At 40.2% G+C, this 288,358-nt stretch overlaps 2 protein-coding genes across 6 annotated transcripts in view; one reads left to right on the top strand and one right to left on the bottom strand.

The window, feature by feature from the left end:
• Positions 1 to 108,674, top strand: part of STRN (striatin) — a 110,443-nt gene extending 1,769 nt beyond the window's left edge. For 2 of the 4 annotated variants that reach the window (XM_006056845.4, XM_044925823.2), the window contains exons 2-19: positions 38,519 to 38,622; positions 45,655 to 45,728; positions 53,812 to 53,890; positions 58,128 to 58,295; positions 60,292 to 60,427; positions 64,837 to 64,972; positions 68,325 to 68,435; positions 70,562 to 70,648; positions 71,119 to 71,262; positions 75,265 to 75,401; positions 80,817 to 80,992; positions 83,210 to 83,257; positions 84,057 to 84,178; positions 88,322 to 88,489; positions 90,146 to 90,286; positions 101,544 to 101,651; positions 102,733 to 102,819; positions 102,907 to 108,674. In XM_006056845.4, the coding sequence (XP_006056907.1) occupies positions 38,519 to 38,622; positions 45,655 to 45,728; positions 53,812 to 53,890; positions 58,128 to 58,295; positions 60,292 to 60,427; positions 64,837 to 64,972; positions 68,325 to 68,435; positions 70,562 to 70,648; positions 71,119 to 71,262; positions 75,265 to 75,401; positions 80,817 to 80,992; positions 83,210 to 83,257; positions 84,057 to 84,178; positions 88,322 to 88,489; positions 90,146 to 90,286; positions 101,544 to 101,651; positions 102,733 to 102,819; positions 102,907 to 103,076 (2,196 nt within the window). In that variant the 3' untranslated portion in view covers positions 103,077 to 108,674. The remainder of the gene's footprint in view (positions 1 to 38,518; positions 38,623 to 45,654; positions 45,729 to 53,811; positions 53,891 to 58,127; positions 58,296 to 60,291; positions 60,428 to 64,836; positions 64,973 to 68,324; positions 68,436 to 70,561; positions 70,649 to 71,118; positions 71,263 to 75,264; positions 75,402 to 80,816; positions 80,993 to 83,209; positions 83,258 to 84,056; positions 84,179 to 88,321; positions 88,490 to 90,145; positions 90,287 to 101,543; positions 101,652 to 102,732; positions 102,820 to 102,906) is intronic. The other 2 variants (XM_006056846.4, XM_025260869.3) reach the window with 2 other exon arrangements.
• Positions 108,675 to 137,986: 29,312 nt separating this feature from the next.
• Positions 137,987 to 265,724, bottom strand: VIT (vitrin). 2 transcript variants are annotated; one of them, XM_025260867.3, is made up of 14 exons: positions 265,425 to 265,724; positions 237,521 to 237,590; positions 227,212 to 227,277; positions 212,654 to 212,810; positions 202,380 to 202,513; positions 197,066 to 197,143; positions 190,944 to 191,135; positions 173,850 to 173,894; positions 172,293 to 172,355; positions 165,867 to 166,014; positions 153,207 to 153,310; positions 145,791 to 146,017; positions 142,869 to 143,382; positions 137,987 to 139,498 (listed from the first exon to the last, which is right to left on the bottom strand). In XM_025260867.3, exons 2-14 carry the CDS (start codon positions 237,570 to 237,572, stop codon positions 139,320 to 139,322), a joined length of 1,959 nt encoding a protein of 652 aa, XP_025116652.3. In that variant the 5' UTR covers positions 237,573 to 237,590; positions 265,425 to 265,724; the 3' UTR covers positions 137,987 to 139,319. The 2 variants fall into 2 exon arrangements, with proteins under 2 accessions (XP_025116652.3, XP_044781757.2); XM_044925822.2 differs by lacking the exons at positions 227,212 to 227,277; positions 237,521 to 237,590; positions 265,425 to 265,724 and adding an exon at positions 216,131 to 216,192.
• Positions 265,725 to 288,358: the final 22,634 nt, after the last annotated feature.

The following is a 288,358-nucleotide window of genomic DNA, read 5'->3' as shown; positions in this document are numbered from 1 at the left end:
CAAATGAAGCTATATATATATAGTATGCTGATCCATAGTGGTAACTGCTCTGGGAAAAATACACCAGGATACAAGAGTAAAATGTGATCGTGCTCAGTCGTGTCTGAGTCTTTGTGACCCCATGGACTGTAGCCCACCAGGTTCCTCTCTGTCCATGGGATTTTTCCAGGCAGGAATAATGAAGTGAATTGCCATTTCCTCCTCCAGGGGATCTTCCCCACCCAGGGATCAAACTCCAGTCTCCTGAGTCTGCGTTGGCAGGAAGATGCTTTACCACTTAGCCACCTGGGAAAAGCCCCTTAGAGTATGATGGGGCAGCTGTTTTAGATGGAGTGGTCAGGGAAGGCCTCTGAGAAGTTGAATGAAGTGAGTGTGTGATCTATAGTTTCTGAGATTCTGCTTATTTATACAGTTACATGTTTATATTCTTTGGCAACTTTTTCATTGGTACCGTTTTGTTACCTAGTCTGTTGATATTTGTAATTTTTCTCATGATGAACCAGCAATGTATTCCATAACTGAGTTTGTGGATTTCAGACTTCAAGGAAGTATTAAAGGCAGGCTTTAACTTTAACCATTGTACAATTGTGGATAATGATTTTTGTATGTAGCTGCTTAAATTTTTGGAGAAGGAAATGGCAACCCACTCCAGTGTTCTTGCCTGGAGAATCCCAGGGACGGGGGAGCCTGGTGGGCTGCTGTCTGTGGGGTCGCACAGAGTCGGACATGACTGAAGCGACTTAGCAGCAGCAGCAGCAGCTTAAATTTTAACTTCTTATCCAGTTTAGGGAATGTAAGATAAGTCACACTAATTTGTTCAAAAACAAACAAAACAGTTCTTACCTTTCTACCTGGGAAGTCTGAAAATTTCCAACCTATCTTCTTCCCTCCACTCCCATATTTAACTTTTAATTTCCCTGTAGCTGTAGTTACTCTTTAGTTGTGCCTTCTATCCTCCTGCCCCCCAGAATATATACACACATACACACACTACTTAATTGGGTTATTTATGGCAAATGTTAAACTTTGGGTAGATTTCCTATTGGTGCTCATCATATTAAGAATACTACATGTTCACGGACTCTCTTGGTTTGAGCTCCAGTTAAAATTACGCATCCATGGAGATACTTCGAAAATGTGCTATGACTTTTAAACAGAACAAGTATATTCTGTTGGAAGGAGAGAATTTGTAGGAATCTGTGTTTTTTGATTCTCTTATTAGCGTAATTGAAAATATATTTTAAAAATCCTCCCTTTACATCAGAATCATTAAATTTGATTATATTCCTTTATTTTTCTTGTGCCTTTGGAATTTTTCTAGAAATACAGTAGGAAATAAGAATTGAATGAATGATGATAATGAAATGTGGATTAGTTGGTATCCTCCTTTTATTTTTATATCTTTGCCTAAGTCAGACTAATACCAGACTCAACAGAAATACCTTTAAGATTAGGTCTAATTGTCCCTTGAGGAACCTGTCAGTCCTGCTCTTTCAAGTTGCCAGGGCCGAGCTGTAAAAGGAATCCAAGTTCTCATCTTCATGGCCTGCCTGCATGACTTCCTCCTTCAAATCTGGGGAGTAAGGAACTGGCTACCTTGTGCCAAAAATTTACTGGTCCTTTTTTGCCCCTTTGCCCATGTTGATTAATATAAAATTCTCTTTTTAGTTGTGGAAATCCCCCTCTTGCCTCACCACCACCACCATTCATATGAGAGTATGTAATTCATGGGAAAAGAATGGTCAAGATTACTACTGAGCTTTGTATTTGTGAAAGAAATTGGAGATAGAATATGAATCTAATATTTGAGAGAATTTTCTGTGTATGACACATTGTGTTAGATGATCTCAAAGACACATGCAGTCTAGTTGGAGTGATAGAACAAACAAAATGCAGTAGAATCAGAATTTATCATTTTGGGGGTTTAACTTTTCTTAGAATAGCATAAGAGAGGAGAGCTAGCAGTGAATGAGGAGAAGAGCAGGAAGAAAGAACTAATGAGGTAATGAGAATCTAAGACTCAGTATTTGAAAATTACTGATTTCTGGAAAAGAAGCATGTAAGTAAAAAATAGTAATTATTGTGTCTAGATTTTGACCACATAAGATAGGTTGTATCTTATTTTGGCCACATAAGATAGGTTGTATGTGGTAGGGGAGGTTCTGCTGTCTACCTGGAAATGCTGAATTGCATGAAAAAGGTGATACGATTGAGTATTAGGGCATGTGGTGTGGAGGCTCTGAGTGTGTCCTCAGTCGCTCAGTCATGTCTGACTCTTTGCGACCTCATGGACTGCAGCCTGCCAGGCCTCCCTGTCCATCACCAACTCCCGGAGCTTGCACAAACTCATGTCTGTTGAGTCAGTGATGCCATCCAGCCATCTCATCCTCTGTTGTCCCATTCTCCTCCTGCCTTCAATCTTTCCCAGCCATCAGGGTCTTTTCCAGTGAGTCAGTTCTTTCCATCAGGTGGCCAAATAAATAAATGAATACATTCATAAAATGTTTGATGGTAATAAGTGCCATGATAAAGTAGGATAAGGAGAATATGGAGTGCTTGACAGGGTAGAGTGAGGAAGAAAGGCTTTACTGATAAGGTGCTATTTAAGCAAAGACCCGAAAAGGTGAAATCTGAGGAAAGAATATTCTAATCAGGGGAACAGTAAGGGGAAGGGTAAATATGCTCGGAATGCTCGGAATGTTCAAGGAGTAATTAGGCAAGTGTGACTGGAGTGCAGGAGGAGAATGGACGAAATGATGTCAGAGGTATTGGGCCTTTCTCATTGTAAGGACTATAGTGCTATGTCAGCAAGATGGGCAGCTGTTGAAATGCTTGAACAGAAGAGTGACACCATCTTTCAGTGGAACCCTTTGCAAGGATCCAGGATAGACTGGGAGGGGAGAAAGATCAGAAAGTCTATGCTATGCTATGCCAAGTCACTTCAGTCATGTCCGACTCTGTGCGACCCCATGGACTGCAGCCTAACAGGCTCCTCCGTCCATGGGATTTTCCAGGCAAGAGTACTGGAGTGGGGTGCCATTGCCTTCTCTGTCAGAAAGTCTGGTTAGAGGCTATTTTCATCCTCTAAGCCGGAGATGAACTAGAGTAATAGTGACCAGATAACATACTCACATGTGATACATACTTAAAATATAATAGATTCAGAATACATTTTTGAAGGTAGGGCTAGCAAGATGTGTCAAAGGATAGGAAGTGAGATTTGAGGAAAAGGGGATTAAAGTTTGACTCAGCTTCATAGACTATTGTGAAGGTTTACTGAGCATTTAAATGGACAAAATAAACTCTTAAAACCTCACTTTATTTTTTGTTATTATAACCGTTATTTACAATTACAATGAAAGACAACATGGCACAGACCTGGATTTAAATCTTTGCTTTAAGCTTTCTATTTTCTTTCATGCTAAATGTGTTTACTATAATTCTGACCTCTCAGAAACTTAGTGTCCTCATGTGTTAAGGTGAGGCTGATAAACTACCTGATGAGAATTAAATGAGATATTTAAAAATATCTAGTAGAAGTCTGGTACATAACATAAAGTGCTGAGTAAATGAATGGTAGCAAGTGTGTGATGTTAAGTTTGTACTCTTATGTATTTCCTTGTCCCAGAAAAGCAGAATCTTCAGTTGTAACTTCTAAGGCTTCTAAGGTGCCATCCTGGGACCATGCAGTCTAGTGCTTTGGGTCGGATGGTGGCGCTTGGACATTTAAGGAAGAGTGAATTATTGCCTTCAGTGTCAGCCTCAAAGTACTGATTGTATGCTTGAAACGTACTTGCTTTTCTTAGTAATCCACTGTGTGTCTGTTGTTTTGGAACTTACCTAAATTTTTCTGAGTATGTTTGTCTTAACCTTACATGACTTCTTGGATAACAAATTGTATACATGTACCAACCACGCTATAAAACTAATCTTTGATATCTTTTGTCCCTTTAACCACTTCCTTTAAACTTGGACCCAGGTGAACCCTATTGTGGTATGGTATAAGTTTGTAAACAGGTTCATTTTTCATTCTATTTATATTATTGATAACTTTATAATCTTTATATTTTGGAAAGATTACAGAGGTTTTACTCCTTTAAAACATGGCTTCCTATTTGTCACTTTAGTTCAGTGTGTTTCAACTTTAGGTGAAATCTTAGAAACTTTAAAAAATACTCATTTCCTGACCTGTATCCCCCAGACCATTTAAATCAGAATCTTAAGAATCAGGGTCCATGGCTTTAGTACTCTTGAGTTTCCTAGTGGTTCTAATATGCAGCAAGGTTTGAGAGCCACTGCTTTAGTTGTCCTTTTCTGTTTTTATGTATGTTGTTTTGTTCAGTCACTAAGTTGTTCAGACTCCATGGACTGCAGCATGCCAGGCCTCCCTGTCCCTTACTATCCCCTGGAGTTTGCCCAAGTTCGTGTTTATGTATGTAGTTTGGTGATTTCAACACTTGTGTTGATGTTCCAGATACAAATGGCTTTTTATAGAATTTAGGATGTAATTTCTGTTATGTTTCTATTATTCTTTTGGATGACATGTAGCATTTTATTTTTAGGCAGTAGAATATTATAGTTTGAATCACCTCTCTCTGAATAACTGATATAGTAGCTGGCATGGGACTTCCTTCATAGCTCAGTTGGTAAAAAGAATCTGACTGCAATGCAAGAGACCTGGGTTCAATTCCTGGGTCGGGAAGATCCCCTTGAGAAGGGAATGGCAACCCACTCCAGTATTCTTGCCTGGAGAATCCCATGGACAGCGGAATCTGGCAGGCTACAGTGATATTGTAATCTTTGAGCTGGCATGAACTTTGGAAGCTATCACCTACAACCGTCTTTTACAGGTAAAGTGAGGCCCAGAGAGGGGTTACATGACAAGGAATGAAATACATTTCAAACAAGCTCTGTCACTTAAATCTCCAGGTACCTTTATGGTTATTTTTTTTTTTTAACTTTTCAAAAACGTCTTTGTTGCTCCTTACAACCTTCGAAGGTAGAGTCACACTAATGTGACTTACCATTTTCCTTTTTATTTTGAAGCAAGAGACATGGCAAATAGATGGGGAAAGAGTGGAAACAGTGGCAGACTTTACTTTTTAGGGCTCCAAAATCACTGCAGATGGTGACTGAAGCCATGAAATTAAAAGACGCTTACTTCTTGGAAGGAAAGTTATGACCATCCTAGACAGCATATTAAAAAGCAGACACATTACTTTGCCAACAAAGGTCCATCTAGTCAAGACTATGGTTTTTCCAGTAGTCATGTATGGATATGAGAGTTGGACTACAAAGAAAGCTGAGTGCTGAAGAATTGATGCTTTTGAACTGTGGTGTTGGAGAAGACTCTTGAGAGTCCCTTGTACTGCAAGGAGATACAACTAGTCCACCCTAAAGGAGATCAGTCCTGAGTGTTCATTGGAAGGACTGATGTTGAAGCTGAAACTCCAATAGATTTGGCCACCTGATGTGAAGAGCTGACTCATTTGAAATGACCCTATGCTGGGAAAGATTGAAGGCGGGAGGAGAAGGGGACGACAGAGGATGAGATGGTTGGATGGCATTACCAACTCAATGGACATGAATTTGAGTAAACTCCGGGAGTTGGTGATAGATAGGGAGGCCTGGCGCGCTGTGGTCCATGGGGCCGCAAAGTGTCAGACACGACTGAGTGACTGATCTGAACTGAGCTGAATAGACATGGAGATTTTACTATGTTCTATATATCTTCATGACCCAGATAATCACGATGGTGTGATCACTGACCTAGAGCCAGACATCCTGGAATGTGAAGTCAAGTGGGCCTTAGAAAGCATCACTACGAACAAAGCTAGTGGAGGTGATAGAATTCCAGTTGAGCTATTCCAAATCCTGAAAGATGATGCTGTGAAAGTGCTGCACTCAATATGCCAGAAAATTTGGAAAACTCAGCAGTGGCCACAGGACTGGAAAAGGTCCGTTTTCATTCCAATCCCAAAGAAAGGCAATGCCAACGAATGCTCAAACTACCGCACAATTGCACTCATCTCACACGCTAGTAAAGTAATGCTCAAAATTCTCCAAGCCAGGCTTCAGCAATATGTGAACCGTGAACTTCCTGACATTCAAGCTGGTTTTAGAAAAGGCAGAGGAACCAGAGATCAAATTGCCAACATCCACTGGATCATGGAAAAAGCAAGAGAGTTCCAGAAAAACATCTATTTCTGCTTTATTGACTATGCCCAAAGCCTTTGACTGTGTGGATCACAATAACCTCTGGAAAATTCTGAAAGAGATGGGAATACCAGACCACCTGATCTGCCTCTTGAGAAATTTGTTGCAGGTCTGGAAGCAACAGTTAGAACTGGACATGGAACAACAGACTGGTTCCAAATAGGAAAAGGAGTTTGTCAAGGCTGTATGTTGTCACCCTGTTTATTTAACTTCTATGCAGAGTACATCATGAGAAACGCTGGACTGGAAGAAGCACAAGCTGGAATCAAGATTGCTGGGAGAAATATCAATAACCTCAGATATGCAGATGACACCACCTTTATGGCAGAAAGTGAAGAGGAACTAAAATAAAAAGCCTCTTGCTGAAAGTGAAAGTGGAGAGTGAAAAAGTTGGCTTAAAGCTCAACATTCAGAAAACGAAGATCATGGCATTGGGTCCCATCACTTCATGGGAAATAGATGGGGAAACAGTGGAAACAATGTCAGACTTTATTTTGGGGGGCTCCAAAATCACTGCAGATGGTGACTGCAGCCATGAAATTAGAAGACGCTTACTCCTTGGAAGGAAAGTTATGACCAACCTAGATAGCATATTCAAAAGCAGAGACATTACTTTGCCAACAAAGGTTCGTCTAGTCAAGGCTATGGTTTTTCCTGTGGTCATGTATGGATGTGAGAGTTGGACTGTGAAGAAGGCTGAGCACCGAAGAATTGATGCTTTTGAACTGTGGTGTTGGAGAAGACTCTTGAGAGTCCTTTGGACTCCAAGGAGCTCCAACCTGTCCATTCTGAAGGAGATCAGCCCTGGGATTTCTTTGGAGGGAATGATGCTGAAGCTGAAACTCCAGTACTTTGGCCACCTCATGCGAAAAGTTGACTCATTGGAAAAGACTGTGATGCTGAGAGGGATTGGGGGCAAGAGGAGAAGGGGACGACAGAGGATGAGATGGCTGGATGGCATCACTGACTCAATGGACGTGAGTCTGAGTGAACTCCGGGAGTTGGTGATGGACAGGGAGGCCTGGCGTGCCGCGATTCATGGGGTCGCAAAGAGTTGGACACAACTGAGCGACTGATCTGATCTGATCTGATCTGATATATTGTTTTCAAGCTTATTTTATTAGCTACATTTAAGATTTCCTGTTGACTTTGGTGTTCTGAAGTTTCATAATGTTGGATCAGAATATAGATTTTATTTTATTTGGGACTTTGTTAAGCTTAAGTCTCTAATTTGACATCTTATTAGTTCTGCAAAATTCTTAGTCATTATTTTTTTAGATTTCTCCTCTATCTTATCATCTTTTCCATTTGGGTCTCTGATTACATGTCTCTCAGCCTTCTTTATTTGCTTTAGATTTTTCATATTTTTATCACTACATGCATTGTTCTGGATAGTTTATTCTGATTTATTATCCAGCCCATTGTGCATACGTGCTAAGTCACTTCAATCATGTCTGACTCTTTGCGACCCTATGTACTGTAGACCAGGCTCCCTCTAAAGTTGAAGCTACTCTTTTAAGGTTATCCAATGGGTTTGTAATTTTGGTTATTGTTGAAGTTTAGTTTTGGTTCCATTTATAAGTCTTCTGCAAGAATCTGCCTGCATTTCAGGAGACCCAGGTTCAATCCCTGGGTCAAGAAGATCCCCTGGAGAATGGAATGGCTACCCACTCCAGTATTCTTGCTGGAGAATTCCATGGACAGAGGAGCCTCTGGTGGGCTATAGTCCATGAAGCTGCAAAGAGTCGGACCCTACTGAGTAACTAACACACAAATCTGCTGCATCTCTTAGTAGTTTCCTGTTCCTTGCAGATATTTTTGAGGTTGCCCTTTATTCTTTAAACCGAATAAGTACGGTTATTTCAAAGTTGATGTCGCTCTGCTTCGTATACGTGAGATCTGGTAGCGCCCTTTCTGTGCTTTTGCCAGTTCCTGCTCATGATGACTTGTTTCTTTGTATGCTTAGATAATCTGTGTGCTGCTCACTGTCCTTGAGAAAGTATAAGACTAATCCGGTCTCAGATAAAGGTATCTCCTACAGAAAGTTTTTGCCTTTGTTTCTGCGGGCATTATATAGACTGAACCACTTTGAAATAAATTCCTTGCTTGGAGTTTTAGACCATCCAAGTAGTTGACACATATTTTGGTTGTGAAGTTTTGAGTGCCAATATACTTCTGCCTCAGGCTTCTCTCGTGGCTCAGATGGTAAAGAATCAGCCTGCAGTGCAGGAGATCCAGGTTTGATCCTTGAGTTGGTAAGATCCCCTGGAGAAGGGAATGAATGGTAACCCACTCCAGTATTCTTGCCTGGAGAATTCCATGGACAGAGGAGTCTGGCAGGCTATGGTTCATGGGGTTGCAAAGAGTCAGACACAACTGAGCAACTATCACATCACATCTATCACTTCTGTGTCACCTTTGCCTTGAGAGTATAAACCCTTCAGGGTCTTAGGTAAATATATGTGCCTATTATGAAGCTGTTTACCTCAGACTGGGACTTGAATTCACGTGGCTGGGACTTGAACCCAGCTAAAACCATGGTACCTGGTTTTAGGACCTAATGAAGCTCAGGTTTTTGATGTCTCATTGCAGAAAGAATTCAGTGAGAGACAAAGTGATAGGGAAGAAGTGGATTTATTCAGATTCAGAGAGAAGCACACCCCACAGACAGAGTGTGGGCCCTCGCAGAGGGTGAGTGGGGCTGTGAGGTGTGGCATGGTTAGTTTTTATAGACTGGGTAATTTCATATGCTAATGAGTAGGGGGATTATTCCAGCTACTTTTGGGAGGGGGTGGAGATCTCCAGGAATTGGACCACCACCCACTCCTTGGTCTTTTGACAGTCCTTTGAACTGTCATGGCGCCTTTGGATGTGTCATTTAGCTTGCTGATTGAGGATCAAGGTCTAATCAGAGTTGACTTGTTTGCCTGTCTTGGACCCATCTGATTCTAATCGGTTTATGTTGTGTCCCTGGGCTATGTCATTCTTTAAAAAGTTGTGCCCTGCCCCTTTCCCTTTTGTTACAGTTAAGACTTTGTACACTAGATGGTTCTGGTCTTTACATTTTGTCTTTTGGATTCTGCAGAGCTGTCCAAACTATAGCTCAAATTTGTTCTGATTGGTCAGCACCCAGAGGGAAAAATGGCTTTTGTTCCCTTACCTCACTGGGTTCCCATTTTCCCTTCAGTTTTGGTCAAATAATTCCTTACTTTCTTACCAGCTTTGCTTATGGTGATTCTGGAAATATTTTATCTAGGAGAGCTGTTCCATGACATCATTACTAGCACTAAATTCTCATATATTACTTTCTAAAACTGACAGATAAAAAATGGCCTTAATAATTATTTGTAGAGAAATATCACTGATAGTACTTCTTTATCAGGAGATATGCCCATTTAGCCCTAATTATTACTTATTAACTAAATCTACTTTTCTTTGTATTGGGGGGGAGGATACTTACTTCCACAAACTTTGGTAATTTAAGCAGAATTTAAAGCAAACCCCTTTGCTAATCAGCCTTTGAAAGATGTTTGAAAACCCACGAAATTGGGACTGGTTTCCCTTTGTCAGCCTACTGTGTGCTTGATGTCAGCTACACTTTTTTTTTTATATACTTTTGATGGAGTTTCTTGGTTTGGTCAACATTTTGATAAAGAAGTCTATTGACCATCATAATTTGGCAGTGGGAAATATGTGCCTTTTGGTCAGACAGCTCCATAACTTCTGATTTAAATTTTTCCAGACCTTGTTTTTATTCTTTTACTTTTATTTTTAAAATTTTTATTTATTTATTTTTTGGCCACATGGTTTTTGGGATCTTAATTACCCAACCAGGGATTGAACCCTGGTCCTTGGCAATGAAAGTGCAGAGTCTTAACCACTGGACCACCAGAGAATTCTTTGGACCTCATTTTTATTAGTAAATTATAGATAATATACCCACCAAGCAGAGTAGTTGTGTGGTTTTAAAAAGATAAAATATGCAAAATATATGACCAATAGGTGTCCAATAAGTGGTTTCCTCTTCTTGGTTGAAATTTCTGTGGATAGAATGCATTTGATTGTATTGTTTAAATCATATTTTAGAAGCCAAGAACTAGTTTAAGTGATCCATTTGGCATAGTAACTGCTTACATTCTCTTTGCCCTGTTAGTAAGTGATTTAGGGACAATAAATTGATGGTAGATGAAGTACGATGCGGCCAGAGATGGTAGTAGTAGGTGGTAATAACTTATAGGCATTGCAGACTAGAGATACAACAGAGAAAATTGAAGTTTGGGAGAGAAACCTGAGGCAGGAAAGAGAAGTTGGGAAGCTGGTAGAAAAGGATAGATAAAGGCTTAGAGAGGTTGAGGTGGGTATAGGCAGATAGGAGTCGCAGACTTGAGCACACACATTCACCTGTTTTTAATTCCTAATGGATGTATTTTCTGTAGTCTTCATTTTAGCACTTAACTATTGTAGAACTTTAAGGCTGACCAGGATAGACAACTAATAATATTTTAACTTCCAAGGGACCTTAGAACGTATATAGTTTCATACTTTATTCCATCTTTTAGAGCCTGTGAAACGGAAAGTCACTCAGTTGTGTCCGACTCTTTGCGACCCTATAGATTGTACAGTCTGTGGAATTCTCCAGGCCAGAATACTGCAGTGGGTAGCCTTTCCCTTCTCCAGGGGATCCTCCCAACCCAGGGATCGAACCCAGGTGTCTCACATTGCAGGCGGATTCTTTACTAGCTGAGCCAGAAGGGAAGCCCTATGGAGCCAGAGGCAGGAAGTAAATAGATCAGTCTGTGAGTTCGTGTATATTTAGTTTAGAACTCAGGAGTCCCAGTACTCAAGCTGAGCCATTGTTCTCCATACCTCATTGTCTCCTTTTATTGATCCCTCTCCCTGAATAACTGCTTCTGATCTGAAGTAGACAAATGAATTATAACATTTACCTGATTAAGTATGCTTTGAATAGCTGTCATAATTTAAAGAAAATTATCATTTATTTCAATCTTTTCTTCAGGTAGTATAATGTAATGAAACAATTATATTGTAAGGGGTTCAGGAAAAGTCTTTAACAGTTTGTGTTCCTCGACTGTGTTTAATAATGTACCACTGTATTTTCTTTTAATATTTTTATTTATTTTTGTGTAGCAAATGTTGAAATACAGTGTTTATTTCTCTTTAAAAAATGCAAATTTGGATATTTTGCAACTTGCTCTGAGAATAGCCTAATTAAGTTCTATGTATATATATTATTAATATAGTTTGTGTTTATTGATCATATATCATTTTTTGTGTAGTACTTATTAGGTTATTCTTAGCTCATCTACTTTACATATGCTATATTTGAACAGAATAATATGTCAATCATGTATTTGCTCTTATGCAGTAAAGTATTTGAGGAAATAAAAATCACTTTCTTTGGCAAACTTTAATGCTGATTAACATCTATTATAAAAACACCCTATGTGAACAAGATGATGGATACTAGAAAATACTGATAGGTACGAGGCAAAATTTGTCATAGTGTTGGTTAGCAGCAGTATGGCAAAAGGAGAAATGAGTAGGTATTTTGTTTTGGAGATAAGCTAGGGAGAAAAATAAGGGAGTAGAAGCCCTAGAATTCAGGTGAGCTTTGGGAAATATTGAATAAGGTTGGGTGGAATCGGTATTTTGGGTGTGGTGAATAGATTCTCGTGTAACTCCATTAGGGATCCAAAGAAAGCGCCGGGGGGGGGGGGGGGGGGGGTGTTTCATTACCTCACACACAGGTTTTATTAGCACTCATTTACATGTGACGGAAGTTGGATCCAATACCAGCATATCTAGTTAGGAGAAATAAACATGATGTCAAATTCCTAAAGGATGATACCAGTTTCACCTGATGGAAAATTACAGCCCAGTCTGGGACTTGTTCTCAATTTTTTTGTTTATACTTTCTAAATGAGAAAGTTAAGCAGTGAGCAAAGGAGCCTGAATTACAGGCACAACTAAAACCTGCTTCTGAGGAATGTGGATTCATACGCTAAAAGGAGGGAGCAGAAGGAGCCTGGGGACCTGGGTCAGCTCCCTTACTGAACTGGAAAGAGTAGTCAGTCAGGGAGGAAAGTGCCCTGGTCCCAGTAATAGAACCCAGCACTGTATCTGCCCTTTCCTCTCTTTCTTTTCTTTACTCTCCAAAAATAATAATAGTTTTATTTATTGAGCACTTGCCCTATGCCAGGTACAGCGCTAAACACTTTACATGTATAATTTTTATTAACCTTTGCAAAACTACCTGTGTAGATATTCATAATCATTTCGTAATTCATAGATGGTGAATTAATAACCCTGGTGGCTCAGTGGTACAGAATCTGCCTGCCAGTGCAGGAGACCCAGGAAACACGGTTTGGATCCCTGGGTTGGGAAGATGCCTTGGAGAAGGAAAGAGCAACCCACTCCAGTATTCTTGCCTGGGAAATCCAATGGACAGAGGGAGCCTGGCTGGCTACATTCCTTAGGATTGCGAGAGAGTCAGACATGACCTAGTGACTAAACAACAACAGTTCACAGATGAGAAGAGAGGTTAAATAAGGAATAACTTTGCCATAAGGAAAGTTTGAGTGATGAGCCTGGGCATGGTAAGTAGAAAGAAATACAAACATACGGTCATTTGTCAGTGTAACCAAGCGCACTGACCCTTCGCTATTGTGTTTTAAAATGCTGATTGGAGTGCTGTGTTGTCAATCTTGAATAAGCTACAATTATAATGTATTAATGATTTCTGATTTTAGGGGGTTTTTGGCCATTTGGCATGTGGGATCTTGGTTCCCTGACCAGGGATTGAACCTGTACCCCCGGCAGGGAAAGTGCAGAGTCTTAATCACTGGAGTGCCAGGGAAATCCCTGGTTTTCTTTGAGTAAAGCACACTGAGTGCAAAACCATAGATTTTAAATGATTTTTTTCCCAGTCTTTGACAGTTCATCCAAATCTAATTTGACAAAACCTAGTGTTTTTTAGTAGGTTTCCTTTGTCTTGTCTTTCTGAAGCAATCAGTGTAGTCTTTCTCTTCATGCCTATATTTTGTTGGTTTATATGATACTTACTTAATTGAATTACCTGATCAAAGTACCAAGTGGAACCGACATCAGCAGGTTTGGGAGGAAGTCCAGTTGACTCTTGGTTGACCAACATGTATGAGTAAACTACAGACAATACCATACTTTAGCTTTGAACGTTTAGTATACCTTAGGCTTTGGGCAGTGTTTCACAAAGTTACTGGAGAATACTGCTTAATCCATAGGGTTGGTTGAGAGAGGATTAGTGGTGAAAACTGCTCTGTCTTGATTATACCACGTATCTCATACTTTGCATATTTGTTTCCTCACTAGATTGTGAGTCACTCTAAGGGTGTTCTTATTTCCCTAAGTTCAGCAGAATGACTTGCACATAGCAGTTGCTTAATATATGGTTCTTAAATGAACGACTCATGTATTAGGTTACATTGTTATTTGAATATGTATTAAATAAATGTATCTATATATCTTGTCTCCCAACTAAATTGTGTCCTTAAGGGCAAGTCTTGTGTGCTACACTTCTTTGATATGCACAGTGTTTGTCATTGTAGTGTACTAAGGTTATCCTTTACTGTCTGTAAAGCACTGGCTCCAGGACCATTCCCCCTGCCTCCTCCCCTCTCCATGGGTACCAAAGTCCGAAGATGCTCATATAAATATGGCATAGTATAGTCAGCCCTCTGTATCCACTGGTTCTGCATCTTTAGGTTGGTATATAGAGGAACAGCGTATCTGTCTCTTGCTTCTTGCTATGACTTCCACTGGAAAGAGCCTTTTAGAGCAAGTTAGGTCTGTATTGGAGAAGGAAATGGCAACCCACTCCAGTGTTCTTGCCTGGAGAATCCCAGGGACGGGGGAGCCTGGTGGGCTGCCGTCTATGGGGTCGCACAGAGTTGGACACGACTGAAGTGACTTAGCAGCAGTAGCAGCAGCAGGTCTGTGTTCAGAGCATTGCCTGAGCCCTGCCATGTAATTCTGACAGAGCTTATTTCAGGGATGTTACTGGCCTCATAATAGCAGCCTGCTGTTAGCTGCAGCAAATGGTGCTAGAGTTTTGGTTGTTTTGCTTATAGGTTTGTTTTCTTTTCTGTTTGTATGTTAAACTCTGACTGGCATATACCAAGTGTCTTTGGCATCATGTCCTAAGAAGTCTTTACAATCATCAGGGTAATGTAACAGTTTTTTTTTTTTTTTAAAGCCCATACCTTAACATTTTATGTACACTTCTTATTCCTTCTAAGTAGATAGCAAATCAAGTATTTCTCCTGTGAAGGTAAATCTTATTTTAAGTAAAATATCTAGTCATCTTTACTTTGCATTCTACTTTTTATTTATAGTTGCATTACCAGTATGTTATGATTGCAGACGTTTTTGAACTCTGCTTATTTAATAAAATAGAAATGCTTCAGTTATCTAGAATGTAGCACAAAAGGTTTTGATTTCCTTATCACTAAACATGTTTCTTTCCTTCAAAAAATAAACTTCTTAGATTCTTAAAGCTAACCAGCTAAGTGAGAATGAGCACAAAAAGACTGAAGTATGAAATTACCAAGGTTGCCAATATCTCATAGAAAATTTGTTGTGAATTTAAAAAAAAAGTGTGCTTTTGCTTTCAAGACTTTGGGTTGAAACCTTAGGTACTTACTGAATACCTGGCATTTCTCCTAGGCACTGTGGAGAACAGGCATATATGGGTTCAGCTCAGTCGCTCAGTCGTGTCTGACTCTTTGTGACCCCATGGACTGCAGAACGCCAGGCCTCCCTGTCCATCACCAACTCTCCGAGTTCACTCAAACTCATGTCCATTGAGTCGGTGATGCCATCCAGCCATCTCATCCTCTGTCGTCTCTTTCTCCTCCTGCCCTCCATCTTTCCCAGCATCAGAGTCTTTTCAAATGAGTCAGTTCTTTGCATCAGGTGGCCAAAGTATTGGAGTTTCAACTTCAGCATCAGTCCTTCCAATGAATATTCAGGACTGATTGCAGCTCACATGGAGCTTATAAGCAATGATTCTTAATTTTGGGTAGACCTAAGTCCATTATGCGTATGGTAATATTCACCTTGCTAGTGCCATTTCAGTTTTTCCTATTAAAAACCAACCAACCACTAGTAACTAGTAACCAACCACCAACCCTTTCTCAGCTCTTATCCATTAATATGGTCATCCTATCCCTTATTCACTTTGATGTTTCTGTACAGGCCACATTTACTCTCTTCAGTTTTATACTAATCTCAGCTCTCTCTCTCAGCTTCTTTGTTCTCTTTCTCTTTTTGGATTATTCCTTTCTCAGTCTCTTGTGATCTTGCTTCTGTTCTCTGGTCAGATCGTTGTTGCCCAGATTATACTTTTTTTTTTCCCCAGTAGTTACACATTAAGCCCTCTCACTCCAGTTGATTCCTTTTATTTAATTATATCTCTAGTTAGGCCTGGTACTTTTCACAGTGAAAATTCTTCATGTTTAATTTCTTGCTTATCTCTTTACCTGGGTGACCTATCTCTTGAAACTCAGTCATCCTTCTCCTCCCAGACTGAGTCAACCTTCTTCTCTGTATCCAAACTCTCCTTTACATTGTCTCAAAATCTAGATTCACCTTTCATTGAATGTTTCACTCTTGTCTTCACTTTCCTAGCACACATCTGATTTCATAAGTCCTGTGTAATGTTTTAAATCTATGTAAAATCATTTAATTCCTGATACTGTACTGTTGTTACCCTGGCTCAGACCTCCATCACCTCACCACCTCATGTCTGGGTGACTGCAGTAAGGGACCTTCCTAATAAATATTATACCTCTGGTCTCTCCTTTGACTAAGGCATTCTACATAGTATTGCTTCTGGCTTCTAAAAATATTGATTTGTTCAAGACATTCTCTTTTATTTTTCATTTTTGTATGTAGTTGATTTCAGATCTCTCCATTATCTCTCCATTAGGCTATTTATATTTCCTGTCTATTTGATCTTTTTCAACCAAAATAGTGTACTCTTGCTTTGCACATAAGCCATATCTCTTTTTTTCTTTGTCTCTCTCTTTTAAAAATCATTACTCAAAAATGTTTGCATTCTGGAATGTCTTTCCACCACCTCGTGGTTTGTGTTACTCTTTCAGATTTATGTGTTCTTTATTCAGATTTAGCTTAAGCCCCATTTCCAATATGAAGAGTGTTTAGAGAATATTTTTAGTACAGCTAATCCTTGAACAACACGAGTTTGAATTGTGCAGGTCTACTTAAATGCAGATTTTTTTCTGTAGTCAATACTACAGTACTTTACCATGCAAGGTTCGCTGAATCTGCTGCTGTGGAACCATGGATATGCAGGAACTACCAGGGTGGAGGGCCAGCTATACAAGGATTTTTGACTGCCCAAAGGGTAGATGCCCCTAACCTCCTGTTGTTTCAGGGTCAGCTGTAGTTGCTTTGTCATTTGGCACTTAGGCTGTGTTGCCTTGAACTCTACTTTTTATGAACTCGTTCATTTAATTGAATAGGTATTTATTGGATATCTGCTATGTGCAGTGACCATTCTGGACCTTGGGGATATAGAAACTAATATTGGAGCCAGTCCTTTCCATCTTGGAGCTTCAGCAACTGCCTCTGTATCCTATTAAAAAAAATTTTTTTTTCCCTAGCACCTTTTCACAGTACATGTTAATAATGATGATGTTAAAATTGAGTTCAAATTTGCAAGGAGCCCCTGGCCTAATAATGCAGCTCCCTCTTTCCTTCCTGCTGCCTCTGCCTTACTGCTGACCAGGATCCACTGGTAACTTCAGAGGAGAGGATGATTGATCTGTAGGATGAGGATGTCTGTTGGGAGGTGGCTATTGTCATGGATTCAGTAATTTAAAAAATTAGCCAAAGTAATACTGCCTAGGAAGATATTAACTCAACTGTATACTGTCAGTCTCCCATGAAAAATAAGACAGTAAGTAGAATGCAAGCAAAAAGAAAATCTTTTTTAAAAATATTAGTCTTGGAATCAGTACTTACTCAGTTGTGTTTTTCATACACATCATCTTTGGTTCTGTAGAATCACAGGATGTTAAACTCTTTCATTTTATGGTTGAGGGTACTGAGGCTCAGAGAAGTTCAGTAACTTTAATAAGATCACATAGGTTAGTGAGAGAACCAGGAGTAGGAATTTCCCAAATGACAGACATCAAAGAACACTGAATTTTTGTATAATACAGCTCAGTAATTGATGTGTATAGTTATGGCCCTGAGTTATCAGGAAAAATTAAGTGATGTTCACTGACTTTTTTGAAAAGTGAAAGCAGGAATTCATGGATCTTTTTGATTCAATATACTTCAAGGCTTAAATGATTCTATTTATATCAATTATTTTTTATACATGTTTTATGAATCTTTATTGTTTTTCCTACTTTGTCTTCCCTTTGTTTTCCTTTTAGATTGAGTAAAAATTGTTATTTTTGATATTTTGACCTAATTTTTTATATTAGTTTTTTTTTTAAAATCAGGAAGTGAATGTGTTATGATGATTGAAAGTCAGGTAGTTACTGATAAAAGCTTTTTAAAATAAAACTCGACTTTCCTAATTAAGGAATCTATTAACATTGATTTTTTTGACAATGTTTTTGTAAATTTGCCATAACATGAATTAGAGATTTAGAGCATAAAATTACTAGAAACCACTAATTTTTCTACAAAAAGAAACAACTTTAGTCCTTGTGTAGAATTCGCAGTTAAATTTAGAGTTTCTAAAAAGAAACTAAATTTTATATTTATCAATTTTAAAGAAAACCAGAGCTGGACGGTGGTTAAGATGGTAAAAGCAGATTTTAATCAGGAACCATTACAGTAGAAGGAAAGAGAGCTTTTAATATGAAACTGGGCTCAATCCCAAATACAACAAGGTGAGGTTGGAATAGAACGCCAATGAGGAGGGTATGTGGGTGTGTGGTGGGTGGAGGGGGTTGATGGAGACAAAGCATCAAGGATAAGGGGGTGATTGTTGTTCAGTTGCTAATTTGTGTCCAACTCCACCATCTCATGGAGTGCAGCACTCCAGGCTTCCCTGTCCTTCACTATCTCCCAGAGTTTGCTCAAACTCATGTCCATTGAGTCGATGATGCCATTCACCCATCTCATCCTGTGTCGCCCCCTTCTCCGCCTGGCTTCAATCCTTCTCAGCATCAGGGTCTTTTCCGATGTGTCGGCTCTTCACATCAGGTTGCCACAGTATTGAATTTTCAGCATCCGTCCTCCAATGAATATTCAAGGTTGATTTCCTTTAGGTTTGACTAGTTGGATTTCCTTGCAGTCCAGGGGATTCTCAAGAGTCTTCTCCAGCACCACGATTCAAAAGCATCAATTCTTTGGTGCTCAACCTTCTTTATGGTCCAACTCTCACATCCATACATGACTACTGGAAAAACCATAGCTTTAACTAGATGGACTTTTGTCAGAAAAGTAATGTCTCTGCTTTTCAATATACTGTCTAGGTTTGTCATAGCTTTTCTTCCAAGGAGCAAGTGTCTTTTAATTTCATTGCTACAGTCATTGTCCTCAGTGATTTTGAAGCCCAGAAAAATAAAATCTGTCACTGCTTCCATTTTTTCCCCTTCCATTTTCCATGAAGTAATGGGACCAGATGACATGATCTTTGTTTTTTGAATGCTGAGTTTTAAGCCAGTTTTTTCACTCTCCTCTTTAGTTCCTCTTCATTTTCTGCCATTAGGGTGATATCATCTGCATATTTGAGGTTATTGATATTTCTCCTGGCAATGTTAATTCCAGCTTGATTCATCCAGCCCAGCATTTCGCATGATGTACTCTACATATGTTAAATAAACAGGGTGACAGTGTACAGCCTTGTTGTACTCCTTTCCCAATTTTGAACCAGTCAGTTGTTCGTGTAAGGTTCTAACTGTTGCATCTTGACCCAAACATCAAGGATAAAGGGGTTCTTACTAAACTGACCTGACAGGATTCTTGCTGAGGGCAGGCTAGGGTGATCAGATATCACCCGAGGGATAGTGGGGATGAGGAATTTGATCGATATTGAGGATGATCAGATATTGAAGGTGGCTGGAGAAGGAAATGGCAACGTGCTCCAACATTCTTGCCTGGAAAGTGCCATGGACAGAGGAGCTCGGCGGGCCACAGTCCATGAGGTCTTGAAGAGTTGGAGATGACTGAGTGACTAAGCACGCACACACACACAAATTTTCAGATATTGAAGGTAGAAGATTCTTGCTAAACTGCCTTAGTAAAATTCTTGCTAAAATTGAATGATATAAAGATGGTCATGGAAATCCAAAGATTGGGTCTTAAAGAAGAGAGAACTCAGAGAAGGCTGACTAAAGTTTTGTCAAGAAGAGAATCTTTGTCAGAAGAAATGATTTATATAGAATAAGAATAATTGAATATACAAACCAGAAGATATATACAAAAAATAGATTTGTATTTTTTGTATAACTCGCTCTCCCCAGTTCTTGGCCATAATCTGTTTAGACATAAATTCTGGTATCAATTTAGTGTATATCCTCCCTGAATTTTAGTGTATACACATATAAACATACACGGGTTTTTTTTTTTTTTTATTGAACTTGTATTTGCCTTGACAATAATTACATCTTTACATTTTAAGTTTTTCCAGTTAAGACTTCTCTCTTTCGTTAAGTAGAGACATCTTATACTTAAATACTTAGGAATAAATTTAAGAATTTATAGGTTTTCTTACTTTTGTGAGTGGGATTTTTCCACATTACTTTCCAACTGGTTATTTCCAATATTTGGGAAAGCTGTGCTTTTGTGTGCAAAGTCATCTAGTTACCTTGCAGAAATACTTATTCTTTCTAATGTTTAGTTACTTTAGGAAGAGAAGCCAAGTGTAAATATTTCGTGTTTATTCCTTCTTTGTTTAGAATTGGCTATCAATCCCAGAACTTCGTATTATGATAGTCATACTTACTGGAGGGTATCCTTTTGTTCTTTAAAAAAAAAAACAAACAAAAAAAACATTATATGGAAATTGTATAACTGTTAAGTGTGATATTTGTTAATGGTTTCTAAAAACTACTATCTAGCATGTTAAGGAAGTTTCTTCTTAGTTTTCCAGGAGTTATTAACAGAAATAGATAATGAATTTTGTTAATTTTTTTTGATCTCCTAAAATAATATGTTATTTTTTTCCCTCATTTATCTTGCTAATGGCATAAATGTGGTTGTGGAGCGATTTTCTTTTGATACACTGATGTATTTGATTTGATTATATTTTATTTAGGATTTAGGATTTTTGCTTCAGTATTCTTAAATTCATCGTTTTTGTTGATCTTGTTTTGAAGTCAGGTGAGAGGATTGAAATCTCCTGTTTTTCAGTCTGTGGCACATTATCATCTTGGTCTGCACACAGCCCTTCTCTTCTTTAATTTACTTATGCAGTTTTGTCTTGTTTCCTCTCATATTGTCCTTCCAGATTTTTATGTATCTTTGTAAAATATTTTTGTTTTTCCTGTGCATGTATTTTTTTATTTACAAAAACCAAATTGTATAATTTTCTCTTTTTAACAAGGCTCATCTGTGATATTTTCTGAATATTAAGACCATTACTTTTAGCTATTTGTGAATTTCTTTCACATATTAATGGGTAGAGAAATTGCTGGTTTGTAGGGTATATGTAAACTTAAGTAATTTGCTGATTGGTTTCTAGAGTGATTACTCTTGTCTTCGTTTCCACTAGCAGTGCATGATTGCACAGTGCTGTTTACACTTGGCATCTTCTAGAGTTCTAATTTTTGCTAGTCTAATAAATGTGAAGCTGTATCTCCTATTTAAATTAATTTGAATTTTTCTGGTTATCACTGAGATGAAGCATCTCTTCCTAAATTTGTTAGCCTTTTGGGTTTCCTCTACTCTGATGTGCTTGTTTATATCCTTTGTAAGAGCATGGAGTGTTGGTCTCTGCATTTATTGAGATCATCTTCTATCTGTATTCACAAGTAGGATTATTTTTCTTTTTCCTATAATTTATTTTTGGCAATTTTTCAGGTTAGTGTTTCAGTTTTAATAGGAAACAAAGATAGTTTTATTTATTAAAGCTAAAAAAAATCTAATACTTGTAAAGTAGGTTAAGATGAAGTCATTGGATTTGTATTTATATTAGTAACATCAATTAAAATAATGGATATCATTTTATGTAATGGATTTAATTTTAAAAAGCCATATTTTCTGAATCTTATTTTTAAAAATTAATAAAAGGAAAAAATATATATAGAAATACACGTGCATACACACACACATTTGTAGCTACTTTAATTGTTTTAGAAATATTAGAGGTTTGTGTGTATATGAAAACCAAGATTGCCAAATGTATTTCTAGTCTGAAAACTCTAGCCTTGTGTTACCTGCCGTGTAGATGGAATGCCCACATTTATAATAAAACCAGTTACATATAAACTTATTATTTCAGTCTTATCCTCCCTCCTTACAAGCTCTTTTCATTATATCCTTATTGCCTTTATATATTATTTACACGTAAGGCAGCTTATCTTAATAAAAGTCTGACGGTAGCGTCTTAGTTTTCTTCAGATCTCTGTTAGTGTAAACATCTATGATTTAAATATGATGTTAGTACATAGTTATTTTAACTATTTTATTTTTCTTTTTGTTTGTGTGACAGTGATATGAGTTAATAAAACACTTATTCAGAACAGTGAAACATAGGAAGTGCTCAATAAAAGTTAACTTTATTAATTTTGTATATTTTCGTTGTGCATGTGTGCTCAGTCATGTCTGACTCTTTGTGGCCCCATGGACTGCAGCCCGCCAGGCTCCTCTGTCCATGTAATTTTCCAGGCAAGAATACTGTTGCCATTTCCTACTCCGGGGGATCTTCCAGACCCAGGGATCAAACTTGCATTTTATATGTCTCTGGCATTGGCAGGCAGATTCTTTACCACTGTGCCACCTGGAAAGCCAGGACTTATACATATAAGTCCTTGTACTTATTTTTAGTAATTATGTAACCAAAGCAGATGTTAGTTTTGCTTTTTTTCCTGTCTGTTTCTGCATATAGGAAAGTTCAGAAGGGACTTCTGCAAATTGTTCACATTGATAACCTCTCAGTAATGGAATGTGGGTAAAGGAGTGGATCTGTTGGTTCTTCCTTTACATCTTTATATAAAGTTTGGATTTTTTCCCATTTTTCAGCATTTCTAGTGAGGAAGAAGAATATTTTTAAAAAGCAGCCAAGATGTAGCTTATTGAACTGATCTCTTTATGAGCATTTGGATGGCTTTGTTATAAGACAATGGTCAACATATGGCAAAATAGTTCATATTAGTAATTATCATCAAAGAAATGCACATTAACACAATGAGGTGTCCTTTTCTGTCTATGAATTTTTTAAATCAATGAGAACACTTAATGCTAGGGAAGATGATTAAACATTACTCTCATACATTGCTGTTTGTATTGTCAATTGGTCAGTACCTATGAGGAAACTGTTATACTTTGACCTAGTAATTCTACTTGTCATAGTCTATCCCAGAGAAATAGACAAAATTGCTAAAAATGTATATGCATGAAGATCATCATTGGCAGTTTATTTTGTACTAGTGAAAAATTACAGTATAAATGTTAAACTATAGTGAAACTAGTGTCATTTAGGAATGCTTTTGGCTGCAGGTAAACTCTATTAACAGAGACATAACATATAAAGTTCATATTTCTCTTAAGTCTGGTGGTGGGTAGTCTTTTTATCTCACATAGCTGGTATAGTTGCTCAGTGAGGACATAAAGAAACTTTCTATTCTCCTCTAGCATCTTTCACCCCCAGTGTGCTGGCGTATTTTCTTTCTTCTTGTTACCTTATGATTCCAAGATTACTATGGTTAGAGACATCAGGACCACACTAAAAAGCAACGAAAAGTTTGTTTGAGGTTTTCTGTTTGTTTTGAAGTGAATCTCCTTTACCAATGAGTGATAAACTTTCTCCAGAATTATCTTCTCTCCATCTTCAGCACACGTCTCATTGGTTACTTGGTTACGTGTAACTGTAAGAGAATCTAACCAGGAAAGCATTTGGCTTTCCAGATTCTATAGTGGGAAGTTTCAGGGTTGGTAAAAGCGGGTTGGGAATGTACCATTTGTAAATAGAGACTAGTGCAATTTCGATGCATGAAGGAGGGCACCCAAAGCCAGTGCTCTGGGATAACGCAGAGGGAGGGAGTTGGGGGGGGGGGTTTCAGGATGAGGGGGCACACATGTATACCTGTGACTGGTTCATGTTGATGTATGGCAAAAACCATCACAATATTGTAAAGTAATTATCCTCCAATTAAATAAAAAAGAAAGTACCATGTTGAAAATACATTTAATACATCTAACCTACTGAACGTGATACCTTTAGCCTGGCCTACCTTAAATGTGTTCAGAACACTTATATTACCTGCAAGTTGGGCAGAATCATCCAATACAAAGCCTATTTTATCATAAAGCGTTGACTACTTCATGTAATTTATTGAGCACTGAAAGGAAAAAACAGTGGTTGTCTTGAGTTTCGAATGGTTGTAAGTGTATTCGTTGTTTCTCCTTGTGATCGCATGACTTACTGAGAGCTTTGACTGCTGTTGCTGTCCAGTATCATGAGAGTATTGCTAGCCTGGGGAAAGATCAGAATTCAAAATGTGAAGTACGGTTTCTATTAAATACATATTGCTTTCCCACTATTGTAATGCTGAACCCTCATAAGTCAGGGACTGTCTGTAGTACTAATGGGAAAACTAGTTTCCCTGATAAGGCATTCTCTCCCTCCAAATATAACTCTGCAGAATCAACCATTTTAAAAAACTCTTTAACTTTCCTTTTTGTTATTTATTCCTGTTTTAAAACAACATTCTTAAACTACTCCCTCTTTATCTGTTTTAAATAATATCTATAGACTTCATGTATGGTAAATTAAAACTTAGCTGTATCATCCCCTTTCACTTATCCACTCTACTTTCACTCTACTTTCTTCAGTATGTCTCAGTATTTATAGTTAATGTTTTTATTATTATGTGAATGTACACATAATATCCACTTCTGAACCAGCCAGATTGTGTACTGTGATTTTTTTCTTTTCCTATGAAGGTTTTTGGCTTTCTTGGAGTTAATGATTAACTCGTTTTCCCCCATGGTTTAATTTTTTTGAGTGTTGCTCTATTCACAAACTCAGTAGCTTTTAGATACAAATTTACGTGTGATCACACTTACCAGATAATTTCTCTGGCCCACTTCCCCCATTTGTAATATTTTTTTATGTGGTTGTGCTGAGTCTTCGTTGCTGCACAGGCTTTTCTCGAGTTACGGGGAGCAGGAGCTACTCTCTAGTTGCGGTGCGCAGGCTTCTCATTGTCACACCTTCTCTTGTTGCAGAGCGCAGGCTCTAGTGTTCAGGCTTCAGTAGATGCCATTTGCGGGCTCAGTAGTTGTGGCTCTCAGGCTCTAGAGCACAGGCTCAGTAGTTGTGTTGTGCACACGGGCTTAGTTGTCCTGCAGCATGTGGGATTTTCCCAGACCAAGGATCGAACCTGGTCTTCTGCATTGACAGTTGGATTCTTTATCATTGAGCCACCAGGGGAGCCTCCTGTCCCCCTTTTTTTTTAAAAAAACTCTTGACCTTATTCCTGGAGTTTCCTGTCTTGCTCTAATGTGGGCTACTTGCTCTTTAGGCCTGCGAATCAACTTTTATCCTGGAACTCATTGCTTCCCTCCATTGTTAGAACTCCTCTGTTTTCTGAAGTCTTTGTCTTCTTTTTAGTTTATCCTTTCATTTTAATGGTATCATTAGTCTCTTGAGGAAGGATGTATGGAAAGAACTGTTTAGAAAATTTATATGTCTGAAAATGATTGACTGACTGATGGTTGAAAAGAATGTGAATATATTGTTTCATTTCATTGTAGCCTCAATATTATTCTGATTCTCGTCTGTTTGTATTTGTCCTATTTTTTTGTCTTGGAAGATTATCCCTGGTTGTCTTAAGTTTTATGATAGGTTTTGGTGTAAGCGGTGAATTTGCATTCATTGTGTTGGTGGTAGGTTTGTTTCTGTCCTTCAGTTCTAGAAAAAAAATTTTTTTTGAATGATTTGCTTGATATCCTTTTCTGAATTTTCTCTAGTCTCTCTTATCAGATCAGATCAGATCAGTCGCTCAGTCGTGTCCAGTCTCTCTTATAGGAACTATTTATTAGAGTGTTAGGCCTTTTGATTGATCTTTTTACTTTCTTATCTTTGTCTGTTTTCCATTTCTTTGCCTTTTTTGTTTTGTGAGAGAATCCTTCACTGTATCTCTTGATATTTTATTTTCCTATTTTGACTTTCATCTTTTCCATTTCAAAGAGTTTTGTTTTCCAAAAGGTACTTCCAGTCATAAGATAAATGAGCACTAGGGATGCAGTGTACAACAGGTTAAATATAATTTACATGGCTATATGTTACATAAAAGAGAGCAAATCTTAAGAGTTCTCATTATAAGGAAAATATTTCCTTCTTTAATTTTATATCTATATGAGATGATAGATATTCACTAGACTTATTGTGAAATCATTTTGTGATGTATATAAGTCAAATCATTATGCCACATACCTTAAACTTATACAGTGCTCAATGTCAATTTTATCTGAATAAAACTGGAAGAAGAAAAAAACCAAACTGTTCAAGTAATCTATTAGATAAGATTGGGGCCCATATGATGAGACAGCATTACTGAAGATTACTAATTTTAGTCCATCTAACCCCAAAATATTTATCAAAAAATCTAATATAATTTACTACACAAATAAAGTAAAATAGTCTTAATTGCAAAAAAAAAAAAAAAGTTCTGATCTCTAAACATTTTGATAGCATCCTGTTATTTTGTGGAGGCAATATCATCTCTTGTTTCAGCAAAGCATTGTTTATTTGTTAAGAAGTTTAGCTCTGGAACTAGGTCTGAATCCTGTTCATGCTAATTAACCCTGGACAAACGAATCTCTATGTGTCATATTGTTCTCTATCAGTTAAACAGGGATGATAATAACACTTCATGGGAGTCTATGAAAATTAAGTGCAATAATTACCTATAATCTGAAGTACCCAGTCAGTGTTAGCTGTTATTTCCCTGAGACCATTGGAGATCTTTTGAAAACTTGTTTTGTGTCTATATTGTCTTGTTTCCTTTGTGTTCCTTTTAATCCTTATGTTTTTGTCTATATTTTATTGGATAGAGACTTTTCTCAAATGTCAGGATGGACCATTTTTAAGAATGTAGCCCTCATAAACTGCTGGGAAGTCCTCTGTTTCTAGACAAGGTGTCTAACATGGAGCCTTCAGTACAGTATGATCAGGCCTTCACTGAAGGATAATCTGATTCAGGTGAAATGGCTTTTTTGTTGTTGAAAGACCCCTGAATGCCATACTTAAATGACAATAATTCTTTTTGTCTTCTGAGTTGTATTCTGTTTTTTAGCAAATGGTAGTCTTATCACCTGCCTTGGATAGAGAGCCTTACTGCAGAGATAGATGGAACCTGGATAGGAAGTAGATTACAGGTTTTACCTTTAAAGCTTTCACTTAGTCATCTTGGTGGTTGTTTTTTTTTCGGTCACTGCCCCTTTCTTGCCCTCTCCTGTACCTGGTGTTCTGAGTCAGGACCTCTGTGTTTCCATTTCTTCAGAGACTAAATGTCTAGTATCTTGGGGTGGTGGGCTAGAAATAGTTGCTTTCTTGCATGGAGTAGGGATGGACTCCATTAGGTTTGACTGCATTTCATATAGTTTTAACTTCCACCTTTTTTAAGCCTGTAATACACCTGTTCATCTGTGTATCTCATACCTCTTAATTTCTGAACTGTTGAAGGTATTTTGGGGGAAATCGACCAGCTTCTCATTGAATTCCCTCTGTAGGTACTTAGGTTTCTGAGCTGCTAAGTAAGTACACTTTCTTCATCTGTTTTCTCTCACCCCTTGATGCCTGTGGCCTCTCTATATTCTCTTTGATCTTGTGGGTTTATATCTTTAAACAATTATTTAATTCTCCTTGGAAAGGAGCTATTCTTTCTGTCTTATGTTTTAAAATTTAGTGTGTGTTTGCCTCATGACTATGCTGAAATATATGGAGGTTTTTTCCTTCTAATTTCCTTTATTATTCCTATTTTCACATTCCTGAGAATTTTGCCATATGTCTATCAAGTTCTGTGAATTATCCCAAGGGGGTTTTTAATACTTTGTTTTTGAATCTATACATTTACTTAGATATTAGTGCTATCTTAGTTAAATTATTTTTCTAGTCAGGAACATGAGTAGTGCTTTTATTTATTAATCTTTCTGGAACCTCATTGTATCACAGAGAGAGAAATGTCCATCTCTTCAGAAAGTTCAGGTGGGCAGCTCTGTTCTTGAGTGCTTTACAGTTTTCTGTATTTATTTTTTTCTTTATATATTTATCCTTTAAATGAATACGTTGCATTATTATTCATTTGTTATTGTTACTGTTACTGTCTTTTCAGTGTGTACTGTTAATACATAGTGTTAACATGAAAGAGAGATGCCCTAGAGCAGCATGGACAGGGTGCGCATGGGAGAAGGGCAGCCGTTATCTTAACGTTTAGTCTTCTGCTCTATAAGGTTCAAACCCTTTATTATTGCATCGTAAGTACTTCCGATTCTTGGGAAATTGAGACCTAGTAACTAAGTACACAAGAGATGAAATTCTATTTTAAATTTCAGTGGTTATTGCCCTTCTGGTGACCAGAAGACTTATAACCTCTATCCAGGCACTGCTGTAGAGAACCTGGGGAATCAAATTAGTATTCAAAAAATTGTTTCTGGTGAGCTTGAATTGGAGCAAAGGAAGCAAAGGCTTGAGGCCATCTAGAAAACTTCATATGGAAAAGCCTGGTGAACTATCTTTCGATTTTAGTTACTTTTGGAGGGTAACTATTTGTTGCCCTTTATTTGTAAAAGGAAATAATGGAGTGCTGCTGGTTTTATGGATTTATTTTATATACTGCCACTTAGCTAAATTCATCTGTAATCTTTTAATTTTTAGTTTCCTTGGGTGTTCTAGGTACAGATCATTCCCTTTGGGAAAAAAAACAGTACTTTTTCCTTTCCTTTAATTATTTCTTTTTTTCTTCTTGAATAGTTCAAATACACATTTGTCCAAGCAATTTTTTTTTTATTACTATATTAATGGCATTGGTGGTGGGGCCATTTTGAATCAGCTTTGCTTCTTTTTTACGGGTAGTTCTCTATTTTTTGACTTGGTTTTTGGTAGGAAATAAATAGGCCCTTTGAAAGGTACCCAAGTGTGCTAGACCCTTTCGTAAACATTACATAGTTTAAACTTTACAGTAACATTCTGAGTTTGAGGATATTATCAGCATTTTTACTAATGAGGAAATGAAAACTTAGGTCAAACGATTTGCCATTATTAAGTGACAAATGAACTTTAGAAACACTAGATACTGAATGCTTTTTTTGGAATCTTTGATTCCTGGATCATATTAAACCTGTGAAGAACTATAATAAGATACATAATAGTAAGATAGGTATGTGAAAGTGCTTTGTAAGCCATAGTGGAAAAGCTGAATATTATCATTGCCTCTCCTTAGCTTATCAGGGATAAGGTATGGGGTGTCATGTGTTATGTATTTGATCTACAAAAGCACCAGGAGGTCCCTAAGTGGCTACAGAAAAGGAATGTGTTCCTGTGTGATACTTATATTATTTAAAAAAAGACAGCAACAGCTCTGGTATACTTAGAAAATAAAAAATTTTGCTGTTTTCTTTTTATTTTAGAAAAATGAAGTATTTTTTTAGTTTAAATTTTCTTGCAAGAACAAAATAGATTAAATTTAATAGATATTCAGCATTATCTTCTGGAATTAAATTTGAATCAGCAGACATGGAGGTTAATAAACTTGATAAGCAATAGATAAAGGAAGATTATATGAAAAAGAGTTAAGGTAGCAATGAGTCCATAAAAACTGGTAATAGAGGACACCAAACTTTCTCAAATATATTTTTATAGTTATCTGTTTTTTACTGGTTTCATCAGCATATTGGAAAATTGCTTATTAATCACTCACAAATGCATAGTTTTCTAAGTCCTATTCAATATGTATTGGAGAAGGCAATGGCACCCCACTCCAGTACTCTTGCCTGGAAAATCCCATGGACAGAGGAGCCTGGTGGGCTGCAGTCCATGGGGTCGCTAGGAGTCAGACATGACTGAGCGACTTTACTTTGACTTTTCACTTTCATGCATTGGAGCAGGAAATGGCAACCCACTCCAGTGTTCTTGCCTGGAGAATCCCATGGACAGAGGAGCCTGGTGGGCTGCTGTCTATGGGGTCACACAGAGTCGGACACGACTGAAGCGACTTAGCAGTAGCAGCAGCATTCAATATGTATAAGCATTTTATCTGTGTGTGTAATATTAATTATTTATAGGATGGTTCTATTAATAGTTAGGCCAAATTGCTAGTTCAATCACTTAGTGACTATTAATGTTTCACCAAATATGTGTTTCATGATCGTGAATTTCTTCTTTATTCTCACATAATTTTCTTGAAATTATGTGCTATTTGTCATTATAAAAAAAATTATATATAATTCATTGTTGTGGTGGGGGGAAAAACAATCCAATCCATAAACTTGGGTTCTATTATTACTAGAACAATAACATATTTTTACTATCAGAAGACAGCAAAAGATAAAAAATTGTCTTGGACAACTGGTTGCTTATATTCTTTTCAGAGGTAAAATAGTAATGTAAGTAAACAGGAAGATTTTGCCTACATGTGAAACATAAGAGAAAGGCTTAAACACATTCAATCAAGGGATTAGGCATCCTAAGTTTTTTTAAGAAATTGATTCTATTATATTTTCTGTCTGCCTTGGTCATTTTGCTTTTGCCTGAATATTAAATATTTATAATTTTCATATATTAATATCAAAACCTTTTGTTTTAATGATAGAAGTTGCAGTTCACATTTCATAGTGACGGTGTGGTAGATGAAAGAACTAAAAATTGAAAAATTTTTCAAAGCTATGTGGAAAACAAATTTGTGGCTTATACTAATTTTTTATACTTCTAGTTTATTATTATCTTTGTCATTTACTATGACTAAAATTTTATCTTTTTAATCAAATAACATTGAATAACTAAGGTCCTTTGGGACAGAACAGTTTTTTTCTATTTGTTTAGTAGGTACTGTATTCAGTAGAGTTATAATTTAGTAGAATGCAGGAATTCTGCCTTTATATCCTAATACAAGTCAAGTGGGAGGCACATACATAGAAGGCATTAAGTGAATAATTGTTGAATGCATGAATGAGGCTTCTGTCTTCAAGGGGATTATTATCTCTGGTTGGAAATGAGATAAATCATAAACACTTAAAAAATTTAATGATAAAAGAAAATATTTTAATTGTGTGATAGTCCCGGTTAAATGAGATTAGCTACATACTGTGTTTAGCAGAGTGGTGAAAAACAAAAAATCCACCCCATTTTTCTTGAAATGTTAGGTAAATAAAAATAATGGCACAGAAACTTTGTTTATGAGGAAAATTTCAAGGAACTCACAGTTTGTTAAAAGATAAAGCTAGCTGTAGAGTTAATACCAGATTAAAATACAGTTTTTGAGTTATATATCAGTTTTGTACTTAACTCCAGAATTAATAGGCATCTCACTGTATTTTATTTGTGTTTATTTTTTATATTTACTGCTTTTACTTGTAAGAGTTTCTGATTCTAGTTGCAGACAGCACATGCTATTCAGCATACATGTTTCAGCCACTGAACTGTGAGCTCTGTTTTACTTGTTTTGTCACTACCGTAGCTCTAGTGCCAGTAACTGTCCTGGTACAAATAAAAATGGTTAGATAGCATCACTGACTCAACGAACATTAGTTTGAGCGAACTCCGGGAGATGGTGAGGGACAGGGAAGCCTGGTGTGCTGAAGTTTATGGGGTCACAAAGAGTCAACAACAACAACAATAAAGTAAATGCTCAGTTAATATTGTCAAATGAATAAATGTGAATATTTGAGTCAAATCCCCAATTGTTAGTAGCCTCCAATGTTTCATCTGAAGAATATATATGGATATATGTGTGTGTATATTATATATATATTTGTTTGTTTATATATGTGTATACTGGTATTGTACCCAAACTGAATTGAAAGTGCACTATGAGTAGCAACTTGGTTTATTTGTCTTTACTATATTCTCCTTTATGACAATTTGAACTGTGATAGGTAGTAGGTATTCCCCAAAACTGTTATTAAACTGAATTAAAATGGTTGATTTTATTTTCTGATAAGGAGACTGCTAGAAATACAGTCATACACAAGGAACTTGGAAGAGAATCAAAAAGCTAGTGTGTACCTGTTTGTCAGCTTGAGGACGTTTATAAGACTTCATCATTCTCTGTAAAGAGCTGGGGTTCTGGGACAGCTCAGTTATTTGCTCTTTAGCAGCCTATTTGCTTTATTTTTGGCTTTCTAACTATGTCACAGATGGTGTAGGTCAGTGGTTCTCCAAGTATTGTCCCAGAATAGCAGCATCAGCATCACCTGGTAATGTGTGATACTTAATAACAATGCATGTTCTAGGCCCCACTCCAGACCTGTTGAATCAGAAATGAGGAAGGGGCCAGCCCAAGCAATGTGTGTTTCAACACGTCCTCTAGGTGATTCTGAGGCTAAAGTTAGATGCTGCCAAGTGACGGCACTGTCTTTAGGAGAGAGGGCCAGCTAGAGATGACGATCGTATGCCTAGAGAAAAACAACTAGCAGCCTAGATGCACGAGAATAATGTAGTCCAAAGCGTCTCAGAGGAAATAGGTATAATTTATAGAAGACATTAAGATGTCAGTATAGAGCAGATTGTTGAAACTTCACTGTGTGCTCTTCTTTAGCTTAAGTAAACTATTTTATTGACTTTTACTTTTCATGTATTTCTCTTGTTATTTGTGAGTTTGTGCTCTGTTGACAGAAACTTATATTAGTTGTCTTTTGGCACTTTATTTTAGGTTTTTGTAAAAGTGAATGTTCTTTCTTTCCCATAGCATATGACAGAAAAACAATTGAAAAATAGCCAACCCAAACTAATATTTTGTGTACATTTCTTTTTGAATATACTTTTCATTGATTTCAGTTTTAAATTTTAACCCTGTAGCATTTTAGAGTACAAGATAGTTTAAATGGTCTCAAAAACTATTTAAAATAATTTAGTTATTAGATACTCCCATGTGTGCAGGTAAACCTACTTAGATATAGCAGATTTATATTCCTTATATGTATCCTTTTGACAAATTAGAATTGAAAATAATAACAAGTTTCCTGTTTATCATATAGACTTAAGTTGTAAAATATCTACTGTTTGTTTTTTTTTGTTTCTAACGGTTAGGAAATTAGAGGCCTCTTTTTAGGTATACAGTATAAAAAACTTATGGAATTTTTAAATATTTATTGTCCTTGAAGATAATTCCAAAATTTTCTCTTGAAAATAGTGCCATTACTATTAATTTTACTTGTACTACAAATATTTTATTTGTAACACTTAAAAGCTATATTCATACCTTATCTACTAGTTCAGATTGTCCACAGTAGTGGTGAACCTGATTTAACACTATCACAGTCAACATACAGTTGCATTTTTCCCAACATATTATCTAATTATTGAACTTTATTAAGCTGATGAAAAGGAGAAATATGATTATAATTTTAATTGGCATTTCTCTTGTGAGAGTGAACATCTTTTTAATATGTTTGAGCTTTTGTATTTCCTTTCTATCAACATGTTCTTTGTGTTTTTTCCTGTTGAGTTCTTGATCCTTTTCTTATTAATTTGTAGGTGCTCTTTATATATAAAGAAAAACACACTCTTGTGATTGGTGGCATTACTACTTCTCTGATTTTGTTTTGACATTTTGTCAAAAAGAAATGGTCTTATTTGTTATAGTTTTTCAGCAACTTTTAAATTACCATATATAAATTTTGTTTTTGAGGTGAAATTTATTAGTTTCTTATGACTTTGGGTTTTGTCTTATTTTCAAAAAGACATTCCATGAGATTATTAGAATAAAACAATCTCTACCTTTTCTTTTAATACTTTTGGGTTCCTTTAAGTTTTTGATCCTTTTGGCAATTTGTTTTGATATGAGAAATAATTTCCAGATGGCTACCATCAACATTTATTGAATAATTTACATTTTCCCTAATGATGTACAGTGTCACCTTTAATTTATACTAAATTCCTGTATGTATTTGGGTTTGTTTTTGGATTGTCTGTACCATACATGTGTCTTTTTGTGCATCATTACCACTTTTTAAGTGACTGTAAATGATGATATGTTTTAAAATATTTCAGAGCTTTGGAATTTTTTTTATTCTTGCTTTATTTTTCCATGTGTACTTTAAGCTCATCATGTGTGATGTTTTTAAAAACATTGTATTTGTATTTTAATTGGGCTTGCATAATTTTATAAGATTAATTTAGGGAAAAATAAAATTAATAAAATTAATAAATTTAAATTTAAATAAATTTAAAATTAATAAAATTAATTTAGGGAAAAATAAAATTGTTCTTCTTGTTTAAGAACATGATTTTGCTTCTCATTTGTTCACGTCATTTTTTATGCTCTTCAGTAGCATTTAAAGTAATCTTTGTATACCTCTTATTTTCTTCTTGTAAGGTTTATTCTAATCTTATTACTTTGTTATTATAAATGGAATTGTTTTCATTCATTATATCATCTAACTGGTTGTTTTTATAGAAGCCCTTGGGTTTCAATTTATTATTTTTATATGTAGTTACTGAAATTCCCATATTTTTATAATAGTTTATAGTCTATTTTTTTCTTGGATTTTCCAGGTATCCAGTCAAATCATTTGCAAATAATATGATTTTATTTCCTTTTTTAATTTATAAACTTATTTTTTATTAATTGAAGTATAGTTGATTTACAGTATTATATTTTTTTAGATGCAAAACATAGTGGTTCAGTATTTTATAGATTTTTCTCCATTGATGTTATTACAAGATAATGACTGTAATTCCTGTACTATACAATATAGTCTTGTTTATCTCTGTTAATCCCATTCTCCTGATTTGTCCCTCCCCACTTACCTCTCTCCCCCCTTTGGTAACCACAAGTTTGTTTTCTATATCTGTGAGTCTGTTTCTGTTTTGCATATTCATTCATTTGTACTATTTTTTAAATTTCACATACAAGTGATACCATACAGTACTTGTGGTTCTCTGACTTAGTTTCCTAAGCATAATATTTTCCAGGTTCATCTCTATTACTGCAAATGGCAGAATGTCATTCTTATGGCAAGGTAGTATTCCAGTGTATCATACGTATATATAGGGAATAGTGCTCTGTCTATAGATATATGTATATATATACCACATCTTCTTTATCCATTTATTTGTTGATGGGCACTGAGTTCTTTCCATGTCTTGACTGTTGTGAGCAGTGTTGTTATGAACATTGGGTTGCATGCATCTTTTTAAATTAATTTTCATTTTTTCCAAACTTACTTCTTTCTGGACTAATGACAGTGGCCACCACCAGAGCAGTGTTAAATATTTGTGGTAAGAAATGGACATCCTTGTTTTGTTCCTGATGGTCGTTACTTCTTAGGTTTCTCTATTACACATGGTACTGGCTTTTGAATTTAATTGTTTGTGTCTTATCATATTAAGGAAGTTGGCATAGTGTTTGTTTCAAAAACAGAAATCTCCTGTTGACAGAAAAGTTGGAAGGGCAGTACAAATAAGTTTTTTTTCTGAACCATTTGAGGGCAAGGTGCCAGGCAACCTGATGACCTATTGCCATCCACCAAATACTTCAGTGTTTGTTTTCTGTAGACAAGTACTATGCTGTGTAACCACACATAGCCATCAAGATGTAGAAATTAACACTGATGTATTACTACCGTTTGATTATCCCATTCATATTTTGCCAGTTTTCCCAATAATGTACTTTTATAGCCAAATCTAGAACAGAATCATGGATTACATTTGGTTTTCAGGTCTTTTTAATCTCCTTCAATCTGAAACAGTTTTTCTTTGACTTTTATGACCTGACGCTTTTGAAGATTATAAGAATGTTAACATAAAATGCCCCTCAACTTCAGTTTGCTTGATGTTTCCGTATGATTGATTTCAGGTTTTGCATCTGTGGCAGAAATATCACAGAGATATTCTTTGATCACTAGGAACTATCACAAATATTCCTATTATTCTTGTTTGTTTTGCCTTTTCCAGGCACCTCCATCTTCTTTGTAATCTTTCTTTTCAACAATTCTGGGTCTTTTAGTATTAAATATTTAAGTAGTCCAGTATGTGAATTGATAGGAGGATGGGGAAACAAGTGTCCTGGAAATATAAGAAGTAGTTGGTGGGTTGGGGAATGAGTCACAGTAAAGATTTTTGAGCATTAGAGGCTGCAGTGTCAGAATCACCCAGGACAGAAATACAGAATGGTGGCAGAAATGCAGAACTAGTCAAATGGGATAGAAAGGAAGAAATTGGTAATTTTTAAAAATTATTTTGATTATTTGATTATACTGGTTAAATTTTTATTAAAGCCACTTTGAAGACTGTCTTCTAGGCCAAAGCACTGTTTGACCAAATAAGTTGGACTGTCATATCCTTTTGAAGGACATTCATTTTTGTCACTCTTTAATGCATGTATTATTACTCTGCTTATATAAAATAATCTCATTGTAGAACAAATAATTTCAAAAAGTTTTATAATTGTTTAGTGTAGATATTACAGATATTTGATACATTTTCCTCTTTGTGTACAATTGAATCATCTTTAGCCTATTTTTACGTATTTCAATAAGATAAAAATAATCCTTCTAGTAACTGCAATATAAATTTTAAGAGTTTGTTGAAATGACAACAAAAACATGACAGAACCTACATTCTCAAAGTTATAAGAAGCTCAGTGAGTTGGATTTTATGTTTATTATGGTACTGTAAAGAGAGAAATGGGTGTCGTTTAAACTAAGAAGTTTGATGTTCATTCACTAAACCTTTAGTTGGATCATCCACAATTTCTTAGGGATATTGTAAGGTCCATCATTAAATGTAATTTCTTGCTTACTTAAATGGAAAGCACTGTGGATATATAAATAACATTATCTGAGTTAATATAATAGAAATGAGAGGGGAAAGAATGTGAGAATAGTGAACCTGATAGCTGTCTTTGAGGGCCTTTAAGTAGATAGATCTCCTGCCACTCTCCTAGTGGTGTTATGAGTTACCTTAACAGATTAGTACTTGCAAGATAGTTTTTAATTCCTTAAGTAGAAGGTATTATTTCAGTTCTAAATGTATTTTTTAGTTATTCTGAACGACTGTTCTTTCCTATCCCCTTTTGTCTGACTGAAGATGAGAGTATTACAATTTATTCATGTTAAAATGTAGGGTTTTTTTTTTTTCTTTCTTTCTTTAGTAATACTTGGGTGGGGCCAGGAAATTATGGAGGGCCACTGGCTCTGATTTTCCTTTTCCCACCTTTCACTTTCTTTACCCCTGCATATCGAATCTAAATGGGGGTGGGGTTAAAGGTGGGGATTGAGAAAAGGCAGTTATTCCTTATTTGTAGATGTCCAGGATAGTCTCTGGAGACAAGGAATCCATCATAAAATTTAAGTAGATGGTGAAGCTCTGAGAACTCTTACTTTACAAGGCTTATTATAAGAACTCATGATTTTGCTTTACCCACTTTCCTCATCTTCACTCTGAAAATAAATTGTGTAAGTTTCAAGTGTACAGCATTGTAGTTCAATATTTGTAAATGCTGCAAAATGATCACTGCCACAAGTCCAATTACCATCAATTACCACCGTACAGTTCATCCGTTATACTCATGTTGCCTGTCCCCCAACCCTTTTTGCCTCTTGTAACCACAGATCTCTTCTTTGTATTTATGTATTTGTTCTTGTTTTGTTTGTTCATCTTTATTTTTTGTAAGATTCCACATATGAGTGAAATTACACAGTTTCTGTCTTTCTCTACCTGACTTACTTTGCTTAGCATAATATCCTTGCGGTTCATCTATATTATTGCAAATGACAGGATTTTATTTTTTATGGCTGAGTAATATTCAGTTGGAGATCAGCCCTGGGATTTCTTTGGAAGGAGTGATGCTAAAGCTGAAACTCCAGTACTTTGGCCACCTCATGCGAAGAGTTGACTCATTGGAAAAGACTCTGATGCTGGGAGGGATTGGGGCAGGAGGAGAAGGGGATGACAGAGGATGAGATGGCTGGATGGCATCACCAACTCGATGGACTTGAGTCTGAGTGAACTCCGGGAGTTGGTGATGGACAGGGAGGCCTGGCGGCTGCGATTCATGGGGTCACAAAGAGTCGGACACGACTGAGCAACTGAACTGAACTGAATATTCAGTTGTGTGTGTTATACATACACATGCATATATATACATACGTATGCATATCTTCAGTAGCCATCTGTCAGTGGACACTTAGTTTCCATATCTTGGCTATTTATTATAAATAATGCTGCAGTGAACATGGGGATGCTTATTAGTGTTTTGAATTAGTGTTTTTATTTTCTTCAGATAGATACCTAAAAGTGGAATAGTATGACTTGTGGTAGTTCTCCGTCTTCGTTTTTTATAAAGGAGAACACCCCTCAGTGCCTTAAAAGACAAACTCTTGAGCAAACTGTACTGTATTTTGCATATGTCTGCACTTATGTTCGGAGAAGGCAGTGGCACCCCACTCCAGTACTCTTGCCTGGAAAATCCCATGGATGGAGGAGTCTGGTAGGCTGCAGTCCATGGGGTTGCTGAGGGTTGGACGTGACTGAGCGACTTCACTTTCACTTTTCACTCTCGTGCATTGGAGAGGGAAATGGCAACCCACTCCAGTGTTCTTGCCTGGAGAATCCCAGGGATGGAGGAGCCTGGTGGGCTGCCGTCTATGGGGTTGCACAGAGTCGGACACGACTGAAGCGACTTAGCAGCAGCAGCACTTATGTTGGTTGTCTTAACATCTGTAGTCTAAAGTAAAATGCATATAGATGTCCTTTAAAAAAAAAAAGTTAAGCATTCCACCCCTTGCAATCAGAGCCTTTCTGTTTACTTTGTGACAGATATGTAAAAAGAAATGTTTTTATATTTAATTGTTTTATCTTCCAAAGATTCTTCAGCTAAGTTTTTAAAAGTTTATTTCATCTAAACTGCATTTTGTCTTTCTTTTCCTTACTCAGGCTCAGATTGCCTTTCTTCAGGGGGAAAGGAAAGGTCAAGAAAACTTGAAGAAGGATCTTGTGAGAAGAATCAAAATGCTGGAATATGCTCTTAAACAGGAAAGGTAATTCAGTAAAATGGAAGGTAGTATTCTCTTACTGGAATAATTTTTCTGTTACTCCTAAAACAGGTTCAAATTTTAATGTGTTCTGTTTGAATTCAGGAACTAGTATTTGTAATAAACATTTAGAAATGGTTGCTATATGTTAATTTGGTGATGAATGTTTAGTAATAATATGACCAAAAACTGATGTATATGGTTTTAAAAATTTTAACAACTTTTTTCCCTACTCTGTCCTTTCTGAAGAAATATGTATACTTCCTGAACTGTCAATATCCATTTCTTTATAGAATTAAAGTAGTTTTTGAATTGTAAAGGAAGTTTCTATAATACTTACTCCCTTTTCCTATCATCTGGTATTGTTCAGTTTGATGTATTTTCCATGGAAAAAACCTGCTCTGGCAGACTGTGTTGAGAATCTTTCTTTTTGATATTTTTAGCCTTTGCTATCACCTATTCATATCTCTCCAGAAGTGAATCTTACCTTTCTGTTCTGCTAAGTGTCTAAAATACTCAAGAATTAATCTTGGCTTGCAAGTAAAGGACAATAGGTCATGGATGCGAATTTTGGAAGTTTTCATATGAATTAAGTATTTGCTTTAGCAGATGGTCTTTAGAATTTTTGTCAGCAGCATGAGACAGTTCTTTGTTTTAGATTACTGAGTACTTGAAAGGTGATATTGAAATTCTGTATTTTGCTTTGTTTTTGATCACATGGCCTTTTCATTTTTTTTTGAAATTGATGAATGGCTTGTTTGAAAAACTACCATAAAATAACATTTAGCAGATGATATTTATGAATATTAAGAGATATAAAGCTTTATTAGTTGTGTTTACCTTCATGTGGGATTTTAAATGGCACAAGAGACTGAAAACAGATTGACCTCTTAGTGAAAAATTGGTGGTTCTTTTCATTCCTTGAGAGGTTGATTGAAAGCTGTTTTGGGGAGGTGGGGGGAGAACACTTTTAAAAGTGTGTAATTTGGGAATATCTGAGATTTTAAGCAATCTAAATGATAGGCATAATCAGAGAGCATAATAACATTAATAATAACTACTTATTAACTACTATGTATTAGACCTTGAGGCTTAAAAACTAAATAACTTAGAGTTACAGAGTTACAGTAGAGCTATGATTCAGATCCCTCTGGTTTGTCTGCTTCTGAAGCTTGTACTCTACCAGTACATTATACTATCTTATAAGTCAGAAAAGTTGAAATATACAAATACTAAACTAACCAAGGACACGGATATGGTATGTATGTGTGTGCATGTGTATGTGTTTCCCTTCTTAATAACATATTCATTAATCTATCCATCCGATTTAAGTACTGTGCTGGAATTGGGAACAAGCAAGTCACAGTTCTTGTCCTTCACAGCTAAGAGTAGCAGGAAGCAGAGTCATAAATCACAAAAGTGCAGTGCAGTAAGTGAGATGCTATGGGAGAAGTCAGCACAGGGTACAGTGGTACCCAGGGTACAAAGAAGGGAGTGGTTATTTGGATCTGCAGTCTGTGGAAGTAGAAAGGAGGGTGTAATTAGAGGAGGTGAAACATGAACACCATCATAAAAAATAAGCTGTTTGCCAAGGTTCAGGACGTGGAGATGGTATGTTTGACATGAGACAAAGCAGTATGGTATGTTTAGAAATTTGCGATTACTGTGTGTGGAAGGTAGGGGTGTCAGTTGTAATTTATAAGCTGTAATGGTAGAGGTGGACAAAAGCCCGATCATGAAGAGCCTAACTAAGGAGTTCAAACTCCTGTCTTACATTGGAAGTTTTTAAAAAACATTTTATTCTAAAATAATCTCAAACTAATTGAAGTTGAACAAACTGTATACTGTACCCAGATTTCACCAGTTGAGAACATTTTGCTGTATTTACTTGGATCATGTTCTCTCTGTATACTCATGGTCTTCCCCCTCCCCCGCCCCTCCCCCAGAGTCTTTTGCTACTTGTTTGCAGACTTATGCCCCTTTGCCCCTAAATACTTAAGAGAGTATCTTCTAAGAACAAGGACTTTCCCTTAAATAAATATAGTTCATTATTAAGGAAATTTAATGTTAACATAGTTCTGTTATGTAATATAGCCCATATTCATATATTTCAGTGATGACCTTACTTGATCTTAGAGGCCCAGAAGCAATCCAGTGATGATCTTTATAGCATTTTTTTCCTACCAAATGTGCCAGTAATAATCTTTGTAGTATTTTTTTTTTTCCTGGTCCAAGGTCTAGTCTAGGAATATATATTGCATTTATTTGTTGTACTGTTGAAAGGTTTAAGCATAGAATAGTGTTAAAAAGATTTTAGAAAATCACTCTGACCTTAGTTTGGGGGATGAACTGAAAAGATCTGTTAATACAGGCTGGAAAATTGTAATAGTTTAGGATGAGAAATGATATATTAACTGCTGGAATAGAGGAGTCATCAACTATGAAACATTTTATTTTTTACTTTTAATATTATATTTTTTGGCTTCAGTATGTGGTTTGCAGAATCTTAGTTCCCTGATCAGGGGTCGAACCTGGGCCCCTGGCAGTAAAAGCCCAATCCTAACCACTAATCACCAAGGAATTCCCTATGAAACATTCTAACTAGACTCCATAAAATTTGGAGGTGACTTGGTATTGGGGATGACGAAGAAAGATAATTCAAGAATGATTTCCAGGTTTCTGGCTTGAGAGAGAAGTTTGAAAATTATAAAGTGAGTTAGAAATAAAAAGGGTAGTAAAGCAGATATAGAAGAGGATTCATGAATAGAGATGTGTACTTGGGAATCATCAATACTGTGGGTAAAATTATAAGAACTTTGAAACGAACAGAACTAGCGTGGAACAAGAAGAGGCAGGAGCCAGTTGCAGGAGTGGTTTGAGGAAAAGACAGAGAAAGAAGCACTAACCAAAGAGTAGTGGGGAAGGAAGGAGAAAGCCGTGACTGGGAAGCAAGCTAGAGAAGGTGGGAGTTTGACAGTTGCAGATGCCAAACAAATCACAAGTTGTATACTGAAAATAGTTCTGGACTTGCCAATTAGGTGCTTGTTGGTATCCTTGCCAGAACAGCTTTAGTGAGGTAGCAGGAACATAAACCAGATCACAGGGGATTGAGAGGTGAGAAGGATGGATAGAGTGGAGACAGATAGAGTTGTTTATTCTTTCAAGTAGTTTGACTTTGGAGAACATAAAAGATAAACAGCTAGTGGCTGAGTCTAGGGAAGATTGTTCTTTGTTTTTTAATTTAAAGGGATTCTCCTGGAAAAGTATCCCTGATTTCATATCTTTTGAAGTTCATGGAACTTCGTGCCATTACATTGGGAATAATCTAATGTATGGCACCACTGAAGTGTGTAATAAATTAAGTAATTAAAAAAATGCTTTGTGAATTAGAGCTCTTATAAACATTTAAGTTCTCTTCACTGTGAAATTATTTTTATAATGCCTAGTAATTTTTTAAAAAAATTAGAGCCATAAAGCATTTCAGTTCTTTTCATTTTAAAATTATTTTTTCTAATGCCTTAAGCCAGTTTTTGTTTTTTTTTTTAACTGCGGAAAATTTGAAACACAGCTATACAGAGACTAATATCTTTTATATACACCTCCAAGCCTCAACAGTTAACATTTTTGTCGGTCTTGCCTAATCTCAAATCTATTTTAGAGCAAATTCTAGGCATCTTGTCATTTAACCTGTAAAAACCCAAGTAAGGATCATGGTTTTGAGTTGCTGGTTATAGATTTTCTAACTAGTCCCACTTAAAAAGGTCCACAGTTAAGTAAAACTGAATCTTTAACATTACAGAAAGATTACTCACCTAGTATGGGTTTAACAGAGCATTCCTGAAAGGGTGATAAAATTTACAAAATGAAAAAATTACATATAATTTTCCAAGAACACACGGGGTATAACCTCAGGTTTTTTCAGGAAGTTCTATACTGAAGAATCTCAAGCACTATATAAAATATAATTCTGAAACATTTCTTCCATTTGCTCCGCATCTCTTGTGTCTGCTCCAATGTAAAAACCCAGCTATCATCCTTGCCTCTAATACATTTTCTCATTCTAATCTTTATTTTCCACATCCACAGGATTCATTTTCTAAATCACAAATGTTATACCTTGCATAAAAATGTCTAGCTAATTTCAGAGTTCTTAGTAAAGCCGTTTACATCCAGGCCTCTTTCTAGTCCTGTACATATACACACAAACACACACACACACTGTGCTTTTCCACACCCCTCCCCCACTCTTAAGATGTCCCTTCTGACCAAAATACCTTATTCAGCAATCCATTTGTCTGATTGTAAAACTGATTGCAGGTTTTGAGCTTTCTTTTTGATAGCTGTCCTTGACTACTGTCAGGACCTTTGACAGAATTAGATAATCCCTTATCTGAATTTGTGTAACATTTGGTATAACTCATAGTTCTTATCCACAGTGTTATTTATTTACGTTTCTGTCTCTTCTTTATCTCCTTACCTCTACCCTTAAGCAACTATAAGCTGCATATTATTCCCAGCAGCCAGTAAGTGCAGTATTTGTCATAATAATTTAATAGTTTGTTGGATTTAATCAAATTATTTTTGTCAACATTTAAAGTGTGGTTGGAATGCTGTGTTATATTCCAAGCATATCATATGTAATAATTGACTTTGAAACAAAACCGTAATGGGATGTCATTAATATCTTTAATATATTGTAATTATATGATTTTCATGCAGTTTTATCCAGTAAAGGGCAGTTGGGAGGCGTAGCTATGTATCAAATGTAGAGTTCTTAGGCATGAGATTTACTGTTTAACGTGGAGTCAGATATAGATAGAAAAAGATTAGGGAACAAGAAAATTGTTGACAGTAAGATGAAGGGTTAAAACAATGGGAAATAATATAAGTGGAAAGGTATTTTAGCATATTGACTTCAAAAGAAATGTTACTAAGTTGAGTTCTGTGAGTAAATTGTTTTTCAGTGAATTGAACAATTCAGTAAGGAGACCCTGATTTATGGGAACACGGCTTGTAGCAAACACAGCAGTTCTTTATTTTGTCTTTATCTAATTTTTTATGAAATGTTATTCATAGTGTTTTGTTATATACATTGTATAGAATATTTTCTATTCCCTTTTCTGTAAACTCTGCTGTAGTTTTTCCCAAGACCACTAGGATGCACTATAGTGCAGCATTTTGGGTTTGAAATTTTTTTTCATATGTGTTTATATATGTATCTGTGTGCATATAAATATATATATATAAAACAAAAATATGTAAGTTAACTCCATAAAACTTCATTACTGCTTTTATTCTGTCTTCAGGCCAATTACTTTTAATTGCTATTTTGACTTATAGGAGGTATTGTTACTTCATCTTATGGTAGATGAAGTACATGTCTGAAAAATCTGAAGATTGACCATTACATTTAAAAACCATAACACACACATATAAAACACACAGAAATGTACGCACACACATACACACATACAGTATTTTGTGCCTTATTTTTTTTTTTTTTTTACTTAAGTCTAAAGCTCAATCCCATATTTGCACACAAAGATGTTCTTTTTTCTTTTTAGTGGGTATATATTATCACAAAACTTTTCATATACAAAACATATAAAGATTAATATAAAAAATACTAATTACCCACCACCTACCTTAAGAAATAGAACATCAGTTATCTGTAATTTTCAGAGATTTTCTTAACATTCCCCTCTGTATAAAATTTTCATTTTTTTCCTGCTATGACTGAAAAATAATTAATTCAAAATAGGATGAAGAATTCCAATATTTTACACATTTGAGCAAATGATTTTCATTTTATTTATCCTTTTCTTGAAATATAAAAATTTTAAAGTAACTGCTCAGTTAGTCTTTTATAAAGAAAAAAATAACTTACAAATTCAGCTCTTTGGTTGCCCTTACGTGCATGAGTGCATGCTAACTCTGTTCCATTGTGCGTGCTAAGTCTCTTCCAACTCTCTGCAACCTTATGGACTGTAGCCTACCAGTCTCCTCTGTCCATAGGATTCTCCAGGCAAGGATACTAGAAATGGGTTGTCATGCCCTCCTTCAGGGGATCTTCTTGACCCAGGGATCAAACCCACGTCTGTTATGTCTCCTGCATTGGCAGGCATGTTCTTTACTAATAGCAACACATGGGAAGCCCTTGTTCCTTCTTTATTATTTGGTTTTTCAAATTATTATTGTTGTTGCTTTTATCCCAGTCTTATTATATTGAATATTATAATAGCCTCAATATTTGGGGGAAGCAAGCAAGTAAAAATATACAACCTTAAGTATGGTTCATTTTTAGCTTACCTTTTACTTTTGTACCTTATTTGGATTATTTTTCTCATCTTAGATGGTTTAATCTGAGATGGTTAAATCACATGAATCAGAGATGATAACATCTAGTTAACTTTTAAGAGAAAATATTCCTGTTCACAGTTCTTCCTGACTTCATCTTAAAAAGGCAGAAGATACCTTGACTGTTAAAAAATATGTTTGTTTCTTCGAGAATGTCTGATTCAACACTGATAATTCAAGCTGATTCCTCCTCCCTCTTTTGGATTGTTCACTCTAATGCATACTTGGCAAAGCATAATTGCCTGACAATGCAGAGTATTATGGGTGACCTTTTTTTTCTTAAAGGTAAAAAAGCTCAATTTTGAGAAAGATTAGTCTTTTTCAAGTTTGTTTCACAATCCAAACTTATCTATTGCTTTTGATAGAATTGTACTCTGGCAGTCCTCAAGAAAATCTGAATACTGCAGAAAGTAAAATGTTACAGGGTTCATTCATAATTATAGAAACAAGATTTATCATTCTCAGTGTTATTACTTTTTTGTTGTAACAGAACTTGATGGTATAACAGCAAAATGATAATGGGAGAAGCACTTTTACATTAAGACTTTGATACTGTGGAAGGCTTTGAACAGTTAAAAGTTAGTCAGGACTACTGCATACTGATAACTACTCCTATTACATATCTTAAGGTTCATTTAACTGTGTTTTAAGATGGTTTGTATTTTCTTATTTCTTTGTTAGAGCCAAATACCACAAGTTGAAATATGGGACAGAATTGAATCAGGGAGATATGAAGCCTCCAAGCTATGATTCTGGTAAGCTAATTTTCAAGGAAGTTTAAGTAATTAAAAAGAAATTAATATCCAGTATTTTGTAGCAACAGTATTTATAACTGTAAGTTAATTTCTAATTATTTGCATATTAGTTATTTTTTCTGACCTGCATATCTTTGGGCACTAATCTCTTAGTGTCATTTAGATCATTTTCCACCACCTTCCTTCCTTTCCCCTCGTCCCCTTTCTTGCAGTTCCCCATTTTCTGCTTATGTTCTGCACTTACTGGAAGGATCAGAATTCATGGGGTAACATGCACCAACATAACTGTGTCTTGCTGGGTCCCCACAATTTTAATGGGAACTTTGAGATGTGTAATACAAAGTACATCATGCCCTTGAAATCCTGAGAGAAAGAGTATAAGCCGTGGAGGTAAGAGATTTCTTCTTTCAGTACAAGAGAATTACTCATCCTTTAAGTCTAATCTCTCAATTTCAGGTGCAAAATTGTTTTGGACTTTTTTACCCACAGGACATTCTGTAACCAGGACAGTGTTTTTAACAGCTGAAGCATTTATTATCTTTTTGTGTTATTTCTTGCTTTTTCTTTCTCCTGTCTTCCTCATCACCCCATCGAATAATACAACAGTAGTACTTGTAAAGATAGTAAGGAATATAATTGACTAATATGTTAGTAGGTGTTAGGGAAAAGCAAGAAAAATTGTTGAAAAGCCATCACCACGTTTCAGATGAGTATGTTTTTGACATGATGTCAGGTTAAATTCCTGGATCAAACGTCTGACATAACTATCATATGCTGGGCTTTTTATACATTAACTTTAATTCTTAATGTAATTATTCAGTAAAAGTAATATTATTTTCATTTTACTTGTATGAAATTTAAACTCAGAGAAGTGCAGAAATTTCCCCAGGGGTTATACCGCTATTAATGGGAATATGGATCTGAATGGGAATATAATCTTCTGACTCCAAAACTCAAATTCTCCCCATTTGACCACACTATTTCTATGTTTGACAGTATCTGAAGGAACAGAATAATTCCTAATGCACTGCCAATTTTGTAGTTCACTTTAATGTAGTAGTGTTATTAACATGTTTCCACAGCTGAATATTGAATCTTTGAGATTTAGAGCAATACCAATTGATCACTGACATTTTTTTGTTGTTATTTTTTGATGATCAGATTTTCTCTCAGATCATGCTGTCAGCAGTAAGGAAAGATGGGTTCAGTTAAGTTCAGTCGTGTCCGACTCTTTGCAGCCCCATGGACTGCAGCACAAACTCATGTCCATTGCATTGGTGATGCCATGCAACCATCTCATCCTCTGTCATCCCCTTCTCCTCCTGCCTTCAGTCTTTCCCAGTATCAGGGTCTTTTCCAGTGAGTCAGTTCTTCGCATCAGGTGGCCAAAGTGTTGGAGTTTCAGCTTCAACATCAGTCCTTTCAGTGAATATTCAGGACTGATCTCCTTTAGGATGGACTGGTTGGATCTTGCAGTCCAAGGGACTCTCAAGAGTCTTCTCCAACACCACAGTTCAAAGGCATCAATTCTTCAGTGCTCAGCCTTCTTTATGGTCCAACTCTCACATCCGTACATGACTACTGGAAAGATGGGTTAGAGAGGAGAAAAATGGAGATAGGGAGACTGGTTAGAGGACTTTACAACCTCCTGGGCAAATGAGGAAGATTACCTTGACAAATGTACCAACAATGGAGTTGAAGAGAAGTGGTTGTGTTCAGGAAATACTTAGGAAGTAAAATCTGCAGGATATTAGTTCTTGTTTAGATGGAGGGTTTTTTTAAAAAAGGGAGATGCAAAGATGACTTCCACACTCATAGTATAAAAAACTAGACCAAAACTGTGTTTGGAAGATGCTGGGTGCACATGTGGATTTATCTGTTAGGCCATCAAATGAAAATAGCTGGTATACAGTTGGACAGGTGAGTCTGGAGCTCCAGCCAAACATAGGGGTTTAATATGTAGATTCAGAGAAGGCAATGGCAACCCACTCCAGTACCCTTGTCTGGAAAATCCCATGGACGGAGGCGCCTGGTAGGCTGCAGTCCATGGGATTGCGAAGAGTCGGACACGACTGAGCGACTTCACTTTCACTTTTCACTTTCATGCATTGGAGAAGGAAATGGCAACCCACTCCAGTGTTCTTGCCTGGAGAATCCCAGGGAAGGCAGAGCCTGGTGGGCTGCCGTCTATGGGGTCGCACAGAGTCGGACACGACTGACGCAACTTAGCAGCAGCAGCAATATGTAGATTTCAGAGCATAAGCAGTACTAAATTACACTCGACACCAGTGGGGTGGAAGAGCTCAGCCAGGGATCTTAGGCAGAGTAAGAAGAGGACCTGAATGGAGCCTTGAGGAATGGTGGCATTTAGAAAACTGGTAGAACAATAGAAACTTGAAAAGGAAACTGATGAGTATTATTTTACTAGGATTTGGAAAATCAGGAGAGTGGAAATCAAGAGAAGAGAGGATTTCTGGAAGGAAGGATCTTTCAGTATTACAGATTAATGCCTTGGGGTCTGAAGAGTATCTCTGGGATTTAGTGACACACAGGTCACTGGAAACTTTATTGTGAACAGCTTTGGGAGAGAGTTGAGGGCAGAAATGGAGACTGTATGTGGAAAGTGAAGACTAAGTATGGTAAACTTTTAGGAAGCTGAGGTTGTGGAGGTGAAGGCAAGGTATAAGCGGAAATGGCTGAAGGGACCAGTGGGGTCAATGAAGAGACAGAGTGTGTGTGTGTGTGTGTGTGTGTGTGTAAGTGATATGTTTCTTAGAGGAGGAACTAATAAAAGGGAGAGAGAATAGCGATACTTAAAATATGAAAGTATCTGAAGAAATAATAGAAATTCTGATCATAGCTGGAGAATAGCAGGAGAAGCATGCATGCCTTTTATTGTTACCAAGAGAGAATGTAGGAAGTTAGGTGATGGGTCTACAGGTTTGGGTTTTGGTCTAGTGGTGGGTATTTAACATAATAGCTGTATGTATGAGACAGGATTACCTGCTAAAAATGCATTAGAGGTTTAAGAAAAGTAGAGAAGGTTTAAAATAATAATGAACAGGAGGACAAACTTACTAAGGAATAGTAGGATTGAGAAAAGTTAAGGGTTCAATTGAGTTGTATAATCAGAGTTTATATAGAAGTGCTGCTTTGTACAACTGGAGCCTAGGTAAAAGATAATAGAATGAAAATAGTGAACAGCTGGATTCAGGGAGAGATAAAGGGACAAGAAAATTGGAGACATTATCAAAAGAATGATTGAATTGATAGACCCTGAACTAAGACTGGCAAGGAAAGAAAGTGAAGACAGAAGGAAGCTAATGGATCAAAGCAAGTGGATAGGCTACAATCTAGGGCAGGTCAGCAAACTCTTTTGTAAAGGACCAGATAGTAATATGTAGGCCATTTGTTCCCTGTTGCAACTACTCAACTCGGCTGTTGTAACTTGAAAGCAGCCACAACACATAAATGAATAAGTGTGGCAAGCTGGGTTTGAAAAGTGAAAGTGAAGTAGCTCAGTCGTGTCCAACTCTTTGCAACCCCATGGACTATAGCCTACCAGGCTCCTGCGTCCATGGGATTTTCCAGGCAAGAGTATTGGAGTGGGTTGCCATTTCCTTCTCCAGGGGATCTTCCCAACGCAGGGATTGAACCCTGGTCTCCCGCACCGTAGACAGATGCTTTATTGTCTGAGCCACCAGGGAAGCCCAAACAGGCTGGGTTTGATCTGCAGGCTAATGTTTGCTGACCCCTGATCTAAGGTCCCACCTAAAGTCAAAGTGCCTAGTGAATTGGAAGTACTGAGCCTGAAGGATATGCTCAGAAAGTGAGTTTGCATCAGTGACAGTTCTTCATAATGACAAGGTCTAAGGCATGACAGCTAAGAGAGGGTGGTGGTTGTGCAGAAGCTGAAGTGAACCACCCACATGAATATTAACTTCACTCAAGATGATGTAAAAGTTGGGTTGCAGAGGAAGCATGTGAGCCTAACTTAGAGCATTACCAAGGGGTTTGTAAATTAAGTGATTAGGACAGTGACTAGGAGAAGGTATAGAAGGTGGGGTATCCAAATTAAAGAAAAGAAGCAGGGATTTTTCCTTCTTCATTATTTTATCCATTTATTGTATTTTCCTAAAATTGACAATCCAGATGTTTTCTGAAATATTCTTCACAAAAATTAGTTTCCTCTCTTTTTTTTTCTATTTTGTTCTACTTGCAAACCCTTAACGTTTCTATTTCATAACTTACATTATGTTAAAATCTATTTATTTTTCATACGTCAGTTTCTTCTGCTTAATATTAAAAGCCAGATACTTATTTAAAATAGAATGTCTTTATCCAAAGTAACAAATTCTGCCTTCTAACTGAGATGTTCAGACCTTTCACTGGCTTCCAGGTGGCTCAGTGTAAAGAACCCACTTGCCAATGCAGGAGATATGGGTTCAATCCCTGGGTTGACGCAGGTTGACCCTACATTATTATTTTTGTTTCAGTAATTCTCTTTCAAAGAGATTTAAATAACATAAAAAACATAGATATCCATTGCCTATCTTTCCTTTGTGTGCATCCGTATCTTCCAATATCATTTTCCTTCTGTCTTGAGGACTTTAACACATGTGCTGCTGATAATGCCTTCTTTGAGCTTTTGTGTGTCTGAAAGCCTTTATGTTGTTGCTTTTATCGTTTCTGACGTAGTATCTTCTGTCATCCATACATTTCTCTGTGTATTTGTTGTTGTTCAGGCCCTCAGTCGTGTCTGACTCTTTGCAACTGCATGGACTGCAGCACGCCAGGTTTCCCTGTCCTCACCGTCGCCCAGAGTTTGCTCAAACCCATGTCCATTGAGTTGGTGATGCCGTCCAACCATCCATCCTCTGCCGCCCCCTTCTCCTCTGTATATGTGACCTTTTTCTCTGTCTGCTTTTAAGATTTATCTCTTTCTCATTTGTTTTAAGCGATTTTATCATGATGTGCCTTGGTATAGTCACCTACTCTCCTCTCCCCAGTATTTCTTGTGCTTGGGATTTGTTGCGTTTCTTGGATCTATGGGTTTATAGTTTTCATGAAATTTGGAACTTCTCAGCCATTATATCTTCATTTTTCTTTTGGTTTCTCCTCCTTATGCTATGATCAGGAAACTGTCAGGGCAATAAACTGGAACAATCATAGGGCTCACCTGTTTGCTTCCTTTTTCTCAGAATTGCTATCCTTCATTGTCTGATGTTCAGTGTCTTAACCATCGTATCTCTATTTTGTTTTATAGTTGCTTTCAGGCAGGAGGGTAACTTGGGTCCTTGTTACTCCAACTTGAAATGCCAGTCAAATACTTTTAATATTACCCAGAAATTGAATTCCTACCCACTTTAAAATCCTCACTTTTATATAATGTCACTTTTTTTTACATGATAAGGTAAGAATGAATCTGATAGTTGATGAGTACTTACTAACCATTGAGAGAACTAAATGTTTAGCCTGGATAAGGAAGTGTCAGGAAAATCAAGTCCACATGTGACCCAGAGAGTCAGGTTTTTTAAAAAAACAGAGAAAGGAAAATTCACTTCTGAGAAATTTATTCAAAATCAGTATTTCTGTCTTTATAATTATTTGCAGGTGTTGAAACTTACTGCTCTACAGACAGCTATACCATTGATTATTTCTCTGCGTCAATGGAAAATAGATTTGGTAATGTTGAGTAAAGAGCCTGTCTTATGTTTGTTTGGTTAAGGTCTTGATCACAGACATGGTCTTAGATCATTAATTCATACATTAATCTAATAAAAGAACTAAGGTAAGCAGTTTCCTCAAATCCATTGCCAAGGAGATAAGGACTCTTCAAGCTCTGTAGGTCTTTGACACTCTTCATTCTTACTGATTGTTGTGACTGGTTATATTATATACTGGTGATTATATATATAAGGTTTCATTTATTCCCTTGCAGTCATCTGGAGCCTAGTCATGATCCAGTGTGGAATGATATAATAAGGAGCAGTTCATAACCTTGCTGTTTTTGTCATAGAACTGGGTTAACTGAGACAAGATAGTCCTTTCTTTTTTTCTTTAAAGTATAATTATATTAGTCTCAGGTATACAACATGGTGGTTTGATATTTTAATATATTATAAAATGACCACTCAGGGATCAGATTTTATTGCAATACAAGAATACAGTTTTTAAAAGAGGGTAAGGATGCATTCTTATTTGATTTGGCTTTATTTTTTATTAAGGTATAATTTATTTACAGTAAAATTCACCTTTCTAGCTACCAAAGTAGACAAAGGCAGTTGAGTGTATCTGAGGGTGGTATAGAAAGGATTTAGGCATATTTTGATGGGAAATTAAGATGATCTCAAAAGTTCTTTCACATCTGAAATTTTTGGTCTTTTGAAATGTCAGTATAGATATTCTTACTTTGGGAGTACAGGCTACTCATTTGACCTAAAAAGTGGAAGAACATATTATGTTATATACACAGTTCCTGAATGTGTCAGTCAGTGGAAACAATGTATTATTTTTCCTTACTATTTAGACATTGTTTTTCTTTCCTTTTTTCTTTTTCAAGTAAATGTTCTTTGAAGTCATCCCAAAGTAATCTTCCTTTGTGAGTTAATCTCCACTCAACACCCCTGCCGGCCCACCCCCACCCCCCCACTTTCCTGCTCTCTCTCTGGTATGCCACAGAACTTGGTCTGGTTATTTTAAGAGAATAATGAAAATGCAAGATCTAATTCTTATTTTCATTTACATGTTTCTCTAATCTCTTACCATTGTAACAATAGCATATGGAGAAAAACATGTGAGCTCTGGAGTCACGCAGTCATGATTTCAATACTCACAGCTGTATTTTTAACTTAGAAACCTTACAATTAATCTGCAAAACATCTCTCTCATCTTTAAAATGGGGATAGTAATAATACCTGTCTTTGGAGGTTGTAAAGATTAAAAGAATAGTGTATATGTTTTTAGCACAGCATCTGGAACACATTAAATGTTTTATATCAAATATCATAAAAGAAAATTCCCCAATCTCTCTTATAGCTCCACTTGAATAAAAATCCTATGAAGACCACAGTTTCTTATAGTTTAATCAAGGGCTAATGGAGGGTGTGAACTTTTTTTTATGTTTTTAAAGTTGAGCTATCCTGTAGTTTGGAAATTCTTTATTCCAGACTTATCAAGGAGAAGGCTCTTTTTATTTTATCTTCTTCTTGAAAGATTTGGCTTCTACCATATGATGAATTTTAAGCTCTCTGGGACCTAGGAAGTTTCCATCTGAAGAATGTCTTAAGAAAAGAATGCTTGAGGTTTTCATTTAATAACTAGTGAAGGAAATAGGTTTGGTTTGGGAATATTGTTTATCTATCTGTTCTTTACCGGACAAGCTTTTTTTTCCCCCTTCCTTCTAAACAGTCATTCCTGGGCATTTAGTTCTCATTCTGATGTGGTGCTTCATGATACTTTTATTTAATTCTTGTGTGACTTCATTTGTCCTAGAGGAAAATTCTCAGGTTACCTAAAAATTGGGGGAAAGGCCCTTATTTTTAGTTCTGAAACTCTCAGGGAAATTTAGTAGCAATAATGAATTTATTTTAGAGTTTCCTTATAGAAATTAAGGGGTTTCACAGGGCACCAGTGGTATAAAAAAAACAACAAACCCACCTGCCAGTGCAGGAGACATAAGAGACACAGGTTCAATCCCTGGGTCAGGAAGATCCCTGGAGGAGGGCATGGCAGTTGACTCCAGTATTCTTGCCTGGAGAATCTCATGGACAAAGGAGCCTGGCAGTCTGCGGTGCAGAGTCAGACATGACTGAAACAACTTAGCACACATGCACATAGAAATTAAACTTAAAACTTAAATTGTCCTAAAATGTACCTGGAAAACCACATGGACAGAGGAGTCTGGCAGGCTACAGTTCATGGGACTGGAAAGAGTTGGAATGACTGAGCACAGCATGCACTCAAAACATCCTTTACAGTGAAGTGTTCTGAATCTTATAAATTTTTATTGGATATTTCTAATGAGCTGAGTTGTCCTCTAATGTATATTACATCAGTTTTTTTATGTTTTAATGTTTTCCAGATGAAGGTAATGAAACAGAGGTACAGCCACAACAAAACAGCCAGTTAATGTGGAAGCAAGGTCGGCAACTACTCAGACAGTAAGTATCTCATGAAAGTATCTGCTATGAAAAAACTTCATTGAATTACTATTCCTTTTTCATTTTAAACACGTTTTCCCCTAAGGAGGAGTTTATTTTTCAATAACTATTAACTCGGATTATCAAGAATAGATTTGCTTTCCATAGCAAATAATCCATAGATTAGCTTTATCTATCCATAGATTAGCTTTATCTATCCATAGATTAGCTTTATCAAAGAGTACAGTTTAGAGCTTCTAATTTATTATATGCTTAAATGTATAGTCTGAAGAATTCTGTACCCTTAAAGTTACTTTTTTCTTTGCACTTTTTATACATGAATATACATATGCTTTAATATGAGTCTACTCATGATATCTTTAAGTTATGTTTTTGAACTCTATTTTAAATAGATGGAAGAACTTACTGGATTTCCCAAATTTGTATATATTATGCTAACATATAGTCGCTCCTACAAAATGTGAATTTGAGAGTATAAAGAGGGACCAGAGCTGGCTTGAGATTCAGATGTCAAGCAGTGGGGCTAGACCCACTCATCAGCTCAGTGCCTAACCCTTGCATGTTACATTTGAAATTGGTATTTTGATTTGTGTCTCAGTAAAATGAGATTTGCTACCTGGTTTATTCTTTTGGGTTTGCTTGTGAATAGTCTAAACCTGTTGTTTCCAAAGTGGATTGCATGCCAGTCATTCTTTTGATAATGGGGAGAGGATAGTAAAGTTTCTCCTTACCTCTATTTTTTTATCTCCTCAAAGTTAGAAGAAAATGAGACTTCATTAGTATTTAATAAGTGGGCTTTCACTTTGGTCTTAAAAGTGGTTTGTGTGTTTTCCTTTTATAAATAAATAAGTGTTCTTAAAGTGCTGATTTTGTTTGTCTTTTTTTTTTTAATGACAGTGGTTATGATGGCAATCCAAGAAGTATTTTTAAAAGACTCACCTGCCTCTCAGAGGTGACATTTTATTAGGTTCATGCGGGCCTAATTGTGGTCTCAGATCATGAATTTTAAATCATTATAACTAGACTCAAACATATCTCTGTTAGTAAAAATAGGAACCATTAACATCAACACATTTTTACCAATGAAAAACAAGATTGTTTATTCTTGTAGGGTAAAAGTCCATGCCTCAAGATTTGGTGAACTCTTGGAAAGCATTTTCTGTCTCTTGCTGGTTGAGGAAGCATTTCCCCTGCAAAAAGTTGTTGAGTTGCTTGAAGAAGTGGTAGTTGGTTGGCGAGAGGTCAGATGAATATGGCCAGTTGTCCTATAAAATCCACTTTTCATTGCACATCACAATCCGATCAAGCAATGGTTTGTTGTTGTTTCCTAGAATAAGAGATGATGACACTTCAAAATGACAATTTATTTTTCTTTTTCTGTTCTGAGGCACCCATTTATCAAGCTTTTTCACCTTTCCAATTTGCTTCAAATGCCAAATGACCATAGAATGGTTGACGTTGAGTTCTTTGGCAGCTTCTCCTGTAGTTGTAAGAGGATCAGCTTTGATCTTGCTCTCAGTTGGTTGTTGTTAACTTCTGATGGCCGGCCACTGTGCTCCTCATCTTCAAGGCTCTCCTCTCCTTTGCAAAACTTCTTGAACCACCACTGCACTGTACATTTGTTAGCAGTCCTGGGCCAAATGCATTGTTGATGTTGTGAGTTGTCTCTGCTGCTTTACAGCCCATTTTGAACTTAAAAAAATTGCTTGAATTTGCTTTTTGTCTAACATTTCCATAGTCTAAAATATGTATAAAATAAGCAGGAAGTACCAAGTCATTAAAGCAAAAAAACATAAAGTGAGAAATGCACATTAAAATGATGTATAACATAGCCACATTTATTTAAGAATGTATTCCTGTATCAAATGGCAAAGTTCAACAATGCAAAACCACAATTACTTTTGCACCAACCTAAATATTAGTGGAAAATTCTGAAAGAGATGGGAATACCAGACCTCCTGACCTGCCTCTTGAGAAACCTATATGCAGGCCAGGAAGCAACAGTTAGAACTGGACATGGAACAACAGACTGGTTCCAAATAGGAAAAGGAGTACATCAAGGCTGTATATTGTCATCCTGCTTATTTAACTTATATGCAGAGTACACCATGAGAAACGCTGGGCTGGAAGAAGCACAAGCTGGAATCAAGATTGCTGGGAGAAATATCAATAACTTCAGATATGCAGATGACACCACCCTTATGGCAGAAAGTGAAGAGGAACTACAAAGCCTCTTGATGAAAGTGAAAGAGGAGAGTGAAAAAGTTGGCTTAAAGCTCACCATTCAGAAAACGAAGATCATGGCATCTGGTCCCATCACTTCATGGGAAATAGATGGGGAAACAGTGGAAACAGTGTCAGACTGTATTTTTCTGGGCTCCAAAATCACTGCAGATGGTGACTGCAGCCATGAAATTAAAAGACACTTACTCCTTGGAAGGAAAGTTATGACCAACCTAGATAGCATATTCAAAAGCAGAGACATTACTTTGCCAACAAAGGTCCGTCTAGTCAAGGCTATGGTTTTTCCAGTAGTCTTATATGGATGTGAGGGTTGGACTGTGAAGAAAGCTAAGCGCCGAAGAATTGATGCTTTTGAACTGTGGTGTTGGAGAAGACTCTTGAGAGTCCCTTGGACTGCAAGGAGATCCATCCAATCCATTCTAAAGGAGATCAGTCCTGGGTGTTCTTTGGAAGGAATGATGCTAAAGCTGAAACTCCAGTACTTTGGCCCCCTCATGCGAAGAGTTGACTCATTGGAAAAGACCCTGATGCTGGGAGGGATTGGGGGCAGGAGGAGAAGGGGATGACAGAGGATGAGATGGCTGGATGGCATCACTGACTCGATGGACGTGAGTTTAAGTGAACTCCAGGAGTTGGTGATGGACAGGGAAGCCTGGCGTGCTGCAGTTCATGGGGTCGCAAAGAGTCAGACACGACTGAGTGGCTGAACTGAACTGAACTGAAATATTAATGAATGAAAAAGTAGCTATTTAGTAAAACCAGTTTATTTATGGAATGAGAGTTTTTGAAACAGTATTTGTAATGTGATTTTGTTCCTAAAGTGAGTTATGTATCAAATATTACTTGTTAAAAATAGAAAACATAATTCTTTTGTATTTGTTTGTAAGAATCAACTGATTACTAATTTTAATCAAAACCTTTCTATAGATATTGGATAGGATTGAAAATGAATACCTTGACTTGATAGGATAACTTACTCCATTTTGGTTACATGTCTTTTTGTGAGATATCTCTTTGAGCAATAATAACTCTTAATACTAGATCTTAGACTGCTTATCTTTTTGATCTTTGTTTTATCTTTCATTTCATAGACTTGATATTTACATATAATTTAATGTCTGATATTGTCTGTTACACTTTTTAATGACTTTATTATTAACATTTGCCTTTTTCATGTTCCTACCACTGCCACTTTTGATCGTTTTTGGTCATCTTTTGTTGTTAATAGATACTGAGCACCTTTTGTATGCCAGGCACTGCACTCTTTTTTTTTTTTAAGAGAAAGAAAGCTAAAGTTCAGAAGAATTAATGCTACACAAGAAAAAAGTGGAAGAAATGGGCTTTGAACCCATGTTTAACTCTCCATACAAAACCTATTCTTTCTTTTCTGTGCTGCTGCTTTCTGCAGCGCACAAACCCCTGTACAGCCACTCATCCCACATCCTACAATTGAACTGTGGTTTATTTTTATTGCAGAGTTGTCTCAGGATAAGAGCTTCCCTTCTGTAGAAGTGACTTGTTTGGAATATCCCGTGGTTTTGTATGTCATGTAGGAAGCTATATATGCTAGAAACATTCTCTCTAGATCTCAGTTGATCCAGTGATGCTGTAACATCAAAAGTGTAAAAACACTACTGGTTATTCTCATTACTATTATAGTAATTCAGTAGCCTCTGAGAGTGAGCCTACTCCAGCCCTGCCTAGAAGAAAGAATGTGCTATTAGATATATTAAGGAATAGCTTCTTCTTAAGATAAATGAATGGTGTATTGTATAGTTCTTTGGTTTTTCTCAGTGACCATAGAGGCTGGTACTGCAAGAGACAGCTCCATCTGCAGCTGGAAGATTATTTATTAGCGAGTCCTACTAGCATAGTACTGTGCTGTCCAGTCTTATGCAGACAGTAAATTTAAAGAAATGTTTTTATTTAGATATCCAGTAGTAGAGTACTGATTCCAGTATGTCTGAATTGTAAAGATCCTCTTCACACACAGGTATCTACAGGAGGTGGGTTACACAGATACTATTCTAGATGTGAAATCCAAACGAGTGCGAGCTTTGTTGGGCTTTTCAAGTGATGTCACTGACAGGGAAGATGACAAAAATCAGGACTCAGTTATAAATGGCACAGAAGCCGAAGTTAAAGAGACAGCAATGATTGGGTAAGTATTTTGTCTGGAAAGTGGCTTGGCTGTAGTTTTAGTTCTTATTAATATTTTTGGCTTATTGGTGACATGTGTGATATTTGCACTTCTAGGTACTGCTGCAGAAGTAATTTAATGATAAAGTTTAATAAAAAGCTTAAATTTTTATACACAGGGATTAGAGTTATCATTTATGACTTTCAAGAATATATTTAAGGTATTTTTATTTGCTTGAAATTTATGTATTTAATATAAATTTTAATACATTGAATCTCAGTCATCTCTTACTATTATAACTTCATAAAAGATCTTATTTGGAAATTCACTTCAAGTCTGTAAGAGTGAACTTTCATTCTTGGTGACCCAGAAATCATATAAATACTTAATTCTTTTGATGTAAACCTTTTCTTAGCCATTTTCATTTATCTAATAATGCTGTAACTCCTCTTCATTTTAGAAAATTATCTATTTCAAGTGTGTATATATATATATGTATATATATATTCTACTTGATAGAATAAGTGAAAAATTCAGTAGCAGGAACATTTCATTTTGCTTTTTGGATCAGGATCTTCTCAACCCAGGGATTAAACTCAGGTCTTCTGCATTGCAGGCAGATTCTTTACTGTCTGAGCCACCAGGGAAGCCCATATACCATACAATTATATTGAATTCTGCTTAAAATGAAGGTGAACAGTTTAATAAGGAGATTCTTCTTTATTGAAAAAAAATTTGGCATAATTCTTAAAAAGTCAAAGATTTTTTGAAATTTAAATATGTTACTTTAACTCATGTTTAGGCTGGAAGAATGGTTTTAGTTGAGCTCTGTACATTTTCTAGTAAGAACATAGTTTCTGTTATTTGGGACATAAACTAAAATTATGGGGTTTAGGTAAAGGTTTAAACATATGTCTTGTAAACAGATGTCATTGGAGCATTCTAAAATGTGCTCATTAATAGTTAAGATTACATAACTTGTTTTCATAAATGTAAGATGTAGGTTGTTTCTCTTTGTAGACATAGATAGTGTGGGCAGTAATCCTGGTTATATTTTCATCTATTGAATTAGTTTAAATTATTATAAAGATGCTTAAGAAAGTCCACTCTAGTGTTTTGGCCTTGACCTGTCTTTTGAAACTGATAAAGGTATTATCCTGAATCTTACTTCTGTAGGGATGGAGAGTAGGTTAGAAAAGAACTAAAACATAGCTGTCAGCAGATTTGAAATTTAAGATTTATCTGTTTTGAGAATTTTGTTCATAGTTATGGCTAAACGCTTTTCAGGAAAATGTCTTGTTATCTAAAACATTTCCTAATGAACTGGAGAGCAGTCATTCTATTCTGGTCGTTAGGAAATTGATGAATTTCTTTAGAGAGAGCTAAATTAAAATCTAAATTAACATATTTGAAAAGTTAATCATTTCCAAAGATTAAGGGTTTATTCATCAATAGGATCATTTTGTAGTAGTATATTAGTTTAACTAAAATACTGTTTTTAGTAAGCTTCATATACACATTTGCTTTTTTCAACTTTTTAGCTGTTTAGAAATATGAGATTGAATCAGAGAAAATTCTGTATTTACTGGTTATTTTCTTAGTTATGGAAGAGAAAGAGTTGAAAGAAAAAAGGATAGAGAAAAACAGAGGCAGAGATAATAAAAATATTTCAAAGAGAAGTGCATGGTTTGGCTTAAGAATCAAAATAATACTAAATCAGAAGGAGGAGTTCTTTGTATTAGATTGCCATAAGTAGTAGTTATGATTAAAAAGTACTTTTAAAAGAGTAACCAGTTTCTTCCTGTATTGCTTTTCCAGTTAAAATCCATGGAAGTATAATAGATAAGAATCAGTGCAGATCCTAGCGTGATTTTGGTGGGGGGGGGGTTATAATTCAATATAAACAGAAGTCAGAATATATAATATATTCAGATAATATAAACAGAATTAATCATGGATTCATTCTTACGGTGAGTTTAAAAAATTAACTGAGCAAGATGTATATGTTTTAAACCAGAAAATCCGAGTTAACAGATTCTGCCTCCGTGCTGGAGAATTTTAAATTCCTTGAAAGTGCAGCTGCAGATTTCAGTGATGAAGATGAAGATGATGACATTGATGGAAGAGAGAAAAGCATCATTGATACTTCAACGGTGAGTTGAATAACTCTGATATAAATATTTTTAGGGGCTATTATACATACTTTAAAAATCCATATCCTTCAACTTAAGCCCTTAACTTTTATTTTTCCTTAAATTTGGGGAAATTTAATCTGAAAGTTTTTGTTTTGACTTCAAGAATATTTTTAGTATAGCAGTTTTCTCCTCAAGGCCCTCATTCTTGAGCTTTTTGTTAATTCATGGAAGATTTCAACATTTTTATAGGGTTTGTGAATATGGTAAATGTGTGTTATAACAATGCATTGTTCTTGGTGCTATAAGACAGTAGAACTGACACACCCGTTATGGTGCCTGATGGTGACTGGCATCAGCTCTAAACGGCGCAGTTTTTGTTTGTCATGTCAGGGTTGCTTTGGTAGGCAAGGACTCCACATTTTCAGGCCTCTCCCATTAGATTTCTCCAAACATGTTTAGGGTTATTCTGTGGTTTTGTTCAGATTTTTGTAAGTTTATTGGCTTTCCCATGGTAGAGTCCTGGAATAAGATGTACATCTAAATTTTGCTTCTCCCTTCTCGTCCCTTCTTTATTCTGTCCCCTTCTTTTTAACATCTCTCCTCCCCCTTTTTTAAAAAAATTGATTTAATTGAAGGATAATTGCTTTACAGAATTTTTCTGTTTTCTGTCAAACCTCAACATGAATCAGCCATAGTTATACATATATCCCCTCCCTTTTGAAACTCCCTCCCATCTCCCTCCCCATCCCACCACTCTAGGTTGATACAGAGCCCCTGTTTGAGTTTACTGAGCCATACAGCAAATTCCTTTTGGCTATCTATTTTACATATGGTAATGTAAGTTTCCATGTTACTCTTTACATACATCTCCCACTCTCCCCCTCTCTCCCTATGTCCATGAGTCTAGACTCTATGTCTGTTTCTCCATTGTTGACCTGTAAATAAATTCTTCAGTACCATTTTTCTAGATTCCACATACATGCGTTAGAATATGGTATTCATCTTCCTCTTTCTGACTGACTTCACTCTGTATAATAGGTCCTAGGTTCATCCACCTCATTAGAACTGACTTAAATGTGTTCCTTTTTATGGCTGAGTGATATTCCATTGTGTATATGTACCACAGCTTCTTTATCCATTCATCTGTTGATGCACATCTAGGTTGCTTCCATGTTCTAGCTATTGTAAGTAGTGCTGCAATGAACAATGGAATACATGTGTCTTTTTCAATTTTGGTTTCCTCGGGGTATATGTCTAGGAGTGGGATTGCTGGGTCATATAGTGATTTTATTCCTAGTTTTTTAAGGAATCTCCGTATCGTCTTCCATAGTGGCTATATTGATTTACATTTCCACCAACAGTGCAAGAGTGTTCCCTTTTTCTCCACACCCTCTCCAGCATTTATTGTTTGTAGACTTTTTGATGATGGCCATTCTGACCGGAGTGAGGTGATATCTCATTGTAGTTTTGATTTGCATTTCTCTAATAATGAGCGATGTTGAGCATCTTTTCATGTGTTTGTTAGCCATCTCTATGTCTTTTTTGGAGAAATGTGTGTTTACGTCTTTTTCTCACTTTTTGATTGGGTTGTTTGTTTTTCTGGCATTGAGTTGTATGAGCTGCTTGTATATTTTGGAAATTAATCTTTGGTCAGTTGTTTCATTTGCTATTATTTTCTCCCACTCTGAGGGTTGTCTTTTCACCTTGCTTATAGTTGGCTTTGCTGTGAAAAAGCTTTTAAGTTTAATCAGGTCCCACTTGTTTACTTCTGTTTTTATTTCCATTACTCTAGGAGGTGGGTCATACAGGATCTTGCTTTGATTTATGTCATTGAGTGTTCTCCCTATGTTTTCTTCTAAGAGTTTTGTAGTTTCTGATCTTACATTTAGGTCTTTAATCCATTTCGAGTCTTTGTGTATAGTGTTAGGAATGTTCTAATTTCATGCTTTTACATGTAACTGTCCAGTTTTCCCAGCACCATTTATTGAAGGGGCTGTCTTTATCCCATTGTATATTCCTGCCTCCTTTGTCAAAAATAAGATACCCGTAGGTGCATGGGTTTATTTCTGGGCTTTCTATCTTCTTCCATTGGTCTATATTTCTGTTTTCATGCCAGTCTCTCTCCCCCTTTTTAACCTCTCTCCTCTCTTCTCTCTCTTTCCCTCTTCTCCTTTTCTTTCTTCTTCCTCCTCCTGCTTTATTTAAAGTAGGAGATGAGGGCATGCTTTGCTTTTAGGAGAGCGTTCACATTTCCTCCTTCACGTTTATTTAAGAAGAGGGAGGAGGAAAGGAAGGAAGGATAAATAAAGCAGACTGGACCTAGACTCTAGGCCTGGAGCTAAAGTCTCAGTTCTGTCACTAATTATCTGTGCTTTTTAATCCTTCAGGCTTAGTTTTTTAGTTTGTAAAATTGGGCTTATAACAAGTACCCATCTTATCCCCAGAGAATTTTGTGAGGAATAAATGAGACACTACGTTTGAAAATGATAGGTTTAACTATAAAGTTCTTTCTCTCTAAGTGTAACTTCTCTTTTCTGTTTGAATCCTCTGCTTCCATCAGAGACTCTCAACTTACTATTTCCAGATTAATGCTTCCCCGGGCCACTATTCAGTAGTGTTGTGCTTGCTAATACAGCCCTACCATGGATGTTATTTGAACTTGAAGAAGTTACTCCCTCCTTTTATTATTCAAACAAGTAGTAATCACATGTGTTTAAACTGCCTGTAGTAAAATAAAATGCCAAAACTTGTATGATAACTTTTCTCTGTCCTAATCATTTGGAAATTTTATGCTGAGTTGTGATTTCTGTGGTATGATTGGACTGAGATACTATTTTTCTGTCAAAGTACTTTACTTGTAGCTCAGTGGTTAAATAATAACTATAATGCTTTAAGTTTTGTTGTTAGTCATTATGTTAGTTAAATATTAAAAAATCTATAAACTGTTTATTATTCCTATCAAGTATGGTCTTAATAGAAATTCCTAACTGTAAACTGATTTCTTTTTAAAGAATCAATTTCATAAATATCCTGGCTTCCAGTTAGTGCTGATTATGGCAGTTCTGTGACCAAGCCATGAAGGCACAGCTAATGTAAACATATTTAATTCTATTTAAATGCTGGACCCAAAGATTCTTCTAGTTCTCTTTTAGAAAAATATTTCTAAATAGATAATTTGTTTCTTTATAATAGTTTTGTGTTAGTTTTGCTAATTTTTATGATGCATTAATTTTCACAGCTGCAGTTTAATAACTATGCCAAAAGACTTAAAAAATCTAACTATGTAGCAATGTGTAAGCAGGACTTAAAAGATTGATTGCAGTGCTATATATATAGAGAGAGAATGGCTGAAAAGTATCCTATTAAAATGTATAGTGGAACAAACAGGTTTTTTAAATGTCACTTTATTCCCTTAATTAAAAATAGTTAAATAGATTCAACTAAGAAAATAACAGAAGCACAAAGCTCTTAATAGCTGATGGTTGTGTTCAGGCTATTAATAGTGCATTTTGTTAGAAAAGACACATAGGTTCATTGTCCTTTCTGGCTCTTTGTCCTATATTGAAGTTTGATTATTCTTTGCATTACAGTCTGGATAATTTTCCTCCTTTCTATCTCCTTCTCTTTTCTCATGATTAACTTTCACCTTATGATTCCAGAGATATTTCTAAATGTATAAAAATGAGACATAATGGTCCTTGTTAGATTTGTTATTAAATCTAAGCTATGTATATCTCTGAAAGATCAATATTTTAAGAAAAATTTGAATATATAGACAGTTATTAGAGGAAATTGGTGGAAGCTTGGGATGGTGGAAATAATAATGGGAAGAGTTCTCCCTCCCCCACTCCCTCCAACGGAATACCTTCTCAGTGTTGTGGCATGCATTTCTGAGTTTGTGGTTTTTGTGATTTTACATTTTGTGAGGGAATAATGTACTAGACTTAAAATTTATCATGGTTATATTCTGAAAAATTCTTGCAGTGTTTTATGAAGTGTTTCTTTCTTTGGTTAGATTAGAATATCTGCACATTGTACAGATTGCCTTCCAGAAATGTAAGATTTGATTGTGATTCTTATAATACAGTATGTCAAGGACATTTTTCATCTGCTATAATATAAATTCATGTGTTATATTCCAGTGTTTTCAATATGTGATTCCATTTGTTTATTTAAAAGAAGCCATCATTGAACCAAGTTTAAATTACTGCTTTAAAATGTTTAATATATATAAAATCTTAAAATGATATCTGTGTTTTCTACTGAATTGTATAGGTATCAGTTACTTGACACAGCAAAGATGTATTTTCTGAAAAAAATAATGATTGGGTTTTCTCATTCAGGGGTAAAGGGATATTGTCTTCTTTGTTTAAATTAATTCCATAATATATTCCAATATTTTAATTGAGCATGCTTTTTATCATTAGATTGTTAGGAAGAAAGTATTGCCCGATAGCAGTGAAGATAGAGATACAAAAGAAGCTCTAAAGGAGTTTGACTTCTTGGTTACATCAGAAGAAGGAGACAATGACTCCAGAAGCGCAGGCGATGGAACAGACTGGGGTAAGGAGGAATGCTGTATCCAACCAGAGATGTTATGTAAATGAACAAAACTAATATTTTACTAGGAAAGCAGCATCTTGAAGAACGCTTGAAATCTTGAACACTTGAAATATTGAAATCTTGGACATTCTATGGACTTTTTACTATCATGACCTTTTTTCCAGGATGTGTGTCTATTTAAAGAAGGTTATACAGCTATTTACCTTCCTCATCTTTTTTTTTTTTTTTAACATAAGTGGTAGAGTATGAAAATAATTTGAATTTATAGAATGTTTCTGCCTAAACAGAACTTGCAAATCTAGATTTTGTGGAAATTGAGTATGAGAACATAGTAGAAGATCTCATTATTTTTTCTTTTCTTTCTTAGTTTTTTTTTGGCCATGCCACATGGCATGTGGGATCTTAGTTCCCTGGCCAGGTATCAAACCTGTGTTCTTTGCAGTAGAAGTACAAAGTCTTAACACTGGCCTGCCAGGGAAGTCCTTGTAAAGGACTTAGAAATCTCATCTCTGGCATATTCTGGTTTACCAGTTCTCCTATGATCTTCTGTTACTCTTGTTATCAGTATGGGGTTAAGAGGGTGATATAGCTAAATTTTTACTTTATTTTTTTTTTTTTTTTTAGCTAAATTTTTACTTTAAAAAGCTGAAGGCATTCTAGGATCTAAAATCTAACTCAGTTTAATTTATTATTAAGATGTAATTGATGAAAATCTACATTTTTGATTGTTAGATTTTTCTGAAAAAAGGAGACTTTCTATTATTGATAGTAGAATAAAAGTGTTGAGTTTTTAAGTTCAGAGACCCAGTGATCTGTTTTTTAAACTGTGGGCTGAAACTTGTTAAAAATAGATTTCTGATTATTCTGGCTCATTTTGGCTTATTTCAATCATTCAACAAATACTGATTATGTGCCTTCTTTGTGCCAAGTCTTTTAGATGAAGATCCCTACCCCTGTGGGCCTGCATTCTACTAAGAGGATGTAGGCAGTAAGAGATAAACATGATAAATGATGTTTATCATGTAAGTCAGAATGTGATAAATGCAATGGGAAATAAAAAAAGTAGAACAGAGTAAGTAGGATGGAGAGTGCTGGGGACAGGGTAGGGTGGAGTGGATTGGTTACAGTATAAGATAGAGTGATCATGGAAGGTGCATTGAGAGGGTAACATTTGAATGAGAGACAGCATGGATGAGAGAGTTAGCCACATGGTATCCAGGGAAAGAGTGTTCAAGAAGAAAACTAGAACATATGCCCTAAGATAGTTGTAATCCAGGTATGTTTGAGGAATTCAAGGAAGCTAGGGTGGCTGGAGCAGAATGATACTGAGGGGAATGTAGTAAGAAGTGACTGAATCAAGTGGAGCTGTGTAGATCGCTGGTGAGATGGAGAACCATGGGACTGTTGAGCCAGAAGGGTGAGGGACATGATCCAATTTTTGTTTGAAAGCATCACTTTGGCTGTGTGTTGAGAATAGACTACCCAGGGCGATTAGTGTTGGCAGTAGACATGAAGTACATAAGGGAAAACATTTGTTGTAATTCTAGCAAGAAACAGAGGTCAGAGAAGTGGTGGATATGCTGAGGAGTCGTCAGATTCTGGATGTGTTTTAAAGGTAGAGAAACAATATTTCCTGAAATAGTTGTTGTGGGGTTTGGAAAAAAGGGAGGTTTTTGGTCTGATCAAATGAAAGTATAGTTCAGTTCAGTCGCTCAGTTGTGTCCGACTCATTGCGACCCCATGAACTGCAGCACGCCAGGCCTCCCTGTCCATCACCAGCTCCTGGAGTTTACCCAAACTCATGTCCATTGAGTTGGTGATGCCATCTAACTATCTCATCCTCTGTCATCCCCTTCTCTTCCTGCCTTCAATCTTTCCCAACATTAGGGTCTTTTTGAATGAGTCAGCTCTTTGCATTAGGTGGCCAAAGTATTGGAGTTTCAGCTTCAGCATCAGTCCTTCCAGAGAACACCCAGGACTGATTTCCTTTAGGATGGACTATTTGGATCTCCTTGCAGGAACTCTCAAGAGTCTTCTCCAACACCACAGTTCAAAATCATGAATTCTTCAGCGCTCAGCTTTCTTTGTAGTCCAACTCTTACATCCATACATGACTACTGGAAAAACCATAGCCTTGACTAGATGGACCTTTGTTGACAAAGCAATGTCTCTGCTTTTTAATATTCTGTTTAGGTTGGTCATAACTTTCCTTCCAAGGAGTAAGTGTCTTTTAATTTTGTGGCTGCAATCACCATCTGCAGTGATTTTGGAGCCCCCCAAAAATGAATCAGTCACTGTTTCCACCAACTATTTCCCATGAAGTGATGGGACCAGATGCTACGATCTTAGTTTTCTGAACGTTGAGCTTTAAGCCAACTTTTTCACTCTCCTCTTTCACTTTCATTAAGAGGCTCTTTAGTTCTTCTTCACTTTCTGCCATAAGGGTGGTGTCATCTTCATATCTGAGGTTATTGATAGGGCCTTCAAATAAGTTGGGGAACCCTGTAGATGGAAGAGATTGGATGAGAAAGATTGGGAGTTTGGTTTTCTGTGTTTGGTTTTGATTAGAGTTTTCTAATGGAAATGCAGAGTAAGCAAGTGGATATATGTCTTGAGTTCAGGTGAGAGTTCTGAGCTAACACTTACATAATGTTATATGTATATAGTAATTTATTTTATAGTAAGTATAAAATACGTAACATATTTGCTTTTTTAATTTTCTACTCCTGAAATAGTAAAAATTAATGGTGGCATTTCTTTTTTCTTAGAAGCTCAGTTTCCAGCTTTAAGTATTTATAAATTAATGGGTCACTTAAATCATTTTAAGTATTGAATGCCAGGTTGATTAATAAGTTTGCAAGGTGCTATTTATAAAGCCTGTAAAATAAAAGTGGTCTTTTGCTGATAAACACATGCCAGAAATATAGTTTTTGAAAAGATCATTGAAGACTATTTTGTACAAATGCTTAATAATCTTCTTTCATTACATAAATTAGTAAGAAATGCTTTTTTGTGAGTCAATCCTAATCACAGTCTGAAAATGAGGGTTTCTTGATTGTGGACTTTTGAGGCTTAATTTACTAAAAGTCACTCAAATGTTGCAGTTTTTTTTTTTCCCCTATGTGTGTTTCAAGGGAAATTTAATATTATTACCAAGGAAATAGAATTGACCACTGTTTCTTGGATATTATATTTCTTGTGACATGTATCTGATGAATAAATAATAACTTTAAAATTGGTAATACTATGAAGAAGATGGTTGTTATGCCATTCATTGACATAACAGTGAATTGACTTTGAATGTTCAATATCTTATTGAAAAAGGCTGTTTCATTTGTTTCACTCCGTTTAGAAAAGGAAGACCAGTGTCTCATGCCTGAAGCTTGGAATGTGGACCAGGGAGTAATTACCAAACTCAAGGAACAATACAAAAAGGAGAGAAAGGGGAAAAAGGGGGTGAAGAGTAAGTGGAAAACATTGTATCTGTCAATCATAAATCTTACCTCTTTCATATCCCCCAATTTTTTTTTCCAATGTTTTCCTAAAACTCACTTACTCTTTTTTTTTTCCTTCTCCTGACCTCTTTCCTTTTCACTTGCTCTTTAGGGGTGGAAATTAAGTGGTTAGATATTTGGTCATGAACTTTGAAAAAGAAAAAAGCTGTGAATATAATTATGCAACCATAATGTATCCCAAAAATAAATCTAGAGCATCATGAGTGTATGGGACTGTGTTTTCAAACATAGCAATAATTTGATTTTTCAAATTATATGTGCTTAATTACAGTAATGATTTTTTACTATTGATAATTTAAATCTCATCTAGTGTGACCCTCTGGCAAGCCACCAAAATAATTGCTTACAATTTTAGGTCTTGGTCACAGAAAGAAGGTTAATTTCTACCCCTGAATATCCTGGGTGTTCATAATACACGGTTCATTTGCTCTCATCACTATGTGTTATACAGGTCACAGAGTCAGACACAGCTTTTTTAAAGTACTTATTTTTCTAATTTAAAATTTTGGCCAATGTCATTTATAATATTACCAATTAGGTTTTTTCTTTTCCCAACAAAATGTGTTCCACATCAAAAATGGAAGCTAAAATGAAATTTCTAGCGCTGTGCATCGTATATATATATTATCTTATTCAAGTTATTAGTAAGGTTTAACAGTAAATCTAGTTAGGTATATAAAATAGAAATGCAAAAGCTTTCACACATCCCTGAAAACCATCGTAACCACCTTTTTAGGAGAGCAAGGTTAAAGTACCTCCTTGTGCTACCACTCTCATTGACAGTATGGACATGGGTCTCCCGTGTACAGCAATAGGAATGTCATCCTTTGGGATATTAGCGTACAGTGGGATTAAAATCCAACTTGAGTGAGGCATGTATTTGAAATTGCAAAAGACTGGAGGGATATGCTTTTTCTTTTTCTCTTTTTTGTAGTGATGCTAAGGATTATCAAAAATTAGTCATTCATTTGTAACCTAGTAGTTACTCATAAATATTTAAATCTTTATTTAAAATATCTTAGAACTTGCAAGTATTTCACTTTAATGGATAGAAAATCAGTGGCCTTTATTGATATTAGCATTGTACCAACTATTATGTAACAGAGAGAGAACGTCATTTAATACCTTCTCAGTATTAATTAATCACAATGAGAAAGGTTAATATTAAAACATAAGAACATTTTCTACTTTTTATTAAAAATACTGATACAATTTAATTTTAACAAGCAATAGTGAGACATGGTTTGTTATGACTTTTCATAGCCATGATAAAACCATTTAAGCTGAAATTTTAAGGAATATTTGTCATATGCAAGAAACAAGGAGAATGTTTTATTTATCAGATTGACTTAAAGTTAATATATTTGTCATTATGCTACAATAATAAATGTCTTAAAATGTAAAAGACCTTTTAATTGAAAAGGTATCAAGAACTTATGTAGAATTCATCTATTATTTATTATTTGGTTCTTATCAAATATCAAGGCTTCACTGTAGTTGGAGTTTAGCATTTAAGGTCTCAAGCTGCACTATTTGACTGAAATAGTATTCCTGCTGACAGAAGCTAGTGGATTTCCTGAGCCTGAAGATTGTGATCACTGTTTCAGGCATATGGTACATAGCTTTTTAGTATGGTGAGAAAAAATGATTCTTTAGGAGGAGAAAGGCTAATGTTTTTCATGAAGAGAGAAGGACTGAAGAGTTCGGGACATTTTATCATCATCAGTTTAGGTTATCTTGATAAAATGATAGTCTGGGAACAAGAGAAGACATGATAAAAACAGAACTGAAAGACGTAAAATGAAAACAGAACTGAAGGAAAGCTTTGAATTGACATATGAAGCATTAATTTATAAAGCATCATAGGTATCTTTTTAAATTGAGCTGTTTCTCATTGGAAGAGGTTGTGTCTTTATAATATGGGCTAGTAGAAATATTTTCAGTCAAGTTGTGTTCTCTAATCACACTATCTTAGAATATATTTCTAGGCAATAGTTAAAATTGCTTAAAAATAGGAAAAAGCCATAATGGACTATGGGTAAGATTTTCCCATTCTTAATTAAACTTATAACAGGAAAAACAACTGAAGATCTGTTTCAGCCTCTATCCTATATAAAACAGTCAAAACAGGGATGTGGGAGAATGAAGCATCAAAGAACAGGTAAGTAATTGGTAGGGTGTGAGACTTATTAACCTTGGGTACCATATTTTCAGGATGTAAAGCAATGAATGCAGCTTAATTTAAACAAACAGAAAAGAATGTGATTGTTTAATTTAGTACACAGTAGCTTCACAGTCTGTGGTATCTGTGTTTAGAGTTGTATATAAGGATTCTAGAATAATAATATTTTTAATGATCCAAATTGCACAGGAACATTTTTTCATGCAAATAATGACATTATTCCATTAGCTTAATTTAAAAAATATATGTAAAACATAATTTTTCATGAGTAGTATACCTTTTTAAAAGTCTTAAAAACTTAGAAAATAAATTACTCTTTAATATAATATAGTATGGTAGTTTTAAAGGTGAATATTGGCAGATGTAAATAAGGTTTATGGCACCATTTTGATGCAGTTGGATAATTCGGTTTTCTCTTTTTTGTTCTCTCCCTCCCTTTTCGGGGCTAGGGCCCAACAGGTCAAAACTACAAGATATGCTTGCTAATTTGAGAGATGTTGATGAACTTCCCTCCTTGCAGCCATCTGTGGGTTCACCCTCCAGACCCAGCAGCTCCAGGCTTCCTGAACATGAAATAAATAGGGCAGATGAAGGCAAGTACTTGTGACACACTAGAGCACAAAAAGCACTTGGATGAACTTATCTAAATTCAGTTAGTAGAGAGGGCTCTCTAAGAGAAGAGTTTTACTCTACAAATGTTTAAACTATGTATGTAGTACTCCACATTGTAGGCTTTCTTATATTCAAGGGGGTTTGATTATAGCTATAGTCTTTTAAGACTTGAAAAAGGATGCATAAACTTAAAACCAAGTCTAAATTGTAGTTTAGAACATCCCCCTGCAGCTTCACAGAAGCCATGTAGTTGATGTGCATACATGTAGTTCTAATACCATCCCAACAATGAGAAAACTGAGTATATACATAGTTAGTAAATGTTTACTTTGAGACTCACATAAATGTTTTCATGCTGCTGCTGCTAAGTCGCTTCAGTCGTGTCCGACTCTGTGCGACCCCATAGACAGCAGCCCACCAGGCTCCCCCGTCCCTGGGATTCTCCAGGGAAGAACACTGGAGTGGGTTGCCATTTCCTTCTCCAGTGCATGAAAGTGGAAAGTGAAAGTGAAGTTGCTCAGTCGTGTCCGACTCTTTGTGACCCCATGGACTGCAGCCTACCAGGCTCCTCCGTTCATGGGATTTTCCAGGCAAGAGCACTGGAGTGGGGTGCCATCACCTTCTCCGTTGTTTAAGCAATTTATTATTGACAAAAAGAGAAAAAAGGTACCTGAAGTCTAGTCACATTTCCTTGTTCTTTCTCAGTCCTTGTCTATGTGCATATACTTCTTACAGTTACAGTCACCATGTAGAAGAATTCAGTTGTATTTATATATATAAAATCATAAATTCATGATTATAATTTTAAGATTTAAAATTTTAAATTAAATATTCTATTTTAGACTTGATACTTAACCATTCCCCTTTTGGATATTTAGATTATTCCCAGTTTTTTATAGTATAATCTTGTGTTATATAAATGCAGTTTTCCATCTCTTAGATAGAAGTTCCGATATTCTTATTTATAAATTATAAAATGCTTATATGTGGAAATTGATTATAAAATATATATTTACATTAGCTGAAAGTCATGAGTGACATAAAATTAATCTTCATGATTAATGAATATATTTTGAAATTTATTTTTGAAAATTGCCTTGAATTTAAATATTATAATTATTTGCAGTGGATATGTCTCTTCAAATTATTATTTATTGAATAAAACCACCAAAGTCACAGAGGAAACATGTATTATTATTCTTTCTTGGTTTTAAATTTGGTTGTTTTTTAGAGAAATGTAAATTGACAGACCCTTGATGGATAGATTTTTGTGTTTGGAATACTTTTTCAGTAAATTGTTTGATCATTGCACAGCTAATTTATTAGTATTAATTATAGTATACTGGGAATTTGTTTTCCATACATTAAATAATGAAGAACCACATACGATACCTTTACATTCTAGATGAACAATTTATTTGACGTAGGTACGTATCTTTTAAATTAAGATGTGAATCATGGGGCCTCAACAGGTATGTTTGTTACTCACTAGGAGATTCATTCAGCTGGTACTATAGATATGAGAATTTTAATGAACTTTCTTTATTCTAAGATCAGGTCTGGATAAGAAGGAAAGTTAGTTTTTCCTCTTATTCTAATAATCTCAAAAGAGTTTTATCAGAAATTTCATCTTATAGAATTCTTTTTTCTTAATTGAAAGATAATTGGTTTACAGTGTTATGTTGGTTTCTGCCATGTAATCCACTTATAATAATAGAGGCAGAATATGTTCTAAATGACATATATGCAGAAAAGAATGTATAAACCACAGAAAATGCCCCTAATTAAAAAAAAATTAAGAAACTTTAGAACAGAAGTGTTGAATGTCTAACTTATGATCTGTAGTATTGGTCCTACGTCTGCTCCCACAGTACAGAATTTTCACAAGTAGAAAAGGCATTTAAGAAATATGTTGTAGATTTAATTGCCTGTGACTGATGCTTTCCAGTCTCCAGTCCAGTTTCAGAAGAAGTTTCCATAGCTTGTGTGTGCTATGTAAGTTTATTACTATATTTTTATTATAATTATTCAGAAGGCAGTGAGTGCTGCACTTGAGGCATATTTAAATTATTTTGTAAAAGCTGATTAGAGCCTGTAATATTTAGTTACTAATAGAAAAGTGACCTCTAATTGAAAGTTCTAAGGACTCTTAGAGAGCAGTCAGTTCATGGTTTGCCCATTGGAGCTCTCTTTTTGGCCTTTAGGTCTGCTGGCTTAGCCACTGGTATGTGCTTGGTTGCCTTCCTTTGTTTTCAGATTTTACTTGGCCATTCCTAGAACAGTTAGTTAAATTATCCCATGCAATGTGAGTGACCAAATCACAAATCTTAGTGTTTTGGGGGACGTGGGGGGGAACCATTTTTACTTCATATCTGAACTCAGTTTTCTGGCAATATTAGGTGTGAAAACAAACAAAAGAACACCTGGCTGAAGCTCTAACCTCCTAGTCTCATGTGAATCATTTGGTTGAAATTTTGGCATGAAAATTGCTGCTCTAAATGAAACAATTCCTGCTCTTTATTAGTAAATGTTTAGAGTTGTTCAAGCCCCTTATAAGACATGTGGTATGTTTGTGTAAAACCCATTTTTATTATTGCAGCTTTATTGTATGGTGGTTTGAAAATGTCTTATCAATTTATACTCTATTTTGTTCTTGTAACGATTTTGAGTAGAGTTCCTGCCACTAGTATTTTTAAAAGTTCATAGCTGTTCTTTTCATTTCTTCAATATTTATGATTGAATCTAAAATTATATTATTGAATGTGAAACTGAAAAACATCTCATAAATCTATTCTCTGCATACATTGATTAGTACAGTTGACTTGTTTCTTAAAAAAAGTTCAGTTCAGTCGCTCAGTTGTGTCCGACTCTAACTTCTTTAGCAGCCAAAGTTAAACTACTAAATTCATCTAATCAACTCATAAATGTTTGTCATCAATAAAGTCACTACCTTGAGAAAACTACTTAAAGAATGATCTCTGATGGCTTGTCAGAATGATTGGCATTTATAAGAAGTGTTCCAGTAGACACTTTAATAAAAAACGTCTTTGAAATGAGTATTTTTAAATGAAATATACTATATCTACAGTAAACTGCTAAGTCATAGGGATGAGCTCAGTGAGTTATCTCAAAGCAAAACCAGTCATGTCACCACTGCCTAGGTCAGGAAGCAGAATGTCACCAGGGCCTAGAAGTCCTGATGGTGCTGCCTTCAAACACTGCCCCTTCCCTCTTCTCCAGCGGTAGGCTTGAGTTCTGACAACACAAATTAGCTTTGCCTTATATACGCGCTTTTTACTAATACAATTATGACCCATTTTCATTTGCGATTTCTCTTATTTAGGTTATAGAATTAACCAATTTTATTTTGAATGCAGCCAGCAATGTTCAAAATCACTATACATGTTTTAATGTACATTACCATATGTAAAATAGATGACCAGTGCAAGTTCAACACATGAAGCAGAGCACCCAAAGCCAGTGCTCCGGGACAACCCAGAGGGATGGGCTGGGGAGGGAGTTGGGAGGGAGGTTCAGGATCGGGGGACACATGTTTACCCATGGCTGATTCATGTCGATGTACGGCAGAAATCATCACAATATTGTAAAGTAATTATCCTCCAATTAAATTAATTAAAAAGATTAAATCACTTACTATACATATTTTAATAATTGATAGAAATCACTTGGGTAATTAGCATGAAATATCAAATGAGAAAAATCTACTTTTATACATTTATACATTTTTTTTCTATAGTGAAAAAGGGTTTGTTTCATGTTGTACTTTTCTAATTAGATGATACCTTTAAATGGTTAAAATATGGAAAAGAGCAAGCACTTCTTCAGGATTTTCTGCGTACTGAATTTTACTGTGTTTGAAAGCATTTATAAATAATCAAATGTAGATATGCCCTTATGAAATTAATTGTTGACTACTTAGAAGTGTTTTTTTTTTTAATGTTTCTTTTGTCTTCTCCCTTCAGTGGAAGCACTGACGTTTCCTCCTTCTTCTGGGAAGTCATTCATCATGGGAGCAGATGAAGCACTTGAAAGTGAACTGGGACTGGGAGAATTGGCAGGCCTTACAGTGGCCAACGAAGCAGATTCATTAACTTATGATGTGAGTAGCAGTTTTATTTTTGTTGTTTTAATTTATTTTTTAAAAAATAGAAAGTTCATTTTATAGAAAAAGATGACAATAGTGAGACTTCTTCACAAGTGTGGAATTTTCAGTTCTAATCACAAACTGAAAATATGAGCATAACGATACTTTTCACATCATGCAGATTAAAATTATAGGTTTTACCTAAATCTGTAAGTCAGTAGAGCTTATTCATTGGTTTTAGATAAGGGAAAGAATTCCTTTTTCTATCACCAAGATTGGGTTTGTCTTATGTTTTAAGGTACCATGCCTGCCTAATGGCAACATTTGTCTTGCTTATTTAATACATTGTGAATAAGACAACAGCTGAGAAACTAGTTTTAGCTGTTGTTAGACAAGGTGTATGCAAGATACTTTCCAGATGCTAAGGTTGACCTATCAGTGATTTGGACCAAAATTGGAATCTTTATACCTTTATGCACACATCCATTTAGTTAATCTCAAACACAGTTCTTTTATAATTGTTCATTGTCATCAAGTATCAGAAAAACAGTTGCTTATTTCATAAAGTATTTACAGCCTACCCTATCTCTTCATTAAAATCCTTTCAGTTTTATACTTCATCGTCTTCGTTGGGGAATACAGTGTAGTGCAGCCACGTAGAGGGTATAGCATGGATCCCTAAGTGAACCTTGGAAGTATTCCAAAGAGGAGCCTTACCACTCACTGCTCTTCCCTTAGATCAAAACTCTCCCTCTATGCTAAGCCCTTTAGTAAGTCTTTCGGGTTCTACCTCCAACAACTGAAATCCATGTAGTACATCTTTTTTATTCCCCTCCTAGTCCATTTTTCTTCACCTGGATCTACCACAATAACCTAACCTAAACAGGCTCCTTGCACTCCATTTTCCACATATGTGATACAGATTTGGGGGGAAAAAAAAAAAAATTCTGTTTTAAGTGTTTTTATATCCTTATAATTTATGTCTTTTAAAAACACCATTTAGCTGGCTTTTATTTTTTAACCTTTGACAGCCTTTTAAAATTAGGAAGCATTTAGTCTGTTTCTTTTTAAAATAATTAATAATATTTTTACTTAATCCTGCCATTTTTTGTGCCGCCTATTCTGTGTTTTTCTATTTTTGCCTAAATTGGGATTGATTATTTTTTATCATTCACCCCTCTCCATTATTTGAAGCTTATGCACTCTTTCATTACTTTTTACATTACAGATTACTACACATATTCTTATCAAAATTTTATATACAAGGATCTTTAGAACACTTTATTTAAAAAACTCCCACCCAATGTACATGTCATTCCTGTTATATATTTTATTTCTGTGTACATTAATCTTCTACCAGCTTCTGTTTTGTACACTCAGTAGTCAGAATTATCTGTTTTACATTAACTGTCTTGTCTTTTTCCATTCTCCCCTGCATATTTGACTGCCCACTGGGTTCATTTTTCTTTTACTCTAAGAATACAATATATCTGTTTAATGAAGATCTATTGGTGCCTAACTCTCTTAGTTTTTTATTTTCTTGAATTGTCTTTACTTGTCTCTTTTTTTGCCTGACTAGGCTATTATCTCTGATTTCAAATTTCACTTTGCAAAAAAATTTTAAGTGCTTTTTGTTTCCTTTATTTTTAATTGAAGGATATTTACAAAAATTGTATTGGTTTTTGTCATACTTTTTTTAGTTCTTTAAATATATTTCATTTTTTTGTTGTTTTCTCTTAAAATCAACTGTCATTTCTGTTTTTGGTTATTCAGTAATGGACAGTTTTTCCTGTGACTGGTATTTCTCTATGCCTTGATTGTCATAAAAGATTTCGTGGTTTTTTTAAATTTGCTTAATATGTTTCCTTGAGTTCTATAATGTTCTCAGCCATTCTCTTTAGATACTGCTTTTACACCTCTCTCCCTCCCTCTTTTCTTCTTCTAGAACTGTTGTTATATTGTTAGATCCTCTTTCTATATTCTCTGTTTCTGATTCTCTTTCTTCTGTGTTTTCCATCTTTTGTTTTTCTGTACTTCAGTCTAGATTTTTTTAATAACTCATCTTCCAGTTAGCTAATTCTCTCTTCAGTTATATGTAATCTGTAATTAAACTCATCTAATGAGATCTTATATCTTTTCTTCTAGGGTTACTTTTTAAAAATTATTTACAGATTTCTTCCAGACTTTTCAGTCTTTTATCTTCTTGAACATAGTAAGCATGATTACTTTAAACTTTGAATCAGAGACTCAGTAGTAGTTCTGTTACTAATTATGTGTTATTTCTGTTTGTTTTCATTTATGCTGTTGTATCTCATATGGGTATGGTTATTCTGTACTATGTCCAAATAGCTATATTTGAAAAATTGTCTCTAGAAATAATTTCAGGCCTAAGTTTACATCTTTCCACAAAGAGTATATTTTCATTTTCTTCTCTCAGATGTCTGCAGCCACTAGAAATCTGGATCACATGCTTCATTTTTAGTTTTTTAGATGATCTAAAGCTGATCTACAATCTTTTAAAGGCTTTTGTTCTTGTAGTTCACTCTTATGTGTAGGATACAGCCTTCTGAAATCAAAACCTAAAGCCAGGTAGTCTACTAAGCCCTACTTTCTTGGAAGGCCCTGGACATCAATCTATATCTCTCTGCATTGCAAAGTCCTCAGAAACACAGCTCAACCTCTCACCCATCTCTTCTGAAATTAGTAAACACTCGCTGGGGAAAACAGTTCTAGATACCAGGCTTACTTCTGTAGGCCTCTGTCTTCACCTGGATCCTAGGTTTTTTCCCACCATTTTGTTAGTTCCAGATTTTTTATTCATAGCTTTGCTATTCTACTTGTCCTCAGTACACAGTTGGTCCTAATGATCTAGTCCATCGTGACCAGAAGCAGAAATTCCCATTAGATGCTTTTGTTCCTGCAAAGAGTTTGTCTAATACATAAAGGAATTCAGTCCTCTCTCTGGAGAAAGCTCATCCTTTTTTCATAACTCTTAATTGTTAGAAAACTTAGTGTTAGTCTTTCTCAGTTTCTAAATGTAGTTCCTAATTTTATTAAGCATATTAGCAATCTATTGCTGCATAACAACTTGTACCACATTTAACAGCTTAAAAGAACAAACATTTATATCTCACAGCTTCCATGGGTCAGCAGTCTGGGGACAGCTTAATTATGTGACTCTGGCTGTTTGTATAGTTGTAATCAAGACATTGATAAGGGCTGCAGTCTTACCTAGACTTGACTTGGGGAAAATCTGCTTCCAGGCTCACTCATGTAGTTGTTTGAAGGCCTTGGTTTCTTGCTGACTGTTATCTGGGGACCAGTTCCTCACCACATGGACCTCTCTGTGGGCTCCTCAACAGAGCAGCTGGCTTTTCCCAATGTGAGTGCACCTGAAAAGATAGCAGAAACACTCAAGATGAAAGGTTTTATAACCTAATTTTGGAAGTAATTTGTTCCAACTTCTGCTGAATGCTGTTGATCACAGAGCATTCTGTAACATAGAAGTGTGAAAGTGTTAGTTGCTCAGTTGTGTCCAACTCTTTATGCCCCATGGACTGTAGCCTGCCAGGCTTCTCTGTCCATGGGATACTCCGGGCAAGTATACTGGAGTGGGTAGCCATTTCCTTCTCCAGGGGATGAACCTGCGTCTCCCACATTCCAGGGAGGTTCTTTACCATCGGAGCCACCACGGAAGGGGACTACCGAAAGGTAAAAATAGGTGGGGCTGATTGGGAACTTAGTGACTGCCTACCACATCAAGATAATCAAAGGAATTTAAGTACTCTTCCACGTGAAAACCTTTTAGCTCTTTAATAAGAATAACAGAGGTCAGCTCATTTGCCCTTGTCGTCTTAACCTTCCTGCCAGCCCTGCCTGCCCCCAAAATAATCAGCCCCACTCTTAGAGTAGTTCCTCGTCACTTACTGCTTCCCAGATGGCACTAGTGGTAAAGAACCTGCCTGCCAATGCAGGAGACAAAAGAGACTTGGGTTTGATCCCTGGGTCCAGAAGATCCCCTGGAGGAGGGCATGGCAACCCACTCAAGTATTCTTGCCTGGAGAACCCCATGGACAGAGAACCTAATGGGCTATGGTTCATTGGGTCGCAAATAATCAGACACAACTGGAGCAACTTAGCACGCATGCATTGCCCCAGTTGTGACATGTCCTGTCCAAATTTCTCTGCAGATTTTAAATTTCTGGGTTCTAAATTACAGTTTAATAGTATAGCCTCTGAAACCAGATTGCTTGATTTTGAATCCTGACTCCTCCATTTACTAGATGGCAAGTCACTTAACTTCTCTTTCCCTAAAATGGATAGTCTATAAAGTGGGGATAGTGTTAATTCCTACATCATAGGGTTGTGAGGATTAAGTGAGTTAATGCTTTTTAAGTCTTTTGAATAATGTAGAAAATAATGAATGCTGCTTAGAATACCAGTTGTTGTTTCATTGATAATTTTTGTAACTGTGAGTATGGTAACATTTCTCTAGTATATTACAAATACTTGCTTAAATCTACCATGATTGTTAGCCTTGGAGTATGAAGTTCATCCATGGTGCTTGTGTAAAGTCAAACACTATTCACTTTAGCTTTTCTATTAGTTGGAATGAAAAAACAATGCATTATTTTTTCAGTTATTGAGATTGAGATTCTGTGGAGAAAGTGAAAGTCACTCAGTCGAGTCCGACTCTTTGTGACCCCGTGGACCATAATCTACCAGGCTCCTCTGTCCATGGGGATTTTTCAGGCAAGAATACTGGAGTAGGTTGCTGTTCCCTTCTCCAGGGAATCTTCCCAACCCAGGGATCGAACCCAGGTCTCCCGTGTTGCAGGCAGATTCTTTACCATCTGAGCTACCAGGGAAGCCCTCTGTGGAGAAAAGGAACATAATAAATATATAATTATGTTTGTAATATCTGATTGTCTCTTCCAATTTTAACATTTTGTTGCCAGTGTATAAACTTCATTACCAATTTGAAGAAAATTTAGCTCTTGTCTGAAACCATTGAAAATTTTGAAAGTATCATCATATTCTGTAATGTTAACATGTTTAAAGATAATTTAGTTTTTCAACTCTTACCCAAAATTGCTTTCTATTCTATAATTCAGGTTTAAATCACTTGTCTTTTTAAAAAGCATCCTAGTGAAATTTTGTTTTTTGTTACTAAGTTATTTGATCCTCCTTCTATACTGAATTATGTTATGTATTTTCTTATTATAGCATTCATATTTCTTCAAAGAAAACCATTGTTGACATATTGCTAATTTTGCCTATTGATTTGGTTATCTGCTTAAAAATTATATTATTTTGAAAGTTGCAAAATAATGATAGTTTAATGATGAAACAGTAAGAATTAATGCTGAAATACAGTTTTTCCCCCCCATTCTGAACTAAGTATATTGGTATCTTTTGTTTCTTTAATAGATAGCAAACAATAAAGATGCATTGAGGAAGACATGGAACCCCAAGTTTACATTAAGAAGTCACTTTGATGGCATTAGAGCCCTTGCTTTCCATCCCACTGAGCCTGTTTTGATAACAGCATCAGAGGATCACACGTTAAAAATGTGGAATTTGCAGAAAACAGCCCCAGCCAAAAAGTGAGAATATTCTACTTCAACTGTATTTGAATAATCGAATTAATATTTTTTTCAGCAGAGAAAGCCTTACTTTATTATTTGCTGTTAAATTCCCCAAATATTTCTTCTAATTTTTTTCCTTTACCATGTCATGTAATTTAGGGTGTTTATGCCTTCATACTCATAAGCTAAATTAGGTTATTTTCATAAGGTTGAAAAACTGACCCTTAGAGAGAAATGGTTTGTGAATGCTGATTATAATCTTTATTTGGTATTTTAAATAATGTTACATTTCAGGAACCCTCTGTCTGTACTGGAGGTTTCTGTTGTTGTAAGCGGCATGCTGATGCTGCTCAGTCACTTCAGTCGTGTCCGACTCTGTGCGACCCCATAGACAGCAGCCCACCAAGGCTCTGCCGTCCCTGGGATTTTCTAGGCAAAAACACTGGAGTGGGTTGCCATTTCCTTCTCCAATGTAGTCATGTTTAAAATCGTCAAACCCCAACTCCAATCCTTCCCCACTGTTTACTAGGTTTGGACTTAGGCTGGAGCGGGTTGGGGTAAGAGACCTCTTTGATCTTTCCTTTTGATCTTGACCAAAATGTCTAGACTGAAGGGCACTGTTGCTGCTCTCACTTACATGCTAATACTTGCCTTGGCCCCTTGGTTCCTCTGTAAGCATGGACAGACATGAATTGGTATAAACCCCTTTTATCAGTCACCAAGCTAGTCCTGATCCCACTTGGTACTTTCTCTTTCTTCCTTGGATTACATGGTCCAGAACCCAGAATCTACCAGCAAGGGCCCTTCTACAGTGATGGATACCTCTTTTTATTAAAGAGTAGAAATGAACATCAAATAGAGGAGAGGATGGAAGTTTTACTACTGACAGAGAATATCTCCTGCCCAATTTGAAAGCAATCAGTGACATTCCAGCTGTCATACATACATGTTCATCAGACAGCTCAACTGCTGCTGCTAAGTCACTTCAGTCGTGTCCGACTCTGTGCAACCCCATAGATGGCAGCCCACCAGGCTCCCCCATCCCTGGGATTCTCCAGGCAAGAACACTGGAATGGGTTGCCGTTTCCTTCTCCAGTGCATGAAAGTGAAAAGTGAGAGTGAAGTCGCTCAGTCGTGTCTGACTCCTAGCGACCCCATGGACTGCAGCCTACTAGGCTCCTCCATCCATGGGATTTTCTAGGCAAGAGTACTGGAGTGGGGTGCCATTGCCTTCTCTGACAGCTCAACTGGATCTTGCTAAAACCAAGTGAATCTTCATGTAGATCAGGTGTCTTTAACAGAGAAAAGGTATTTCCTGGTTACAAACTGTGCCTTTTGTTCTTCAAGTTCTTTAGTTCACAGTGGGCATCATATTAGATGAGAGAATGTGGGTATCTCATTATATATTCTTGACTATAACTTTGAAATATATTGAAATTTCTTGCTGGTGGTAGCTTAGTAATAACACCTTCACAAGCAAGTAACAATAGCCTTTGTTTACCTTTGAATTTAAAACTTCGGAAATGAGGAGAGCTATCATATGCCTATTAAAAAAAAATCTGTAATACAATCCAATTTTAAATCCAGTTTCTGTTCTCAGTTATGGCCAGTATTAGCCGTGTAGAGTACTCATACACTCAGTATTCTGAGTAATGAATAATCTATTCTGATGTCCAAATCTAATGTGGACAGTTTCTGCAGGTATTAAGGGTAGACATGTTAATCTTTATGGTAATGCAAGGAAATTAAAGTACCTTTGATTGAAATTCTGTTCTGTCCTAGGCTGTTTTACCTTGAAGAATCTCATTTAATCTTCTAAATATTTGCTGTTATCCCTGTTTTTCTATTTTATATTAAACATAGAGGAATCTAAAGTTTCAAAAGATTAAATAATTTGCCTAAAGTTAGCCGATTAGATACAGAACTGGAAATTAAATCCAGAAGTTTATCTCTTCAAAACCCATGTGTTTTCTCCACGAGTGAGGCTCTCTCTCCCTTTAATCAAATAGATTAGGACAGTGCTAAAAGTGCTATAACAGTTACTAAAGAATTTTGTTTTTTGAAGTCACAGAAATATGTGATTGCTGTTAAGTAAGCTTTATTGTGTCCTGGGGTTGAGAATTATATATTACCATAGTGTTGATGTTTCTAGGGGTGTTTTTATGACACATTCAGTCATACTGTTTACTACTGACTTTTAGAATGATAAAAAATCCTCCTTTCTCTCTGATTTAGGAGCACATCTCTTGATGTGGAGCCTATCTATACATTCAGAGCTCATAAGTAAGTGTGTGCTTTTTCTTTGTGTTAAATCAGCATCATTGTAAATCAGCCTGATTAGTATATTTTATTTTCTTTCATGTATGTATTTGTCGTATATGGGTTTTTTTTTTTGTATTTGGTAGCATTTTTTTTTTTGTAAATGTAAAAGAAAGTGGCAGATAATATAATGTTAGCGACAAGTATATCACTACCAAATAGGGATCCTTGCTGAAATTAGGTATTATTTGCATGATGTTTAGATGATGTATATATCTGTCTCTTAAAATGAAGTTGAGGCAGTTAAGATTAACTATTAGAAATCCTGATCTTTTTTTCCTTAAAGATAACCTGGTAAGAATACCTGAGACATTTAAAAAATTGTGGTCACATTTCATGCTTTTCCTTTTTCCATTTAAGTTTAAGAAATGTACCTGTTCACTCGATTTAGCACAGAGGTTGGCATACATTTTATATATAAAAAGGGTCAGATTGTAAATGCTTTTCAGGCTGCATATTTAATGTTGCATATTCTTGCTTTTAGTTTAGTTTTGTATTACAACATTTTAAAAAGGTAAAAACTGTAAGTGCTTTAGGATTGTACAAAAACAGTTCACTGGTTGGATTTGATCCGTAGGCCATAGATCACACTAACCACTGGTTTAGCAGAGGAAGAAAAATGAATAGTGCTTTGATAATTTTTTTTATTTGTTGTACAAACTAGAAAAAGACAAAGCCATTTGAAAAACTAAGCATTCTTATTTCTAACTCATTCTAATATCAAATAGATTTTTTGAGGATGGAAATTGTTTTTTTCTCCCAGAGGCCCAGTGCTGTGTGTGGTGATGAGCAGCAATGGTGAGCAGTGCTACAGTGGCGGTACTGACGGGCTGATCCAGAGCTGGAACACCAGCAACCCCAACGTCGACCCCTACGACTCCTACGGTATGTGACGCCCCCAAAATATGAAGGGATACAATCTTTTCTTTTTATGCATTTTATATTGCGTATATGTGGATAAAATGAGATGTTTTTGAAAATAAATTTATTTTGTTAAAAAGGGTTTCTATATTTGGGAATCAGTTTGATATATATATATATATATATATGCTAAAAAAAAAGAGGGAAAGTAATGTATTTTTCCTGAGAAAAGAGTTCCCACCCCCAAGTCTTACTGATTGAAAATGCTGGCTTGATTGACAGTTGTTTTCTTCATTTGTAGGCACCTGTACAGTACTTGATACATTATTATTAATCTATAATCGTACTTTGTCACTATCCTTGACAAATAATTTTGAAGGAAAATGAATGTTGTCATCATTTTCTTGATCAATTACTACAGAGTGTAGAGGCTAATGATTTTCAGAGTGTATAACACCAAAAATTTAAAAGACTTTTAAAAACTAAGAAGTACCCTTTAGATTTGGAAATAGCACCATGAATCAAAAACTGTATAATCTATCACTAGATATTATCATAAATTCTCTTTCAATTATTTTGATTTTCTCTTTAAATTCTCCATAAATTCTAGAATGGTATGAAGTGTCATATTTTTCATAAAACCATAGTTTATTTTTATTACCATTTTAGATTAATTTCACCACTAAACCTAAGATAAGAAATTCAGTAACTAAAATATTCTCCCAACATTTATTTAGTAATCATTTAACATATATTTTGTGAAAGATAACACCCTGTCTCCTGCTGCAGTTCTTTTCTGGATTTATCTGTTTCATGCTTTTCGTCACTTCCTTTATCCCTCTGTCAGAGATTCAGTTCAGTTCAGTTCAGTCGCTCAGTCGTGTCCGACTCTTTGCGACCCCATGAATCGCAGCATGCCAGGCCTCTCTGTCCATCACCAACTCCCGGAGTTCACCCAGACTCATGTCCATCAAGTCAGTGATGCCATCCGGCCATCTCATCCTCTCTTGATTAGTTGACCTCATTCTCCCAAGCCAACCCTTTCCGTTTCACTGTTGACCTCCTTCTCTTGTTTCCTTTGAGACTGCACTGTCTTTCGTTTTTGCTGCCTCTCTCTTTTGCACTCATCTGAAGCCTTACCCTTTTTGCTCTCTTTCCATCCCCTGCTGCTGCTGCTAAGTCACTTCAGTCATATCCGACTCTGTGTGACCCTATAGACGGCAGCCCACTAGGCTCCCCCATCCCTGGGATTCTCCAGGCAAGAACACTGGAGTGGGTTGCCATTTCCTTCTCCAGTGCATGAAAGTGAAAAGTGAAAGTGAAGTCGCTCAGTTGTGTCCAACTCTTGAACATATAGTAAATTCAAGTTTCTCCCATCTCGGGCAAGAAGAAGCCTTTTGTGACTCCATTTCCCTCCCTGGTTCTTTTTTTTTTTTTTTTTTTTTAATTTATTTAAATTGGAGGCTAATTACTTTACAGTATTGTAGTGGTTTTTGCCATACGTTGATATGAATCAGCCATGGGTGTACATGTGTCCCCCATCCTGAACCCACCTCCCTCCCCACCCCATCCCTCAGGGTCATCCCAGCGCACCAGCCCTGAGCACCCTGTCTCATGCATCGAACCTGGACTGGTGATCTGTTTCACATATTATAATATACATGTTTCAATGCTGTTCTCTCAGATCATCCCACCCTTGCCTTCTCCCACAGAGTCCAAAAGACTGTTCTATACATCTGTGTCTTTTTTGCTGTCTTGCATATAGGGTCTTTGTTACCATCTTTCTAGCCTCTCTTCCTTCCCGTGTCTCTTTGGTCTAGAAAACACAATTATTAGTTATTGATTCCATGTTCTTTCACTGTACATCATTCCTCTTCATTCTGTCTTGTGGCTATGCCACTTAAATACAAAAAAAGTGTCAATAACTATCTAACTGGCTGATCCAAGGGATATCTTATAATTCTTATTTTACTTGATGTACTGGCTATCTGAAACTGTGGACCACTCTATCCTTTTTGAAATCTTTTCACTATAGGCTTTTTTGACACAACTCTATGACAGTTTCTATTCCCTATCCGTCATAAACTCCTTTTATTTTCTCACCTAAAAATATTGACATTTTTTGAGGCTAGACCCTAACTCATTTTTTGCATTGTACACATATTCTTTGGTAGACTGAATCCACTTTGTGGTTTTCTATATTGTTGACTCATCAATCTCTTTTTTAAGCCAGAGGCTACCTACACAGCATTTCAAAATGGCTGTCTTATTGTCCATAAATCCCTACAAGCACTGTTTCTTCTTCCATATATTCTTAATTTTTTTGGCCACAGCATGCAGCTTGGGGGAATCTTAGTTCCCCAATCAGGGATTGAACCCGTGGCCCTGGCAGTGAAAGCACCAAGTCCTAACCACTAGATTATTAGGGAAGTCTGTTTTCAAATATTTTTTGTATATTCTTTATCAGGTGGTAGCACTACCAAACTTATCCAAACTAGAAACCCAAGAGTTATCCTTGATTCTTTATACTGTTTTACTATCCATCACTTACTAATTACTATACCTTTTTGTTAATACCCCCTAAATATTTATTGAATTTACTCCTTTTCTGCCCCTTTTATCACTGTCCTCGCTTTGATTTTCATCTTCACTCTCCCAGTCTTCTGAAACTTGCCTTCATCTTGTTTCTTTCCTATCTCTGCTACACTGTAATCACAGTTACCATATTAAATACTGGCTTCACACTGCTGCTTCTGGGAAACCTTTCAGGGTTTCTCTGTTGCTTTTAGGGTAATTTCCTGAGTATGTCATAGGCATCCCACCGTAAACTGACCACTCTCATCTCATCCACTTCTTGCCTCAAATTTCACAGTCCAGTAATACTGAATTTCTTATAAATGTCCTGACGTAGTGTTCTGTTTTTCCTTCTGTGAGTTTGTAGGAGCTACCTCCTTTGCCAGGAGCGCCTTCCCTCTGCCCTTTGACAGGCCAACATCTGTACACTCTAGGTGTAATTCTTTCCAAGAAGCGTCCAGTCTCTCTCTTCAGTAACTGGTACCTGCCACCATTATTGTACTTAAACCACATTACTTTTTGAAGACAGGGTTGGTATTGTGTCTAATCATCTGCATGACCCCTGCATCTAGCATAGTGCCAAATACACAGTGTATCTTCAATAAATATTTTATGGTGTAACTAAAGAGGATATCGGAGAAGGCAATGGCAGCCGACTCTAGTACTCTTGCCTGGAAAATCCCATGGACGGAGCAGTCTGGTAGGCTGCAGTCCATGGGGTCGTGAAGAGTCAGACACGACTGAGCAACTTCCCTTTCACTTTTCACTTTCATGCATTGGAGAAGGAAATGGCAACCCACTCCAGTGTTCTTGCCTGGAGAATCCCAGGGACGGGGGAGCCTGGTGGGCTGCCATCTATGGGGTCACACAGAGTCGGACACGACTGAAGCGACTTAGCAGCAGCAGCAAAGAGGATATAGAACAAATAACACCAGTGACATTTTAAACTTAACATCTCTGAACTATCTTGAAAGTACAACTTCTAGAGTCATTGTGAGGGTTAATAAGTAAAATTTCCAATTTTGCTTTTATCATGAAACACTCCTTCCTGGCTCCTCCCCCTTTCCCTCACCACATGCGTATCATCCATGTGTCTTGTTTGAGAATTTGGGGATTTCTCTAGGTCTCAGTTCATGTCCATTAAGAATGTCAGAGGCCTGTTGCTCCCAAGAGCTTTAATGGTAGTCATACCATTGTAGCACAGGTGACCTGAAGGGTGTGTGCCAGGTGCTGAAGGACATCACTTCCTCGGGGAATGCGAGTTGTGGTTTCTCTGCAAGAAGATTAAATTCTAATGGTTTGTGTTAACATGCTTTAAAAAAAAAAAATCAAGACAAATGGGAAGAAAAAAAGGGAGGAAGAAAGAAATGGCTGATTTTTTTAAGGAGAAAAATATGTACTTTAAAATTTTAATTTAGACACTTTAAACCCTATATTTGCATTGTTTCCAGTCCTGTTCTTGCTACATTTCAAAAGAATAATAGAAACTAGGAAGTATATTTTATACTTTGTTTGTATCTTCTACTTTCCATTGGACTCTCTCAGTACCTTTATGATTTGTGCTTTTCCCCTGCATTCTTGCTGTTGTCGTAGATCCTTCTGTCTTAAGAGGCCCTCTCTTGGGCCACACGGACGCAGTCTGGGGCTTGGCCTACAGTGCAGCACACCAGCGTTTGTTGTCCTGTTCAGCAGATGGCACTCTCCGGTTGTGGAATACAACGGAGGTTGCTCCAGCCCTGAGTGTGTTTAATGATAATCAAGGTACATACCTTTTTCTCCTTTTTCTTACAGAGTCTTTTGTAAAATGTCTTATTCTAAAAGAAACAAATAGATGATTCTACAGACTCTAACTGTTCTAAATTTAATTTGAAGGTTTTTTTTTTAAGCAGTGAAAATATATTTGGTTGAATTTCCAACTTAGTATGTATAATTTTAAAAAGCATACTATTTGGTGAAGTAGCAGGCATTTGTTTTGAATTTTTAAAAATTGAAATAATTTATATACAGTCAAAAACAGATATTAAGGATACATTTTCATAAGTTTGACAAATACATGAAACTTTTGCTTCTATCAAGATAGAGAACGTTTCCTTCAGTGCCCGAAAGTTTCTCTGTGTTATTCACAGTCATCTCCTCCCCTCATTCCCAACCAGACGTACCCACTGTTGTGGTTTCTTTCATTATAAATTAGTTTTGTCTATTCTAAAATTTCATATAAATGAAGTCGTACAATGTATACTCTTTTTATATCTGACATTTTACTCTTACTGTAATGTTCTTGTTGCTTATCCATGTGGTAATAAATGTTAATAATTTAATTTTATTGTTTGTAGTTATTTATTTAAACCACTGTGTTTATAATTTACCTCTTGATGAGCATTTGGCTTGTTTTTAGATTTTTCCTATTATGAACAAAACTCCTATGAACATTTGTATTTTTTTTTTAATCACAGGCAGGTAAAGACCTGTAAATAGAATTTTGGGGCTTTAGAAGTAGATTTATGCATTTAACTATTTAACTTTATGTGGCATCGCCAAACTTTCTTTGAAAGCGGTTGTGCCATGTTGTACCACTTATTGCAATGTGTGAGAATTCCAGGAGCCCTACATCCTTAATTACAAACATTTGTTGTTGATAGTGTAATTAATTTTAGCCATTTTGATGGGTGTGTGCAATAGTATTTCATTGTCCTTTTAAGTTGTATTTCTTTGGTGGCTATTTTGAGCACTTTTTTTGTATGCTCATTGCCCATTAATGTATCTTCTTCTGGAAGATACACATTTTTGAACTGTTAGTTTACTTAGATTTTGAACCAGATTTTAAAAATCAGATTATGATCACATATACATAGAATTTCACTTTTAATATTTATAAATAAGTTCCAGATTTTAACCAAGTTTTACCCTATTCTAAATGATAAATAAAATTGTCTTCTTTATTCATGAGCTGCCATAACTTGTGCCTAGGTTTTGACGAGTTGCCTGCATTTGATATTTGTATGACTCTACCAATAAATAGCAATTTGAAATTTTACTTCTTGAATTCCATATTTTTAGTGAATTAGAATTCCTAGTAACTCACTAAAGTTAGATGGGCTTTTAAAATGAAGAATTCCCGTGATGCCACTCTACACCTCAGGTTGATCTGAGATGGAAGTAGAAAAACTTGTAGTCCATATGTTTTCCATTTATTCCTAAATAAAGGCTTGGATTCAATAAATACAGTGGCTGAGTGACTGGTGGAAGATGTGGTAAACAAGTAAGGATAGTAAAACAAACTAGGACTAAAAGAGTGAATTCTTACTCTAGCATTGAGCTTGGTTTTCTTCTTACACCGCTGCTTGTTTTGCTGTATTTGAAGCATATTGTAAAGTATACCCTAACTGACATTCTCTTCTAATATGTTTTGACTTATAGAACTGGGAGTCCCTGCCTCTGTGGATCTGGTGAGCAGTGACCCAAGCCATATGGTAGCATCATTCAGCAAAGGATACACAAGCATCTTTAACATGGAAACACAACAACGCATTCTCACTTTAGAATCCAATCTAGATTCAAGTATGTATACCAATTTTAAGTAGTATATGTTTGGATCAATTTTTTAGTGTTATCAAAATTAGAATTACTAGAGTCAACAATGAAAAATACTTGTCATTATAAAGAGTTCTGCCTCAAGATCATATAACACAGTTATATGTGAAGGATATAATGATTTACAGTTGATTTTAAGTCTTTAGGTTAAGTTTTATAACTCTACTGGTTGAAGTAGCATTTGATCTATTCTAAAGAGAAGTCATTTAATTTTATACCAAATGTTTAGTTTTCAATTCTATTTGAAGAAAATAACATTTATTCTAAATACAGGCGTATCTTGGAGTTATTGCAGGTTCGGTTTCAGACCTGCGAAATAAAGCACATACATATCACAATAGAGTTAGTCACACGAAGCTTTTGTTTTTCCAATGCATATTAAAGTTATGTTTACACTGTGCTAGAGACTGTTAAGTGTGCACATACCTTAATTTAAAAATATTTTGTTGCTGAAAAATGCTAACTATCATCTTAGCCTTCAGTGAGTCGCAGTCTTTTTGCCTGGGGGAGGGTCTCGCCACGATGCTCATGGGTGACTGATCAGAGTGGTGGTTGCTGAAGGTCGGGGTGACTGTGGCAGTTTCTTAAATAAGCCAGCAGTGAAGTTTGCTGCATCAGTTGACTCTTCCTTTCACAAACGACTTCTCTCTAGCATGCGTGGATGTTTGATAGCATTCTACTTATAGTACAACTCCTTTCAAAATGGGAGGAAGTCTTTTCAAACCCTGCCACTGCTTGATCAACAAGATTTATATAATTATGTGACCTTTGTTGTCATTTCAACAATCTTCCCAGCATCATCCCCAAGAATACATTCCTTCCCAAGAAACCACTTTCTTTGCTCATCCATAAGAAGCGTTTCCTCATCCATCATGGGTTTTCTCATGAGATTGCAGCAATTCAGTCACATCATCAGGCTTCACTTCTAATTCTAGTTCTCTTGCTATTTCCACCATGCCCAAAACTTCCTTCACTGAAGTCTTGAACCCTTCATAGTCATCCATGAGGGTTGGAACTAACATTTTCCAAACTCCTGTTTGTGTTGACATTTTGACTGCTTCTCATGAATCACAAATACTTTTAATGGCATCTAGAATGGTAAATCCTTTCCAGAAGGTTTTCAATTGACTTTGCTTGGATCCATCAGAGAAATCACTATCTATGGCAGCTGTAGCCTCAAGAAATGTATTCCTTAAATAATAAGACTTGAAGGTCAAAATCACTCCTTGATCCATGGGCTGTATGTAGAATGAAGGTTTTGTTAGGAGGCATGAAAAAGCATGAATCTTGTACATCTCTATCAGAGCTCTTGGGTGACATTGTCAGTGAACAATAATATTTTGAAAGGAATCTTCTTTTCTGAGCAGTAGTTCTCAAGAGTAGGCTTAAAATATTCAGTAAACCATGTTGTAAGCATATATGCTGTCATCCAGGCTTTGTTGTTCCCTTTTATAAAGCAAAGGCAGAGTAGATTATTATAATTCTTAAGGATCATAGAATTTTCAGAATGTTAAATGAGCATTGGATTCACCATTAAGTCACCAGCTACATTAACCCCTCACAAGGGAGTCAGCTTGTTGAGGCTTTGAAGCCAGGTATTGACCTCCCTCTAGCTATGAAAGTCCTAGGTAGCAGCTTCTTCCAATAGAGGCTGTTTTGTCTACGTGGATCTATTATTAGTGTAGCCACCTTTATTCATTATCTCAGCTAGATCTGGATAAATTGCTTCAGCTTCCACATCAGCACTTGCTACTTCACTTTGCACTTTTATGTGATAGAGACAGCTTCTTTCCTTAAACTTCATGAACGCACTTCTTCTAGCTTCAAACTTTTCTTCTGCAGCTTTCTCACCTCTTTCAGCCTTTGTAGAATTAAAGAGAGTTAGTACCTTACTCTAGATGAGGCTTTGGCTTAAGGGAATGTTGTGGCTGGTTTGATCTTTTATCCAGACCACTAAAACTTTCTCCACATTGTTTTGCATTCTTATCATCTGTATTTTTACTGGAGTAGCATTTTCAGTTTTCTTCAAGAACTTTTTTCCTTTGCAGTCAAAACTTGGCTAACTGGAGCAAGAGACCTAGCTTTCAGCCTATCATTTCGACATGTCTTCCTCACTAAACTTAACCATTTCTGGCTTTTGATTTAAAGTGAGAAGTGTGTATAAGTCTTCCTTCATTTGAACACTTGGTCATTGTAGGGTTATTGATTGGTCTAATTTCAATGTTTTTGTGCTTCAGAGACTTAGGAAGGCTCCCCTGAGAGGGAGAGACATGGGGTTTTACAGCTGGTAGGTGGAACAACTGACCAGCGTTTGTCAAGTTCACCGTCTTATATGGGTGCAGTTCATAGCATGCCAAAACAATTAAAATATCAAGGATTAGAACCACAGATCACCATAACAAATAGTAACAATTAATTAATATTATTTTTTTAAATTTTATTTTATTTTTAAATTTTACATAATTGTATTAGTTTTGCCAAATATCAAAATGAATCCACCACAGGTATACATGTGTTCCCCATCCTGAACCTCCTCCCTCCTTCCTCCCCATACCGTCCCTCTGGGTCATCTCAGTGCACCAGCCCCAAGCATCCAGTATCGTGCATCGAACCTGGACTGGCAACTCGTTTCATACATGATATTTTACATGTTTCAATGCCATTTTCCCAAATCTTTCCACCCTCTCCCTCTCCCACAGAGTCCATAAGACTGTTCTATACATCAGTGTCTCTTTTGCTGTCTCGTACACAGGGTTATTGTTACCATCTTTCAAAATTCCATATATATGCGTTAGTATACTGTATTGGTGTTTTTCTTTCTGGCTTACTTCACTCTGTATAAAAGGTTCCAGTTTCATCCACCTCATTAGAACTGATTCAAATGTATTCTTTTTAATGGCAGAGTAATACTCCATTGTGTATATGTACCATAGCTTTCTTAACCATTCATCTGCTGATGGACATCTAGGTTGCTTCCATGTCCTGGCTATTAATATTATTGTTAATAATAAGATATAAAAGTTTGAAATATTGCAAGAATTACCAAAATGTGACATAGACACAAATTGAACAGATTTCTATTGAAAAAATGGAACCAATAGAATTGCTAAGTACAGAGTTGCCACAGATTTTCAATTTGTAAAACAACACGGTATTTGCAAAGCACAACAAAATATTTTATACAGTGCCTGTAAATCTATTTTTCGTAATCTTATATTTTTAATTATAGTTTCTATACAATATTATATGTTACAGGTATACAGTATTAGTTCAGTTAAGTTGCTCAGTCGTGTTTGACTCTTTGCGACCCCATGAATCACAGCACGCCAGGCCTCCCTGTCCATCACCAACTCCTGGAGTTCACTCAAACTCATGTTCATCGAGTCGGTGATGCCATCCAGCCATCTCATCCTCTGTCGTCCCCTTCTCCTCCTGCCCCCAATCCCTCCCGGCATCAGGGTCTTCTCCAATGAGTCAACTCTTTGCATGAGGTGGCCAGAGTATTGGAGTTTCAGCTTCAGCATCAGTCCTTCCAATGAACACCCAGGACTGATCTCCTTTAGGATGGACTGGTTCGATCTCCTTGGAGTCCAAGGGACTCTCAAGAGTCTTCTCCAATACCACAGTTCAAAAGCATCAATTCTTCAGCGCTCAGCTTTCTTCACAGTCCAACTCTCACATCTGTACATGACTACTGGAAAAATCATAGCCTTGACTAGATGGACCTTTGTTGGCAAAGTAATATCTCTGCTTTTCAATATACTCTCTAGTTTGGTCATAACTTTCCTTCCAAGGAGTAAGCGTCTTTTAATTTCGTGGCTGCAGTCACCACCTGCAGTGATTTTGGAGCCCCCCAAAATAAAGTCTGACCCTGTTTCCACTGTTTCCCCATCTATTTGCCATGAAGTGATGGGACCAGATGCCATGATCTTCGTTTTCTGAATGTTGAGCTTTAAGCCAACTTTTTCACTCTCCTCTTTCACTTTCATCAAGAGGCTTTTTATTTTTAGTTCCTCTTCATTATCTGCCGTAAGGGTGGTGTCATCTGCATATCTGAGGTTATTGATATTTCTCCCGGCAATCTTGATTCCAGCTTGTGCTTCATCCAGCCCAGTGTTTCTCATGATGTACTCTGCATATAAGTTAAATAAGCAGGGTGACAATATACAGCCTTGATGTACTCCTTTTCCTGTTTGGAACCAGTATGTTGTTCCATGTCCGTTCTAACTATTGCTTCCTGGCCTGCATATAGGTTTCTCAAGAGGCAGGTCAGGTGGTCTGGTATTCCCATCTCTTGAAGAATTTTCCACAGTTTATTGTGATCCACACAGTCAAAGGCTTTGGCATAGTCAATGAAGCAGAAATAGATGTTTTTCTGGAACTCGCTTGCTTTTTCGATGATCCAGTGGATGTTGGCAATTTGATCTCTGGTTCCTCTGCCTTTTCTAAAACCAGCTTGAACATCTGGAAGTTCACAGTTCACATACTGCTGAAGCCTGGCCTGGAGAATTTTGAGTATTACTTTACTAGCATGTGAGATGAGTACAATTGTGCGGTAGTTTGAACATTCTTTGGCAATGCCTTTCTTTGGGATTGGAATGAAAACTGACCTTTTCTAGTCCTGTGGCCACTGCTGAGTTTTCCACATTTGCTGGCATATTGAGTGCAGCCCTTTGACAGTGTCATCCTTCAGGATTTGAAATAGCCCAACTGGAATTCTATCACCTCCACTAGCTTTGTTCACAGTGACGCTTTCTAAGGGCCACTTGACTTCACATTCCAGGGTGTCTGGCTCTAGGTGAGTGATCACACCATCGTGATTATCTGGATCATGGAGCTCCTTTTTGTACAGTTCTCCTGTGTATTCTTGACACCTCTTCTTAATACCTTCTGCTTCTATTAGGTCCATACGATTTCTGTCCTTTATCGACCCCATCTTTGCATGAAGTGTTCCCTTGGTATCTCTCATTTTCTTGAAGAGATCTCTAGTCTTTCCCATTCTATTGTTTTCCTCTATTTCTTTGCATTGATTGCTGAGGAAGGCTTTCATATCTCTCCTTGCTATTCTTTGGAACTCTGCATTCAGATGCTTATATCTTTCCTTTTCTCCTTTGCTTTTCACTTCTCTTCTTTTCACAGCTATTTGTAAGACCTCCTCAGGTAGCCATTTTGCTTTTTTGCATTTCTTTTCCATGGGGATGGTCTTGATCCCTGTCTTCTGTACAGTGTCACAAACCTCCATCCATAGTTCATCAGGCACTCTGTCTATGAGATCTAGTCCCTTAAATCTATTTCTCACTTCCACTGTATAATCATAAGATTTGTTTAGATCATACCTGAATGGTCTAGTGGTTTTCCTCACTTTCTTCAATTTAAGTCTGAATTTGGCAATAAGGAGTTCATGATCTGAGCCACAGTCAGCTCCAGGTCTTGTTTTTGCTGACTGTATAGAGCTTCTCCATCTTTGGCTGCAAAGAATATAATCAGTCTGATTTCAGTGTTGACCATCTGGTGATGTCCATGTGTGGAGTCTTCTCTTGTGTTGTTGGAAGAGAGTGTTTGTTATGTATGACCAATGTGTTCTCTTGGCAAACTCAATTAGCCTTTGCCCTGCTTCATTCCGTATTCCAAGGCCAAATTTGCCTGTTACTCCAGGTGTTTCTTGACTTCCTACTTTGCATTCCAGTCCCTTATAATGAAAAGGACATCTTTTTTGGGTGTTAGTTCTAGAAGGTCTTGTAGGTCTTCATAGAACCGTTCAACTTCAGCTTCTTCAGCGTTACTGGTTGGGGCATAGGCTTGGCTTACCGTGATATTGAATGGTTTGCCTTGGAAACGAATAGAGATCATTCTGTTGTTTTTGAGATTGCATCCAAATAATGCATTTCGGACTCTTGTTGACCGTGATAGCTACTCCATTTCTTCTAAGGGATTCCTGCCCACAGTAATAGATATAATGGTCATCTGAGTTAAATTCACCCATTCCAGTCCATTTTAGTTTGCTGATTCCTGGAATGTCGACATTCACTCTTGCCATCTCCTGTTTGACCACTTCCAATTTGCCTTGATTCATGGACCTGACATTCCAGGTTCCTACGCAATATTGCTCTTTACAGCATTGGGCCTTGCTTCTATCACCAGTGACATCCACAACTGGATATTGTTTTTGCTTTGGCTCCATCACGTCATTCTTTCTGGAGTTATTTCTCCACTGATCTCCAGCAGCATATTGGGCACCTACCGATCCAGGTGTACAGTATAGTGATTCACAATTTTTAAAAGTTATTCTCCATTTATAATTATTATAAAATATTGGTTCTGTTCCTTGTGTTGTACAGTATATCCTTGTAGCTTATTTTATACCTAATAGTTTGTACCTTGTACTTCCCTACCCCTATATTGCCCTTCCTCCCTCATAATTTTATCTTTAAAACGAGCTTCTTTTCATAAATGACACAGTTCAGTACTGATTAGAAAATAGATCAAGTTGTGCCTGTCAGAATCCCAAATCTGAATCTTCTTATTGGATACAGGAAACCAGGAAATAATGACTCAGATTGTGAAGAAGATAATACAGAATCCTTTGGAGTTTTGCCTTTTATAACCATTACTTTCTGCCTTTAGGCTTCAAACAAACAGTAAGTTTAGGCTGCAGTTGATAAAGCTACATACACGTACAGTGTTGTTTGAATCTGAGAACTAGCTTTAAAAATGATTACCATGATGAGTGTGTTCATGTGTGTGAATATGTATGACTCTGTCTCCTCTCCCTTTTACCTTTTTCTCTCGAAAAATTCCTTCATTCCATTTTGGCTTTCTTCATTTTCTGTTTCCGATCTGTTGTTCCTTGTTTTCTCCTGGTATCCTGTAAGAATTATTTAGGGGGGTAGGTTTGAATGGAACTTTGAACTACTTGGATGTAAAAGAGACAAAAAAGTAAAAATTGAGATTATGGAGTAGGAAAATGAATTTTTTCTTTTTGCCAAGAAATACATTTTAGACTTGCAGTAAATTTAAAATAGTGCTTAGATATATGACCTAAAGCTACTATAGTAAGATGAAAAACCAGTATGAAATTAAGGTTATAAACATTTAAAAAATTTCCTTCAGAGATTATCGTCAGTTCTTTGAATGTTCTTAGCATAAATGTTGATTTTAATGACTGCTACACATTAATAAGATCTCAAGTCTAGGGTTTCCCTGGTGGCTCAGATAAAGAATCTGCCTGCAGTGCAGGAGACCAGGTTTGATCCCTGAGCTGGGAAGATCTCCTGGAGAAGGAAATGGCAACCCACTCTGTTATTCTTGCCTGGAGAATTCCATGGACAAAGGAGCCTGGCAGGCTATAGTCCATGGCATCAAAAAGAGTAGGACGGACTGAGAGAGCTAACACTTTCACTTTTTTGTCACTTTCAAGTCCAGTGAGTGAGATGAATAAACTGAGCTAGGAAATTCCATTTTCCCCCAAGATGTTTAACTGTAAAGTCATATGACTTTTTTGCCTGATCAGTTCAGTTCAGTCACTCAGTCGTATCCGATTCTTTTCAAGCCCGTGGACTGCAGCACATCAGGCTTCCCTGTCCATCACCACTTGCTCAAACTAATGGCCATCAAGTCGATGATACCATCCCACCATCTCATCCTCTGTTGTCCCCTTCTCCTCCTCCCTCAATCTTTCCCAGCATCAGGGTCTTCTCCAGTGAGTCAGTTCTTCCCATCAGGTGGCCAAAGTATTGGAGCTTCAGCTTTAGTATCAGTCCTTCCAGTGAAAATTCAGGACTGATTTCCTTAGGATTGACTGGTTTGATCTCCTTGCAGTCCAAGGGACTCAAGAGAGCCTTCTCCAACACCACAATTCAAAAGCATCAATTCTTTGGCACTCAGATTTCTTTATGGTCCAACTCATACTCATACAGGATTACTGGAAAAACCACAGCTTTGACTAGATGGACCTTTGTCAGCAAAGTAATGTCTCTGCTTTTTAATATGCTGCCTAGTTTAGTCATAGCTTTTCTTTCAAGGAGCAAGTGTCTTTTAATTTCATGGCTGTAGTCACCATCTCCAGTGATTTTGGAGCCCAAGAAAATAAAGTTGCTTACTGTTTCCCCGTCTATTTGCTGTCAAGTGATAGGATCAGATGCCATGATCTTAGTTTTCTGAATGTTGAATTTTAAGCCAGCTTTTTCACTCTCCTCTTTCACTTTCATCAAGGGGCTCTTTAGTTCCTCTTTGCTTTCTTCCCTGAGGGTAGTGTCATCTGCATCTCTCTGGTTATTGTTATTTCTCCCGGCAGTCTTGATTCCAGCTTGTGCTTTATCCAGCCCAGCATTTCACACGATGTAGTCTGCATTTAAGTTAAATAAGCAGGGTGACAGTATACAGCCTTGACATACTCCTTTCCCAATTTCCAACCAGTCCATTGTTCCATGTCCAGTTCTAACTGTTGCTTCTTGACCTGCATACAGATTTCTTACCTCTATGTCCATCAGTGTGGTGGACTGGTATTCCCAGTAAGGAGGTCTGGTATTCGCATCTCTTTAAAAATTTTCTACACTTTGTTGTGATCCACACAGTCAAAGCCTTTAACGTTGTTAATAAAGCAGATGTTTTTCTGGCATTCTCTTGCTTTTTGTGTGATCCAGCAGATATTGGCAATTTGATCTCTGGTTCCTCTGCCTTTTCTAAATCCAGCTTGAACATTTGGAAGTTCTTGGTTCACATACATTTGAAGCCTAGGTTGGAGAATTTTGAGCATTACTTTGCTAGTGTGTGAGATGAGTGCAATTGTGTGATAGTTCGAACATTCTTTGGCATTGCGTTTCTTTGGAATTGGAATGAAACTAGAAGCCTTTTCAGAAGAAGACTCCCAAGAACGTTTTGAAAAAAGGCATCATTAATGGAATAAGTGATAACTCTTTTAGATTATGATGATACGTCCTGACATTTCCTAAATTAACAATTTGATTACTTTAGAGTTATATGAAACAAACTTATTGCTGTCTACTGTGACTGCTGTAGTCCCTTAGCTGTTTATGTTTGACTGTGTTATTGTATTATGGAATTTAGTAGGTGTTTTTTAAATTGACGTTCAGACCAAACATGTTTTAAGCTAAAAGAGAATTTTGTATAATTTAGAAGGATGAAAGATGTTTGTTCTTAGAATCGGAATAAATCACCTGCCTTCTTGCCAGTGGTAATTGGGCTTGATTAAGTCGAAGGTAGTTGAAAGAGGTAACCGAGTATTTGTGAATCCATTTCTCAGTCACAAGCTGAATATAAATAAATATTTGGAGGATTGTTTTAGGTTCATTGTTAGAATAATGGCTGGTAGGTCTTTATTTCTAGTGTTCTTTGTGGTTGCTGACTTTTACTTATCTGACTTACCATCAAGTGGAGAAACTTCCTTAAAAAGTATTACTAAATAAGAACTTTCTTTTCCCTGATTTCTATCATACTCGTTTTCTAGATCTCAAAGTAATTGAAGCTCTTCTCAGAAACCTCTCTCTCAAAATATATGGGATATTTTACTTATTTTTGTTGTTATTCTCCTGATAGACCTTACAGAGGATACTGCTCAATGGTGTGTTATTTCTGTCAGAAAAAGCATCCATAGAATGAATTTTGAATCTAAATTCTTTGTCTAGGACCATTTAAAATGAGTGTAAGCAACCCAGAGTTCATCCCACGGTCAGGTGACTTCTATTGTGCACATAGATAACAGACTGGGTGGCTACCTGCTGTCAGCATTGGAAAAGACTTTTCAGCTTTTAAGAGGTCATGTTTCTAGGTACCATATGAAAGTCCTGTAGAGTGGACTAATATTGGAGCTATTTTTAACTTTACATAGTTTTATTTTCTGTTGTGAGTATAACTTCATGATACTTATTCTGAGATTTAAAAAATGTTAAGAATGCTTTATTTTTGAAGTTTTAAGTTTAAGGAAAAGTTTCAAAAATAGTATAAGAACTTCTGGCTACACTTCACTCAAATTCACTAGTTTTTAACCTTTTGCCATATTAGTCACATTTACTTTGTCATTGTCTGTATGTGTGTATACTTTAAAATTCTGAGCCACTTAGGAGACAGTATATCCGTATACCCCTAGGTCCTTTAGTATGTAATTCCTAAGAACAAGGGCATTCTCTGACAGCATATTACATTATCAAAATCAAGGAATTTTCAATGACACAATGCTATTGTATGAGTTATTGTTTACACTCAAATTTGGTGGTTGCCCCAATTATACTCTGTAAGGACATTCCTTCTTCTTCCAAGACCCTGATATTAATATAATAATTATTTTAACTTTGATATATCTTAAATTAGTGTTATCTTTATGTAGATTTTTCCTTATCAAAATTATGGTAACAAAAATCACTAAACATAAGTTCTTCATAATTGATTTCCATTTGAATAAAGACTTTGAGGAGGAACTTGTGATAGTTTAGGTACCTGTTTTGACAGTTGCCTGATTTGCATGAGTCATCTAGTTTGGATAGAGCAGGCATTGGAATAGGTACTGGCTTTGTTACCATGATTTTAGGGGCTATAACAGCTGTTTTCTGGACCTTAGTTCATTCACTAGGTTAAGGACCTAATGACAATTGGCCCGCCCATCTCAGTGTGCATGTATAATTAAGATCTCTTTGAAGATTATTAAATAGTGTACAAAAAGTACTGTTAGGATGCTGTTTTCAGATTCCATACATGGCAGATTATCGATAGATGACCATTTCTATTTTGATGAGAAGGAAAAGACTAAAGAGTTAAGAAGCTCCCTTTGTCATGTTTATCTTTAGATAATGACCATGTGATAAAGAGCTCTGTGTCTAGACAAAGCTGAGATTTAAATTTGGAACTTATCGACATGAAATAATGATGGAATTTTCTGAAAGTGGTATCATAGTATCATAGTATCATAGACCACTGTTAAATGAGAGATGCCCATGGCTCTGAGCTAATTTCTCGGTGGCATCCCTACAGAGCAGGTGGTGGAAAGGAAATTCTAATTCCCAAGTACTTCTAGATTTGTCAGTAGAGTGTTTCTCAGACGAGTCTCATTTCCTAACATCACAGTTATGAACACAGTTGCAGAATAAATGAACTAAAGACAAATTAAAAGTCCATCTCCTACTTTTCCAGGCTCTTATGTGAATGTTCTTTTTTGTGTGAAGAAATGGTAGCTTTGACAAATTTGTGTTGCTCTTTAATTTTTTCTTTTTAGCAGCCAACTCTTCCTGCCAAATAAATAGAGTCATCAGTCACCCCACTCTTCCCATCAGTATCACTGCCCATGAAGACAGACACATCAAATTCTATGATAACAATACAGGTAAGAATGTATTTAAATTGATTATTATTGAAAAAAGAAATCACAACTGTAATTTTGGTGTCTGTTGGTGGCTTTATGGTCAGGGAATAGGCACTGAAACACAGATTCTCTCTCAGATCATTTGTTTTTACTTCATCTAACTCTGCAAAGAATCAGTGTTCATGATAGCATATGGGATCATCTTGGTTTATTTAATAGTAAATAGGTGCTGTATTTTGACCCTAGACCAAGGTTATTACTCAGAACATAATGAAAAATTCATTCAGATACCAATAAAATGTTACTATATTATGGAAAAGTAGAAACATGTTGGAAGTACAGGCATATATTTGATAATTATGTTTTGTTTAAAATTGTTTAATTTTTTAAGATTCTTAGTGTTACAGATGGAAAACCCCTGAGTCATTTGATTTGTTTTTTCATGGACTAATTTTTTTTATTTTATAATACTGATTATTTGGTCCTGATGGATTTGCATTGGGGTATGGAAGTTTTCCCAATTTTTATTAGGTTATTTTTCACTAGTCTAAAGGGAACATGAAGAGCTGACTGGGAGAAAAACTCACTGTGTTAGTAGCCATATTTACTTGAGAATCTGCTATCGACTTTTGTTAACTTTGTTTAGCTGCGTTTGATGAATAATTTAGTATTTTTAATATCTTTCCATGTACTCTTTCCACCAAAATTGTGGCCAGATTTTCTGCTCCTTTGTCTTTGTCGCAGTCTTTTCTTCTCTTTCCACAATGTATAATTTGCTTGTAGCTAAAGGATCCAAAGTTAGTGATTAATAATGTCTGAATTTTAGTTAATGAACATGCCTTAAAGGAATATTTATGTACAAATTACTGACTTCCATATTGTGAAAGACAAAAATATAATCTGAAAGTTGACCTTTTGTTTCTCATCATCACCATGGCTAGAGCAAGGAGGGAGACATGCATTGTTTTAGCAGTTGGGAAAGTCTTTGATGCAGAGACTACACAGAGAGGGGTGGCTGGTGGAGCCAGTACAGTGTGGTAGCTGGCTGGTATTCAGGATGAGAAAAACTATTACTAAAGAGTAACAATCTCTTTTTCCAAAGGCAAACTGATCCACTCGATGGTAGCCCACCTAGAAGCCGTTACAAGTTTAGCAGTTGATCCAAATGGCCTGTACTTAATGTCTGGCAGTAAGTACAGCTTTGAATTATTTATTTATTCTTACAGTTTTCACATTTAATGTAATTTTTCTCTTAATTTCTTTTCTTTTAATATAGGTCATGACTGTTCAATACGTTTATGGAACCTAGAAAGTAAGACGTGTATCCAAGAGTTCACAGCTCATCGGAAAAAGTTTGAAGAATCAATTCATGATGTAGCTTTCCACCCATCTAAATGCTATATAGCCAGTGCTGGGGCGGATGCACTGGCTAAAGTCTTTGTATGACACAATGCATCATCTTCACTTTCTAGCTCTTTATAAGTAATCAACTGCACAAAAGAGATACAGAAGACCAGGGCAAGAGTCAACCCATCCAGCCCTTTTGTTCTGCTGAAGGAGCACAGAGAACATTTGTTAAAGTATAGTTTTGCAATTCGTACACTGTTTTCTAAAACTAAGGTTTGTTCAGGTTGCTGCAAGCTCAGCTGAATCTGTGAGCCTGAAAACTTTAAAATTTTTCCCCAAACAGGAGCTTTTATTTCTGAGGTTGTTCTAATTCGCTAGGCAGGCCTCAGCGAAGAACAAACATAGGTTTAGCTTGTCCCTATTGAGTAAATAGGGCATATTATAAGGGATAATTAAAAAGCTTGATTACTGGGAATGAATAGAGGAAGAATGGCAATTTAGACCTAGTTCTCCCCTGAGAAATCTTGTTAAACATATTAGATAGTTAAAATGGTAATCTTTATCACATCTACTGTACTAACCCCTATGTGCATAATGACCAAACAGTGTTAAAATGAGTTTTTAATTTAGCTCTCCTTTCAACTGTTCTCATAAAGCACCTGGCAAAACATTTTACTTATTAGAGGGAAAAAAATGCAATAATATGTTAAATATATTATTATTCAGAAATGCTAAACAAATATTTAGTTTGTAAGCAGATTTCTATATTGTATTAACGTTTTTGAAAATAGATTTGGTACCATTCTAAAGTTTAGCTGTCAAAAATACTCACCATTATGAAGAATAGTTGATACGAGTCTGCTTTTACTAAAGAATTTAACTTATTCAGGTTGAAGATTCTGTTTATTTTTAATGGCAAGCAGGGCATATCTTTATAATGATTTCTGTTAATTTTAAATTTCACTTTATTCCTGTGATATTTATAGTATCAGATTATTTCATATTGATGAAATCGTATCTTGTAGTGATTGAAGAGCTGGAAGTTACTTGCAAGTACTCACTAGAACCCACATAACCATGCTTCACATGATCTCTTCCTTCTTTGTCTCTGATATTAAAATTATCTGACACCTACCAAAAATAGTTCATAATTATTATGTTTTAATGGTCCAAAGGGTATGGTTAACCTCAGGCAGCTGCCTTTGCAGAATTACTAAATAAAGCAAATGTTTGTGCCCCAGAAGTTCCGTTATTAATATCTCCAAGATGTAAAGCCTCTTGGAAATCTGGATGGAATAGTTTGGTGTATAATATTGCCTAGAGAGTTCTCTCTTTCTTTCCCTTGCCCTACCCCACCTCCAGTGTTTCATTGGAATACATAGCATGTTTTAATAGGCAGTGAGTCAATATTGTTTCTGGGGAAAACCATGTCTTCAAGGCCTGGGGTTCTCTGAGCTCACCTTACCAATGAGCCACATACGGTTAGCTTTTGGGATTTATGTGACCCCACTGTCTGGAGATGGTATGTAGACCTTATCCCTGCAGCTGTCTCTCCTCTTCCTCATGCACTTTCTTATTTGCCCAATATGGCAGAGACCAATCTGGAAATCAGAAATTTTACTAATTCCCAAATTTTCAGCAAAATGTACTTTGGCTCTCAGATGTAATTTCTACATTCCTATGCCCACATATTCCATTATCATAGCAATGGCACTTCTAATACGTACATCTACTCCCTGAAGAAGTATTAACATGATAGTGTGGATATTAATTGACAGTTTTTCTTTAAAATTTCTGCTTGTCTGCCTCGAGAATTCTGTAGCATACAGGCAGATTTTCTTTAGGGACCTGGACCTTTGTTAAATTTTCCTGGTTGATACACAGATACACTTTATTTTGACACGGCTACCTTGTCATTTTATATGTGCTTAACAATGGGCTCAAGGGACTGCTTTGTACATTCAAATGAATTGACCTGGACATGAGCTACCAGGTAAATGTTTATATTCCTGTGCGGGTATAGAATTCCACGTTGTGTTTGGTGAATTCCTTTTTGGCTTCTTCACAAAGTAAATAAATGATGTCACTGACCTAACATTTGTAGAAGGATACTGGAAAATTTCAGTCAGGTGCTCTTAATTGGCATACTTGTGATGGATGATTACAAGCTATTGTTCTACCAATTATTGCTTTAATTACCTTCCAGGGTGTTCAGTGCCTGCTTTACTTCTGTCAACTGGAATTCTCAAAACTAAGACACTCTCTTCACCTGCATTTTAGGTCTCATGGTTGAAATTTTTCTATTAGTAAGTGGAAAATAACCATGAGATATGTAGACTGTAGTGCAAATGATGGAACTGTTGAAAGTTCCTTAGAAAGCCAATGCTGTGCTCTTGGAGGTTGTACCAGAAACAGGGATTTCTTCTCCACTAGCACTATTACGATCTCAGCCTAGAAATGAGCCAAAGCTGTCTTCCAACCAGATAGAAGCATATATATGTGTGTGTGTGTTTGTCTGACTTTTCCATCAGCCTATCAAAACTTCAATGAAAATTGACAAAGTGAACAAATCCCAGATTTGAACAATGATTGAAATGCTTTCATAGTGCTTTATTTGTAAATATTTTGAATGAAATGTATTGGAAGAGTATGAAAATCAGCAGATGAGGTGGGTCCCTGCCTTATTTTCATATGCTATGGGTACATCCCTGGGAGCTTGCAGCACCCTTCTCGAAACTCCGCTGTCAATATGGAGCTCATTTGCTACTCAAACCATAGACAGATATTTAACATAAGTGATATAATGACCTTCAGTATTTTTCTATTGAACACGTTTAGCAATTTTTGCCATTAAACAGATTAATTAGTTATGCAAAGTATTTAGCTTTTATAATCATTTTAGTTATGACTAAAAGGGGAGAAATTGAGCTGTATCACTGATAATGAACTTTGTGAGTTATTTTTTGTTTATCTGAGTTTCATTCCTTCAGTGTTCTTGCTATAAGTTTCTTTTGAAGATAATGACAAAAATTTATTTGAAAATGTCTAAAATGTATGTATATTTTATAAATATATATTATATATATTGTAGGGATATATATAATATATATAGACTATATATTATATATATATATATAAAAGACCATAGGTGCATTTTACTGTTTTGTATTTTCATTTTTGGAGGTAGTGTCCACAGCAGGTAATGATGAGTTTGATGAGTGTTGTGCTCTTTGCTTTGCAGTATAATATATAGTTCTAAATGTTTAAATTACTGTATATACGATATTCATTATAGGCTAGCATGCTTGTTTTAAAGACTGTCATTCTAGTTTATTAAAATCTGAATGTAAGAAAACCTGGCTATTCAAATGTGAATTGAAAAATGTTCCATTCTCAGTACTGAACTATTTCCATTGAGCATTCAGGATTTTTGACAAAACCGATATCATCAAGAAGGCAATAGCTAGAGAAAGAGAGGTGCCTTTAAAAAAAAAAAATACAAATTCAGCCTTACAGTGAGGATGAGGATTGAGTTGTTTTGTGGGGAAGAGGTATGAGAGAGTGTATGAGTGAGTGTGTGTGTGTGTGTGTGTGTGTGTGTGTGTCGTGATGTTTGAGTGTTTGCCCATCTGTGAAGGTCCTGATTTGTGACCATCAGTGTCTTTTTAATGTGTCTGTAAAACTTCTAGGACTTCAGGGGACATTTCATGCGCTGTCTTCGTGCTGTTCTGAGCACCATAAGTACTTTCCAAGAATTCTGAATGTGAATTCCTAGAAATTTCAGTAGAGAAGAAAATAACTATTATTTCATTATAAATCAAGTTCAGGTAAAAGGAGATATTACTGATTCATCAAAATTACAGGCTCTCATTAATGTTAGCTAAGTAAATGTAATTTTTAAAGGCTCATTTTTTTTTTTAGTACTTCATTTATTTCCCCTTTACACAAGAGCATGTCATGCAATTCTTATATGATGAAGATTCAACTAGTAAAAATTGTTTTTAAATTAAACACCTGAACTAGTTAAAATTCCACCTAAGAATAGTATTTAAATGGCATCTTTCATATCTACCTCTTTGTCATTGCTGCCATTTTTGACTCAAGCAAATCTTTATGACATCGAAAATAATGGTTGGATGCAATTTTAAAAATCTGTGTTGGTGCTTTTCTCAGGCTATGTCATTTAAGTTATATTGAACAAAGGTGTCACAAATCAGATTGAAAGGCTTCGAATTAATTTTGATTTTCTTTTGAAAGAACTGCTTAAAATTTGTCATCCATGTTGATAGTGAGCTGGAGATAATCTCTGGTTAGTATATGCCTATGTGATGTTTTCAACCAAGAGCCGAGTTGTTACTGATTTACATGGGAAAGGAGCTCTGATTTCCTTCAGCTTACTTTATTCTTTGAAAGCTGTTTCAAGGCTATTCAGTACATAATCACTCATTTTATTTGCTCAGAAGTTGTCTCTGTTACTGTGTTACTTGTTTAGGTATTTATATAATTGCAGTATTTTGTTTTAACACTGGGATTCAGGTTGTACAAAGTAGTAGCTGACAGAAATTGTATGTATATTTTTCTGAAATGTATCAATTCCTTAAATTCATTTTAGAGGAAGGTCCAGAAAACTAACATATCTGTGTTTAAAAACAAAGGTCAGGTCCTTTGTAGATGATTTGAACCATTTGACTTTTGCTCCTGAAAGTTTTTTAATTGGCCATATCATCCAGCTGGATCTCAGTGTCATTCCTCGGGACACCAGGTTCACAAAGTCTGTTCACAAACAGACTGTATCTTTTTTTTTTTTAAATCCAAAAAAAGCAAATATAAAGCCAAACAGAGATCTCTAGATCCCACTTACTTATTCTAGCAGTATTCCTGAAGTGGTGCTTAAGGGTCAGAATTTTCTGGATCTTTGCTAGTCAAGCTTTAGATTTGATTTAACTGGGACCACATGCCTGTCATCCCTCTGATGCAAATTAGAAAGTTCATTTTATTTCAGATTAACTCTAATGTCTGCCTGGGTTTTTAGCAGGCCGTGAACCAGTGAGTGCCTTGTTAATGTAGAATGATTTTTCCCTGATTGTGTGTTAGCTTCTCTCTGAAAATTTCTCAGAGGATGGTATTTTATTTGGCTTGTAGAGAGCTGCTAGATTCGGTATTATCAGCAATCAGAAAGCCTTCAGTCTACCACATTCCATCCTCCCTACTTTCTTCTCATTGTTTGGCTGAAATTTACCTCTTGTGAGAAATAAATGCAACCCCCTTCTCATAACTTTTTTCCAATCCAGATTAAGAGATATCCTTTGTACCTATCCCAACTATATAATCTAATACCTGTTTTTTGTTTTTAGGAAGAACCACTTCTTTGTAATCCTGTAATCCACTGCTTGTTTTATGTTTCTCAAGTTCAGTTTACTAGAGCTGACCTCAGGGCATCAGTTCAGATTCCTAAACAGCTCCTTTTCTCCACACCCCTTCACCCCTCTAACTGGTGAGCCCTGAGCCAGATGGTTTGATCTTCAGGTATTTTAAAATTTAAATATAATATCAATTAATGTAAATTAATCCAAATGCTAATTTTTGTGGTGCAAGAAGTTTCTCTTGTAATTTCAGGATATGGATAAGCTAATTAAGATATCCTTTTTTGGTGGCTCTAAGTGTATTATTTGTTTTTAAATAAAGTGTACAAATATAGATAAGGTGTCTCATGAATTGAAATATTTGTCAGAATGGAGTCTAGTGGATTTGCAGTTAAAATACTTTAATACAACTTGATTTTGTTTGGCGGGGAGGTGGTAAAGTGGTGCAGAGAAATAAAAGTGTATTAGGTAAAGTAGATGTGAATCCACAGAGATGAACCAATCTTAATTATTGATTGTACGGAAGGTGGAGAAATTTATTGTTATAGAAACTTTGGACCTTTGGAAAGCCAGTAAAATTAAAATACCCAACACGATTGGATCATGATATTTTTAGGGACACATATATATATTTTTCCTAAAGTATTCAGTTACATAATTTTAAAAATCCTATACACACATACACATATAAATTTAATGTGCTTTTACTTATTTTTTTGTTTGGCTACTTAAAAAGCATAAGCCTTCTGCCCCTTGCACCTTCAAATCAACAGTATTTTTCAAGGGCTTCCCCTGCCCAGAGCTTGACAATCTCTTTGTTCCAATCTGGAGTCACAATACTATGCAGAATCTAAGAAGTACCTCTTCTGATGTCCTTGAAACTATCCACTGTTCTGTGATGTTTCGTATGCTGCCGTAGTGTTCTATTCTTTGGTATGTACACATGCTTCAGTATTATCAGAAATGTGTCTTTTGTCCCTTGTAATGAGAACTGAGCCGTGATTTGCTGGAGTTACTGTAGAGTAATCTAGCTCAGAAGGTCAAGATGGCTCCAGAAGTGTTTCATGGATTGTTGGACTCACTGGGGTCAGCCCAGGTTCACAGTGGTATTTTAACCTCCATTGGGTTTCCCAAAGGCACCACTACGATTTTAAGGGATCCTAGGTAGTCCTGGCACCAGAGTATTCCCCCAGGAACACCTGGAAGTCTGGTAGCACCTTTATCTCAAACACTATAACCATAATGCATCACTTCACTTGTTACTTCTCAGTTATAACTATTGCTTATCATGATGGGACACTTGAGTTCTATGGAGAAGCACTGGCATGCAACTCGTAAAATTAGATTCCATATTTTCCAAAACACAAACTTTAGTATATTTTGTATACTTTTCAAAACAAAACAGAATCCAAAACCTGCCTAACAGAAAATTACTTAAAGTTTCACTAAGATCTTACAGAACCCTAAGCCCTTTTTAATTATTTAGTTGATACTATATTAAAAGTAATGGTTTTGGTCAGACTTGGAGGAATAAAATCTGCAGTATCTTTCCCATCAGAAGGGTATATTTCATAGAAAATTCTCTTGTCCCTGGTTTTTTAGCCAGTCACCTTACAGGATGACTGGTCTAGATGCTTCCTCAATGTTGACTTTTCCTTGTGCCTCTTTAAAGAGGTAATTAATCCAGTGGGCTAGCCTGGTGGCTCAGGCGGTGAAGAATCTGCCTGCAATGCTGGCAATCTAGGTTTGATCCCCAGGGAGGGAAGATGCCCTGGAGAAGGGAATGGCAACCGACTCCAGTATTCTTGCCTGCAGAATTCCATGGACAGAGGAATCTGGTGGGCTATAGTCCATGGGGTTGCAAAGAATCAGACATGGCTGAGCAGCTCACATACACACACACACACACACACACACACACACACACACACACACTCTCTCTCTCTCTCTCTCTCTCTCTCTCTCTCTCTCTCTCAGCAAAAACATCTGTTAAATAGCACTTAGAGTGCTAGAGTTAGTATTGTTAATTCATGTGCCAAAGTTTTTCATGCCCTCATAAGATCCAGGGTGTGTATCAGGTTCCCAATCTATAATCTCAAACCAAAGATATTTTTTAATTACCTCATATAATAGCACCATCAAAATAAGGGTAATGGTAGGGAAGCACATCATCATTCACAAATGAGAATTCGCAAACTGAAGAACTTTGATTTTTAAAAAATGCATTCATGGAAAGCAAAATTCAGTGTTAGGCATAAGCATGTATTAAGAAAATAAGCAGCTTGTGGTTTATATAAAGTGTTGAAACGTTAATGTATACTGACATCCACCTACTCTTTCCTTATAGAAGGGAATCAAGGCAGTTGTTCAGTTGCTAAGTCATGTCCAACTCTGCGACTGCATGGACTACAGCATGTCGGATTTCCCTGTCCTTCACCATCTCCTGGAATTTGCTCAAGCTCATGTCTGTTGAGTCGGTGATGCCATCCAACCATCTCATTCTCTGTCACCCTTTTCTCCTTTTGCCCTGTCTTTCCAAGATTTGGAAGCTCATTGGGTCTTTTCCAGTGAGTCAGTTCTTCATATCAGGTGGCCAGAGTATTGGAGCTTCAGCTTCAGCATCTGTCCTTCCAGTGAATATTCAGGAATCAAGGCAATAGTTTTTCATAAATAAATAAGGTTAACTTACATTAGAGCAAAAGAAATTCATCAGAAAGTTTGTTCTAGGTGTTGGATAATTTGGGTGAGAGCATAGGGGAAGATGAACCTCTGATCTGAATGCATCACTCATTGTTTTCCTTTCTCTTTAAATGGCCTGGAAAGATGACCTCTAAGGTCCTTTTGGTCTCTCAAAGTGAATGGTTCCAGTTCTGGTTTGTTTATCATTGATTCCTGTTATATAAATTAACAATTTTTAGGAAATACATCAAAATATCCTGGAGTTCCCTGGTTAAACAAACTGTCAGGTGACATAACTTTTTATTATATTGTAGGAAGCTATATTAAGAGAGGCCCAGATACACTGTGTCATCTGCATAAGTCAGAAGGAAGACCAGACACGTAAGAAATGTCCGAATTGGACCAAGTAGTAATCTCATGAAAAGATAGAATCATTTTAATAGGATGAATTCTATTTTGAATGATTCTGACTGTGCTTTTGGAATCATTTAAAAAAATATTTTTGTCTTTTTCTACAGACTTTGAGCCCACATGTTTCAGAATATCCTATTGATGGAGTTATTTCACTCAGTGTATATTTTAGAAAAAGAACAGAGTGGTCTCATATGTCTTTCTGACAGTCATTTATGGATAACACTCCTGACCCTCACTCCCCACCAATACCCAAGTGCCATGTAGGAATTCTTCCATATGTTATAAATATATCAGCATTTTGCTGACTGGAAAAGCAGTATTTTTATACATAGCTTGCAGGTAAACCATGGAGCCTTGTGCATTTGATGCGTGTTAAAATGCATGGAGCATTAAGATAGAGCATGTGTACTACATAAATAATGTTAATTGTGTCCCTTCAGAGTGAACGAGGTCAAGATTAGATCCTGCCATTCACAGATTTTGAAAACACGCATGTTTAGCCAAAATCAGTTCGTTTAAGTGGACACTTTGTTTTTCAATGAAATAGTGCCTGTTCAGTTTCGTTGTGTGTCTCAGAGTCAGAAGAAATGAGGCTTTTTCTCAGCTCTAGAACATTCAGACTTCCTTTTATTCCTTTGATAGCCTTTTAAACAAGCAGGACAATAAGTTACTTAGTTCTCATTGTTGTGAGATACCTTGAAATATATATGTATTGATTGCAATTTAAAAAAGCTTTCAAGCAGACCTTTTTTCTCTTTCAAAACACCATTGCTTTCTGGAGGCAGAAATAATTTTACTTTTGAACTTTAAGATTATAGATCCAGGCAGTTTTATGTCCTCAATGTATGCAAGTTGCATATAGCTTGCCTCTACAGATAATCATGTTTTATTTTTGTGTGAATTTTAGAAATTGTTTTCAGGGTACAAAGATTGGCAAGGAAGATACAGTAAGTCTGATTTACATATATTATCTTTCAAAATCTTGTGGATTTTTTTTGAGGCATGGAGAACAGGCAGTGATGAGTTTTATTCTGAATGCCTTGATTCTAAACTCATTCTCAACTCGGATTTTACCTATTAGTTATTGCTCATTTGTCACCTAAAAATAAGAGGTGATGACTCTTTGTTTGCTGTTGTCTCTGTAAGCTCCTTGAAGCAGGGACCATGTTTTTTTTTTTCTTATATTCCCTTTAACACCTCTCCTGGTGCCTTACCATATAGAAAGTACCCAATAAATATTTATTGGTTGAGTGACTGGAGAACACTTCTTAAAACTCTAAATCTATCCAGAACGTCAAAGACAAAGGTGAGGTGGGGGGAAGTGTCCCTGCCAGTCCCTAGGTGATCTCAGGTGTATTTAGGTATGTGGAGCTGATGTTGAGATTAGGTCTGCACCTTCCTTGGGAAAAATCTGGACCTCACCTGGAAGGTGACAACAGAATGCCCAAGACAGCTCCCTCTTCTACTGTCCGTTTCCAATTTTGCCTTCTTTGAACCTGAGCAAACCATGTAGGGAAGTAGGTGGCCTCTATAAGCCCTGTTGTGTCCCTTCTGTCCCCTTAACCTTGTGAACACTAACCCACTGGCCTCTGATGCCTTGATAGGGGACTCGCCAACCTGGAAGCTGACCCTGCCTTGACCAGCTTGGGCCCAGACTGTATGTACTACTCTTCCCCTGTGACCCTCAGATAGTCCTGCTCTGCCTGTCTTTTTTTTCCTCTCCAAAGAGGTAGGAAGCTTCCTCTAGTAGAACGTTGTCAGGAAAGGCATTCCTCTGGGGAGTGTAGAACAAAATCCCTCAGGATGCTCTTAGGGCTGTTTTTGTCTTGAAGATTTGATACAATTATCTAAATGTTTATTCCAACTACTAGGAACAGTTGTGTTGTCTTGATTTGTAGCTGCCACTCCATCAGGGCCCAGGAGGCTTGAGGTGTTGAGCTGAACAGCTTAATTGCTGTAGGAATAGACGAGTCAACTAATTAGACATAGGGTAGGATATTTGTATTTAACAATCAAATGACTTTCAAATCATTAATAGAATTATTGAAGAGTAGTACATTATGTGACTGTGAATTTATTCAACTAAATAAGCCTCAAAATGATATTAAACCTGTGTATTAGGTGAGAACTATTATGTCCTTTTTAATTATTAAAATATGATTCCTTTACGATCAGTATAGCACAGAGGAAAGAACAAATTTTGGCCTGGATACAGGACATTTGTTGTCGTGAAACTTCAGATAAGCTAATCTGAGTTGGTTTGTCATCTATGAAATGGGTATCATAGATCTGCCTACTTAGATAACACCTGATAAAATGTCAGACAGTAATAAGCATCCAAGAAATAACTATTATTCACTGTTTGATTTCAGTCTTCTTACCATGTTAATTCGGGCTTCTCTGGTGGCTCAGAGGGTTAATCATCTGACTGTAATGTGAGAGACCTGGGTTCAATCCCTGGGTCGGGAAGATCCCCTGGAGAAGGAAATGGCAACCCACTCCAGTACTCTTGCCTGGAAAATTCCATGGGCAGAAGAGCCCAGTAGGCTACTATGTAATTCTGTCACAGTCCTGATAGCTTCTGAAATACCAGGTCTCTTAGGAGAAATAAGGTTAAAAGGAACATCAAGAGGAGCCCTAAAGAAGTTACACATAAAATATTACTTTCCTCAACAATCGAGTGCCTGCTTTGTGCCAGACAGTTCTAGGTGCTGACACTCAGCAGTGAACAGGCAAAACCCGTTACCTGATGGAGCTGACATTACAGTTGGGGGAAACAGTATAAGTAAAAGACATAGAATATTAGTGATAACTGCTGAGGAAAAACAGAGGAAGGGTAATGATTTGATGTTTTTCAGATTAAAAGAGGGATACAGATTAATAGTACTATGCGTGTACTAAGTCGCTTCAGTCGTGTCTATTGTGTGACCCTGTGAACTGTAGCCCGCCAGGTTCCTCTGTCCATGAGCTTCTCTAGGCAATAGTACTATAAAATATTACCATTAAAAGAACATCACAAATGAGCAATAGATGAACTAATAAAGATGCATAATGACAAAACTAATCATATTCCACCATATCATTTCACTCCCCCCTCCCTTGTAGGAGCCTGATACATCTGTCTTTATTCTTTATTCACACAGATATGTGTACCCAAATATTACAGGGTTTTGTCTTTTTCTGCAGCTTTCCAAAATGTGATGTGTATTGTGAGCCCCTTACAAGTCTGGACATATATACATCTCTTAAATTCCTTAATATACATACACAGTTTTATATAAATGAGATTTTTTTTAGTGCGTCAGTTTGCTTTAAATGGGATCGTGCATATCCTCAGCATCTTTTCTCGTACAATAATGGATGATGAAAATCCCTCCAGGTCTGTCTTACAGCTCTTATTCTTTTTAATGCTGGGTAATACTGTTTGATGATGAAGACATTATTAAACCTTTTCCACATTGATGGGCGTTTACTTTGTGAGCAGATTGTAGCTGTTACAGCCATTGTGCCTGTGTGCATATTCATGACCATATTTCACTTCTATGGAATAGATTCCCTGAAGTAGGATTGCTGGGCCAAGGGAATATGTAGATACAAAATTTTTAAATAGATATGGACAGGTTGTTTCCCAAAATGCCTGGACAATTTATATTTCCATAAGTAAATGTATGAAAATACTCTTACCCTTTATACCCATTAGCAATTTTTTAAAAAGGAAAGGAAAAATAAAAGCCTGGTGGTGGGTATAGTGATTTCTCAGTGTTGTTTTATTTGCATTTTCAATACTACTGTAAATCTGGACAATTTTCTATATGTTCTTTGGTCATTTGGATTTCACTCATAATTAAATGACCTATTATATTAGTTTTCTATTGCTGCATAACAAATTACCACAAATCTAGCAGCTTAAAACAGCACCCACTGATCATCTCATATTTCTGTGGGTTTGAACTTCTTTCAAAGCAGGCTTTGATTGGGCTCTCTATTTAGTTCTCAATAAGGCTGAAATAAATGTTTGTGCCAGGCTGGGCTTTTAACTAATGACTCTGGGGGAGAATACATTTCCAAGCTCATTGATGTTGGCGGAATTCCATTCTTTGGAGTTGTAGTATGGTGTAGGATGGAGGTCAAGTGTTGTTATCAGCTCCTAGAAGCTTCCCTCCAGCCCTTGCACATAGTCCCCTCCATCTGCAAAGCTAGCAAGGATTCATCAAATCCTCCTGCTTTGACTCTGTTTTCTGCTACCAGTCATAGAAGACGACTCTTTTAAAGGACTCATGTGACTAAGTTAGGTTCACCCAGAAAATGTATATTAAAAAAAATATATAAAGTATATATTTAAAATCTATGTTAAAATGACCTTTCTGTATGTTAAGGTCAACTTGTTAGTATCCATAGTTAACATCTGCAAAGTCTCTTTGCCCTGTAAATGTAGCATTATCATAGGCGTAACACCAGGGGCAGAGATCATGGGGACCAGCTAAGAATTCTGCCTACCATAAGGATGTATATGTATATTTTATTTATGACTATATTCATTTTAATTTTCATATTTTTGCTTATGGTTCTATTGTGTTTGTATTTTTATTTAATTAGTTTGTAGGAGCTTTTCATATATTAAACCTTCCTATTCTTGGTTGCAAACATTTTTTCCTAACTCTTAATTATCTGTCTGTTAACCACATTAAAAAGTACTTTTTCCATAGAAAATTTAGCCATTTGGATTTCACTCTTAAGGTGAATTGTGTATTTGTATTTTTAAATTCACATTTAAAATTTTAACTCATTTTTATTCATTTTAAGCATTTTGCCCATATTTTCATTGTCTTTTTAGAAAAATTGTAAGTGCTCTTTGTTATTATATATAAACTCTCCTACTTGCAAATTTTCTCCAGATCTATGATTTTTCTGTTGACCATATTTATAATATTTTTCCCATTCAAAATTTTATATTAGTATATATCCAAAATATTATTTTAGTTTTCAAAATACAAGCACTTGTGAATATATTTATAAACATTTTGAAGTATTCTGTATTGTTTAAGGTCTTCACCCCTGGGTGGGTTGTGTAGTCTCCTGGAATGACTTCTGCATTTTATTTTTGGTTTTAGTTGTTAATGTTTTTTGTGTTTGTCTTTGCTCCACTTGGAATTTATTTTTGTATAGAATGCAAGCTATAAGTACAACTTTCTTCCAAGTGAGTTGCCAGTTGTCCCAGCACCTGTTATTAAACTATCTTTTCCCAATGAATTGGAACACCAATTTTGTCGTATATTAAATTTTCACATATGATGAGATTTATTTCTCAATATGCTATTCTGTTTCACTTCTAGTTCTCTTTGCATATAGCAATATCATATGGATTCAATTACAGTGGCTTCTATTCTGTTTGTGAACAATGGTTTTATAAAATGATCAGGCAGAGCATTCTCCCACTCCATGCTCTGCCTGCTATTCTTTGTCTACTTTTCTTGGCCATTTGAAGTTTGTGATCATTTTAAATGATTAAGAGTTGAAATAACATTAAATTTTCAGATTAATTTTGGGAAATTTGACATGTGATATTGTCTTCTAAGAACTAATCATTTTCTGTTTGCTCAGATCTTGTCTATATACTAGATTTGAAGTTCTCTTCATTTAAATCTTATGTCATTTTTATTAAATATTCTTGTTTCTTAGCCTTTTGGTCATTACTGTGAATGGTCATGTAAATGGATTTTTTTCTCCATTTCCTTTCTAAAGGATCATTATAAATAAAGAAGAAGCTTTTTTTTTTCCCCCCTATGTACTTATCTGGTATATAATAAATTTATTATATATACTTAGGAAATTTTCTCATTAATTTCAGCAATTTTCACTAGAGTTTCTTGGATTTTTAGAAATATAATGATGACACTCACAAAAATAATACAACTTGTTTTTTGTGATGTTCGACAGATTATTTTCTAGAATCTTTATTGTCTAGAAATTCCATCATACTGGTGATAGGCAGACATCTCTGTCATTGTTTTTAGTTGAAATAGTTTGAGTATTTAATTATTTAGAATATTTGTGTTGCTACTTATAAAAAAATAATCTTTATCTTATTTAAATATATTCTTTCCTGTTTTATCAAGAGATTTTCTTAGGTATGACTGCTAAGTTTATCCAATGCCTTCTTAGCATTTTTTGATATGATCATGTGTTACTTTCTTTCAGTCTGTTGACTAGATGGATTATGCGTGGAGTGGCTGACATTAAACCACTCTTGTCTCCTTGTAATAAAGCCTGCTTGGTCATAATGTGGTATTCTTTTCTTATAAATCAGTATTCTAGTTGCTAATCTTTTATTTTAGAACTTTAACATGAGTATTCATAAGTGTGATTGTCTATAGATTTCTTTAGTGGATTATTTTATTAGATGTAAAAAATTATGCAGATTGACAAAATACGGGAGTAATCAGAAGGTTTACCCACTGCTGGTAAGAATTCAAATTTATTCAAATACAGTTTCCAATTTATTAGAAAACCATTTGGCAGAATCTACTCAAGTGGAAATATTCCTACCATGGAATCTAGTAATTCTGTTTCTAGGCATACACCCAATAAAATGCATACATGCAAAGGTATGTTTTAGAATGTTTATAGCAACAGTATTAGTAATAGCCTCAAACCTGAAACTACCTAAAAGATCATCCACCTATAGAATGGGTAAATGCATTTTTGTGTATTCATTCAATGGTATATGAGACAGTGAGAACAGTTTGTAACTATGTGCAACATATGGATGAATCCCAGAAGCATCATGATCAGCCTAAAAAGCCAGATATAAAAGAATGTTATATGCTTTCCTTCATATAAAGTTCAAAAACAGGCAAAACTAATCTATGCTGTTAGAAGTCAGGAAAGTGGTTATCCTCAGTGGGAGGGAGGTAGGAGAGGAGACACTGTCTGAAAGGAAGTCTGAGGGTGATTTTTAGTGTGCCAGAGATATTTTGTTTCTGTTTCTGGATGCCTGTTTATGGTGGATTGTTTCGTTAATGAAAATTCATCTAACACACTTACATGTACATTTTTCCGTATGTGTGTGTGTTTTGTATGTATACTTTAGAATAATACTATTTCATAAAATGAATTGGGGAGTTTTCACCTTTTTCTGTAATGTAGAATCGTTTAAATAAGAGGTCACTAAAATTGCCTGTTAAAAATCAGGCAGAACTTGACAGAAATCTTTGGGTCCCAAGGCCTTTTTTTATTGTGTAGGACTGTCTCATGTCTTCTGCCTCCCTAGCCCTTGGCTGTATACACACATATTAAGGTTTATTGTTCACACCTATTTCCTTCAGCTTTCTTTATTTCTCTTTAGATTGAAGTCTCTGTCCTAATTAGTATCTTGTTTAGTTTTTAGTATTTGCCTCAGGTGGGGTAATTTAATCGCTGAACGTCTGATAAGCCACAGATCTTTTTTCATCCTAATAGGTAAGTGATGTCTTGATTAGGCGTAGTACTTGGGATTGTAGCTCTGTTTGTCCAGTGGCCTAAAAAACATCATATTCTTAGTGTTGCAGTTGAGACGTTTGATGCTAGCCAGGATCTTTTTGCTTCATATGTCACTTGCTCTTTTTGTCTGGAAGTAATTTTTTAAAGTTCTGGTTAAGGAATTATTTTTGACCTATGACTTGAGATATTTTTCCACTTTCAGGCCTCTAATTCACATCTCACACATGCCCTTTTCCTTTCCTTTGTTTCTTAAGTTTTAAGAACTATCCTGTGTGTGTTTGCTGTCATTGAATCTACTTACATAGACCTCATTATTTTTTCAAGTTGTCCACAGTCCTATTTCATGGAAAACTTTCTCTGATTGTTCTGTTGGTTTTCTCACCATCTTTGATAATCTGGCTTCTTGTATGTTACTGTTTGTTCATAGGGCCCAGCTGCTAAAAATTGTGTGTTCCAGAACTGGTGGGATACATGGCAATCTCTGGTCTGGGGACTGGTTGTTTGGAAGCAAATGGGCTGTCAGTGTTCTCTGAAAGCTGTGGAAGGAAGTCTGTCTGTGCCTAAGTCTCCCCATAGCTCTTCATGCCTTGGAGACATATAGAGGACTCAGTTCATCTCTTAGCTTTTTCCCAGCTCTTTGGGGATTAGGATGATTAGTTATGCTTGGGCATAACTGAGCAATGTCAGTGGCCATGTGAATCACAAATTGTTAAGCTGCCCTACATATATATAATATTAATTTAATATATTATTAAATTATATTATATAATATTAATATTATATAATATTAATATACTATATATTAATATTATATTCAGTTCAGTTCAGTCACTCAGTCATGTCCAACTCTTTGCGACCCCATGAATCGCAGCACAGCAGGCCTCCCTGTCCATCACCAACTCCCGGAGCTCACTGAGACTCATGTCCATTGGGTCAGTGATGCCATCCAGCCATCTCATCCTCTGTTGTCCCCTTCTCCTCCTGCCCCCAATCCCTCCCAGCATCAGAGTCTTTTCCAGTGAGTCAACTCTTCACATGAGGTGGCCAAAGTACTGGAGTTTCAGCTTTAGCATCCATCATTCCTTCCAAAGAAATCCCAGGGCTGATCTCCTTCAGAATGGACTGGTTGGATCTCCTTGCAGTCCAAGGGACTCTCAAGAGTCTTCTCCAACACCACAGTTCAAAAGCGTCAATTCTTCGGCACTCAGCCTTCTTCACAGTCCAGCTCTCACATCCATACATGACCACTGGAAAAACCATAGCCTTGACTAGACGGACCTTTGTTGGCAAAGTAATGTCTCTGCTTTTGAATATGCTATCTAGGTTGGTCATAACTTTCCTTCCAAGGAGTAAGCGTCTTTTAATTTCATGGCTGCAGTCAGCATCTGCAGTGATTTTGGAGCCCAAAAATAATATATTAATATATGAAATATATATTTATATTAATATAAATATATATTAATATATGAAAGGCTGAGTTTCAGGTCAAGCAGAAGTTACAACAAAGATGATAGCCTGCTTGCTGTTGGGCTCAATGATTATAAATGGTGAACAGGTCAAACAAAAGAAGTACTCATTTTCATACTGAATTCCCCATGGCAAGTTGAAGGACGAGGAAGAGGAAATTAAGGTGGGTCAAGAATTTTCTCAGGCACTCGTCTGAAGACTCCTGAATCAGTAACTGAGGGGGCATGTTACTCTGTTTCTCCATTTCCCTTACTTTTGAAAAGTAAGAACACCAGTTCTTTTTCCCCCACTTTCCTTGATTCTCATTGCCTTACCCAAACCTCTCATTTCCATGCTGTATGGAAGAGTTTGCAAAGTATTGATACTTTGGTTTCTGATACTGTAGTCAGTGGACAAGTTCTGAAGACACCTTACCAAGAATTTAAAAACTCTTCTTAGGTACAGATATTTAAAACAAATGGCAACGAATAATCTGGAATGAGTCATGGATACTAGCCACCTTGTCTGTCTCATTCCAAGAGTGTTTGATCATTATTAGTGAACCATTTGTTTTCAATATACAGACAAAGTGCATTTGTTTACTTTCAGTTTTGGCAAAGACTGGAATTAGCCTTGTCAACTAAAACAGATGCACAGCTTGAGAGTTGCAAGTTGAGTTTTATCTGGGGCAAAATGAGGACTGCAGCCTAGGAGACAGAACCTCAGATAGCTCTGAGAGACTGCTCCAAAGAGGCAGTCAGGGAAGATCAATATATAAGACTTTGATGAAAGGGGAGTTCCATGCAATCAAGTGTTTACTTTACAAAAGGTTTTTTGCTAGTCATGAGCTGATGTCAACAAGAAGGGATTTAGTGATTTTTCTAGAAGAGATGGAAGGATTGGGATCTTGAAATCAGTTCCTGAAAATAACTAAAGACCAGGTCCACCAGATTCCCTGAAGCACAGAACGCCTTATTCCAACCTGAACTCCTTCAGAGGGTGTTGAAGGTCAACAGCTGCAGCAGCATAGGTTTCAGTCTTTGGAGTGGATTGCCATTCCTCCGCCAAAGGATCTTCCTGACTCAGGGATTGAACCTGTGTCTCCTGCATTGCAGGTGGATTCTTTGCCACTGAGCCACCTGGGAAGCCCAACCTCCACAGAGGCAAATGCCCTTCTTCTTGTTGCTGTTCAGTCACTGGCAGATGCTCTTGGCAACTGTCAGTTTGTAGATGACAGCCTTCATGTTTAAGAAAACCAAATAAATAATCGACTAAAAATTAGAGGCTATTCCTCCTCATTAAGTGCAGAGTAAGGAGGTTCTTGGTATTGGTTATACCTGTTCACAATGTCGAGGAAGACCCAGGCTCTTTTTATGTCTTTACTGTCATTAGAGTTGTTGTTGTTCAGTTGCTCAGCTGTGTCTGACTCTGCGACCCCACAGACTGCAGCACACCAGGCTTTCCTATTCTTCACTATTGCCAGAGTTTGTTGAAACTCAGGTCCGTTGAGTTTATGATGCCATCCAAACATCTCATCCTCTGTCACCCCCTTCTCCTCCTGCCTCAAGCTTTCACAGCATCAGGGTCTTTTCCAGTGCGTCAGTTCTTCGCATCAGCTGGCCAAAGTACTGGAGCTTCAGCTTCAGCATCAGTCCTTCCAATGAATATTCAGGGTTGATTTCCTTTAGGATTGACTGTTTTTGTTTTTTTTTTAGGATTGACTGGTTTGATTTTGCAGTCCAAGGGACTCTCAAGAGTCTTCTCCAGCACCACAATTTGAAAGCATCAGTTCTTCAGCACTCAGCCTTCTTTATGGTTCAGTTCTCACATCCTTAAAATTCTTAAAGTATTGTTTGGCTTCAGGCTCTCACAATGCCAGTCATGTTATCCAAGTTCAAGACAAGAAGAAGTTAGCTAAAAGGGGGAAAGGCAGTACTAATTGGGGCTTTGCTTATGGTAGTAAAGGAAATCTTCCTAGAGGCAATCCCATTAGCAGACTTCCCCCATGTGTCCACTGGCCAGAACATTGTCTCCCTATATTTAATGCATGTTGATTTTCAGCTTTGCTGGTAGGAGATGGCAACTGAGAAGTCAATCTCAAATAGCTGTTGGATTAAACAACAAACCTTTGTCTGGAAGATTATCTTTAGATAACCTTAGAAGGAAATCTTGATCACTCATTTCTATTTTGCATTTTCCTTTATCTTTCCTCTCTTACTCTGATATGAAAGGTGATGTATGTAATTTGTAGACACTGAGTCCTCATTTCCTGACTCGAAAACGGTGCCTCAAATCACTTCCCAGATTGGACATTTGTTTCCTCCAGGGGATGTCACAGAATGACATCCTATGACAGAATGATCTCTGTTCATTTCCAAGGCAAACCATTCAATATTGCAGTAATCCAAGTCCATGCCCCAGCCAATAATGCTGAAGAAGCTGAAGTTGAATGGGTCTATGAAGACCTATAAGACTTCTAGAACTAACACACAAAAAAAGATGTCCTTTTCATCATAGGGGACTGGGATGTGAAAATAGGAAGTCAAGAACCTGGAGTATCTTTTACCAAGGCAAATTTGGCCTTGGAGTACAAAATAAAGCAGGGAAAAGGCTAACAGAGTTTTCCCTGGAAAACACACTGGTTGTAGCAAAACACCCTATTTCAACAACACAAGAGAAGACTCTACACATGGACATTACCAGATGGTCAATATTGAAATCAGATTGATTATATTCTTTGCAGCCAAAGATGGAGAAGCTCTATACAGTCAGCAAAAACAAGACTGGGAGCTGACTGTGGCTCAGATCATGAACTCCTTATTGCCAAATTCAGACTTAATTGAAGAAAGTTGGGAAAACCACTAGACTATCCAGATATGACCTAAATCAAATTCCTTACAATTATACAGTGGAAGTGACAAACAGATTCAAGGGGTTAGATCTCATAGAGTGCCTGAAGAACTATAGACAGAGGTTTGTGACATTGTATAGGAGGCAGTGATCAGGACCACCTGCAAGAAAAATAAATGTGAAAAGGCAAAATGGTTGTCCAATGAGGCCTTACAAATAGCTGAGAAAAGAAAAGAAGCGAAAGGCAAAGGAGAAAAGGAAAGATATACCGCCATTTGAAAGCAGAGTTCCAAAAAATAGCAAGGAGAGATAAGAAAGCCTTCCTCAGTAATCACTGCAAAAAAATCGAGGAAAACAATAGGATGGGAAGGACTAGAGATCTCTTCAAGAAAATTAGAGATACCAGGGGAACATTTCATGTAAAGATAGGTACAATAAAGGACAGAAATGCTGTGGACCTAACAGAAGCAGAAGATATTAAGAGGTGGCAAGAATACACACAAGAACTATACAAAAAGATCTTAATGACCCAGATAACCATGATGCTGTGATCACCCCCCTAGAGCCAGACATCCTGGAATGTGAAGTCAAGTGGGCCTTAGGAAGCATCACTACGAACAAAGCTAGTGGAGGTGATGGAATTCCAGTTGAGCTATTTCAAATCCTAAAAGATGATGCTGTGAAAGTGCTACACTCAATATTCCAGCAAGTTTAGAAAACTCAACAGTGGCCACAGGACTGGAAAAGGTCAGTTTTCATTCCAGTCCCAAGGAAGGGCAATGCCAAAGAATGTTCAAACTTAACACACAATTACATTCATCTCACATGCTAGCAAAGTAATGCTCAAAATTCTCCAAGCCAGGCTTCAACAGTATGTGAACTATGAACTTCCAGATGTTCAAGCTGGATTAAAAAAAAAAAAAAAAAAAACAGAGATCAAATTGCCAACATCTGTTGGATCATCAAAAAAGCAAGAGAATTCCAGAAAAACATCTACTTCATTGACCACATTAAAGCCTTTTGTAGATCACAACAAACTGGAAAATTCTTCAAGAGATGGGAATACCAGACTACCTTACCTGCCTTCTGAGAAATCTGTATGCAAGTCAGGAAGCAAGAGTTAGAACTGGACATGGAACAAGAGACTGGTTCAAAATAGGGAAAGGAGTACGTCAAGGCTGTATATTGTCACCCTGCTTATTTAATTTTTATGCAGAGAACATCATGTGAAATGCCGGACTTGGATGAAGCACAAGCTGGAATCAAGATTGCTGGGAGAAATATCAATAACCTGAACTGTGGTTTTGGAGAAGACTCTTGAGAGTCCCTTGGACTGCAAGGAGATCAGCCCTGGGATTTCTTTGGAGGGAATGATGCTGAAGCTGAAACTCCAGTACTTTGGCCACCTCATGCGAAGAGTTGACTCATTGGAAAAGACTCTGATGCTGGGAGGGATTGGGGGCAGGAAGAGAAGGGGACGACAGAGGATGAGATGGCATCACTGACTCGATGGACGTGAGTCTGAGTGAACTCCGGGAGTTGGTGATGGACAGGGAGGCCTGCTGTGCTGTGATTCATGGGGTCACAAAGAGTCGGACATGACTGAGAGACTGAACTGAACTGAAGATATACAGATGACACCATCCTCATGATAGAAAGTGAAGAGGGACTAAAGAGCCCTTTGACGAAAGTGAAAGAGGATAGTGAAAAAGCTGGCTTAAAACTCAACCTTCAGAAAACTAAAAAATCTGGTCCCATCACTTCATAGCAAATAGATGGGGAAACAATGGAAACAGACTCTTTTGGTGGGGGGGCCTCCAAAAATCACTGCAGATGGTGACTGCTGCCATGAAATTAAAAGACACTCCTTGGGAGAAAAGTTATGACCAACCTAGAAAGCATATTAAAAAGCAGAGGCTTTACTTTGCTGACAAAGGTCCGTCTGGTCAAAATTGTAGTTTTTCCAGGAGTCATGTTTGGATGTGAGAGTTGGACCATAAAGAAAGCTGAGCACTAAAGAATTGATGCTTTTGAATTGTGGTGCTGGAGAAGACTCTTGAGAGTCCCTTGGACAGCAAGGAGCTCAACCCACTCAATCCTAACGGAAATCAATCCTGAATATTCATTGGAAGGACTGATGCTGAAGGTGAAACTCCAATATTTTGGTCATCTGATGTGAAGACCTGACTCATTGGAAAAGACCCTGATGCTGGGAAAGATTGAAGGCAGGAGGAGAAGGGGAAAACAGAGGATAAGATGGTTGGATGGCATCACCAACTCGATTGACATGAGCTTGAGCAACATCTGGGAGTTGGTGATGGACAGTGAAGCCTGGCGTGCTGTAGTCCAAGGGGTCACAAAGAGTTGGACACAACTGAGCGACTGAACTGATCTAGGATGTCCCAATCATTCTAATCTTCCCTGCTTTGCATTCACTCACTCCATGAAGAGTGATCAAGCATCAAAGCCTGGTAAGTAGGCTTCCTTTCACACAAATCCTGAAGAAATCTGTCATCTTTGATATAGCCTTGAGGTTATCCCTAAGATTATGTTTAAGTTTGATGTGTGACTCTTCCATTCTTTCCACTGCAAAGGATTATCTTTTATCCCTTAGAAGAGGTTGTTTTCCTGAAGATGCTAAAAAAAATAAATAAATACAAAATAAAAACACCTTAAGAGATGCCTTAGAAAATAAACATCTTTACTCATAAATAATTTGACCCAACCAATTTGAAAAATAACTAAAGCTTTATAACCTTCTGATACAAAAAGTGAACTTCCTTTGCTCTTTAAAATTAGACCAAATCATGCTTCTGGCTAAGATAGAGTAACAGAGACCAGATTTTCACAACTTTTAAAAATAGAGAACACAGTAGTCTTCAGGTATTGAACAATAGCACAAGACAGAGAGAGAGGAAAACAGATTGTTGCCCCAGCTTACTGTCTAGACAGGGTGTCCATGATGCAGTTGGGCAGTCCAGGTAGAGCCTAGACATCTCTGAGTTGCAAAGACAGAGTTAAGAGTTCTGCAAGTCCAAGTCAGCTAGAGTTTGCAAGGTGAAGTACTACAAGAGAGCTCTGGAGATCTCAACTGGGTCCTCCTCAAGTCTTCAGCCAAGTACTGGTAAGTATAAGCATGTGAGGAACATATCAGAGGCTGAGGAGTCACCCAAAAGATATAGACAGAATAATCCTCTTAGGAGATTATTATCTGAATAGGAATAGGGTCAGGAATAGCTCATGTTTCCACCTGGCATAGTGGAAATATATCATAAAATTTGAGGCAGTAGGACTCTGAAGGTTGCTTCATTGCTGTGGAAAAACAGCCCTAGGCTAAAAGTTGTTTTGTTTCTGCCTTAAAGCTCAAAAGTAAGACATGAAAGGATCAAATCATTTTCAAGTAACTGTGACTCAGAATAAACTTCATACATGTATAAAGTAAATGTATGTGTATATATATGTGTACCTATTAATTTTTAAATGTACAAGACTATCTAACACTAACAAAGTAATATTCATAATATTTGGGATCCAGTGATCAGGTATGCAAAGTAATAGGAAAGCACAACCCAAAATGAAGAGAAAATTTAATATATTGAAAATGACCCAGAATTAACACATAAGATAGAATTAGTAAACAATTAAATGTTCTAACTATCCTGATACATCTGAACACAGTGGAACATCTTTAAAATACTGAAAAGAAAAAGATCCTGTCAACTTGAAATTCTATACCCAGTAAAATTATACTTCAAAAACAGACTTACAAGAGCCAAAAGTATTCATGACTATTTGGCTATATTAAAGCAAGTACTCAGGCAGAAGGAAATTGATACCAGATGATAATAGAAAAAAATTTACTTATTTTTAAATCATTTTAAATGATAATTGCAGTTTAAAACAAAAATTAATATACAAGGGGTTGTAAAATAAATGTATAAGTAAAATTTATGAGAACAATAACCCACAAACTGGAAGAGGGTAAATACAAGTACACTGCCTTAAGGTTGTGGTACTGTATGTGAAGTAGCATAATATTGCTTGAAGATAGGCTGTGATAAATTATAGATGCATACTGTTGAACCTGAAGCAACCACTTAGAAAAGACATAGCTAATAAACCAATAAAGGAGGCAATAGACAATACATATCCAATTAATCCAAAAGAAGATAGAGGAAGGAAAAGGGGTACAAAGGACAGATATGACGCATAGAAAACAAGTAACCAGATGGTAGATTTAATCCCACCTGTAGAAGTAATCACTTAAAATGTAGACCATTAAATGTAAATGGCCTAAATGCCATAATTCAAGACAAGATTGACAGACACAAGATATCTGTCATAGATATCTGTCATCTGCTGCATACAAGATATCCACTTTAAATAAAAAGACTCAAATAGGTTAAAAGTAGTATAAAAGGATAGAAGAAGATATGCATTGCCAAAAGAAATCTTCAGTGACTAAGTCAGACAAAATAGATTTCGAGGAAAAGAATATTATCAGGGATAAAAAGTTCATTTCAAAATGATTAAGAGGTCATTCATCAAGAGAACACAATTCCTAAAAGTTTATGTCCCTAGTAAAAAAGCTTCAAAATAAATGGAGCAAAATCTGATAGTAAGAAGGGAAGAACAGACAAATCTGCAAGTTTGGTTGGTGATTTCAACACTCCTCTCTCAGTAACTGATAGAACAAGGAGATAGAAAATCAAGATATAGAGGACGGGTAGCACTACCAACCAACTTGACCTAGTTGATACTTACAGATAGAACATTCCATCCAAAAAGAGCAGAATATACTTTTTCCCCAAGGGCCAAGAACATTTACCAAGATAGACCATATTCTGGACCATAAAATGAGTCTCAATAAATTTTAAAGGATTCAAATCACACAAAGTATGTTCATAGACCACAGTGAAATTAAATAAGCAGCCAATAAAAGAAAGATGTCTGGAAAATTCCCAAGTATTTGGAAACTGAATAACACATCTAAATAACCAAAGGGTAAAAGGAAAATTGAAAAGTATTTAGACTGGCAAGGATGTGGATCAACAGGAACATTCATTTATTGCTGGTGAGAATGTGAATGGTACAGCCACTTTGGAAGACAGTTTGGCAGTTTCTTACAAAACTAAACTTACTCTTAGCATATGATCCAGCAATCATGCTCCTTGGTATTTACCCAACTGAGTTGAAAGCTTATAATCACACAAAAACTTACACAAGGATGTTCGTAGAAGCTATTCATAATTGCCAAAACGTGGAAGCAACCAACCTATGTGTTTCAGTAGGTAGATGGATTTAAAAAAATCTGTGGTACATCCAGACAATGGAATATTATTCAGCACTAAAAAAGAAATGAGCTGTCAAGTCATGAAAAGACCTGGTGGAAACTTGAATTCATATTACTAAGTGAAAGAAGCCAATCTGAAAAGACTATCCTGTATGCTTTCAGAAACTCTAGAGACAGTAACAAGATCAGTGGTTTCTAGGCACTGGGGTGAAGGGAGAGATGAGTAAGCACAGCACAGAGGTCTTTTAGGACAGTGAAGCTATTTGTATGATATTGCAATGGTAGATACCTGCCATACATCAGTCAAAACCCACAGAATGTAGAATACCAAAAGTGAACCTTAATTGAAACTATGAGCTTTGGGTAATAAGGATGTGTTAATGTAGGCGCATCTATTTTAATAAATGTACCACTCTGGTGGGCGATGTTGGTGGGGGAGTCTGTTTGTGGAGGGGAGACTAGGGACATATAGGAAATCTTTGTACTTTTTGTTCAATTTTGTTGTGAACCTGAAGCTTAAAGTTTATTTTAAAATATTGGGGGGAAAGTATTTTGAACTGAATGATAATGAAAACCTACCAGAATTTGTAGGATGCAACTAAAGAGTGCTTAAAGGGAAGTTTTTATAGCACTGAACTCCTGTATATGTAAAGAAGAAAGCTCTCAATTTGATGAGCTCAGCTTTCACAATAAGAAACAAGACAAAGAAAGTAAAGTAAACCCAAAGAAGAACAAAGGGAAAGATAAAAATAAGAGCAGAAATCAATAAAATATAAAGCAGAAAAACACAAGAGAAAGCCAATGGTGGAGACAGCTGATTTTCTTGAGAAGACAAATAAAAGGAAAGCTCTTCTGGCTGATTCTCCAAACTCCTGCCCAAATGGATCAAGGAGGGGTCTTGCAACACCACCTCCCACCCAGGAAAAATGACAAGAGAGATCTCTGGGTAATGAGAAAATATCTGTACTCCTATGTGTTAATAATCAGTTTCCAAAATAAGTAAGACCCAATGTGTTCTTCCATGAGGAAAAAGCACAGGATTTCTTTGTTTTCCCAGGAAAGTTGTTTTGAATTAGTCATTTGAAAAGTTTACATATATACTGTATGTGAAGATTCTAAAACAGTACTGCTTTAACTAATTCTATACTTGCAGCTTCACAATTTACATATACTTCTTTCAACCCCCGTTATTCAGAATTTATAAATTTGAACCTACCTCATAGATTCACTTTTTTTCTGGCGGGGGGAGGGGAGGAATAGACCATTTACCATGTTTATTCTTGCTTGAACAGAGAATCTAAATTGATCATCAGTGAATAGGGTAAACATTCAGGAACAAATATGTCTATTCTCTTAATCCTGACATTTGAAGAAAATTTATGAAGAACATTTATATAAAATAAGTTTCAGATGTTCAATAAAGGCAGTATAATTCAGGAATCTAAGGTCATGATGACTATCCCAAGCCAATGAAGTAATGTTTTTCAGTCAAATCAATATTTAATCATTTAGCTTCTAAAAACAGCACCATCAAGCAGATGATCAAAATTATCACTGGAGAGTACTCAGAATGTAAAAAGACGAGTAAGTCATGGGCTCTGTTCCATACAGTTTTCTCTTTTCTTCCATACTCCTTACATGAAAGGTAGCACGGTTTATTCTCTTTTGCACTTTTCTTGCTTCTTTAATTCATAGCTTCACTTTAATTTATTCCCTGGCTTATTTCTGTTTTCTTCTATGAGGAGCAAACCTTAAATGATTTGTTGTTTCCCCCAAAATATTGCTGCATAACTTTATTGCATTTACTGAAATCATACTCTATTTACTTAAATCATTTTTTTTTCCTGAGAAAACTTGGATTTAAACCTGCCATTTATCCAGATATGTGACTCTGGGACAAGTCGCATCTCTATTTTTCCCTCTGAAAATGGTGCCTTTACATCTATTATTCCAATTAAGTCCCTCAGAGATAGTGCCAGGCACAAAGACCCTCAGGAAAGTCAGCCTCTCCACTCCCTTCCTCCTCATCCCCACCCTGCCAACCTCAGGCAGCTGCAAATAGGGCCTGGCCCACAGGGAGAAACTTCACTGTGGAGAGTTCTGGACCTGTTAACCAAAAGCAACACATTACAAAGAACTCTTGTTTTTAGAAACCTTCATAATCTGAATGTTTCCAGGTGATTTATTTAGAAACCTCCTTAGAAAAGGAGTCAAACTAAAGTAAAACTAATTTTCTCCATTCCTAATTTTTTCCAGAAAATAGATTACTGACGAGAATTTATAGGCAAAGCTATATTCAGGAGGAAAAGTTAAGAAAGCTCCCTTTTAGTTCCCCAAGTGTGCTTTGTCAAGGCGCAGCCTTGCTCCTTCGACCACTGAGAAGGGTGAACCCCGGCTCCTGCAGCCAACACTGCCCCATTTCTCTCCCATGACACGCAGCAAAAGTCACTTTTAGTATTGCTTTCTCTAATGGCCTTGACCTCAGGCTTTTTCTGCATAGGGTTCTTCAGGCAGTGACTCCTACCTGATCTGCCCAGGCAACACCTAAGCACTACCCCAGGCCAAAGGCTGCCAGGGCACCAGTGCAGGTGTGGCATGGGTCCAAAGAGGGAATTCTTTGTTCTGCCGTTTGCTCCTCAATAAAGAGTTCCCCCATCACTGGCAGGTCATCACAGCTGGGACAGGTGACAGGGTTAGGACTTGGCATGTCCGTGGGTGTGCGGGATGAGGGGCATTCAGAAGTCTCATGGGGGTAAGTGCTATGGTAGGGAGGGCTTCCCAGGGCATCGGGGAAAAACAGATGCTGTAAAGTGGCCAGGCAGTCCCAAGCAACAGGAGTCCTTGCTTGACCAAGGGGCAATAGGTTTGGCAGGTAAGGACACAAAGGACCCAAGTGGATTAGGTTGGTTAACTCCACAGTCAGCCCCCTTGTCCCAAGGACAGCATCAGAGCAAAAGGGCCTGGATGACAGGCAACATGAGTCGTTGCAAGGGAGCTCTTGGTGGCTCAGTGGTAAAGAAACCACCTGCAGTGCAGGAGACATGGATTTGATTCCTGGATCGGGAAGATTCACTAGAGAAGGGAATGGCAACCCACTCCAGTATTCTTGCCTGGGCAGAATCCCATGGGCAGAGGAGCCTGGCAGGTTACAGTCCACAGAGCTGGGTCACAAGAGTCGGACGTGATTTAGCAACTAAACCACCACCACCAATTCCAGGGGGCAGTGAATCCACTTTATAGGCTGCAGCTGCACCCTAAGATGAAAAGTCCTTGACTGCAAAGAATGTTTTGTGAACACCTCCTACATGATGGAGAGATGGACAGAGTGGTGTGACAGCTCACAAACTACCCACCTTGCTGTATTCCCGAGGTGATCTCAGGGCATTGCAACCAGACATGGGGCAGCCTGACCCAAGCCTGGCCACGGTGCCTGTGTGGAGGTGTGCAAGGTCGCCAGGGTGCCTGGCACAGCCCTTTTCCTACTGCCTTTCACCTAAGGAGATTATCCCCAGATAAAGAGTTTGGTTAGAGAAAATTTCTTAGAGCCACTTGTTTCTTAAATACTTAGTTTTAATAAATGTCCAGAATCCCTTGAAATCAAAACAGTTCATTAACCAAATACCTTCTCTTTAAAAGGAAAAGTTTGAGGGAGGCTCCACACTGCCCACTCAGCTGCCTGGGGCATGTGTAGTACCTGCCACTTAATCTGTGTTTAAGAACCTGTGAGCAGATGGACTAACATCATCTGAGCTGGTGTGTAATTGCTTGCATAATAATCAGAGAAATACAAAAAGGGACATGAAGGCAAAAGGCAACTTAGGACTTCAAGTAACAATCCAGTCTCCCAAGATCTTGGATTTGAGGCTGCAGAGTAGAAAATAGAGTTGTGTGTGTTCTCAGTGACACACAGAACTTCCAGCACCTTTCACGGAACATTGGGACTGCATAACTGATGTCTAGGATTGATTTTAACCTCGTCACTGAATTTCTTTAGGCCTCCTCAGCCTGAGTGCAAACGAAGCCCTGTCACGATAATTCCCCAGGGGTGTTGGCTGGTCCTCCCTGATAAACTGCAGGACCAAGTATCTGGGTGGAGGCAGGGAAAGGTCTCTGTCGGATGCCCTAGATCTGCTCACGAACAAGCCTGTGGCCTTGACAACATCTTGCCGGCTCCCCTGTGGGCAGCTCTCCACTGAGGCTGCCGTGGCTCCACTGGCATTTTGTTTCCAGAGATCTCTGCTAACTGTCCAGGATTAGAGCGACTCCGGGATGAAAGGGTTGGTTTTCCACTTCGGGAGAATGCCTTCTCTCTGTAGGTAAGAGCAGGCATGTGGGTGTTCCAGGCCTTGCATTTAGGTCAGAGGAGCTGGAAAGATCCCCTGGAGTTTCCACACTGCCTCGTCCCCTGTTCAATGAAGGTATTCTCTTAGGAGAAAACCAAATTACACTGCCACTTTGCCATTTAGAAAACTGCGTCTGCTCATTTATTTTGCTTGGTGCATATCTTGGACAGTCATTTCCACAGCGGTTTGTAACCTTCAACTTGTCCCTGTTCCCTCTTTGGCTTTAAAATGCCACACAACCTCCCTACTGAGATTGAAAAGAAACTCACTATGATTTCAAGGAGAACTTGTAGAGTATTAGGATAATTGAAAAAAAAAATCGATATCATAATATCAAGATACAGGTTTACAGATGCCTTGGGAATGTCAGACCAACAACAATTAAATTGATTTCGAGTCTTGTTTTGATGTTTGCACAGTTTCCATGGCTTCCAGAACCTTGCAGTTTCTGTGCCCTGGGCAGTCATGTAAAGGCTCTTTGTTGAGAACCCAGATTCCGATTTGCCATTAACCTGAATACACCCTGCTCACCTCAACCAAGTGTGAAACTAGAGGAGTCTCAGAAAGGAGCTATTCAGCTGGAATTGTATTTTTTATATGAAAGTCTCAGCTGCCAAGCCAAGTATAGTATTTGCTTACTTGGGCAGCTTATTGCCTGTGGGCCCAGTTAGTGTAAGAGGAATGGCAGGGATAAAGTTAAGCTCAGTATTTTTCAATTACAGAACATTAAAAAAAAAAAAAAGAGAGAGAGAGAAAGAAAAGAAAAAAGCAAAGCCTTCATCGAAATTGCAATCTTTCAATCTTGTTTGCCATGTAGATGGTTATTTAAAGAGTACTTTTCTCCTCAATTACATCTTCGTACTAAGAATAGAGGTGGATCCCAGAGGCAGCAGTTCGGCTTCCCTGATGATCTGAACAGTTTTCAATGGCTAATGGCCTATAAACAAGTAATATTTTGTAGCCATTGAGGCCAAGAGACGTGAAAAGGAGTCTTTGACAGTTATGGGTTTTCTTGGATAAAACTTCTAAGCAAAACAGAGGCAGACTACAGAACTGGAAGACTATTACTCAGCGTGCATTTGGTTTTCCAAACTCAGGAACTCGTGGGCATTCATTTTTAAGCATTCAAGACAATCAAGGAACCTCGAAAGTTTACTAACTGTAAGGTGATCGGACACAACGATGTGAATGCTCCTCCGCAGTCCGCTGTGTCAGCTTGGGGTGCTGGGGGGCCCTGCTGAAGGGGTCCGCATCGAGAGGTCCGTCCTTAACGTGTGGACAGCGCCACTCAGTTCCCAACCTGCAGGGCTGTTCAACAATTTCCAGATGAAGCTCGTCCTAGAGGACAGTGAAAGGACTACCTGATTTTCCAGTCCTTCTCTTGTCCTCCCTCTCCTTTCTGAGACTCTGCTGTCTGCCTGACCTTGGAGTTCATGAGTTCTTCCATTTTCCTTCCCCAAATCCCCTCTTTGCTTGGGCTACTGTAAGTTGAGTTTCTGTTACTTGCACTGGAGAAAACTTGAACCAACACAGCCCCCTGGCTCTGACCTGGCCCCTGCCTCTCCCTCCAGCCTTTTTCCCGACACCCCTGCCTCGGCCTCAAGTTTCAGGCTGTCACTCTGCATTTTACACTGTTCCAAGCCTCCTCGCCTCCCTAAGCATCTCAGACAGGGACCAGGTCTTATTAATCTTTGTATCCCAGTGGCTGTCACAAACCTGACACATAATAGGAGCTTAAAACACATTTACTGAATGAAACTCAGGAAGGTAAACAGAAAGTGGGATTTTCATTTCTGTGGGAAAAATAAGAGTGTAAGGTGAGGAATAGTTTCCCTGTGAGTAGATACCCTAGAAAGGCAGTGATTGTAACAGACAGTAATGAACCTAAGAAGGGTTCAAAAGAGTGCTGAGCCTGCATGGAAGTAGATCCTCTCTCTTGCCACCATATCCCATTTCTTTCTGAAAAATCTCTGCCTCCCATTCTATCAGTGTTATTGTATTAGGGGTTAGAACTCTCAGGTGACTTAGATTCAGAGTTCTCATCCCCTGTATTCCATGTCCTTGATGATGTATGTGTGAATTGTGTCCCCTAAGGAAAAGGGACAAGGAGGTCACTGGAAAACAGGTGGGTCGGGATTGTGTATCCAGAGAGCCCAAGTCTACCTGGGCAAGTCAGGGAAGGCTCCAAAGAGGAGATGGAATTTGGACTGAGACTTGAAGGATGGCTAGGAGTTTATTAAAGGATGGGAAGCCCAGTGTGTTCAGGGAGCTACAGGGACTATGGACTGTAGATTATAATCACCTAGCTTAAGTGAAGGCAGGTGGCTATCCAGAGAAGCAGGAGGAGTGATGGGGGGAAGTACAGTTTGCACTGGATGTTTAACAGACTCCTCACTTTGTACATTTAAGAGATCCTGAGCACACACTTAGCAGAATTATACATAAATTTTAAATTCTCAAGCTTACTAGAGAACCCCCTATGCAGCCACTTGGGTTTAATTCCCAGATCTGCCTCTCCCAGCCCTATGACCTTGGGCAAGTTACTTGACATCTTCATACTTCAGCTACATGATCTGTAAAGTGAGAAGAATAATAGTACTTCTTGCCGTAAATCGTAGGGATGGGTGAGTTAATACATGTGAAGTCCTTAGAACAGTGCCCAGCATGCAGCACACACTAATTATTAAACACTTCATGATTATTTCGCTCATGAGGTTGTTTGCAATCACCAGTCATGCACTTTGTGCATAATCCCATGATATTAATTTTATCATTTTAATTGTTCATTTCCGTGGGGTTTCTCACTGGACTGTGAATTCTTCAAAGCCATTAGTTGAATAAATATCTCTTTCTAACGTAATTGAATTCATTTCAAGCATATTTCCTACTTACTACATTTACATATTGGTAACCAGGGGGAGAACTTTTTTTAGGATTGTGACTGAAAAATAACATTATTTTCTGGAAATTCCTCTTTCAGGCTGGAAAATCCTTGACCACAGAAGCATCATCTTGTTTATAAAACCATGCCAGTCCCCCTGAGATTATGCTGGGAAACTTGCTTCATGGAGGTTTTGTCCTGATCAAAGGGATTAAAGAGCCCAGAGAAACAAAAAATATCTGAACCGTGTCAATTTGTTTGAAAATTTTTAGCAGAGCCTTGTTGTAAAACGTATGACCAAGAAACCTCAAAGACCCTTAACTCCCAACAGGTGGGCCAGTTGAGTGGCATTTAGACATCAGTACATCCAGAGAGGCTGCCCAGACACTTCCACTTGTTTTGGTTGATTTGGAGGAGAAAGGGCACAGAAGTTCTCTGCTGAGGCCTCGGAATGAATGATCGAGTTGATTTAGGAGACTGGCTCGTGTCTGCAGGACCCAGAGCGCTCCACAAAGGCTGGACCAGAGGCCCCAGGTGTGCAGAAGCAGGTGTGTTTGTGGGATGGGCGTGGGAGAGGGGGTGGGGTTTTGAGCCCCCAGAAGGCAGTCAAGTGAATCAGGAATTTGGAAGACAAGAAATCTGAATTCTGGTCTGTCCTTTTATATCTGCACAATCCTCTTAAGGCCTGGGTTTATTTTATTTTATTTTTTTTGTCATTGAAGGGTTTGATGTAGATTGTCTCCAAAGTTCTGTTTCTGGTGTTAAGATTTCAGTGTTGGCCCAGTGGTGTTGGGCACAGTTTAGGTTGAGTAAAGAGGCTTTTAAATGCAAGCCTCACATGGCACCCATCACCACCAGGACGCTTGTCTCCACCAGATCTCTGCAAACCCAGACCTGACCCAGCCCCAACCACACCACAGCCTCCCCACTCCTCTTGGCTGCCAAGAGGCCCCCAGGCCTTCTTGCCTGCTCTTACCTGAAGTCTGGTTCTCTTCCTCCACCTCCTGAGACAAGACTACTTGTGCTCTCTCACCCCACATGTCTCAGGCCTGGAGTCAGGACAGGTCTGCTCCCAGCCTCCTTGAATATGGCCTCAGCCCTCCTGCCTTGTCACTGTGGTCCTCTCCCAACCTCCTGGGCTCCTCTGACCTCCGTGGGCACATGTGAGCTTTGCTCACTGCTTCTCTCTCCATCCTGACACCGTCACCATCTCTTGAGACTTGAACATCCACATGGACAATTCTAACAACCCTGTGACCTCTGAGGGCCTCAACAACCTCACTTCTGGTGGTCCACACAGCATATACTCAAGTATGTGACAACATATCAACAATGGACATGTCTGAAGAGGTTTCATTTATCTTCAAAATTATGATACCTATAGGTAGGGTGATGGCACCCCACTCCAGTACTCTTGCCTGGAGAATCCCATGGACAGAGGAGCCTGGTGGGCTGCAGTCCATGGGGTTGCGAAGAGTCGGACACGACTGCATGACTTCACTTTCACTTTTCACTTTGATGCATTGGAGAAGGAAATGGCAACCCACTCCAGTGTTCTTGCCTGGAGAATCCCAGGGATGGGGGAGCCTGGTGGGCTGCTGTCTATGGGGTCGCACAGAGTCGGACACGACTGAGGTGACTTAGCAGCAGCAGCATAGGTAGGGTGACCATATAACTTATTTTTCAAACTGGTACAGTAAATGAAAGAGAACACCAAAATAATTAAGTTATATTGTTTTTGGAAATATTTACTTATTGATGACAAATTGATTTTCATATTAAAGCCTCTGTAAAATAATTATATTCCAAATCTGTTTTCCAAAGTAAGACTTTTCTTAAAAAAATTAACTTGTGTACATTGAAGCAACATTGAAAAAAACTTTATATCAATTACCTGCACATTCAAAATAATAGGCAGAATAATTGCCCCTAGTACTTATGTCCTGTAATTAGTTTCCTAGCTAAATCTGTCACTGGTATCTTAATGAAGAATTTCCTTTTTGAAGCTAGTTGTCATATTTTGAAGTTTTTGAACAAATCTGTTTGCAATTGCTTTTGAAGTAAAATTTATGGTTAATAAATTTGAAATCATTGACACCTTTCTCAGTAGACCACAACATTTTTAATTACTGATAACCCCTCAGGTATCGAGAGATTGGTAAATTCTGCACAAATTCTATTAAATGGATACTATTTCTGATTCAAAATTTCTTACATAAATATTTTGCCCCAAGTATTAATACAGGTACTATCTTTTGGCCTATATTCAGAGTACCATTCTCCAAAATACATTTTTACAGAATATAACTTGTCAAGTAGGGTATAGCTATTTAGAATGCTTCTGAATGCTCCCTATCACATATGTAATTTCATATCGTAATGGATAAGTCTTGGAAGTAAAAAGTGGGGTTCAGTCAAACCCAGGCCAACTTATTTGAATGGAATTATTAATAGTAGTATCTAGTTAACATATGAAATATCCAAGATGAATGTTAAACTAAATGGGACCCAGAACAGCAGGCATATAAACAGGGACTCTCCCAGGTAACGGCTCCAACACTGACCCTCCGAGGCAGCTCGTAGTTCTCCATCCTGGCAGCACATCCTCAGTAGCATCAGAGAGCTCGTCAGACCTGCCAGTGATCCGGCTTTCGTCCCAAAGACTCAGCTTGCATAGATTGGGATGGGACCTGGGAATGAGCATTTTACTCTAAAACGATTCTAACAAGCAGCTTGGGCTGAGAGCGGCTGTACCAGCCTGATGCACTGCTTCCAAAGCCAGGTCACTAGAAGGGTGAGAGGCTCAAGATGGAGGGGATTTATGTATACATATAGCAGATTCACTTCGTTGTACAGCAGAAACCAACACAGCATTGTAAAGCAAGTATACGCCAATAAAAAAAAGAATATGGGGAAAAAAAAGAAGCCAAGTGACTGTGGTCCTCCAGGGCCATTCCCCCAACTACTCCGTATACTGCAGGAACACAGTGATTCCCATAATTGAGAAGACGAAGGTGAAACAGGGGCAGCCGTGCTGTGCCACATTGTCCCTGCACCCATGTGGGTGCGCGGTCACCGTGAGCCAGGAGAGGGCGCAGGGCAGGTGCTCTGGGGCATGAATAGAGGGTGGCCCTGCCACAGCCCTGTGACCACTCCCCAGAACACAGAGTGATTGCATGAAATCCTTTCAAACATTTAATTAACCAACTCCTATATTGTTGTGACGAAAATGAAACTTGTGGAGAGTTAACAGATTTCTGACTGGAGATAAAGATGTTAAAAATCTCACAAAAGCTCTAGGTAAGCCTGCTGTAAGTGCTTTGTTCTAGTCTCAATATTTATTTTAAAAACAATTCTCAAAATGTAAAATGCCCAGCATTCCCAAAGCAAGGTATCTTTTTGGCGCATCCTACAAATTAATGATCATCTTTCTAACTCCAAGTATGAAAAACCACCCTGGCAAAGAAAAATAACAAGACGTGGTTTGCAAGCCCTTCCTTCCTGGCTGTCCCACGTGTGCCCCGAAAAGTGCTGGGGGTCATCCCAGAGCCAGTCGGGAGAGCAGCTTTTGCTGGTGCTCGGCCTGCTCTGAACTCAGTTCCGAGGCTGTGAGTTGAACTCTGTGCAGATGTTCTGAATGACCTTGGGGACCACTTTGTAGAGGTTGTCAAATTCGTCCACGAAGAAGGCGTGGTCCCTGGCAGGGTGAGTGGCGATGATGTCCAGCTCGTCCTGGGCAGCCCACGCCACACCTATGGCATAGGTGATCACGCCTGTGGGGACAAAAGGTGGATGAAGTGAATGTCCCCAAGGAAAAGTGTGGCCATCCACCCTTGCCTTCCTGCCACTCTGTTGGCCATTGTGCTTGAATGCAACCAAATCCAAAATCAGAAATGTGCCCAAAGCATGAACATGTGCTGCATGCCAGCAGCAGTGAAACTGATACAGTTGTTCTCTCACAGGGGTTTACCGTCCTTTTGAGGAAAAAACAACAACAAAACAGAAGAATGGAGTCAATCCATGATAAGAATTTCATGAGGAACAGCAAGGGAATGATATCTGGGACAAGCAAAACTTGGGTGCCCTGCAGATTATACCCCATGCCACACACCTGCTCTGTGTGTAAAGTCACACAAAACTGAGTCTTAACCGCCTCAAAAACCAGTTAAAGATCTTTTAAATGTAAGTGAAATGACGGGTAGTCAAATCCACCTGCCTTCACTAATCAAGATTGTTTTAAGACTTGCATGTCCTGCAAGTGGCTCGTAGCCACAACAATAAGATGTTTGCCTGAGTTGTTCTCCAGAAACTTGGAATCAGCTGAGCTGAGACTCAGCTGTGTCTAGTTCAGCTGAGCTGGTTAAGACTGGATAGGACCACTGACCCCCCAACCTGGCATGTGTGAATGCCCACTTAGTGGCCTTTAGAACACATGCAGAAGCCTGTAGCTTAGTTACGCCTGCACAGAACAATTCCATATCTTTTCCTCACCACCACTCAGATGCCCCACTCCTTTGCTATCCTGTAAAGCCCTGAGCCCCTTGCCTTTGGGGAGGTAGACTTGTGACTGGTTCTCCTGCCTGCCTTGTGGATAAGCCCTCTCTTTGCTGCAAACCTTGGCCAAAAACAAAACCAAACAAAACCAGTGGAGCTGAATCACTTTTGGCTTGAGGGTGACTTTATAAGCCATAGGCTCCAGCCGTGAGGATTTCCAGAGCAGGAAAATTTGCACAAGGACCTGGAGAGCTGGTGACCCAGCATCTGCTCCATCACCACAGAAAAGTTAAGTGTTTACAGATAAAGAAGGAGCTAACAGTGCTGACTGCTGCAGGGGGATCATTGGAGATAAAAGGGAAAAGGTATCCACTGAATTCAGAAGAAACATAAACAAGATGCCGTAGCTTGTCGAGAGAAGTGTCCAGGGAGTCAAAGCCAAAGAAACCAAGTGAATTGCTGTGAGCTGAGATTGAAAGAGAAAAGAAGATAAAGAGGAGGCAGGTGGTCACTGGAGCCAGAACATGGGGTCAAAGGGAATTATTTCCCTCTTTAGGAAGGGAGGGACTGGAGCGTGTCTAGATACAAAGGGGAATGAACATAGTAGGATTAAAGGGTTTGGGCTGTAACCATGGACTGAGATGCCTCAGGGAGAAGAGGAATTCAGAGAGCAGGCATCTGTCCTTAGTGGGGCGGCAGAGACTGCCCAGAGTGTGCTTTTTGACTGGGGCAGGTGCTGACCTATTCCCATGCCCACTCCAGGCTGACCAGGGTGAGATAAGCAAGATAGCCATGAGATGGCGGGCAGAGCCTGGGGAGGGGCTTCTGCCCAGGCTCCATTCCCCCGCCTCCCCACCACCCACAGGGCCATGGCTTTCTCTAGCATCTTCCGGGTTCCCTTTCCTGCTGATGGGAGTGCCGTCCACACCACAGGTGGTTCTGGGCTAAGCTCTTCTCCTATTGTGGCTCATTAAACTACCAGGTCCTTTTCTCACCTTTCCAAGTGTCTTTTCTCTGAACATTATCCACATTGGGAAAAGTCAGGGTTGGGCTTTAAAAATGCTGCCAAGTGGTCACAGGAAGAGTTTAGCTGCAGAACAGGGCTTAGACCCACTAAGATCTCATTTCTATTCACAGATGGAAGGGCTGCCCTCTCCCACCCCCGGCCCAAGTAAAAACAACAAGACCAATATTAGAGATTTAGCTTTTCACATCCTGCAGTCCAACCTTACTGTAGAGATCTTTCTACTGGCAATTCTGATAGATGGTCCCCCAGCCTTGGCTTGGACACCCTCGGGGACACCCCAGTGCTCATGGCTTCCATATCACTTGCATCTGTTGGTCCTTGTTGTTTAAAGATACCCAGAACATGATAGCCCTGACAGTGCCTGGGACATCATCGTAGGTCTTCACTTTCTCCTGACCAGTGGGTCAAGGATACCCTCTGGGTGAGGCTCAAGGAGAGGCATCGAGAAAAACGAGTAAGAGGAGCTGAACACAAGCTGGGGATGGACGCTCCTGGGCTTGTCACCAAGAGTTGCCCCACCTGGCTCTGCCCACTCACTTTGGAACTTTGGGCAGTTTGCTTCTGAACCATAAACTATCCTCACTCTGCTGACAGGAGCCCACGGGGCCTTGTGACTGCTGGCACGTGGACCACCTGCCGTCCCACCATTATGAGTGCTCCCTATGGGGTACATCACTGGGAAGACTCTGAACCTGGTGTCTGGTTACTTTTCCAGAAGCCAGAAATATTGGTTCCTGAAGGCTTATTTTTATATCCCTCCTTGTTTCAGAAAGGATTAAAAGCAGCTTTAAAGAATATGGGAAATCCTGCAAACAAACCCAAATTAAATGGAGGCAGAGACTTAGTGCATACACACACACGAAAACTTCCCCCACAATAGGTAAGTCTTGTTCGCCAGTACTTACTACAGGTTTTTGGTTCACTGATGACTCCGTTTACTTTTATTGTCATTACTAGTATTACTGTCTCTAGGGGTTTTCTCAGGTTGTTTGTATTTTCCTTGTATTTTATGGCACTTTTCTAAACAAGGATTATATATAGATTTTGTCCAAAAGGCATTACATATGACTGATTTTTTGAACACTTACAAAAAAATGTTTTGCTCATTTTTCATGGTTTTAAACTTTCTGTTGTCCTCTTTCAAATTTCATATGGAAATATCTCTTTAAATATTTTGTATGAAAATTTCTTTGAGGTCTCCCCCCCCCGCAACCTCCAATATCTGGTTAGCAATTGCTTATATGATAGTATTATACTTCTGTTTTAAAACATCCATTTTCTTCAAGTTTCTAACACAATTTTGTGGTCTTCAATGGAGATTAGAGTGAGGAGTCAAATTCCTCTTTAATGCATCACATGTTGGTGAGTGCAGCCTCCGAGTGTGGGATGTAAAGAAGAGGGGTAGCGTCCGCAGGCCTTGATTCTGTGGAAACTACCCTCGTGTCCTTGCCTGACCCTTCTTCACTACCCAGAGGGCCCTGTGGTGTTGAATTACACCCTAATGCCCTAGGGTTGTGAACATTTTATTAGGTTCTAGACAAAACCGGTGCCCAGAGAAACAACACATCAAGGCCCAGAGGTCTGCTCAGCCCCAGACTGGTCAGCAAGAGCAGCTCACTTACCCTTGTGATGGGCAAGCATGGCCGGTATCCGGATGTCGTCATAGGACCTCCCGTCGGTAATGAGTACCATTAGCTTCCTCTTGTTGGGCTTGGACTTCTTGAAGAGCTGCTCCAGGGCATAGTGGATGGCAGCTCCTGTGCTGGTCCCTCCACTCCAGTAGCCCACCCTCTTGATGGCATTGAGGACATCAGATTTGGTGCTGTGCTCATCGAACCCAAACTCCAGCCGCTGCTCGTAGGTGTATTGCATGGCCCCAATCCGTGTGTCCGTGTCTGAAATCTCAAACTCCCTGCTGAGGTTGGCCACAAACTGGAGGACAGTGCGGAAGTTGCTGGTCCCCACACTGCTGGAGCCGTCGATGACGAAGCCGATGTCGGCCGAGTTTAAGCAGGTCTTGCTGCAGGCCAGTCGGTCGGTGTCACAGACCCGCTTCACCAGCGGCTGCACGGTCTTGTGGAGGCTGAACCAGTTCTGCACGGTGAGCGAGTAGAAGCCGTTGGTTCTGCACACAGCCTGGAAGACGGGGCAGGCCACCCGCCAGGTCAGGGGTCTCAACCTCCAATGGATCACCATGACCAGCCATCTAAGGCCTCTGTCCATCTCGGTTCACCCAGTCAGGTGCTCACAGGGCAGAGGCCCTTCCCGTTATCTCTGACCCATTCCCCCACCCTCAGCGAGGTCTCTGCTTTCATGGAGAACCATCAGTCAAGCAAATCCACAGGGAGAGGGGAATTGCTGGTTTAAGCTTCATATTTATGCCCCTCCAGGCCCCTTGGTTTGTACTCACAGCTAGCCATAAGGCTGGCATTGGTGGGCACCAACCCACGAGGATTAAAGAAAGCTTTTGTTCTGATTGGGAAAACAAAAGGCACACAGGAGATGAAGCTTAAGAACTGGTTAGAGAGACTTGCATCCAGCAAGAAGGGGGTTCCACACCTGTGTCCGGTACCCAACTAGATGTTCTTAACATCATTTCACTACCCACCCCCTGCCCACGTTAACCCTACAGGGTGTAATTCTAACCCACTTGTCATGAAGGAACAAACTGAGGGCCAGTTGTGAAGTGACATCCTTGAGGTCACAACTCAAATCTCTCTGCCCTCAGAACCCCAGCTCTGTCCCCTGGACAACCCTGCCTCCAGGCAAATGAATGTTTACTTGTGCCCAAGCATGTTCCAGAAAAAACTCAAGGTGCCTGCAAATACACATTGAGCAACCTGGTTGCTGTGCTCCTGGAAGTGACCATTTCCCTTGCCATTGCCTCCGAGAGGTCACAGAGAGAGTCACAGACCTGCTGGCTGTGGATGAAGGTGTATAATTAAAACATTATTTGAAAACAAGAAATGACTTTAAAATGTCCTGGGAAATGTACTAATTGGTTTGTAAAAACCTAATGGGGTTCACAAAACTTTCCATGGCTTAGGCGCCATATGAGATGGGTGTCGAGGCTGAGTTGAATTCTAGCCAATGGATGGGGGGCAAGGATCCCCACCAGGCAGTCTGAGTGAGTCATAACAGGAGAGAGCGTGGTGCTGGCATGGGCAGGACACTGGGTGGCTGGAGCTAGGAAGCTGGGTTAAGACCACCCTCCAGAAGACCTCAGGAGTAACAGCAAATGGAGAAGGATTTGGAGCAAGGACCCTGTGGGACCGGCAAAAAGCATGAGATGCATTGTGAAATCTAAACTGGGGAGATCCAGAAGGGAGAAAGAAGACATGTGAAGTATCAATACTCGCTTGAACCGGGGAGGTGTCACTGGGCATGGGAAAGACTGGGCAGATGTGAGCTACCTGACATGGGAGCTGACGAGTTGTTCTGGGGTAACTCCGGGTGTCTGGGACAGCTGTGGGGCCAATGCACAGTCCAGAGGAAGAAGGAATTTGAGTGGGAAAGATGAGGCACTTGGCATGTTGCATGTAGGATTTAAGGTTCTTCAGGTCATCGGGTGGAGACTGGTCAATCAGCTTGAAACAGATGGCTACTGAGCTCCAGAGAAGCAGGGTGGGAGACAGTGTGTTACTGCTTGTGAGTGAAGGCTGAAGCTGTGGCCCTGGGAGAGAGTCTGGAGGGAGAAAAACTAGTGAGAACAGAGGAGAGAGCCAAGGAAGTCTACGCTTCGGGTACAAGACAGAAAAGAGGAGGGAGCAAGTGAAGTAAGAACCGCACTGTGTCCTAGAGGTTAAAGGAGATGAGAATGATGATGAAGTGCAGGATCTGTGCAGGGAGCTGAGCCCCAGTAGATCTGGAGACAGGCTGCTAACACTGGGGGCATCCCCCCTCCTGTCCTCCTCCTTTCCCTTTTAAAGCTGGGGTCCTGTCTCTGGAGAAAGCTTTATGTGGGGTCTACCGTATAAAGCATACACAAAGTGAGCTGCATTGGGGGAATAGGCCTAGATTCCCATCTGTCCTGCCTCCATGTCCTGTTGGACATCTCTGGAGAACTCAGGGGCAGCTGAGTTTGAAAGCCTGCACTCCCTGATGTAGTTTAGTACCTTTCCTTTACTTGTTTATCAGATTAGTTGACTTGTGGTACATGTGCGCCCATGTGTGTGCTCGTGTGAAGACTTGCTGGGCTGCCCAGTTTGAGGTCCCTTGGGGCTATGAGAGGCACTCAGGGGAGCCTCTGATGTGAGGCTTTGGGGACCCTGCTCCTCCCAAGGTGCTGATGCCAGACCTCAGTTCACCAGGTACGTGGTGGGTTGTTGGGTGTTGCTTTGAGAGGGTAACTCCAGGTTCCAGACTCACTAGTCTGTCACTGGAGGCCCTCCTGCCTAGAAACGAGCTTAACATCCATTTGAAAAACACAGGAGACACAGCCTAGGTGGCTGCTACAGATGTGTGAAGTGTAGGGCGTTCTTTTATTGGGTGGGTTTCCCACTTACATACCTTACATAGAATGCATACCTTGTTTGCAAACGTACCTTGTTTGCAAAGTTGGGCTCCAGCATGTACTGCTTCTCATTTTCAGAGGCCCCTTCAATGGTGATGAAGAAAATGTTGACTCCTGACTCTCTCGCAAACCTTGAGGCCTCCTCCACCTTGTCTGTGGGCCAGCCATCCACCATCACCACGGCCACGTTAGGGGCACCACCTCTGTTTCCATTAAATTTGGAAAAGAAGTTCTTGGTCACAAAGGAGATGGCCCGGCCTGGAAGAAAAAGAAAACTCATGCTTGGAGTGATTATGGAACAGATGAGAGCAGCATAAAGAGGTGCAGAAAAATATCCATTCCCTCCCTTGTTGGCTTGTTTTCTTTTTTTAATCATGTTAACTAGTTTTGGGTGTACAGTTCAGTGGTGTTAAGTATATTCACAATATTATGGAACCTATACTGCTACTGCTGCTACTAAGTCGCTTCAGTCGTGTCCAACTCTGTGCGACCCCATAGACGGCAGCCCACCAGGCCCCGCCGTCCCTGGGATTCTCTAGGCAAGAACACTGGAGTGGGTTGCCATTTCCTTCTCCAATGCATGAAAGTGAAAAGTGAAAGTGTAGTCGCTCAGTCGTGCCCGACTCTTAGCAACCCCATGGACTGCAGCCTAGCAGGCTCCTCCGTCCATGGGATTTTCCAGGCAAGAGTACTGGAGTGGGGTGCCACTGCCTTCTCTGTATGGAACCTATAGCACTAGCCATTTCCCTCCCCAGCTTCATTTTGAGCTTCAACTTCTAATTTTCTCTTGTTTTAAAAAGGTCTTATACCATTTGCAGCAACATGGATGGACTTAGAAATTATCATACTAAGTGAAGTTAAGTCTAACAGAGAAAGACAAATATTCTTTGATAACACTTATGTGGAATCTGAAAATTAGTATGAGTGACTCTATATACCAAATAGACTCACATGGAAAACAAACACATGGTTACCAAGGAAGAAATGGGGGGGAATAAATTAGGAGTACTGGATTAACAGATGCAAATTACTATACATAAAACAGATAACACCAAAGATTTACTGTAAAACACAGAGAACAATATTCAATATCTTGTAATAACCCCTAATGGAAAATAATCTGAAAAAAAAAAAAAGAATCACTTTGCTGTACACCTGAACCTAACACAACACTGTAAATAAACAATACTTCAATTTTAAAAATTAAAAAAGAATAAAAAGTTTTTGAGACCAGCACGCAGGTGAGAAAAGCTTTTCATGGGAACAGTAGTGTCCGTTCTCTGCCTGGGTGCTGGAGCTGACCTCATTAAGCCCCTGAGCCATTTCCAAAAGTGTGGGGTAGCCTTCTCCTTGGGCTTTGAGGGCTTGCGGTGAGCCCGATGCTCCAGGTGTGGAAGGGTGTATTCTGGATTCAATGGAATCTTGTGTCATTTCTGCTAGGGGCACAGGTCTGGCTGGCCTGGAAGGCACCACACCCACTAAGAACTGAGAGATGTGTTCTACCTGGCTGCGCTTTCTACTGGCCATGTGGGCCTGGATAGGTCACTCCAGACTGCTGCACCTAGGGTTCCGTGATGACAGCCTGCTTCAACTGAGAGCAGCAGTTGGGAGGGATGACGTAGCTTCCCAGCATACCTTTCTCAAGCATATACTTAACATTTGTCTAGGGCTTCAGGAGAGTTTTGGAATCAAGGAGGGTGAGAAACTAACTATACCAGTTTTCTGGGACTTTCCCAGGTTTAGCACTGAAAGTCCCATATGCCCTTGGGCAAACTGGGATGACTGATCACCCTAAAGGGAGGGCTCTTAACCTGGCCTCTGTGGACCCTTGGACACTGGGGATGAGTATCCACAATTCCCTGGAATTTATACACAGTATTTTGTATCTAGAGCCAAAGCAAAAATAATACCCAGTTGTGGATGTGACTGGTGATAGAAGCAGGGTCCGATGCTGTAAAAAGCCATATTGCATAGGAACCTGGAATGTTAGGTTCACGAATCAAGGCAAATTGGAAGTGGTCAAACAGGAGATGGTAAGAGTGAACATCGACATTCTAGGAATCAGTGAACTAAGATGGACTGGAATGGGGGAATTTAACTCAGATGACTATTATATCTACTACTGTGGGCAGGAATCCCTTAGAAGAAATGGAGTAGCCATCATAGTCAACAAGAGTCCAAAATGTAGTACTTGGTTGCAATCTCAAAAACGACAGAATGATCTCTGTTCGTTTCCAAGGCAAACCATTCAATATCACAATAATCCAAGTCTATGCCCTGACCACTAATGCTGAAGAAGCTGAAGTCGAGTGGTTCTATGAAGACCTACAAGACCTTTTAGAACTAACACCCAAAAAAGATGTCCTTTTCATTATAGGGGACTGGAATGCAAAAGTAGGAAGTCATGAAACACCTGGAGTAACAGGCAAATTTGGCCTTGGAATACGGAATGAAGCAGGGCAAAGGCTAATAGAGTTTTGACAAGAGAATGCACTGGTCATAGCAAACACCCTCTTCCAACAACACAAGAGAAGACTCTACACATGGACATCAGCAGATGGCCAACACTGAAATCAGATTGATTATATTTTTGCAGCCAAAGATGGAGAAGCTCATTACAGGCAACAAAAACAAGACCAGGAGCTGACTGTGGTCACAAACTCCTTATTGCCAAATTCAGACTTAATTGAAGAAAGTAGGGAAAACCACTAGAGTATTCAGGTATGACCTAAATCAAATCCCATATGCTTATACAGTGGAAGTGAGAAATAGATTTAAGGTACTTGATCTGATAGACAGAGTGCCTGATGAACCATGGACAGAGGTTCGTGACGTTGTACAGGAGATAGGGAGCAAGACCATCCTCAAGAAAAAGAAATGCAAAAAAGCAAAATGGCTGTCTGAAGAAGCCTTACAAATAGCTGTGAAAAAAAGAGAAGTGAAAAGCAAAGGAGAAAAGGAAAGATATAAGCATCTGAATGCAGAGTTCCAAAGAATAGCAAGGAGAGATAAGAAAGCCTTCCTCAGTGATCAATGCAAAGAAATAGAGGAAAACAATAGAAAGGGAAAGACTAGAGATCTATTCAAGAAAATTAGAGATACCAACGGAACATTTCATGCAAAGATGGGCTCAATAAAATACAGAAATGTATGGACCTTACAGAAGCAGAAGATATTAAGAAGAAGTGGCAAGAATACACAGAAGAACTGTACAAAAAAGATCTTCATGATCCAGATAATCACGATGGTTTGATCACTTACCTAGAGCCAGACACCCTAGAATGTGAAGTCAAGTGGGCCTTAGGAAGCAACACTACGAACAAAGCTAGTGGAAGTGATGGAATTCCAGTTGAGCTATTTCAAATCCTAAAGGATGATGCTGTGAAAGTGCTGCACTCAATATGCCAGCAAATTTGGAAAACTCAGCAGTGGCCACAGGACTGGAAAAGGTCAGTTTTCATTCCAATCCCAAAGAAGGGCAATGCCAAAGAATGCTCAGACTACTGCACAATTGCACTCATCTCACATGCTAGTAAAGTAATGCTCAAAATTCTCCTAGCCAGTCTTCAGCAATACGTGAACCAAGAACTTCCAGATGTTCAAGCTGGTTTTAGAAAAGGCAGAGGAACCAGAGATCAAATTGCCAACATCTACTGGATCATGGAAAAAGCAAGAGAGTTCCAGAAAAACATCTATTTCTGCTTTATTGACTATGCCAAAGCCTTTGACTGTGTGGATCACAATAAACTATGGAAAATTCTGAAAGAGATGGGAATACCAGACCACCTGACCTGCCTCTTGAGAAACCCGTATGCAGGTCGGGAAGCAACAGTTAGAACTGGATATGGAACAACAGACTGGTTCCAAATAGGAAAAGGAGTACGTCAAGGCTGTATATTGTCACCCTGCTTATTTAACTTATATGCAGAGCACAAGATGAGAAATGCTGGGCTGGAAGAAGCACAAGCTGGAATCAAGATTGACGGAAGAAATATCAATAATCTCAGATAGGCAGATGACACTACCATTATGGCAGAAAGGGAAGAAGAACTAATGAGCCTCTTGACGAAAGTGAAAGAGGAGAGTGGAAAAAGTTGGCTTAAAGCTCAACATTCAGAAAACGAAGATCATGGCATCTGGTCCCATCACTTCATGGCAAATAGATGGGTAAACAGTGGAAACAGTGGCTGACTTTATTTTTTGGGGCTCCAAAATCACTGCAGATGGTGATTGCAGCCATGAAATTAAAAGACGCTTACTCCTTGGAAGAAAAGTTATGACCAACCTAGACAGCATAATAAAAAGCAGAGACATTACTTTGTCAACAAAGGTCCATCTAGTCAAGGCTATGGGTTTTTCAGTGGTCATGTATGGATGTGAGAGTTGGACTGTAAAGAATGCTGAGCACCGAAGAACTGATGCTTTTGAACTGTGGTGTTGGAGAAGACTCTTGAGAGTCCCTTGGACTGCAAGGAGATCCAACCAGTCCATCCTAAAGGAGATCAGTCCTGGGTGTTCATTGGGAGGACTGATGTTGAAGCTGAAACTCCAATACTTTGGCCACCTGATGTGAAGAGCTGACTCATTTGAAAAGACCCTGATGCTGGGAAAGATTGAGAGCAGGAGGAGAAGGGGATGACAGAGGATGAGGTGGTTGAATGGCATCACCGACTCAATGGACATGGGTTTGGGTAGACTCTTGGAGTTGGTGATAGACAGGGAGGCGTGGCGTGCTGCGGTCCATGGGGTTGCAAAGAGTCAGACACGACTGAGTGACTGAACTGAAATGAACTGAATTTTGTGTATATGAGTATTTATTTAGGCACAAAGGCCACAGCTTTCAAAGGGATCCTCAATCTAAATAAGCGTTAAGAGCTACCTTCTTAAGATGTTAGGGTTATAACATTACACTCAAGGCTTCTTTGGTTTTGGCCAGCATCCTGGCATCACTGACTAGTACAATCTTATCTGTCAAATGAAAGGATCAAATGGTTACATTCTCAGTTGCTAGAGAAGTGTCTTGGAGAACCCATGTGAGCTGGCTGCGTGAAAACCTCAGAGAACTGCATTAACAGCCAGAGCTGATTTCCTTCAAGGCCCAAGGCACCCAGCAGTCCCCTCTGGTTTACTGTTAGCTGCCTGTAGACAGAGCACAGGGAGCCCTCAGAAGATCACCTTGACCTCACCCAGTCGTAAATCTGGAGGCCATAGTCAATTTGCACTGCATACATGTTCCATTAGCCTTCTAGCGTGTCTGGAAAGCAGAGGCTAGAAATCTGAAAATTGCATTGTTGAGATTTCCTTGCAGCTGGAGTTCTGGATGTGTTTTAGTTTCATGAAATGATATGCACATGAGGTTTAGAAGATGAACATGGGGTAGAGGTCGTACTTTTAATTCTGCTATTTCTGTAGCCAAGTCTGTAGAGTGTTTGACTTTTCCAGGGTAGTGTTAGCAGAGGTGCCCATGATTAGTGACCAGCTTCCTTGGTGTTGAGAAGGTAGGGTGCAAAGCATGTATTTTGTGGCTGTGAATGGAGCAAGCAAGGCATGTTTTTGGAGCTGGAACTTGTAGCAGAAGTTTCCCGATCAGCATGGCTTCCTGGCTGAAGCAGATTCCTAAAGAGGCTGCAGTGGTAGAATTGAGAAAGCAATTTTCTGGTCTTGGAAGAGGCATGGCTCCTTGGAGGTCCTGGATCTGCAGGAAGCCTTTGGAAGCCATCTTTGAAAACTCAGCCTAGAGTACGTTTCTTCAGTAATTCTCAAAACCATTTCATACCCTGAAATACATCCCTTTCTGCTTAAATCAGCTGGAATGGGTTCTGTTCTCTAAACTCAAACCCCCATCAATACATGGCAGATTTAGAACATGTTACCTACTGAAAAAACATATACTGATTTTATTAAGACACCTCTCTAATCCCATCAAGGACATAGGATGTCTTCTGAAGTTTTAGAGTTTTACTCGTGATACCTTACTGGAATTTCAGTGATCTAAGTATCAAATTGAAAACAAATCAGACATCAACTCTATCATGTTTGTGATGAGGCAATATCCGATTTGGTGTCTCAGATCCAAGTGACTTGGATGGTGTTTATTTAGAATTGTTCAGAGATCAAAGGCTCTTCATTTGCTAGATACTAATGCACTGGTCTAAATAGATGTACATTGAAGTGGGGAGGGAAGTAATAAGTCAGATGTACTGTAATTTTGAAGATGCTCCTTCAAAGATAGCTGTATTTCCTGTGCACTTTCCATGGCAAGCAACGTGGCTCACATCTCCATTTCCCTGGATTGTGATGGTCCAGACAGGGTCCCCAAGGAGTGGGCAGTCCTCCCAGTGCCTCAAAGGCAGACTGTACCCCACCAGGCTCCTCTGTCCATGGAATTCTCCAGGCAAGAATACTGGAGTGGTTAGCCATTCTTTTCTCCAGGGGATCTTCCTCACCCAGGAATCGAACCTAAGTCTCCCGCATTGCGGGCAGATTCTTTACCTCTGTGCCACTGGGGAAGCCCAAACTCAGACTACCATTTATAAATTGGTATACTGGCATGGGCTCATTAGTGACCTTTGAACTTGGTTAGTGTGAAACTACTTCTAATTCCTACTCACCTCTGGGGAACTAATAAAATGGAGTTTTTGCATCTGCCCCACTGAAGACTAGATTTTGACCTTGGGATTTTGGTGCCCCACTCCCACTCCACCCCATCACCACCAGGAAGGCTCAGATGTCACAGGAGACACAGCTGGAAACAAAGACCATGTCTCTGCACGGTTATCACTGTAACAGCAGCTGATTAGAGAAGGATTCCCAAGGAGCACTGTGAAGCTTCCTGAATGGAGCCAGTGACAGATTTTATTTATTTTTAAATTTTATTTATTTATGTATTATTTGGCTGTGCTGAGTCTTCGTTGCTGCATACGCTATTCTCTAGTTGTGCTCGGGCTTCTCATTGTAGTGGGTTTTCTTGTTGCAGAGCACGGGCTCTAGGCACAGGCTCCATCGTTGTGGCACACAGGCTCAGTTGTGGACTCAACCCATGTCTCCTGCATTGGAAGGCACATTCTTTACCACTGAGCCGCCAGGGAAGCCCAAATTTTATTTTTATTAAAAATTTCTTTTTCACAAAACACAAAGATAGTTGATGACTTGTAGACCTGTCATGGTAGTCGTAACAGTAGTCCTGCTTGTCCTAAAGAAAACTGCCATGCTGAGGAAACAGGCCTGCTAAGAACTCTCCAGCATGTGTGCAATAATGATTTTTGCCCCCAGTCCACGGTAATACTTTAGGAAAGATACAGATATTCTGTGAGTCATTTCTTAACGGATTATTTGGATTTTTCCTTTTTCTATCTAGGATGTTAGCAGACGACCACATAGAAGGAGAACCATAGTAGCAAGAAGGTCTGAATCCGGATTGGACATTAGACAGACGTTAGACATGTACCTGCATTAGACAACCCTCCTCTCTGAGAAATCTTCTCTATGGCTGCCTTCACGTCCTGGGAATTCATGTGAGTCTTGAGATTAAATTGGGTAGCAGGATTGTCTCTGAAGATTCAGAACAAAAAGTAAAAATTAGCAGGAAAATTATTACCCTTGGAGCAAAGCAGAAATCAGTGCTGTATTATATACAAATAGAATGGAAGCTGCTTCAAAACCTTAAGCTGGTGTTATACAATGCCCCAAAGAACTGTTGGTGAGACGGGAGGACTGGGTCCTCGGCAGGGTGTGTAGAAAAAACTGGTTCATTTCAGGGCTCACGAGGTGTGGGTTCTGGTTTGGACTGTGCTGTTTCGTAGCTTCGTGACCTTGGGAAGTCATCTGACTTCTCTGGGCCTCAGTTTCCTCATCGAGATAAAAATAAAGACCATCATGTTCGTGTTGCTAAAGAGCAGGACTGTTGTCCAGTGGGATTTTGCAAATGTCAGGATGTCCCCAGGCTACCCCAGACCCTCCTATCCAGGAAGAGAGTCTCAGTTGATAGCCCCTTGCCCCCTCACCCCACCCCGGTACCCCAGCACTGGAACTGCATGTTAACGGTTGCGTCAAGGAGAACCCATGGTTTTGTCTTTCTCATTCTGCGACTCCTGTGACTTGGTGAGAATATTCAAATCTTACCTGGAAGGTCAACATCTATTTTACTAAAGTCTGACTAAGGTTAGCTGGAGAGGAGTTAGAGTGACTTCAGTGGAGAAACAGAAGGAGAGCCCTTCTCTAGAAAGGAGCCTTTTTCTTTAGGTAACAGGCTTGGGAGCTGCTGAGCAGGGAGGGAGTGTGGAATCTTTCATGATCACGTAGATGGTGTGCCGGCAGGGACGAGGGCTCTGTGTGATGGATGTGAGTGGTCACACCCAGGATGAAGTGGGGATGCGTGGTGAAATCACATCTCCCGAAGCACTGATAGTCCGTCACTGGCAGGACCTCATGCAGGTGCGACCTTTAAGGTCACACGGGGCCCTGAACTCCAAAAGAACCTGTGCTTGCTTCAATGCTCTTCCATACCTGCTCCGTCAAACCACCCACATCCCCTTCTGCAGTCCTTCTGACTCATTAAGTCATCCCCACAGTATGCATTCTTGATACCCTCTGATAATGTCCTCATCAAATACCAGTCCTGCCAGATCAACCTCTCAAATATCTCTTGTGACTCTCGCATCCTTTCACCAACCCCCCCACCACCCCCTCGCCCACTCAAGTTTGGACTTGGATCTTCTTTTTCCTGAACTATTCCTACAGCCTCCTACCTGGTCTTCCTGTGCCACAGTGGACTGTCCAGAGGATGTCTTACCCCACAGGTGCTAAGAGCCTGTCAGAGGTGGATTAACCTGCATGCTAATGATACCTCTTCATATTTGTAATTTTGGGTTCTTTTTCCAAAAAGAATCCCCAAACTATATAAGCTTCAGAGTCCCCAAAGCCTGGATCTACCTTTGGTAACCAAAGAATATGAACTTTTCAGGGGCTGGAAAAAAAAAATCAAAACAACAACAAAGTATTATTAGCTACAAAACCGAAAATTACAAAATTGATATTGACAATAATAACTATGTATTTGTCTACCAAACATAATGTTCTAGACACCCCATTAACCATAAAAATTTTTAACTCACAGAACTCTAATTACATTCGAAAATGATTGGGGGACTAGATTTTTCTCATTTTGAAAGATTTCCTGAGTGTGCCTGACAATTGTGAAGAAATCATAGCTGACCATAAATTGTGTTGCTCATAGACAAATAATTTCAAAAGCAAAAATATAGATTTTTCTTAAGTTTTTACAGAAAAAAGATTAAATATGGAAGCTAGTCATATCTATACTGATCCCCCAGAGCCCTGTTCATGAGGCTGTCTGAATGTTGATAACTTTGTAGAGTGATCCATCACCCATTTCCCATACTACACCTACTGTCAGGCCTTGTTATCCGCAGTAGTTATGTTCTATAAAGTTGTTGCAAACATCACGGTAGCGGGTCTCTGAGCCATTGTTCCTAGGGAAAATAGGGGGTTGGATTCCTGTGGGCCTCTGGTCATATTTTCATCAATAGGTCAGCATATAAACTTGTTTTATGTATGTTTCTGTTTCAAGGTGCCCAATTTAATATATGTTTCTTACAGTAATTAATTATATGCACATTTTCTGTATCATGAAACACTAGCTGAAAGGGTTTAATGTTTTAAACCTGACCCTGGGTCATGCTGTGTAGATTTGTTTTGGCTCTCAGCTTCATAATGGCTATCCATCGTACTTAAAAAAAAAAGTAGTCATCATTTCATGAATTCGTAAGTTCAGCCACTTTTCCATTAGTTATTTTAGCAGTTTCTGGAGCAGATTCACATACAGATAAATGAATTTCCTTTTTCTTTTTTTGCTGAATATATTGGATCATCAGTTCATTAACATTGAACTCATGACCAACAGCATAGGTTGCCTGAAGGAAATTTATCTAACATTTGCGGTTTCTCCTTAAGCACGTCACAGCCTTCTTGTGCTTAGAACACTGGATAGCACTTCAGCGCTACACTTGGGGCCATTAAAATTGTGAAATCATCAATGAATAGCTGGAAAGTGTGGTGCTAAGTAGACTGTGAAAAGGACACTTGTTTACAGCACGAGTTGGAACGAGGCAGAGCATTGCCTTGTTTGACCTCAGCGGGGGATGTTGTTTGTCTCCTTCCTTCACAGTGCACATCCGCAGATGACTGAAAGTACCAGGAGTGTAGATTTTGGAGATGCAGGTACATTTTAGCAAGTAGGTGAATTTGCAGATATGGAACACCCAAATCATGAAGGTTGACCATAACCTATTTGAGAACAAGCGCTATGTTCCAGTATTTCCTCTCCCTGGTGCTTAGCATACAGCGGGTAATAGAGAATTATGGAAAGGAGGGAAGGAGGGAGGAATCTCAAATGTCCTTTCCTCTCTTAGACCATCCTGGGTAGAAGTGAACACCCCCCTCTGAGCCCCACACTCATCACTCTTTCCCCCTGTTACATCTTGGAGGTAGATGAATCTATCTTCAGAAGCAGACAGATGAGCTATTCATATACCCAATGAATAGATGCTTTTCAGTTTATTTAATGTTGTTTCTGTTAAAAATATCACCTCCCTCACTAGCTGGTAAAGTCCCAAAGAACAGAATCTCTATCACAGTTATTTATTTATTTTTAATGAATTGAAAGGTTGGATCAGAGGACTGCTGAAACTCTTTCCAATTGCTAAAATTACCATTAGGAGCAAAACCGCAGAGCTCATCCACCAGGGGACTAACAGGCAAATGTAATCAAACCACTTAGATGAATTTTACATTAGTATGCCCTGCAAATGGCATAGTGCTTAGAGTGTGGTAAACACTCAATAAATCTTTGTTAAAATGTAAAGTAATTAAATTATAGGAATGAATGATAAGTCTCTAACCTGCAGACTCTGACCACTCTCAGTATCAGAGTGCATGGGTGTATATGTCCTTTTTTGGGACTGGTGGCCCTACACCTTTACCTGGTTCCTTTTTCAGAGCTGAAGATTATTTAAAAAGTTCAAAGAGATATGCCACTATATTTTTATGTAAGCAATATTTTTATTTGTAATTTTGTTAGACGATCTCATCAAGGGAAAACACATTTGTTTCCCTCAGTGGATATTAAGGATTTCCTTTGAAAGTAAGAGAAGAAAATAAAGAGGTTTATAGCACAAGAAGAAAACATCAAATTGTTTTATGTTTGAAAGAGGAGTTAAGACTAATAAAGAGAAATGACAGGGAGCCAGCATTTGACTGTTCATAGAAAGGACTAATTCATGCAATAGGAAAGGACTATCTTGCAAGTGTGTGAGAAGAATGAATGCCTGTTGGAGGTGGGCGCAAGTGATTCCAAGGGAGGCTGGAGCCTGGGGGCAGAGCGCTGGATGGTGCATCAGTGTTCCCAGACCTCCCTGATGACAAGCCTTACTTGAGGCACCCTGTTAAACTCCACAGGTTTAATCAGGTCTCCCCGAGGCAGAAACTCAGTATGTCTGGGCTGGGGATTTTTTTAAACAAGCTGATCCAGGTGAATCTCATCCTCGGGAAAGTTTGGGGAGCCCTGGATTTTAGAGGACCTCTGAGGCCCTTTCAGTCCTAAGGTTCCCATTTGGTTAAATTCCTTGTCTATTGATTCACCGCAGTCACATGGAGTGAGCCTCTCAAATGCATAGAAACACATTAACTAATCATAGTCCCTTTAGAAAGAACGTTTCAAAACTGTTTCTTCCAAGGCATCATCACTTTAAGGTTACAATAGAATAACCTGATTATCCTTCAGTTCAATCGCTCAGTCATTTCCGACTCCTTGCAACCCCATGGACTGCAGAATGCCAGGCTTCCCTGTCCATCACCAACTCCCAGAGCTTGCTCAAACTCATGTCCATTGAGTCAGTGATGCCATCCAGCCATCTCATCCTCTGTCGTCCCCTTCTTCTCCTGCCTTCCATCTTTCCCAGCATCAGGGTCTTTTCTAATGAGTCAGTTCTTTACATCAGGTGGCCAAAGTATTGGAGCTTCAGCATCAGTCCTGCCAATGAATATTCAGGACTGATTTCCTTTAGGATTGACTGGTTTGATTTCCTTGCAGTCCAAGGGACTCTCAAGAGTCTTCTTCAACACCACAGTTCAAAAGCATCAATTCTTCAGCACTCAGCTTTCTTTATGGTCCATCTCTCACATCCATACACGACTACTGGAAAAACCATAGCTTTGACTAGATGGACCTTTGTCAGCAAAGTCATATCTCTGCTTTTTAATGTGCTGTCTAGGTTAGTCATAGCTTTTATTCCAAGGAGCAAGCGTCTTTTAATTTCATAGTTGCGGTCAACATCTGCAGTGATTTTGGAGCCCCCCAAAATAAAGTATCTTACTGTTTCCATTGTTTTCCCATCTATTTGCCAATGAAGTGATGGGACTGGATGCCATGATCTTCGTCCTCTGAATGTTGAGTTTTAAGCCAGCTTTTCACCCTCCTCTTTCACTTTCATTAAGAGGCTCTTTAGTTCCTCTTCGCTTTCTGTGATAAGGGTGATGCCATCTGAGGTTATTGATATTTCTCCCGGCAATCGTGATTTCAGGTTGTGCTTCATCCAGCCTGGCATTTCACATGATGTACTCTGCATATAAGTTAAATAAGTAGGGTGACAATATATAGCCTTGACATACTCCTTTCCCAATTTGGAATCAGTCTGTGGTTCCATGTCTGGTTCTAAATGTTGCTTCTTGACCTGCATACAGATTTCTCAGGAGGCAGGTCAGGTGGTCTGGTATTCCCATCTCTTTAAGATTTTTGACAGTTGGTTGTGATCCACACAGTCAAAGGCTTTAGTGTAGTCAATGAAGCAGGAGTAGATGTTTTTCTGGAATTCTCTTGCTTTTACGATGATCCAACAGATGTTGGCAATTTGATTTCTGGTTCCTCTGCCTTTTCTAAATCCAGCTTGAACATCTAGAATTTCTCAGTTCACGTACTGTTGGAGCCTAGCTCATTCTATTGACTGTCCTTAGCCTTTTAATTTTTGTAATGCTAAAGTGTGATGATTTCTGGAGTTAGTCACTGAGTTGAACCATGCCTGTGAACTCAGGAGGATGTTCTGGGGTAACCCTGGTTGCCTAAGGTGGCAGTAGGTTGGGTGATGGACTTGTCCCTTGAGGGCATTACTCAGCTCAGAATGAAATGATTCTGTCCCTCCCCTTAAAGGACTGAGCAGCTATGGTCAATGCAGGGGCCCAGGCCAACCTGCTGAGGGACTTAGCACAACTAGCCCCTTTTGAAAGGACACTGGCCTTTCTCACATTTCCTAGGGTCAGAGATTTGGAGCAGAGTCTTATAATCAAATTTGGTGTTTAGAGGAGTATTTGTGTGTGTGTGTGTGTAATTAGCAACAATAATTCCACCCACTACCAGAAAAATAGAAAGTTAACCTGCAAGCATCTTCCTGCTGGAGGAAACATGGGCGTGTACTCTGCTGATCTGAGAATTACTCTAGAGCCAGGGGGCTCTCCAGCTTGCTGTCTGTTATACTGCCTGGCTTGTGCAGGGACATAGAACGTCTTGACAACAGACAGTGTCTGGTGCTTCCCAAACTCAGTTGTGCGTCCGGCCACCTGGGATTTTTTAAAAAATATGGATTCTGTGGACTGGATGTGAGGCCTGAGGTTCTGCCTTTCTCATAGCCTCATGAGCGGCTGTGTCTCATGCACATGACGCTGTGTATCGTGTGTGAGTGGCAGTGTCTTCACAGGGGAGAATGGCTTTAGATGATCCAAGCACGTTACTGCTATCATGTCCTTTATTTCTAATCTGATGCCACTGCCGATCTGACAGGAAGGACCAGCCTATGGCCCGGAGGTTGGGGACCTCTGTCTTAGAGAATGCTATGAGAATCAAGAACATAAGCAGTGGGGCTGCCAGTGATATGGGGAAGGGGGGAGAATAAATAAATCTGCAGAAGGTGCGAGAAAGGCAGAGAGGAAGGAGAATGGGGCTCCTGAAGCCCTAAGCTGGTGACTTGGGGGGAGACGGGAGGGTCCTGGGGCACAGGGGTCACCAGATAACAGCACACCCCAGTTTGGCTTGGGTGTTGGGATTTTTAAATGTTTCCCAAGTAGTTCTAATGTGCACAAGAGTGGCCATCTGCTTCTCTAGCAGAATGGTCCGAGGATCTAGGGAGAATAATCTCAGCATGGCATGGATGGGGGGCCCCCAGAGAAGCCCTGGAGATGTGCAATGCAGGGTCAGGAGAACCCATCCAAGGAGAGCAGGCATGAGACAAGGGCAGTCTTCATTTCCTCTGTCCCCCTGGGAGAACTGTGTGGTGGGAACAGAAAAGCATCAGATCCTTGTGTAAACTGTATTCCCAGCTCACTCAGCCTTGAGTCTGTGTCCCTGAGGCGTGTGGCTCAGAGTTCACCTGCCTGAAAGAAGAGGGGCCGAGAGGTCTTTGCAAGTGCCCCTAGGCCCTGGAGAGCCCTTCCGGGGAGACAGGCAGCTGTTCTGGGTCCTGTCGCTTCCTCTACAGGCAGTGTAGACGGAGGGCTCGAGGAGTGGACGGGGCAGGGGTTGGAGAGACCCAAGCTCTGCCAGGTGCCACCGTCTTTCCAGGGAAGCCAAGCTGTCCCTTCCCCTCCCTGGGGGTTAGCGATTTTCACCTTGGCTACAGATTAACATACTAGCTTCTGGGTATTTGCCAAATTCCGGGTTAATAGGTCTGAGATAGCGCCCAGTCATCAGCATTTCTAAAAGCTCCCCTGGTGACGTCGGGACCAGGCAGCCCCTTCCTGTTCTGGGGTCCTGTGGTGCCAAGCATCTCCCAGGCCCCCTCCTGTGGGGGCTCGTACCCCAAACCCTCTCACACCTTTGTGCAAACTCAAGAAAACGTGACAGAAGGGTCCTCCTTGCCAGGTGTAGCAGTTGCCTATTTCTGTTGCAAACTTAGTGGCCGAACCAACACACTTACCAGTTTACAGCTCTGGAGGTCAGCAGCCCGCGGGGGCTCTCCCCAGCAGAGCCACGCTCCCTTTCAAAGGCTCTCGGAGACCATCATTGCCTGGTCTTTTCCAGCACGTGTTTCTTGGTTAGGGTCCCTCTCCTCCACCTTCAGAGCCAGCCGTCGCATCTTTCTGAGCCTCTTCCATAGTCACATCTCCCTCAGTGGATAATAGCCGGGAAGGGTTCTCTGCTTTTAAGCACCCAAGTGATTAGACTGGGACACCTGGGCATCCAGGACAGTCTCCCGTCTCAGGGTCCTTGACTTTAATCATAGCTCCAAGCCCCTCCGGCTCTGATGGAATATCTTGGTGGGGGCTCTGTGCTGGACCTAATGAGTATAACATCGGGTTTTGAACACGCAGCAGCCATCTGCTCAGTCGGTCTTGGCTGTGAGGCTCATTCTGTTTAAACTTCTGTTTCCCTCTCAAGTTGCATGAAAAAAGGGCCAAATTCTGCTTCTGATACATTGCTGGAAATGATAGGTGTCCTTATGAAGCCAGTTTTTGCTGTTTCATGGGAAACCAGTGAACTGATTCCTCACAGCCAGGAAGGTTGTTGCCTCAGTGAGTTATCACAGCCGTGGATTCCAGGGGGTCAGACATGGGGAGCTTCACAGCCATTATTCCGCCCATCGCACCACACCCAACACCTGGTTTCTTCTCCCGACTCTGGATGCCCCACACTGGACGGCTCAGCCGGTCCACGGGAGCCTCTGAGCATCCTTCCTGCTTTGGGGGACAGAAAGGGAGGCTCAACTGAATGTGACTGAGGGTGTTCAGTCTGGGCTGAGTTGGGTGGGCTGAGAAGTAAAGTAAGGAAATGCAGCCCAACTTTGAGCTAAAACACAGGACACCTGTCAGAGAACCATGGGCAAAGAAAAGGATTTCATTTTGAAATGAAGAACAACCAATATTTTGCTTTATTCTATAGCTTGTTTTCCAGTGTTGGTACCCTCGGGTTGATTACAAAGTTCAGAAGAACATGTACAATTCTGTTCCATTTGTACTGAAACTGGGGATGAAGACAACATTATATTGAAGGTCCAGAGGGTATTCAGTACCCGTGGATCCAGGCAGCAGCTAAAATGTAACCTGCTTGGCTTCACTGTTCTGTTTGCTACAGTTCACCGAATAGCTACTTGTCTGGCCATTCTTTCTTCTAGCCTCTTAGTGTTCCCATTGGTCTTAAGCGCAACCACAAGCCTGTTGGCTGCTTAATTCTAAAATGAGACCACATGTGCAAAATGAGGGCTTGGTCCTTGGCCTTTTCTTCAACAGGGTCTCAGTCCTCAGTTTGGTGGAAAACTTCAATCATCAGGAGCTTTCTTGGCAGAGAAGCAAACTCTTTGAAGTCAATTTGGCTTAACATCTTAGAGATTAACCCAAGATTTAATATCTGTCTTCTCCCTAGTGGCCAAGCATTAGCTGTGTATTCTTAGGGAAGTCACTCAGCCTCTCTGGGTCTGTATCGAATGTGGACTCTCTTACTGGAGGTGCGTGATGACTGTGGAAGGAACGCTGTGGTTGCTGAAAGGTTAACTCGATCTTGGGTTCCAAGCCTCTGCTGTGCAGAGAGGGGATGTGGGAGATGGAGAAGGTTGGCACCACCCGGGCTGAAGAGCTCCCCCTGGCCTGGACCAGAAGCAGGAACCCAGCCAGTGAAAGGAGAAGTTACAGAAAGGGGCAGAAGCCATGAGCCTGGCAGGGGATGATGCTGGGCCACTGCGGGGAAGGACAGAGGACAAGCAGAGAGCTGAGGAGATGCAGGAAAGAAGGAGGGAGGGGATCAGTGACCCGCCAATCCTGTGACATCACTCTCCTTTCACCTGCCTGCCTGGGCTGGTTTCTGTCTCCTGTACCCAAAGTATCTCTGTGTAGGATGCTTAGGGACCAGCAGGTGGAACAAGCTCTGCATTTTGTCCATCAGGCCATTGTTCTGCTTCTCATATTTTTATTTCTTATTTGCCTTCTGTTTCCTGTTCATAGTATGAGGCTTCTAAATCCCTCAAAAGTCTAAGTTCTGCCTCAGCTCTACGGAAAGCCAAGCGAAAGAATGTTCTGGGGGAATCTTTCACGTGGACCCGGGGCAGTGCTGATGGGGGTGAGAAACCCGAGAGGAGGAATAGGGAGCTCCGAGTCCTCCCACCTCTGCCAGCTCCTTCCCAGCCTACACCTCACCTTGGGAGCTTGTTCCTGGCGGGGTGGGCATTCCTTTTAGAGCCTGTTTCCTTACTGTAACATGAGGAGTTGGAAGCATGAGCTTTCTAGGGCCCCCACTGCACTGCGATTCTGAGAGAAGGGGGCTGATCCCCAGTGACGGTCGTGACATGGGTACTAGAATCCAGTGAGAACCCAAAGGGCCAGAAAGGGGACTACTTTCCCAGCCAGCCAAACACTGGTGAGCCCTCTTCCAGAAACACTGACTTCAGATCTGCGTCGACCTCTGCCCCTCACCATTCCCTGCCCCACACGCTCCCCCTCTGCACACTAAGACCATTTGCTGGAGAAAGAATGGACGGGAGAGCGGGGGGCAGATATAAAAGCATTTTCAGCTTTTACTTCTGGGCGCGTGGATTTCCCCTTCAGCCTCATGACACCCTCCTAGCGCTTTTCTCCAGCTGATTTTGTTCCCTGACGGACGTATAACCTCTGTGCCGCCATTGTTTCCTTGCTCATCACTCACACACCTATTCAGAACCCGAGGCTGGAAGGGAGAGGAAGCGCTTCCAATGGGGTCGCCCAAAGTCCATTGATTGGCTGTCTTCTTAGTACAGAGCCAGTCACTGAATTACAGAACATCTGGGCTGGCAGAGCCCTAATAAATCAGCTGCTCCGCCTGCCCTGGACGTCACCAATGGCAGCTCTTACCTGGAGAGGCTAAGTGACTTGCCTAACGTCACCCAGTGGAGCAAAGGCTTGAATCCCAGTGAATTCAAGACGTCCTGTCACCAGTTCCTTGTGCTTTCCACCCCACCCTGAGGCCGAAGATGATCGATCGGCTTGTGTGAGCAGAAAGTGAAGGAAAACAGACACATTTCCCTTAAGGGCTTTAAATTAATAAGGATCCGGGATGGGAAAAAAGGACAAAGAGCAAAGGTATTTTTAGAAAGTGGCATTGGAAAGCGTGGAGGTAGACTCTTCCCTGTAAATGGTGATGAGGTTAAGAACACAGTGGGAGAAAATGTTATTGTGAGAGGAAGCAGCCTTTATTGAATTGTTTTTCCTACCCTGCTGCATTTATTCTTTAATCCGTGTTCCCATCAGCACACCAAACAGTCTGCCTGTCATTTTTCTTTTTCTTGACATATTTATCGCCTTATTTTCATATTATCCTATAAACTTTGGTATACACAGCTTTTAAAGCAGCTATTTTTTAATGCAAGATGACACACCAAGCTTTAAATCCCTCAATAAACTGACCAGGGACATCTGCACTAAAACACTTACATTTCCTCCCCAGAGATAGCTATTCATTTGCTATCTTTAAAAAGAAAAAAACAGGAATGAAAACAGGTTGGCGTGTTGAAATACAAGAAAACAATGGCCCAAACCACGTATTTTCCTACTTCAAGATAAAAGGTTCCAGAACATCTGACACTGAGAATTAACATTTGTAGCAAGTGTTTATTTTTATATATTTGACTCGGATTGTATACAAGTGCCACTTAACTCAGCGATTTTTCTTCACCGAAATAGAAGGTGGTGCTATATATGTTAATGGAATTTAATTCTAAAAATATAAATGTTATAGGCCTTTGTGAAAGCAAAGCATTTTCATGCCTTTGGAGATCTCAAAACTAAATATCCTAGTGTATTTGACATAACAACGTTGGTTAAAATGCTGCTCTAAATGTTTGAAGGGTCTGGAGACCTCCTGGCTGTTGTCAGGTTTGTTTGTTTGTTTGTTTTTAACTTGTCACAAAGCACAAATAAGCTGTAACTGCGGCTTCTGAGCAGGAGGTACCAAGGCCTAAGTTAGTTTCCAAGGCCAAGGCTGAGCTACAGATCTGGGGGATGAAAGTTGTGTCTGAGATCCTTTGTGGAAAATAAGACAGTTATCCTGCCCTTAATGGTTCTTGATCAAAAGGCCACCTATTATTTGAGATTTGAGCTTGTTTGCTCTTTTGATTACTTATTTCTAGTTGATATCTGTAAATCTGCTTTAAAGTGGAATCTATTGCATGTGAAATAAGATTCATTTATTATCCCCAATAAAAGAAAAGTTGAGGGTGGACATCAGTATGAGCCCTCAATTTCTATCCTATGTAGAAGAGTAGACTGAATTGGGGATAGTCAGCTAGGTGACTGCTGGGGGCCACCGTACCCCCCACCTCCTGCAGTGCTCCCCATTGCCAGGGGAGCCTTCCCCCCACCAATGCAGAGGCCTCAGGTTATCGGGAGAAAGGAGAAAGTTCAACCCAGAGGACCATGATTTCTGGTCATCTCACCTACAAGTGAGACCTCTGCTACAGACTTTGGTCTTCCCAGCTAGTGGTAAAGAACCCTCTTGCCAATGAAGGAGATATAAGAGCCCTGGATTCAATCTCTGGGTTGGGAAGATGCCCTGGAGGAGGGCATGGCTACCCACTCCAGTCTCCTTGCCTGGAGAATTCAATGGACTATAGCCTGGTGGGCTATAGTCCATGGGGTCACAGAGAGTTGGACACAACTGAAATGACTTAGTACACACACACCTATAAAGTAGCACAGGAGCCCCTCAAACTAATACTCGAGGAGTCAGGGTTGAAAGGGAAATTGCCTGAGAGAGAAGTGAAGGCCTTACCCCAAGGCCACACAGCCTGCTATTAGCTAAGAGAAAACTTGAACCCAGCTCTCTTAGTCCCCAAACAAATATTCTCTCTACCAATCAGGAGTGCAAATGCCATTTACTTTCGAGTGTTGATTAACCTGTCCCTCCTTCTGGAGGCCTCAGATTTCTTCATTGGCATCTGGATCGCTTCAGTTTCTCTCATTTATGTCTGTATCAGGGAAGAGAATGAATCTGCTGTGCTCTAGATGTATGGATATTTTTCTTTTCTGGCACAGAATGAAACGAGGGTCATGCCCTGGTTTTCTAGTTCAGAGCCACACTTACCCATACTGAACAACACCCATTAGTGGACCAGCGGGGCCAATGTCAAGAGTCTGGGCAACGTCGGTCAGAAACTGCTTCTGGATTCGGAATCGACGTTTGCCGATGCTCGAGCTCCCATCAATTAAAAACGACAAGTCAACTTTGCAGCCTGAGAAGCGGAAAAGGACTCTGTTATTCTGCTCCTCTCTCATTGCGTTCATCGCCCACTCCCCTCTTCCTCAACCAGAGCTGCCTGAGATGGCAATGAAAAGAAAGTTAAAAAAAAAAAAAAGTAGCAGGATGCAAGATGTACTTATTTATTTATATTCACAGCACATTTTCACTGGGCACCAAGATCACAGATACTTGGGCTGGTACTTATTTCCATGGTTGTTGTAGAATTCTCTGTATTAGCCACGGTTACAGACTTCAAAAGCCAGACCTCCAAGTCAAGTCTAAGAAGGCCCTCAGAATGGTGTCCTAGCTCAGACCATGTCAGCTGTTGTGTTCAGTTGCTAAGTTGTATTGATCACTTTGTGATCCCTTTGGAGCCTGCCAGGCTCCTCTGTCCATGGGATTCTCCAGGCAAGAATACTAGAGTGGGTTGTCACTTCCTACCACTAGCGCCACCTGCAAGCCCTAATATATATATTATGTATGTATGTATGTATATGAAAATGTGTGGGCTCAGACTGTAAAGAATCTGCCTGAAATGCAGGAGACCCAGGTTTGATCCCTGGGTCAGGAAGATTCCTTACAGAAGGGAATGGCTACCCTCTCCAGTATTCCTGCCTGGAGAATTCCATGGACAGAGAAGCCTGGAGGGCTATAGTCCATGGGGTTTCAAAAGAGTCAGACACGACTGAGCGACTGAGCACATAGCACATATATACATTAATGAAAGCAAGAAATGGACATGAGTTGATACACTTTTAAACAGAACTGTTGAGGAATGCTTAGTAAAGAGTGATACTACAGAACTGGACATGAAGGGAAAAGGTTCTGAGAAAACGCCTTGTTTTCTTGCTGTGGTGCATGGCAATCAAAACCAGAGGAGAAGCAGGTAATGACAGGGACCTCTCTGGGCCTGGCTGACTTCACTCCATCTGGAATCAGTGCCCGGGCTCACTGGAGACCTCGTAAGCTTTTAGACCCTGTCTGCCTGGACGTTTGGGGCCTGCCAACTCTTCTCATTCAGCTGGCTACCCCTGTCCTTTGCTGCCTCCAAACTGCCTATACCCAAGCATGATCCTTGAGATGAAGACTGGAAGAAGCAAATGAAATCAAGAAGTGAAGTTTAAAGATGCCACTAAAGTCAAGAATGTTCCCTTGGTATCTCTAATTTTCTTGAGGAGATCTCTCGTCTTTCCTATTCTATTGTTTTCTTCTATTTCTTTGCATTGATCACTGAGGAAGGCTTTCTTATCTCTTCTTGCTGTTCTTTGGAACTCTGCATTCAAATGGGTATAGCTTTCCTTTTCTCCTTTGCCTTTCACTTCTCTTCTTTTCTCAGCTATTTGTAAGGCCTCCTCAGAAACCATTTTGCCTTTTTGCATTTCTTTTTCTTGGGGATGGTCTTGATCCCTGCCTCCTGTACGATGTCATGAACCTCCATCCACGGTTCTTCAGGCGCTCTATCAGATCTAATCCCTTGAATTTGTTTGTCACTTCCACTGTATAATCATAAAGGATTTGATTTAGGTCATACCTGAATAGTTTAGTGGTTTTCCTTATTTTCTTTAAGTCTGAATTTGGCAATAAGGAGTTTATGATCTGAGCCACAGTCAGCTCCCAGTCTTGTTTTTGCTGACTGTATAGAGCTTCTCCATCTTTGGCTGCAAAGAATATAATCAACCTGATTTTGGTATTGACCATCTGGTGATGTCCATGTGTGGAGTCTTCTCTTGTGTTGTTGGAAGAGGGTATTTGCTATGACTATATGACTTATAACATATGACTTACAGCAGAAGCAGAAGATATTAAGAAGAGGTGGCAACAATACACAGAGGAACTGTACAAAAACGATCCTCATGACCCAGATAACCACAACAGTGTGATCACTCACCTAGAGCCAGATATCCTGGAATAAGAAGTCAAGTGGACCTTGGGAAGCATCACTATGAACAAAGCTAGTGGAGGTGATGGAATTCCAGTTGAGCCATTTCAAATCCTACAGGATGAGCTGTGAAAGTGCTGCACTCAATATGCCAGCAAATTTGGAAAACTCAGCAGTGGCCACAGGACTGGAAAAGGTCAGTTTTCATTCCAATCCCAAAGAAAGGCAATGCCAAAGAATGCTTAAACTATCACACAATTGCACTCATCTCACATGCTAGCAAAGTAATGCTCAAAATCCTCCAAGCAAGGCTTCAACAGTATGTGAACCAAGAACTTCCAGATGTTCAAGCTGGATTTAGAAAAGGCAGAGGAACCAGAGATCAAATTGTCAACATCCGCTGGATCATTGAAAAAGGAAGAGAGTTCCAGAAAAACATCTACTTCTTCTTTACTGACTATGCCAAAGCCTTTGACTGTGTGGATCACAACAAACTATGGAAAATTCTGAAAGAGATGGGAATACCAGACCACCTGAGCTGCCTCCTGAGAAATCTGTATGCAGGTCAAGAAGCAACAATTAGATCTGGACATGGAACAACAGACTGGTTCCAAATAGGAAAAGGAGTACGTAAAAGCTGTATATTGTCACCCTGCTTATTTGACTTATATGCAAATTACATCATGTGAAATGCTGGGCTGGATGAAGCACAAGCTGGAATCAAGATTTCCAGGAGAAATATCAACAACCTCAGATATGCAGATGACACCACCCTTATGGCAGAAAGTGAAGAAGAACTAGAGAGATCTTGATGAAAGTGAAAGAGGAGAGTGAAAAAGTTGGCTTAAAGCTCAACATTCAGAAAACTAAGATCATGGCATGTGGTCCCATCACTTCATGGCAAATAGATGGGGAAACCGTGGAAACAGCGAGATACTTTATTTTCTTGGGCTCCAAAATCACTGCAGATTGTGATGCAGCCATGAAATTAAAAGTCGCTCCTTGGAAGAAAAGCTATAACCAGCCTAGGCAGCATATTAAAAAGCAGAGACATTGCCGACAAAGGCCCGTCTAATCAAAGCTATGGTTTTTCCAGTAGTCAAGTATAGATGTGAGAGTTGGACTATAAAGAAAGCTGAGCGCTGAAGAATTGATGCTTTTGAACTGTGGTGTTGGAGAAGACTCTTGAGAGTCCCTTGGACAGCAAGGAGATCCAACCAGTCCATCCTAAAGGAGATCAGTCCTGAATATTCATTGGAAGGACTGATGCTGAAGCTCTAATACTTTGGCCACCCTGAAGTGAAGAACTGACTCATTGGAAAAGACCCTGATGCTGGGAAAGATGGAAGGCAGGAGGAGAAGGGGATGACAGAGGATGAGATGGTTGGATGGTATCACTGACTTGATGGACAGTAGTTTGAGTAAGCTCCGGGAGTTGGTGATGGATAGGAAAGCCTGGCGTGCTGCAGTCCATGGGGTCGCAATGAGTCAGACACGACTTAGCGACTGAACTGAACTGACTGAAAGTCAAGACTCAAGCAAAAGAACAGCAGAACTACTCTATGGCTTGGCATGTTTCCCGAACAGGGCTATTCCCACTCTTTCCTAGGTCCGGGCTTGTGATGTGAATTGCCGCCAGCAGGTGGCAGTGGTGCTCTTTGGGGCTTGCCGCCCACCAGCACCAGCAGTTTGCTGGAAATGTGAACGCCCAGGCTCCACCTGGACATATAGAATCAGATTCCAGTTTAGCAAGATCCCCAGGTGATTGATGTGCACATTAAAGTTTGAGAAGCACGCCTGAAGAGAACTTTTTCTTTCAGATGTCAGCAGCGTAGTTCAATATGCCTTTTAAAATGAAATTCCTTTATTTTTTTATTTAGAGAAAAGAATAACTTAGAGTAAGGGCCAAACAAGAGTACATGGATTTTGTAGCATCTATTTTGGTTCTTCCTAGACCATTTTTTTCTCCTTATTTCTTAACATCTTGAGCTATGTTCGGGTTTGAGACATTGATTTCATAGGTTTTAAGAAGCGAAGTGTTTATTTACTTCATTCTCTTCACTCAGCCTAATGGCTGAAACTGGGGTTAACTTTGCTCCTCTTTTCCAAGAAATGTTTAAAATTCATTTTTATTGAAGTACAGTTGCTTTACAATGTTGTGTTAGTTTCTGCTGTACAGCAAAGTGAATCAGCAATATATTTGCACATATCCCCTCTTTTTTTGGATTTCCTTCCCATTTAGGTCACCACAAAGCAGTGAATTCCCTGCTCTATACAGCAGATTCTCATTAGTTATCAATTTAATACATAGTATCAATAATCTCTATATGTCAATTCCAAACTCCCAATTCATCCCACCCCCAGCTTTCCTCCTTGATATCCCCATGTTTTTTCTCTATGTCTGTGCCTCTATTTCTGCTTTGCAAATAAGATGATCTATACCACTTTTCTAGATTCCGTATATATGCATTAATATACAATATTTGTTTTTCTGACTTCACTCTGTATGAGTCTCTGTGTCCATCCGTGTCTCTGCAAATGGCAGTGTTTCATTCCTTTTTATGGCTGAGTAATATTCCATTGCATGTATGTACTAGATCTTCTTTATCCATTCCTTTGTTGATGGAGATTTAGGTTGCTTCCGTGTCCTGGCTATTGTACATAGCACTGCAATGGACACTGGGGTGCGTGTATCTGTTTCAATTCTGGTTTTCTCTGGATATATGCCCAGGAGTAGGATTGCTTGGTCACATGGTAGCCCTATGTTCGGATTTTTAAGGCGCCTCCATACTGTTTTCCACAGTGGCTGTATCAATGTACATTCCCACCAGTGCAGGAGGGTTCCCTTTTGTCTACACCCTCTCCAGCATTTATTGCTTGTAGATTTTTCGATGATGGCCATTCTGATGAGTGTAAGATGATGCCTCACTGTAGTTTTGATTTGCACCCAAGAATGTCTGAACGACAGTGGCTCACGCTCAGGGCATGCGCTCACTGAGGCCCTGGTGGTTTCTCACATAAAGATGAAGACATGCTGATGTGAAGATGACAGCGTCAGTGCAAAGGGACGGAACTGGGTCATGAAGTGCTCAGCATGAGCAATGTGTTATGCTCACTGAGGATGGAAGAGGAGGAAGGAAAGGTAAGACAAAGTATCTGCAGGAATCAACCTACAAATTTTCTTAATTGCTTTGGTATTCTCCAACATAGTACAATTTTATAGATGAATGCTTTGTGTTGACCAATATATTAGGCCAGTGTTTTTTAACCCTGGATAAATATCTGAGTTCCTTATGCAGCTTCGACAAATAAAGATGCCTGGGAATCACTCTAGGCGGTGCTTCTCAAGGGTTGATGTGCAAAGGAATTGCTTGATTCAGTAAGTCTCGGGTGGACCCTGAGAGTTTGCATCTCTAACAAGCTCCCAGGTGATGCCTGATGCTGCTGGTCCTCAAACCACACTTAGAGTGGCAAAATCAAGAGAGACTCAGTAGGTATGAGGCAAGATTTGGCATCTTTCATTTTTTCAGATGTCTGCAGGTGATTCTCACATATAGGTGAGTGAGACTCGCAGCCCATTGGTGGCTGACTTGTCAGGGCTTTCTGGGGGAATTTGCAGATGCTTGCAACACACAGCTCCCTCCTGGTTTCCCTCTTTTTCTCTGCTGTTTTTCTTGTATCCTTGGGTGGCTTCTCTTCCACCCAGTCAGTATCAGAGATCTTCAGGTTTAAGTCCCCTGTTTCTTCTTACTGTAACCTGTCTCCCTGGGTCACACTTTCGGTTCTCAAAACCTTGGATTTGCCCTCATCATCTTCCAACTCTAAATTTCCAGCTGGACTATTGTTTCTGAATGTCAGGGTAGCCAACTCTCTGCTAGACTGAATGTCTTACAGAAGATGATAGATATAAACGCTTTCCTGCCCCAACCTGTTCCAACTCCAGTGGTCCTCATGGCAGCTCCAGTTGTTCAAATCATCTTTAATTGCTCCCTGTCTTCACCTCCACCCCTCTAGCTTCTTTCTCTCTCTCTTGGATTTGCCTGTTTCTCTCCATTTACGCTTCCCACCCCGAGCTCTGTGTACCATCATCTCTGCAGACCTCCATCGTCACTGGCAAGCCAGTCTCCTTTCATCCACTCTTGTCTCCCCGTTCCACCCCACCCTGTTGCCATAGTGACATTTTAAACATCTGATCCTTTCCCCCTCTTGCACACAGATAGTTTAAATCCTTCAGAAGCTTCCCTTTTCCTTTAGAACAAAGTGACAGAAGAGAGATAAATAGATCCAGGGTAGGAGAGAGGCGGGTGTGGGTGGGAGTGAGTGGGCAGAGGGGAGAAAGAGCAGATCAGATGTCAAAGCCACTAGGGGTTTCTAGTTGTCAATTAACTTACTTGGATCTCCCTGGGATGCTGGCTCCAAAGACTGTGTGCTTAATTCTTCTTTTGGAACAAATCCTGGAAAAAGCAGTAAAACTTTTGGTGACTTACAAGAACAGGAAGCATCTGGCCTCACCCCAGGGATGGGGACAAAATGGTTATTCACACTCAGCTCCAGGGGCTGGGCTTACTGCTAACTGTGCTCTTCTCCATACCTCCCCCATCTGAGGAGATAAGAATGAATGAATATTCATGGACAGCGCAATAGAGACACAGCACTCCTCTAGGTGCTTACGGGCATTTGAAGTCAGGTGTGTTCAGATCTGTCTTCTACAGCCCCTTAGCTTAATCTCTCTGAGCCTTAGCCTTCTTATCTGAAAGCATTAAGCACTTTGCCAGTGTAAATTATCCCTCCATACAATTATGAAAATCTTGAGGTCAGGGATGAGTCTCACCCATTGCATAAACCTTCCCCATGGTCCTCAGTCAATATTCAGTGACTGAGTTGATGAACAAATATCAGTGAGACTGAGGACGGGGTTGGGTGTAGACGGGGGGAGAAGAGATGAGATACTAGCATCTCAAACAAACAAGAGGGTCTACACTGCAGCCTGTCCCCTCCTGCACTCTGAGACCAGATGCAGAAACAAAAGGATTAGTGCTTTGAGAGGGCGTGTGTGTATGTGAACTGAATTTCAGCTTCAGGGTTTTCTTTAGAGCTGTTTACCTGGGAGCCACATTCACAAATATTTCATATAAGGAAATAAAGACAATAGTCTTTTAAGGCTTAGAAAGGCCAATGAGTTTCTCGGCAAAGTGTAATTGCAGCACCGGAAGTGAGTCTCCTGATTCTGGGATGCTGGGGAATGCCCACCAAGAGTCCCCCACCTCCATGGAGGAAGGTGCTCAGGACTCCACTCTTGGGTGGGGTGAGATTTCTCCTGGCTTTGTTAGTTTTTCCAATTTGCAAAGCACATGATTTCATCTTCCCATTAAAGGTCAGCTTGCTCATCCCACTTCCTCAAATCATTAAAAAAATTCACTAATGGCATTTCTCAGCCAGGAGTCCTGGGAGGGGAAGAAATACACATCCAGAGGCCCGAGTCCTCTCTTCCATATCCCCCCGCCCCCAAACCAGCAAAATCTGCCCTTGCACCAAGAGTCTGAAAACTGTGTTTGCTGTTGGAGTTTTAAACACTTAATGTAGTAAATAGGGAACAACATTCATTCATGTGAAGAAAAAACCTGAATCTCATTTGCAAAGAAGTAAGAAGAAATAGAAGGAAATTAAGGTGTGTGCCCAGAAGGAGTGAGGGTCTAACCCATTTTGGGGGCTGGGAACTCACTGCCTTCTGTCTTCACATTTCCTTCCCTCTCTGTGAATCCAGTCTTGTCCCTGACCCAGTCCTCCCTGTGGGGGTTTCAGTGGGCCCTTTGCCTGGCCACCAGACACCTAACGTTGGAGGAGGCACTGGAGGAGTCTTCTGTAGCAGAGCTTGACCTCTGTTGCATTTGCTGTGATCCCAAGAATCTTGATCTAGGTATGGCCAGAAGGATGGGCTATATAATTACCTGCATCGAGAAGGACTGATTCAGGTTTCCACAAGGCAGGTTCCCCTGATTTTCAGGATTAAAGAAAAAAACAAACTCGTTAGTTAGATGAAACCAGCAGAAGCCCTCAAGTGAACTGCCAGAATGATAACATTTTCTAATTATGGCAGAAAGCTTAGTAAAGAAACCCAAGACCAGACTTTGGGATGAAGCAACCTGAAATCTGTGTGATTTTCTTATTTAAAGATCTTAAAGTCAGAGACAAAAACATCTTTACTCTTTTCTTCCTTTCACTATGCACCAATAACCATGGAATAATAGCAGTCCTGAAATTCAAGGGGAACTAAAAGCTCATGCAATTCGAAGAAATCACCGTTGTTGTTCAGTCGCTCAGTCATGTCCGACTCTTTGTGACCCCATGGGCTGCAGCACACCAGGCTTCCCTGTCCTTCATCATCTCCTGCAGCTTGCTCAAACTCATGTCGATTGAGTCAATGAAGCCATCCAACCATCTCATCCTGTGTCGTCCCCTTCTCCTCCTGCCATTGATCTTTTCCAGCATCAGGGTCTTTTTCCAATAGGTCGACTCTTCGCATCAGGTGACCGAAGTATTGGAGCTGCAGCATCAGCCCCTCCAATGAATATTCAGGACTGATCTCCTTTAGGATGGACTGGTTTGATCTCCTTGCAGTCCAAGGGACTCGCAAGAGTCTTCTCCAACACCACAGTTCAAACGCATCAATTCTTTGGCTCTCAGCCTTCTTTATGGTCCAACTCTCACATCCATACATGACTACTGGAAAAACCATAGCTTTGACTAGATAGACTTTTGCTGGCAAAGTTAATCTCTGCTTCTTAATATGCTGTCTAGGTTTGTTATAGCTTTTTGTCTAAGGAGCAAGCATCTTTTAATTTCATGGCTGCAGTCACCATCTGCAATGATTTTGGAGCCCAAGAAAATAAACTCTCTCACTGTTTCCATTGTTTCCCATGAAGTGATGGGACTGGATGCCATAATCTTTGTTTTTTGAATATTGAGTTTTAAGCCAGCTTTTTCACTCTCTTCTTTCACCTTCATTAACAGGCTGTTTATTTCCTCTTTGCTTTCTGCCATAAGGGTGGTGTCATCTGCATATCTGAGGTTATTGATATTTCTCCCGGCAATCTTGATTCCAGCTTGTGCTTCATCCAGCCCAGCATTTCTCATGATGTACTCTGCACAGAAGTTAAATAAGCAGGGTGACAATATACAGCTTTGATGTACTCCTTCCCCAGTTTTGAACCAATCCAGTGTTCCAATGCAACCCACTAACCTGCTTCAATAACATCTCTACCAAGTGAGTGGCTGGCAGGTGCTTGAATACCTCCAGAGGCAGGGAACTCATTACTTTAGCAGCAACAAAAATAGAGCATTTCTTCTTGGACTGTTGAGACTTTGAGAAAACTTTTCTTTATGCCAATCAATCTGAAACCTTTATCCACCATCCATCCATCTGTTCTTCATCACACTTAATCACATGTGTGCATTCAGTCATGTCCAATTCTTTGTGATTCTATGGACTATAGACTGCCAGGATCCTCTTTCCATGGAATTTTCCAGGCAAGAATACTGAAGTGGGTTGCCATTTCCTCCTGCGGGGGATCTTCCTGACCCAGGGATCGAACTCGCATCTCCTGCATTGCAGGCAGTTTCTTTACTGCTGAGCCATCAGGGAAGCCCCATCACACTTAATATGCACCCCAAATATGCCCATTATCATTCCAGGTACATTTGCCTCATCCATCTATTTGTGTTTCTTTCCTTGGAACCACACAGAACAAATCTGACCCCTTCAGCGGGTAGGCAGTCCCCTCATTTCCTGAGGCCCTGCTTCTCCCTACGTGCCTGAAGCAGAATGGATCAAAGCAGCAAATGCCCTTCACCGCACACCTGTGCTGATGCAGTGGCAGGGGTGGTCAGGAAGTGAACATTCTTATCCGATAGTCCCTGATCTTTTGGGGGGAGTATGTCTGGAAGGGACTTAAGGGGCAGCAAAACATGTTAGGAAGCCCTCTAAGGACACCCACATGGCTATTTTTCTCCTCCTTCCCACCCCCTCCTCCCACCTTCAGCTCACAAGGCCGAGAGCGTAACCAACTGTTTCATTTCTTAAAGGCCATCAGCGTTCCAGCACACTTCAATTAGCACACTCAGATGAAGTGATATTCTCCTTTACATGATTCAGTGATGCCAGGCTATTGTGAAAGGCAAGTCTGTGCTCTTGTAGATTCTGGGTTCATGGTGAAAAGTGAGTTTAATTTGACTCAGCTATTAACCAGGTGTAGGACCTTGAGCAAGTCACATACCCTCCATGAACTGCAATTTCTTTTTGAGGAATATTAGCAGTTTGGGTGGGCTGATCTCCAAGTTCAAAATATTTATGATCTATATGTTTAAGTATTCAGCTTCTTTACCCTCATTATTCTATCGCCACCTACCGGCAAAACTATGCACTTTGCCCTTTTCCTTTAAAAAAAAAGAAAAAGAAAAAAGGTGCTGGTGACCCCTCAATTTTTGGCTAAGGCTTTCAGCACCCTTGGGTGTGAGGAAAGATTAGAATGCTGGGTGCTCTGTTACTTTAGTAGAGATGAACAGTTTTCTGACATGAAGTAATGAAGCGATGGGACCAGATGCTGTGATCTTCGTTTTTTGAATGTTGAGTTTTAAGTCAGCTTTTTCACTCTCCTCTTTCCCCTGGCATGAAGGATTTCCAAGTCTCTTACTCTGTCCTGGAGGCCTGTCCTCTATCTGTGTCACTTTAATTTGTTTGGGAAAAGTTTGAACCAAATCACTTTCACCCAAAAGCTGAAAGCTGAAAAAATATTTGGACAGCTCAGACTTGGGGCTTTGAGCTTGGTGGTGATGAGAAGGAGATTTGTGAGAACGTTTGCATTCTGGTGTCGAGGTCAAGGTCAAGGGCATGGCGTGGGGCAAACAGAAGACTGTCCCGAGTCTACCAAAGAGCTGGGGGCCTGAGGGGCTTGCCTACCTTCTCTGACCTTCAGTTTTCTTTTTTTTAAATTTTATTTTATTTTTAAACTTTACAGTATTGTATTAGTTTTGCCAAACATCGAAATGAATCCGCCACAGGTATACCTGTGCTCCCCATCCTGAACCCTCCTCCCTCCTCCCTCCCCATACCATCCCTCTGGGTCGTCCCAGTGCACCAGCCCCAAGCATCCAGTATCATGCATCAAACCTGGACTGGTGACTCATTTCATACATAATATTATACATGTTTCAATGCCATTCTCCCAAATCTCCCCACCCTCTCCCTCTCCCACAGAGTCCATAAGACTGATCTATACATCAGTGTCTCTTTCGCTGTCTCGTACACAGGGTTATTGTTACCATCTTTCTAAATTCCATATATATGTGTTAGTATACTGTATTGGTGTTTTTCTTTCTGGCTTACTTCACTCTGTATATAAGGTTCCAGTTTCATCCACCTCATTAGAACTGATTCAGATGTATCCTTTTTAATGGCTGAGTAATACTCCATTGTGTATATGTACCACCACTTTCTTATCCATTCATCTGCTGATGGGCATCTAGGTTGCTTCCATGTCCTGGCTATTATAAACAGTGCTGCGATGAACATTGGGGTACACGTGTCTCTTTCCCTCCTGGTTTCCTCAGTGTGTATGCCCAGCAGTGGGATTGCTGGATCATAAGGCAGTTCTATTCCCAGTTTTTTAAGGAATCTCCACACCTGTTCTCCATAGTGGCTGTACTAGTTTGCATTCCCACCAACAGTGTAAGAGGCTTCCCTTTTCTCCACACCCTCTCCAGCATTTATTGCTTGTAGACTTTTGGATTGCAGCCATTCTGACTGGTGTGAAATGGTACCTCATAGTGGTTTTGATTTGCATTTCTCTGATAATGAGTGATGTTGAGCATCTTTTCATGTGTTTGTTAGCCATCTGTATGTCTTCTTTGGAGAAATGTCTATTTAGTTCTTTGGCCCATTTTTTGATTGGGTCATTTATTTTTCTAGAGTTGAGCTGTAGGAGTTGCTTGTATATTTTTGAGATTAGTTGTTTGTCAGTTGCTTCATTTGCTATTATCTTCTCCCATTCTGAAGGCTGTCTTTTCACCTTGCTAATAGTTTCCTTTGATGTGCAGAAGCTTTTAAGTTTAATTAGGTCCCATTTGTTTATTTTTGCTTTTATTTCCAATATTCTGGGAGGTGGGTCATAGAGGATCCTGCTGTGATGTATGTCGGAGAGTGTTTTGCCTATGTTCTCCTCTAGGAGTTTTATAGTTTCTGGTCTTACGTTGAGATCTTTAATCCATTTTGAGTTTATTTTTGTGTATGGTGTTAGAAAGTGTTCTAGTTTCATTCTTTTACAAGTGGTTGACCAGATTTCCCAGCACCACTTGTTAAAGAGATTGTCTTTAATCCATTGTATATTCTTGCCTCCTTTGTCAAAGATAAGGTGTCCATATGTGCGTGGATTTATCTCTGGGCTTTCTATTTTGTTCCATTGATCAATATTTCTGTCTTTGTGCCAGTACCATACTGTCTTGATAACTGTGGCTTTGTAGTAGAGCCTGAAGTCAGGCAGGTTGATTTCTCCAGTTCCATTTTTCTTTCTCAAGATTGCTTTGGCTATTCGAGGTTTTTGTATTTCCATACAAATTGTGAAATTATTTGTTCTAGCTCTGTGAAGAATACCGTTGGTAGCTTGATGGGGATTGCATTGAATCTATAAATTGCTTTGGGTAGTATACTCATTTTCACTAGATTGATTCTTCCAATCCATGAACATGGTATATTTCTCCATCTGTTAGTGTCCTCTTTGATTTCTTTCACCAGTGTTTTATAGTTTTCTATATATAGGTCTTTAGTTTCTTTAGGTAGATATATTCCTAAGTATTTTATTCTTTCCGTTGCAATGGTGAATGGAATTGTTTCCTTAATTTCTCTTTCTGTTTTCTCATTATTAGTGTATAGGAATTCCAGTTTTCTCCTGTGTAAAACTGGGGGCACAGGACTTGTTCTGCCCTGCCTCACATGAAGACTGTTGTTGTTTAGTTGCTAGGTCGTTTGCGACCCCATGGACTGAAGCCTGCCAGGCTCCTCCGTTCATGAGATTTCCCAGGCAAGAATACTGGAGTGGGTTGCCATTTCCTCCTCCAGGGGATCTTCTTGACCCAGGGATCGAACCCGTGTCTTTTGCTTGACAGTTGGATTCTCTGCCACTGACCCACCTGGGAAGCCCTCATATGAAGATAAATGTCTATAAAATCACTCTAAAAAGGGTAAAAGGCACTTGTAAAGAAACAGCTAATAATTTTTGAGACAGTGCTGGCTCCATCATCGTATAGATACAGTCAGTGTCTATGGGAGGTATTGGTCTTGAACACGCACTGACCAAGCCCCATGTGAGCATCAGAATAACCCTGCGGGTCAGGGACAGCCATGATCCCACTTTACAGGTGAGAAAGCTGACACATGAGGAGTGGCAGAGCAGAGTCCTAGGCCCAGGCAGGCGGGCTCTCCCTGTGATATTCACTGCCTGTTTATGACGGGAGGCATCATTGTTGCTTCCAATTCTCAGGGTTCTGGGGGTGAGGGGTGCACCACAGAGAAGCCAGGCCTGGAATGTCACATGAAGAACGAGGGCCCAGAACATTCCTGGTTTAAAATCCACGGCGGCCTCTGTACTGGTTATGGCTCCTACTGTTCCTTGAACATCTGCAGTTTACCAGCCTGGGATCCAATGGGAGTCATGACAATGGCCCTTAGGGCTCTCAAGTTTTATGGGACAGACCCACAGGTGGCCCCTCAGCCCCCGGCTTCTCCCCAGGGACTTCCACTGCAGTTTTTAGCAGGAGGCCGTCAGTCTGAGGGACAGCAGCCTCTGGAGCCAGGGGACTCCGCACACCTCCCTTCCAGGGCCTGGCCTCGTTCCAGCAACTCCACATTTGAGGGTGATTGGAGAAGGCTGGGGACAGTCAGAGGTCCTGGGCGTGGGCATCAGGCCAGCAAAACATCCGCAGTCCTGAGTTTACAGATGGGTTCCCCTCCAAAGCTCTGCGTGGGACATTTGTTTGGGAGCTGGCAACCTCTTCTCATGCAAACGACATCAACTCTGTGGTTAGGTTTCCAGGCCAGTGAAGCTTATCTGATCAAACAGAGGTCAGGGTACCGTGAAGCTACCTTGGATGGTTCCAAGGAAAAGTCCCTGAGTTCTAGCCTCAATCTTGCTGAGTGTTCCACCCCTCCCTCCCCTGGGGGCACAGCAGGAGCAGCCAGGCCAGCCAGAGTGGACTTAGAGGGTCCTGGTCAGGGGGTAAGGGTATGCCTGTGGGGCAGGGGAGGCGGTGGCACCACTGATGAGCCTAGAGGTGGGGAGTATGGGACCTGGCAAGACAGAAGTTCCAGCCCCAGAATATTAGAATCTGAAAACATTTGAGTCATCTTTTAGTTCTAACACATAGCACAATGTCTCAGTACATTTTTTAAAAAAAATTAACAGTTCTCCTGCTATGGAGGTGATGGCTTAAACTGGGGACATGTCAAATTACATCTGTGAGCAGAAGGCATGGTGCGAGGAGGAAGCAGGACTCACTCACGGTCCTAAGTTCAGAGTCCTGTGCAGGAGAGGATGAAATATTAAGGCCGATGGCCATACTATTAGGTCTGTACGTAGCTGCCTGTGTCTGTTAATGCATTGCCCTCAACACGGATGGGGTATTTCGTGGGGCTCAGGAGATTCCGTCCCACGTGATATAATTTTATCAGTGACTGGAGAGGAGACGGGTGGCGTATTAATCAGTTTGGTGGATGACAGAGAAGGAAGGCCAGTTGATGACGATGGAAGGCTAGTTAATACATTCAGTGACAGAATTAAGATTCAGGAAGACTGCAGCACACTAAACTAAGGGAGGGTTTAACAGAGTGAAGTGTGATATTCTAAGCGGGGGCAAAAACTCAGCTGCACCAGGACAGCATTGGGGTGACCTGCTTCTCTAGAAATACGTGAGAAAAAGCCCTGGGAACCTGAGCAGTTGCCAGTTTAGTAGGAGATGAGCTGATGAGGAGACAAAGCCTCCCCCACATGGAACTTGGGATGTTTTCAAGGAACCAGAGTATTTAGAGCGAGAGAGGCAGTTCCCTGGCACAGCCCTCGAGGCAGCGTGTCCTGCTCTGAGTGCCTGCTCTGAGTCACCACCAACAGACTGAGGTTTAGCTGGAGGGTGTGCTGCCGAGTCACGTAAGGACCTGTTGGAAGTTTGAGAGAAATTTGTCCCAGAAAAGACAAGATGGAAAGGAGGACATGAAGGCTACTTTCATATACTTGAAAGACTCTCAAATTTATTCTCTTAACAAATACCGAAGATCCCCATAGAGCCTTTGTGATGGTTACATCTATTACTGCTTTTTCTCATATTAGAAATTAAAACTGTATCCTCTCATTTAAAACAGACTAACTATCCATTTATTTCACTATTCATTCACTTAATAACAACAAACTTATTTATTCTATTTTAACATTTTATAATGGAAATAACTGCTTCCTAAAACAAAAGAATTCAATGGAAAGAGTGGCAGATCTCTCCAGTGTCCGATATAGTAGAAGACAGCTCAAATCTGATGTCAGTGCCTTCAGTCCATCTGTGGTGATATGTCATTTTTGTTGAAGAGTTTAAAGAAAGTCTGGCCTCAGTTATAGAGGGAGCGAAGAGAGGGCCTCACAGAAGCCCTGAAAGCAAAGTTCTTGGACCACAAAATGAGAAGTAGTAGTTTAGACACGTTAGGAGCAACCAGGCTTAAGTTCTAGACAGTACATCCAACAGCGGGCCTGGGAAGCTCTGGGCCCCTCACATACAGTTATCCTGCACAGGCCAAAGGCTTCCCTGGTGGCTCAGTGCGAAAGAATTTGCCTGCCAGTGTGGGAGATGTGGATTTGATTCTTGGATTGGGAAGATCCCCTGGAGAAGGAAATGGGAACTCACTCCAGTATTCTTGCCTGGGAAATCCCACAAACAGACAAGACTGGTGGGCCATGGGTTCGAAAAGAGTCAGACACGACTGAGTGACTAAACAGAAAAACACAGGGCAAGGCCTCTGTCTGCCACATCACAAGGGATTCATTTGGTGGGAAATCAGATCAGATCCACTTTGTTTTATTTTTTCAATGTGGCATTAAGTAAATATTTTAATGGGCTGTGATTACAGGACAGAAATCACTAAAGTACATAGAAGGTTAAAAATAAGACTTGTGAACTAATATGAAACACCAACACATAAAAGACTGAAAATGGGTAGGATGAGAAAACTGGAGCGAGTTACAGTCCCTGATCTGGCTACCGTGCACTTCGAAAAACAGAGTCATTGCTGTGCTGTTCATTACAAACATACAGACCAGAGGCACTTATACAGTTCTTCCCAATTCTATGATCTGAGGATTTTCTAGCTGGGAAGTTGGCTGACTATCTGATATGCATGATTTTATTGGAAGTGAGAGCCAGGTGAAGATCCTGTGTGCCAGTGGCTCCCCTATCTGCAGGAGCTAGCTCCAGGCTTTGAGATTTGTGCAGGCCTGAGCACCAGAGCCTCTTGATGAAAGTGAAAGAGGAGAGTGAGAAAGTTGGCTTAAAGCTCAACATTCAGAAAACGAAGATCATGGCATCCGGTCCCATCACTTCATGGCAAATAGACTTTACTTTTTTGGGCTCCAAAATCACTGCAGATGGTGACTGCAGCCATGAAATTAAAAGATGCTTACTCCTTGGAAGGAAAGTTATGTCCAACCTAGATAGCATATTGAAAAGCAGAGACATTACTTTGCCAACAAAGGTTCGTCTAGTCAAGGCTATGGTTTTTCCTGTGGTCATGTATGGATGTGAGAGTTGGACTGTGAAGAAGGCTGAGCGCTGAAGAATTGATGCTTTTGAACTGTGGTGTTGGAGAAGACTCCTGAGAGTCCCTTGGACTTCAAGGAGATCCAACCAGTCCATTCTGAAGGAGATCAGCCCTGGGATTTCTTTGGAGGGAATGATGCTGAAGCTGAAACTCCAGTACTTTGGCCACCTCATGCGAAGAGTTGACTCATTGGAAAAGACTCTGATGCTGGGAGGGATTGGGGGCAGGAGGAGAAGGGGACGACAGAGGATGAGATGGCTGGATGGCATCACTGACTCGATGGACGTGAGTTTGAGTGAACTCTGGGAGTTGGTGTTGGACAGGGAGGCCTGGCGTGCTGCGATTCATGGGGTCATGAAGAGTCAGACACGACTGAGCGACTGAACTGAACTGAACTGAGCAACTGAACTGAACTGAGCACCTCGGGTGAGCACAAGCCCCAAGAGCACCCTGCCTTGGGAGGGTCTGAGTGCTCAGAGCCAAGTTGCAGAGGTGATAGTGGAGTGGACAGAGCAGCGGAAAAGAGTAGGATTTGAGGTAGAAAGGAGCTGGGACCATCGGAGTGGTCAGTGAGATGGAGTCTTAGTTACTAGGAGCACAAAGAGAATGGATGAGAAAGGGAGACTCAGGGCTGGAGACCCAGGCAGTAAGGCTATAAAAGGTTATGAAAAGGGAATGGGATCAAATGCTAAAAAACAGTCTTGGGTTGTTGGGCAGGAAGAAACAGGAGCCAGAGGTTAAAAGCTGGGCGTGACCTGCAGGTGAGCTGCAGGGGCCAGCACTGTGTGGGAGACGGTGTTTGTAGGTGCAGCAGAGCAAGGGCGGTAAGCAGCCGGCAGCCTTGTCAGGTTTCTGGCTTCAGAGACTCCTGCTGTTGGATACCCCAGGGGGTGGGATTAGACAGGACCAGCTGATTAACATGCAATCAACAATCTGTTTTCTTCTCTTATTTTGCCCCCTGATGAAAGCGCCCCTCATTCAGATTTTCCTTGGAAGTCAGCCTTCCTCTCTGTGGTTGGCTCTACTTTGGGGGTTGCAGAGAAGGCCAACAGCCCTAAGGAAAACTGTGCCCATGCTTGGCTGCCTGAATGACTAATCCCCTGGGCCTGTTAAGGTTTAAAGTGGCCTCGGCGTCCTTGGCCTGCCCAGAGATCTGATTCTTAAGCCTTTTGTCCTGAACATCAGCATGTACGTTGGCAAAGAGGCAATTGGGAAGCCATAAAAGCTCTCAGTCCTATCCAGGGGACTCCTTGGAGCCCCTGCTCCCATCTGGCACCAAAGCAAAACAGAATCTGCAGTCTCAAGGAATCTTTTAACATGTGGAGGACAGGTACCTCTAGCAAGAGAAAGGCCGGGACTCTTCTCCTTCCTTGTGTGCCGAGGCTGTAAAGGAAACTGTTAAGTCTGTCAGCTCATGGCCCAGGCCCCAGGCAGAGTTTGTGGAAAGCATCTAACTGGACTAGATTCTCCTTTCTCATCTCTGCAGGACGCAACAGCCTCTCAGAGAAAAGAACTTGTTTCATGTGTCTGCATCCCCAGTTCCTGGGCCAAACCTTGAAGGGATGCACACAGAAGTGGAAAAAAAGGGAGCCAGGGAGTGTCATGATTCATAGGAGAATTGCTAGAGAAGAAAGGATGATTTCTGTTCCCCGTGTCACAGAAGTACTCGAGCAAAATTGGCTCTGCCCTTTCCTGGGAAATGATAAAGGCTTCTTTGACCCAAGTTCCTCAAGGATAAACCCCAGAGAGTATCCCTTTTCAAGTTTATAAGAGCCTAGTCACTGAATCCTTAGGAATTTCTATTACAACCTCCAAAAAAATTGCCTCAAGGGAGTGGCGCTTTGCTTATTTAATGGCTTCCTTACAAGTTGGGCTCTTGAGCAGTATCTTTTTTTGACATATCTGGTTTAATGATTTCTGTTCAAATCTGAGTCAAATGACAAGGATTTGGAAAGACAACCTCCATGTAAACAAGCTTAACTTCCTCCAGTAGCTAGAAAGGTGAGTTTAGGTTTTCACCTGGATTAGCTTGGGGGCTATTTTGGCTGTTAATATAGGTGGTGACTCAGATGGTAGAGTCTGCCTGCAAGGCAGGAGGCCCAGGTTTGATCTCTGGCTTGGGAAGATCCCTGAGAGAAGGAAATGGCAACCCACTCCAGTATTTTTGCCTGGAGAATTCCAGGGACAGAAGAGCCTGATGGGCTACAGTCCACGGGATTGAAAAGAGTCGGACATGACTGAGTGAAAAGACTTTTTGATTTGTAGGTGGTGGTGGACCAGAGATCTGTAATAACATTTGAATGGCCAGAGCATGAGTTTTAATTTAACTCTTCTCATTCTTTCCATGATTCATACTAGCAAGATATTACCAAGGTGAGAACAAAAGTAAAGCTTTGTCCTTGGGTGGCCTGAATCTGCTCTGGAGGAGGCATTGAAATGGGGAGCGGGGGAAGGATTTAACTCAAAACACTGACTGAAAATTCCAGGTAACAGTAGCCCTTGCACTCCACAGCTGTCAAAGCATCTTTTACTAAAGAGCCATATTTCTTTATACTTCATTATTCTTATAATAATTCAGCTGTGCCTCTCCCGAGGGAGTTACAGTAATTCCTCAATAGAAATGTCACTTAGCATTTAGCAGTTTGCTTAAACTGCCTTAACATGGTACTGATGCAAATAGCATCAGCTTTCAGTTATTTTTAAGGGTACACAATGGGTTATCCTTAATTACTCTGTGGGAGAATCGAATACATTTCAGCATTCATTATTCACTGGGCAATTTTTCTGAAGCAAGGTTTTTAAAAGGGCAGAGAGAGATGGGAGATTCTGTGAAGAGAGCTGCAAAGTCTGTTTTAGGGGGGAAAGGGACCACATAAAAACTGGCTGAGGGAAAGAACCAAGTTTCATGGAAGGGGAGAGATAAGAGGTCATGGGAAAACACCTGTTTTTCTTAGAATCAAATTTATCCACCATAACTTTTCATTCCTTTTGTCTTTGTTCCAACTGTTGTTGTTATTGTTCAGTCGCTTAGTTGTGTCTGACACTTTGTAACCCCCATGGACTGCAGCATGCCAGTCTTCCCTGTCCTTCACTATCTCTCAGAGTTTGCTCAAACTCATATCCATTGAGTCGGTGATGCCATCCAACTACCTCATCCTCTGTCGCCCCCTTCTCCTCTTACCCTCAATCTTTCACAGCATCAGGGACTTTTCCAACGAGTCAGTTCTTTGCTTCAGGTGGCCAAAGTATTGGAGTTTCAGCTTCAGCATCAGTCCTTCCAATGAATATTCAGGACTGATTTCCTTTAGGATTGACTGGTTTGATCTTCTTGCTGTCCAAGGGACTCTTAAAAGTCTTCTCCAGCACCACAGTTCAAAGGTGTTAATTCTTCAGTGCTCAGCCTTCTTTATGGTCCAACTCTCACATCCATACATGGCTACTGCTGCTGCTGCTGCTAAGTCACTTCAGTCGTGTCTGACTCTGTGTGACCCCATAGACGGCAGCTCACCACATTCCCCCGTCCCTGGGACTCTCCAGGCAAGGACACTGGAGTGGGTTGCCATTTCCTTCTCCAATGCATGAAAGTGAAAAGTGAAAGTGAAGTCACTCAGTCGTGTCCGACTCTTAGCGACCCCACGGACTGCAGCCTACCAGGCTCCTCCGTTCATGGGATTTTCCAGGCAACAGTACTAGAGTGGGGTGCCATTGCCTTTTCCACATGGCTACTGCTGCTGCTGCTACGTCGCTTCAGTCATGTCCGACTCTGTGCGACCCCATAGACGGCAGCCCACCAGGCTCCTCTGTCCCTGGGATTCTCCAGGCAAGAACACTGGAGTGGGTTGCCATTTCCTTCTCCAATGCATGAAAGTGAAAAGTGAAAGTGAAGTCGCTCAGTCATGCCTGACTCTTAGTGACCCCATGGACTGCAGCCTACCAGGCTCCTCCGTCCATGGGATTTTCCAGGCAAGAGTACTAGAGTGGGTTGCCATTCAAACCATAGCTTGGGCTATATGGGCCTTTGTTGGCAAAGTAATGTCTCTGCTTTCTTGTTCCAATTATTTGGACACAAACTCAAAATAGCTGTGTTTTCTAATTATAAAGTGAACACGTGCTCACGATCAACATATCCATTGTGGGTAGTAAAGAATCATCTGCAATCCCTCTATCCAGCAGTGGCTGGTTTACAATTTTGGTATACAGTGTTCTATTCCTTTTTCTATGCACATATTCTCATGTGCAAAACATAATTATAACACATGAGATTGGTAGCCATCCTGTTTTGTAGCCTGCTTCTTTGACTTAACAAGCTGTCACAGACCAATCTTCTCTTGTCAGGAAGTATGCATATTTTAATAGCTGCATAGTGACTTTTTAACCATTCTGACAATGGACAATTAAATTGTCTCCACTTATTTTTCTATCATGAACAACATCTATGTCCAGGCTTCTTTTGACTTTGGCTGATAATTACCTTAGGATATATTCCTGTAAGTGCAGGAAATGCTGGGTCATTTCTCCACACTGTTGCCCAAACTGCGTTTTATCAATTTCCAATGTGAATTGGTGAAAACTGACACCTTACTGTTTACTTTAAGTGTATTTGATTCCTGGTGAACATCTGTTATATTTATTGGCTATTTGTAGTTCTTCCTCCATGGCCTGCCGGGTCATAACCTTCACCCATCTTTCTTTTGGAATGTTTGTCTTACTGTTTTATGACTGGATTTTAAGAAAAATCTCCTCCTGATACTTTAAGGAAGATAAACATTCAGAGATGAGATACATGTTGGTGAGAATAGAAATTGCACGTGGAAGGGTCGGGCTTTTACAGATACTGGTTCCTTCCCCTCCCAGGTTTCACTGCTTCTTCCTTAGTGGACCTTGGTCAGCCGGTGGCTTGCAGTAGAAACGTGTGTCACCGGCCCTTCCACCAGGTGGCGCTCCGCTCCTCTCTGGGGTTTACCCTTTAGTGTAGACACATCTAATGATGTGTTAGATTAGCTGAGGCATCCCGGGCACTTCTTGAGATAAACCTGTCCAGAAAACAATGCCGGGCAAAGCCACACTCTACCTTCCAAGCCACAGTAGATTCAGCGGACCCTGCAGCTGGCCCTAAGGCATCGTCCATTGTTTCCAGAGCCCTTTCCTCAGCATAACGCTGGACCTGGTTCTCCAGGCTGCCCCCTCTGGTCCTGGGAAGCAGCACTGACTGCCTGGCTCCGCTAGGTGCCGACATTCCCACCCCACCGGCGTCTCTCATGAACAGTCTCGCCTCTGCTCTGAGTCACTGTCGCTCTAGGTCTTGGCTCCCCGAAGAAGCCCCAGCCTTCTCTTGCTCTGTACTCCTGTCTTGTTAGGTTTGCACAATTGCGGGTCAGTTAAGAGGCTGAGATGTGACCTTGGTGTCCAGCCCCATCTTCCTGGGAGTCCTACAACCTGTATTAGCTTCTCTTCATGAGCTGAGAGAGCCGCTTTCTTTTCTTGCTGCAAAGTTTCGACTCTGCTGGACTCCCTCCCATGCCTGTGTCCTGTCTGAAAGGCAGCTCTTAAGCTCATCGGAGAGCAAAGATGACTCCGAGACCCCCAAAAGCAGGCTGCTCCTGCTCTGCCTCACACTTCTCAGGTGTCCTGCTGCAGGGGTCTTGGGGGATCTTGGTAGGATATCTTCACCTATGTGGCGCAAGACCCTGGAATGGCGCCTGACACCCAATGGGCACTCAAGAAATGCTTTTGAATGAACACGTGAATTAGGCTTTGCTTCAGTGCCCCACCTACAGTCACTTCTAGAATCTTTTGACTACAGTCACATATACGAAAGGAAAAAAAATTCACTTAAATGCATCCATAGCGACTTACTTGTCCATCAGCAGGAGAGTTGCTCTCATAAATTAATAGAATATTTTCAGCTATTTGAAGAAATAAGTTATCTATATATTAAATATTATTTAGTACAGTTGGGCTGAAATATCACAGCAAATGTCTACAGCCAAGCATTAGGATAGACATTCACGAGAGTAGATTGGTGGTTATCTAGGGCCAGTGGGGGAGCCCTTTAGGGGGACGTGGTGAGTGACTGTCAGTGAGTGCGGGGTTTCTTTTTGAGGTGATGAAAATGTTTTAGAACTGACTGTGGTCACACTACTTTGAGTACACTGAAAATCATTGAACTGAATATTTTAAATGAGTGAATTGTATGGTAGGCAAAAAGTATGTCAAGAAGGCTGTTATTTAAAAAAAAGACATAGGCATTCAAACATGAATCTTCACTCTTCTTCATTCCTACGGAAAATCTTTTGAGTAAACTATTCACGTTTTAAAAAGTCCTCTCTTCCTGCCTCCCTCCCCAGTTTGGCTCCTCTCGTAGCAATTAGGGCGCAGGCTACACAGAGCGCTTACCCTGAATATTTGTCTAGGAGGCTGTGGGGCAGCACGGACGTGGGTGCTGGATCGGGATGAAGCACAAACTGATGGGCTGCGAGGCCGCTGCCCAAAGCTTGTGTCCCCAAGCCAGGAATAAGGAAGCTTTGCCAGGCTGGGAGCCACAGCTTCAAGTTGCTTGAGGTTTTCCACAAGCAAAGGCCCAACTTGTAACAGGATTTCCAAGCTCCCAGTGTTGCAAAGTAAATATGCCCCAGGCTTAATTATATGTGTTATGTAAAAATTGCCATCCTCTAAGGAGACACCAGGAGCAAGCAACTCACTCAGCTACTCACAAGTCTGTAAAAGAATCAAGATGATGGGGTAGTGTGTTAATATATTTCAGAAATGATTTTTGTGGTATTTTTATTTGGGGACTTTATGTTATAGCTTCTTCCGTGAGCCATGTATCGGATGGAATAATAATATTTCCTATAACTGTTGGGAAGATTAAAATAATGTGTGCAGGGCTCCTGGCACAGGGAGAGAATGGACTGTGCATTCTGTAATTGTTTATTATTAATCAGAGCAGGAGTTGGCTGTGTCTAGATCCTCTAATCTTGTCACCATGTCCAGGCAGGTCAAGGCCTCAGCTTCTGTGCCACATCATTAGTGCCTTGGGTGTTTGTTCACGGTGGAGATGCCTCCTATCACTGGGGCAGGGGGCAGGGGGAGTGTCACGGGAGGGCTGGCTGCTGGTCGTGGAGCCTGGCTCTGCTGCTTCCCATCAGTGTGACTGATGGGGGCCAGTTTCTTCCCCAATACGATGAATTAATCAAATTAGAAGCACTGTATCTGCTTTATAGGGTTGTTTTGAGGATTTAGTAGGCTATCATTTGTCAGGGGCTTACAAGAGTGTCTAGCACACTGAAAGTGCTTGGACTTGTTGAATAGAAAGATGGCTAGAGAGCTGGGCTCCGGCGGGGAAGAGGGAAGGGCCATGGTATGTGGCAGTGATGTTTGGAGGCTGGAGGTGAGGCTGAAAAGACCCAGTCCTGGGCACTTCCTCCTAGAAGCGAAAAGTGATGCCAGGTGGGAGATATTTAGAAGTAGCCGAGACACAGTGACACCTGCTCTGTGGAATTGCCTACCCGCTTGCCAGAGGACCTTTAGAAATGAGATAGATGCTCACTGCCCAGGGTGCCCCACATGGAAGACTGTGTAGCTGTTGTTTGGATTATCCATGGGCTCCTAAGGTCGTGTTCGATGTAATACCAAGATTAATTCCATAAACTGGACTTTGGTAAAACCTAAAACATGATTTAAGAAATGGATACAAGTGGTAAGACAAAAAGCAGTCAGAAAAGAAATAAAAATGTGAGCTATCTGTCTTTTCCTAAAGGGATTCTTTTTTGTCGTTGCTTGCTTCTGATATTTGAAGACTTCCAGGAGTATGCAGTCTGTCCCTTAAAACCCAACAGTGTTTACCCAGGAATCTATTAGCCCTCCACCTGAGCTTTTGGAGAAATGGAGATTTTGCCATGGGAAAGTTTCACATAATATCCTACCTTCCAAAGTATGATTAACAGCAGTCCTATTTTCAAATCTGTATTAAGTCCTTCTACATAGTCTGTTTAGCTTTTAGTTCAGTTTTGAATTATCATGAGCTCAATTTACCCCTTCAATATGGAAAGACACGGCACACACCCCCGGCCCAGGTCTCAGGAGTTCTTCCCTTACCCAGCTCAAAACTCCATACACAGGCATTCAGAGAGGCTGTTGACCCTAAAAACCCAGCCTCCCACTTTTCTAGCACATGGTAGCATACAGTCCACCTACTGACCCAGGTCCTTGCTTCTCTGGCCCGCGGGCTGTGGTTGGAGGCCACTGGTGGTAGAGCCTGCAGATGGGGAGGGCTTTGGCAAGGTGGTGTGGGTGGCCTCGATGGCAGCGGTCCCCGGCACCTGCATCACAGTGACTGGCTGTGCTGCTGTCCCTGGAACTGGTGGGCTCTGATCTGCTCTTGCCGTCTCACCTGTAAGAAAGTGGAATTACACTGGGGCTTCCAGAATAGCTGGTAGGCTCTTCAAGACAGAAATAAGTAGTTCTTGAACACTAGCTATGAGCAAAGTCCTATGCTAGCTGCTGTGGAGGCATGTGCAATCTGGGTGGAGGAATAAGCCGATAAATGAACCAAAGATGAAATGATGATAAAATATTTAAAAGGCAGCTCAAAATAATAGCAACCTAAACAAGGCTGAACATGATTAATCATCAAATTAATTTGCCATACACCAGAGGCGATGGTTCATAGATATATACGCTGTTTCAGTTAGTGTTGGCCTAGAGGTAAGGGGTGCTTCCAGGGCTTTCATTGTTTTAGAGAATGCGTCTTAGATGTTTTGGTTTTGGTTCATGACTAGGCGACTAACTCCTCTAGGTCCCAGTTTCCTGGGGAACACATGTATACCTGTGGCGGATTCATTTTGATGTTTGGCAAAACTAATACAATTATGTAAAGTTTAAAAATAAAATAAAATTAATTAAAAAAAAGAAATTAACAACATTGTAAAGCAACATACTCCAATAAAAAAGAAATTTTAATAGTAAAAAAAATAAATAAATAAAATGGGGTAACAGAACTAATCAGATGGTAAAGACCATCTCGTTTCTTCTTCTAAACATTACTCCTCATCCACATGTGATGATTTAGATTGCTTCCACGATTTTAGATAATCTGAATTTATTATGAATTATTTATGAATTTATTATGAATTTATAATTTATTATGAATTATTTATCTGAATTATTTATGTTGAGGGCATGGGGGGCAAGCGGCCCACTGGGCCTTGGGGTTGTATAGAGAACCATGTGTCTGCGTCAGAAGGAAACATCACATGGTCCCCAGAGTGAATAGCACCCGAGTCCTGGGAGGGAACAGCAGCCATCCTCACCTGTGCCTGCTGGACCCCGTGGCAGATGTGCCGTTCTACATCTGTGCATCTGCATTAGTTTCCTGGGGATGCTATAACTAATTACCTTAAACTCAGTGGCCTAAAACAACAGGAATGTAGTCCCTCAGAGTTCTGGAGGCAGAAAGCTGGAATCAGCATCACTGGGCTGACCTCCGTCCAGAAGCTCTAAGGTAGACTCTGCCTCTTGCCTCTTCTGTTTCCTGGTGCAGTGGCATTGCTTGACGGGACACCCCGCCAGCCTTCAAGGCCGGCACCCTCAGTTCTCACTCTGCTCTACTTTCATGTGGCCCTCTCTTCTCTGTGTGTTAAATCTCCCTCTCCCTCCTCTTACGAGGATACGTGTGATTGCATTGAGTCTCCCTGACAACCCTGCTCTCAGACAGTCTAGGAGCACCACCACGCCCCACCCCCGCCGTCTAAAGATCATATCAGCACGGCCTCCCAGCCTCTTTGCCCCTACCCCTTTCTTGCTGTGTAAGAAGACATCTTGCAGATTCCAGGATTAGGATACGGATATCTTTTCAGGGGTTGTTTTTTCAGCCTATGACAGCATCCCAGCTCTAGCTGTAACTCTGCTTAAGGATGAAGCATCTTTGGTACACAGAACAGCAGGCCGAGGGGGTAGCATCTGAGATTGGAAGCTCTACACTCTGTGGGAACCCCCAACCTCCTCTTGGACATGGTGCTGCATGCTGGGCCATGTCAGACTGCAGCCCTGTCCAGACATACAGACAAACATGAGGTGAGGTCGGGTGTTCAGACCCACTGCCCAGCACTGGTACTTGCCAGTTTCCCCACCTTGACACTGTTACCTCCTGTGGGAGGCAGAGCATTGACCTGGGAGCACAGGTCAGCACAGAACACCCTGGAACTGGGCTGGAGTTTGGCCATCCTGTTTGCTCTTGCAGGCGCTAGCCTGGCAGGGCAGGAAGCAGATCCCGCATTTACCCTGATGCTTGCTAGCAGTTGGTCATCTTTAAATCCGCCTGGAGACTGTGCCAGACTAATTGCTAAAGAGCTGGCAGCGGCCTCAGGGGTTCAGCCAGTCTTCACGCCATCCTTGGGCAAAACTAAACCTGAGTGATTTATGGCGTTTCCATTACTCTAAAGGAACTGAGCTTTCATAACAAGTCCTAGGGAAGTTTCTAATTTCTCCAAAGTACTCCTCTGTTATACCCTCTGGTAAATGCTACCAGGCATTAATGCCTCTTTAGGGAGACACAGGCTCAGGTTCATACAGGGAAAAGCCATTTAACAGAATCACTCCTATATTTTATGAAATAGGATATATTACTAATTTGGAGAGAAATCTATAAACTGACAGTACATTGTACTTGCAAATTATTAATTAAAGCACAATTAATTAAATTAAAAGAAAAACTTACTTGAAAATAGTGAATATTTTTGCCACTTTAAACTCATTAGATACTAAGAATCTGGATTATCTTTTTCTCATACCATTGGCTAATTCTGAGGTTGCCAACCTGCTTCCCTGCCAGTCTGCCTTTGCTGATATTGATTTTCTAGATAGCAAATGAAATATCCTGTGGACAGCCATTTATGTTACTTTCTTAGAACACAGATATTTTCAAGCATAAATAAATTCAACCAACAGAGCCTTCTCCTTGGTCTTTCACACTCTTCCATGGAAGACCCAGTCATTTTTGCCTGCTCTCCTTCAAGGAATAGAGCTGTCTCTAAGAGGGAGATGGAGAAAATACCCCAAATGATTCCAGGTCCTTATTGAATATAATGCCTGGTGTGACACCAAGTGAATTCTTCATGAGACCAGGTTCCTTTTGAGCAATTTGAAATAAAACTACTAAAAAATAGTTTCTTTGTACAACTTCAAGTATATGGAAGCTTAGGCTTTTTTCAAAGATTTTCATGGGAAAACATTTCAAAACTTCCTTCAGACTCTTGACATATTATTCTTTGGACAAGGTCAAGAATAGCTCCAGACTCAACCGCACCAAGGGGTCCTCCAGCTGCCTATACCTGGACATCATTAGGATTGCAATGGGGGTGATCCAGGGCTCTATTCACAGAGATTCTGATCCACTGAGCTAGGGTGGGCCCGGGAAACCTGATTGGAGAAGCGTAGCCAGCTCCAGGCGCCTGGACTTTTGGCCCCAGCCCTCACCAGCCTGGCCACAAGGCTTTCTCCAGTCTTCTGAGCCTGGCTCCCTTTGCTGTAAAGTGGGGATGGTCAGACCTACTTGGGGGGCTGTGGTCACAGTTAGAGATCATGTCTATAAGGGGGCTTCACAGTGCTTGTCACATGGTAGACTTTTGATAAATGACAGCAGCTGACATCATCGTGATACACCTGCCTCTCCCCCAGGGGAGGGTTGCGATGCTTGAGGGGATCATCCCAACCTGGTTTATCTGTTCACTCACATTCTAGGAGAGGTCAGGAAGCATCTTGTTAGGGGCGGGTTGGGACCTGAGCAGCTGCTGGCCTGCGCATCTCCAGTTCCCCCTCTTCCTTCCGTTTCTGAAGGAATTTTATCACCAAAGAAAGAGTGGCAACCAAGGGGCCACCCTTTTTACTGTTCTCACTGGAGTTTTTATTTGAATTGTTGAGACTCACTGCATGGTGGGACTGTCACTTGAAAGAGAGGTTCGTCTAATTTTGAGGCTGAATAAGGCCCCAGTATCTCTTTTATGCTGGAATCCTTACAGCTGAGCTCAGAGTCTGCCACCAAATGTGCTCAACACATGGTTACTGAATGACTGAATGAGTGAATTTAATTTTTCAGACTCAGGCAACTCTGGATGGTATTGTGATAAGAGGCTGATAGTGAGAAATGGAGATGGTGTCATGGGAGATATGGTGATGGGAGATATGGCTTTTGCTAGTTTTAAATGTGCATAGCAGCATTGGAATTCCCTGCTTGTCCAGTGGTTAGGACTCGGTGCTTTTACTGCCAAGGATCCAGGTTCAATCCCTAGCTGGGGAACTAAGACCCCACAAGCAGGATGGTATGGCCAAAAAATATATGTATGTAGCAGCACAGTGTGAGAAGCGCCAGCTCCTCCACATTCCTCCTGGTGGTCAGTGAGTCAGTCTGCTGGGTGGGCGGTGCTAAGCTGGCCACAGTGCAGGGGCAGATAGAGAAGTTTTGGAAATAGTCTCTGCTATGCAGGACTTAGAAACCAGCTGATCTGGCCATCTAAGTCACCAGTGGTTGTGATTGGTTTCTCTCCCCTCCACTGTCTCTCCCCTCACCCTGACCCACTTCAGGGGGATGCCCTTAGAGTTTCAGTGTCAACAAGGCCCATTAGAGTGGCACCCTTGGGGAAGGTGCTGAAACGTATCTGAAATGGGGGTGTCCTGGCGCTCTGCCTCAAGGGTGGGACAGGTGTCCAGCCCAGTCACAGGATGGGGTGTGGGAATCTGTCCAGATTCTGGCCATGGCCCAGTGCAGAAGCCAGAAGGCCCCAGGCCCCACTTTCTGTCCCCGCTTTCTGCATGAGGAGAGGTGTCACTGAACTTCCCACGGGTCGACCCAGGCCCCTCAGCAGAAGGACTCGAAGAAGGGGAGGCGTCCGAGGCCACCTCTGCGGGAGAGCGGTGTGCAGGGTAAGAAGATGTTCCCTCCCTCCCTTCATGCTTTGTCCTCTCTCTGGGCCCACAGCAGAAGGCGACAGGGGACATCTCAGAAATGATCCATGGGGCGCCACCCTCTGCTTGTGGGAGGCTTAAGGAAGAGTTGATTCTGTGCAGTTAAACAAACAAAAACAGGTCTGGATTACTGGAATAATTAAGAAGTCATTAAAGATATTATTGGAGAGTAATTGGGGCTGGGAATGAAAAACATCCTCTATTTGAATAATAAGTGCCTCAAGTCAGGATTCTTTATATACACTATAATTGGCAGAAAAAAATACAGGATAACAGTGTAGAGAGGGCTTTTGGAGCCAGACTGACTGGACTTGATTCTCAGCTCTGCTACTTACTTGCTGTGTGGCAAAGGGCAAGTTACTAAATTTCTCTGGTGCTGCGATTTCCTCAAACTCTTAAGTTAGGGCTAAGAATAGTATTAATACATTATCCATGGTGTTGCTGGAGTGATCAAATACAAAGATCAGGTAAATGTTCCAATGATCTTGAACAATGCCTGGCACACAGTAAAAGCTCAATAAATGCTAGCTAGCTTATAGTGCCTATTTTAAAACCACATTCACTTTATGGACATGAACAAAGTCAGCTAGCCTGTCAAGTTTCTGGTGGTTGTTGTTCAGAAGCTCAGTAGTATCCAGCTCCTGCAGCACACCAGGCTTTCCTATTCTTCACTATTTCTGTTTTTTCATTATTTCAAGTTTCTGGAAGTAATGTTAAATCCCACCATAAAACAACTCACAGCTTCTCTTTGATGAGAAATCAAAGTATTACCCCACCCCCCATGCCCCCCACCCCTGGCGAAAGGACAGGAATGCATAGCACAGTTATTGCTTTTACACAGGAAGCCAGAAAAATGTATTTTCCTAGCCTGAGTTCTCTCTGTACCCCCTTAGTGGTTCACAGGAAGCTGGGGTGGCACAACCTCACAGACGGCATAGTTTTGGCTGCTGTCGTTGAGATTAGTGGCTTGCTATTGTCACAGAAGCCACATCACCTTCTTTGCTTCCCTTCATTTCATACCTAAGTAGAGACAGTCTTTTCCCTTTCAGCCACCAGGGAACATTTCCACACAGAATGTCATGTCATCTTCTAAAGTAGCAATACAATAAATTCAAGGCAACAGTCATTCTGAAAAAATGACACCAACACAGAGATAATCTCGGAATTGCAAAAACAAAAAATAAAGCCTCACTCTTCAGCCCATTGATTTCTGTGCCCGTGTTCCTGGCATCTGTTAAAATATTACTGGAGTCAGTGGAGCTTGACCAGTTAAGATGCTAATTTCCACCCTATCTTCTAAAACACAGAATTGCCTGATTACAAAATCAGAAGATTTAGATGAAATCACACGTGGACACTTGCCTGCTTTGGCAGCTGGGCTTTTAGATGATGAATATGTAAGAGACGATGGGTAGGTTACACCCTTTTGGGGTTTACCTTCTGTAAAAAAAAGAAAAAAAAACTATTTATTTCTGGAGCCAGAGATTTTAGATGGTTGCATCCTGGTAAGTTGATTCCCTCCTTCTGATTTGTTTCTCTTGAGTTTAAGGAAATCAGTCAGTCTCCACCCCCCTCCCATCCTTTGCTGAATTGTTGATTACCGTGAAAAAGTCAAGTGGCATTATGTTTTTCTGTATTGCCTGTGTTTTATTAATATTAGAAAGGAAGCCATAACATCCTCATAACTCAGAATTAACATGAGCAACCCTTATTTGCTCGTGAAGATGTGACCTGGAGGTGAAGTTTTCATACGTGTGACTCTGAATGTTGAACCAGGTCAGTAGCTGAAAATCCTCCCTATCCTGGACACGAGAGCTCCGGTGGCTGACTGGCTGTGCGTGAACAACTGCCTCTCACTTTCATGGACCCTGTGGGACCCATTTGAATTCCACAGCACTAGAGAAACTTGAAAGTAGGTAAATAGAGATCAGCCTTGGAAATAGCCATTTGTTGCCCACCCAGGGAGTGAAAGTTTAGAGAAGGAATGCTAATGTGTATCAGGGAAACAGTGGAGGCATAAACAAGAAAAATGACTGGGGTTGGGTAGGCGAGTCTCAAGCCTGGTGTGACTGAACGAGCCTGTGAAGACTGCTGCCCATGGTGGTCCTCTGCTAGGGAGTTAGCCTGAAGTTCCCCCAGGGAGCCTCATTCCAAGGAAATGGAAACTGTCAATAGAACACAAGCCCCCCTGAGGAAGGCAACTGGTCTCACTTGGTGGCTGTTAAGTCCCCAGGGCCTGGAGCAGTGTCTGGAATGTAGTAGATGCTCATTAAGTATAACTGAGGAATTACCTTAGTGCTTAGATCTCTGTTCCCTGGTAGCTCACATAGTGAAAAATCTGTCCTGAATGCAGGAGACCCAGGTTTAACCCTTGGCTTGAGAAGATCCCCTGGAGAAGGGAATGGCAACCCACTCCAGTATTCTTGCCTGGAGAATTCCATCGACAGAGGAGCCTGGTAGGCTGCAGTTCATGGGGGTCACAAAGAGTTGGACATGACTGAGTGACTAACACTTTCACTTAGATCTCTGTTAAAATTTAAATACACTCAGAAGGGGTCTCACCTGTTATGTGATATTTCTCCTTGATAATGAAAGCTTTTTTAACTCTCAACCCAAGGGAATATTTTTATAGGATGGGCTTGGAGAGGAGACGGTATAGAGTGTCAAATAGGAGATGGGCAGTGGAACAGAATCTAGTGCCTGAGTTCACCAAAGGTCCTCCTGGAGCAAGGAACAGCAAGAGTCATGAGGTAGAATGGGTAACAGGGTCTCAGGAAGGGTTTGGGATTGACAGCAAGAAAATCTAGGTTTCTGTTTCTATTTTACCAGTGATTAACTGCCTCAATCTCTAAGACTCTTGGTGTTTTTTTTTTTTCTAATTCAGAAAATATGGATAATGATATGGACCAACTTACTATGCAACGTTGTAGGGATCTGAAGGAAAAAATAGTTAAGATGTTTTGGAACCATATATCACCATAGAGATGCAAAGAAGTTCTTCTGGTGTTAGCTAAGAATGTCACTCAAAGTGAGAAAGAGGCACATGTTCGGGCTCAGGGGAGTTACTTCCTCTCATGAACGCCCGCCTGGAGCAGGGCTGGGCACCCTGGTTCGGCCCTGCTCCAGGTGGACGGTGTGTGCTGTGCCAAGTCACTGTCTTGTCTTTGCGACCCCGTGAACTGTAGCTCACCAGGCTCCTCTGTCCATGGGATTCTCCAGGCAAGAATACTGGAGTGGGTTGCCATGCTCTCCTCCAGGGGATCTTTCTGACCCAGGGATCAAACCTGCGTCTCTTGGGTCTCTTACTTTTTCCATATTGGCAGGCGGGTTCTTCCCACTAGCATGAACTGTGAAGCCCAGGTGGACAGTGAGTGGGGTTATTTCAGACCCAAGGAGGGTGCCTTGGTGAGGCCTCACTTTATCCATAGCAAACGCCACAGGGACACCGGCTCCTCAGTTTCCTAGTCTTCTCACATCTAAAACCCTGTGATTCTCTCTGTTTCTATTCAGAAGGAAAAGGAGCCTGAGCTCAGCTTTCTGAAATGTGGATCAGAGGACAAACAGGCAGTATTAGGAAGTCCCTCTCTGACCTTTCCCATCTCTGAACTGTGGAAGGACTGTGCTGAACAAAAAGGCACAACCCCTCTCCTGCCCCCTCCCAGCTTCCCAAAGTGAATTAATTAAAGGCACATAGCAACATGTGACAATTGGAAATAAAAGCCTAGAGAAAGGTCACGAAGGCATCTGAAGCTTCAGAAGAGGACTCTGACATGATCCAGCAAAACTCGCTGGCTGTGAGCCGCTGGACAGTGGGTGGGCAAGCCATGGCCGCTGTCAGCTGAGACCCTTACGTGGCATTGCGCTCTCCAGACTCATTCACTGGTAGTCGTTGTAGAGCACATATGCTTGTTATCAATGGCAAAACGTGTTTCTGGTTAAACGTCACTAGTGGAATGAGATGACACAGTAGTTGAGACTTATAGGGAATAACACAATAGATTGATTTTCATTTAAAAAATCCAAAACATCTCTACTCTCATGGAATTAATTTTTCTTTTGAACCTCTATTAGGATTCTTGGATTGCAGGCTAAGCACCGAAGACTGAAACCCTCTTATTCCCCCAGGAGCTACTTGGTAAACACCAGTGTGGAGATTATACTTCTAAGATTGGCAAATTTGTATTCTAGACCTTAGTATTTTCATATGGCCCCCGTTTTGTTGTGAAGTAAAGCTCACAGCACTATGATTAATGACCTCCCACTACCTGACATAGAAACTGGTGTAGTTTGAACCCTGGGTGTGCAGAATTCCACACGTAAGAGGAAACAGAGATTGCTCAAGTCAGAAGATCTGATTGTAGTCCTACTAAAATTATGATCAAAGGATAGTAGAGGTTGGGACATGGGGCATCTAAAGGTGCAAAAATCCCACCCGGATTGGAAGGCCTGCTATATTATGAGACATTTTCTCTTCCTTGCGTTAGCTGGCCTTCCACAGGTGGTGCCTTCTCAGGAGAGTCACATGGCTCCTGATTTTTTGGGGAATCCCAGAAAAGTTTGTTAGAATGTATTTAAAATCCTGCAGTGCCTCTTTGGAGAAAATGAGAGATTCAAGGTCCAGCGCAGAGTAAACAGTACAAGGAGTAGATAGAACTCTGCCTTGTGCTCAAACGCTGGTGGGGCGTGTCAAAAGCTGGAAGGGCTCCCAGGGGCCAAACCTGGAAAATGTGAGCATCAAAAAGAATGATGATGATAATAGTCTATAACATATTGTATTTTAAAAAATAATCTGTATGTCCACCATATTCTTGGAAAAATAGTTGTGTGTGTGTGTGGGGGGCGGGATCATTTCTTTATGTAAGAACACTAGCTAATAAATGTGGAAGAATAAGGACAATTTTTCAATTTCTGACTTTACTCTTGCTACGGCAAGGATCACTGATGGATGTTAAAACCACTGGGTGAATTTTGGGTTGGGGGGACATGCTGTTCATGCTGTTTTGAAGTATCATCCTACAGATTGCTATTAATTACAAAATAGCTTTTTACCATGGAGAGATATTATAAAGTATCCAAGTTATCAAATTAAGCATCACCAACAAATGGACAAAATGACATTACGTGTCTCCTTATGACCATTTATGATACTACACAATGGATATGCTATGTTACTGTCTATGCAGTATCTTTGCCAAAATATTTAACCTGAACCCAAGCATGAGGCAATAGCCAGACCTGTTTATGGTCCATATCGTGGAACATAGTACTAGATGACTGGCTGAGACTTCAAAAATATCATTGCAGGACTTCCCTGGTGGTCCAGTGGTTAAGAACCCGCCTGCCAATACAGAGGACAGGGGTTCGATCCCCGGTCTGGGGATATGCCTTAGACCAACTAGGCCCGTGTGCCACAACTATTGAGCCCACATGCCCTACAGCCTGTGCTCCGCCACAAGAGAAGCGAACGCAAGGAGAATCCCATGCGCTGCAACAAAGACCCAGCACAGCCAAAAATAAAGTTAAAAAAAAAATGTCATAGCTACTCATGACCAAAAATGTAAGTGTGGTGGTAGACAGGTCTAGATTAAAGGAAACCAAATAGACATGACAAGGAAATACGATGGGTGATCTTTGATTGTAGATCCACCCCCTAACAGAAGAAGAAATTATTGTGAAGAATATTTTGGGTATAGTTGGATATAACTGAATAAGACTATTTCTTATTTTTCATATTTATTAATATTCATTAACATTATTGTAGCAATGCTAATTTTTTTAGGCATTGTACTGCGGTTATTTAGGAAAACGCTTTTGTTCTTACCAGCTGTGTGCTGAAGTATTAAGGGATAATTGTCATTATGCCGGTGGCTTCCTTTCACACAGTTCAAGCAAAATATAAATAGATAGATAAAGCAAGTGTAGCAAAATATTACCAATTGGTGTATCTGGGTGAAGGGTATTCATTGTACTATCTTTTCATTTTCCCATAAACTTAAAAGTTTTCAAAACAAAAGGTTAGGTTGGGGAAATTCACAAAAATAAAAAGAGGGGAACAGGCAGGTCATGATAATACAGAGATACTTGGTTATCTTTTTACTGTGAAGTCACACTAGCCATTAGGTCATTGACATTACCTCTTTGGAAGAAGGCAAAAAAAAAAAAGTGAAAATGATTATCTATAAAATCCTATGGAACCAGATAGTGAGAACTGATTAACAGTGAAACAATTAGTCTTAAAAAAGAAATCTCAAATATAGTTGTAGCTCAGTTCTCTAAAAGCCTGTCCCTATCTATTCATTTACCAGACTTCTCAAGGAATAAGCTAGATATGAGGAACATTTGGCATAACTAAAGGAGTAACTCAAAAACCCAAGTTATTAAATGTAATTCACTTAATTAAAAGTTTGATTGGACTTACTGATAGCTGCTGTGTGTTTAAAATGAGTAATTGGAACCTTTTTATATTTCCAGACTTGGTAGTGATTTATCACTGTAATTAGAATTCATTGTTTCATGATCCTAATTATCAGAAGAACTAATGCTTCAGATTTTTATGTAATGAGGTGGGCCATAAAATAAAGCTAACAGCATACTGAAAAGAGCACATTTCATCCCCTGAGGTCACTTAACCCACGTGTTGGTTATAGGGCAGCACTTCTCCAGGGCGTAGACGTACCTGAGACAACAAAAGATTCTCTCCATCGTGGAAGGGATAATGACCGGACACCGTTGGAGTAACTCCCTTTATAGCCAGACTGTCCAGCCACTTTCCGAACAAGTATTTTCCCTCCTGAATTATCAAGCACACCACTGTGAAGAGAGAAAAAACTTTTTTTGAAGAAAGAGGAGAAGAATATTGTTTAGCATATAATAGACTATGAAACCAGTCACCATCTTAATTTTTTTCGTATTCTACATGTTATACATTTAAAAAACTTTTTTAATTGAAGTATTGTTGATTTACAATGTTGTGGTAGTTTCATCTGTGTGGCATAGTCATTCAGTTATTCATATACATGTATTTATTCTTTTTCACATTCTTTTCCTATACAGGTTATTACAGAGTATATACTTCCCTGTGCCATACAGGGGGCTTCCCTGGTGGTGGCTCAGATGGTAAAGAATTCGCCTGCAATATGGGAGGCCTCGGAGAAGGTGATGGCACCCCACTCCAGTACTCTTGCCTGGAAAATCCCATGGACGGAGGAGCCTGGTGGGCTGCAGTCCATGGGGTCGCTAAGAGTTGGGCACGACTGAGCTACTTCACTTTCACTTTTCACTTTCACGCATTGGAGAAGGAAATGGCAACCCACTCCAGTGTTCTTGCCTGGAGAATCCCAGGGACGGGGGAGGCTGGTGGGCTTCCGTCTATGGGGTCGCACAGAGTCGGACACGACTGAAGTGACTTAGCAGCATGGGAGGCCTGGGTTTGATCCCTGGATTGGGAAGATCCCCTGGAAGCGGGCATGGAAACCCACTCGAGTATTCTTGCCTGGAGAATCCCCAAGGACAGAGGAACCTGGCGAGCTGCAGTCCATGGGGTCACGAGGAGTCAGACACAACTAAGTGATTGTGTGTGCCTGAGTGCTTAGTCGCTTCAGTTGTGTCCAACTCTTTGCAACCCACTGGACTACAGCCCACCAGGCTTTTCTGACCATGGGATTTTCCAGGCAAAAATACTGGATTGGGTTGCTGTGCCCTCCTCCAGGGGCTTTTCCTGACTCAGGGATGAGCCCATGTCTCTTACATCTTCTGCATTGGCAGGCAGGATCTTTACCACTAGCACCACCTGGGAAGCCCACAGTAGGTTCTTGCTGGTTATCTATTTTATATATAGTAGTGTGTGTATTAATCCTAAGTTCCTAATTTATACACCCTCCCACCCATGTTTTACACTTGATAACCATAAATTTTTTTTTGAAATCTGTGACTTGTTTCTGTGAGTTGTTTTTTTTTTTTTTGTAAATAAGTTCATTTGTATAATTTCTTTTTAGATTTTGCATATAAGGGATTTCTCTTTTTCTGACTTCACTCAGTATAAGTCCTGTAAGTCTAATATAAGTGAATATATGTCCATTCACTCTAAGTCCATCCATGTTGCTGCAAATGGTATTATTTCATTCTTTCTAGGTACTAATATTCATTGTATATAGGTACCATATCTTCTTTATCCATTCTTCTGCCAGTGGATATTTAGGTTGCTTCCATATCCTGGATATAGTACATACTGCTGCAGTGAACACTAGAGTACATGTGTCTTTTTGAATTATGGTTTTCTCCAGATACATGCCCAGGAGTGAGATTGCTGGATCACATTATGGTTCATTTGTACTTTTTTAAGGAACCTCAAACTGTTCTCCATAGTGGTTGTATCAATTTACATTTCCATCAACAGTGTGGGAGTGTTTCCTTTTCTCCACCAGTGTTTATGGTTTGTAGACTTTTTGATGATGGCCATTCTGACCAGTGTGAGGTGATACCTCTTTATTGTTTTGATTTCCATTTTTCTGATAATTAGTGATTTAAATATCTTTTCAGGTACTTTTTGGCTATCTGCATGTCTTCTTTGGAGAAACGTCTATTTAGATCTTCTACTCATTTTTGGATTGAGTTGTTTGTTTCTTTCACATAGAGATACATGAGTCATTTTTATATTTTGGAGATTAACACCTTGTCAGTAGCTTTGTTTGCAAATATTTTCTCCCATTCTATGGGTTGTCTTTTCATTTTGTTTATGGTTTCCTTTGCTGTGCAAAAGCTTTTAAATTTAGTTAGCCCCTGTATGTTTATTTTTGCTTTTGTTTTTGTAACTCTAAGAGGTGAATCCAAAAAAGATATTGCTGCAATTTATGTCAAAGAGTGTCTGTCTATGGTTTCCTTTAAGAATTTTATAGTGTCTAGCATTACTTTTAGCTCTTTGAACCACTTTGAGTTTACTTTTGTGTTAAAGAATATTTGTTCTAACTTCATTATTTTATACATAGCTATTTAGTTTTCCCAGAGAAGAGACTGTCTTTTCTCCATTGTATATTCTTCCCTCCTAAATTAATTGACCATAAATGCATGGGTTTATTTCTGGTTTTCTATCCTATTCCATTGATCTATATTTCTGTTTTTGCTCCAGTACCATACTTTTTGATTACTGTCATTGTGTAGTATAGTCAGAACTCAGGGAGCCTAATCCCTCCAGCTGCTTTTCTTTTTCTCTATAAGGTTGGTTCTTAACTTTATTTTCCCATGCTATTCTTTTAGTTTTATAAATCTTTAACCATTTTTTCCCATTGACTTAAAAAAAATTTTTAATTGGAAGATAATTACTTTATATTATTGGGTTGGTTTCTGCCATACATCAACATGAATCAGCTACAAATTTATTTTTTTTAAGTCTTTATTGATTTTGTTATATTATTATTTCTGTTTTATTATATTTTGATCTTTTGGCCACAGGCCTGTGGGATCCCAGCTCCCTGACCAGGGATCAAACCTGCATCCCTTGCATTGGAAGGTGAAGTCTTAACCACTGGACCACCAGGGAAGTCTCCAAAATTTTTTTTAAATTGGAGGAAAATTGCTTTATAATGTTGTATTGGTTTCTGCCATACAAAATGAAAATCAGTCATAATTATATATGTGTATATGTATATATATATGTGTGTGTGTGTGTGTGTGTGTGTATACCTTCCCTCTTGAGCCTCCCTCCCCACCTCTCCCCCCATCACACCCCTCTAGGACATCACAGAGTACCAGGCTTGGCTCCCTGTGCTATAAAGCAACTTCCCACTAGCTATCTTACAGATGACAGTGCGTATGTATGTGTGTGTATAAATATATATATATATATATCAGTGCTACTTTTTCAATTCATCCCACCCTTCCACCGCTGCTGTTTTTCTTTCTTTTTGCGGCCTTATGAACTATATAGTCCATGGAACTCTCCAGGCCAGAATACTGGAGTGGGAAGCCTTTCCCTTCTCCAAGGGATCGTCCCAACCCAGGGATCAAACCCAGGTCTCCCTCATTGCAGGCGGATTGAACCAGAAATGTTGAGGTAAGTTCCTTCTTTTCCCCCTCTCTAGAGAGTTTTTATCATAAATGTGTGTTGAATTTTCTCAAAAGCTTTTTTTGCATCTATTGAGATAATCATATTGATCTTTATTCTTCAGTTTGTGACTATGGTGCATCATACCAGTTGATTTGAGGATTCTGAAGAATCTTTGCACCCCTGGGACAAATCCCACTTGATCATGGTGGATGATCTTTTTAATGTATTATTTGATTCAGTTTGCTAGTGTTTTGTTGAGTATTTTTGCATCTATGTTCATTAGTGATATTCAGCCACCATCTTTATTTAGAGATATGAAAGCAGGAAGAGCAAGAAAACCTTCACCTTGCAGCCCAACTCCATGTATGGTGCTTCCATCACATGGCCTGGCAGCTGACCTCCAGGTCTGATGTCCTTCTCTTTCATATTACAGGACCTGATCATGCTTCAGATTTCTTCTTTTTAGTTTCATATATATATATATATATATATATATATATATATATATAAATACATATCAGTTCAGTTCAGTTCAGTTCAGTCACTCAGTCGTGTCCGACTCTTTGTGACCCCATGAATCGCAGCACGCCAGGCCTCCCTGTCCATCACCAACTCCTGGAGTTCACTCAGACTCACGTCCATCGAGTCGATGATGCCATCCAGCCATCTCATCCTCTGTCATCCTCTTTTCCTCCTGCCCCCAGTCCCTCCCAGCATCAGAGTCTTTTCCAATGAGTCAACTCTTCGCATGAGGTGGCCAAAGTACTGGAGTTTCAGCTTTAGCATCATTCCTTCCAAAGAACACCCAGGACTGATCTCATTTAGAATGGACTGGTTGAAACTCCTTGCAGTCCAAGGGACTCTCAAGAGTCTTCTCCAACACCACAGTTCAAAAGCATCAATACACATATATGTATGCATATGTGTATATATATATATATATAAATGATTATTTAATTTAATCCTCTTTTATTTATTTCTTTTTCCTTCACAAGTTTCTCTTTGATATCTTAATTGCTACTAGTTCTCCCTGATGTAAAACCTCTTTCCTGACAATTTCCAGTTTGGTTTTGTGACATCACAGAATGATTTTAACTATTTGAAAGGGTGGTACAATATTTTTAAAAGCACATTATTCCTTTTATTTTGGGCAAGGGAAGGTGTGTAAGCTAAACTAAACTCATTTAAAAGAGTCCCCAAAGGTTGGAAATTGTTTTAATTTCTAAGATTTTGGAGGTTTTACATCCTGATATGACAGTAACTGACATATTTACCTCTTTGCTTCCACTGAAGCAGGGGCTCCGGTAAGTCATTTTCTTGCCCCAGAGCCTAACATGGCTCCCTTGGGCATCTGTAATTGACAGCATAGGGGAATGAAAAAGTCCTTAGATTTGTTCCTATCAACACCCTTTCTTCTGTACAGGAACGAGTGCTGCCGTTTCCTTCCCTCCCACCTCCATGGTGAGTCAACAACTTTCAACACTCAACTTCCTAATAGCTCAAAAGGAAAGAAAGTGATAATAATACTTGACATATAAAACCCGTAATTGCTCTTGAATCATTCCCACTCATGGTATCTCACTGAGTTCTCCCAGCAAACCTACTGGCTGTGGAGTGGAGGGAATACTGTCATTCCCACTTTACAGAGATAGGGTTAGGAAAGGCGAAGGGTCTTGTGACTCCAGATTTGTAACTTCTCAATTGCAAGGGAGGGATGTGAACCCAGATCTAAGTGACCTGGAATCTTAGGTTTGCCCCACATGGTCACAGTTGCCTCTCAGGGATCAAAAGCTACAGGCTTCTCTGCACATCAGGTCCCCATCTCTCCTTCACAGCATTGCAACCCTGCCCGCCCTTCTCTGGGGCGCTCTCAGTCAGGGCCCCTCACTCTCCCAGCTGCAGCAAGGCCAGTCCCAGCTTTGCTGACAAACCACAGGATTCCCACTCCCACATTTCTGTTGCTGCTCTCTGCTCTGGAGAACCTGGGAGTCTCCCCAGTGCCTCCTTCTCCATGACGTTGCTACACCACTTCCATGGCTCAGATGGTGAGGAATCTGCCTGCAGTTCAGGAGACGCCGGAGAAATGGGTTTGATCCCTGCTTTTGGGAAGATCCCCTGGAGAAGGGTGTGGCAACCCACTCCAGTTTTCTTGCCTAGAGAATTCCATAGAGGACACTTGTGGGTTACAGTTCAAGGGGTAGCAAAGAGTCAGACACTACTGAGCCACTTTCACTCACTTCACTTCCTAACAATGCCTTTGAATCTTGTCTTTCCATGAGGACTCTGATTTTATTTTTATTAATTCCTTGAGTTAACTTTGTCTCTCAAATGGAACAGAAATATTCTTATGGGACGACACTAGTTTTGCTTCTGTGTTCCAAGGCCTGTCTCTGTGTGGATGCCCCTCATGCTGACTTGTGAAAGCTGGTTGTTAGGTTCGGGAGGTGCCAAGGGGTTCATTTCACAATGGTAGCTTTAAATCAGCCACAGTGGAAGTATTTTTACTACAGTTCAGTTCAGTTCAGTCGCTCAGTCGTGTCTGACTCTTTGCGACCCCATGAATCGCAGCACGCCAGGCCTCCCTGTCCATCACCAACTCCTGGAGATCACTCAGACTCACGTCCATCGAGTCAGTGATGCCATCCAGCCATCTCATCCTCTGTCGTCCCCTTCTCCTCCTGCCCCCAATCCCTCCCAGCATCAGAGTCTTTTCCAATGAGTCAACTCTTCGCATGAGGTGGCCAAAGTACTGGAGTTTCAGCTTTAGCATCAGTCCTTCCAAAGAAATCCCAGGGCTGATCTCCTTCAGAATGGACTGGTTGGATCTCCTTGCAGTCCAAGGGACTCTCAGGAGTCTTCTCCAACACCACAGTTCAAAAGCATCAATTCTTCGGCGCTCAGCCTTCTTCACAGTCCAACTCTCACATCCATACATGACCACAGGAAAAACCATAGCCTTGACTAGACGGACCTTTGTTGGCAAAGTAATACAGATGTTGACAAATCAGCATCTATCCCCTCCTCCTTTTAAGAGGGTTAACTGGTAAACACGGACCAGCATACCACTGGCATGGCTGACAATTCAAATTATTTTTAAAAAAATTATCCCAATTATCCCATGGTCCCTTATTCATAACTAGTAAATAGAAATAGAAATAGCTCTTTTTATTTTCTCCTGGGGGAAATTTTTCTGTCCCTGGATTTATATTCCATTGTACTGAGGAAATGTGCAAGCAGTCATTCTTGTTTTAAAATCAGAATCACTGTAGCTGCCACTCAGAGGAAGAGGTGCTGAGTTTTGCTTTGCTCAGGCTTTTAAAAAGGGAATGGGGGAAGGCCTGGGGGTCCTTAGGCTGGACTGGGAGGTGGAGATCCCTTGTTGCGGTTATAGAGGACTCCAAACCCAGACTTGGGGCAAGGCATGGACAAAGAACTCTTGTCTTCTCATGAGATTTTCCTGTTGCCTTAAGAGAGAGATCTTGTGAGTGGACTTCACTGCAGGACGTGCGTATTTCCAGATATCCTTCTGGAGGAGGATAGGGTAGGGAGTGGTCTGTCAACTCGAGGAGGTGACAGCTGTCCCAGGGGAGGAATCACGGGATGCAGACCACCACAGGTGACACCAGAGGAGGGGGAGAGCCTGAAGGCCTGTGGTTGCACTTGGGACACACAGGGGCTCAGAACCAAGACAGTTTGGAGAACTTATGTCAATAAAACCTCACCTGTATCCTCACTGAGGCGGAGATGCTTCATACACATTCTCTGAAAGAGCAAAACCAGTTCCACTCCTTTGCATTCCTCAGACACCCTGCATGATGCTGAACATGGCCTTGAGGATCACCTCCTCCCTGACCCTCTGGACACTACGATAAGCTGAGGATCAGCATCGTGGCCTGGAGGAAAGGGGCTGTCCACCACGAGGCCAGGTTTTGCTGGCTGCCATTCTCAAGATGGCATCTGGTCAGAAATGCATGCTTAGCAGGAAGATGGCCTCTTTATTGTCCCTTCTCAGAACTCTTCCCCTCTCCCAGGCTTTGGTCCCACTTTAAACACAGAAGTTAGTTCAGGCCAAGACTGAGCCTGAATGTGATGCCTCAAATATGTTCATTATCTCTTTGGTTTGAAAGATCAAGGGGATCACTCATGATAAGGCATCTGATTATCATACATTATATGAAAATTAAACCCTTTAAGCTAAATCTGAATTTCTAAACCAAAGTATGCTCTCTCCAGTTTCCCAGTTCTGACTGCATGGGCCTCTGGCAGGACAGTGATGGATGGTCCCTTATGCATTTCCCACTCTTATCCTCTGTCTTTAATCCTTCCTTCTGAAAAGAGACTTGTTCTGTTTGTAAAAAACGGAACTGATATAATCCAAAATTCCTCTCTCTTTTCCCTTAAGACTTCTATACATCCTCCTTATGGGTAGTGATTCCTTCTTTCCAGTCTCCTACTATATCAGCCATTGGTCCAAGAAGTCATGAGGCATTCAGTTACTCTAGCAGCAAATCTTTTTTGAAACAGCGAAGCTCTTTTCTGCAGTCCCTCTACCCTCATCTATATTCTTCTCAGCAAGTTCCTAGGCTCCACCCCAAATGCTGATATTGCTGAGTCCTGGTTCTTGTCAATGCCATTCCTATTTCCTCCCTAGAGGTGTATTCATCTGTCATAAAGCCTTTCCCAACTCTAACTACTCCAAAGTCTGTAACTTCATCATGTCCTCATGTTGTACATTAAGCAATGCTGGGACCCCTCAGTTCTTACCTAAAGGTATCACCTGGGCTCTGGGCTGGAAGCCAGGGGATACAAGTTCTAATCCTGGAAGTAACTAGCAATTTAATTAACCTCTCTATGCCTCCCTCTGGGCTTCCCTGGTAGCTCAGATGGTAAAGAATCTACTTGCAATGCAGGAGGCGCTGTTTTGATCCCTGGGTTGGGATAATCCCCTGGAGAAGAGAATGGCAACCCACTCCAGTATTCTTGCCTGGATAATCCCAGAAATGGAGGAGCCTGGTGGGCTACAGTCCACGGGGTTGCAGAGTCAGACACTTTTGACATCCACTTCTGAGAATGTTAACAGCAGCCTCGTAGGGCTGAGGTGATGCAAGGGAGAGGATCTCTGTGTAAGGGGTTACTGTCATTATGAAGATGTCTTGTGAGCTCATATGAACTCGTGTGGCTCTGTACTGCACAGGAAACAAGGAAAGGCAAGAGATAGACAGCAAATGCCAGAGGAAGCAAGTGTCAACCTGGAAAAATACAAGCAGGCCTAGGATAGGCTCAGCCTCTACAGAAGATATCAGTGTCTACACAAACACAAACCAGAGTGTGCTGATGGTGTTGGTGGAGCTGTGAGGGCATGCACACATGTGTCAGCATGTGTGTGAGCACACACATGTGTATTCAAACACAGGTAGGAGGCATGAGTGTTTGAACAAGTGATCCTGTGGGGGCAAGCATAATGTGTATTCATGTGTAGATTTGCATATTGCCTTGCTGCACAAAACTGATGTCAGGGTGAAAGCAAAATATTTTTATTTCATAGTTTGGAGTTAAGAAGTAGAATTTGGTGTTTGTTTCTTTAACGTTTCTCTATGTATCCTTAGTAGAGCTTTTGTATTGGAGAAGGAAATGGCAACCCACTCCAGTGTCCTTGCCTGGAGAATCCCAGGGACAAGGGAGCCTGGTGGGCTGCCATCTGTGGGGTCGCACAGAGTCGGACACGACTGAAGCGACTTAGCAGCAGCAGCAGCAGCAGAGCTTTTGTATTCCCTCTCCCATTGAAAAACCAGGTGGCTCTTCATCTCTGTGTGCCGATGGGAAAAGGAGTATGGCTGACAAAGTCTATTAGTAACTCTTAAGTCTTATTTTAGGCTGAGATTTTTTTCATTGCTTCTGCAAATTTTAGCGAGGCTACTGCCTAGAGACCTTGAAAGGGAATGAATTTTAGTCCCCCCTCTCTCTGGCAGAGATACAACTGAAGGATCAAGTGACTGGCTTGCAAATAAAGAAAAGCGAAAAGATGCTACAGGCTTGAATAAGAAACTTCAGCCAGTATCTGGCAGCCAAGCCCAAACTTTAGAGCCACATCTCAAAGCAGTGCTGGGTAGTGAATAGAAGCGGGAGTACTGACTTGAGTTTGAATCCCCACTCTGATATTTTTCAATGATGTGGCTTTAGAAAGGCTATTCAACCTCTCTTCACCTGTAAGAGGTGGATAACAGTGGTAGATAGCACGCAGGGGAGTTGTGGGGGCTGAATTAGACAACACAGGTAGAGAGCTGGACATCCACCCACCAGCCTTATTATCAAACATACTCAGTAAACATACCTTCCCCTGTGTTTTGACTCCACGCCTAAGTGAAAGAGGTGTGAGGCTTCTGCAAAGGTCACACCTGCCTCATTTAGGCAGTGACATAGTCATGCTTCCTTCTTCCTGGATCCCAAACCAACAGCTGACCAGTCAGGACCACCTGTCCCCCTCCTCTTCACTGTTTCAGGTTCCCATTTGTCTCCAGCCATCAACGAGAGCTGTGACATTTCTTCTCTAAACCTCTGGGCCTTCCTTAGTCACGTCCCTATTATTTCCTTGCTCAGCACATACAGGTAGAAAATATTTTTTTACATCATCAAGAACTTTGGTTTCTTCGTTGTGAACACAAAAGAGTAGGATTCTCCTCCCCTCTCACTCATGTGTAAGGAGAAGTCAGTTCTTTCTAGAGAGATTTGCAAGGAGATCCAGGGCCATGAACAGGTTCTGGGTCATCCTCTGGGATGGGGCTACTAGATAAAACACAGAATGCTCATTTAGAGTTGTCCATTTTTGCTTGCTAATCAGGCAGCCCTGGGCCCAGGGCTCCCCGCCCACACCCTGGCGGCTCCTTCTTAAGTAACTCAGTGTTGCCTACCTGTGAACTGCAGCGCCGCACACGCTGGAATAGGAAGCGTAGACGTTAACGCCGTAAACGTGGTACCTGGGGTCTTGGCATCCTGGTGGACACTTCACAATGAACTCGACGTTCGTTATCTTCCCAGCTCTCACATCACAACTGATCTGAGGCACAGCTGGGAATGCAAAATGAAGTCAAGATTACACCTTGTGGTAGCAGCTTATATATGGGGTGACTGTTAGGTTATAACTATTCATTTACTTGATCTCTAAAAGCCAGAGCCTGGGCTGATCCTGGATCCCCTCTGTATAATGAAAGCAGAGAGGTAATTAGTACATTCCTCAGGCCAAAAGAGCAATCTCTGTCCGTTGCATTTAACCTGCTGAGAGCAAGAACAAGAGGCTCGTTCCTGTGCTTAATCGAACAATTAATTAATTGGAGTAGAGAACTCTGGGAAAAGACCCAACTCCAGTGGCCAGAAATGTCAGTGTGAGTCCACAGCTGGAGAATACTGCTTTTTCAGATGCTCCGGAGCTAGCCCAGGAAAAGAGGAAATGCTCCGAAAACCTCGCAGGAGGAAGGAAAGGTATTCGGGAAGGGTGAGTTAGAGAGCATGGGCTTTGGGGCGGGACTGGCTAGGAAAAGGTGGGCCTACTGCAGCCGAGACCCCAGCTGCGGGGAGCACAGGGATGGGCAGGGCCAGGCCAGGAGGAGGCAGCTTGAGTGCCTGTGTTCTGTGAACGAGGTGGGACTCGTTGGAGAGTTTTTGAACTGGGGAGATAGGTAATGAAAGCAATCTTTTGTCTTGGTCCTTGAGGCTGGGTCCTAGCTCCAGGGTCAAGGTAGGAGTCATCTTTCCTCCTCTTCCTCAACGCTCAGTGGAAAGCTGGGGACTGCCCTGTTGGGCATCCTGGGGAAGCCCATTCATTCAGCCTCCCTCCTCTTGGGCCTCGTGACGCCATAGCCAGCCTAGCAGTAGTCAGTTGGCAAGGCTGCTGGAGCCCCAAACTTGCTTAGGGATAAGATGGTGTAGATGGTCTAGTGGCAGTACCTAAAAGGGGGGTGTGGCTGCGTCTTCTGAAAAAAATTTCCCTCCAAAACTCCTGAATGAAAAGGTCTCCTGGAGGATGCCCGGGAGCTAGGAATGTATTCTCTAGAAGAGACTCTGAAACACAAACAACCGTTCAAAGAGTAAGCAGGAGGGAACTGGAAACCACCAGATGCGAGAGCTGCCTGGCAGAGATGTGGTGTTTGAACATAAGAAGGCGAGCATTTGGAGGCAAGTCATAAGTAGGACTGAGCAAGAACTGAAAGGGGAGGTTTCTATGGAGTCTTCTTCTTTTTTTGCTAAAAAGAACTTTCTAGTAAATGAAGTTGCCCTTGAAGGAAGGGGCAGGCAGGGACTGAACAGTTGAAGATGGCCATGATGTCTCCATTGGGTGGGAGGTGGAAAGAAAGCCCCGCCCAGTGGTAAGAGTCAGTGATTACAAACATAGATTCCGGATCTCTGCCAGGCCACCCATCCTCTAACTGGGTTACTGAGATGCTCTCAGAGTTGTTAATGGTTTCCAGCTGTATCCAAAATGTACTTTTTTTTTTTTTAACTCTTTTGTACTTGAATGGATCAGAGCTGTGTTTCCTTCAGACTGGAGAGAGTACTGAAGTTAGAGCTCCCGCTCTTTTCCTAAACACCCCTCCCAGACAGTCCTGGCCACACAGGGCTGGGCCAGCATGGAAGTCCTCCTGGGAGCCCGGGGGCTGAGTGTGATCACAGGCTAAAACAATTTGTGGTCCCCATGGAGGAGGGGAGCGCCGCGCTTAAAATGGTTTTGTGGTTTCATTCTCCCCACCACAGGCTGCTTCCTCTCCAGTTATTTTCTTTTTATCTTCCATTCTTTTAAACCCCGATACTCAAGGCTGCGTGGACTATTTTGAGTCTTGGAGCACTGTTTTAAAGAGACAATTTGAGGATGGAAGATGCCTGTGTAGCCTCTCCTTAAACTGGTTAATTGTGGGATCACTGGGTGTATAACTAAATGCGTTCAACTCTCCTCCCTTCCGCAGATCACTGCCCCATTCCTGAATGCAGCTCCTCCCTTGGATGCAAAGAAAAGGGAAGCATTCCCTCTTGGCTCTTAGTTGTCTGAAGTAGGAAGTGACAGCTCTGTGCCCTGGGATTCCATGTGGGCGTGACTTTGGCATCTTGAGGTTTTGGGCCTCCTGGAAGGACAGCCCAACTCTTCTGGAGTTGTAAATGGGGTGCTATGGAGAAGCTTGTTGCGTGAGTGTCATACGGTGATCGAACCTACAGCAAGACAGGTGCGCAGGCAGTAGAATTTTCCATGAAATAGTTGGCTTAAAATGACAAGGGGGGAAGTGTCACATGGGAATATTTTGCTTCCTGCTCATCAATTCCCACCCTCAACTAGCCCCTTCCTTTGAGGGGAATTTGTTTTGTCTTGCTTTCGCAAAGGCCTGGGGCAGTCCCTTCAGTAAGATCTTCTGCTTTATCTGCATCCAGTTGGATTAGCAATTGGTGAATTAGTTCACCCCATGATAGTGGGAGGGGGGATAAAATGAAATCAAGCATGTACGCTCGTGTACTTTGGAAGATGTACCGTTCACTGTCCCCTGAGCCTTACTTTCCAAATCAGTGCCTCCCTGCTTCCTTCAGACCTGAGGTAGACGCTTCTCGAGCTGCCTTAATTTTGACTTCTCTGAAGGAAGGATTATTTCCGCACTTGTGAGAAGAAACACAAAGATAGATGAAAATGAACCTAGACAACAGAGGAGAAGGAGAGAAAAAGAAAACTTCTGGGAAGGCCTGTGGCATCTGCCCAGACTAGGGATCAAACCTGTGTGTTCTGCATTGGCAGGTGGATTCTTGGCAGTGAGCTACCAGGGAAGCCCCCATCCTGAACATAGTACTTTGCCTCTGCTAACTATCAGCTGTAATGTGGGATAGTTCAAAAGTATGCAGAGGAAATCCAGAGATAAATCATTTCATTTGGGCCTTAAGTGGATGGATGGAAGATTCTTAGAAGGTTGCAAGAAAACAGACTGCTTCACAAATAACTGGGAAAATACTGTAAAGGAATAAACTGTGGTTTCCATGTACTGAGAGAGTGGTCAAAAAGATGCAAATGCCTGCTTCTTGTTGGCTGGATTTAGATATCATATTTTCCAATGATTTTGGCCATCACTCTGAAATTATAATTAGCTCACTCTCTCCAGCTTAATTTTCTGTACAAATTGAACAAATATTTGACCTTTAGACATGCTTTGTCATTGCACCCTGTTCTTCCAATGTGCTTGATTATATGTGCTTGATTTCACTCCTTTCTGAGTGTACTTTTGTGAGTGGAAGTGAGAGAACCCTGGGCTGAAGTTACAGAGCTCCTGGGGAAGCCCAGAACTACTCGAGTGGAAGCTGCTCAGAGACCTGTTTCCTGGCCATTTGCTCTGCTCCCACCTCATATGATTCCTTAAGGTTACCTCGCCTTCTCAGGGCTGTTATCATTTTCTCGAGGGAACTCACATCAGGGCATCTCGGAATCTGTTCTTCCCAGAGGACCTTGGCACTAGACACAGGGAAAAGAGAACCATTTGCAACCCAGATGGCAAGAACTGAAGATAACTGTTTGATGTTGTTCTCTGAGGCAATGGGTCTGCTGTACTGATCTCAGAAGCAAAACAGATATTGTCTGAGCCTCCACTTTCATGCAACATTGGGATCTTAGAGGCACAATTGCAGACATTTCTGCTCTAAGTTGGGTTTTCTGCCTGACCTAATAATAGAGTGATTATTGGATGATGTCACATACAATAAGCCAATGATGTAGAGGCCAAATCAAACTCTATAATCTCCTGATTATTTTCCATTCATCTTTTCAGTGAATGTGGCTTTCCAGGCAAACCACATCGCTTTGGGAAAACAAATTTCATCAATTAGAGAAGGCTGTTATAAGCTTGCCTCCTGGCTGTTAATGAGAAAGAATTATTATAACATAAAAGCACTTATGCATAAGCAGTTTTGATCTGAAACTTAATTTTGTGGGATTGTGATATTCAACTAGAGTAAAATTCTATTTTTAAGAAAATCATGCAAAAACGTTAATGAAGCAAAATGACCACCAAATAAAATTTTAAGATGAAAGCTTCCTTGATCCTGACACCAGTGACCAGATCATGTTAATTCTTCCTTGGCAGCAAATTCTTCTGCAAAGATTCTTTTCCGTTTTGCTTAAACAGTCGTTGACTATGTTGAATCTTTTTTTTTTTTTTTAAATCTATGTTACTGAAGTACAGTTGACTTAAAATGTCATGTTAATTTCTGTTGTACAGCAAAGTGATTCAGTTAAGCATATATTCTTTTCAATTATCATTTCTCACAGGATATTGAGTATAGTTCCCTGTGCTATATGGGAGGACCTTACTATTTATCCATCCCATACATAATCGTTTTTTAAATTTTTTATTTATTTGTTCAGGCTGCACTGGGTCTTTGTTGCTGCCTGGGCTTTGCCCCAGTTGCGGTGAGTGAGGGCTGCTCTCCGGTTTTGGTACTCAGGCTTCCTGTGGTGGTGGCTTCTCTTGTGGAGCACTTGCTTAGTTGCTCTGAGGCATGTGGGACCTTCCCGGACTAGGGATCAAACCCATGTCTCCTGCATTGGCAGGAGGACTCTTTACCAGTGAGCCAACAGGGAAGCCGCCATCCTGTACATAACAGTTTGCACCTGCCAACCCCAAATGCCCAGCCCTTCCCTCACTCACCTCCTCCCTCTTGGCAAGCGCGAGTCTCTTCTCCATCTCTGTGAGCCTGTTTCTGTTTCACTGATAAGTTCATTTGTGTCGTATTTGAGATTGCACATATGGGTGATATCTATGATATCTGTCTTTCTCTGTCTGACTTACTTCACTTAGGGTGATAATCTCTACATCCATCCATGTTGCTGCAAATGGCATTATTTTACTCTTTTTATGGCTGAGTAGTATTCCATTGTATATATAGGGACACACCACATTTTCTCTATCCATTCATCTATTGGTGGACATTTAGGTTGTTTGCATATTTTGGCTATTGTAAATTGTGCTGCTATGAATGTAGGGACGCATGTATCTTTTTGAATTACAGTTTTGTCCAGATATATACCCAGGAGTGTGATTGCTAGATGACCATGTTGAATCTTTGGTCAAAAACTATCAGTACCTTTTTGCTGCCTTTAGGAAAAATTCCAAACTCTTTAAGGCCTTTCCATAGTCCCCTCCATGGGGAGTGTTGGGGGTTAAATAAGTATTTTCCCCTTTGTATAAAAGATTTCTCAGGATGCAATAGTTGAGGGAAACCTAGGATGTGTGATGAAAAGGGTTTATAAAGACAAAGCTAGTCACAGACACTTGCCTCAATGAACAAATCCAAGCTCCAGCTCTAAGCATGTCAAAAAGATTGGTCCTTCTAACCAGTGTTTTTGTCAGCCTTGAGAAAACACCTTCATCCATGCACCATAGATAAAAGAGTGATTGAATGACAGAGGTTAATATGTCTGTGGTGACACAGCTTTGGGGCAATTGCAGCAATTTGTATGTCTAAAAGTAACCTACTCTTTAAAAAAATGTTTGGCTGAACCACAAGGCATATGAGAGCTTAGTTCCCTGACCAGGGATAGAACCTGTTGCCTGCAGTGTGGGGTGTGGAGTCTGGAGTGTGGAGTCTTTAACCACTGGACCGCCAGGGCTGTCCCTAAAAGTAACCCACTTTTAATTTAGAAAGGACTGTAATATATAATTTTCACTTGACTCTTACAACACCATGAGAGGCATATTGTCCTTATTTTCCAGAGAGAGAAGTTTGCTTGTTCAAGCTCAGGTGCCAAGTAGCAGAGTCAGGCCCTGAACTTGCACCCTGGGGCTCCAGGCACATAGCTTTGCCAGCTCCACTTGGTTGCTTCTCCCACTACTGAAGAGAAGGAGCTAAATTGTTGCCTCCCTGCTCTAATCCTGCAAGGTTTTCTGAACTTAAAGATCATTGGCAACCACTAGTGGGTGAATACAGGAAATGTCTTGTTAATAGGTTGTCTGTGTGGGTGTGTTAGTGTGCATTTGTGTGTATCTGTACACAGCTGTGCATTTATCCCAAACACTTGCAAGGCAACTCTTCTAGTGCAATTTTCCTTGCATTCTTTTTGGCACCCCACTCCAGTACTCTTGCCTGGAAAATCCTGTGGACGGAGGAGCCTGGACGGCTGCAGTCCATGGGGTCGCTGAAGGTTGGACATGACTGAGTGACTTCACTTTGACTTTTCACTTTCATGCGTTGGAGAAGGAAATGGCAACCCACTCCAGTTCTTGCCTGGAGAATCCCATGGATGGTGGAGCCTGGTGGGCTTCCGTCTATGGGGTCGCACAGAGTCGGACACGACTGAAGTGACTTAGCAGCAGCAGTGGGTGAATACAGGAAATGTCTTGTAAATAGGTTGTCTGTGTGAGTGTGTTAGTGTGCATTTGTGTGTATCTGTACACATCTGTGCATTTATCCCAAACACTTGCAAGGCAACTCTTTGCCTTGCAATTTTTCTTGCATTCTTTGTCTATTATTTCTGAGGATTGCCATAGTAGAATTTATTCAACTAAAATTCTGTAGCAGAGAGTCAGCCTTCTTTCTCACCTACACACCAGAAGGAGGACTAGAAGTTAATCCACTTCCTTTTTCATGGTTTGAGAGAGGGCACAAGCACCAGTCTGTGTGAAGACACTCGTGTTGGAACCAAGTGTGTTCTTGGTACCAACACCTAAAGAGCAAGAAAACATTGGGGGTTACTTACCAGTTGCTACAGCTGACAACATATGAGCTCAGTGAGGAAGCTGTGTGTGTGCTATACCAAATCCTACACTCACAGAGGCGTATGTCTTCAGTAGCTCCAATACTATCAATAACCAAGTCCCAGAACAGTTACTGGAGAAGGCAATGGCACCCCACTCCAGTACTCTTGCCTGGAAAATCCCATGGACTGAGGAGCCTGGTAGGCTGCAGTCCATGGGGTCACTATGAGTCGAACATGACTGAGCGACTTTACTTTCACTTTTCACTTTCATTGGAGAAGGAAATGGCAACCCACTCCAGTGTTCTTGCCTGGAGACTCCCAGGGACGGGGGAGCCTGGTGGGCTGCCGTCTATGGGGTCGCGCAGAGTTGGACACGACTTAGCAGTAGCAGCACCAGCAGCAGAACAGTTACCTCCTCATTACTGAGGTAGTACCTCTGGGAATTATCCACCCCTTCAAGGTCGATTGCAAAAATATTTCCATGCTTTACATGGTATTAAGGTTAACTTACTGGAGAGAACTAAGTGAGTAAAAGGTAATACATTTCACCCCAAGCTAAGACTATTTCAACAGACTCCAGTATAATGGAAATATTTCAGAATGTGGTTTCACTGCCTGCAGGGAATATCTTGCCGTTGTTTATCTTGCAGACTGTTATCTTCATCATGTAGATTTCCTGCTCAGAACACTCTCAGTGTCCGCACCCTCTAAAGAATGGCAAAGAACAAAGCTTCTCAGACTGACATTACCTAGTCCTAACCCATCTTCCAGCTGCATCTCCCATGATGCCCCAACAGTCAAGCCAAATCATGCCACTCACTATTTTCCGATGCCATCTCACTCATGATATATGGAAAGCCTAGAAAGCCTTCCCACCTATCTCTGGCTGTAAAATTCCATTGATTTTTCATGTCCTATCTCAAATACTCCTTCAAGAAACCAGTATGAATCCTATCATATGTGTGTGCTAAGTCTTTTCAGTCGTGTCTGACTCTCTGTGACCCCATGGACTGTGGCCCACCAAGCTCCTCTGTCCATGGGATTCTCCAGGCAAGAATACTGGGGTGAATTGCCATGCCCTCCTCCAGGAGATCTTCCTGACCCAGGGATCGAACCCAAGTCTTTGATGTCGTCTGCATTGGCAGGTGAGTTCTTTACCACTGGTGTCACCTGGGAGGCCTTTGAATCCTACTGTAGTCCCCTTGTTATTCTTTTGTAGCCTTTACCACATTTTGCTTTATTTTATAGTGTTTTGTTTCGCTGCTGTTGTTCTATTTCATTCTGCTGTTTATCCATTCATCCAGCAAATACCTAATGAGCACTAATTATGAGTTCATGGTGATTTTGATCTAGTTGAAAAGACAGATTACATATATATATTTTAAAGCTCTTATAATAATGTGCAGTAAGTCAACAGTAGAGGAAGTGTAGCGTACCCTGGAGCCATGTAAACTGGTTTTTGGTGTGTTGGCAGTGGCTGTTGGGTCCAGGAAGGCTTTCCTGTGCACAATTTTATTTTACCTTATGTGAGATCGGGTGCTCAGTAAAGTCAGAGACTTTGCAGAATGGGCAGGCAATAATGTGTTGGAGTTAATCATCACCACTCTCACCAGGGTAACACTATCTCATCCGACCCCACTTTAGACTAAGTCCAATGCTTCTGGAGCTCTCCTGGGGCTTCCTTACATGTAGAAATGCTATGGAAGAGATTTTGCAACTTAAAAGCTTTTCTCTCTCTAGCATAGGAACTCTGCCAGTCAGGGACTTTGCTAGAGCTGTTCCCCATAACTTATGGGGAAAAGTATGATGTGTTTATTACAATATGGGCTAAAAAGCTCATGAGTTGAACAGAAAGCCTTTTTTGATGGTGAAATCTACACATAAATGAAGTTAATCCTTAAAATCCACAAGGTATCTTGACTACTTTAGGAGAAGAGTTTCATGAACACAACTAAATCCTTCCACCTTTATTTGTAGTCTTCAACGATCAAGAAAAATGCAACCGCATTTTGGCCATTTGTTAGAAACTGTGTGAATAGGTTTATGCTTAAATATGTCAGTGACGTGCCTGTGGGTAAGGTCGGATCGATGGCTCCAAAACATAGCAGGAAAATGAGAGCCTTGAAAAAGTCACCTATGTAAAAAACTTGATAAAACTCTCATTTTGTACAGTATGGTAAACTTTACTCAGCACCATAGAGCAGGTTAATTTACTAAGACATTTGTGTGTGTGTGCTCAGTCATGTCTGACTCTGCGACCTCACGGACTGTAGCCTGCCAGGCTCCTTTGTCCATGGGATTTCCCAGGCGAGACTACTGGAGTGAGTTGCCATTTCCTTCTTCATACTCACATGCTTATTTTTTATTGTATTTTCCCCTCTTACTGTTCCAAGAAGGTAGTCAGATTTTTGTGTTCTCTTATTTGGGGCTCATGGTTGAGAGGGAGAGGGCAGGGGTTACCTGGCAACCCTCCCTCAAGGCTTCGGGAATTAGGTACTCTAAATCCTCCTTGTTTGAGGGGATTGGGCTTGGCCAGTCCAAAGAGTGATGGAAAGAAATAGACCTTCCATGACTGGGAAGGTGGGAGTGAGCGGGTAGGTCCCAGTAAGGGAAAGGCCTCTGTTCCCTAACAGTTGCCTTGGGTGAGCATCACTTTGGGACAATACCTGGGGTGGTGCCCCTCAGGGTAGAACCTTAGGCATGAGGCTTCCCCACATTTCCAAGATCCCACCATTTATGAAACAGGCGAGCTATTCAGCTTCTAGGAGTAACATGGGTTTGGACACTGAACAGTGCAGGGGCTCTCCCTGAATGCTGTAGATTGTACAAGGCTCCTGAGGACTGGAGCTGGGCGGGAGGAAGCCCACTCATGAGGGAATTTTAATATCTCAGCCCTTGGCAATTGGCAGTTTGGAATCAGACTTGATTTGATTTATAAAGTGAGGTCATGTGATAAGCCAAGTGACAGAAGAAAATTGTACCCAATACAACTCTGTACATGACAGCAAAATGCTGGCCTGGAATGAATGGTCATACGTGAGTGGGAGGAGCAGGGCTGCAAGAACTAGTTCCACTGTTTTTATCTTTGCTTTCCCTTCTGTCATATCCCCATGTGAGATTATTTTCAACATGTACTACCTTCTTGGTCCAAAGGTCTACCAATGAAGCTGCTGCTGCTGCTGCTAAGTCGCTGCAGTCGTGTCCAACTCTGTGCGACCCCAGAGACGGCAGCCCACCAGGCTCCTCTGTCCCTGGGATTCTCCAGGCAAGAACACTGGAGTGGGCTGCCATTTCCTTCTCCAATGCATGAAAGTGAAAAGGGAAAGTGAAGTCGCTCAGTCGTGTCCGACTCTAGCAACCCCATGGACTGCAGCCTACCAGGCTCCTCTGTCCATGGGATTTTCCAGGCAGGAGTACTGGAGTTGGGTGCCATTGCCTTCTCCCCATTGAAGCTAAGCAACATCCAAAAGGGCCCCTGGGAGGCGATGGGTAGACCAAAGAAATAGAAGAAAAAAGAATTGAGAAGAAAAAGAAATGAGAAAGCAGAGGAAGTAAGGAGAGAAAGTGACAATTACCTAAAGTAATGGTAACCCTCTGTAGAGACAGAAGAGATACACAGGTGTGGCCCAAGGTCTCAGGACAAGTCAAAGGAAGAAACTCCTTTTCCCACATTTCCTCTATTGCCCACATCTCTTTTATTTCCTATTTGGTCAGCACTTGATTATCTTAGCACCTCATCTGCTTCTAGACAACAGATATTGGGTTAACCAAAAAAAGTCATTCGGGTTTTTCCATAAGATGGTACAGAAAAACACAAATGAACTTTTTGGTCAACTAGATACTTCATTCCTAAATTCTGGCTAGTCTGGGACAAGGCACTGGGAAGGCATCTGGGCTTGAGCCTCACAGAGACCTGAATTTCAGATCCGGCTCTGCCAACTCATGGCACCATGTCTGATCACTAGATCTTCAGGAGCGGAAAGTAGTTCTACATGCAAATTGGTGTCAGTAAACTGTCCACTGAGCAAAACTCTCAGATGACCTCTCCCTTGTTATCTTACCTTGAGCCCTCTGGTGGTGAAGATTTTTAGTCCTGAATAAACACTGGGGAGAACTGAGGGTGGGCCAGGAGAGAAACGGAGTGCACTGAAAGAACCGTGGTTTCACATTTGCGTCTATAAGCAGCCCTGACCTTATGTGCATCTAATCTAGTGTCTCAAATTTCACCAGGCATCGGAGTGCAAGGTCTCCAGACTTCTGATCCTTAGATACTTACCTCCAGAAGGAGCTTAGGGCTCTCTGGGTATACTAAGACACAGCAGGTACATGCATTTATCTTTCCTGGAATTAAGAGAAGTTGTAATTGTTCTGTCTTCCACTTCACTGTTGGTGTGAAATTCTGTCGAGACTTGGTAGCTACTTTCATCCTATCTGTAGACACGTGTCTATGTGTAATACTGACTCACTAGTATATTGTGTTCTCTCTCTTCTCTCTTCATACATTTGGAAGGGATTTTGTTGCTTTTTGCTGGCAGGATTGTTTTACTTCCCTAACACAACCCTAATCATTCTACTCTTCTTTGAAAACCATCCTCCCAGCCTATGCTGCTGCAGTTAGAGTTTCTCTCTCAGGGATTTGAAATCAGGACTGAGAGACATGGTCTGCATGAAGCAGAGTTGGCGGGGGGTGGGGTGGGCGGGTGGGGGCTTGGGCAGTGAGGCAGATATATAGAGAGGAGTAGGGTCACCAATTCTTGGGGTCTTTCTGCCTGGGGTACAGTCCCAGTGAATTCCATCTGCCCTTCCAGCCTTGGGTTCTGCGAGATACTTCCTGTCCTGCCCAAATCTCCTTTTTTTTCTTGTGTAAATTGCCCTTGGATTTCTGCTGCTGCTGTTGCTGCTGCTGCTAAGTCGCTTCAGTTGTGTCTGACTCTGTGTGACCTCATAGATGGCAGCCCACCAGGCTCCCCCGTCCCTGGGATTCTCCAGGCAAGAGCATTGGAGTGGGTTGCCATTTCCTTCTCCAATGCATGAAAGTGAAAAGTGAAAGTGAAGTTGCTCAGTTGTGCCCGACCCTCAGCGACCCCATGGACTGCAGCCCACCAGGCTCCTCCATCCATGGGATTTTCCAGGCAAGAGTACTGGAGTGGGGTGCCATTGCCTTCTCCTGGATTTCTGCTAATTGAGCCTAAATAACCTGCACTGAAATGCTCCCCATTGCCCTCATGATGAACTGCAGATTGCTGGATACAGTAACAAAGCTCTTTGTGATCTGGTGCCTGCTTACCCCTCCACCTCTCATCTCAACACATCTGCCTCCCGCTCTAAACCTCGGTGATACTAATTTTTTAGCTCCTTCTGTTCTTTAGGCCTTGGAGATGCTTTTTTTCCTTTCTAACACTCCTTTCTCTTCATGTTTGCCTGATCAATCCCTATTTGGCCTTCAGATATCAGTGTCGGCGTGTCACTTCCTCCAGGAAACCCTCCCAGATACATAACTTTTTTCTCTATATTCTTGGAGTCCCTTTAGCTCCCAAGGCCTAGCATACATATAAGACCTCATAGTTGCCTGGTGACTTGCCTTTCTTCCTCTCTAGATTTTGAGCTCTGTGAGGGCAAAGTCTGAGTCTCAATCACTGTTGTATCTGAGTGTTTAACAGTACCTGGTACTTGGCTGGCACCAAATCAGTACTTGTCTAATGAATGAATGATGTGCCTCCCTTGCTATCAGTCACGTGCCCCAGTGGCAGATTAACAACGTTGAATAGAAAAAATGAAAATTATTTTGGGCTCAAGCTATAGACTACAATTTGGAAATACTCCTGAGATAAAGAATCAGATATCACCATACTTTGGGAATATCCTATTACTTTCCTTGTATCTATCTTCCCCCTTTTTAATGACTGTGACAGAGTTTCTAATTAGAGAAAAAACTTCATGCATATATTGACTCAAAAATGCTGTCTCACTAGGGGGATGTTGTGAATAAGGTTAGAATTTAGCATATCAGAAATTCAATCCATTTGAGATCTCTCTAAGAGGTTTCCCCTTGGGTCGTTTAGCACAGACTTCCATAGTCACTGAAACTGTTGTCATGGTAATCATGGAATCTTTCATGATTGTTGTATATGAGTCAATGAAGATACTGGAAACAATCCAAAGGAATTCATACTTGGGTGTGCATTTGTTTCCATATTAGCCCAATCACTGTTTTGAACACACATCTGCCCCTGGGCCAATTCTCTTGGCTCTCAGCCTTGACAGGAATAAATAAACAACTAATTCCTTTTTAGTATTTCAGGCTAGGAGGCTGTGGATGGCTGCCCTTTTGGTCTCCTTTCAACAGGCAGTCATGCACAAACGGCTTAAAGGAACAGAAAAAAAAATGCTGCGTGAAACATCTCTTCTTCTATTTCAGAATTTTAATGTTGCAGATTTCAAGGCACCTAAATCTAATGCCTAAACAGAAGTTTCTGTTGTAGAGAGCACAGAACACTGAATGTACCTAAAGTCTTTCTTTTATGGTCCTTCTTAAATATACCTTAATCCAAGCCTCCATCGAGTCTACAAATTCACATCCAGGTAGTTCAGTGTGCTCAGAATATTTGAGTGTGAGATTTTCCATTTATGTCCCATTCTGCTAGTTCCCCCCCCCCCACCCCCACATCTATTTTCTCTTCTTTCCTAATAATAGAACACCTTGCATTTAGGAGGCATGTAGATTCTTGAAATCAAGACCTTTCTATTCTCCCTGAATGCTGGTCAATGGTATTTAAGTCGAAGTGGTGTATTTGACTTCCTGGACTTATCTTTAAAGGGACTAAATATGTCACCTTCTTCATCCCTTCCTACTGACTGGAATGTGGACATGCTGGATGGAGCTGGGGTAGCTATTTTGGACAATGAGTTGAAAGCCATGTTGGGAAAAGCAGAACGGCAAAATAGAAGGAGTGTGGGTCCCTGAAGATTGTGAAACTTCCATAAAAGCCTAGACCATGTTTATAGGAGAGAGAAAGGAACTTCAGTCGTATTTACTCTATGGTTATTTTGGATTTTCTGTTGTCTAATCTTAACTAGAAGCCAAAAGTGAAATTAATTATTTCTCTTATCACTGATGGGATGTGAATTTTTTTGTGAGATTATCCACTGATCCCAGGGCATGCTGGAAGGTGGGCAGCTTTGCTGGATTTTTGCATTAGCCAGACTGAATTTTCTGGTATGGGGAAATGAGACAGCATTTCCATGGCAGAAAAATGCCTACTTCAGATTAGTCATAGGGACACAGTGTTGTCTGGCTTTGTATGTACATTTTGAATTTTTCTAATATAATGAAATATATCTACCCTAAAATAAGAACTTGTATTTCAAATGCTTTTTGGAATAAAATACAACAAATAATGGACTTCTCTGATGGCTCAGTGGGTAAAGAATTCACCTGCTAATGCAGGAGACACAGGAGACATGGGTTCAATCCCTGGATCAGGAAGAACCTCTGGAGAAGGAAATGACAACCCACTCCAGTATTCTTGCCCGAAAAATCCAATGGACAGAGGAGCCTGGTGGGCTACAGTCAAAAGGGTACTAAGAATCATAATTAGTCTGAGTGCAAAGTAATTGAGATAAGAAAATAAAACTCAACCCCAAAACAAACAAAAAAAAAACCCTAAACTTTCCAAATTAACTGAGACAAGCGTGACAGTCTTCCACATGGAAGACACAAGTCTTGTACTTGTGAGGAATTGCAGCTTTACTTACTGAATTTGGGCCTTTTCATTTTCTTCATCATTTCTTGATTAGATTGTATTCCGGTCACCAGCAAAACTACATGAAGAAAATGCAAAAAATCTAATCAGTATTATTTCACTAAATACTTCCTCTCTTTTGACCTTTATACTTGCTTCAATCACATGTTGAAGTATTCTCATTAGTAAAACTAATTTCCCCTTATTTTATGGTTGAGGAAATAAGATGTATCATTTGTGCTTTTCTCAGCCTCTGCTGAAAGGGCCTTTCAAAAATATCTCTTGGCTATCTGTCCTTTGTTTTGCTGCCTCTAAATTTCACCACACCAACTCCACCATCTTTACTTTTCAAAGACAGGAACACAGGTCTAGAGAAGCCCACTGCTCTGCTTGGACCCAGGAATGCATGACAGAGGCGAGATGGGCGCCTAGGCCCTTCCTGTGCTCTTTCTTCTGTTCCACGCTGTTTCCTTTGAGCCTTATGTTTTTAAAATATAACATAGACCGTTTTTTCCTTATTACCGAAATAATAGATATTGCTGGTAGAAGAGTATAAAAAACGCACAAAAACAGTACTACAGAAAATATAGATGAAAGCATAAGTGTAACATTTTCAGGCTTTTTCTGTATGTGTGTATTCATGTGGGTGCTTTTAAACAAATTTTTGATGATGCTTATACTGTTTACAAGGTGTCATAAACATATTGGTTTGGCTAAAGAGTTCATTGGCATTCTTGGTACCATCTTATGGAAAAATCCACACGAACTTTTTGGCCAACCCAATATTTCTACTTAAAGATATGTAGAGACCTTTTTTTTTCCCGGTCATTCAACGTTCCTCCCATAATAATCTTAACTGCCTGCAAAATATTGCAGTGCTCGGATGTATCATAATTGAGCCAACCCCTTATTTAATATAAATAGCTTCCTCTTTGCATGGATTTCTTATTATTTCCTTAAAATAACATTCCAAATATAATTTCTTGTCTGAAAGATATGCCCACTTAAATTTTTGACATATATTGTGAAAATTTCTCAGAGCAATTTTTTATTAATAATGTCTGAAAATTCTCATTCCTCTGTACCTACACTAATTGTACTGGTAAACAGAAAAGCACATTTTTCCTTTCAAAAGGCTACTCAGTCTCTATTCTTATTCCTTCCTCTCCAGGAATTCTTCTCCCTTACCTACCCAAAGATGGTACTGCTGTAACTTACTTCCATTTTAGCCACTCTTTTGAGAAACCCATTTTCTGGATGCAGTTGGGATTCTGGAGGTGAACATGAGGCAGTAGAATAATTAAAACAGGCATTTTACTTCCTACTTTCTGTGCCTTTTAAATTTTTTATTTAACAGAGTATAGATGCTTGATTGAAGCATAAATCAGGACTTAGGAATTCTTTAACTGGCAACTATCTTTGAAGGAAAAAGTGGCAATGTCACCAAGTGTTGATTAAGAAAAATTTTTATATATCTTATGATTCTCTAGCTGGGCTGTGCCAGTGATGTACCTCCTGAATTATCCCCAGTTCTGACTGCTTAGCACTCGTTGAGGCCTGGACAGTTGACATACCATGTCCTGCAAGAACAGAACCATAAAAGAGAACTGAGTGAAAACCAAAAGTCTAGCCAAGCAGAATGAAGGCAGACATTTTTTAGGTGTTATTTACTTCTGGGGTTTGGGTGGGTGTGAGTGTCCTGGAGGTCTGATTTTTTATAGTAGTCTCTGTGTCATTTAACTCTATCCAAAGACCGCATCTTCATTTTATACACAAAAATAAATAGCTAGAATTCTAGAATTTTAAAAAAAGATAATAAATATATAGAAAAAATGATGCAAGTTAAGTAGAAAGAGCTAAATAGTAATAAATTTGGTTATCAGTTCTTGGTGGAAAACCAAGTTCTGTCCTTCTGGGGCTGTGTGCCTGTGGCGAGTGGTTTATAAGTCTCAGTATCATTAGGACTATAAATATTTCAGTAAGACCAGCCCATCACTCGCTTTTGCTCACCCAAGACTCTCCAGGCTGAAAACATGCAGAGCTGGGTTCACTTTTACAGCAGTGGTTAATAAAGTCATTATTTACAGTGGTAGACAGAGGCCCTCCCCTCAGCTTAGATGCTTGTTAATTAAAGCTGCCCAGAAACCACTCCTCAAGGGGAGGGCTGGTCAGTAAGGCTACAAAAGTGCTTGTGCCCTGAAGCAAATCTTCATTCCTCATCATTAGGGCCCTTCTTGGTACCTTGGAATTGCAATGGAATGCTATTGCCTGTAGAATTGGGGTGAGAGGAAAATCTGTCTTGTATTCCTGTTTGTAGGAACAGACAGAGCACAGAGATGGATGACTGATGCTCACTTCAAAGTCAAAGCAGAACACAGGTCTGAAAGCACTTGCATGGGAGTAGTTAGTTATCTGGCCACTGAGGCCATTAGAATCTAGAGGTTTTGAGGAGATCAAGTCTAGAGTCTGAAGTTCCAGGGCAATCATGATTTACCAACTCTGCAACAATACTTCTCAGTTTTAAAGAATTCAGTGTTCCAATTTTGATTAACATGAAAAGTTCTCACCTTTCACTAGTCATGCTTGACATTTCAAAACAAAGTAAATATTAAAATTATTTTTTCAAATAAAATTTTTTCTCTACTTCTTTTTCTCTCTAATGTGGCCTTCAGGATGGTTAAGATGGCTGAGGTGTAATTGCTTAAAACTTCAACAGTTTAAATACATTATCATCCAGATAATTTATAGAGAAAATACAAATGAGTTAGCTTGAAACAATGTTAAATCTCATTAATGATTAAAAAAATGCAGGCTAAAGCAAAATGACATTATATTTTCTCATATTGTGTACTGAATATTGAACTCAGGATTATAGTTATTCCTGGCATGAATTTGGGATTAAGGCAGTCCAGTACATGGTTAGTAAATTCTGAGCAGGTAGAGTCATTCTGGAAAGCCATGGGCAATACATTTCAGTAGCCTTAAAAAGCATTTCTATTCCTTGTCCTAGAAAATATATACCTAGTAATATATCCCAAGTTATAATCAGAAATATCCAACTAGGATCCAACTAGTCCATCCTAAAGGAAATCAGTCCCGAATATTCATTGGAAGGACTGATGTTGAAGCTGAAACTCCAATACTTGGCCACCTAATGCGAAGAGCTGACTCACTGGAAAAGACCCTGATGCTGGGAAAGATTAAAGGCGGGAGGAGAAAGGGACGACAGAGGATGACATGGTTGGATGGCATCACTGACTCGATGAACATGAGTTTGAATGAACTCCGGGAGTTGGTGATAAACAGGGAGGCCTGGGGTGCTGCAGTCCATGGGGTGGCACAGAGTCGGACACAACTGAGCAACTGAACTGAACTGAATCAAAAATATAGACAAAGATTTAGATTTATGTAAAAGATGTTCATTACAGCATTATTTCTTTTCCTTTCTTTTTTTTTTTCCTCAACTGCACAGCACTGCATGCAGGATCTTAGTTCTCCTACCAGGGATAGAACCTGCGCCTCCTACAGTGGAAACACTGAGTCTGGACCACTAAGGGGATACCAGAGCATTATTTCTAATAGCAATCTGGAAGTAATGAAAGGTTGAACATGTCCCAACAATAGGGGAATCCTAAGCATTTATTAGGGCTTCACAGGTGGTTCAGTGGTAAAGATTCCGCCTGCCAAGTAGGAGATGCGGTTTGATCTCTGAGTTGGGAAGTTTCCCTGGAGTTGGAAATAGCAACCCGCTTCTTGCCTGGGAAATCCCATGGGCAGAGGAGCCTGGTGGGCTCCATGGACTCCATACAGTTGATGGGCTAGAATGAGGCATTCTTATAAAAGTTCTAGACACATATTAAGCATTCAGTAAGTATTTACTAATTTGATCACTGGCTAGATGTTCTGGCACTTCATGTCTTTCCTTGAATGTAAATGGATTCTGATTATAATTTGTTACCAACAGGAAAAGTGGAACACAAGTGCCTATTAACCACACAGTCCATGGGGTCACAAAGAATCTGACATGACTTAGCGAGTACAACAACAAACAAAGCATTTATTACGAATGATGTGTAGCAGAAGATTAAACGAGCTGGAAAGCTCTAATCATAATCTTGACTCTGACAAAATTAAAACATATACAGAGAGAAATACCTGGAACAAAAAAATCCCAAAATTTTAATAATGGTGGAATTATAATTCCTATTTTATATTTTCTGTGTTTTTCTCATTTCAAAGTATATTTCTTGTATATACACACACACACATATATATATTCTATATTTTTTATAGAATGTTTCTTTTTTTAAAATTTTATTTTTAAACTTTACATAATTGTATTAGTTTTGCCAAATATCAAAATGAATCCGCCACAGGTATACATGTATTCCCCACCCTGAACCCTCCTCCCTCCTCCCTCCCCATACCATCCCTCTGGGTCATCCCAGTGCACTAGCCCCAAGCATCCAGTATCGTGCATCGAACCTGGACTGGCAACTCGTTTCATACATGATATTTTACATGTTTCAATGCCATTCTCCCAAATGTTTCTTTTCTTGTTAGAAAAAGACAATTGTTCTTTAATTTGTTCATATTGATATCATATTGATGTAATAATGAAAAATGCTTTCTAAAATCATTGGCATGGTTAATAGGCACTTGTGTTCCACTTTTCCTGTTGGTAATAAATTATAATCAGAATCCATTTACATTCAAGGAAAGACATGAAGTGCCAGAACATCTAGCCAGTGATCAAATTAGTAAATACTTACTGAATGCTTAATATGTGTCTAGAACTTTTATAAGAATGTCTCATTCTAGCCCATCAACTTCCTGTTCGATCCCTTAGTGCCACTCAGGATACTAACTCAGGTGGTGTTAACAAGGACTCTTTCCTTGACCAACTTTAGTCAGGCTCCTCTAAGCCCTCTTCTCAACAAGGCTTTGACCTTGGGCTTGTGCGTCTGTCCTTGTAGGGCCGCCACCATGCGGTTTTAGCAAGAATTTTGTTTAGAGAGAATCTTGTGCTCTTGATATCTGATCATTCTGGTCTGCCTTTAGCAAGAATACTGTCTAGTCAGTTTTGCAAGAATCTCCCTATTCCCTTGCTATCCTCTCAGTCTTTTCCATTCCCTGACCTCTGCAACCTGCGCCTTGGCTATAAATCCCCATTTTTTCTTGTTGTGTTCGGAGTTGAGCCCAGTATAACACTGGCCTCTCCTTTCCCCTCTCGCAGTGGTTTCTGATTAGCATCTGTTTTTACTGCTTTAAATACTGGCCAGCTCTGGTTCTCTTTAACAGTGTTCACAGTGCCTTCCTAAAAGCTGATTCATAATACAGATCATTTTAAATCAGCTCAAATTGCCCCTATGCTTTGATTTGGAGTTGCATATTCAATGAAATACCTACCATCAAATACATCAGAATTCAATGGCAGAAAAAGGACAACTTATTCTCTATAATCACATAAATCAATAAATTATACTTCAGATCACTGAATATTGAAGCTGGGAGGAGCTTTGGAGGTCATCTTTTTATTTTATAGAAAAGAAACCAAGGTCAAGGTTGATATCTTGACTAAATCTGCCGGTTTTGAGGGGGTGGGGACAGAAGTTGGAGCCAGAATGCATGTTTCTGGTGCAGCCTTAGGCTTTTTAGGGTCTTTTCTCCCCATAAGTGCAGCTCTTGATTTACGTGGTGCTCCGATGACAGTGGGCAGCATAAAACTCTGCTACATCATAAGTTTACACGTATTTAGAGCAACCATGCTAGCTCTGATATGTATTGATTAAACACTTAATTGCATTAATTTAGAGGGCTTTTGGGGGATCACTGGCTGGTTCTGTGTGATATGGTGATTTATGATAAATATACATTTTGGCCTTTTGGCCAAGTTCCTGGCTAACAGCTCCCTAAACCCCTGGAATATCCTCCGTGATAAGAGCATCTTTTGTTATAATATTTGATTTCTTGTCCTCAGTTCCTGAAATCAGTCATAAAGGTGAAATGGATGTCTTGTTACTCATAACAAGCCCCTTTCAGTTACAACTGTTTATGTTAATGAGCTGGCTTTTGAAAATCCCTGAAGATGACGGAGCTGGTTGCCAGGGGAACCAACCCAGAATAGAGGGTTGGAATTTATTCCCATCTCCTGATTTCCCAGGAGGAAAGAGGGGCTGGAGGTTGAATCTATCACCAATGGCCAGTGAGTTAATCAATCATGTCTATGTAATGAAGCCTCCATGAAAACCCCAGAAGAGGGGGTTCAAAGGGCTTCCATGTTGAGAAACCAGAGCTCTCCCATGTGCCCCTGTGCTGGGCCCAAATTCCATGGGGACAGAAGCTCCTTTGTTGAGTACCTTGCCCTGTGTGTCTCTTTTATCTGGCTGTTGATATGTATCCTTTAATATCCTTTGTAATAAATTGGTAATCTAGTGAATAAACTAGTTTCCTGAGGTCTGTGAGCTGCTCCAGAAAGTTAATCAAATCCAAGGAGAGGGTCATGGGAACCTCTGATTGTGGCCAATCTGTCAGAAGAGCAAGTGACAACCCAACTTGCAGTTGGCATCTGGAGTGTGTGTGTGTGTGTGTGTGAGAGAGAGAGAGAGAGACTGAGCCTTTACCTGTGGAATCTGATGCTATCTCCAGGTAGATGGTGTCAGAATTGAACTGAGTTGTAGGACACCCAGCTGGTGTTGAGGAATCACTCGGTGTGGGGGAAAAAACTCACACACAGGAATTGTGGTGTGCAGAATCAGACTCAGACTCTGAAACCTGAAATATCCAACATCCCTGAGAGAATACTTTATTTGGCAATGTTTTTGGAGTGGCTGTAAGATGTGCTGAGGACTTAAAATGCAACAATGAGCAAGACGCAGCTCCTGGGCTTGTGATGCACAGCGTCGGAGTAGCAGGCTCCTGAGATGAATACAACATTACAAGGTTATAATCAGTACAGGGCTCCAGGGAAGCTCACAGGAAGATGATCTGATCAGTTAGAGGGCAGAGGAAGCTTCCTGGAGGACTGTTGGGATGTGTGGGGGTGAGAGGAAAAATATTCTAGGAAACGGAACCACATAGTAAAAGTCCAGGAAATAAATGACTCGACTTTCAGGGGAATGAGAGAATCAGCACTTTCCACGTCCCTGGAAGCCAGGATTGGGCTCTGTGATTAACAGGAGAGCAGGAAAGGATGGAAAGAGCCATATCAGAGAGGCCTCATCAGCAAGCAAAGTGCTTTAAGAGGCCTGGGCTCCCACTGTAAAGACAAAAGGAAAACATTGAGTGTTAAATCAGGAGAGTGGAATCAGATACGGGCTTTAGGGAGATTAATCGGGGTGTGTTGTGGAGAATGAGTTGGATAAGGATGTGGGACAGGGAGGCTGTCACAGTGCTGAAGAAGGTTATGGGGAACTTGAGAGAAATAGTCCTGGGATAGTGACAAGCAGATGCATAGAGATGTCAGGGAGGGGGACATATATGGACATAGAGAAAGAACTTTGTAATAGGAATCTTCTTTTTCTACTTTGATTTCTTACTTTTGGGATGAGCCAAAAGTAAGGGAAATGGATTTTGCAGGTTGAGAGGGGCAGGTCAAAGAAGGACAGTCAAGTTCTTCTTGGTTCCACAATGTGGGGGACATGGCAAATGGGAACTGGCCTCAGGGTTTCTGTGTTTTGTTCTGTTTGTTTTACTGTGGCTAAGTCCTTCCTATTCCTGACCTCCTGCCCCACCTCTATCCCACCGTGTCCACCTCTACTAACCTATAGGTTAGTAGACAGAGACAGCCTCTCAGAAGGGCAAAGTGGGAACGAAGGACCCTGTGCTCTTAACATGAATATTCCTTGCTAAGTTAGTGGTAGAGTCAGAACAAGATTCCCCTAGCCTCCTAGCCCAGCTTCCTACCAGCATGCCAGGAATCTCCTTGCCTTTTAAGCTGTGTCACCTCTTTCTCCTCCAGCCCTCAGTTCTGCTGTGTAGACTCCCTCTGCACAGACCTTGTGCATTCTGAGTATATTATGGGTTGAATTATGTCCCTTCCCTCCTTCCTAAATTCACAGGACTTCACGTTGGACTTCATATTGAAGTCCTAGCCCCCACAACCTCAGAAGATGACCTTGACTATAAATAGAGTGGTTGCAGATGTAATTAGTTAGGTAAGGATGAAGTCATGTGTGGGCTCAGTCATGTCTGACTGTTTGTGACCCCATGGACTATATATAGCCTGCCAGGCTCCTCTGTCCATGGAGTTTTCCAGGGAGGAAAATGGAGTGGGTTGCTATTTTCTTCTCCGGGGATCTTCCTAACCCAGGGATTGAACCCTTGACACGAGCATTGACAGGTGGATTCTTTACCACAGAGTCAGAGGGAAGCCAAAAGGTGAGGTCATCAGTTCAGTTCAGTTCAGTTCAGTCGCTCAGTCGTGTCCGACTCTTTGTGACCCCATGAATTGCAGCACGCCAGGCCTCCCTGTCCATCACCAACTCCCAGAGTTCACCCAAACTCATGTCCATCAAGTTGGTGATGCCATCCAACCATCTCATCCTCTGTCATCCCCGTCTCCTGCCCCCAATCCCTCCCAGCATCAGAGTCTTTTCCAATGAGTCAACTCCTTGCATGAGGTGGCCAAAGTATTGGAGTTTCAGCTTTAGCATCAGTCCTTCATACTAGGCTCCTAATCCAATAAGACTGGGGTTATAAGAGGGGAAATTTGAATATAGACACAGACACACACAGAGGGAGAATGCCATGTGAAGGTGAAGGCATAGATTGGTGTGAGGCCAAGGAATGGCAAAGATTGCCAGCAAACTACCAGTAGCTAGAAGAGAGGCATAGAACATATTTCCTTCTAAAGGAATTGGCCCTGCTGACACCTTGATTTTGGACTTCTAGCCTCTACAATTGTGAAAGAATAAAATTTCATTGTTGTAAGCCCACTGAGTTTGTGGTATTTTGTTATGGCAGCTCTAGCAAACTAATACTGTCTAGAAGGCCTTTGTACCCTTCCCTGGTAATAGCTTCACAGTGACCTGTAAGATCACTCTGCCTGACACAGAGTGGCCACAGCCCTATAGGGTCAGGATTAATAGAAGAATTACCCTTGGGCTTAGTGCCAAAGCCATCATCACTTTTCTTTCTTTCAGCAGGTTTACCTGCTGCTCCTTAAGGGCCTACCCCAAATTGTGTTCTCTGGTGATAAGCTTAAAGGATTTCATCTCTAAAGGTATGAGTTGCCAATGGTACACCTAGATAGCAAATTGCAAAGCAGAGACATTACTTTTTTGACAAAGATCGGTATAGTCAAAGCTATGGTTTTTCCAGTAGTCATATATGGATGTGAGAGTTGGACCATAAAGAAGGCTGAGCACTGAAGAACTGATGCTTTTGAACTGTGGTATTGGAAAAGACTCTTGAGAGTCCCTTGGACAGCAAGGAGATCAAACCAGTCAATCCTAAAGGAAATCAGTCCTGAGTATTCACTGGAAGGACTGATGTGAAGCTGAAGGTCCAATGCTTTGGCCACCTGATGCGAAGAGCTGACTCATTGAAAAAGACCCTATGTGTGTGTGTGTGTAAGTTGCTCAGTCATGTCCAACTCTTTGTTCATGGAATTCTCCAGGCCAGAATACTGGAGTGGATAGCCTTTCCCTTCCCCAGGAGATCTTCCCAACCCAGGGATCGAACCCAGGTCTCCCACATTGCAGGCAGTTTCTTTACCAGCTGAGCCATAAGGGAAAAGACCCTGATGATGGAAAAAATTGAAGGCAAGAAAAGGGGATGACAGAGGATATGATCATTGGATGGCATCACCGACTCCATGGACATGAGTTGGAACACATTCTGGGAGATAGTGAAGGACAGGGGACCCTGGCATGCTGCAGTCCATGGGTTCACAAAAAGTCAGACTCAGCAACTAAACAATAACAACAAGGTCACATCAGAGAAAAGAATTTTTTTTTTTGAGAAATTAAGAAATAAGGTTCCTAAATTCAGAATCTGTCAATATGCTTTATGTGAAATGTTTTCCAGTTGCTGAATAATATACACACACACAAATATGTGTTTATGTATGTATGCTTAACATGTAATATGTAGACTTACATCTGCAATATATACTTGTTTTATGTAAAAAAATATATAGACATACATCCTGAATGTGATCTACATTTAACATTCTGTTAAACATCTCTCCAAAATGTTTATCCTAAAAAGATACACTGAACTGTTTATATGCTCTGTCTTGGATTAAACCTCTTGGCAAGATTCTTTGGACGTTAGGAGAATGTTAAAGTGTATCCAGATACACATATAAAAGTACTTACCAAGGAACATTTCAATAACAGATGCCTTCATAGTGAGGACAACAATCCCCATAAATATCAAAATGGCACCCTAGAGAGGAAAAAACAATAACATCATCATGTTTCAGCCAAGAGTTCTGAATTGCGTGCACAGAGTGTAGGGAGGGGCGGCCTCATTTTGCATTGCCCTCTAGAGTCTTAAGATTTCAAGCTGTGGCTCTCTGTAAACTACACGTGGAGATGGAGGAGGTCAGCTGTAGTGGTCCCCAGAGAGGTTTTTCTCAGAAAACCCATTCTAGCTGCCAGCCTCCCCTTCTTCAGAGATGTGGTCTTAGACTAAAGAGGAAATAATTCCGCAATTTCCTGAATATGTTCAACCAGTCTTCAAATTAGGACAAAAGTCACACTTATGGTATTTACAGAACATTTTTAGATTACAAACTGTTCTAGATTACAAAAGCAATTCATTCACTGTTTACTCGATAAACATTTACCAAACTCCTATTATATACCTAGGGATGAGTTATAAAGATGGAATTAAAAAATAGTTCTGCTCTTAAAAGACACAGTTTGATAGAAGTGAAAAAACATACGTGGACAGAAATGATCTTAATATTAGAGAGTGTGCAGGCAGAAAGTGAAGAGGAACTAAAAAGCCTCTTGATGAAAGTGAAAGAGGAGAGTGAAAAAGTTGGCTTAAAGCTCAACATTCAGAAAATGAAGATCATGGCATCTGGTCCCACCACTTCATGGCAAATAGAAGGGGGAACAGTGGAAACAGTGTCAGACTTTATTTTTGGGGGCTCCAAAATCACTGAAGATGGTGATTACAGCCATGAAAGTAAAAGACGCTTACTCCTTGGAAGGAAAGTTATGTCCAACCTAGATAGCATATTGAAAAGCAGAGACATTACTTTGCCAACAAAGTAATCTAGTCAAGGCTATGGCTTTTCCAGTGGTCATGTATGGATGTGAGAGTTGGACTGTGAAGAAAGCTGAGTGCTGAAGAATTGATGCTTTTGAATTGTGGTGTTGGAGAAGACTTTTGAGAGTCCCTTGGACTGCAAGGAGATTCAACCAGTCCATTCTAAAGGAGATCAGTCCTGGGTGTTGTTTGGAAGGAATGATGTTAAAGCTGAAACTCCAGTACTTTGGCCACCTCATGTGAGGAGTTGACTCATTGGAAAAGACTCTGATGCTGGGAGGGATTGGGAGCAGGAGAAGGGGACGACAGAGGATGAGATGGCTGGATGGCATCACCGACTCGATGGATGTGAGTTTGAGTGAAGTCCGGGAGTTGATGATGGACAGGGAGGCCTGGCGTACTGCAATTCATGAGGTTGCAAAGAGTCAGACGCGACTGAGCGACTGAACTGAACTGAACTGAGGCTTCAAAAGGGAGAATAAGGGGAGTTTATGGACCAGTGGTTCTCAAACTTAGCCACATATTAATATCATCTGGGAGTTCCAAGCAGGCGTTCCTTTCCTTTCTTTGGGGTTCAGTTTTTTATTTGTTTTTCTTAATGTAAATTAAAAAAACTGAACAAAAGAAAAAAAAAAAAAAAAAGAAAGGCCCTCATGTCCGGGCTGCATCTCAGACTAATTGAATCAAAATCTCTTGAGAGTGGGGTCTATCTAGACATCAGGCTTTTTCAAAACTCCATAGGTAATTCCAATGTACAGCAAAGTTTGAGTGATTTAGAACAAGACTTCCTAAAACTTAATGTACACATCTGGGGATCTTGTTAAAATTAAGATTCTAATCCAGAGAGTTGCCAAGAAGTCCCTAAGAATTTTAGAGAAAAGAGAGAGTATGTCAGCTGTGGGAATAAGAGAAAGTCTCGTGAAGGTGGCAGCAATTGGGTTAACTCCGAGAGATGGAGACAAAGTGGCTCCAAGTTGAGGTGAAGAGCATTTAAAGATGCTCAGAGGTTGGAAAGCACAGTGGATACAAAGATGCTATTGATCTGTAGGGGTTCCAACTTCTCTTAAGGCTATGAGGAAACCTTAGGTTTATTCATACCATCATTAATTGAATGAATACTGTGCACACTATATTGTCTAGAATCTGCACAGTAAGCAAAGTAGCAGATTTTATGATCCCTGTTAAACAAATGAGGAAACTAAGGCTTAGAAAGGTAAATTAGAGGTTACACACATGATAACCAGGCCGTGAGTAGGATTAGAATGGAGGTGGCAGTAGGTGGGAAGGATCTACCCTGGGCTTAGGCCATATGGAAGAATATGGTCTGTAGAGAATTTAAAGACTTAAAGTTGGTCTGCTCTTTATTATCCTTATCAACTAGCAATTCTAAACAATGTCGGTGATAGAGCTCTCCTCCTCTCTGGGGCAGATGGCCCCCACTACATTCACTCCCCACGCCCTCACCCCCCACCTGCCACTGCTGAGTGGCTTTTAGGTTTTAGCTGGCATTCATAACTCTACCCCCTGCTATGTCCACTGGTGTGCTAGAAAACCTGCTGTCTGGAAAAGAAGCTCTGATTTAAAGCATTTGTCAATTTCTGTGGCATAAATCCTCCCACCGTGGGTGATTTTGAAGTCACCAAAGTGATGTCACTGCCTGGAGATTTGGAAAGAGAGGAACACAATCTGGTACTAGCTAAGCCTAGAGCAAGCATATAATTAATATGTAGATACACTTCTGTGCAGAGTTTATTAACAAAAAGCAATTATTAGATTATAGCTAGGGTAGTAATACAAACAGTTGATACTATCAACTTAAAACTGATAGTTGAAAGGCTTTATTACAAACAAATTAGGCAGCAAGAGTAACCTCAAGCAGAACTGTCCCTTTGCTAATTTCCAGCAACAGCTGTAATGTGTTAAATTTCCCAATTAAGGTAGTTGACCACTAGCTAAGTAAAAGGAAAATGTTTTTTCCTTCAAAATAGAAATAATCATACACTGTATATGATTGGCAATTTGATACTTAATTAGCTGGGTCATATTTTGGAAATAATGTGATAACAAGTCAAATTTTTTTTTTTTTGTCTTTTACTAGTTTGAGAAACTGCAGATCAGCTCACATGTTTCCTGTTGGGATAAATGCAGTATATTAATCTGCTTCCTGACCCACCTAACTAGCTTCACCAATTGGCTGTTGTCATCTGGCACTGGACTTTAAAAATTTTTTTTAATTTATTTATTTTTTCATTGAAGGATAATTGCTTTACAATATTGTGTTGGTTACTGCCATACATCCACATGAATCAGCCAAGATATACATATGTCCCCTTCCCCTCCCACCTGAATCTCCCTCCCACGTCCCACCCCATGCCGCTTCTCCGTTTCCACAGAGCACACTTGTCTGAGCGCCCTGAGTCATGCAGCAAATCCCCACTGTATCTATTTGACAAATGGTCATTTCTATGTTTCCACGCCGCCCTCTCCATCCATCCCACCCTCTCCCTCCCACAGTGTGCTCACAGGTCTGTTCTCTGTCTGCGTCTCCACTGCCGCTCTGCAAATGGGTTCATCAGTACCATCTTCCTAGATTCCATATATATGTATTAATATACTATATTTGCTTTTCTCTTTTTGACTTCACTTTGTATAATAGGCTCTAGGTTCATTCACCTCATTAGAACTGATTCAAGTGTATTCCTTTTTATAGCTAAGTAATATTCCATTGTGTATATGTACCACAACTTTGTCCAGTCATCTGTCAGTGTACCTGTAGGTTCCTTTGTCTGCGAGTCATTCTAGATTTCTCTTTCTCTTGTCCTGCACATCTTTTCCATCAACCAAGACTGTTGGCTCTACATTCATAATTTGTCCAGACTCTAACTGCTTCATCCTATCTTTACCATTGCCATCTGGTCCAGGCCATGCCCCCTTTCACCTGGATTAAAGCAATTAGCCTCCTAACTAGGGTATTTCCTTCTTCCTCTGCAAACTGAAGTCCACACAGCCGCCACGGTGATCCTCTTCAAAGCAAATCAGGTCACGGCATTCCTCAGATCAAAACTTCTGTGGGTCTCTATCTTAGAAGAAAAGCAAAAATCCAGGCAAATGGCTCAGGACCCCATGAGATTTGGCTGCCTTTGGCCCTCTGACCTCTCTTCCCTCCATTCTTCTTCTCACTTATTAAGCTCTGGGCACATCTCTCCCTTCAGGGTCTCTGCACTTACTGTTAACTCTACCTGGATGCTCTTCCCCCAGATCAGAACAGGGTTTACTCCCTTATTTCTTTCAGGTCTTTGCTAAATGTTATCTTCTCCTGAGATTTTCCCTAATCACTCACCTTAAAATTGCAATCCCTCTCCCACCCACCGTCAAGTGGTACCCCCTACTAAGTGGTGCCAGTGGTAAAGAATTCACCAGCCAATGCAAGAGACATAAGTTTGGTCCGTGAGTTGGAAAGATCCCCTGGAGAAGGAAATGGCAACCCACTCCAGTATCCTTGGCTGGAAAACTCCCATGGACAGAGGAGCCTGACAGGCTATAGTTCATGGGGTCCCAAGAGTTGGACATGACTGAGTACCACCAAGAATCATCCTTTCCCTATTATCTTTTTTTTTTTCAGTCACTTACCACCTCTGACATACTCTGTACTTTGCTTATTGTATTTGTTTATTGTTTGTGTTCTCCACTGGAATGCAAGCTCCATGAAGGCAGGAATTTTTATATGATCTTTTATGGGCTCGATAAATATATTGAATCCATGAGTGAATAGTTAGGGCTCTTTCTTTTCCCAAGGAAATAAAGAAAGGAAACAAAACGAAGACAATCTGTGACTACTCTGAAAGCTACGAATTGTATACTTCAGAGGTGTATTTTATGACATGTGGATTATATTTCAATAAGCATTGTTAATAGTCAACAAACTTAAAGGGAAGATGGGATTGCAGAGAAAGGGGCCTTCAGATCTGTCCTACAACTTAAGAAGACATGATAGACCTGACCTTCACACAAAGGGGTGGGTGGATAAAAAAACAACAGGATTCCAGGAAACATACTAACCCCCGAGGAAATATCCCGCAAGTGCTGACTCATCAGTAATGCACCGCAACCAGAATCACTCTGGTCCCTTAGAATCAGAATGTTCTGAGGTTTCTTTCTTACCACTGCATTTTCTCTCTTTCCTTGGTTCATTTACTTACATATTTCAAGTGTAAATATGCCTTTTGAAACATGTGAAAAAAAATGCAAACCCTTTCTTAGCCTTTACAGAAACGAGATAAGGATGACCACCAGTATTGTTGAACAGTTTCTGCAGGCAGTTCAATGTGACGGAGCTGTGGGGTACACAGTGATGTTGGAAACTTACTATCTCATGTGCTCACCAGGTTTCTAACAAAAACAGAACAATAGAGGTTTCCAAAAGAATGAGTTACTGATTCATAGATTTATAAATTGTGAGATGTAGTATAGAGTTCTGAATATGAAGTTCTGGTAAGGTAAAGGAAGGCTGATTGTGAGATAAAAGTATGCATAAATAGAGTAGCCAGCCAATTTAATTAACTCTCTTGCTGCCTAGAATTAGAAAACAGCTGATTATTGGTAATAAATAATAATGCCACCTTATTTTGTATGGTTCTTCAGTGTTTTTCCTCCATTTTTAAAAAAGTATGGTAAAATACAAAAACATGAAATTTATCTTAACCATATTTAAGTGTACACTTCACCAATATGAAATACATCCATAAAATGCTATCGTCACCATTATCCATCTTAAGAATTCTTTTTGTCTGTAAAATTGAAACTCCAGATCCATTAAACAGTAACTCCCCATTCTCCTGGAAATTACCATTTAGTTTCTGGCTCTATGATTTTGACTACTCTAAGTACCTCATATATAGTATTTTCTTCTTGTGACTAGCCTATTTCAAATAGTATAATGTTCTTAAGGTTCACTCATATTGTAGCGCATGTCAGAATTTCTTTCCTTTTTTAGGCTGAATAACATATACCATATTTTCCTCATCTATTTATCTGCTGATGGACACATGGATTGCTTGTGTGTTTTAGTTATTGTGAATAAAGTTGCTATGTACATGGGTGTAAGAATATTTCTTTGAGACCCTGTCTTCAATTCTTTTGTGTCTATACCCAGAAATGAAGTTGTTGGATCATATGGTAATTATATTTTTAATTTTTTTGTGGAAACTCCATACTGGTTTCCAGAGTGGCTGTATTACTTTACATTCCCACTAATATTGTACAAAGGTTCTAGTGTTTCCACATTTTCCCAGCACTTATTATTTTCTGTTTCTTTCGATAGCAGAAGTGGTAGCGGTAGTTGCTTAGTCGTGTCCGACTCGTTGAGACCCCACGGACTGTAGCCCATCACGGTCCTCTGTCTGTGGGATTCTCCAAGCAAGAATACTGGAGTGGGTTGCCATTCCCTTCTCCAGAGGATCTTTCCGACCGAGGGATCAAATCCAGGTCTCCTGTATTGCAGGCAGATTCTTTACTATATGAGCTACAGGGAAGTCATCCTAATTGGTGTGAGATGGTATCTCATTGTAGTTTTGATTTGCATTTCTCTAATGATTAGTGATGTTGAACATCTTTTCATGTGCTTATTGGCCATTTGTATATCTTCTTTGGAGAAATGTCTGTCTGAGTCCTTTGCCCAGTTTTTGATTAGATTGTGTTTTGATTGTTGTTGAATTTTAGAAGTTTTTCTATACTTTCTGGATATTAATCCCTTATCAGATATATGATTTGCAAATATTTTTTATAAATAAATAAATTTATATTTAATATCATAAAACAAACCCAATGTTGTGATGCTCTGAAACTGGAGCCTATTATACAGAGTGAAGTAAGCTGAAAGAAAAACACCAATACAGTATACTAACGCATATATATGGAATTTAGAAAGATGGTAACAATAACCCTGTGTACAAGACAGCAAAAGAGACACTGATGTATAGAACAGTCTTATGGACTCTGTGGGAGAGGGAGAGGGTGGGAAGATTTGGGAGAATGGCATTGAAACATGTAAAATATCATATATGAAACGAGTTGCCAGTCCAGGTTCGATGCACGATACTGGATGCTTGGGGCTGGTGCACTGGGACGACCCAGAGGGATGGAATGGGGAGGGAGGAGGGAGGAGGGTTCAGGATGGGGAACACATGTATACCTGTGGCAGATTCATTTTGATATTTGGCAAAACTAATACAATTATGTTAAGTTTAAAAATAAAATAAAATTAAAAAAAAAAATAAAGACCAATTATAGGAGCGCGCACACACACACACACACACACACACACACACACAAAGAGTTTTATAGTTTTAGGTCTTACATTTAGATCTTTGATCCACTTGAGTTAATTTTTGTATATGGTATTTGGTAAGGGTCCAAGTTTTTTCTTTTGTGTATGTATATCAACTTTTCCTGGCACCATTTGTTGGAGAGACTGCCTTTTCCCCATTGAATGATCTTGGCAAGAAAATCATTTAACCACATATGTGAGGGTTAATTTGGGGCCCTATGTTCTGTTCCATTGGTGTGTATGTCTGTATTTATGCTAGTCCTACAGCCCTTCTCTTCTTTTTCAAGATTGCTTTAGATATTTGGGGTCCTTCAATATTCCGTATACATTTTTGTATTTTTTTTTTCATTTCAGCAAAAAGTATCATTGGGATTTTGATAGTGCATTGAATCTGTAGATTGCTTTGGATAGAACTGATGTCTTAACAATGCCAAGTCTTCTAATTCACAAACATGTGATGTTCCTACTTGTTTATACCTTCTTTAGTTTCTTTCAGTAATTAATGTTCTGTAGAGTTCATTGTTGGAGAAGGTAATGGCACCCCACTCCAGTATTCTTGCTTGGAAAATCCCATGGGCGGAGGAGCCTGGTAGGCTGCAGTCCATGGGGTTGCTAAGAGTCAGACACGACTGAGCGACTTCGCTTTCACTTTTCACTTTCATGCATTGGAGAAGGAATGGCAACACACTCCAGTGTTCTTGCCTGGAGAATCCCAGGGACGGGGGAGCCTGGTGGGCTGCTGTCTAGGTCACACAGAGTCGGACACGACTGAAGCGACTTAGCAGCAGCAGCAGCAGCAGCAGCAGCAGAGTTCATTGTACAAGTCTTTTACCTCCTTGATTAAATTTAATTCCTAAGTATTTTATTCTTTTTGTTACTACTGTAAATGGAATTGTTTCCTTAATTTCTTTTTCTGATTGTTCATTGTTAATGTATAAAAATGCAACTGACTTTTGTGTGTTGATGTTGGAGCCTACTACTTTGCTGAATTCATTTATTAGTTTTACAATTCTGTTGTGGAATCCTTAGGATTTTCTACATGCATGATCACATTATCTGCAAACAGAGACAATTTTATTTCTTCCTTTCCATGTGCATAGGTTAAAGTGGACGGTATTTTTACTTATTTTTCTTGCCTAATTGCTCTGGCTAGAACTTCCAGTACTGTGTTGGATAGAAGTAGTGAAAGCAGGCGTCTTTGCCCTTCTTCTGACCTTAGAGGGAACGCCTTTAGTCTTTCACCATTGAGCATAACATTTGTTGTGCATTTTTCATGTATGGCTTTTATTAGGATGATGCTGCTTTCTCCTCTACCTAGTTTTTTGAGCATTTTTATCATGAAATGGTGTTGAATTTTGTCAGGTGTTTTTTCTGCTTCAATTGCAATGATTGTGTGGTATTTTTCTCCTTCATTCTGTTAACATGGCATATTACATTAATTGATTCTTGTGTATGTAACCATCCTTGCATTATAGGAATAAATCCAATTTGGTTATGGTGTATAATTATCTTAATATGCTAGTGAATTCAGTTTGCTAATATTTTGTTGAGGATTTTTTGCTATCAGTATTCATAAGAGATATTGTATTGATATGGGAAACTGTGCTTTCCTTTTCTTGTAGCATCTTTGGTTTGGTATCCAGGTAATGGTGGCATCATAGGATGAATTAAAAGTGAAAGTGAAGTCACTCAGTTGTGTCCGACTCTTTGCGACCCCATGGACTGTAGCCTACCAGGCTCCTCCATCCATGGGATTTTCCAGGCAATAGTCCTGGAGTGGATTGCGATTTCCTTCTCCAGGGCATCTTCCCAACCCAGGTTTCCCGTATTGTAGACAGACGCTTTACCGTCTGAGCCACCAGGGAAGTCATAAGATGAATTAAAAGTGCCCTGTAATTTTCAATTTTTAGAAAAAGTTTGAGAAGAATTGGTATTAGTTCTTCTTTAAATGTTTAGTAGAGCTCACTAGTGAAATCATCAGGTCCACAGCTTTTCTTTGTTGTAAGATTTTTGATTACTGATTCATTCTCCTTACTAGTTATAGATTACTCAGATTTTCTATTCATAATTTAGTCTCAGTAGGCTTTGTGTTTTTAGGAATTTGTTCATTTCATCTAGATTATCCAATTTGTTGGCGTACAGTTACTCATGAAAAAAGTTAAAGTGTTAGTTGCTCAGTTGTGTCTGACTCATTGTGACCCCATGGACTGTAGCCCATTAGGGAATTTCTGTCCATGAAATTCTCCAGGCAAGAATACTGGAGTGGATAGCTATTCCCTTTTCCATGGGATCTTCCTGACCCAGGGATTGAACCTGAGTCTCCTACATTGCAGGTGGATTTTTTACCATCTGAGCCACCAGGGAAGCCCAGTTGTTTATAGTACTCTCATAATTTTTTTTAACCTTATTTATTTTTAACTGAAGGATAATTTCTTTACAGTATTGTGTTGGTTTCTACCAAACATCAACATGAATCAGGTTTACCCACGTCCCCTCCCACTTGAGCATCTCTCCCACCTCCCTCCCCATCCCACCCCTCTAATCTTTTTAATTTCAGTAACAGTGGGTGCTTCAGGGAAAGAGAACTGGGTGATCAGAGATAGGAGCGAGTTTTACAGTTTTGTTCTGTTCAAATCTTTAAACTATGCACATATGTTAATAAAACAAATTGATAAAATGATCTCTCTTGGGAAGACTTAACATATACAGACAGTGTTGATACCAAATGAGAAGCTACAGTAACTTCCAAACCCTCTCCTTGCTTTTTTGCTCCAGATCACCTTTCCTTCTGGTTAGAAAGGATCACCTTCCTAAAACACAGCTCTCACTATGCATTAGCCTCCTCAGAATTCTTCTTCACAGTCCACTCATCTCTGCAGAATAAAGCCCAAATTCCTTAATGAACTTTTCATGAAATGGCCCAACTTATAGTACTTTGCAAACCATCTCACTGCAATTCTCTTCTGTAATCCTCTCCTTTGACCCTAGCACACCCGACTTTTGGTCCTTTCTCTACACCTTGCGCATCAGTGTCTTAGCTCACGCTCTTATTACTGTTCTTTTTGGAGTATGTTACCACCCCTCATCTGCCTCTCACAAGCCTGTTCGGTTTTCACGGTTTGCTCATGGGCCACTTCTATTTAAATCTTCCGAATTTCCTGAAATCATAATTCATCTTCATTCATGCATGCATTTAATCATTTAAAAAAAAAAGTCATGTGTGTACCCTATGCTCAGCAGAGAGGAAGAAGGGTCAGGTTTTATCAAGTTGTTTTAAGTCTTCTAGAAAAACTGATGCATTCATCATAACTAGCATTAATTGAGCACATACTAAGTGCCAGTAATGATTTAACTCATTTAATCTTCTCAACAACCCAACAAAGTGGGGGCTATTTTTTGCCTTAATTTGAAAGGTAAGGAATTGAGAGCGCACAGAGGTTAAGTACTTTGCCCAAAGGTCAGAAGCCTGGAAAGAGGAGGAGCTGAAATTCAAACCAGGCACTCTGAGTGCAGAGGTCCAGTATTTCATTTCACTACTTGCCATAGATATTTCATAATAAGCAAGTGCACGTCCTTCCTCTACATTCTGATTTGGTTGGTCTGAGTTGAAATCAATATTGTTTTAAAGTTCCCCAGGTGACTCCGCTGTGCAACCAGAATTCAGAACTTCTGCTGTCGGGGATATGGTGATGGCATAAAGGGTAGATGATTTAAATAGCCCTGGGGCATGAGGATTCTGGAAGAGGCTTCAATTAATTTAACTGGAGATTGGAAAACAATGAGGGGTGAAGGAAGGACAGGACAGGAGACAGAGGAGCTTCAGGAACTGGGAGCTGCTGGACCAGGCTGGGAGAGGAGTCAGACTGTTAGAGAGGAGAGAAGGGGCCATGTCAGCCTTGAATGTCATGCCTGAAGAATGTGGAATTGATCCTTTAGGCAATAGGGAGACAAGGAAGGCTTAAAAATTATTTTTGCATTCATCATTTTTAATAAGCCCCCTCGAGGCTTTCACAAGCCACTCACTTAAAGAAAATCTGCCCTGGCGGATATGGAGGATTTATGTAAGGCTAGTGTTTGTCTGATCTATGGTGCTGCATGGGGGAGCATCTAACAATGCCCTTTGTTCACAAGGCAGAAAGAACCAGTGTTCATTTGGAAACATTTAATAGTTGTGAGAGGCTTGTGCTATATTTTCAAAATGCCAAAAATCCCTTGAGGACAGACATCTCTGATGGGGGAGGCCACATCTGCAGCCTTTCTTTCTCCCTCTCTGCCTGATATAAAGCCTCAGGCACTGTCAGTGATGTGGGTTGATCTGGTGAGGATGGAAAAAGGAAGGCTGGCACTAAGAGGGCCTTTACAATGGGGAGGTGGCCTCAGCCTGCATGTAAAAGTTTGTACAGATCGTATTCCTTTGGACTAAGCCCATAACACTGCATTTCCTGTTGCCATGACATCAGTGGTCACTGTTACAAACCCGAGAATTCTGTGAAGAAAGAGAATGAGCCAGAGAGGACAGTAGTTTTTCTTATTTCCCTTCTTGTTCCAGTTCTTTCATTCTTTTATCTCAAGGAAATGCCTAAAGAAAAATGCAAGTCAATCAGGCAAGGAAGGCAGGGAAATTTTTGCTTTTTCTCAATATCTTGGCTCCTAAGGATGCACCAGACTCCTTGAAGATGTGCTTAGAATCTGAGTCAAGCTGTCTGGTCTGGACACTGTTGGTTGCCTAGCAGAGTACCTGCTTCCTGGCTTCCTCCTTCCTAATACAACCCCAACTTGATAAAGGGAGGAAATGCTGCCAGAGGGCTCCAAGGAAGCTGGTCCATCCCCAGCTTCTGTTGTGGATCTGACTCCAAGTCTAGGCCAAGGATGATTCTATATATGTATATATGCCACCGTGCTGGTGATTGCTTCAGGACTGTAAGCTTGAGCCCATCAGCACAGGGCCCTCGCCAGTTGACCATGACTACTCAAGGGGTGGGCTGTGTCCCAAGCTGAATCAGACCAATAGAAAGGGAAAACTTAAATTCTATGTTTTTCAGGATGAGGTTACCTCTCTTGTTGGAAATGAATAAGGGGGTGGGTTGTTACCAGTATGCTGGCAGCCATGTTGTGACCATGAGGCAAGTTAGACTGAAGAAAAAGCCAGCACAAAAAGGAGGAAGGCAGCCAAATGATCAGAGAAATGGAGCTGGATCTCTGATTGTCTCGTGCCTGGAGGCTGGGCCTACCTCTGGACCACCTATTCTGTGAGATAACAAGTTTCCCTTTTTGGGGGGTTTGCGGCTGAAAGATTATTCCTGACTGCTTTCTAACTCGCCATGCCTGGCCATTCAGTGAACTCAACTAGGGAAGACTGTAATGATATAGGTTTATATCAGAATCTGCAGAGTGTTTTCTCAACAATTGTCTCATCCAAACCACCTAAGATCTTCTTGAGGCAGTAGATAGACATTAGTTAGCTGGTTCAGTCGCTCAGTCGTGTCCGACTCTTTGCAACCCAATGATCACAGCAAGCCAGGCCTCCCTGTCCATCACCAACTCCCGGAGTTCACCCAAACTCATGTCCATTGAGTCGGCGATGCCATCCAGCCATCTCATCCTCTGTCGTCCCCTTCTCCTCCTGCCCCCACTCCCTCCCAGCATCAGAGTCTTTTCCAATGAGTCAACTACTTCGCATCAGGTGGCCAAAGTATTGGAGTTTCAGCTTCAGCATCAGTCCTTCCAATGAACATCCAGGACTGATCTCCTTTAGAATGGACTGGTTGGATCTCCTTGCAGTCCAAGGAACTCTCAAGAGTCTTCTCCAACACCACAGTTCAAAAGCATCAATTCTTCGGTGCTCAGCTTTCTTCATAGTCCCACTCTCACATCCATACATGACCACTGGAAAAACCATAGCCTTGACTAGATGGACCTTTGTTTGCAAAGTAATATCTCTGCTTTTCAATATACTATCTAGGTTGGTCATAACTTTCCTTCCAAGGAGTAAGCGTCTTTTAATTTCATGGCTGCAGTCACCATCTGCAGTGATTTTGGAGCCCTCAGAAATAAAGTCTGACACTGTTTCCACTGTTTCCCCATCTATTTGCCATGGCACCAGATGCCATGATCTTCGTTTTCTGAATGTTGAGCTTTAAGCCAACTTTTTCACTCTCCTCTTTTACTTTCATCAAGAGGCTCTTTAGTTCCTCTTCACTTTCTGCCATAAGGGTGGTGTCATCTGCATATCTGAGGTTATTGTTATTTCTCCCAGCAATCTTGATTCCAGCTTGTGCTTCTTCCAGCCCAGCGTTTCTCATGATGTACCCTGCATATAAGTTAAATAAGCAGGGTGACAAGATACAGCCTTGCCGTACTCCTTTTCCTATTTGGAAGCAGTCTGTTGTTCCATGTCCAGTTCTAACTGTTGCTTCCTGACCTGCATACAGATTTCTCAAGAGGCAGGTCAGGTAGTCTGTTATTCCCATCCCTTTCAGAATTTTCCACAGTTTATTGTGACATTATCATTCCTATAATTCAGAGTAGTGAAGTGACTTGCCTAAGGTCACACAGCTCATATCCAAGAACCGTGGCAGCCACTGAGAAAGAAAAACATGGTCTGCATGCCTGGGATGCTCTGGGAAGAAGAATGGGAGAAGACCTTGAAATCATGCTGTCAGAATGTCCTGATAGAGTTCCTGATGTACTTATGACCATGGTTCACGACAAGGGGTGATTTTGTCCCTCAGGGAAGATTTGTCAAAGTTTGAAGACATTTTTGGTTGTCACAAGTTGGGGCAGAGATGCTATTGGCATCTAGTGGGTAGAGACCAGGGAAGCTGCTGAAGATCCTACAGCATGCACGACAACCTCCACAACAAAGAATTATTCAGGGACTTCCCGGGTGGTCCAGTGGTTAAGAATTCACTTTGCAATGCAGGAGAGGCAGGTTTGATCCCTGGTTGGAGAACTAAGATCCTACATGCCGCAGAGCAACTAAGCCCATGAGCGGCAACTACTGAGCTCACGCAGCACAACAAAAGATCCCACATTACACAGCTAAGACCCCACACAGCCGAATAAATAACTGCTAAAAAAAAGAATTGTTCAGCCCGACATGCCAATAGTGTCAGGGTTGAGAAACCCTGATTTAAGAGAATGTTAATTTTTTCAGTGTATGTATCAGAATCTTACACTTACTGGTGTTCCAATCTAGGAATTTTCCATAAATATTATAGGTACTTTTTTTTGATGGTTAAAGTGTATGCTACTCAAGATCCCTTTTCCAAGATCATTTTTGATCACTACATCATTCAGGGAAAATCCTAAAGCAAAGATATTCACCCCTGGGAAGCTGAGTGGATTAAGATGCTCTTATACATGTGTTTGATAATTGATATATGCCTATGCCATGAGATTCATTGATCCATGTGGCATGTTTCTACATGTCACAGAACCTAAAAGGGAAAGCCCGTCCCGGTGCGTGTGTTTCAGATGATCATTTTGTACCTCGTTAAGAACCTGACATATGGTAATGCTTACCACATCCACAAAGGCTTCGACCAATAGTGATTTCCAGTGAGGCTGCAAACAGTAATTACGTTTCTGAAGTGGTAGTTTAGATCTTATATTGCCAGTGGGAAAAAATACTAGTTTGCAGGCATGCCCCCAAATGAGCTCTAAAGAACTCCTTCCAAGAGTTATTTATCCTCTGTAATGGAAGGGGGGCAGGAAGCGCAGTAAATCTGGAGGGGGGTGGGCAGAGGGCCTCAGTAAAAGGCCAGGTGGACCATGACTGCTCCTTGTAGTTACTCTGGAAACCATTCTCGCTTTAAATGGTTCTCATGGAAGCTCTGGAAGATGAGTTTCTCTCATCAGCAGCATCTTTATCTAATGCATTTGACACTGTGGATTTAGCCCTCTTCCTCCCAGCAAGTTCTCTCCCCTGGGCTCTGAGGTTTGTGGTTTGCCATGGGGCTGTCCACTGTTGAATCTGGAGCTGGGTATTTGGTTCAGTCCAACTGGGATCCCCAGGGCCTTGACTGGCCCAAACGCTCTGTGCTTTTTTGGTCTGCCTTCAATTCTGAGGCCCAGAAAAACATTTTTGGGTCTGGCACAGCCTTCCAGCAGAGGTAGGAAGATGAGGGTGTGTCTGCAAGGTCTGTAGTATTTTGCTGTTGGCCTCTTGGTAAAGAGTGGGTTAGTCTCAGATGACAGGGTCCAGTTCTCCGGCTGCGACCATGAGGCAGGCATGGGGCTGCAGGTCCCAGTTCCTGAATTCCAGCAACCAGAGGCTTGGGGAGAGCGGGGGGTGTGGAGGAGGACTGGGACTGAGGCTGAGCTATTGTTGGCTCTGAGGGATTAAGTCCAGAAATTGGTGGGGACCAGCAGAAGAAAGAGAGTCATTTAGAAGCAGGAGACCCAGCTCTCCAAGGCGAGCCATGTGGCCTCATGCTCCAGAGGTCCCCTGGGCCCATTCCCAGCTCTGTCCACTGTGGCTGAGCTGTCTGGTGGCCTGGACGTGGGATTGGTCCTTTGTTCCTCTTGAAGGAAAGTTTTGGAAGCTTACAGTCCACTCTAATAATAACAATCATATCATTTGTTGAATGCTCGCCATATGTTATACATTGCACCAGTGTGATCTTATTTATTACGGTGATCCCATCAGGTCACTACGATTGTACCCATTTTTCAGGGTAGGAAATTGAGGCTCAGAGAACTTTAGCAAGCAATCAAACTTAAGTGAGCTGTAAGTAAGGTATGGAATAAGTATGTAACAGAATCCAGGCCTCAAACACTTAACCCCACTCACTACCCCCATGTTACCATCAAAAGATGGTTTTCCCTTCCTTTTTGTCTTGATACATCTATCCTAGGCTTTTTGAAATACTCTGTGGACAATAGCTTAGAGGCACACTGTGAAATACATACATTTGTGACAAAATAGTCTTAGTTGTGAGGATTAAGAGATTTTTTTTGTTGTTTGAGGGTCATATTTGGACCTGAACTCACACACAGCTTTCTCCTTCTCACAAACGTTATTTAGGGTAAAGTGATGCACCAGGCGTATTTTTAAGTTTAACCAGGCATAACACACCCATCTAAATAAACATTTGAGTGTATTGTAATTGGCTGTGTAATGGGATGTTAAAATGGGATGAGCCTTTGTCTAAGTTTCAGCTGAAACCAAGTGCCAACTACTTCCCTGTTCCTAAGTGGTCTCTTTGCAGCTTCTCTCGCCATTGCCTGAGTGGGTGAAAGCGGGGAGACCACTAGCTCCCTTTCTGCATCTGGGGAGGCAGAGGAGATGGGAACATGCCAACAGCTATTCCTAAAGAAACCCTGCTCTCTAATCTCCAGCTACCCTCTTGGCTTCTACAACCACCTGTGTTGTCTGGAGTGGGGCAGATAGCCAGGATCCTGGTTTTTGGTTACCTTCTTTGGAAGTCCAGCTTGGATGCCCAGTGACCAGTTGAAATGACTGAGTAGTTGTGTCCTGTGGACTTGAGGGCACAGTGGACTCCTGATTAAGACAGAGAGGGAATAGTTCATGGCAAACAAGACTACCTGTGTGAGAGTCAGTCTGGGGTGGCTCTAGGTGCCTCCCAAGCTGGGTCCAGGGAGGGCTCGGGAAAGGGCAGCAGAAAGCCACAGGACATCGCTCTCCAGCTGCCCGGTGGCTGGGGGAGGAGCTGTAAGCCCCCAGCCAGAGCCAACTCATGTGAAATGACATCTGGTAACCACAGACAAGGGGTCACTAGAAAAGTCAGGGGCATTTTCAAAGAACCCATAGAAGTGCTCCCATGGGGACAAGAAACAGTGGCACATGCCTGCCAAGCCCAGGGAACCTGGATGCCAACTCATAACAGTGCCAGCTAGTGAGGCCCTCTGTCACCTTTATCTTTCCTGTCTGTGCCCTCTTCAACTCTGGAACTGAAGAAACTGCCATTAGCAGTCAAGGGCAAGAGTGGTAATGATGCAGTGCAGAGAAAGAGAATTCAAGCCTGCCCTTTCCCACCGCAGAAAGCAAGCCTGAGATGGGGGACGAAATTGTGAATGCCATTTGCAAGTTTTTAAGTATTACCTAAGTATCACCTCCACGTTAATGACTGAACTGAGATTGTTGGCAGGTGTAATGTAAGCAAGCTCTTTTAAAACACTCTGAGCATGGGACCTACTCACATTTCATCCAGGGCAGAGGCAGGAACTGTCCACAGACGGTGTGTGAGTGGGCATTTGGGGGTGTCTGGGTAAAATCTGGGAGCATTAGGATGGTACCCTCTGTGTCTGCTTTCCAAAGGACACCCTGGATCTCACCTCTTTTCTTCCTCCCCTAGCCTGCTCCCAAGTGTAGTCCAATCTCAGGGCCTTTGCATTTACTCTTCCCTGCTAAGAATCCACAGAGGTTGCTCCCTGGCTTCCTTCACCTCTCTCTCATTTTAAACGTCCCTTTATCAGACATTTATTGAACCACACATTGCAAATCATCACTGCTCTGTCCAGACCCTTATCCCACCTTCTGAAGCTTTTTTTCACACCCCTTATCACCCCCAGACTTAGACCTCTTATGTCTATTTATCATGTGGTCCCAGGTTGGCAGCTCTAGGAGAATGGAGACTATTTTGTTCACTGTTCTTCCCAAGCACATAGAAATGTGCATGGTACATGGCGGTAATCCAATAAATATTTGTTTTGCTGTCATTGAATAGCTCTGCTTCCCCAGATTCCTTTTATTGTTCAGAGTATAGATCTATTCACGATATTCTAAAAGTGAATCTGGTCTGGGCAAGTTGACTTGTACCTTTATGTCCCAAGCATGTTTTCTCTGTCTGGGATATAAAGGGGCCCAGAGGACAGATTCACTTCTCACTGAGATGCCAGTGACCTGATCCCTTGGAAACTGTACACTGGGTGCCCCCAAAGGAATAGTTTCCCCCCCCTCTTTTTATTTCTGAGAAGAAAAAAATGCAGACACAGAATTCCTTCTCCCCATAGCCCGAAGGGTGATTTTTATGAATTTTTACCACATGTCCACACAAAACTTTAGCCTCTCTCTCACTGTGGGAAAGAATTTGAGCAATTTTTACTACAGTCTTGTCAAGGTAGAGACCCTTATCAGGGAAAATGATTTTCTGAAGCAGCCTGAATTGTAAGGCAGTGTGATTCTTTCTTGATATTGATTAAAAAAAATTGGAGTATAGTTGCTTTACATTGCTATGTCAGTTTCTGTTGTACAGCAAAGTGAATCAGCAATATATATACATCTCCCCTCTTTTTTGGATTTCCTTCCCATTTAGGTCACTACAGGTAACTGAGTAGAGTTCCCTGTGCAATACTATAAGTTCTCATTAATTATCTATTTTATAAGTAGAAGTGTATATATGCCAGTCCCAATCTCCCCATTCATTCCCCTGCCTTTGCCTTTTGGTGTCCATACATTTATTCTCTATTTCTGTGTCTCTATTTCTGTTTTGCAAATAAGATCACCTATGCCGTTTTTCTAGATTACACATATGTGTGTTAATAATTGATACTTTGATTCTTTCTGTGACTCATTACCAGTTTAAGGCTAGAATGAAGATAAAGGATACCTTTTGGGAACTGGCTACTCAAAGAACTTGATAATGAGATCTGCTCCTTGGCCTTGCCCCTGAGAGTCTTCCCAACACACCAGAAAAGTGATTCTTAAGTCAGAAAATTATTTAAGAGTGACAGAAATAAAAACCCTGTCTTCCTAACAGCTTTTCCCTGTGACTTCCTGACCTCCACTCCATTCCATCAGTCTTACTGGGGAGTCTATATTTACAATGAGGAATGACTTTCTTAGAAATTTGACTTGGCTTGAAAATTGTATTTTTAGGGATGGCAAAATTAATTTGGTGCAGTGATAGAAAAACCAAGACCATGTAAAATTGTTACCTGGTAGACTGATGATGTGAACTCTGAAACTAGAATGCTTGGGTTTGAAGTTGAGCATCATCATGTACCGGCTGTGTGACATTGGATAACTTACTTCTCAATGCCTCAGTTTTCTGATCTGTATAATGGGACTCATAACCACCTATCTCCTATGGTAGCTGTTAGGATTAAACGAGTTGACAGATGAAGAGGGCTTAGAACAGTGCCTGGTACACGAGACTAACTCTCTAAATGTTGGCAGTATTTATTGTTGTTGGGGTGATGGTTAATCATGTTACCATTATCATCAACATTCTCTTAACCAGCCTCCTACAAAACATGGCCCATTCAAGCTTTAGGATTTAGCAGAGGTAAAGCCACCTCATTCAACCAAAGTTAAATGTCTCTCAGTAAGATTTAACAAATTTGTTGTTGTTCAGTTGCTAAGTTGTGTCTGACTCTTTGCGACCCCATGCACTGCAGCATGCCAGGCTTCCCTGTCCTTCACTATCCCAGAGTTTGCTCAGATTCATGTCCATTGAGTCGATGATGCTATCTAACCATCTCATCCTCTGCCACCCTCTTCTCCTTTTGCCTTCAGTCTTTCTCAACATCAGGGTCTTTTCCAATGAGTTGTCTCTTCACATCAGGTGGCCAAAGTATTGGAGTTTCAGCTTCAGCATCAGTCTTTTCAATGAATATTCAGGGTTGATTTCCTTTAGGATTGACTGGTTTGATCTCCTTGATGTCCAAGGGACTCTCAAGAGTCTTCTCCAGCACCACAATTCAAAAGCATCAATTCGGTGCTCAGCCTTCTTTATGGTCCAACTCTTACATCCATACACGACTACTGGAAAGACCATAGCTTTGACTAAACAGACCTTTGTGACAGAGTGATGTCTCTGCTTTTTAGTACGCTGTCTAGGTTTGTCATAGCTTTCCTTCCAAGGAGCAAGCGTCTTTTAATTTCATGGCTGTAATCACCGTCCACAGTGATTTTGAAGCCCAAGAAAATAAAGTTTTTCACTGTTTCCATTTTTTCCCCATCTATTTGCCATGAAGTGATGGGACTTGATGCTATGATCTTGGGTTTTTTAATATTGAGTTTTAAGCCAGTTTCGTCATTCTCCTCTTTCATCCTCATCAACAGGCTCCTTAGTTCCTCTTCTGCCATTAGAGTGGTGTCATCTGCATATCTGAGGTTATTGATATTTCCCCTGGCAATCTTGATTCCAGCTTGTGATTCATCCAGCCTGACATATTGCATGATGTACTTTGCATTTAAGTTAAAGAAACAGGGTGACAATATATAGCCTTGTCATACTCCTTTCCCAATTTTGAATCAATCAGTTGTTCCATGTCCAGTTCTAACTGTTGCTTCTTGATCTGCATACAGGTTTCTCAGGAGGCAGGTAAGGTGGTCTGGTATTTCAATCTCTTTAAGAATTTTCCACAGTTTGTTGAGATCTACACTGTCAAAGGCTTTTACATAGTGAATAAAGCAGAAGAAGATGCTTTTTCTGGAATTCTCTTGCTTTCTCTATGATCCAACGAATGGTGGTCTCTGGTTCCTCTGCCTTTTCTAAACCCAGGTTGTACATCTGTAAGTTCTCGGTTCATGCACTGCCGAAGCCTAACTTGAAGGATTTTGAGCATAACCTTACTAGTGAAATGAGCATAATTATATGGGAATTTGAACATTCTTTGGCATTGCCCTTCTTTGGGATGGGATGAAAACTGACCTTTTCTAGTCCTGTGGCCACTGCCGAGTTTTCCAAATTTGCTAGCTTATTGAATGCAGCACTTTCGTGGCATCATCTTTTAGGATTTTAAATAGCTCAGCTAGAATTTATCACCTCCACTAGCCTTGTTTGTAGTAATGCTCCCTAAGGCTCATTTGACTTCAGACTCCAGGATGTCAGGCTCTAGGTGAATGACCACACTATCATGATTATCTGGGTCATAAATACCTTTTTTGTATAGTTCTGCTGTGTATTCTTGCCATTTCTTTTTAATTTCTTCTGCTTCTGTTAGGTCCTTACCATTTCTGTTCTTCATTATGCACATCCTTACATGAAATATTCCCTTCATCTCTCCAATTTTCTTGAAGAGATCTCTAGTCTTTCCCATTTTATTTTTTCCCTCTACTTCTTTACACTGTTCATATAAGAAGGCCTTCTTTTCTTGCTCTTCTCTGGAGTTCTGCATTAAGTTGGGTATATCTTTCCTTTTCTCCCTTGCTTTTTGCTCTTTTTCTTTCCTCAGCCATGTGTAAAGCCTCTTTGGACACTTTGCCTTCTTAGATTTCTTTTTCTTGGGGATGGTTTTGGTCACTACCTCCTGTACAATGTTATGAACCTCTGTCCATAGTTCTTCAGACACTCTGTCTACTAGATCTAATCCCTTGAACCTATTCATCACCTCCACTATATAATCATAAGTGATTTGATTTAGGTCATACCTACCTGAATGGCCTAGTGATTTTCCCCACTTTCTTCAATTTAAACCTGAACTTTGCAAAAAGGAGCTGATGATCTGAGCCACAGCTCCAGGTCTTGTTTTTGCTCCAGGTCTTGCTTTTGATAGAGTTTCTCCATCTTCTGCTGCAAAAAATATAATCAATCTGATTTTGGTATTGACCATTTGGTGATGTCTATGTTTAGAGTTGTGTTGCTGGAAAAGGGTGTTTGTTATGACCAGTGTATCCTCTTGACAAAACTCTGTTAGATTTTGACCTGCTTCATTTTATACTCCAAGGCCAAACTTGCTTGTTACTCTAGGTATCTCTTGACTTCCTATTTTTGCATTCCAGTCCCCTATGATGAAAAGGATATCTTTTTTTTTAATGTTAGTTCTAGAAGGTCTTGTAGGTCTTTATAGAACTGTTCAGCTTCAGCTTCTTTGGCGTCGGAGGTTGGGCATAGACTTGGATTACTGTGATATTGAATGGTTTGCCTTGGAAACGAACAGAGATCATTCTGTCATTTTTGAAATTGTACCCAAGTACTGCATTTTGAACTCTTTTGTTGACAAGAGGAATAATCCATTTCTTCTAAAGGATTCTTGCCCACAGTAGTAGATATAATGGTCATTTGAGTTAAATTCACCCATTCCCATTCATTTTAGTTCACTGATTTCTAAGATGTCACTGTTCACTTTTGCCATCTTCTGCTCGACCACATGTAATTTACCTTGATTCATGGACCTCATATTCCAGGTTCCTATGCAGTATTGTTCTTTACAGCTTCGTCCTTTACTTTCACCACCAGCCTTTGGCCCAACTGTCTCATTCTTTCTGGAGCTATTAGTAGCTGCCCTCTGCTCTTTCCCAGTTAGCATAGTGGACATCTTCCAACCTGGGGGGGACTCGTCTTCTGGTATCATATCTTTTTGCCTTATCATACTGTTCATGGGGTTCTCATGGCAAGAATACTGGAGTGGTCTGCCATTCCCTCCTCCAGTGGAACACATTTATCAGAATTCTCCACTATGACCCATCTGTCTTGGAGGGCCCTGCATGGCATGGCTCATAGCTTCATTGAGTTATGCAAGCCTCTTTGCCATGATAAGACTGTGTTCCATGAAGGGGCTGCCAAAGTTTGATTTTAGGATCCTTGGTGAAGGAACTGTGACCATAATTGGGCTGAATTCTCCTAGAGCCCCAGACAGGGGGCAATTCTGTAGTTTTGTTCCTGCTTTCTCTGCTCAGAGATTTGTAGGGATCTTTAGCCCATTCTCATGAAAATCTAGATGACTGTCAGACAATAGGCTCAATGGAATGGCTAAGGAATGTTATCTAGCATTCTTAAAAAGAATTGAAAAAAGCATCTTGCAAAGTGACAGTGAAGCAGTGTGTGCTGTGCAGTTGCTTCAGTCATGTCTGACTCTTTGCAACCCTACGCACTGTAGCCTGCCAGACTCCTCTATCCAAGGGATTCTCCAGACAAAAGTACTGGAGCGGGTTGCCATGCCCTCCTCCAGGGGATCTTCCCAACCCAAGGATCAAACGTCTCTTATGTCTCTTGCATTGGCAGGTAGGTTCTTCAACTAGCGCCACCTGGGAAGCCCCGACATTGATGCAGACATGGGCCTAAATATTTCTGTAAGCTATAAGACCAAAATCAAACACAGCAAAATATTCTCTAAGCTGAATGTAAATCAAATGAATTTTTGCTCTGCTTTGTTTCGAGACCCTGGCTTGTGAATTTGACTCAGGAAGGATTCTGGCATCTCAGTTCCCCTTTCTCCCTCAGGGTATAAGCACCAGAGGAATGCAAGAGCAGATTCCAGTCACAACATCTGCTGGTGGGGGATTTGCTCTTTGCAGGTTGCCACACGATGTGCCGCTTTTATGGGTCTCAACTCCGAGCATCGCCTGGTGCCTGCTGCGCGCATTTTCCAGGCAGCCCGGAGCATTTCCGATGGGCGATCTCTCAGGATTTCTTTAAGGCTTGCAGTCTGTTAAGTGGAAAAGTTTTCTAGTTGATTAAAAACAAATTCTGAATCCAGTTTCCACAACTGTGTGTTTTTTGGTAACCATAGGAAAATGCAGTCAACAAGACTGAAATAGCCCGTGCTCTATTGAGAATGCGATTTTGGCCCTTCACCTCCTCGTCTGTAAAAAAGAACTCACCTAGATGGTCTCAGATTAACTTCAATTTGTGTGTGTGTGTGTGTGTGTGTGTGTGTGTTTTAGTTAAAATTCCCATTGGGTTCTTTTTCAATCTTCTCTGTCCCTTGCTGAGCTTCTCATTTTGTTCTCCTGATTTGGTGTCAGTTTCTTTGGTGTCAATTACTGGAGGTTTACTGTGTTTCTTTGGTGGCAGCGTATTTCTCTGATTCTTCATGATGCCCATAGCCTTCTGTGGATATCTATGCATCTGAAGAAGCAATCATCTCTTTCCAACTTCATGGACTGACTTCTGTAAGGAAAGACCTTCGCCTGCGAGAAGGGGCACCCGGGAGTGTACTGTGACCCGTCAAATGGTGCAGGGCTCTAAGTATGGGGGTTGTATTAGCTCTAGGTCCAAGGTGATGTGATAGCTTGACAGCTCAGGCCACAGCATCAACAACATCGTGGTCCCTGGAGAGGAGGGCAGAGGATCCACAGTGGCTGCAAGGGCTGTGGGAGGCCTCAGTGACACCTTTAGAGGCTGGGGATCAGGGCAGGCAGTAGCGGTGGCTTGAGCCAGGAGTGTGCATACACTGGGTTGTGGGGTCAGCTGTCTGTAGGGCTGAGAGCCAGGGTTGGTAGCAAGGGCTAGGGCCAATCTTGGGTGCAGGGCCCCTGGCTGTCAGCAGACACCCCTGTCACTGCAGGATCACCCTATGGGGTGTGCACAGCAGTACAGTCTGGTGAAGGGAGTTGGGCTGGCAGGGCATAGGTGCACAGCTGGAGGAACTAGTTGCAGGAGAACCCCGCAGTCCAGGCCAATGTAGGAATCAGGCCCTGGCTGTCCGTGTGCAGTCCTGTGCCCTAATGAAACTTTAAAAGCTGGCACTATCAGAAAGCCTTTTCCAATGGGGAGACATGACTGGCCCTGGTCTCTCGCTCATTTCTTGCCCCATTCTCTGCCTGAGCAGAAGCCTCTCACTGCCACCTGCACAGGGAACTTTCATGTCTGTAGAAACTAGCAAATTCTCTGTGCACTTCTCTCTCTCAGTGTGTATGTGTTCAGGGAGCCAGGAATTTTACCACCTTCTGCAAGCCACAGGGAGACACATGTTTTGGCAGCCAGAAGGGGACCTTTGGGGTTTCTCAAAATACAGACATCACATTATGGCTGTACCTCTCTTGATTTAATATTTGTTGAAATATTGATTAGTTCAGATCTCCTGCAAGATAGCAAGAAATTTCTAATAATTGAAAAAAAATTTTTGGCTGTATCACATGGCATTTGGGATTTTAGTTCCCTGATCAGGGATCAAACTTGTACCCCCTGCATTGGAAGCACAGAATCTTAACTGCTGGACCATCAGGGAAGTCCCAAATTTCTATTAATTATATTAAGATCACATAGTTCCACATATCTATTTGCTTACTACATCCAAAGAGCTAATGTTTAAGTTTGAAGAGGATTGCAAATGATTTGTTTAACAGCTGATTTAAGTTCTTCATTCCAGTCCCATACCATAAAAAATTACTTGCTAACATTTGGGTACTGACCAAGCTACAACAACTTGTACCAGCTACAAGTTGAAGTGTTTTTGCCACAACCCTGTGAGGTAACCATTAATAGTAGACTCTTTTTACAGATGAGAAAACTGAGGCCCAGAAGGTTTACAAAATTTGCCAAAGGTAACATATTTAAGAAGTGTCAGAACCTCCTGCCTGACAAGCACCTTCAGGATCCATAAAGTAGGAGGGCCACTTGGCCTTCACTTTACCTAAATTTAGATATTTGACATTATCACCACGTGAGGTCATACAGTCATAGAAATGCACCAGAGAACTGAAAGAAGTCTGAACCACACTGTCCTCTATGGAAAGATAAGTGTAAATATACATCTGCATATATTTATTTATACACATAGGATTATACATACACACATACATGTATACACACTGGATTATATTTCATTAGTATAAAGTTATATTACTTTTCATTTTTGAGTGTGTTGAAGTCTTTAGTTAGGTAAGCACAGACATTTTCAATATATTGTAAGTTCCATTACCCTGTTTTGATTTTGTATCAGTAGTATACAGGAAGTCTCAACAGTGAAATTGGTCTGGCCATGTCTTAACATTGAAGATATTCCAGTGCATTGGAACCATAGGATTAGCAAGGCAATTTCGTCACTTCTTTTGTGAGGAAATGGAGACAGAGATGTTGAGTAAACTCCCCAAGGTCACACAGCTAGAAAGCCCTTCCACTGACAGAGCAGTGAGCTCTGTCCTGCGCCCACTGCTCTTGATCCCTGGCTCGTGCCTCCAAACTAGCAAGGAGAGGCTAAGTTGCACATGTGGGCATTGTTGTAGGAATATCCTGGAGGTCACGAAACATTTATTTCACAACCAGTGACTCCTTCCCATGCATTCTATTTTTTTTTCTTTTTTAATATTTGGGAAGAATGGTTCCCTTTCTTTAGAACTTTTCATATTTCAAAACCCTTTTAAAACTGAGAATCAATATTGAACTCCATAGCCATCCTGGGAGGGGTTGTATGAAGGCATTGCTTTTTCTATTTTTCAGATGGAGAAACAAAAGTCAAAAACTGTTACACACCTTTCTCAAGATAACACCACTAAACAGGGACAGAGCTGTGACTGTAATCTGGGGCTCCTGGCTTGGGACACGGCACTGAACCACACCGCTTTCCTGTCTAGCAGTATGTCTTACAGGAATTACAGATGGGAACAGCACAGCATTTTTGTTCTCCTGATGCTATTCATAAACCATTCTCAAACCCAGTGTATTTTCACTGAAAGAAACTATTCTTCATGTGATCAACAACTTGGCAAAAAAGATAATTAGATCGTCTAAACGCTATTCATAAAGTAAACGCTACGTCAGGATAGATATTAAGCACTTTCAAAGTCCCTACCGTATTTCCTTTCATGGGTGAGGTATAAGATATATTTAAATGAAGCTTAGTCTGGGAAACCAGCATATTGCAATTAAAAATGCAGCCCTTGTAGTCTTGCAATTCTTTGTCTAAAGTCTTTCAACAAAAGAGGGTATTTTAATTCAATAAATAAAAGACAGGCATGTCCAGCTTTCCTATGGGGGAGTAGCTACCGCTTGCAGTTCACACATGCACAACAGAGAAAATACACAAACAAATAGTATTTGATTTTTCTTGGCTACAGGCTATTTTCATCTTTCAAGAGACCAAGGGAAAAACATCCTTAGAACGTTACCACCAAAACTTCCAAATTTATTGCAACACAACGTAATGGCAAAATGCTATTTTCTTAGCGCTCACATTTTTGAATAACCGCCATGGCCAAAAATGCCTGGTTTTATATTTACAATAAACCCAAAGAAAATCTTGAATTCCACTCTCAAAGCTGGGATGGCAAAGATGCCGTGGGTTGTTCAGAGCAAACCATCGCGTCTAATTATTCAATCTTATCCTCTCTGTTTAACCTGAGCTTGAGGCATTTATTTCATGTTTATACTAGTTTAACACAAATCATGCTTGAAAGAGATTTCGTATCCTGTTTCCCTGTGTAAAGTTAGGCTACAATAGAAGACTTAACAATGCCGGCTGTTTCTTGGGCTTATCAGTTAAAGAAACACTAAACCTAAGAAAATACTTCCAGTGTAAACAAGATACAAAATCACACATGTAGCCACATTCCTCCAAGATCTGTCTGAATAGAGAAAAGTATAGATCTACTCTAAATAATTTCTGTTTTAACTTAGCATCAATATGCCTGTATCTGCTTTTCTTTCAATGTTATAAGCAATTTGTTCTGCTGCTATTGTATTCCACATAGGAAGTAAGGTATAATGTGGAGTAATAATAGATTTAAACGTACTTTAAAGTTCTGCACAAACATTATACTTTTCAACTAATTTTAACCACAATTAAGTTGGTTTAAAAGATACAGTGAAAATCTTGTTCTAACCTTACCTCAGCACAATTTATTTAGAGTTGAGATACATATATTAGTTGTTTCCAAGGATGTCAGTTACCATTCAATTCTCCTGAGACTGAAATTTGTATAGACTGATTACTTGGTCAAGGGATGTATTCTAGTTTCTTAATGATAAATATATTTTCATGTTTTTGTAACAAGAAATGGAAAGCAAACTATCTAAATAAAGTAGCAATTCGTTAGAACATACCTTGTTTGAAGAAAGCAAATTTTTTTCAAAACTTTTCCACCACAGAGAACGGATATCCCTTTTTCCTTAAGCTTTTCTGCATCACAGATCCCATCCAAATTATTCTAAAGAAGAAACAAGAAGAGGTCCAAGCACCTTTTCTCTTCTGAGAAGAGCTAATCAAACATTCCTATCAAACTCTCAGCACTTTGAAAAGCACATTTTACACTACACACACACACAGACACACACACACACACACTCACTCTCACACTCACACACACTGCTTCTCACACTGGTTTTAGTACTGAATTAGGCGGTCCTCTTTTAAATTTCCACTCCCACTTTTTTTTTTTTTTTTTGGGTAAGGATTTCTAAATATTCTTTCTAGCCCAAAGCACACATTTCCAGCAAGCAAATTCTACAATTAAAAATTCTAAAAAGTAGGAGAGAAGCACCTAGATAAGATGGAAAAATTTTAAGTATACTTTAAAATTGACTTAAGCAGGGCAATTATATTTTCTCTTTCTTTTTCAAATGCTGGCAAACAGCTGGATTAAATTGCATAAAGAAATAAAACTGTACAAATAGTACTGAGCTGGTTCTATTGGACTCTCACTTTTGGAGTAGAAATAATTTTCCTACATGTTAAAGCTGTTTTTTGGTTTAGTTCACTTTGGTCCTTTTTGCATTTTGGCAAGTTTAATGAAATGACTGTAGTCTATGCTTCTGGGAACAGGACACAAGATAATAACAGTGGGAAGCAAAACCTGACTCATGCTTCAAAAAAACAAATGATGGATAGCTCACAGCATAAGTGCAATCTGCAGGGTTTTAGTTATTTACATATTAGTGTCATCAATTAAATTGAAGGGATTCAGGCCCAAAACATATATGAGTATATCACAACATCTTAAAAACAGACCATAAAAAAGTACATCTGACACTCCTGGAGATTCAGATGTTTATCAGTCTGACAGCTTCTCTTCAGTTAGGGTGGGAGGGAGCCCACGGCCGGTCCTCTGGCTGCCTGGGACTGTGCACTCACCCAGCCCTGCCAAGGAGGAGAATCTTCCCCACTAAGGACCCCTGGGGATTACTCGGCTTTGAATCTTTTCCTTCCATTTGGTTCTGCATTTTCTCAATCCTGGGGAATTCCCTGGCAGCCCAGTGGCTAAGACTCTGCACTTCCACTGCAAGGGGCATGGCTTTGATCCCAGGTCAGGAAACTAAGATCCTGCATGCTGCACAGCACAGCCAAAACATTAAAAAAAAAAATCTTGATTCTATTTCTTCTTCCTTAAAATCCTAGGTCCATTGGTGGTAAGGATGGTATTGCCACATAGAAGATGCCCTCTCCCATCCTCTGAGGGAAGGTTTGGATGAAGTGGCAGTCCAAATATAATTAATATTGATACTATTTCTATTAATGTTAATAATGCTAATTACCATTTATGAAATACTTATGCTGGGAATGCTGATAAACCCTCTACATATATCAACTCATTTAATAGATAGAACAACCTAGAGGGGTTATTACGATTACTTTCACACTACAGATAAAAGAACTGAGGCTCAGAGAGATTAATTGATGTTCCCAGGGTCAGCAGGCTGGAAAGGTAAGAACTGAGGTTCAAATTCAAAGTTGGCTGACCCTTAGGCCATGTGCTGTGTTAGGGCTGAGAGCTTCTTTTCTTTCATTTGTTTAACTTGTTTTCTTATGGTAAATAAGGTGGAATCAAATGTAAATGTACTGAAAGCATAAGAAGAGATGCTCAAAGTGAAGTGGAAATTGAGAAATAATGTTTGTGGTGATGGAAAGTTTTGGAAATACATAATGATGGTTGTACTCCACTATGTGTATAATTAATGCTAATGAATTACTTAGCAAAATGGCAAAATTTTTGTTGTACATATTTATCACAATAATAAACAGTATTAAAAAAAGAGAGAAATTCTCCTTTAAAATAAGCAGTGAAATATCACTTTTTAATGTTGATTAAATAATTTTGATTATTTTTTAAATGTCTCTAAGAGCTCCAGTTGAGCTATTTGAAATCCTGAAAGATGATGCTGTGAAAGTGCTGCACTCAATATGCCAGCAAATTTGAAAAACTCAGCAGTGGCCACAGGACTGGAAAAGGTCCGTTTTCATTCCAATCCCAAAGAAAGGCAATGCCAAAGAATGCTCAAACTACCACACAATTGCACTCATCTCACACGCTAGTAAAGGAATGCTCAAAATTCTCCAAGCCAGGCTTCAGCAATACATGAACCATGAACTTCCAGATGTTCAAGCTGGTTTTAGAAAAGGCAGAGGAACCAGAGATCAAATTGCCAACATCCGCTGGATCATGGAAAAAGCAAGAGAGTTCCAGAAAAACATCTATTTCTGCTTTCTTGACTATGCCAAAGCCTTTGACTGTGGATCACAATAAACTGTGGAAAAACTGAAAGAGATGGGAATACCAGACCACCTGACCTGCCTCTTGAGAAATCTGTATGCAGATCAGGAAGCAACAGTTAGAACTGGACATGGAACAACAGACTGGTTCCAAATAGGAAAAGGACTACACCAAGGTTGTATATTGTCACCCTGCTTATTTAACTTATATGCAGAGTACATCATGAGAAATGCTGGGCTGGAAGAAGCACAAGCTGGAATCAAGATTGCCGAGAGAAATATCAATAACCTTAGCTATGCAGATGACACCACCCTTATGGCAGAAAGTGAAGAGGAACTCAAAAGCCTCTTGATGAAAGTGAAAGAGGAGAGTGAAAAAGTTGGCTTAAAGCTCAACATTCAGAAAACGAAGATCATGGCATCCGGTCCCATCACTTCATGGGAATAGATGGGGAAACAGTGGAAACAGTGTCAGACTTTATTTCTGAGGGCTCCAAAATCACTGCAGATGGTGACTGCAGCCATGAAATTAAAAGACGCTTACTCCTTGGAAGAAAAGTTATGACCAACCTAGATAGCATATTCAAAAGCAGAGACATTACTTTGTCAACAAAGGTCCGTCTAGTCAAGGCTATGGTTTTTCCTGTGGTCATGTATGGTTGTGAGAGTTGGACTGTGAAGAAGGCTGAGCACCAAAGAATTGATACTTTTGAACAGTGGTGTTGGAGAAGACTCTTGAGAGTCCCTTGGACTGCAAAGAGATCCAACCAGTCCATTCTAAAGGAGATCAATCCTGGGTGTTCATTGGAAGGACTGATACTGAAGCTGAAACTCCAATACTTTGGCCACCTGATGCGAAGTAGTTGACTCATTGGAAAAGACTCTGATGCTGGGAGGGATTGGGGGCAGAAGGAGAAGGGGACGACAGAGGATGAGATGGCTGGATGGCATCACTGACTCGATGGACATGAGTCTGAGTGAACTCCGGGAGTTGGTGATGGACAGGGAGGCCTGGCGTGCTGCGATTCATGGGGTCGCAAAGAGTCGGACACGACTAAGCGACTGAACTGAACTGAACTGAAGAGCTCAGGAAATTCTTTTCATTTCCCTGAGATTCAGTTCTCTTATTTTTTAAAATTTGTATTTATTTTTAAAATAATTTTATTGAAGTATAGTTGATTTACAGTGTTGTGTTAGTTTCGGGTGTACAGCAAATTGAATCAATTTTATATATACCTGCATCCTCTCTTCAGAGAAGGGAATGGCACCCCACTCCAGTACTCTTGCCTGGAAAATCCCATGGACAGAGCCTGGTGGGCTACAGTCCATGGGGTCGCTAAGAGTCGGACATGACTGAGCAACTTCATTTTAACTTTTCACTTTCATGCATTGGAGAAGGAAACGGCAACCCACTCCAGTGTTCTTGCCTGGAGAATCCCAGGGATGGGGGAGCCTGGCGGGCTGACGTCTATGGGGTCACACAGAGTTGGACACGACTGAAGTGACTTAGCAGCAGCAGCAGCATCCTCTCTTAGGTTCTTTTCCCATATAGGCCATTACAGAGTACTGAGTAGAGTTCTCTGTGCTATACAGTAGATTCTTATCAATTATATATTTTATATATATAGTAGTGTGTATATGTCAGTCCCAGTCTCCCAATTTATCCCTCCCCTGCTTCTCCCCAGTGAGCATAAGTTTGGTTTCTACGCCTGTGACTCTATTTCTGTTTTGCGAATAAGTTCATTTGTTCCATTTCTTAGCTTACACATATAAGTGATATCATATAATATTTATCTTTCTCTATCTGACTTAAGTCAGCACGTCAATCTCTAGATCCATGCATGTTGCTGCAAATGGCATTATTTCATTCTTTGTGATGACTAATATTCCATTGTATGTATGTTCCACATCTTCTTTATCCATTCCTCTATCAGTGGACATTTAGGTTGCTTCCATGTCCTGATTATTATAAATAGTGCTGCAATGAACATTGAGGTGCATGTATCTTTTCCAGTTATGGTTTTCTTTGGATATATGCCTAGAAGTGGGATATGGTAGTTCTACTTTTAGTTTTTAAAAAGCCTGCATACTTTTCTCTGTAGTGGCTGTATGCGCTTGCCTTCCCACCAACAGTACAGAAGGTTTCCCTTTTCTCAAACCCTCTCTAGTAATATAGACTTTTTGATGAGGGCCATTCTGACCAGTGTGAGGATACCTCATTTTAGTTTTGATTTGTATTTCGCTTATAATTGGTGATGTTAAGCATCTTTTCATGTCCTTTTTGGCCATCCCTGGTGGCTCAATGATAAGAATCCACCTGCCAATACAGGAGATGCGGGTTTGATCCCTGGGTTGGGAAGATCCCCTTTGGAGAAGGAAATGGCAACCCACTCCAGTATTCTTGCCTGGGAAATCCCATGGACAGAGGAGCCTGGAAGGCTATAGTCCATGGTGTCGCAAAAGAGTTAGACACAACTTAGCAACAAACAACAGCAGCAATGTATCCTTTGGATAAATGTCTATTTGGATCTTCCATCCATTTGAAATATCACTTTTCATCAGAGTGCCTAGGATTGGAAAGCTGGAAAATGCCTATGGCAGACATATGGTGACCCTGATGTCCTGCCTGTGTTGTGGACAAATGTGGTTATTCTAGAGAGCCATCTAGAAGTACTTAGTCACGTTACATATGTATCCTAGGCCCCATGAAACTCCTTGTGGGATAGTCTTTGGTGAGCTTCTTGCACAGAGCCATGAGAAATCCATCCCCCCAAAACTAAGAGTTAAGTATGAGAGATACACAGTATGAGATATTATGTAGCTGCTAGAAGCAAAGAGCCAGATGTGGGATTTGAACAATGATTCCCCACACCAGATCACCTAGGTCTTACTGTTGGTTTTGGCACCTGTCATTTGGCAAATAACCTAAATTCTCTGTTTTTTAGTTTCTTCATCTGTAAAATGGGGGAAAAAAATAAAATATGTATCTCCAAGTTATGACAATTAAAAGAATTAATACTTGTAGAGTTCTTGGGATCTTGCCTCATGTGAAAGAAAAAATACTACTATTTGTGTTTTTTAAATAAATAAAACAGACAGCAACACTGATTTTTAGCCAACGAGGTGGGACTGGTTCTTATCTAGAATCTCTGAGAAAGACTCCACCAAATCAGGTTGTTGGTAGAATTCAGGTCCTTGCAGTTGTAGGACTGAGGTTGCTGTGTTCTTGCTAGCCATCAGCCAGGGGCTGCTCTTAACTACTAGAGGTCACCCCACTCCTCATCACATGGCTCCTTTCATCCTCAAACCAGTGAAGGTGTGTTGAATTGTTTTCATGCCTGAGTTCTCTCTGAGTTCTTCTTTTACAAGAAGCTGGAGAAAACTATTTTTAAAGAGCTCATGTGATTCGGTTAGGCCAACTGGGATAATTGTCTTACCTTACTGTTAATTGATTAGTAACTATAATTATATCCACAATATTGCTTTGTCAGGTAACATAATATCATTATGCCCCAGGGGAAAAGATTGGGATGGGGGCATCTTAGAATTCTGCCTACCACAACCATTGATCGTGAAAAACATTATTCTAAGTAAAAGTAAGAAACAGATTGAGAAATATGATATAGTACTGGGATGGCTCAGACAGTAAAGAATTTGCCAGCAATTCAGGAAACCTGGGTTCAATCCCTGGGTCAGGAAGATCCCCTGGAGAAGGGAATAGCTATCCACTCCAGTATTCTTGCTTGGGAAATCCCATGGACAGGGGAACCTGGTGGGCTACAGTCCATGGGGTTGCAATGAGTTGGACACAACTGAGCAACTAACACTTTGACTTTTCACTGCGATGGTTAATTCTATGTGTCAACTTGACTGGGCTACCAGGTACCCAGATATTCAGGTCAGTTCAGTTGCTCAGTCATGTCTGACTCTTTGTGACACCATGGACTGCAGCATGCCAGGCTTCCCTGTCCATCACCAACTCCCGGGGCCTACTCAAACTCATATCTATCACATTGGTGATGTCATCCAACCATCTCATCCTCTGTTGTCCCCTTCACCTCCCACCTTAAATCTTTCCCAGCATCAGGGTCTTTTCAAATGAGTCAGTTCTTCGCATCAGGTAGCCAAAGTATTGGAGTTTCAGATTCAGTATCAGTCCTTTCAAGGAATATTCAGGACTGATCTCCTTTAGGGTGGACTGATTGGATCTCCTTGCAGTCCAAGGGACTCCCAAGAGTCTTCTCCAACACCACAGTTCAAAAGCATCAATTCTTTGGCACTCAGCTGTCTTCACAGTCCAACTCTCACATCCATACATGACCACTGGGAAAACCATAGCTTTGACTAGAGGACATTTGTTGGCAAAGTAATATCTCTGCTTTTTAATATGCTATCTAGGTTGGTCATAACCTTTTTTCCAAGGAGCAAGCATCTTTTATTTTCATGGCTGCAGTCACCATCTGCAGTGATTTTGGAGTCCCTCAAAAATAAAATCTGTCACCGTCTCCACTGTTTTCCCATCTATTTGCCATATAGTGATAGGACCAGATGGCATAATCTTAGTTTTCTGAATGTTGAGTTTTAAGCCAACTTTTTCACTCTCCTCTTTCACTTTCATCAAGAGGCTTTTGAGTTCCTCTTCACTTTCTGCCATAAGGGTGGTGTCATCTGCATATCTGAGGTTATTGATATTTCTCCTGGCAATCTTGATTCCAGCTTGTGCTTCATTCAGCCCTGCATTTTGCATGATGTACGCTGCATATAAGTTAAATAAGCAGGGTGACAATATACAGCCTTGACGTACTTCTTTCCCGATTTGGAACCAGTCTGTTGTTCCATGTCCAGTTCTAACTGTTGCTTCCTGACCTGCATACAGATTTCTCAGTATTCAGGTCAGGTGGTCTGGTATCCCCATCTCTTTAAGAATTTTCCACAGTTTGTTGTGATCCACACAGTCAAAGGCTTTGGCCTAGTCAATAAAGCAGACATAGACTCTCTTGCTTTTTCGATGATCCAGCAGATGTTGGCAATTTGATCTCTGGTTCCTCTGCCTTTTCTAAATCCAGCTTGAACATCTGAAAGTTCACAGTTTATGTACTGTTGAAGCCTGGCTTGGAGAATTTTGAGCATTACTTTACTAGTGTGTGAGATGAGTGCAATTGTGTGGTAGTTTGAACATTCTTTGGCATTTCCTTTTTTGGGGATTGGAATGAAAACTGACTTTTTCCAGTTCTGTGGCCACTGCTGAATTTTCCAAATTTGCTGGCATATTGAGTACAGCACTTTCACAGTGTCAGCTTTTAGGATTTGAACTAGCTCAACTGGAATTCCATCACCTCCAGTAGCTTTGTTCGTAGTGATGCTTCCTGAGGCCCACTTGACTTCACATTCTAGGATATCTGGCTGTAGGTGAGTGATCACACCATTATGATTATCTGGGCCGTGAATATCTGTTTTGTATAGTTCTTTTGTGTATTCTTGCCACCTCTTCCTAATATCTTCTGCTTCTGTTAGATCCCTACAATTTCTGTCCTTCATTGTGCCCATCTTTACATGAAATGTTCCCTTGGTATCTCTAATTTTCTTGAAGAGATTTCTAGTCCTTCCCATCCTATTGTTTTCCTCTATTTCTTTGCACTGATTACTGAGGAAGGCTTTCTTATCTCTCCTTACAATTCTTTGGAACTCTGCATTCACATGGATATATCTTTCCTTCTCTCCTTTGCATTTTACTTCTCTTCTTTTCACAGCTATTTGTAAGGCCTCGTCAGACAACCATTTTGCCTTTTTGCATTTGTTTTTCTTGGGGATGGTCTTGATCACTGCCTTCTGTACAATGTCACAAACCTCTGTCCATAGTTCTTCAGGCACTCTGTCTATCAGATCTAGTCCCTTAAATCTATTTCTCACTTCCACTGTATAATCATAAGGGATTTGATTTAGGTCATACCTCAATGGTCTAGTGGTTTTCCCTACTTTCTTCAATTTAAGTCTGAATTTGGCAATAAGGAGTTCATGATCTGAGCCACAGTCAGCTCCCAGTCTTGTTTTTGCTCACTGTATAGAGCTTCTCCATCTCTGGCTGCAAAGAATATAATCAATCTGATTTAAGTATTGACCATCTGGTGATGTCCATGTGTAGAGTCTTCTCCTGTGTTGTTGGAAGAGGGTGTTTGCTATGACCAGTGAGTTCTCTTGGCAAAACTCTATTAGTATTTGCCCTGCATCATTCTGTATTCCAAGGCCAAATTTGCCTGTTACTCCAGGTGTTTCTTGATTTCCTACTTCTGCATTCCAGTCCCCTATAATGAAAAGGACATCTTTTTTTGGTGTTAGTTCTAGAAGGTCTTGTAGGCCTTCATAGAACCATTCGATTTCAGCTTCTTCAGCGTTACTGGTCGGGGCATAGACTTGGATTACTGTGATATTGAATGGTTTGCCTTGGAAACGTACAGAGATCATTCTGTCATCCCCAAGATGGATGGTCATGGTGGAGAGTTCTGATAAAATGTGGTCCACTGGAGAAGGGAATGGCAAAGCACTTCAGTTCTTGCCTTGAGAACCCCAAGAACAGTATGAAAAGGCAAAAAGATAGGATACTGAAAGGGGAACTCCTCAGGTCAGTAGATGTCCAATATACTACTGGAGATCAGTGGAGAAATAACTCCAGGAAGAATGAAGGGATGGAGACAAAGCAAAAACACCACCCAGTTGTGGATGTGACTGGTGATAGAAGCAACATCCAATGCCCTAAAGAGCAATATTGCTTAGGAACCTGGAATGTCAGGTCCATGAATCAAGGCAAATTGAAAGTAGTCAAACAGGAGATGGCAAGAGTGAATGTTGACATTTTAGGAATCAGCGAATTAAAATGGACTGGAATGGGTACATTTAACTCAGATGACCATGATATCTACTACTGTGGGCAGGAATCCCTTAGAAGAAATGGAGTAGCCATCGTAGTCAACAAAAGAGTCTGAAATGCAGTACTTGGATGCAATCTCAAAAGACAGAATGATCTCTGTTCGTTTCCAAGGCAAACCATCCAGTATCAGAGTAATCCAAGTCTATGCCCCAACCCAGATATTAGATTAAACATTATTTCTGACCATGCCTGTGAGGATGCTTCTGGATAAGATTAATAATTGAATCAGTAGACTGAGTAAAGCAGATTGCTCTCCCCAGTGTGGGTGGGCTCATCCAATCTACTGAAGGCCTGAATAGAGTAAAAAGCTGAGCAAGAAAGAATCCTTTCTCTCAGCCTCTGTCTTCAAGTTGGGACATTTGGTTTTCACCTACCTTTGGAGTAAGACTGAACCACACCATCCAGGTCTCAGAACTCCAGAGTCTCAAGTTTTCTGACTGAAGATCTTGGACTTCTCAGCCTTCAAAATCATGTTAGCCAATCTCTTATAGCATGCATGCACACATGATAAATTGCTTCAGTCATGTCCGACTCTTTGCAACCCCATGGACTGCAGCCCACCAGGCTCCTCTGTCCATAGGAGTCTCCAGGCATGAATACTGGAGTGGGTTGCCATGCCCTCCTCCAGGCTCTTATAGTATATCTATATCTAAATATCTGCTGCTAAAAATCTAAATAATTCTCTTTCTATGTATACCTCCTATTGGTTTTATTTCTCTGGAGAATCCAGACTATTACAAATGGAATTATGAAAATTAACATATATACACCTAAAGCAACAATATACATTTTGCAAGAACATGTATAAGTGAATGTATACTCACTAGATCCATGGTACTTCACAGACTTGTACAGGCTGTTCCCAAGGGCTTCTATTGGACATCTGCATGGCTCATGTGTTCACCTTTTTCACATCTTTATTCAAATGTCACCTTCTGAGTAAGGCTTACTTGGTCACCCTATTTAAAATAGCCCTACCCCCAGCATTTCCTCTTCTTCTTTTTCCTTCTTTATAAGTCTTTATTAGATCATAAATGTACAGTAGCTTCTTAAGTCTACACAGGCACTCCAGTTTTTTAAAGGAATACATGTAACCATATATCTTATTATACCATAATCCTGGATTATAGCTTTTTAAGAATTTGTGAGAAAAATCTTGAAAAGGGTTCCACATATCCCTCTTCCTCTTCTTTGTTTTATTTTCCCCACGGTAATTATTATCCTTTAATGCCAGTTGCTACTTAATTTTTCATTGCACATCCCTCACTGAATGTAGGCTCCCAGAAGGCATGTTTTTTATTTTTTTTTAATGTATTATTCTGTTTTGATCACTGTGTGTTCCTAACCCTTTGAAGTGACATGTAATAGGCATACATACAATAAGTATTAGCTAAATGAATGATTACAAATACACAAGAATGCTTGCTTATGGGGAAAGAGAATGGGAGTGGAGATTTCGGGTAAAATAGGATAAAAAACATAAAAGCAAAAGTCCTGGAGCCTTGTGTGGACCAGTGATGATGATGCCAAAAACTGAGTCAATCCTCCACACCCAAGGCTGGCAGCAACACAGTGTTTACAAAATAGTTAAGTTGGTAGCCTCAGTGAAATCTTTGAGGTTCTTTAACTAAAACAGGATCATAACTTCCTGGTAAGTGGTCTTGAGTTTGTTGCTTGGCATTAACTGAACTTCTAGTTATTTGTAGCTGAGAACAGAAATTGCGGGGTTCAGTTTTTCCTGCTTTACTACTTGAGATTCTGTTTGGCTTGTAAATTACCTATAGTTGTTTGAAAGCATCAGTTCTTTCCTAAATACCTAGTTGTCACTACATAAACTTAGTGTCCCAGTCTTGTACTATATCCCATATAAAAACTCAAATCTCTTTTAGAACCTTCTCTATTGAAAGTTTTTATTATTGTCATAAACATTGAACTTGATGACTCTTTAAAATAGTGCCCCATTTTTTTTTTTCACTCCAGAGATAGAACTCATAGAAATCAACGTAATCTTCTTATCACAAGTTCATTCTTTTATGGGACTTTAAAAAATCCAGGATGGCAGTTTAAGAGTCAAAGTAATGAGAGAGTCTTTTCAGATACTTCTGATACTTTGACTCCGTGCAGATATAAAACACAAGAGTTACACTTTTCATAACATGAGCTCACTGAAATGTCTAAGGCTATATCATGTTTGATGCTACGTCAATTTTGAAAAATAGAAATACGATTTGCCTTGAACTCCTTTGCAGCAGTCTGGGGACTTTTTCTCCCCACACCGTAGTGGAACCTTACAGCAGTGACCAGATGTTATTTCAGTTTCCTGGACACTGTTGAATAGCATTGCTTAGCAGTGTCGATGTGAATGGAAAATTTGCTAACATAATTAACTTCTGTTAAATTTATGTTATCACTATCTGCCAGAAGCAAAGAGGTTATTACAAGGAAAACATGTCTTTCAGAAAACTGAAAGAGCCAAATTGGAAGCACAAATAACCTACAAACAGTAGACTATAGGAAGTCAAAAGAGATTTTTGCCAAAGAATGTAAAAGCCTCCAAAGCTAGAAGGAAGAGTTCTTAAGAATAAATCAGAGGCAAATTGATTAGAGATTAGATAGATATTATTGACTGTGATTCAAAAGGTCAACTTAGTGGTCCACAGGAAATAGTGGACCAACAGAATTCATCTTCTTCCTCAGGCTTAAAAAAAATGTTAGGAAGATTACTACTCCCAAATACTTCCCTGAAAGAAATGAGCTGGAACCACCGTATCAAATTTTGGACAACACCCACAATATTCTAGGCCAAACTGACAAAAAAATAAATGCAGATAAATCACTGTGATTGCAAATAGCATAAAAGAGATTCAAAGACCTACAAAACGATATGGAGAGCTAGAGGCCATAACGTGGATCCGAGCATTAAAAATAGGCTGCCGGTCTGGCAGATTAGCAAAATACAAAAGTAGCTTATGCAAAACAAGGGCTCAAAATGGTTGGCAAGAGATTATAGGCCTTATAGCTTCCTTTTATGCCAAGTAAGCAAATGGAATCTAAAATAAAGGGTTGGTTCACTGAACACTTGTCAGCTGGGGCTCTGCTGATCTAAGCTGTGTTGTGCTGTGCTGTACGGATCCCAGTATAGGTCTGTGGCTGGCTAGGGAACCTCTGGGCTATATGTATGTGTTTTGCTGGCCATGATACAGGGAACAGCTGTACAGTGGAAGAGCTTCTTCTCTTGGCAATGGCAAAGTCATTGGCGGCCAACAGGAAATATGTGAGGGATCTTAACATTTAGTCTTAGAACTGGCACACTGTCATTTCCTTTTAACTATTTCATTGGCCAAAACGATTTCATGACTAGCCCCGAAGTCAAGGCGTATGGAATGAGACCCTGCCTGTACAAAGGCTATGGCAATGGTAGATGAAGAGAGGTGTGAAGATTTTTATTTTAACACAAAGGCATGTTTTATCAGTGCCCATGTTTGCCATTGTGTCTTTCTTCCCATTCCTTCTGTTTGCATTCAGATTCCTCCTTCCTGATAAAAAAGATTCAAGAAAATAAGAATTGATGGGTACTTAACATAAAATATATATACCATAGTCCTAAATCCATCATCTTACTTAAATATGAAATTCTAGAGGCATTTCCACTAAGGTCAGAAACTCAGCAAAGATACCTACTGTCTCTATTACTACTCAGAATTGTACTAGAGATGTTAGCCAGTGCAATTCAACAAGAGAAATCTATTAAAAATAAAAGTTAGTAAAGAAAGAGTAATGCTATCTCCATTTACCAGTATAGAAATTGATATCCATGTATATATGTTTGCCTTAGCTTTGCTTGCTAAGAATGACCAATGACCAGTGCGTATAAGTAAAATAAAAGCTTGGTTTCAGAAAATAATTATTCAGTAAACAAAATTGTATACACTCATAAAATACCTGATTTTAGGGCTGGAGATGGGAAAATACATGATGTATCTGGAATATTTTGGAGCTAGTAAGAAAAATGATAGTAATCTGTCAAATGGATACAGGAACCAACTTGAAGGAGCTCTCAGTGGCCTAATCTGGGGAATTTGAACAACAAATCAAATAGAAATATTAATGAATTAAAGCACATACAATAAAGGAATAATATTTGGGTTTCTATATAAAAAATAGGGAGAGGAATAGCTTTTCTTTAAAAACGAATTCCAGCTAATGAATGAAGCAAGAATGATAGCCTTCCATGGAATTTTCCAGGCAAGAGTACTGGAGTGGGTTGCCATTTCCTTCTTCAGGGGATCTTTCCAACCCAAGGATCGAACCCAGGTCTCCTGCATTGCAGGCAGATGCTTTACCATCTGAGCCACCAGGGAAGCCAAATGAAAGTAAAAGTCTCACAGTGCCGACTGTTTACGACCCCATGGACTAGTTCTCCAGGCCAGAATACTGGAGTGGGTAGCTTTTTCCCTTCTCCAGCAGATCTTCCCAACTCAGGAATCAAACCAGGGTCTCCTGCATTGCAGGTGGATTCTTCACCAACTGAGCTATCAGGGAAGCCCCAAATAGAAAATTGCTCTTCAGCATATAAGTAGTGGGTGAAAAGATGATGAAAAAACAGAGTACTTATGTAATATTAAAGTATCTCTCCAGAAGATATTTATTAATTAAATAGGGGAAAATAGCTTTACAGGGCAGAAGCCTGGAAGATGCCACTTAACTGTGTGATTAGAGTTTACATTGTCAGTAATTAGACTGATTGACATCTTGTGCCTCCTAACATGACGCACTGGGAAGAACATCACTTCTGTGCAGTTCTTCCTAAAAATGCGCAGCAGACTTTAATAATGAGAATTCATCACAGACTCAAATAGAGGAACCATCTACAAATGAACTGGTTAGTACTTTTCCAGAGTGCCAAGGACATCAGAGGCAAAGACTGAAAAACTGCTATTGATAGAAGACTAAGAAGATATTATAGTCAATGCAACATGTGATTTTTAGATATGATCTTGGACCAGAAAAAGGATGTTAATGGGAAATTGGTGAAATTTGAATGAAGTCTAAATTATTAGATAATGATGCTGTATCAGTGCTAATTTTCTGATTCTGATAATTGTATGGTAGACATATGAAATATTAGTATTGGGGGAAGCTGGCTGAAGAGTGCCATCATCCTTCCATATCCACGGGAGTTGATTCCAGGAATCCCTGCAGATGCTAAAATCTGTGAATGCTCAAGTCCCTTATTACAATGGTGTAGTATTTACATATAACCTATGCACATCTTCCTGTGTATTTTAAAGCATCTCTAGATTACTTATAGTCCCTAATGTGATGTTAATGTTATGTAAATAGTTTCTGGTGCTCAGAAATTTTAAGTTTTGATTTTTGGAATTTTCTGGAATATTTTTCTGAATATTTTCCATCTGCAGTTGGTTGAATTTGTGGATACAGAACCCATGGATAGAGAAAGTAAATGTATGCATAAACTCATTGTACTATTTTTACATTTTCATAAATCTGAAATTATTTCATTATAAAATAAATCTTCAAAAAGGAAAAAAGATGACATAGCAAATGGAAAATTCATGACTAGAATATCTTTCATACCTAGAAAGAGATAGCAAGTTTTCACAGAAATAGCATCAGATTTATATCAGGAAAGTCTTCTGGCTCTTTAGCCTTACACTAGGCACCTACGAAGAATCCATCTGCAGTTTGATCCCTGGGTTGTGAAGATCCCCTGGAGGAGGAAATGGCAACCCACTCCAGTATTATTGCCTGGAAAATCCCATGGACAGAGGATCCTGGAGGGCTACAGTCCATAGGGTCATGAAAGAGTCAGATATGACTGAGCACAAGATGGATAGAAGGCACTTGAACACTCAGATTCTTTATTTGTAAAATGAGGAATATAATTTGTCTGACCATTTTGAGTATCAAATAAGGTAAAATTGATTTTTAAAATAAAGCCCTTTAATCTATAAATTACTGTATTTGCGGTGCTTGTTGTTTAGTTGCTAAGTTGTATCTGACTCTTTTGCAGCCCCATGGGCTATCCACAGGATTTTTCAGGCAAGAATACTGAAGTGCGGTGCCATTTCCTCCTCCAGGGGATCTTCCCTACATAGGGATCGAACCTGTGTCTCCTGAGTCCCCTGTGTTGCAGGTGGATTCTTTACCACTGAGCTATTGAGGCTGAAAGCCAGGCCTTAATGGGTAGCAAGGCAAGGTGATACACCTGAGGATAAACCAAATTCCTGCCACATGCATAAAAAAAGGTTTTGGAGTACTTTTAACAGATACAGATAAAGGGCCTGGATCTCATTATGGAAGGGACCCCAGGAATATATATGCATGAATCCTGGCCACACAGACTAACATGTTTGTCATATGTTTCAGTCTTAATGTAGAAAAAGATGGCAGATTACCATTTGGAAATGTGTTTTTCTGTGACTCTCATCTGAATGGACAAATAATCAACATAGTTTATGCTGTATCCCTGAGCCAGTCAAGAACCTGGCTGTCATGGATAGGCATGTGGGTGGGGCCTTTCCAGCACTGATCCTGGGAGGCCTCCTTGGTTCAGCACCAACACGTGTCCCCTGGGGGTATTCACTGAGGTGCTGGGTTGAGCTCCTGATCTATCATCTGAACTCTTGATGGGTAGGTGCTAGAATTCTGCTATATGTTATTTGTGTTTCTGTGCCTCTGGTCTCAGCAAACATTGATAAGAGTGGTAACTACAGTATTAATACAGTCAACTCTTGAACAACACAAGTGTGAATTGCACAAGTCCACTAAAATTCTGAAAAAGATGGGAATACCAGACCACCTGACCTGCCTCTTGAGAAACCTGTATGCAGGTCAGAAAGCAATAGTTAGAACTGGACATGGAACAACAGACTGGTTCCAAATAGGAAAAGGAGTATGTCAAGGCTGTATATTGTCACCCTGCTTATTTAAATTCTATGCAGAATACATCATGAGAAACGCTGGACTGGAAGAAGCACAAGCTGGACTCAAGATTGCCAGGAGAAATATCAATAACCTCAGATATGCAGATGACACCACCCTTATGGCAGAAAGTGAAGAGGAACTAAAAAGCCTCCTGATGAAGGTGAAAGAGGAGAGTGAAAAAGTTGGCTTAAAACTCAACATTCAGAAAACGAAGATCATGGCATCTGGTCCCATCACTTCATGGGAAATAGATGGGGAAACAGTGGAAACAGTGGCAGACTATTTTTTTGGGCTCCAAAATCACTGCAGATGGTGACTCCAGCCATGAAATTAAAAGATGCTTACTCCTTGGAAGAAAAGTTATGACCAACCTAGATAGCATATTGAAAAGTAGAGACATTACTTTGCCAACAAAGGTCTGTCTAGTCAAGGCTATGGTTTTTCCAGTGGTCATGTGTGGATGTGAGAGTTGGACTGTGAAGACAGCTGAGTGCCAAAGAATTGATGCTTCTGAACTGTGGTGTTGGAGAAGACTCTTGAGAGTCCTTTGGACTGCAAGGAGATCCAACCAGTCCATTCTAAAGGAGATCAGCCCTGGGATTTCTTTGGAAGGAATGATGCTAAAGCTGAAACTCCAGTACTTTGGCCACCTCATGCGAAGAGTTGGAAAAGACTCTGATGCTGGGAGGGATTGGGGGCAAGAGGAGAAGGGGACGACAGAGGATGAGATGGCTGGATGGCATCACTGACTAGATGGATGTGAGTCTGAGTGAACTCCGGGAGTTGGTGATGGACAGGGAGGCCTGGCATGCTGTGATTCATGGGGTCTGGAAGAGCTGGACACGGCTGAGTGACTGAACTGAACTGAACTGAACTTATATGCAGATTTTTTTTTCAATAAGTATATTGAAAAAACTTTTTGGGATTTGTGGCAACTTGAAAAAACTTGCAGATGAATCTTGCAGCCTAGGAATAGCGAATAAGTAAGAAAAAGGTCCATCATGAATGCATAAAATATATGTAGGTATACATATAATGGGCTTCCCTTGTGGCTCAGTTGGAAAAGAATCCATCTGCAATGTGGGAGACCTGGGTTCGATCCCTGGGTTGGAAAGATCCCCTGGAGAAGGGAAAGGCTACCTACTCCAGTATTCTGGCCTGGAGAATTCCATGAACTGTATAGTCTATGGGATTGCAAAGAGTCAGGTATGACTGAGCAATTTTGGGGCTTTCCTGATGGCTCAGCTGGTAAAGAATCCACCTGCAATGCAGGATACCTGGGTTTGATCTCTGGGTTGGGAAGATCCCCTGGAGGAGGGAATGGCTACCCACTCCAGTATTCTTGCCTGGAGAATTCCATGGACAATACAGTCCATGGGGTTGCAAAGAGTCAGACACAACTGAGCAACCTTCACTTTTACATGTAACATTGGAAAAGGAAATGGCAACCCACTTCGATACTCTTGCCTGGGAAATCCCATGGACAGAAGAGCCTGGTGGGGTCGCAAAGAAGTTGGACATAGCTGAGCAACTTAACAACAACTATAATACACATAACATACAAAATATGTGTTAATCGACTATGTTTTGGGGAGGTTTCTGGTCACAGTAGACTATCAGCAGTTAAGAGTGTTTTGAAGTCAAAAGTTCTGTGCGGATTCTGTATTTCAGAGGTGGGAGGGTGGTCACTGTCTCTAAACTCACCCAAGTTGTTCATATGTCAGCTGTAATATTTATTGAGCATTTAGTGTTCTTGCCTGGAGAATCCCAGGGATGGGGGAGCCTGGTGGGCTTCCGTCTATGGGGTCGCACAGAGTCGGACACGACTGTAGTGACTTAGCAGTAGCAGTATGGTATACCAGGCACAATTCTAAACAGCAGCCCTAATGAACAGCAATCATTTTAGAAATGAGAAAATGGGACAGAGAGTGATCTGCCCAGGGCCACTTAATTGGCAAAACAGTCAGAGTTTCCAAGCAGTCTCTCTCCTGACCATGCTATCTCCACCCCAGGTTACTGTGAGGATAAAGACAGAAAAAATATCTGAAAGAGATTATATAAAATCATAAAGCAGGACTTACAGAAGGAAGGCCTATTTATCGCTTGGAAGGTAATCTGCAGCACCTACCTTGGCAGCATTTGTTGATAATTCCACATTTAAAATTTGAATTAAGAATAAAAAGGAATATTGAAAAATCTCGTTATTTTTTAAAACTATAAGCTAGTTAAGAAGGGATGTCTTGCTAACTGGGAAGAACAGACAAGGTATGGTTTGGCTGAGCTAATTTTTCCAGTTCTCTGAATGCAAAATTTAATGCAAACCACAGTGTCAGTTTTTCAGCAAACAGAGGTTTTCTGTGGTCTGATTTGTCTAGTTACATTTCCTTTCACTCTGCTTTTAGGGTGAAGAAGCTTAATTTAATTTGCAAGTAAAAAAAATGTTTTCTTTCACGTTTGTGATGTATTAATACATAAAAGGATTAATTAGCATAAAAGATTAATTACAAAGCACTTGAACTAAATGAATGCTAATTATGATGAAAGCTGAACATAACCACTTCATTAGCAGAACAGGGAAAATGAAAACACATGTTCCCTACCACATGGCAGGTGAGCACAGGCAGGTAGGCTAGGTTTCAGAACAGCACAGAAGCCTGGTGTTTGGTATCCAGCTAGTGGGCTGAGTCGCAGGGCAATGGCAGTCTTACAGAGTCCCAGATGGGTGCACTTGACCTCCACATTCCCTGATTAAACAAAATCATGTTTGGAGATGCTCCCGAGTATTTTGAAACACTATTAGTGACATGACTAGGCTCAGCAGCTGTTAGGCTATTTATTTACCTCTTTGTGCTCTGATAGCTTCTTCTCACCCTCCTTTGAAGGCACCTCTTCTGTCTGTTCCTTAAATATGACATTCCTTACTGGGCTAGCCCTGGTCTCTTTTCACCCCACATGCCCTCCTTGCTGCTGCTGCTGCTGCTAAGTCGCTTCAGTCGTGTCCGACTCTGTGCGACCCCATAGAGGGCAGCCCACCAGGCTCCTCTGTCCCTGGGATTCTCCAGGCAAGAACACTGGAGTGGGTTGCCATTTCCTTCTCCAATGCATGAAAGTGAAAAGTGAAAGTGAAGTCGCTCAGTCGTGTCCGACTCTAGTGACCCCATGGACTGCAGCCTACCAGGCTCCTACATCCCTGGAGTTTTCCAGGCAAGAGTACTGGAGTGGGGTGCCATTGCCCTCCTTAGTTTGTTGTATTCACTCCCGTAGATATAAATGCAAACTACGTACTGAAATACTTCAAATCTTTTCCCCCAGACCCTCTGTCATAAGCTCCCCTGGCTGTTATTCATCACCATCTTGATACTTCACAGGCATTTCAAACCAAACTATCCATAAAAGAGCCTGTCATCCTTCTGAATTCCCTGTCCTGCTTTGTGGTGGCCCCATCCACCTAGCTCAGCCAATCAGAATTAGAGAATTGTCACTACTCTCCTTCCCACCTCATTGTTTTTCTAGAAACAGTTTTTATATACTTCACATATCATAATACTAGAAGAACTGTACAAAAAAGATCTTCATGACCCAGATAATCACGATGGTGTGATCACTGACCTAGAGCCAGACATCCTGGAATGTGAAGTCAAGTGGGCCTTAGAAAGCATCACTACGAACAAAGCTAGTGGAGGTGATGGATTTCCAGTTGAGCTAGTTCAAATCCTGAAAGATGATCCTGTGAAAGTGCTGCACTCAATATGCCAGCAAATTTGGAAAACACAGCAGTGGCCACAGGACTGGAAAAGGTCAGTTTTCATTCCAATGCCAAAGAAAGGCAATGCCAAAGAATGCTCAAACTACCGCACAATTGCACTCATCTCACATGCTAGTAAAGAAATGCTCAAAATTCTCCAAGCCAGGCTTCAGCAATATGTGAACCATGAACTTCCTGATGTTCAATCTGGTTTTAGAAAAGGCAGAGGAACCAGAGATCAAATTGTCAACATCTGCTGGATCATCGAAAAAGCAAGAGAGTTCCAGAAAAACATCTATTTCTTCTTTATTGACTATGCCAAAGCCTTTGACTGTGTGGATCACAATCAACTGTGGAAAATTCTGAAAGAGATGGGAATACGGTCATATATGGATGTGAGAGTTGGACTGTGAAGAAGGCTGAGCACCGAAGAATTGATGCTTTTGAACTGTGGTGTTGGAGAAGACTCTTGAGAGTCCCTTGGACTGCAAGGAGATCCAACCAGTCCGTTCTGAAGGAGATCAGCCCTGGGATTTCTTTGGAAGGAATGATGCTAAAGCTGAAACTCCAGTACTTTGGCCACCTCATGTGAAGAGTTGACTCCTTGGAAAAGACTCTGATGCTGGGGGGAGGCTTAGGGGCAGGAGGAGAAGGGGACGACAGAGGATGAGATGGCTGGATGGCATCACTGACTCGATGGACGTGAGTCGGGTGAACTCTGGGAGTTGGTGATGGACAGGGAGGCCTGGCGTGGGTGTGCTGCGATTCATGGGGTCGCAAAGAGTCAGACACGACTGAGTGACTGAACTGAACTGAACTGCAAGTATATAAATCAGTAGCTTTTACTATAGTCAGAGTTGTGCAGTTTGGACCATAGTCAATTCTAGAACACCCTACAAGGAGCACCCCTTAGCTATTCTTCCAATCCCTCCTCCTCCCAGCCTCTGGCAACTAGTAATCTACTTTATACCTCTCTAGTTTGGCCAATTTTGTATGTTACATATGAATGGAATTATGCAATGTGTGGCCTTTTGTGATCGACTCCTGTCACTTAGCAAAATGTTTTGAGGTTCATCCTTGTTGAAGTAAGTATGGTACTTTGATTCTTTTCAATGGCTGAGTGTTCGATAGTGCTCTTTGTTTCTTGAATGGACAATTGTATAAACTCCCAACTTGTTCCTGTGCTTCTAGTCCTACCCCCTCTAGTCCATTCTCTGCTGTTTCCAGAGGAACCTGTAAGCATGATCTGATTACATCCTGCTTCAAATCTTTTGGTGGCTCCTTGCTCCTTGCAGAAGGAAATCTAATCTCCTGAGCATGGTGTACAGTTCTAGGGGACTCCCACTGACTACCCAGCCTCTCTCCCACCTTCTCCTCTTGTATCCTGGGCACAGCCAGAGGAGACCACTTACTCTGCTTGTTCTATGTGGGGTGACCTCTTCCTCTCTTTGCAGGTACAGCTTCTCTGCCAGGAGTGTCCTTCCTCATACACTCTGCCAAGCACATGCCTTCTCACCTTTCTCTTCTTATATGTCATCTCCTCCTTTTTAATCCATGGGACCTTGACATCAAGGAAAGTTTCCATCCTTATGTTGACCTTATAAAAGTTAATTGACTTGACAAACAGGTTCTGTTAGGGTTTGTATCCCTTGCTATAATTATTTGTGAATATCTGTGAACTTAAATCCAGGAGCTCAGTTTTGCTTCTCAGTTTGTCCTTGGGGCCTGATACAGAGTCTGGAATACAGGCAGAAGTTGATAACTGCTTGTTAAATAAATAAATGCTTGGAGATAGAAAGAAGCATAATATTTTAAATAATCCTATTAGTAGCTTACAAATTCATAAACAATGTGAATAATTTTGAGCACAGAGGTAATAATAGGGGTTACTAAATATCAGACTATTCCAGGAAAAGTAGAAGCAAGATCAGATCAGATCAGATCAGTTGCTCAGTCGTGTCCGACTCTTTGTGACCCCATGAATCGCAGCACGCCAGGCCTCCCTGTCCATCACCAACTCCCAGAGTTCACTCAGACTCACGTCCATCGAGTCAGTGATGCCATCCAGCCATCTTATCCTCTGTCATCCCCTTCTCCTCCTGCCCCCAATCCCTCCCAGCATCAGAGTCTTTTCCAATGAGTCAACTCTTCGCATGAGGTGGCCAAAGTACTGGAGTTTCAGCTTTAGCATCATTCCTTCCAAAGAAATCCCAGGGCTGATCTCCTTCAGAATGGACTGGTTGGATCTCCTTGCAGTCCAAAGGACTCTCAAGAGTCTTCTCCAATACCACAGTTCAAAAGCATCAATTCTTCGGCGCTCAGCCTTCTTCACAGTCCAACTCTCACAACCATACATGACCACAGGAAAAACCATAGCCTTGACTAGACGAAACTTTGTTGGCAAAGTAATGTCTCTGCTTTTGAATATGCTATCTAGGTTGGTCATAACTTTCCATCCAAGGAGTAAGCGTCTTTTAATTTCATGGCTGCAGTCACCATCTGCAGTGATTTTGCAGCCCAGAAAAATAAAGTCTGACACGGTTTCCCCATCTATTTCCCATGAAGTGATGGGACCGGATGCCATGATCTTTGTTTTCTGAATGTTGAGCTTTAAGCCAACTTTTTCACTCTCCACTTTCACTTTCATCAAGAGGCTTTTTAGTTCCTCTTCACTTTCTGCCCTAAGGGTGGTGTCATCTGCATATCTAAGGTTATTGATATTTCTCTCGGCAATCTTGATTCCAGCTTGTGTTTCTTCCAGTCCAGCGTTTCTCATGATGTACCCTGCATATAAGTTAAATAAACAGGGTGACAATATACAGCCTTGACATACTCCTTTTCCTATTTGGAACCAGTCTGTTGTTCCATGTCCAGTTCTAAATGTTGCTTCCTGACCTGCATACAAATTTCTCAAGGGGCAGATCAGGTGGTCT

This window comes from Bubalus bubalis, chromosome 12, assembly GCF_019923935.1.
Source record: "Bubalus bubalis isolate 160015118507 breed Murrah chromosome 12, NDDB_SH_1, whole genome shotgun sequence".
NCBI classification, from domain to species: domain Eukaryota; kingdom Metazoa; phylum Chordata; class Mammalia; order Artiodactyla; family Bovidae; genus Bubalus; species Bubalus bubalis.
The sequence above is the reverse complement of the archived record's forward strand: the minus strand, read 5'-3'. Positions and strand labels throughout refer to the sequence as shown.

Coding starts and splice junctions, on each gene's coding strand:
- VIT (XM_025260867.3), bottom strand. CDS start 237,572: ATGGGGATTGTTGTCCTCACTATGAAGGCATCTGTTATTGAAATGTTC. Junction 172,356..173,849: donor ATCAGTCCTTCTCGATGCAG/GTAATTATATAG, acceptor TGCTTTTTCCAG/GATTTGTTCCAAAAGAAGAA. Junction 139,499..142,868: donor CATGCTTGCCCATCACAAGG/GTAAGTGAGCTG, acceptor TTGTCCCCACAG/GCGTGATCACCTATGCCATA.